Source organism: Mustela erminea, chromosome 10 (genome assembly GCF_009829155.1).
Source record: "Mustela erminea isolate mMusErm1 chromosome 10, mMusErm1.Pri, whole genome shotgun sequence".
Taxonomy (NCBI): Eukaryota; Metazoa; Chordata; class Mammalia; order Carnivora; family Mustelidae; genus Mustela; species Mustela erminea.
Genome location: NC_045623.1, coordinates 6,485,251 through 6,773,368, shown reverse-complemented (window position 1 = coordinate 6,773,368; position 288,118 = coordinate 6,485,251). Strand labels below are relative to the sequence as shown.

The following is a 288,118-nucleotide window of genomic DNA, read 5'->3' as shown; positions in this document are numbered from 1 at the left end:
AATAGGGGTACAATTAGCTCTTAAATTTCTGGCATTAACACGGTAGTACTGAGTTTAAAAGGGTGATGTAGGGGCACCTGGGTGGCTCAGTGCGTTAAGCCTCTGCCTTCGGCTCAGGTCATGATCTCAGGGTCCTGGGATCAAGCCCCACATCGGGCTCTCTGCTCAGCAGAGAGCCTGCTTCCCCGACCCCCACCTCTCTCTGCCTGCCTCTCTGCCTATTTGTGATCTCTCTCTCTCTGTGTCAAATAAATAAATAAAATCTTAAAAAATAAATAAATAAATAAATAAAAAATAAAAGGGTGATGTAAAAGGAAAGTAGTAAGGAGTCCAAGCAGTTAATGTGCAATTATAGTAGTAACACCTATATAACCACTACTCTTCGCCTTTTTGCTGAGCTGTCTGAAGATAAGCTGGTGGGGCTGTCAGTGTCATTGATTACAGCAACCAAAAGCCTTCCTTGTGTGGTCACCAACATTCAAGCCCTGAGTTATGAAAACTCCCAAGAAGATGGGAATTCAGATGATGTTTTCTTACACATGTATTATTAAATGCCATGTATGCAGGAATGATCCATTTGTTTTCATTTGCTTTTGCAAGACTTCCCAGTGATAAAAGTAGAAAAGCTAAAATTTAAGATCCTTAACTATGATTTTTGAGGAACTGGGACCAAATTTTTAGTTTTTCTGTGGAACCAGATCCCTGAATGTATTACAGGAAAATATTTGATAGAATTTGGGGATAGGATACACAATTCTCAAGAATACATCTCATCCACAAAGTTAGTACAAACTGTAGAAATCTTCCAAGTCACGATAGCTGGACAGTTTTCAAGGCTTCTGGGTACTTACCTTTGAGTTCCACTTTTATGCATCTGGAGAGTTCCTAAATGGGGATCAGGGACCACTACAGCATGAATAGACTTTGTAGAGTTCTTGAATACCCATTTCATGCATGCATGTACGCATGTACACTGAACATCTTTCTGGGCATAAAGGCACACACCTTTCATCAGATTTTCAAGGTTCTCCAAAAAGCTTAATAGCCACTAAACATTTAAATGAACAGATGTATGTAGAATGTGCCAAATATTATTACACTTTAACATTTGTGAGACTTCTTAATAAAAGCATGTTATGAAGTTCAATGTCATGACAACCAGAAAACTTACTTTCTAAAATGAGTTCTGCACCTTTAGGTCCCAGTGGTTCACACAATGCTCAGCCCACTGCAACAGGACTTCTGGCCCACTCCCCTGGAATAACCTCTGCCGGCAGGATGAAGTGCTTAACTATAAAATTCAAAATACATTTTTGGTACTTATTTTGATCTCTCAGTGGTACAGTAGAGTGGAGAAAATACAGACTCTGGAGACCAACTGCTTAGGTTCAAATCTCAGTTCCATCCCTTTCTAGCTCTGCAGTTTCAGGCAAATCACTAACTCTTCTGTGCCTTAAGAGAAATATCCCCCGTAAAGTTTCTTCATTCATATGGTGTAAACAGTACTTACTTTGACTCGTGAATGTGAGATATAAGCTCCAAACAAAGCCAACATTGTCAATACTAAATTTACTTGGTACCTGGGATAACTCTTTTCTTGAAAATCGCTGGAAACCTGCCTCCTATGCCTCGTTCTACTTCTGATGGCTCCTCAGTTTTGTCTCCCTACTTTCAGGCTTATCCCTAAAACATGTTTTATACTTTGGCCAGAAAGATCATTTGAAACCATAAATCTGATGCCATCTCTTGCCACTGACATTAGTGTGGTCTAAACTCCTTAGACAAGTCTTTTTATTACAAGTCTTTTTATTACAACTTAGCAGTCTGATTCTTCTTCCTCAAGTCTCAACTGCCCAAACTTACCCAGTAAGTTAAGTTGAACCAAGCTAATTACCATACCCAGTATGGGTCTTACTCTTTTACTCATGATATTGCACAAACTACTGACTCTGTCTGGAATACCTCATTCTCCTTTTCTTATCACACTCCTTCCCAAAGTAAATTAGGTGTCCTTCCTTAATGTGCCCCCAATAACACTAGATAGCATTTATCACATTCTGTTTTACATGCCTCATTGGTTACGGACACATTTCATCTGGTCACATCTTCCTGCTACCTCCCATAAAGAACAGAAGTGGGAGCCACATCATGACAGTCTTGTTCTCATTTTTCTACCATCATTAACATTTCTCATTAACCACTTTCTCATTCCTTTATTCATCATTCTGCCGCCATCCTCATTTTTTAATTAACCCAGTGAGTTTGGCAGAAATGTACCCAGGAAGCTTCATGTACACAAAATAACTATATAACAAAACTTCACACTGAAGGGAACATTCTAGAAGTATTTATTTCATTGCTGGCCACTTGGTTGCTGCATGCAACTCTCAACAACGAGCTGCCACTCTCCACTCCTACAGAAGAACCAAATTCTATGGTTCCACTAAGGTTTTCAGACTTTCAGGCTTTTATTACCAACATCATTACTCTAGGGACAAGCCTTGTAGGGACTTAAAAGCACTTATTCTCTATAAAAAGTAACTTCATATTTCATGCACATACTCCAATTGGCAGACGTAGGTCCAAATCGGAAAGAAAAAATGTTATTCTAGTTCTGTAAATTTATCAGAAACAAAATAAGCCACTTCTCCTTGCTTTGTTATTAAGGAAACAGAATTTTTTTTTCTCTACCAGGAATCAAGACAGTAGCTTTGATGATCCTTAGTTATAAAATTGTTTACTCGTTAAAGTTCTCTCCAAAGATGTTAAGAAGTAAGAAGTTGGCTCATTTTCTTGTACAACTTAAAGAAATATTTGCAGTATATGTAAATTCTAGGTTATATTGTAGACCCTTGTGATAATTTAAAAGGTCTATTCTCCCCATTTAAAAAATTCTACCTCAGAAGGTAAAAGGAAATCCCCATCATCCCTGAGCAAAAAAGGGAAAAATCACAGGTACTTTTATTTGTTAATAGAAGCCACTTAAATGAGTTATCTACCTTTAGAACATTCTCAGAGAATTTACATAAACTGAAGTAGGTATGAGGTGTTCTCAGAGACTTTCTCAGATAAAGGTATTTAGTAGTTTGAGTAGATGCTCTATAAAAATTTAAATCTAACTACACGGCTAAACATTTTCCATTTTGAAATTTGAGAATATCCTGAGAGGATGCCTATGGACATGAAACTACTGGGTGCAGAGGAATTTTTAAAATGTCAGCAGGAGGGAAAGAGAGTGGGGAAAACTACAGTGGAGAAAGAAAGAAGAGGCAGGACAAAACTGTAGTGACAGGCTGGGCCTTTCTTCCCATTAAGTCGGGGGACTCTGGCTATCTGTATGCTGTACTTAATCTTCTATTAATATAAACCGGATGCTGAAAGATAAAATTAAGAATGTCCCAAACTAAATTTAAGTCTTTTAAGGAGTAAATGACAGAAAACACTTTAGCTTCTTAATCAAGGAGTGCTATAATATAATTTCAAGGCATCTTAATATAATTCATTTAACCCTAAAGCAGTTGTGCAATAAGCAAAATGTCATAAAAGGAAAACAACAAAAGTTAACTTCCTATAGGGGCCAATAGACAAGATCTTTGTAGCACAGCAATTAACCTTCACATAGTGGAGTCTTGTTTACAAGGCCATCAAAAACTGAAAATCACAAATGTCACCAACAAAAGGAATGTTGATTAGATAGAGGCATAAAACTTCCCAATGGGCTGCCTTCTCTGAAGGAATTTCAGCCTGTTGTTAGCACAGGTTGGCTAAGCAAGATATCACTGATGACTCCATTAGAGAAAGAAAATGCCCCACTCAGTGCTGTTTAAAAATGTAAAGACACTGGGAGGGAAAAGACAAAATAAAACAATCTACTGTTCCCTAATGTATACAGCCTAGCACCCAGAGAAAGCCTCTGCCCCCAAAAGAGGCTTTCTACAAAGGGGTAAGCTTCATCAAATGAGGTGTAACATTTCATTTTCAGGGCATGTCTTTCCTTGCAAGGTCTTTAGAGGCAGAAGTTCCACTTGGAATTCTAATACACATCTCTGCGAGCTCAGCTTCCTGAAAACATACACCTGCCGGGGTCTAAGTTCACCCTTGCCAGTGACTGCATTCATTACTTCACAGCCACCAGAATCGCACATACACTATTAACATGATGAAAAATACAGCGACTGCTGCAAGTTTGGCGTAAGTGGAACGCATGTTCAAGTACTTCGCGTCCTGGCGGTATTTCTTGGACAGACTGGACAGATTGTTAGCCTTTGAATCCAATGCTGTCAAAGAGGAAAAAAGGAAAACAGTAATTAGTCCCTGAAGTATTCTGTCTAATGTATTAAGCATAAAAATAACTTAAACGAGTGGGACCATACCAAACAACCATGAAGCTTAAATAGTTTTTATTTTAAGGGTTAGCCTATGACCCTGATGCACTGTAAAAACTACACTGCATTTTAAAGTTACCAGACTAAATTATGTTCAAATTCTTGAGATTGTACAGTGAGATGGTTAAGAGTACTGGCTCTGGTCTTAGAGTCTTTGGTTCGAATCTCAGCTACACCCGCCATGGGACATTGGTCAATTCACTTAGTCTCTACTAAGACCCAGTTTCATCATCTATAAAATGAGGATAACAACACTAACTGTACCACAGGATTATAGGTACATGAGAACAGCTGTAAACTGAACATAATCCTTGGATATGATAAGCCTTTGAGAAGTGTTAGTTGATGATAAACATCTTCATCATTTTTTAATGGTCTAAATCATATTCTCTCATCCCTTGAAAAATGATAATCCATGTAAGATAAGACTCAAGTGACCAGAAAATTCAATTAATCAGAAGCTGAGTATTGAGCTGTATCTTAATGGTGGCTGCTACCAAATTCCCAAGATTCTCTACACGGTAAAAACTATTATGATGCTACTAGAAATTATATTTCAACAGACACAGGAAAGTTGTCTTTTAACTAAAATATAATCACAGTTGCTGGAAAACCACCAATACCTACTAAATTAAGCTTTTTAGAAACTTTTGCGTTTTGTTTTTCACAAAGGACATTTATAATGTAACTGCCTTCTATAACTGTTACCTGAGCACTTAGAGAAGCAACGAGACTGGACTAAAATACATGACATATTTTAATAATACAAACAAATTCTCAGTGTGATATAAATGAATTCTGATCATTTTAGTTCTTTAAATTTTTGGAAAAAAACTATTTTGCAATATGAATTTGTTCTTCCTTAGGGAATACTTCTGGAATATTTGGAGTTGCTTAATAGAGACTGAGTTGATTGAGAAATGTGCTATTACTTAATGACAAAAGAATGATAGCCACTTCTAAATTAGCAATTTGTCCTGTAAGAAAAATAGTCACATAAGAAAATTTAGGAGATGAGAAATAACCATGACAATGCTGTGGGGAATCTTTCCAGCCAGTCTACTAAAATGGACACTCTACTAGATAGAGGTTCTTAACTACTATGTCTACTGCTATATCCCCAGTGCCCAAAACAGAGTCTGGCAATGGTCAGTGATTTAGCAAATCAGCAGAACAATATTAAGTCATATGAAATAAACAATAGTTGGGAGAATTCCTTTACACAGGAACATTTAGAATACATGATATCGTATACAGGAACATTTAGAATACATGATATCGTGAAGACAAAGCCACCGATGGGAGAAGTCACTGAGCAAATATTTGTTACAGGCACCAAGGAAAGTGCTGAAAGATACAATGATGATCACAACATACACGACCCCTCTATTTGGGGAACCTACAGTCTAATAGAATGACAGACCTAAATGAAAAAACAAAACCCACGGCTTAAAAGAAACAGCTATTTTAGACAGTAAAAATGGGCATAATTTTATATTGCTGAAAGAACCCACAGGAGCTACTTAGGTCTTAAAAGCACGGCAGGCTAGCTCTAAAACCAAAAATTAGAAAGAGGGGTGCCTGGGTGGTGCAGGTGGTTAGGCGTCCAACTTTTGATTCGACTCAGGTTGTGATCTCGGATGGTGACATTAAGCCCCATGTTGAGCTCCGTGGTCAGCAGGGAGTCTGCTTAAGACCCTCTCTCCCTGGGCAACCCATTTAGGTCCCCTCCCTCCTTGGGAGCCTTGTACTATCACTTCGCTCTTGCTCAATAAACCTTGCTTTGCTGCCCCCCCATCCCCCAAAAGACTCCCTCTCCCCCTCATCCCTGATCACTCTCTCTCTCTCCCTCTCTAAAATAAATAAATAAATCTTTAAAAAAAAATTATAGAGGAGCACTTGGGTGGTGCAGATGGTTGGGCAACTAATTCTTGGTCTCAGCTCAGGTCGTGATCTCATGGTCCTGGGGTCAAGCCCCCCAGTGGGGTCTGCACTCAATACAAAGTCCACTGGGGACTCTCTTCCCTCTCCCTCTGCCCCTCTCCATCACATGCCCTCTCTCTCCCTCTCTCAAATAAACAAGTAAATCTTTTAAAAAATTAGAGAAAGAAGACATAAAAGATGGATTCTTATTATGAAGAAGTTAAAGAGGAAGAAAACATTTTTTGAGGTAGGCTAATCCTTTCACTATCCTTCAGATATGCTCTGTTCAGACATGCTTTTTATTCCTCCCTCTTAAAATACCACTCTTCACTTCTTCCTGGTCTATCAAAATTCAAGAAGTTTTCCCTGTTCACTTCACATCATCTACTTTCTGCTACATTTAACAGCTCTTGTTGTTTATATATCCATTTAAAACTATCACACACTGAAGATGGACAAGGATCTGCAGAGGCCAATGAATTCTGCCAGGAACTAGCAGTGTGACTAAAAGCAAGATACCTAACTTTTCTGAGTCTGCTTCTTTATCTGTAAAACTGGTTTGATTCCACCCATTCACAAGAGATTAAAGCATGAGTAAGATATATGTAAAGTCCCCCTGGGGTGCCTGGATGGCTCAGTCAAGCATCTGACTCCTTGATTTTTGGCTTGGATCATGATCTCCGGGTCATGGGATATGCCCCATGTCAGGCTCCGTGCTCAATGTAAAATCTGCTTGAGATTCTCTCTCTCTCTCTCCATCTATCCTCCCCCAGTTCACACTTTCACTCTCTTTCTCTTTCAAATAAATAAAGAAAATCTTTAAAAAGATAAAGTCCCATGAGATGCCCAGGTGGCTCAGTCAAGCATTTGCTTTCACCTCAGGTCGTGACCCCAGGGTCCTGGGATCCAGTCCCACGTCTCGTTCCTTGCTCAGCAGGGAGTTTGCTTCTCCCTGTGCCTGCCTCTGCCCCTGCTTGTGTTCTCTGTTCCTGACAAATAAATAAATAAAACCTTTTAAAAAATAAAAATAAATAAATAAAATAATAAAGTCCCCCTACCATATTGCCTAACACAAAGGGTTCAACTGATGTCTCTTCCCTTATGCTACCTATAAATTACTTTGTGACAATGACAATGTTTCTTATCCTCCCAATCAGATGAAGTTATTAATATTAGAAACGTACAGTTAACCCTTAAACAACATGGGTTTGAACTGTGCACATTCCACTTATACATGAATTTTTTAAAATAATTTTTTATTAACATATAATGTATTATTAGCCCTAGGGGTACAGGTCTGTGAATCACCAGGTTTACACACTTCACAGCACTCACCAAAGCACATACCTTCCCCAATGTCTATAACCCAAACACGCTCTCCCTATCCCCCCAACCTCCAGCAACCCTCAGTTTGTTTTTGTGAGATTAAGAGTCTCTTATTGTCTTATTGTCTCCCTCCTGATCCCATCTTGTTTCATTTATTCCTTTCCTACCCTCTAAACCCCCCACATTGCCTCTCAACTTCCATACATGAATTTTTTTAAATCTTTTTTTTTAAGATTTCATTTATTTATTTGACAGACAGATCACAAGTAGGTAGAGAGGCAGGCTGAAAGAGAGAGAGGGAAGCAGGCTCCCTGCTGAGCAGAGAGTCTGATGCCGGGCTTGATCCCAGGACCCTGAGATCATGACCTGAGCTGAAGGCAGAGGCTTTAACCCACTGAGCCACCCAGGTGCCCCATACATGAATTTTTTTAATAGAATACTACAGATGTATTTTCTCTTACGATTTTAACAACATTTTCTTTTCTCTAACTTACTTGTAAGAATATAGTATATAATATGTGTAACATACAGAATAACATGTTAACTGGCTGTTTATGTTAAGGGGAGGGCTTCCAGTCAACAGTTGGCTATTAGTAGTTAAGTTTTTAGGAAGTCAAAAGTTCTATACAGAGTTCCTGACCCCCATGCTGTTCAAAGGTCAACTGTCTTCTTTTCCAATCAGCTAGCACTAGAAGAGAATCCTTTTACACTTTTGATAAACTGACCATATATACACTTTTGATATAAAGAAAAATTCCTGTTCTGGTCTATTTTATCCCAGGAAGAAACAGTAAGACTGTTATGAGGAAAATTTATAGACTCATTCATCCAAAATTTGATGTTTAAAGAGTGTGAAGCTATTTGCTGGAACAACTGCTGACTACTACCATGAAGGTTACAATCTGCAGTTCATTATAAAGGAAAACGCATCTACCCACGAATGACATCACAAGGCTAAGTTCATGAAATACTTACTAAGGCAATGATTTGTGGTCATGACTGTGAGAGAAATAAATCAAGTATATGTAATAGATATGAAATACATACATATTACATTTAAAGAGTACATTAAACACTGAGGTAACATTTAAACATTAGGTAAATATACATGTATTTTAAGGCAAATTAGTTAAGTACACAGGTATACATATACGTGTACACACCCATATGTGCTTAAAAAACTGTTACATAGCTAAGTGTCTTAAGAGTTTAAAGGACAAAAAAGATTAATGTGATGTGGGCTATCAGAATCAGGGAAGGCTTCTTGGAAGAGATAGTCCTCATCTGGATCTTAAAAGAACAAGTCTGGAATGGTGAGGAAGCTGACTGGGCTGAGGCAGAACATTTGTGAATTAGAGAGCATGAAAGAAGTTTGCAATCTCCTTATCTTCCATTACAGAGAACAAAATGCCTTGCATACTATAAGCACGCAGTAAAAATGAAAAGTAAGTTGATCCACTGGCATTTTTCAAAGAGCTGGAGCAAACAATCCTACAATTTGTATAGAACCAGGAGAGACCCCGAACTGCTAAGGAAATGCTGAAAAAGAAAAACAAACCTGGGGGCATCATGTTGCCCGATTTCAAGCTTTACTACAAAGCTGTGATCACCAAGAGAGGATAGTACTGGCACAAAAACAGACACATAGACCAGTGGAACAGAGTAGAGGGCCCAGATAAGGACCCTCAACTTTATGGTCAAATAATCTTCAATAAAACAGAAAGAATATACAGTGGACAAAAGACAGTCTCTACAATAAATGGTGTTGGGAAAACCGGACAGCTATGTGTAGAAGAACGAAACTTGAACATTCTCTTACACCACATACAAAGATAAACTTGAAATGGATAAAAGACCTCAACACGAGGCAGGAATCCATCAGAATCCTAGAGAACATAGGCAGTAACCTCTTCGACATTGGTCACAGCAACTTCTTTCAAGATATGTCTCCAAAGGCAAAGGAAACAAAGGCGAAAATGAATTTTGGGGACTTCATGACGATCAAAACCTTCTGCACAGCAAAGGAAACAGTCAACAAAACAAAGAGGCAACCCATGGAATGGGAGAAGATATTCCGCAAATGACAGTACGGACAAAGGGCTGATATCCAAGATCTATAAAGAACTACTCAAACTCAACACACACGAAACAGATAATCAATGTCAAAAAATGGGCAGAAGGTATGAATAGACAGTTCTCCAAAGAAGACACAGAAATGGCTAACAGACACATGAAAAAATGTTCATCATCACCAGCCATCAGGGAGATTCAAATCAAAACCACATTGAGCTATCACCTTACACCAGTTAGAATGGACAAAATTAACAAGACAGTAAACAACAAGTGCTGGGGAGGATGTGGAGAAAGGGGAAACCTCTTACACTGTTGGTGGGAATGCAAGTTGGTGCAGCCACTTTGGAAAACAGGGTGGAAATTCCTTAAGAAATTAAAAATAGAGCTTCCCTATAACCCTGCAATTGCACTATTGGGCATTTACCCCAAAGATACAGATGTAGTGAAAAGAAGGGTCATCTGTACCTCAATGTTCATAGCAGCAATGGCCATAGTCGCCAAACTGTGGAAAGAACCAAGATGCCCTTCAATGGATGAATGGATAAGGAAGATGTGGTCCATATACACTATGGAGTATTATGCCTCCATCAGAAAGGATGAATACCCAACTTTTGTATCGACATGGATAGGACTGGAAGAGATTATGCTGAGTGAAATAAGTCAAGCAGAGAGAGTCAATTATCACATGGTTTCACTTATTTGTGGAGCATAAGGAAGACATGGGAGAAGGAGAGGAGAAGTGAGTTGGGAAAAACTGGAGGGGGAGACGAACCATGAGAGACTGTGGACTCTGAGAAACAAACTGAGGGTTTTGAAGGGGAGGTAGGAGGTTGGGTGAGCCTGGTAGTGGGTATTATGGAGGGCACATATTGCATGGAGCACTGGATGTGGTGCATAAACAATGAATTCTGGAACACCGAAATTAAAAATAAATAAATAAAAATTAAAAAAAAAAGAAAAGAAATGAGACTAGAGACTAGATCTTATCTTGTAGTCACAAAGACTGTCACATAGACAGTTCTCCAAAGAAGACACAGAAATGGCTAACAGACACATGAAAAAATGTTCATCATCACTAGCCATCAGGGAGATTCAAATCAAAACCACATTGTTAAGTTTTTCAGCAGAGGAATGCATGGCATTTTATGACATTTGATCTGACAGCAACAAAGTCTCCCAAAGTGGCTAGCCAGAAAACCACTGCAATAAATCTTTGACAATTTCCTCTCATTCTTCTTTTATTTCCCTTATGTATTTCTGTAAATATTCAATGTTGTAAATATATTGGAAGCAGTGATTGCTTCTGATATGGAATGAGACCATCACAATGTTCCAACTCAATAAAAACTAATCATATTAGGGAAAAATATTATATTGGAAGTCTTATACTGTAATCTGTCTCTAAGAGGTAATTTCTTAATAGTGCTAGACAGAATCTGACAGCAAAAAAAAGTATCCCAAAATAAGCTATCCTTGTCTATAGGAGGACTCTTAATGCTTTACATACCTGAGAGTGCTTCTCCCCGTTGTAACACTTCTTCAATATTGGCCACCATGATCCTCTGCACATCTTGCAATTCAGTGTTGATAGAGCCTAGGTTTCTCCGAGCACGGCTGTCAATGTAGAGCTTCTTGGTTTTCTGAATGTAGGTGTCTAGAATAATGAAGAGAAGTGACCATGAACAACTTTGTTCATCAAAGTACTGTAGGGAATAGGAATTTTTGAGTTTAGTCCTGGATCTGCAATTGTCCATGGCTAAGCAAGCTTTTGAGTGAGCATCAGAATCTGAGTTTTGATTTCTTCATTTATAAAATGCAGATAGATGACCAAAAAAGAGAAATGTCTGTCCTCTGTACACCTTTAAATGAGAAGTATCTGCTCTCAAGATCTTAGAGAAATTAAGACCCACTGCAGTAAGCCTTTCCTGAAAGCAGAGATTTTCAAAACATGGTCCAAGGATCCTTAGGGTTTCACTACTTAATTCTTCACATTCCCTGAAAAGGATCCTGACAATAATCTAGCATCACTATAGGTTAATATGGCAAGGGTTATTCTATCATCAAAAGGGAGAAAAACACTGTCTTAAAATATTTTCTTTTTTTTTTTTTCCCCGACCTCAGCACTATTAAAACTTTTTAAATTTTTTATTTTTTATAAACATATATTTTTATCCCCAGGAGTACAGGTCTGTGAATCTCCAGGTTTACACACTTCACAGCACTCACCATAGCACATACCCTCCCCAATGTCCATAACCCCACCCCCCTTCTACCAACCCCCCTCCCCCCAGCAACCCTCAGTTTGTTTTGTGAGATTAAGAGTCACTTATGGTTTGTCTCCCTCCCAATCCCAACTTGTTTCATTTATTCTTCTCCAATATTTTCTTTAACATACATTTCTAATTTTACTCTGTTCTTAAACTTCAGGTAAAGCAAAAATCCCACTACAAAACTGCAATCTTATTCATGGCTAGCCTATGTCTATATTTCTCAAACCTGTAAAAAGAAAAACTTATTATTAAAGACTTTATTTTCAACTTTGGGCAAAAATCATAAGTTACATGAGCTGGATACCTCTCATTTGCCTCCTTAGACCTTTCCACCTTTCTGCACCATGCTTTTGCCTCAGAAAGCTGACCTGCACAGACCACATCGTGGGCTCCTTGGCCTGGTACTTCTGGTTAGGTTCAGCCAATGGGGGAATCCCAAGGGTGAGGCATGAGAGCAGATAGTGACATTAGGGTGTTTATTCCCAACCTCTCCCTGAGAAGTCACCCTGGCAGTATCCCTCCAACCAGATGTTATTGCTCCTCTCAAGTTGGACTTCTCTATAAATTTTTTCCTTCGAAGTTCCAAAAACTGTTCCTTTCTCTTATCCCTTCAGGCCTAGGGATAAAAACAATTACTGTATTACTGATCTCAGGTTACTGTACTTTGTGGTTCGCCTATAACCCATTCATCTTTGTATTCAATCCTTTAAGCTAATTTGAGTGTACCAACTATTTCCTATGTGACCTTGATACACTATTCTTATTTTTTCCTTGGGTTTACTGGACCCTATCTTCAAAACAAAATTTGAAAAACCAGACATTATAAAAATTAGCACTTGGAGAGTTTGTAGTTATGAACCACCGGAATGTTTTGCTAAATTTTCTTTATTTCTAAAAGTAAGATAACCATTTATCTAGCAAATTAATAACACTCCAGAAATTTGGAAACAGTAAAACCAATTTCTGTTTTAACTAAAAATAGCAATAATTTAGTCTAATCACACTTATTCTCACTTCCACTACTTAGGGTACTCAAGACATTTCCTTTCATTTATTGCCATCAGATATTTAACTGGTGATGAATCTTTCTGTAATTATTTTACATGGACATCCACACTCACTATTTCTGCATGTAATAAATGTTATCTCTCCCCAGCACCATACCTTTTCCAGCTACTTTTTTTCTTTTTAACTAGAGGATCTGAAAGAACCATCTTCTTTCTGATTTCTAAGTTTTGATTTCCAGGAAATCAGCCTTACTGGGGGCAGGGAGAACTCAGCTACTATATACCAGTCAGTAGATCTTTGGACACAGTTCTGATGATGAATCAAACCAAATCACAAAAAAGGGCAAAGGGCAACAAGTTCTAAGAAAAAGATCAAAAGACCAGAGAAAACTACTGAGAAGAAGTCTCATTCATTCAAAAGGACAAAAAGAGATGGAATATAAAAGACAGAATTCAAACCTTCAGTAAGTAAACATCAGAAAAAAATGCATCAGAATTATTGTCAATGTAACAAACAGCTTCTCCATATTGTTTGCTCTCTTGATATAGAGATGAAGAGCAAAAAACTTACCAAACTCAATAAAGGAATAGGGCCTAGACACAGTGGGCACCTTCTTCCCATGCTGTTCATCAAACTCTGAGTGCAAATCTTCTAGGTAGGCAAAAGCCAATTTCTTAGGGAAGGCAGCTTCACACAAAACCAAATAACAAACTCCCTGCTCAATAATGTAGCTGGAGAGACAAAAAATACAAAAAAACAAACAACAAGAAAAAGTTGTCTATAGAATAACAATACATCCAACAACCTGAAGCAGACTCTCAGTGCCTTACAAACATTTGAAAATATTCTAGCCTAAGCCCTTTGAGGCTAGCTAAATCAGAAAGTCAATTTCAAACCACAAATCCTTGGAATCAAATATCAAACATCATCTTAATACTAGAATCATATTCCAAAAAGGAATATTTAAATATGTTTATTATTATATAATTCAGCAAAAATATTTTAATAGCTAAGACTTTTTCTTAAAAACTCAAGAGTTGTGACTCCATCTACCTTTTGATTATGAATAAAAAGGAGTATACACATATTTAAACTCCTTCCAGTTTTAAGAACAATGGACTGGAAATTTTGGTGGATGCTTAGAGGTTGGAAGTTAGGGGCACCTGGGTGGCTCAGTGGGTTAAAGCCTCTGCCTTTGGCTCAGGTCATGATCCCAGGGTCCTGGGATCGAGCCCCACATCGGGCTCTCTGCTCAGTGGGGAGCCTGCTTCCTCCTCTCTCTCTCTGCCTGCCTCTCTGCCTACTTGTGATCTGTCAAATAAATAAATAAATAAATAAATAAATCTTAAAAAAAAAAAAAAAAAAAAGGTTGGAAGTTAATGCCACGGTGTTTACTGGATACAGATAATGACCTTACGACAAACAATATTCCCTAATTCCCAGGATAGAACTCTGTATAAACTATCCAGTATCAGAAACTACTCAGTAACAGAAGTGACTTCCTCTTAGCTCCCTGGCACTCTGGAAGGAGCTATATGTCTATATGACTACATGTCTGGAGATGTCTTGGAAGAGGTTAGGTCACTCAGTGATTTCAAATGTCTTTCCAGCCATGGTACTCTTTATTTCAGCAATAATTATATTCAGAGGACCAAGTACATTAAATAAAATCAGAAGGTCATTAGTTTAAGTAGGAGTATAAGGGCATAAAGTATTATATATACCCCTATCCCTACTCTTACTATGTGGCTCCTAATGCATCCTGGGACTCCACAGAGCAGTTTACAGTGTATCATATAATCTCTCAGGCCCCTTAAAATGATGCTGCTGCTGCTGCTGCTGCTGCTGCTGTTCTCTCTCTTGCTTGGGCATCCGAATCGACTGCTCTCCTTGCCTTCAATCTAGACCATCTTCTAAACTACCAGTTTTATTCCTGGGGCGCGTGGGTGACTCAGTCGTTAAGAAGAGTCTGCCTTCGATTTGGATCATGATCCCAGGATCCTGGGATCGAGCCCTGCATAGGGCTCCCTGCTCAGCAGGGGAATCTGCTTCTCTCTCTCCCATTCCCCGTTATGTTCTCTCTTTCACTGTATCTTTCTCTGTCAAATAAATAAATAAAATCTTTAAAAAAATAAACTATCAATTTTATTCCAAAAGAGTAAATATGATCTATTACTCTGCTTAAAAACACTCAGGATTCCCTAACACCTACAAAATAAAATGATACTCTTTGATATAGTACTTGTGGCTCCAAAACAGGTATAGACTGGTCTCCAAACTTGGGTTCTTTTACATCCTCACGGACTTCTGCTTATATATAAATATGTATTTCTAATTGTAATACCCTTTTATGTACCTGGAAAAACCTTGTTCATTTTCATATGCTCGATTCTACTATAATTTTTTCCATGAAATTTCTCTGTATTCTCCTTCTATCCCCTTTCCTCAAAACTTACTCCCTACAAATGGGAATTTCTTTCTAGTTCAAAAGCATTTCATTTATAACTGAATTACAGCACTTCTTGCCCTACGGTATCATAGTTTAGTTGTCTGTACATATGTTTCTCTCTGCTAATAAGATAAGCTCATAAAAGCTATGGACATCAAAGGCAGAACTTAACATGTGGTCTGTCAAAGGATAATCTTTAATAAATAGCTCTTAGATGGAAATTATGGATGAGAAGAGATTATAAAGTTACTAAAGGAACCATATAGAAGAAAATGTTCTTAACCCATGGTAGAGATAAAAATGCTATATATATTTAAAAAAATGCTATATATAATTAGGCCCCTATATTTATTTTTTTGATGTTGAAAACTGGATTTGTGGAAAGTATTTCATATGCTACACAAATTAATAGCTTATAAAACTTAACATCCAGGCAAACCTTTGGAGTCCCCAGCCTCTTTGGGAGCTTTGTACTCACTCTATCATTCAATGAACTTTACTTTCATTCAATAAACCTGGCTTTGCTGCCCACCAAAAAATAAATACATAAAATATAAAACAAAACAAAACAAAAACCCACAAAACTTAATATCTACTACTTTCTTAACCAATAAACCAGGGTTTGTTTTCATTTTGGTTTTGTATACTTGTTTGTTTCTAATGGGTGGAGATCTTTTATTTTCCCTTTCAAGTTAAACAGCAGGTCCCTCCCAGGTCTCTATTGTCTTAGCTTCTGAGTTCCTAAAATAGCAAGGATTACTTAGCTAATCCTATTTTATTTTCCTTTAATCTTCTTGCCCTCTTTTTAAAAAATCTTTCCTGTTTTATCACCCTTAAACTCGACATGCATTAAACATTTAATACCAATTATTTGTAGATAATTTGAAATTCAATAAAGTCCTTTTGATCCCCCTTTTGGCTATATGCACTGCCTATATAACCATCGACTGAGATGCTCTTAAATTACCCTCACAAAACTAGGACCATGTTCCCTATTTTTATAGAGGTAACGGAGCCTAGAGAAGTACGTGACTTTTCAAGGTTGTGTTGTTAGTAAATGTTGGCTTTAAGAAGCTCCTAAAGCAAAAAATTATCTTTTATTACACGATGGGTACAGCACTCATTAAACATAAGATAACAGTTCATTTATTGTAATCCAATTTAATAAACAAACCAAGATCTCTGTCTTGCAGAACTGGAGCCAGGGAAGTTGCTTCCATGAAGAGAAAGTATTTTTAAATTTTTCTTTACTTTTAAATAATTATTACCATTCTTATCAGGTGTACTTATATCTACTGTATCTCATACTTAAATGATGACAAAGAAATGGGATTATACTCACTGGAAAGTCATGGCACCGGCTTCCAAAGTACATCTAGTAGGGGACTGTTCATTCAACTTGCGAAAGAGTTGCTTAGCCTGACTCTGGTACTGTTGAAGATCCCGGCCAGACTGAAAGAAGACACCTTCATCATTTAAGAATTTTCCACACACAAGAAACACCAAAATGGGGCGCCTGGGTGGCTCAGTGGGTTAAACCTCTGCCTTCAGCTCAGGTCATGATCCCAGGGTCCGGGGATCAAGCCCCGCATCAGGCTCTCTGCTTAGCAGGAAGCCTGCTTCCTCCTTTCTCTATCTCTCTGCCTGCCTCTCTTCCTACTTGTGATTGCTGTCTGTCAAATAAATAAATAAAATCTTAAAAAAAAAAAAAAACGCCAAAACAATTAGTCAGCAGCATCATACTACGAGGACTCTATGTAAATAAAATCTTTAACTAAAGGTTAGCAAGATTCATTTTTAACAAAAGAAAAATGGCCGAATGTTAGAGCAAAAAGGAAGACCAAACCCCCTAGTTGTTCAAGAAAATCACACTATTTGCCAAGAAGCAAACTGTACTTCTCGACTGTCTTTAAGGCACTCTTAATTTTCAATCAAGTGTTTTTTCCACTATTAGGTCAGTGGTCTCCTCCTAACTCATTTCATTTGCACACTTACTGGCACATAACTGGACGACATTTTCTATACCTGGGAAAGTCCTAGGAAAAACAGACCAATGAATCTCATTTTTACTTGGAATATCAAGCAAAATCTTCCACAAAGTGTTACAGTATTGAACATTTAAGTAAAACTAAATGTATGCACCCGTAACTGCTAATTACTAGAAACACTATAATGCAACTGGGTAAAAATGAGCAAGAGTAAGGACCAAGACTGAAAAGTCAAATATTCTTTACTGAATAAATCTATTTGGTTTCTGAGTTTGGATAGCAAGGGACATATGCATACAAAATGAAAGTAACAATATTCAGATGATAGAATTACAGGCAGTATTTTCTTGAACAATTTTTAAATAGTTTAATAATTAAAAAAAAAAAAGGAAAAGAGCCTAATGAGGAAAATAGTAGTGTCATCTCAAAAGGAGAACATCATACTTCACTAACCAATTAGTTCCGAACAGGAAAAAAGGAAATGGAAAACAAATATACATTATTTATGCATCCACATACAGCATGGGGGGGGGGTGGGAGGGGACTTTTGCCATTTGATAGAAAGGAATTATTTTATTTTAGATTATTTATTTTGAACACTAGAACACAGTATCTCCTTGAGAGATGTTTTATAACTAAATGTGTACCTTAAAAAAGCATTTATTTGAGGTTCTTCCTCAAAAGATCTGTGGATTGGATCTGAGGTCTAACTTTTAGAAAATACAAAGTGAAACCCAGAAATTCTAGATAGTGAACCACTCAGTTAAGAATAAAAACAAGGAAGCAATGATAAAATTATCAAAGCGGCAGATAAGCAAACGTACAAGTAGCGGGTTCTAAGCTATATTTAAAATGAGGGCATCTGGGCAGGTCAGTCGTTAAGTGTCTAACTTCAGCTCAGGTCATGATCCCAGGGTCCTGAGATAGATAGAGCCTGCATCCAGCTCCCTGCTCAGCAGGGAGTCTGCCTCTCCCCTCACTCATGCTCTCTGCCTCCCCCCAGTGCTCTCTCGTGCGCGCTCCCTCTCAAATAAATAAATAAAATCTAAAATAAAATAAAATAATGAACTGGAAATTTCAGTGTGAATAAGGAAGTAAATAAGCATGAAGTGAACCAGAAGAGTTAGGCAGACACCACTAGAAGTTATCTATTTGTAGATTTATCTTGTTTAGTACTGCCTCTATGGCAATGATTTGTTATAATACTCTTCACTTGATGGGACGCCTGGGTGGATCAGTGGGTTAAAGCCTCTGCCTCCGGCTCAGGTCATGATCCCAGGGTCCTGGCGCCAGGCTCTCTACTCAGCAGGGAGCCTGCTTCCTCGTCTCTTTCTGCTTGCCTTTCTGCCTACCTGTGATCTCTGTCTGTCAAATAAATAAATAAAATCTTAAAAAAAAGATACTCTTTACTTGAGAAATATTTCTATATTAATATATATATGTACATATGTGTGTATTTACATATTAACAATAATTAACATTATAATCTATATTAATGTTATTATATTAACCTGTATTGCATGTACTTTTTTTTCCATGACTGGTCAGCTAGTAAAGGAGAGTGAATACTATCACATGCTTTGAACTAGTGCACAATATCCACATTCCTAAATTTGAATGGTACTAGCCAATTTGCTTGCTTCACCAATGCCATTATATATGTGGCATTTGGAAGAGATCTGACCCTACATTAGACAGAGAGGGATGCAAATAAAGTTGGAAATATTACTAAAGTACCAAGAAATAATATCAACATTGATCAATGATTTTCCAACCTTGGCTTTACACTAAAATCACCTGCGTTGTACAAAAACTACTCAAGCCCTATCTTCCCCTACCCCTAACCAATTAAATCAGTATTGCAGAGGTGAAACTCAGAAATTGGTATTTTTTTTTTTTTTTAAAGATTTTATTTATTTGACAGAGAGAGACCGCGAGAGAGGGAACACAAGCAGGGGAAGTGAGAGAGGGAGAGAGAGAAGCAGTCTTCCTGCTGAGCACGGAGCCCAATGTGGGGGGCTCTATCCCAGGACCCTGAGATCATGACCTGAGCTGAAGGCAGACGCTTAACGAGTGCCCCAGAAATTGGTATTTTAAAAATAGCCACAACCGCGGGCACCTGGGTGGCTCAGTCAATTCAGCGTCTAACTTTCGGTCCAGTTATGATCCCAGAGTCCTGGGATCAAGCCCTACATGGGGCCTGCTGCTCAGCGGGGAGCCTGTTTCTCCCTCTTCCACTAACCCTGCTTGTACTCTCTATCTAATAAATAAATAAAAGATGTTTAAAAAAAAAAACAACCGCAACCACAGAGGTTAAGTAAAACTCTTTTTTGACAGCTAAAGGCAGGTGAGCACATTAAAGGAACGAGTTGAAGAAATATATGGGAAAAAAAAAACTGTCAAAGACTGGTACAAATCCTTTGACTTTATAAGAAGTATTATAAACACTATGGCAACCTAAGAGAAAAGAAACTAATAACTGTATGGACTACAAGAAGCTATGTACAAAAGCAAGCTACAGTTTCAGGGACTTTCAATGAACAAAGCAGTGATTGCCAATGCACGACACTGAGATTAGAGAGATTATGGCATGCCAACCAACATTTTACAGTACTGGTTCCATTTGCATCACCATCGCCAAGAACACAATGCTGGCACAATCTTTCTGATGGTCATTTTTGTGATATGTATTAGAAATTATAAAATTTTGCATATTGTTTTATCTAGCAATTCTGTATTTGAAAATATATGTACATACCGTATCTTAAAAAATAACTACAGATGCATATAAAAATAAAAACTGTTCGGTTATAGGGCGCCTGGGTGGCTCAGTGGGTTTAAGCCGCTGCCTTCGGCTCAGGTCATGATCTCAGGGTCCTGGGATAGAGTCCCGCATCGGGCTCTCTGCTCAGCGGGGAGCCTGCTTCCTCCTCTCTCTCTGCCTGCCTCTCTGCCTACTTGTGATCTCTCTCTGTCAAATAAATAAATAAAACCTTAAAAAAAAAAAAAACTGTTCAGTTATAGGATAGGAAATTGGTTAAATAACATCTGGTATCTTTATATATAGGAATGCTATACAGCCATTAAAATGTTGTATAATATATAATGACATGAGAAGATATTCACTACAAACTAAGTGAAAAAAATAGGTGAAAGTCTTACAGTATTACCCATTATTTAATTTTATTCATATACACAAAGATTAAGATTATACATTAAAATGGGTATAATTTAAGTAGGGGTTTTAGTAATAATCACCATTAACATTTTGGTCCTTTTGTTTATACATATTTACTGAATTATCTACAATAAGCACAGACAAGCTTTGTAATGGGGAATTATTCATTTGCCCATTCCTGTTTACTGCATATTTGTACCCACAAATATGTACAGTTCCAATGTGAACTTTCAGAAAGGCAAAATGAAACCAGAAAAGATTTTTCAGAAATAGGCAAATTAATAAAATTAAATGACAGCACTCACTTTCTGCCAAACACTGTTCTGAACACTTTACATAATTTAACTTAAATAATCTTTACAGTTATGTATGAGGTGATTTAAACTACTATGCCCATTTTCTGCATATGAAGTAAAACTTTCTCAAGGAGGAGCCAATAAGGGGAGGGGCAAGAACTTGAACCCAGACAGTCTAGTTCTGGAGTCCCTGTTCCTAAGCATGCTATACCACCTCTACAATTAATATTGCTTTGGTGATAACAGATTCACCTTCTGGGTGATCTTACTATTTGATATTAAGTCTACTTCACAGGAAATGCTCAAGAAACTGTGGCAGCTCTGATCTAGATCTCACAAAACAACATATTCACTACTGTACAGAGAGACCCTCAGTTTGCTTTTAAGATTAAAGTCACAAAGGGCCCATGGTCACTAGACTACCGAAAAACAGTTAGATTAAGATATTCTCATTCTGTTTTCCATTTCATCTAGAACAACTTGATGAGCCTTGTATAAAGTATAATGTAAAGATGTGCTAGATCCAATAGTGAACTGGATGTGAATGTCTGGACAAATCCTGAAACTAATTCGAGGTCATCCAATAGCATATTTAGATTTGGTTCCATATATAATATAAAAGGTACAGGGTAGAAATATACCATACAACTATAATACTTATTGCTATCACCTAGGTCTGGTGAACAATTAATTATATCAAATGCCACCTTTTGTCTTTACAAGAATGTTTAGCTAAGCTCTTATCATTTTTAAATTCCTATTGAACTCAGCTGGTCAAAGGCCAGAAGCACCAAGAACCAACCATTTTCCTCTAAAAGCAATTACAGTAAGATGACTAATGAACCTCAGTAATTGGGGTGTGTGTGGCAGTTTAAATGTACAACAGACTATCTGCTTTTTTGATGCTCCCTGTTGAATACTTGGTTAGATAAACACCTTCTTCAAGTCTCCAGAACTGGGGCAAATTGAAAGAAAAGGGAACAGCCTTCGTTTTGAGGTAGAGCAGAAAGGTAGATAAAGAAACAAACATCAAAAAAGGAGAAACATACCAGAAAGGTACAAGAAAGGAAAAAGAATATCAGAATCTAGATTTTAAAAGTTCATTTCTCTACCACCCCACCTGACTAAGCAGCTAAGCAGAGGAAACAGTGCATGAGATACTCTGCCTAAATTATTTTTTAAATTTGAATCTCTACTGTATTATTTTGAATAATACATTATTCAATATATAATAACAATAACAATAATAATATTGTTGAGTAATATTGAATAAATGTTCAACTCCAGTAGAAAGGCAGTTTGTACAGAACTAGCATCTACTAACCACCTAACACAGGATATCAATGATCAGTATAAATAATTGAAAAAGTGCACTGAATTATCTGGACTGAACAAAATTAAGGTACTTAACTATAAAACTATTTGGCTGAAATATCCATTTCTTAAAAAGTTGTTTCTGGACTCCTAAGAAGTAAATATATGATTTAAAATGTCTTTTGTTTGCTTGTCTGTTTGTTTTCAGAACAAGGCAGTAAAGTGTACCAGTTATGCACTAAGGCTCTACACTAGAGTCAGACAGTTACTGATGAAAAATCAGGGGTTCTTAACCATGGGTGATTCTGCCAACTGCACCTGGCAATGTCTGAGAGTATTATACAACGGGAAGGTGGTGGTGATGGTAGTGCTACTGCCATTGAAGATGTAGAGGCCAGGGGTATTAGGAGACCTCCTACAATGCAGAAGACCGTTTCCCAAAACAAAGAATCATCTGATATGAAATATCAACAATGCAGACATTAAGAAACTGATGAAAAATACCATTATGCTATTTATTAGCTACCTGACTCCTACAAAAAAAACCTCTCATCTCTAAGTTGGGAGATTCCTATCTATAAATGGGAATAATAAACATACTAACTATCCTAATATGATTGGTATGAAGACTGAATGAATGTGACTGAATGAATGAAGACTGATATGGATGCCATATCCCTGACAGGCTTTAGCACAATGCTTGGCACTTAGTAGGTATTCTATAAATGTTCTGTATACTATTATCATAATAAAAAAGAACCTAGGATTCATATTTTTATAGATATTAAAAGTTTAGGAAAGACTCTACTATCCAAAGACCAAATACCTTTCTTCTTCTTCTTTTTTTTTTTTTAAAGATTTTATTTATTCATGAGAGACAGAGAGAGAAGAAGAGGCAGAGGGAGAAGCAGGCTCCCCACAGATCAGGAAGCCCGATGCAGGACTCGACCCTAGGACCCCAAGACCTAATCTGAGACGAAAGCAGATACTTAACCAACTGAGCCACCAGGAGCCCTCAAAGTCCAAATTCCTAATGGAAATAATTATGGAACTGCCATCGCAAAAATATTTTTGTGGAAAACTTCTTTCCTTGTCAATTAAACAGAGTAACCCATCCTGATAAATCAACAACTATTTTGGAATTAAATTAAGAAACACACAATAGGGGTGCCTGGGTGGCTCAATCAGATGAGTGACCGACTCTTGATTCCAGTTCTTGATTCTGGCTGGGGCAGTGACCTCGGGTTGTGGGATGGAGCCCCAAGCCCCATGCAGAGGTGGCTTGGGATTCTCTCCCTCTGGCCCTTCCCCCACTTGTGAGTGCACCCCAAAGCACTAATATATAAAATCTTTAAACACACACACACACACAAAATATCTCAATTATTTTTTTCAGTAAAGTACCAGGCAGAGAATAAGGAACTACTAATATCAAATAGCCTTTCAATTCACTGCATTCCTTGCCCACACTGAAATTCAGTGCAATAAACCGACCAGACTTCTCCCTGGGAAAACCCTTTCCCAAACTATGTACATATCCTTCAACAAGAATTTTCCCGCACTATCTCCCTTGTCAAGTCATATTCCTACACTTATTTTAATAATTCCACTCCTTCTGTAGAGTGGTCCTTGAAAATTCTTAACAGATTGGGAGAAAAGTATTTTACAACTGAAAATTAAGGGCACACTATAATGATTAGACTTTGTTTTGTCCAATGAATAGAAAATATTTCACTTAGCATGACCTGCAACTTTGTGATCAGTATCACTATTCTCCTACATGTGAAAATAAACAGATTTCCAAGTCAAACCTAAAAGAGGTATATAATGGGGTACCTGAGTAGCTTAGTGGGTTAAGCCTCTGCCTTCAGCTCAGGTCATGATCTCAGGGTCCTGGGATTGAGCTCTGGCTCAATCTACATCGGGCTCTCTGCTCAGCAGGGAGCCTGCTTCCTGCTCCCCCACTCCCTGCTCCCGCCTGCTGCTCTGCCTACTTGTGATTTGTCAAATGAATAAAGAAAATCTTTAAAATAAATAAATAAATAAAAATAAAAAGGCGTATAACCAAATAAAAGCTTTCCTTATGACTAGACAATACTGTCAGTTTAGAAGTCATTTATTTTGGGAGGACTTCTGGTCTCCCAAAACCAAACTAGATACCTTTTCTGTAAGGTAAAGGAGTGAGGTAAAAGTGCCTTTGAACTTTTCCTTTCTGTAAGTAAAACAGCCACAGAGCCTTCTTCCTCTTCCATAGTAGTGGAGATGCATTAGTTTTCTGGGTTTCCCATTAACTATAAACTCCATGAAAGTAGGGACTGTGTCCTCTAACCTCCTGTATTATCACCACGCTTGACACAATTTATGTGTTTAATAATGGGTTTTTTTTTCAACAATGTATGAATGAAAAGCCTAAGAAGAGATATGTACAAAATAATTTTTTCTAGAACTCACTTTTTTTAGGCTTAAGTTTGGTTTTGTTTTTTAACTACTTAGGGTGAATGAGAAAGTGAACGAAAATTGTACACTTGAAATAAGTTACATAATTTGCATTCTCAGCCTCCCTTCTTCAGAGACTGCCCAACCTTGTTCCAGAAACCAGTCTCACACAAGAAATTTCCCTTGTGATTGTAAGGCACAAAGCAGCTTCTTTTCAAGATATCTGGGGTGGTGGTTGTTTTTTTTCATCAATTCAATACATTTTTGAGCACCTTTGCTAGCATAAAACTGCTGTGGTAAAAGCTATGAGAAACACAAAGATGATTAAGATCTGTCTACTGCCTCCTAGGAAATTCAAATTATTGAAAGACAAAGGAAAATAGTAAAATAAAAAGAACAAGGCATTACAGGAATATAACACAGGATTTATAATTTCAACAGTAGAAATTTAGTAAGGCTTATTGGAGGAGGTGGGAATTGGGCATAACCTTGAAAGTACTGTACTGAACTTCAAACAGGTGTCTACATGTGGCAATATTCTCTCACCCACTTTCAAAAGATGTCATCAAGATAGGTCAAGGATCAAGTGCCACAGAAGAGCTTGAAGAACTTAGGAGCTGATTTTTCCCAGGACCTGTCAGCCTTAACAGCAGCAGAAATTAGAAACCCCGAATTTTAACAAAGTCTCTTAAGAGTTACCTACAGTGATTGTTACCACTGGGTGATCACAATCGACTGAAACCATCCCTACACCGGCGCGTCTTTCTGTAGAGAAACAGGTAAGACAAAAATAAACCTCCTCCGTCAGGAAAGATTTCTTTTCACAAGTCGTCCCTCCACTGCCAAAGGATAAAAGAGCAACTCAGAGGGGTCGAGGGTGCAAGAGTCTCCTGGGTTCTAAGAAGAAATCCGGTACTGACAGAAGAGCTCCGGCAGGGACTTGGGGTCGCGGGGATCTCGGAGCTCACCTGTTCGTCCTCCTGCATCGAAGCGGCCAGCGGGAGTCCGTCCGCCACACGGGCGATCATCGTAAGCAACACCATCTTCACAGGCTACAGGGACCCAACACTGGCCGGGGTGGCCGGAGACGTTCTCCTGACTTCCTCTGCCGCGACAACAGTTATACCTCTAGCTCACTAGCCGAAGACCCAGCCGCCTGCGTCTGCGCTTCCCGCTGAGGTGGCCGGAAACTAGCTTGGGAGCCTTCCACTACCGGTCCTCAGAATTGGCTTCCCACCGAGAACCATAACTGCCGGAACACTAGTTCCGCGGTCTCTCCTTCCACCTTGGGAAACTTCCAAGGCCCCGCCCGCTTCTCTGGACTGGGAGCTTCCAATAAACCTTGACCCCTGAGGGGTGTGGCATACAAACTGAAAACAGAATAGTCTAGTTCCCAATACTTTTAGGGTGGGGAGAGGGCGCGGAGAGGTGGTGGGATTTAATGGGTACATAGATGGAGAGTACGTGCAAAAAACGAAAATCAAGTTATATATTTTCATATTTTTGTATTTTATATATTATCTATTTTACACATACTTCTATATGCGTATAGTTCTAGGCAGGGGTTTTTGTCTGGTTTTTTTGTTTGGTTGGTTTTTGCTTGTTTGTTTATGTTGTATCCCCAGATCATTGAACAGTTTCCAATAAAATATATATATATAGTACGTGTGAAAAAATGACCAAGTATGCAATCTCAGAAATCACCAAATCAGGCACTCTTCCTTCCAAAAGCTGGGATCTCTGCTACATTTCTTACAATAGGTAGCAGGGTAGCTTTGCTAGAACTTCCAGGGACTGGGCATTCACTTCCTATTGGAAAGACCTCTACATAATCCTACTTGAGGAAGCTTTACCAACTCTCTTTTCTTTGGTGTACCTATCTCTAAAATGGGGATATTATCCACCTCTCAGGATTTTTGTGAACCTTAGGTGAGAAAATGTAGGTGAACGAATTTTGTAAATTAAAAAAGTCATACGAGTGTTATATTTATTATTACTTACATCAGTAACTACTTTTTATTAAGCATTTGTGGTTGGCATTCACATTAATGGAAATAGAAAGTGCTTTATAGATACCAGTTACTTAACCAAACAACCCAGTAAGGTTGTTTAATATTAGGTTCCCCTTTATAGTTGGAGAAAAAGCCTCAGAGAGTAATTTTTCCAAGATGACACAGCTAGTAAAGTTGGGAACGAGATTAGAGCTGAAGTTGAACTCCAAAGTCTCTGCTTTTAATTGTGATGCACATCTATCAATATTTATCCCTAGGTTAAAGAGCTCATGCTTTCGTTATCTTTTCTACAGCTCTACAACTATTAGGAGAAAACTAGTATTATTCTTTAGAGGCTTTTGGGAGGTATAGGCAATAAGACCTACTGATTGACTCCACACAAAAGATGAAGGACTGGGATACAGATAAGAAAGAAATTAATGTGGGTTAACAGAAACAGTGAGAAAGTGAAATGGAAGGCAATCCTTGTGGATATGGGAGCCTAAACTGGTAAAATCATAGTATCTTACATTTAGAATAGGCCAAATATATAACTTAATGTAATTTGCCTTCTACTCAACATGGACATGCCTTCTGCCATAATCTCAAAAGAAAGTTATTCAGCCTCTGCTGGAATAATTCCAATAATGAGGAATTCATAAGTCAAATATTTTAACCAAGGGTATTATGAGGATGACAGAGCAGAAAGTGAAGAATATGGCAGGCATGCAAGAGGAAGCAGATTTGGATCCAGAGTCCCAGCTTCTCTCTAGTTCATGACTTTAGGCTTTTCCCAAGGCCCATAACCATTCCTGCTCATGGATTCTACAAGTCATCGTTGTTCCTTTCTTCTTCTTCTTCTTCTTCTTTTAAAAGATGTATTTATTTATTTATTTGTTTATTTGAGAGAGGCAGAGAGAGAAGGAGGGAGAGTGAGCACACAGATGGAGAGGGAGAGGGAGAACCAGACTCCTCACTGAGCAGGGAGCCTGATGTGGGGCTCAATTCCACGACCCTAAGATCATGACCTGAGCTGCAGGCAGATGCTTAACTGACTGAGCCACCCAGGTGTCTTGCCTTTGTTTCTTCATGATAAATTTCCTGTCCTTTTTGCTTAGTTTCTGTTACTTATCAACAACAACAACAACAACAACAACAACAAAACCCAAAACAAAACAAACAAAAAAACAATTAATTAATAGAGGAACACAGAATCATCCTGGGGTAACCCGTTCTTGAAACACCATTCATACTCACAACTTTTACTTTTTTCTTCTTAGACACACTAAAATCATAATCCCAGCAAGAGGACAGTGCTCTTCTTAGGTCACTGATGAGCTATCAGAAGGCCACAGTTTGTCTCTGTATGAAACTGCCCAACACTTAGACCTCAGGAACTCTGGAATCTGAGCGACTTTTGTTTCTAACTTGAGCAACATTATGGCATTCACACACAGGCATCACCTTTGAACTCCTGTTCTTTGGTCCTTTAAGCAATACAGGACCATGTAATAATGGTGAACACTGTGATCAGTACATGGAAGGTAGTTGACTCACAATGAATGGAAAAAAGAGTATCAAGAAACATTTGTTTAGAACTTTAAAATTTATACAGCTTATTCTTTGTCTGCCTGAAACTTGATGACACTGTGAAATGGTAAAAGTACAAGAATCTTGGAGCCTGCGAACATCGTACTAAAAGGAAAAGAGTGAACAGTAGCCTTGAATATCATAATTAAGAGTTGCTAGCATATTCTTAAAACTTATTGAAGAAACCAAGTAATACACATACCTAAATTTAAATCAACCTGCAGATACAGGATGAGATTTTCCACTAAAGGGTCAGAAGGTTGCAGAGATTGTACAATGACATCAGAGGAAGCAATAGCTAAGGACTTGTGTCTGTTTATTCTTAAACAATTATTGAGTGCCTAATTAGAAATAGAATACGGATTAGGTAAGGAAGATGAGTAAAAAAACAGTCTTAGCAACATTTGCCCTGCATCTATCCACAAACCAAAGTATGCTGCTTAGGAGAAGAGGTCTGCAAGTAAATATCAGCTCTTGTTTGAATTGAATGGTTGCATACATTAAAAAAGCACTTCTAAGGTGATGCTCTCGGCAGACAAAAGAATAGAAAGCCACTATATCCGTACTGATATCCAGTCATCGGCACTAGTACGGCCAAACTGGCGATTTAAAAAATTGAAATGCTTTCCCACAGATAAGTAAATAGAGGCTGCCAAGGAGCATCCCCCCCGCCCCCCCCCCTCCGCCCCCCGCCCCCCCCAATCTTGGGCTCAGCAGCACCAGAACTTTTACAGCTCTCCCTGGGCAGGTTATCCAGAGTAGGTTCGGATTGGTCAGTTTCCACGCCAGTCAGTCAAAAGCTCCGCCTCCAGGAGGCCATAGGCTACCTCCAGGGAATCCAGAAGGGTCCAGCCTTCCACCCAGGCGTGCACCCTGGCGCTCGCCCTTTGGCCACGCCTCTGGGTACAATCTATATCGGGGCTGGGGAGCGTTCCTGCCTGAGTCTCTGCGGGTGGTTATTTTGAGTTATCATCCCTGAGTAAACCTTACAGTGCGAAGTCTGAGGAGGCAGGAATTTGTCTTTTTATCTTTCAATTCGTTCACAGACCGTATCTGTGTCATTCACACAGGGGGTGCAGACATTGAACTGAAAGTAAAGATTTGGGGGGCGGGGAGGGGGAGGTGGCTAAAAGAACAAGTGTGCATTGTAAGTAATGTGAAGGCCTCTATTTAAAATAATGACTACTTTAGATAGCCTGCTTCAAATATGAAGGCTTAGCAAAGTTAGCCCCTGGCTTCTAGAAGCTACCTCATGAAATGACTTCTTTCATCAAGTCTGTGTGGTTTCCCTACTTTGTCAGGAAAGCCAGGCAAACAGCAGGCCAGGGAGGTCCATCGCTTGCAGCTTGAGGTTGGTGGGGTTGGGATGGGGTGTAGGTACGGAAAGGGGGGAGGAGCTGATGGGAAGGATAGTTAGGGTAGTTTTGATAACATCTAAAATATTTTATAAAATTTTTAAATGTTTATAACAGATTTCTTTCTTTACAAGCAGCCTCTAAATCAAATCCTTTCAGGGCAGAAAAAGTGGTCATGTGTTATTCCCCAGAGTCTAGTATCCCATACCTGGAACCTAGCAAATGCTCCATTCATGTTTATTGAATAAATGACCAAATGAATGGCATGCTCATAGATTGGCACAACACTTCATTGCTTATATACAGCTCAGTTCAATGTTGGTACTCTACTAAGTGAAGACATATCTGTCAACCATTCCCTTCATTTATCCAATTAAGTTATTCAAAAAAAATTTTTTTAGATGTTATTTATTTATTTGACAGACAGAGATCACAAGTAGGCAGAGAGGTGGGGGGTTGGGGGTGGGGAGGTGGAGGGGTGGGGGTGGGGAGGTGGTGGGAAGCAGGCTCCCCATCTAGCAGAGAGCCCAATACCAGGCTCGATCCAAGGACCCTGAGATCATGACCTGAGCGGAAGGCAGGGGCTTAACCCACTGAGCCATCCAGGCACTCTATTAGAAAATATTTATTATGCAATTACTATGGGCTGGGAATAACAGATACTGGTTTATACAAAAGTGAACAAAAGAAACAGCAAGTTTGTTGGTAAGAGGTTACATTCTACCAGGCTCAGTCTCTCTTCCATTAAACCCAACCCAGCTCTACCCCCATTGCTTCTCACCCCCTCAGTCTAGAATGAAAAAAGCTTTGGTTGGGTTTTTTTTTTTTTTTTCTTTGAACCCAGAGTGTCCACATAGATTGTCCCTCAGAACTGCAGCCCTACTCCCTTTCTGTGGAGTCTAAGTGGATTGAGTTTTCCTAGCAGCCATTACAAGCTCCCAATTTTAGCTGCTGTTTTCTCAACAAATGTCACTGTTGCTTGGCTTTCCCTCTCATACTCCTCCAGCTCCCTCTTTTCTGGGCCCTATCTTTTCTACTCACACTGGTATTCCAGAAATTAGTGAGCAACTTTCTCACTGAGTGATTCTTCTTTACAATTATGAGTCAGATATTTCAGTTAATACTGGTCTCTGCTATCCTTTCCTTGTTAATAAATAAATAAATAAATAAAGGAGTTATTCATTTGACTCACTCAGCCCTACCTCATTTCAGTGCCTGAAAACCGAATCCAATGTGATATTAAATGTAATGAAATGGGGACACAATGACTTGCTGTTAATCTTTTCTTGTGATGAATTCCCTGTCTTCCAAAGGCACAATTTTTGTTAATCAGTCCCCTGTGATTGTCCTTCCCCTACTACTCCTTAGCCCACCCTCTCATTCTGTTACTATCTGATATGGGACCTTTTCCTCCCCACTTTGTTTGGAAGTATGATCCACCGATTCTGGAAATCTGACAGTCAAACCCAAAGTTCATTACGCCATTTCTTGAAGGAGGTCTACCTCAGAGCCCTTAAGAGAATAAGAACCAAATCCCAGAAGCACTGTCGTTTTTTATACAATATTTATGCAACCTGTTGCTTCTTGAGAATATTACAATTGCAGCTTTGAACTGGGGCTTTCAGAGATCACAACAATCCTTTCTTCCTCTTCTAAATTGAGATCAAACTGGGAAGTAGAGAAATAATATTATGACTTTTATTACTGGTCAAACTAAATGGGGAACATGGTTTTAAATATACTATGACCCAGAGGTCTTGCTAACATTTTACTCCAGAATTAAGCAGACTTACTCAACTAGCTAGGAAACAGCAGATCTTCCCCCAAAGAGGCAGCAGGCATCACCTAGCAGAGAACAAACCAGGATGTACTTGCATTGAGACCAGAATTTTCTCAAAAATACTCACCTATCTTTGGGTACGCATCTACACCAAGAGGGACCTTAGCCCTACAAGTCCCTATGATGGTCTTAGCACCTTTGTTTCCTTCCAGTTAAGAGGCCATGATAATCTCATAGACTTTTAGCTGTTGGCTTTCTACTAGCTGGGGAGAGGTTGTATCACAATATGCTTTTGTGAAGAATGTGACTTTTGTAAATTTTCTATGATATACTGACTTTCTTATTAGTCTCCTCACTGTGACTGTGTTGTACCTCAGTTTTTGACAAAATATTGCTGCAAAAGTAAATTTTTTAGATTTTCAAAAAATTACCATATAATGTATTACTAGCCCCAGGGGTACAGGTCTGTGAATCCTCAGGCTTACATACTTCACTCACCATAGCACATACCCTCCCCAATGTCCATAACCCAGCCACCCTCTCCCTACCACCCTCCCCCTGGCAACCCTCAGTTTGTTTTGTGAGATTAAGAGTCTCTTATGGTTTATCTCCCTCCCAATCCCACCTTATTTCATTTTTTCCTTCCCCACCCTCCAAACCCCCCACTTTGCCTCTCAAATTCCTCATATCAGGGAGATCATATGATAATTGTCTTTCTCTGGTTGACTTATTTCGCTCAGCATAATACCTTCTAGTTCCATCCACGTCATTGCAAATGACAAGATTTCGTTTCTTTTGATGGCTGCATAGTATTTCATTATATGTATATATGCCACCTCTTTATCCATTCATCTGTCGATGGACATCTAGGCTCTTTCCATAGTTTGGCTATTGTGGACATTGCTGCTATAAACAATCATGTGCACATGCCCCTTAGGATCACTACATTTGTATCTTTAGGGTAAATACCCAGTAGTGCGATTGCTGGGTCATAGAGTAGCTCTATTTTCAACTTTTTGAGGAACCTCCATGCTGTTTTCCAGAATGGCTGCACCAGCTTGCATTTCCACCAACAGTGTAGGAGGTTCACCTTTCTCTGCATCCTGGCCATCTGTCATTTCCTGACTTGTTAATTTTAGCCATTCTGACTAGTGTGAGGTAGTTTCTCACTGTGGTTTTGGTTTGTATTTCCCTGATGCCGAGTGATGTGGAGCACTTTTTCATGTGTCTATTGGCTATTTGGATATCTTCCTTGCAGAAATGTCTGTTCACATCTTCGTCCCATTTCTTGATTGGATTATTTGTTCTTTGGGTATTGAGTTTGATAAGTTCTTTATAGATTTTTGGATACTAGCCCTTTTTCTGATATGTTGTTTGCAAATATCTTCTCCCATTCTGTCAGTTGTCTTTTGGTTTTGTTGAGTGTTTCCTTTGCTGTGCAAAAGCTTTTGATCTTGATGAAGTACCGATAGTTCATTTTTGCCCTTGCTTTCCCTTTGGCGATGTTTCTAGGAAGAAGTTGCTGTGGCTAGGGTTGAAGAGGTTGCTGCCTGTGTTCCCCTCAAGAATTTTGATGGATTCCTTTCTCACATTGAGGTCTTTCGTCCATTTTGTGTCTATTTTCGTGTGTGGTGTACGGAAATGTCCAGTTTCATTCTGCATATGGCTGTCCAATTTTTCCAACACTATTTGTTGAAGAGACTGTCTTTTTTCCATCAGACATTCTTTCCTGCTTTGTCAAAGATTAGTTGACTATAGAGTTGAGGGTCTATTTCTGGGCTCCCTATTCTGTTCCATTGATCTATGTGTCTGTTTTTGTGCCAGTACCATACTGTCTTGATGTTTCTTTTTCAACATTCCTCTGGCTATTCGGAGTCCTTTATGGTTCAATATAAAATTTAGGATTATTTGTTCCATTTCTTTGAAGAAGATTGATGGTATTTTGATAGGGATTGCATTAAATGTGTAGATTGCTTTAGGTAGCATAGACATTTTCACAATATTTGTTCTTCCAATCCATGAACATGGAACATTTTTCCATTCCTTTGTGTCTTCCTCAATTTCTTTCATGAGTACTTTATAGTTTTCTGAGTACAGATTCGTTGCCTCTTTGGTTAGGTTTATTCCTAGGTATCTTGTGGTTTTGGGTGCAACTGTATATGAGACTTACTCCTTAATTTCTCTTTCTTCTGTCTTGTTGTTTTTGTATAGAAATGCAACGGATTTCTGCACATTGATTTTATATCCTGACAGTTTACTGAATTCCTGTATGAGTTCTAGCAGTTTTGGAGTGGAGTCTTTTGGGTTCTCCACATAAAGTATTATATCATCTGCAAAGAGTGAGAGTTTGACTTGTTCTTTACCAATTTGGATGCCTTTAATTATTTTTTGTTGTCTGGTTGCTGAGACTAGGACTTCTAGTACTAGGTTGAATAGCAGTGGTGATTATGGACATCCCTGCTGTGTTCCTGGCCTTAGGGGAAAAGCTCTCAGTTTTTCTCCATTGAAAGTGATATTTGTGGTGGGTTTTTCAAGATGGCTTTGATGATATTGAGGTATGTACCCTCTATCCCTACACTGTGAAGAGTTTTGATCAAGAAAGGATGCTTTACTTTGTCAAATGCTTTTTCAGCATCTATTGAGATTATCTTATGGTTCTTGTTCTTTATTTTAGTAATATATAGTATCACATTGATTGATTTGTGGGTGTTAAACCAACCTTGCATCCCAGGAATAAATCCCACTTGGTTGTGGTGGATAATCCCTTTTGTGTACTATTTGACCCTATTGGCTAGTATTTTCATAAGAATTTTTGCATCCATGTTCATCAAGGATATTTCTCTGTAATTGAGTTATAGTTTCAAAGCATTGTGATCTGAAAATATGCAGGGAATGATCCTAATCTTTTGGTACCAGTTGAGACCTGATTTGTGACCCAGGAAGTGATCTGTTCTGGAGAATGTTCCATGTGTACTAGAGAAGAATGTGTATTCTGTTGCTTTGAGATGGAATATTCTAAATATATCTGTGATGACCATCTGGTCCTGTGTGTCACTTAAAGCCTTTATTTCCTTGTTGATCTTTTACTTAGATGATTTGTCCATTTCAGTGAGAGGAGTGTTAAGATCCCCTACTATTATTGTATTATTGTCGATGTGTTTCTTTGATTTTGTTATTAGTTGGTTTATATAACTGTCTACTCCCATGTTAGGAGCATAGATATTTAAAACTGTTAGATCTTCTTGTTGGACAGACCCTTTAAGTATGATATAGTGTTGGGGCACCTGGGTAGCTTAGTCATTAAGCATCTGCCTTTGGCCAGGTCATGAAACCTGGGTCCAGGGAGCAAGCCCCGCATTAGGCTCTCTGCTCAGTAGGAAGCCTGCCTTTCCCTCTCTCACTCCCCTTGCTTTTGTTCCCTCTCTTGCTGTCAAATAAATAAATAAAATATTTTTTAAAAAGTCTAGCGTAGTGTCCTTCCTCATCTCTTATTATAGTCTTTGGCTTAAAATCTAATTTATCTGATATGAAGATTGCCACCCCAGGTTTCTTTTGATGTGCATTAGCATGGTACATTGTTTTCCACCCCCTCACTTTAAATCTGGAGGTGTCTTTGGGTCTAAGATGCATTTCTTATAGACAGCATATCGATGGGCCTTGTTTTTTAATTCATTCTGATACTCTGTGTCTTTTGGTTGGTGCATTTAGCCCATTTATATTAGGGATAACTATTGAAAGATATAAATTTAATGCCATTGTATTGCCTGTAAGGTGACTGTTATTGTATATTGTCTGTGTTCCTTTCTGGCCTGTTACTTTTAGTCTCTCTCTTTGCTTACAGGACCTTTTAATATTTCCTGTAAGGCTGATTTGGTGTTTGGGAATTCTTTTAGTTTTGTTTGTTCTGGAAGCTTTTTATCTCTCCTTCTATTTTCAATGACAGCCTAGCTGGATATAGTATTCTTGGCTGCATATTTTTCTTATTTAGTGCTCTGAATATATCATGCCAGTCCTTTCTGGCCTGCCAGGTCTCTGTGGATAGGTCTGCTGCCAATTCAATATTCCTACCACTGTATGTTACAGAACTTTTGTCCTGAGCTGCTTTCAGGATTTTCTCTTTGTCCCTGACACTTGTAAGTTTTGCTATTAGATGACGGGGTGTGGGACATTTTTATTGATTTTGAGGGGGATTGTCTTTGCCTCCTGGATTTAGGTGCTTGTTCCCTTTGCCAAATTAGGGAAATTCTCTACTATAATTTGCTTCAATATACCTTCTGCCCCTCTCTCTCTTTCTTCTTCTTCTTCTTCTGGGATTGCAATTATTCCAATATTGTTTCATCTTATGGTATCACTTTTCTCTTGAATCCTCCCCTTGTGGTCCGGTAGTTGTTTATCTCTCTTTTTCTCAGTTTCTTTATTTTCCATCATTTGACCTTCTATATCACTTATTCTCTCTTTTGCCTCATTTATTGTAGCAGTAAGAAACTCCATTTTTTTTATTGTACCTCATCCATAGTTTTTATTTTTTTATTTCAACTTTGTTAGAATTTAGTTCTTTTATTTCTTCAGGAAGGGATTTTATTTCTCCAGGAAGGGATTTTATTTCTCCAGAAAGAGATGCTAGTATCTTTCATGCTTTTTTTCAAGCCAGCTAGCACCTTGATAATCATCATTCTGAACTCTAGTTCTGACACATAACTAATGTCCATATCGATTAGGTCGCTAGCCATCATCTCTTGTTCTTTTTTTTGTGGTGAGTTTTTCCACCTTGGATTTTATCCACTAAGAATAGATGAATTAGAGAACAAAATACTAAAATGGTAGCAATGACCCCAGAAAAATATACACTAATCAAATGAGAAGAGACCTGAAACCAGGGCAGGGGGCGGGGGAAGAAGAAAAGAGGAATAAAAGAAAAAAAAGAAAAATATATATATTTTATATATTAGACTGGTGACTAGAACAGAAACACATACTTGATTTTGGGTGTATTTTGGTCTGTTAGAAGAAACTACTGCCCAAAATTTTAAGGAAAGAAAAACACACACACACACACACACACACACACACACACACACACACAAATAAGGGTAAACACAATGAAGGGATGGAATATGACTATAAAGATGAATATTTTAAAAGATTCTAAAAAAGGAATTGATAAGATAAGAAGTTGGTTGAAAAAAGAAAAAAGAGGAAAGAATGTGATCAGGCTCAAGATGAGAACAAAGTCATGCGCTTGATTTAGGGTATATTTTGATCTATTAGAAGAGACTGTACCCCAAAATTTTAAAGAAAGAAAAACCTATATGTAGACAAAAAATAAGGTTAAATACACTGAAGGGATAGACTAAGACTATAACAATGAAAATTTAAGAAGATTTTTAAAAAGATATTGATAAGATAGAATAGTTAAAAATGTTAAAATAAGAAAGAGGAAAAATTTTAAAAATAGAATAAGAAAAAAATAAAACTTAAAAAATTTAAAACTTAAAAAATTTGAAAGACTAAAGAATCATGGGGGAAAAAGCCATGAATTCTATGTGTTGTTTTTGCCTAGCTGTGGAGTTCCTCAGTTCTCATTGATCAGTGAACTTGGTCTTGGCTGGATGTTCTTGCTACTCTTCTGGGGAAGGGGCCTGTTGCTGTGATTCTTAAATGTCTTTGCCTGAGGTGGAATTACACTGCCCTTGCTAGGGGACGGGCTAAGTAATCTGCTCATTTTTTGCTCTTGGTAGCTTTTGTTCCCTGAATGCTTTCCATACGGCTTTGAAGGATGGGAATGAATATGGCAGCCTCCAATCTCTGGCCTTGGAGTAGCTGAGAGCTCAGGGCCCCACTCCTCAGTGTGCCCTCATAGAAAATCAGTCAATACCTCCCGACTCCCTGGTCTCCAGCCACGCTCTGTGCTCACCTGGTCTGTGACCCAGCATTTCTATCTTTGCCCATGACCCCATTTTGAGTCTCCAAACCCAGCAGATTCCTGCAGTGCACTCCCATGCCACTCCTCTCCAGGAAGGAAGGTTAGTCTCCTCAGATCTGCCACCCGTAGGGTTCCTGCTCAAAAAGCGGTGGTCCAACTATGCCTGGGGTCACAGTTGAAGGCAACTCCAAGCTGAAAGAGCACTCCTCAGCTCCATCTCTGTAGCCGGCTTCCCTGCTCCAACACCTGGGAGTTGTGCCACACTCAGGCACCCCTGGTCTTTCTGTGACCCTGAGGGACCTGAGACCACACTGTCTCTGTGAGGGCTCCACCCCCACTTAGTCTCTGGAGTGATGTCCTTCAGTGGAGCAGACTTCTAAAAGTTCCAATTTTGTGCTCCACTTCTCTACTGCTTGCCAGGAGCTGGACCCTCCCCCCACAGTCTCTCTTCCCATATATTGCCTTGGATTCACTTTTCCACATGTCCTACCTTCCAGAAAGTGGTCACTTCTCTGTTCCTAGAATTGCTGCTCTTCTCTCAGATCTCCTGTTGAGTTTGTAGGTGTTCAGAATGGTTTGATACCTAGCTACCTGAACTCCTGGGACCTGATGATATTTAGGTCTCCTACTCCTCCACCACCTTTTCCTCCCCTCTTTTTAAGTTTTTTTTTTTTTTAAGTTTATTTATGTACTTAAGTAATCTCTACACCCAACATGGAGCTTGAACTCATAACTCCCTGAGATCAAAAGTTGCACACTCTTCTGACTGAATGCATGCTCTTCAGCCAGGTATGCCCCAGAATTGGCTTTCTTAATTTTTATTTATTTTAACTTGTTTTATTATTTCTTAATTTATTTAATCCCAATATACTTAACATACAGTGTTATATTAGTATCAGGTGTACAATATAGTGATTCAACAATTGTAAACATTACTCAGTGTAGTCAGGGTAGGTTGTATACATTACTCAGGGTAGTCTTAATCCCCTTCACCTGTTTCGCCCATATCTGCTACTCACCTCCCCTCTGGCAACCATCAGTTTGTTCTCTTTATTGAAGAGTCTGGTTTTTTCTCTAAGTCTCTTTTTTTTCTGTTTGTTTTGTTTCTCTTACTTTTTTTTTTTCATGATTTATTTATTTGAGAGAGAGAGAGTGAGCTCACAAGTAGGGGAAGAGACAGAGGGAAAGAGTCTCAAGCAGACTCCCTGCTGAGCAGAAGCCCGACATGGGGCTCCATCCCATGACCCATGAGATCATGACCTGAGCCAAAGCAAGAATTGGATGCTCAACCAACTAGCCACACAGGTGCCCCCTGTTTGTTTTCTTAAATTCCATATATGAGTGAAATTATATGGTATTTGTCTTTTTCCAACTGACTTATATCATTTACTTATATGCTGTAAATCCATCCATGTTGTAAATGGAAAGATGTCATTATTTTTTATGACTAAGTAATGTTCCATTGTATATATATGCCACATCTCCATTATTCATTCATCTATTGATGGACACTTGGGTTGCTTCCCATATTTTGTCAGCCAGCAGAATTCTTAATCAGGTCTCTGGGTAGAATCAAGATTCTTTCATTGGCTATAGTTTCAGCTGTTTTTATTGGATATTTTCCATAGCATCGTCAGGTTGGATTGGTTCGATCCAAATTTCTGATGTCTCCCACTTTCAAACAACACAAAATGTAATAGGACACTTAATATTAACAAAGTCAAAAAATTTTTCTCAAGTTAGTTCCAAGGCCATAGAGCTACCCAAGCAAAATCAGGTCATCAGAACCCAGTTTAATTTTTGAGAGAACTCAGAACCACATAACTGTTTCCAAATATCATAGCAGAAATTCAATGTTGAGTAGAAAAAGAAGAGAAAACCTTTTCAGTTTTAGCCTCTATGGCTTACCAATCATTTAATGCCAATTATCTGAACCTGTGACTTGTAAACACAGTTTCAATTGTTTATGGTACGGTGTTCAATATGTGGCAGGTGCATGTGGAAGTCTCCTGTAGAAATAATTTCCTCTTTTGGGGTAGACATTTGAGATCTTTCTGCCTTGTTATACAAAATTTAGAAAATTTACAGTTTGGTAGGCTAGTTTGCTTACTAACTATGGTTTTCTGAGCTTATAGATTTTCTACCAACAAATTAAACCTATTCATTTTCATTTCCCCCTTTCAACCTCTTCTTTTTATGACACCCCAAGGCTGATTTGAGTATAACCTCTGTTTAGTGACATAATTTCCATCCTTTCTTGTGTGTGTTCCTTTTGAGACCCTGCACAATGACTCCTGCTACTGTATAAAAGCTATGGAATTCATTAGGTCAATGAGAGCTATCTCCTGGTCAAGATCTTCTCCTTCATTTCAATGACAGAGTTGCCTTCATCAAACTTCTAATTGCAACTGCTTCTTATATTTCTGAGATATATTGGTGATTTATTTTACCTGGGATTTGCTTAACTCCTGGAACCTGAGAAGTCAATGTCTTTCACAGTTTTAGAAAATCCTTGGTCTCTTTCTCCACAAGTATTGCTTCAAGCCCATTCTCTCCTCTCTTTCAGGGACTACAGTTACTATACTATACCTTTTGACTGTATCCCAAATGCCTGTTATGCTCTGTTCTTTCAAACCCCCCTTTTACTGTCCTTCATTTAAAAAAAATTTTTTTTATATTTATTTTCAGCATAACAGTATTCATTGTTTTTGTATCACACCCAGTGCTCCATGCAATCTGTGCCCTCTATAATACCCACCACTTGGTACCCCGACCTCCCACCCCCACCCCTTCAAAACCCTCAGATTGTTTTTCAGAGCCGATAGTCTCTCGTGGTTCACCTCCCCTTCCAATTTCCCCCACTCTTCTCCTCTCTATCTCCCCATGTCCTCCATGCTATTTGTTGTGCTCCACAAATAAGTGAAACCATATGATAACTGACTCTCTCTGCTTGACTTATTTCACTCAGCGTAATCTCTTCCAGTCCCGTCCATGTTGCTACAAATGTTGGGTATTCGTCTTTTCTGATGGAGGCATAATACTGTAGTGTATTATGGACCACATAATAGTGTGTAGTGGATATGGACCACATCTTCCTTATCCATTCATCCGTTGAAGGGCATCTTGGCTCTTTCCACAGTTTGGTGACCGTGGCCATTGCTGCTATAAACATTGGAGTACAGATGGCCCTTCTTTTCACTACATCTGTATCTTTGGGGTAAATACCCAGAAGTGCAATTGCAGGGTCATAGGGAAGTTCTATTTTTAGTTTCTTGAGGAATCTCCACACTGTTCTCCAAAGTGGCTGCACCAACTTGCATTCCCACCAACAGTGGAAGATGGTTCCCCTTTCTCCACATCCCCTCCACACATGTTGTTTCCTGTCTTGCTAATTTTGGCCATTCTAACTGGTGTAAGGTGATATCTCAATGTGGCTTTAATTTGAATCTCCCTGATGGCTAGTGATGATGAACATTTTTTCATGTGTCTGATAGCCATTTGTATGTGTCCTTCATTTTTTATTTTTATTTTTTAATTTTCTTTTTCTTTTTTGGACTTTTTATTGTCCTTTCTTCTACTTCATGGATCCTGACTTTTGTTGCGTTCAGACTATTGTTGAACACACCAAATGGGTTCTTATTTCCAGTTATTGTATTTTTATATTTAGAATGTCCATCTGTTTTTAATAAGTTACAATTCTATAAATTACTTATATTTTAGTATTTGCTCATCTTTTCCTCTTTTTTCTTAAGCCTATTAGTCATAGTTATTTAAAGTCGTGTCCATTCTAACGTCTGGGTCTGTTTCTATTAATTTTTCTTCTCATGGCAGGTGTCTGCCTGCATGGATCAGTTGGTTAAACATCTGCCTTCCACTCAGGTCATGATCCCAGGATTCTGGGATAGAGCCCTGCATAGGGCTCTCTGCTGAGTAGGGAGTCTGCCCCCCGCTGCTTGTGCTCTCTTATGTGCCACCTCTTTCTCCCCCCTCAAATAAAATATTTAAAACACACACACACACAACTTTTTCCCTCATGTTTAGTCATTTGGATTTGGTTTTAGCGTGCCTCTTAATTTTATATATATAGGATCTTTAACACTGGGGAGGAAATAATTGTAGATGTTGTGGATGATGTTATCTACCTCCATGAGTTAAGTTTTGTTCTAGTAAGCATAAAAATTACCAATGGATCACTTTGATCCTGTAAAGACTTGGCTTCAAGCTTTGTTAGATCTATCCTTTTTCAGGACTGTATTGTCCTTACTCTTAAGAGTACAGCCTTTTTGGGTCTCAACTGAAAACCACAGATGTCTTTTTACCTTGGAGAGGCTTGAAGTCCAAGTTGTATTAGTGTTATAGGATTTTTTTTCTTTTTTTAAAAAAGATTTTATTTATTTATTTGACACACAGAGAAAGATTACAAGTAGGCAGAGAGACAGGCCGGGGTGGGGGGAAGCAGGCTCCCTGTTGAGCAGAGAGCCCAATGTGGGACTTGATCCCAGGACCCTGAGATCATGACCTGATCCGAAGGCAGAGACTTAACCCACTGAGCCACCCAGGCGCCCCAGGATTTTTTCTTTTCCTATGTGTTGGTGGCCTCAATTCTTGGACACACTGCTTCAAAGAATGAAGAAGTAGACTGGACAGAGTGGTGGACAGCAACGGAAGGCTTATTGAGGGATAACAAAATGACAATTTAAAGCCCCCACCAACGAAAGAGTTGTCACTGGAGTTACTAAGTATCAGGGTTTTTAGGGGCTTGTTGGTGGGCCGTTTTGGTAATGATAAACCTTCCATGTGCCTGTCATCCTATCAGATTTTTGCCATCTATCTATCACATCGGAAATGGTGGAGGGCTCCTTCAAGGGCGGTGTAAAAATCCTTCTAAGGGTGGTTTCCTCTTAGGTTGGGGGCCTCTTATCCCTGCTTTGCCAGCCTTCCAACTATCCTTCATCTTTAGGTGCTGAAATCTCTACTTAGTTCATTAGCCTCTAAACTGCTGTTTTCTGGTGTGTGTGTGTGTGTGTGTTTAATCTTGCTTTGTGCATTTTGGGCTTCTGGCCACTACTCTGAGGACAATTTGCTCTAGATTGTTTTTTTTTTTTACGCTTGATTTTTTTTTTAAGATTTTATTTGTCAGAGAGAGAGAGAGAGAGAGAGAGAGCGAGCACAAGAAAGGGGAGTGGCAGACACAGGGAGAAGCAGGTTCCTTGGGAGCCCGATGTGGGGCTCAATTTTAGGACCCTGGGATCATGATCTGAGCCAAAGGGAGATCCAGCTGAGCCACCCAGATGTCTCTGCACTAGATTATTGAACTGCATCTTTGCCATTCTTCTTGCTCTGGAAGTTCTCCCTCAAGTCCCGGCCACCTTAGCAGCTCTGAGTTTTGATCTTTGACTCTTCAGCCCAGTAATACTGTCAGCTTTTACTTTGCCTTTATATTCTAGCACTTGATTTGGAAAACTCCCTCAGGAGAAAAATTTCAGGGTGAATATGGAGCTCACTTCATGTTCTTCTCCTCTTTCAGGATCATAGATTCAAGCCCTGCCTGCTTTGGTTACTCTTCAGTTTCTTCAAAGAGTTGTTTTAATGTTATTTATAAATATTTATATATTCTATTCTATTCTATTCTATTCTATTCTATTCTATTCTATCTTACCCTCCACCCAGGGGCTTAGTCTGAGACATGCTCTTTCATCCTGGAGGGAAATGGAAGCTTCAGCACTTTTTGCCGCTTGAGTCTGCAGTAATTTCACTGACCTATTTATTTGCCTGAACCAATGAAGATGGCATAGTCTCTTCAAATTAAGGAACCTCAAAAATTAATTTAGGAACCTCATTCCTTTTATTTTGTATATTAGATTAAGTCTACTACTTTGGGCAAAGCCAAAGTCAGTGGACTGTGAGACCAGCTTCTAATAGGATTAGAAGACTGACAGCAGAGAGACATGGTAAAGAATGAATGGAAGAGCACCTGGAGGGCTTGGTCAGTTAAGCATCTGCCTTTGTCTCAGGTTCTGATCCTGGGGTCCTGAGATGGAGCCTACCCTCCCCCGCCATTGGGATGCCTGCTCAGTGAGAAGTCTGCTTCTCCCTCTCTCTATGCCCCTCCACCTGGTGGTGCCCTCTCACTCATTCTCTCAAATAAATAAATAAAATCTTTTTTAAAAAAAGAATGAATGGAAGTCAAGAAGTATAGCTATGGGATATATACAGTGCATTTAAGCAAGTTGGTTAATCCAGAGATATGAGGGCAATTAGGGCTGGAAGGACTTTTGAGTTGAGGAGACTTGAACATGTTTATAAGAGCTAGGGTGGGCCATGGGGCACCTGGATGACTCAGTCAGTTAAGCATATGTCTTCGGCTCAGGTCATGATCCCAGGACCCTGCTTGGTGGGGGTCAGGCTCCCTGCTTGGTGGAGAGCTTGAGTCTCTCTCCCTCTGCCCCTCCTCACAGCTCATGCTCTCTCTCTTGCTCTTGCTCCCGCTCTTTTATTTATTTAAGTAAATAAAATCTTAAAAAAAAAAAAAGAGGGGACTGGACCCAAAGGAGAAGGTGAGGCTGAAGATATAAAAACAACAAAAGATAATTAAGAATCTCTAGAAGATGGGCACCTGGGTGGCTCAGTTGGTTAAGCGACTGCCTTCAGCTCAGGTCATGATCCTGGAGTCCCAGGATCGAGTCCCGCTTTGGGCTCCCAGCTCCATGAGGACTCTTCTTCTCCTTATGTCCTTCTCCCCTTTCATGCTCTTACTCTCTCTTTTAGATAAATAAATAAAATCTTTAAAAAAATCTCTAGAAGAGATGGGAGTGGTAGGGTAAATTGCCCAGGTAGAATATACTGGGGGGAAAAACAGAGGTAAAGATATAGATTAAGGTTTGAAAGAAAGAATGAAATATCTGATAGTGTCATTTTTATGGCACCATTTTGAATCATGATAAGAAGGACCAATTAAGATAAAGAAATAGTAAAGAAGTAGAATTAAAGACTGGATGAGGTGAATGAGTGAGGGAGATAAGTCTTACTGCTCCCAGGGTTGGGGCTTCTTCAACTGGTTGGATGATGGTGTTGGGGTTTGAAAAAAAAAAAAAAAAGCAGCAGAGGACTGAACAGCCGACTTGGGAGGAAAACATGTTAAGGTAAGTTTCTTTGTTTACAGTGAATCCATTGCTATTCCCTATTGATCTTTGCCTATAAACTTTGGGATCCATATAGTGCCTACTACAAAGATGAGCTTCTGTTGCAAGCCTTGTGTTTATAGCGGAGCAGAAGCATTCTGCTTTGCTGGATCTTGACTAGTTTCCGTTCTTAGAGGACACTGTGGAATATAAGCAAAGGCTTTTCAGAATGAGCATTAAGTGGAGGATTTACTTGACCTATGAACTTTTATTTAACCTTGAATTTATCCCCTTTTACATGATATTGGATACCAAGCTGTATACACTTTACTATGAATTCTTCATGAAAAATGAAAGAAAATCTTAATGGAAAGGAAAACTGAGGTTATTTAAGAGAAAGATTTTTGTTTTTGTTTTTGTTTTACAACTAAAGGGAAAATTTGGGGTGGGATATTTTAAGAGGGAGAAAGGGGGTTAGCCAGCTGCCTGGAGTAGTAGTGATTCTAAGCAAAGAATAATGTAAAATAGAAGAGGGTGGTTGAGTTGGAGGGAGGAGGAAGACAAAACCCAGGAAAATACCGGGAGAGGGAGGGAGAAAAGGAGAAACTTTTAAGGTTAGAAACGGAGGACAGTGACAATGGAGCGGCTAGGAAGACAAAAAAAAAAAAAAAAGAGTACTGTCTAGGAATGAAAAGGTTTCCAGGTTGAGAGAGAATGGGTTGAGGAGAGGGTGAAGAGGCAGCGGCGGGTGTCTGTGAGCGAGGGACAGAAGCAATCTGGGCGGAGCAGGTGGCAGAGGCAGCCGCGGAGGAGGCCTGGTCCTTCCGGGTTTCCGCCACCATCCATGCCCGGAGGATGCTCCTTGGCAGTACGGGAAGACCGTAGGAAAGCCAAGCAGGCACGGTAACCGGGACTAGTGAGGCCGGGCCCAGAAAATCCATGAAGAGGACCGACAGCGGGTCCTGCTGCCACCGCCGCTGCGATTGCAGCTGTTGCTGCCGCGCGCCCAGCTGGGCGCACCACGCGCCTTACCGGTCCGGGGACGCGGCGCGAGCCCCACAGCCCTCGCGGCAGTCTCCTGGCCGGGAGCGACGGCAGCCGGAGCCGGCCAGGAGCTGGGCAGCGGCGGCAGAGGAGGAAGAGGCAGCCGCGGCGGCCGCACCCTGGATGAGGTAAGAGCACCACAGGAGCACTGTGGGAGCCGGGGAGGCTGCGGTCTGCGCCGGTAGCTGCGGCGCGCGGTGCGCTGGACAGGAGCACCGCTCCGGGAGCTGGGACCTAGGGGGCTGGAATCCCCAGGCGCCTGAGAGGGTTGGCGCCGAGTGTCCTTAGTTTGGAGAGCGTTGGAGGGCACCGGGGAGACTGCGTGGGATGCTGCGGCTGGTGGCGGGGGGGGGGAGGGAGAAGAGCCAGAGGGGGACTTGCCTAGAAATAAAGGTGTGACGCTGGATTGTACGGGGCTAAGGCTTGGGAAACGCGTCTCTCTCCCAAGGTCTTTGCTTGGTGTGTGTAGACACCCGCTTTGTTGGTGCAGATGAGGTTGAGGCCATGCTTGTTGGGTTGAGTCAAAGGAGAGATGAACACATGATGCAGAAGGCCATGCCAGGGTGGAAGCCTAAGGGAAAGCAGAAGAGGACAGAGGATCAGGAAATGCGCGCGGGTGTCCAGTTGAAGGAGTACCCACGGCTTTCTCTTACACACACCCACCCCTTTTTCTATAGGTATAGTTTTTATTTATCCAAGATACACACAAGGGGGGTCAGGGGGAGGCATTGGTGATGGTTCTTTCTTCCTAGGCTACCTCTCTTGCCCTGCAGAGCTGGAGCCATGCCTGTTGGCGGATGAGGCCGTGCAGGACAAGCTCCTCTTAAACCCAGCCCCTCCCTTTGCGCAGAGATGGAAGACTGGGCAGATTAGGCCTGCATTTTCTTCATGTAGCCTCGGTAGGACAAAAATCTGCCATGCATATGATATTTCGGAGAAGAGACAGATTGTGCTACTGCCTTTTTTGAAATAAGCATTTCTTGGCTTAGCATTTTCAGCTTACTCTTTTATGGGAACCCAGTACTCATAAATCATACTACAAGGCAATGATGTCTTCGGTCTCTAAGCTGCCATTAACCAACTGGGATGTGAAAAAGTAACTTCATTTCTCTAGGCCTCAGTTTCCTATGCATAAAATCACAATTTTTTTTTTTAAGAATTTATTTATTTATTTGACAGAGAGAGAAGAGTGAGAGAGAAAACACATGTAGGGGGAGTGGGAGAGGGAGAAGCAGGCTTCCCGCTGAGCAGGGAGCTGGATGTGGGGTTCAATCCCAGGACCCTAAGATCATGACCTTAGGTCGAAGGCAGATGCTTAACTGACTGAGCCACCCAGGCACCCCTAAAAATCACAATTTTTTGAGGATTACAGAACTAAATATTAATGAAAACTCTTTTCTATGTTTAGGACTCTGTTATTTGTGAACTAGGAAACTAGTTTATTCACACTTAATTGTATTTATTCATTACACTGTCCACTGTGAGAAAACTGAGTCAAAGGCAATCAGTTAAAGAAATTAGATTTCTATTAAGAAACTCATAAAAAAGGGTGGCTGGGTGGCCCAGTGGGTTAAACCGCTGCCTTCGGCTCAGGTTATGATCTCAGGGTCCTGGGATCGAGCCTTACATAGGGCTCTCTGCTCAGCAGGGAGCCTGCTTCCTCTCTCTCTCTCTCTTTAAGATTTCAAATAAAATCTTAAAATAAAAAGAAACTCGTAAAAAAATTACTGCTTTTAAGAAGGAATTGAGGCAACACATAAAACTAATATAACATTGTCTTTTAACTAATCAGAATTAAAATAAAAACTTAAAAAAGGGGCGGTGTCTGGGGGGTGCCTGGGTGGCTCAGTCACTGAGCGTTAGCCTTCAGCTGGGGTCATGATCCCAGGGTCCTGAGCTGGAGGCCCATGTCAGGCTCCCTGATCAGTGGGGAGTCTGCTTGTCCCTCTCCTTCTTCCCTTCCCCCATGCGCATGCTCATGCTCAACCTCTCGCTCTCTCTCAAATAAATAAATCACAAGTAGGCAGAGAGGCAGGCAGAGAGAGAGAGAGGAGGAAGCAGGCTCCCCGCCGAGCAGAGAGCCCAATATGGGGCTCGATCCCCAGACCTTGGGATCATGACCTGAGCTGAAGGCAAAGGCTTTAACCCACTGAGCCACCCAGGTGCCCCTAAATAAAGTCTTAAAAAACAAACAAACAAACAAACGAACAACTGGGGCACCTGGGTCCCTCAGTTGTTTAAGCATCTGCTTTTGGCTCAGATCAAGATCTTGGGGTCCTGGGATCTTGCCTGGCCCTGGGTTCCTTGCTCAGTGGAGAGCCTGCTTCTCCTTCTCTCTCTGCAGTGCTTTCTCTCTCATACACACTCTCTCTCTCAAATAAATAAAGTCTTTTAAAAAAAGTTTTTTAATTAAAAAAAAAGAAGGAATAATGGGGCAAGAATTATTCATTATTTGATTTTTTATAACATGGAATTTTAGCTCAACAATTACTTATTTTTTTTTAAACATGTATACCTCTGTGATATTGAATATTTTCTACAGACTACTTTGGTTTTTTTTTTTTTAAGCTTGAAACAAAAAAATTTCATCTGCATATGAATTTATGACATAAAGTCTTAACTGCTTGATATGCGCTAAAGTGAATTCTTTTCATCAAAAGGAGCATTGCTATTGCAAATTTAAAATGGATTAGGGCTCCTTTATAAAGATGTGATTTTTCTTACTATCTTTGGTAACAAAAAGTTTATAGGGTTAGCATTTGGTTCTCTACATTGTGGTTTAATTGTTAAAGTACATAGCACACTTTCATTATTTCCTTAATGGTTATTCATCTGACAAACCTCTACATTCTCCTAGTTGATGTAGTGACAAGCCTTGAAATGTTTTTAAATATTTCAGGAATTCCCAAACATAAACAGTGTCAAGAACTTCATTGAGGTTGGTGCTACTCTGGCCCTCATTTAAAAAATCAGTTCTCTGGGGGCGTCTGGATAGCTCAGTTGGTTAAGCATTGGACTCATGATTTCGGCTCAGGTCGTGATCCCAGGGTCTTGAGCTTGAGCCCTGTGTCAGCTCTGCATTGCCCCTACCTATTTATTTATTTATTTATTTATTTATCTATAGGCTCCACACCCATTGAAAATGGGGCTTGAGTTCAAGAGCTGCATGCTCTACCAACTGTGTCAGCAGGGCACCCTTTTAAAACTTTCAAAAACATAGGTCTTATCTATAGTATTAGAGGTTTATGAATCTAAGAGGCTTGTACTGGGGAAGGTCTGGTTTTGGTGTCCAGTTTTCTAACTATCAAATTAACTAAAAAATGGAAGAAAACACCTCTACACATTATCTGGATTCAGATAGTTCTGTGATTGATTGAACAGCGTGGTGGACACCTATACCGAACTGGATAAAACTACCCTCAGGTAGCTCAGAATCTAGAGCTTGTAAACTGTGCTCTTCTAACTGTAGTATGGAGTAAATGTAGCAGAAAGATAATGGTGGAAATGATAAATAAATAAACAAATAAATGAAAGGAAAGCAGACTTCAGGCAAAGCAGACTGTGTCCCAAGAGGTCAGACAAAGTGACATTATCTTGGAAAATATGTTAGAATCTGGTCTTTACCTTGTTGAGTCTGTTTTTTAGGCTGGCATTAAATTCACAAGACTATAGTATAAATCCAGAATGGCAAATTATTATAATGAGGATTTATTATAAAACATTAAAATGAGGATCCCTCACATCTCAGAAAACTAGACCCTCTTCTGTTAACTTAGTGAGTTCTCTTGGCGTACTTGCTGTGTTTGAAAAACAAATTATAAGCAAAAGGCTGTTTGTAAAATGAATTAAGAACAAGGGAAAGTAATCAGTGCATTCCAGATTTTAAAAAATTTAAACCTTTAAACAGAGTTCACAGGGTATACACACAGGTTCTTTCTTCCCCGGATGGTGATTGTCATTCATGATCAACCTCTCTTCTTACGTACTTCTTTTTTTCTATTGCTGACACGCTAGTATTTTCAGTTAGGTAATAATAATTTGTTTGGCCTGGGAATCGTGTCCATTTCAAGTGATGGTGCATCTTTTCTCTGAATCAGTTTGTCTTAATGGTGAAGTTTACATTTCAGACATCTAAGCTCACTTTCTTTTAGGTAAAATTCATGATAGGAGTAGGTAAGTGGGGTGGGCATTTTGTTAGAGCCCCTACGTGCTGGCAATATGAGCCAGGTAATTAATGGCTACTGAGTGTGATACTAAGAAGAGGACCAGCGAAAGCTTCACATATAAACAAGAGGCAAATTCTGTCTGGCCCAACAAAACAGTGAATCCAGGGTTGGATGGGAGGCAAATTTTAGGAGAAGGACAAAAGCAAATGTACCGCCCTGGGAAAATGCTTTCTTGAAATGTGACCCATGCTGTGATAGAACTTTTCAATGAGGATTTAATTCATAAGTGATTCTCTTTTAAGTATGCAGTTGTTTAAAAGGAGGAATTAAGTGAGTTGCTAACTGATGGCAACCTGCCTCAGGTGCATTTTCGAACCCTAGCAGATTTCATGTTCTAGGTAGATAGCCTAGAACCAGCAGACAACTGTGGGGAGGAATCATGTCAGAGAAGGTTACATTTCTAACATCACACTTCAACCAGTATGCCTTTAGCCATCTCTCTTTTTGTCATTATTATTTTATTACTGCTTTATTGAGATATAGTTGACATAAAACAAACTGGGCAAATTTCTAGTGTATAATTTGAAATTTTTTGACATATGTCTTTATCTGTCAAATTATCACATGCTCATCATCCCCCAAAGTTTCCTTCTTCTCTTCTATAAATCCTCCCTCCTGGCTCTTCTTGCCCCCACTAACACACAGGTAATCAACCACTGAATTGCTTTCTGTCACTATATGTTAGTTTGCATTTTCTAGAAATTTATGTAAATGGAATCATATAGTAGGTACTCCTTGTTTTTGTCTAGCTTCTTTCACTCAGTATAATTATTTTGAGATTTATCCATGATGTCATGGGTATCAGTAGTTCATTTTCTTTTGTTGCTGAGTGGTATTCCCTTGTATGAATATGCACAGTTTATTAATTCACCAGCTGTCTTGTTGTTTCTAGTTTTTGGCTATGAGGCTTCTAGGTCCCAAAGACCTTGAAGAATATCACAGGTGAATGTGACAATAGCATCTCTTCTTTTGTAGAGGATGGGGGAGGGGACACACAAGGCAAACTCTGGAGACTCAATACTGAGGTTAGGAATTGGGGGCCCATCCAGAGAGCCTCAGGAGGAGGCCTTGCAGCACTCTCAGAAGCAGTCCCTGGACTGCTTGGCCTTGGCACCACATGTGTCCTTCAGCCATTCGCAGGAAAGATCTTCATCTTTCTTTAGCATCAGAAACTGGCCAAGGACTACATAGCCACATAGGACCATAAGCCCATTTCCTCCAGCTTCTTGCCCAGAACTTCACCAATCCTGGCCAGGCTCCTCACTGGCCTTCCTCTGTGGGCTTTCCCACAAAGTCACGGTGCTCTGGAGAGGTTGTTATCTTGACAGCTTAATTAGCAGCTCCTGATTCTGTATGGATGGCTCCTCCTGCCACCCGAATGCTCCCACAGATACCTCTCCCCACTCTACAGTGCCTTGATCACAGCTGTTCTTTTTAAGTTTTAAGATCATGTAGTGTAAGTCCTCCAGTTTTGTCCTTCTTATTTAAAATCATTTTGGCTCTTCTAGGTCCTTTGTATTCTCATACACATTTTAGAATCCACTCGTCAGTATAGACAAAAATCCTGTTGGTAGTTTGAGAGGGAGTATACTGAACCTCTAGATTAATTTGGAAAGAACTGATCTATTTTTTCAAAGATTTTGCTTATTTGACAGAGAGAGTGAGAGAGCATAAGCAGGGGGAGCAGAAGGAGAGGGAGAAGCAGGCTCCTTGCCGAGAAGGGCACCCAACGTGGGGCTCCATCCCAGGACCCTGGGATCATGACCTGAGGCGAAGGCAGACGCTTAACCATCTGAGCCACCCAGACGCCCCGAGAATTGATATTTTAACAATATTGAGGAGCTCCTGGATGACTCAGTTGGCTTAGCAACTGCCTTCACCTCAGGTTATGATCCTGGAGTCCTGGGATCAAGTCCCACATCAGGCTCCCTGCTCAGCAGGGAGTCTGCTTCTCTCTCCCCTTCTCGTGCTTTCTCTCGCTCTCAAATAAAAAACAATATTGAGTCTCCTGATCCATAAACATGGCGCATATTTCCATTTATTTAGGTTAGTGGTTCTCAATTGTGCCTCACAAGGGACATATGACAGTATCTGGACACATTTTTGTTTATTGTAACTCAGGGCAAGAGTGATGGGGCATCTAGCAGATGGAGGTAAAGAATGCTGGTAAGCATTCTACAATGCACAATAATGGTTCCCACAATGAAGAATTATCCAATCCAATTGGGTATTTGAAATTATCCAATCCAAAATAATAATGATAATAATAATAAATAATGTATAATACACTATATCACATATATTAATAATAAATTATATAATATATAATATAGTATAATATATGTGATATACTATATTATATATTATAATTATAATTAATTATTATGTCTTTAATTTCTCTCACCAATGTTCTATGTTTTTAGTGTACACTATTTATGTATCTTAGAGACACTTATGCCTAAATTCTTGATATTTTTAATTCTGTTATAAATGATAACATCTTAAAAATTTCAATTTCTGATTATTCATTGCTACTTTATTGCTCTTTTTATATTGATTTTGTATCCTTTAGCTTTGCTAAATCCACTGTTTAGTTCTAATAGATTTTTTTTAATAGATCCATAGAATTTTCTACATGATGATGTCATCCCCCCATAAAAGAGATAAAATCTTATTCCTCTTTCCAATCTTTAAGTCTGTATTTATTTATTTGTTTGTTTGTTTTTCCTTGTCATACTAGCTAGAACCTCCAGCACAAAATTAAGTTGAAATAGTAAGAGCAAAGATCTTTGCCTTGTTCCTGATCTTAGGAGGAAGGCATTCATTCAGTCTTTTACCATTATGAATGATGTAAAAACCTGTAGGTTTTTCATAGGTACCTTTTATCAGGTTGAGGAAGTTCCCTTCTATTCCTAGTTTCCTGAGAGTTTTCATTAGGAATCGATGTCTAATTACACATCTGTTGAGATTACTGTATCATTTTTCTTTTCTTATATTGTTGATTTGGTGAATTACACCAATTGACTTAAGAATGTTAAAAATCAACATTGGGCACCTGGGATAAAGTATAGTATATCATAACTATACTTTCTATATATTGTTGGATTAGATCTGCTAAAATTTTGTTAAGAAGATCTGCATCTCTGTTCATGAGCAATATTGGTTTGTGTTTATATCTTCATTTATATCTTTGCCCAAATTTTGAATAAGGATAATGTTAACCTCCAAAGCTGAGTTGGGAAGTATTCCCATCCCTTCAATATTGGGAGAGAGTTTGGGTAGAAATTGCATTACTTCTTCCTTAAATCTTTGATTATATTCACTAGGAAAGAGTTTTAAGCCTAGTTTTTCTTTGTGCGAAGGTTTTAAACTACAAATTGAATTTCCCTTATATTTATATTTACTTATTTATTTGTCAGAGAGAGAAAGAACACAAGCAGGGGGTGTGGGAGGCAGAGGAAGAAACAGGCTTCCTGCTGAGCAAGGATCCTGAGGAGGGCTCAATCCCAGGACCCTGGGATCACAACCTGAGCCGAAGGCAGATGCTTAACTGACTGAGCCACCCAGGCATTCCCAAATTCAATTTCCTTAATAAATATAGGATGATTTGGTTTATCTCTTTCTTCTGGGGAAAGTTTTGCTAATTTGTGTAGTCCAAGAAATTTATTCAATTTTTAAAAGATTTATTTATTTTAGAGAGAGTACTTGAGTAGGGTGAGGGGTAAGGGAGAGGGGGAAGCAGACTCCCTGCTGAGCATGGAGCCCAATTTGGGGCTCAATTCCAGGACCCTGAGATCGTGACCTAGGCTGAAACCGTGAGTTGGATGCTTAACCAACCTAGCCACCAAGATACCCTGAAATGTGTTAATTTTATCTAAGTTGTCAACTTTATTGCCATAAACTCTTCAGTTGTGAAAATTGAAATATGAATTTATCTGTTTTTTTAAAAAGATTTTATTTGTTTATTTGACAGACAGAGATCACAAGTAGGCAGAGAGAGAGAAAGGAGGAAGTAGGCTCCCTGCTGAGGAGAGAGCCCGATGCAGGGGTCATGAACTGAGCCGAAGGCAGAGCTTTAACCCACTGAGCCACCCAGATACCCCACGAATTTGTCTTTTTTTTTTTTTTTTTTAAGATTTTATTTATTTGATGGGACTCCTGGATGGCTCAGTTGGTTAAGCCGCTGCCTTCCGCTCGGGTCATGATCCCAGCTTCCTGGGATCGCATCCTGCATCAGGCTCCTCACTCGGTGGGAGCCTGCTTCTCTCTCCGCTTCTGCCTGCCACTCTCTGCCTGCTTGTGTGCACTCTTTCTCTCTCTCTCTCTCTCTGACAAATAAATAAATAAATAAAATCCTTTAAAAAAAAGAAACTTATAAAAAAGAGATTTTATTTGAGAAAGAAATCGAGAGAGCACAAGAGGAGGAGGAGGGAGAGAGGGAGAGGCAAAAGCAGACTCCCTGCTGAACAGGGAGCCCAGGGTCACAAGGGCTCCTTCTCACAACCTTGGGATCATGACCTGAGTGGAAGGCAGACACAGCTGACTGAGCCACCCATGCACCCCAAAAATACAGTTTTCTTATTAGTCCTTCGATATTTGTAGACTCTGTAGTGATATAATCTTTCTCATTCTCAATAGTGTTTGTGTCTTCTCTTTTTGTTTTGAAAAATTTGACTAGAAGTTTACTAGTTTTACTTACCTTTTCAGAAAACCGGCTTTGCTTTATTAATTTCTCTATTGTTTTTCTCTTTTTAGTTTATTTGCTTTACCCCTGATCCTTATTGTTTTCTTTCTTCTACTTATCTTGAATTTCATTTACTCCTCCACTTCCAGTTTCTTAAAGTGGATGCTTGGATCATTGATTTAAGAACTTTCTTTTCCAATACTGGTGTTTTAGTGCCATGAATTTCATTCCAAGTACTGCATTGACTCTATCCCACAAATTTTGATATCTCATGAATTCATCTTTATTCAGTTTAAAATGCTTTCCCATTTCACTTTTAGTTTTTTCTTTGCTCTTTGGGTTAGAAGAGTGTTTAATTTTAAGACATTTGAGGATTTTTCAGACTTCTTTCTGCTGTTGATTTCTAATTTAATTCTGTCGTGGTCTCGTATGATTTGAATTCTTTTTTTTTTTTTTAAGATTTCATTTATTTATTTATTTGTCAGGGGCAGAGAGAGAGAGAGAGAGGTCATGCAGAAGCAGGGAGAGTGGCAGGCAGAGGTAGAGAGAGAAGCCGGCTCCCTGGCTCCCTGCAGAGCAAGGAGCCCAATGCGGGACTTGATCCCTGGACCCTGGGATCATGGTCTGAGCCGAAGGCAGTCGCTTAACTCACTGAGCCACCCAGGCATCCTGTATGATTTGAATTGTTTTTTAATTTGTTGAGAGTTGTTTTATGGCCCCGATTATGATCTGTCTTGGTAAATGTTCCTTGTGCACTGGAAAAGAATATGTGTCCTGCTGCTGTTGAGGGGTGTGTTTTATAAAAATCAGTTAGATCAAGTAGATTCATTATGTTATTCAAGTTTTCCATATCGTGTGTCTATTTTTTAAAAATCATTATTGAGAGAGGTATATTGAAATTCATTAATATGAATTTTGAATTTATTTCTCTTTGATTCATGTCTTTTGCTTCTTGTATCAAGCGAGATTTACTAGGTACATAGCTTCTCAGTGAGTTACTATTCTCCTTTTTTATTTTTTATTTTTTTTAAAAGATTTTATTTATTCGACAGATAGAGAGAGAGAGAGTGAGAGAAGGAACACAAGCAAGGGGATTATGAGAGGGAGAAGCAGGATTCCGACCCAGCAGGGAGCCCAATGCAGGGCTGGAACCCAGGATCCTGGGATCATGCCCTGAGCTGAAGGCAGCCGCTTAACCATCTGAGCCACCTCAGCACCCTTCTCCTTTTTATTTTAATTTTTTTCTTTAAAATGCTAAACTCAATGACTTTATCTTAAGTTGTGTGAAAAATTATATTCAAGAATGATGAAACTTGGGCAATCCTGTTGGGACCCCTCTCACTCTTGAGAGCTTTTTCTGTATCATCACTTAATAAACTTCTATCACTTTACTAAAAAAAAAAAACAAGAACACTGAAACTTTTTTTATGTCACTCAAATGTTAATTGAAACATCTGAAAGGAATTGATGTTATAAAAACATTAAAATATTAATTGTTACAGAGCAAATAGATTTTTACTTTATATTATATTATGGAATAATATATTTTATATTAGCTTATTATATTTCTATTTTGAAAATAAGATGTAACCAGAAGAGTCAAAGTAGGTGTTTTTGGCATTTCTAAAGCACAAAAAGTTTTTTAATGAACACATCCCAATACTGTGCTAGAGGCAGAGTTAATCCATTTCTAGATAAGCTGGCCTCCTTGTTATACTTTGTGGCAAACAACTAGGGCACCACCCACAGTTTTGAATTCAATCTGTAATACCATATTCTTCCAGAAGGTTGGCTTGTAGAACTGGTGATGTAAAGAAAAGAAGTAGCTGTATGAACCTTTGGAGGACTAAGCCTTGGGAAGATAAGCAATGAGATAATAATACTTTTCTAAATTGGATCAGCATCATTTGACCTGCCATGGACATGAGTTTAAAATGTTTTTTTGGCCCTGTTCCTGCAATGTGGCGATTCCATTTATATTTTAGCAAATGCAGCTACCATGGGTTATATCTCCAGTGCCCATTGTGGTTTATAAATCCTAATATTTTCATTAATCTGAAAGGAAAATCTTTTAACTTTGAAGGATACCCAAGAGATCTTTATTACACTTTAGAATTTGAAAATGCCCTGAAATTTGTCCTTTAAAAACTTTTCTGTACTTTTTCTGTACTATAAGATTCTTTGAGGTGTTATTCCGTGATTAAATCTCCAGCTTAATAGAAATGATACTTAAATGTTAAAGAACCAACTTTAGTTAATACCAGTATGACATTAAGAAAATGTGAAGATATAAACTTTTTTTTTTTTTTTGCCTATTTGCTGGAGTGAAGTAAGATATAAAGTAAAGAAAAAGTCCTAAAGCTTTCCAAAATGGAAAATTAATTTTAAGTATATAATCATGTTCTTATCTCCTATTACTGATACTGTTTTTGTGTAAATGAATACTGCTGCTACCTGTAAACTCTCTTCAGACAATAATCAAAGGCTCATTTTGTTTCTCTTGTCTCTGGGATCACTGTCTATGTTGCCTGATCACCAGTGCCTAAAAATCATTGTTTAATATATTGTTTGATTTTTTAGTTATTTCAGTCGAGAGTGAGGGGCAATAAATATGACTTCATGCTGTTACTTCATGCTGTCTGGAAGTAGCAGTATCTCTTTAGGTATCTTTCAGATTAGTAGTTTTCAACCCTGACTACACATTAGAATTACCTGTGGTTGGGGAGGAAGTTTTAAAAATGGATGTACAAGCTCTATTCCAGAGCAATTCAATAAGATTCTTTTAGATTGAGGGGTGCCTGGGTGGCTCAGTTGGTTAAGCAACTGCCTTCGGCTCAGGTCATGGTCCTGGAGTCCCAGGATTGAGTTCTGAATCAGGGAGTCTGCTTCTCCCTCTGACCGCACCCCCCACCCCATGCTCGCTCGCTCTCTCTCTCTCAAGTAAATAAATAAAATCTTAAAAAAAAAAAAGATTCTTTTAGATTGAGACCCTAGCATCAGTATGCCTTAAAAACACTGATTTTTCTCATGTACAGCAGGGTTAAAGAACACTAGATTTAAAAAAAAACTATTGCATTTAGGGACCTGGGCAGCTCAGTTGGTTAAGCCTCCGACTCTCCATTTTGGCTCAGGTCACGATCTCAGGGTTGCGAGATCGAGCCCCACATTGGGCTCCACACTGTGCTTGAAGCCTGCTTAAGATGCTCTCTTCCTCTCCCTCTGCCCATCCCCCCAGCTAACACACACACACACACACACTCTCTCTCTCTCTCTCTCCTTCTAAAAAAAAAAAAAAAGGAAGAAAGAAAAAAAAAGAACTATTGCATTTATAAACAATTCTGAAAGATGTTTGTGTTCTGTCACTCCAACCAAGACATGTGGTTGGGGGGCAGTTTGGTGCTATAGAAACTTTTAAAGCAGAAAACTGTCATATTTAGATCTTTGCTTTAGAATTGTAAGTGTAAAATAATAATAATAATAATAAAATTAAAAAAAACAGAATTGTAAGTGTGACAACTGTATGGTAGATGGGGTTAGGTGGGTTGAGTGAAGACACAGGGCATCATTGAGAAGCTACTCAGGGTCAGAAGCAATGATGGCCTGTCTGACCTTGGGCAGTGGTAGTGAGGAAGATGAAGAAGGGATGCATTTGAGAATTTCTAAAGTAGAATTGGTAGGACTTGCTGATCAAAAGGGAGGAAACAAGAGTTACTCTTAAATTTCTAGGTCATCATGGCAGGAATAATAATATTATTAACTGAAATAGATAATATGGTAGGAGAAGCAGGTATCAGGGAAATGAATTACTCCAGTTTGGGACATCCAAAAGGAGGTGACTTGTAGAACCATCTCTGACGTTTAAGTTTTTCTGAGCCTTAGGAGAGAGAAAACATTCAGAAGCAAATCTTCTGAATGTGCTGTGTGATTTTTACTCTTTTATTTGATGTAGGTTAATATTAAAATCTATTTACATTTCTTGTAAATGCATCAGTTAACATTACAATCAAGTAGATGTAGATGACAAGGTCAAGGATTTTTGCAAAGATTTGTTAATGCCTTTTTTTTTTTTTTTTTTGCCTTTGGGGACATTCATTTCTCCCCTTTATGGACAATAACCCTATATTTCTTTTAGAGAATTACCTTTTTCCCATTGTTTATTAAAGGAAAAGGCAATTAACATCTCCTAACTACATGATGCTGACGAGACCCAGACTAGGACAATCTGACTCTTCATAAGATCACGTCTTCAGTGAAGCCACATAATGTGGAAAAATGGCTAGAACCAGGTATTCCCTGGGTCCTTATTGTTTCTTCTGTCCTTTCTGAGCCTATTCTTTCGAGTCTTCAACCTTCCCTTTGATTCTGGGGGACTTCCCTTCCAGTAATCTTTTTTTAAAGGAAAAACAAAACAAACAAAAAAAACAGGGTCCTGGGTGGCTCTCTCAGTTTAGCATCTGCCTTTGGCTCAGATCATGACCCAGCCCCTTGTGGGGCTCCCTGCTCAGCGGGGAGTCTGCTTCTCCCTCTCCCTCTGCTGCTCCCCCTGCTTATGCTCTCTGGCTCTCTCTATGTCTCTGTCAAGTGAATACATAAAAATCTTTAAAAAAATAAATTTAATTTAGCCAAAATTGGCCCATTCATCTTTTCAAAAAAGTATGTCTGGAATTCCAGGAATACTTTTGGGTTTTGGAAGAGAATGAAGAGCAAGGTTACCAGATAAAGGCTCCACCCTCACAAGCTGAAGTCTAATGAAGTCGTAGGAATGGTGAGGAGATACACAGTAAACAAGTGAATATAAATACAACAAAGTGATTTCTCAAGGAAAAATTTAAAAAATCATTAATTGGTGAGGGATCGAGCAAGTGGTAAGAGAACTGCCATTGTGAACCCCTAAGTCCAAAGAAGCTGGGGGTGTTTGAGGAACACAAGGAAGACCAGAGCAGCAGAAGCATGCTGAACAGAGGGAGAGTGGCAGGGGATGAAGGCAAGAGGTGAGCTGAGATCTTGTAGGCCATGGTAGGAAGGTGGTTTTATTCTAAGGACATTGGGAAAGCATCGTAGGGTTTGAAGCATAAGCATAATGTGATCTGGAAAATGTTTAAAAATACCCCTCTGCTATTGTAGAAGAGACTTTAGGAGGCCCAGAGCGGAAGCAGAGGAGGCTGCTTTGAAGATTGTTGCAGGAAGTAGACCAAAGATGAGATAGCGGTGATTCATATTGTGGTGGTAGCAGTCAGGCTGGCAATAAGTGAACAGGGTCAAATTAAGTTTTGGAAGTAGAGCCAACAGAATTCGATGGTGTGTTGGATGAGGGGAATGAAGTTTAAAAAGGAGGTATCGCAGAGTACCTGGGTGGCTCAGTTGGTTAAGTGTCTGCCTTTTGCTCAGATCATGATCCCAGGGTCCTGGTATCTCGATTCCCACATCGGGCTCCCTGCTCAGTGGGGAGCCTGCTTCTCCCACCCCTCTGCCTGTTGTCCCCACCCCCCAACTTGTGCTCTCTTTCTGTGTCAAATAAATGGATAAAACTTTTAAAAAAATCTTTAAAAATTTTTGTTTAAAAAAAAAAGGAGATATCATAGACCTTTTTAAAAAGAATAATTTAAACCTAAAATTGCTCTAAGAAAATTAAGTCTATTTAAACAAAAAAAATTTTTATGTTGATGAAAGAAAAGATTAGTTTTCCCCCATGGTGTCAGGAATTAGTTCGGAGATAGGCATACACTTGACTCAAACAGGATTCTTTGGGGGCCTCCTGAAAGACACAGCCTCTCTTCTAATGCATGAGAGCCTCAGAGAGAATGTTGGGTCTCCTGGCAGGTAATTCACTACCTTGCACATGCTGAAAATAAAACCAGAACAGAAAACGATGGAGATGGAGGAAGACAACTTCACTGTTGGAGTCTCTGGATTAAGCTGTATTTGAAACTTCTGGTTGAAGTTTTTTGCTTAATCTTAATTGAAGTTTTTCCTCCACTCGTTATGGGGGTGGCAGTGGTTAGGTGATGTGGGACAGGGATGGAGTTCTCTTCAACCACGAGGACTCTGGATGGTAGAAAAAATACCTTCGCAGAGGAGTGCATACGATGACCAGATGGAGAGCCTCATAAATAAAGGGGATTAATACTAGATCTCACAAGAGTTCTGAACAGAATTCTGTGAGTTAGATTTTGATCACCGACATTCATGGCAGCTGCAGTATCATTGTTATGATTATTGTGTATATAATTTACGTCTCTAATAATTTTTATCACTCACTTGCTACATGGCAAACCATATCTGAAGTAATTTATCAGCATAATCTCATTTAGTCCTCAGTACAACTCTGTGAGAAAGATATTATTATATCCCCGTTTTTTATAGAAAGTTTAAATACTGAGACACCATGACACAGTGAGAAAATGGTAGAAGGGCTGCTTAACTAGGTGCTCAATGTATGTTTCATTTGCATTGCTGTAATTATTTTTGTCCATCTTGCTTTTAAAATGTTTATTTTCAGTGACCCTAGATTTTCTTTTTCTTCAAAAACAAACCAAAACAATAACAAAAAGCCTTTGCTAGAGTTTTGACAAAAATGGTCTGGTTTCCAAATTAGCATAAGTGTAAAATGTCATCTGTTTTGATATAATAAACTCCATTATTAACATTTGACCTTGTGAGGATTTGCTTTCTAATTCATATGGTAGAAGTCCTGAAAGCATGGAGAAATGAAGGACCTGTTTAAAACAAAAAGGAGCATACCTGGACGTGACTGAAAATCTATCAAAAAAGCATCAGAGTTCCATATTCAGGTTAATAAAAGTGGGTGAATTGTACATTTCAAGGGAGAATCTGGGACACTGTTCAAATAACAAAGACTTAAAGCAAACTGGGCTCCCTGCCCAGAACAATAGGCACATGAATTCACAGAGCGGGGTGGGGAGGGCATTTTGTCCACTGTGTGTGTCATTCAACTGTACAACATTAGCTCACAGAAAGTGGAACCAATAAGAGAAATGTCAACATGAACCAGTGACCTTTGTGTACAAACAGAAACAGGACCATATTTTAGCATCCTTGTCTCCATAATAGTCAAATCTGCATAGCATCTTTTTGCCTTCTTGTTATGTAAATCTTGTGACTTTGGAATCTCCAACTGCAACTCAAATGTACAGCTTTATTATAATCTCACCAAGAAAGGTTTTCATGGGGGCACCTGGGTGGCTCAGCCGGTTAAGTGTCTGCCTGTTTTCGGCTCATGTCATGAGCTAGGGTTCTTGGGATCCAGCACCTGCATAGGGCTCCCTGCTCAGCGGAAAGTGTGCCTCTTCCTTTGATCCTCCCTGCCCCCCACCCCTGCTGTGTGCTCTCGCTCTCTCTCTCCAATAAAATAAAGTAAAATAAAATTAAATAAAAAGGTTTTTATGAATTGCATCTATCTTCTAAAAGAAAAAAAATATTCTTCGTCATAATTAAAAGCACATTCTGGAAAGAGAATGCTTAGGCAATGTATTATACAGAATGGTCTTATACAAGTACTATTTATTGCTCCCTTAATTTTCACCATAAATCTAGGTCCTACTGTGCAGCCTTAAATAAGTGCTCCAAGAAAAATAACTTCTTTGTGAATGGGAGGGCTGGGTCTCTAACTCTGTAGCATCACCTTGGATTGAGGGTAAGTTTAGGAGTCTGTGTATCAGTTGTCCATTGCTGCATAGCAAATTACCTCAAAACTTAGTGGCTGTGATGGTGAATTGTATGTGTCAACTTGACTGTCACTTCCTGGGGTGCCCAGATATTTGGTGAAACATTATTCCTGGGTGAGTTGGTGAGGTATTTCCAGAAGAGATTAGCAATTAAAATTGGCAGATTGAGTAAGGCAGATTGCCTTCTCCACTGTAACTGGGCACCATCCAATTCCTTGAGGGCTTAAATAGAACAAAAAGACGGAGGTAGGGAGAATTTGCTCCCCCTTCCTGAGTGCAGGAGTGGGCACCCTGGGTTTTATACCATGGGCACCCTGGTTCTGAGAACAGCATCAGTTTTTCTGGGTCTTCAGCTTCTAGACAGCAGATAATGGGATTTCCCAGGCTCCACAGCTGCATGAGCCAACCCCTTATAGTAAATCTGTTTCCAATACCAAGAGTGTGATTACCAGGGATCCGTAGGGGCTACCCTAGAAAGTGCCTACACATTGTACATCCATTAAAGAAACTCCTGGACATTAGAGGAACACCAGGATTTATTCCTTTCCTTCCTTCCTTCCTTTTTTTTTTTTTTTTTTAAATATTTTATTTATTTATTTGACAGAGATCACAAGTAGGCAGAGAGGCAGGCGGGGAGAGAGAGGAGGAAGCAGGCTCCCCGCTAAGCAGAGAGCCCGATGTGGGGCTCGATCCCAGGACCCTGGGATTATGACCTGAGTCGAAGGCAGAGGCTTTAACCCACTGAGCCACCCAGGTGCCCCTCTTCCTTCCTTTTGTAATGAGGCCTATTACAAATCAAGCACAAAAAAAGAAAGGATGAATGGAACCAGAGCTGAGGCCAAAGACTATACCAAGCTATTTCCATCTGTATCCACAGTATAAAAAACATCAAACTCTGCTTGCTCAGTCAGCCCTCCAAGCATTCCTGGAAGACATTGCCAGCAAGGACTGCTTCTGGCTATCTTCTTGGATGGCTTAAGGGTTGAGGAGGTCAATGTCTGGACAGTGTAACCTGTTTGCAGCACAAGAGGTACACTGATCGGAAAGCTCTGCCTTAGACAAACTATTGGGAAACCACCTTGTATTTTTGAAATTTATTTTTATTTTTTATTTAATTTTTCTATTTTTAAAGATTTTATTTATTTGAGAGAGACAGCAAGTGAGAGAGAGAGAGAGCATGAGCTGGTGGGGGTGGCAGAGGGAGAAGCAGGCTTCCTACTGAGTGGAATCCTGATGTGGGGCTCCATCCCAGGACCCTGAGATCATGACCTGAACCAAAGGCAGACGTTTAACTGACTGAGTCATCCAGGCACCCCAGGAGACCATCCTGTGTATGTAGTTTATAGTGATGGTTCCCACAACCAACCACTATTTGTTTATCAAAGTTGGACCAAGAAAAGATCTTAACTGGTGTATACATTGTCTCTCCTATGTATTACCATGTAGCAGTACTTGCCACCGAATTGGAGTACGTTTCTAACATAAATCAGCAAAACAGGGCTCATCCTAGTCAGAGCTTAATAGAGCCAGAAACTGGGGGCATATATGCCTTTAAAATAACTATTAATAATGTTGCTTATGTTATTAATAAAACTAATAACTCTGGATTTTTAAATTCAAAGTTTCCATAATTATTTTTCAGTATTGCATCATTTCACTTTTGAAGTAATACTTAAACTTTTATACTTTGAAGGATTGACAGAATTGCCACCTATAAAACATATAAGAAGATTTTTCACTCCAAATTGCACTTAGAAAACTTGCCTGTATTTGAAGGTGAGTGTTCCGATAGTAACACGCATCTAAGTAGCACACTCTATTTGTATCACGGATGGTAGGCTCATCCGATATTATGGTACCCACGTAAACACAAGTTCAGGGTGCAAGAAACCACACGAAGTCAGTGTTCAGCTATTAGGTTTTCTAAAACCGAAGCCAGCTGGCAGATTTTGGCTCACTGGCAATGCTGAAGTTTGGTGCATCTCTCAATTTTTTACCCTCTTTCTACTCTTCTGGTTTGACACAGAGGCTAGTTTTTCTTGGCCTTCACCTTAGCTCTTCAGTGGCTGCAACTTTTTTCACTCTTCCTTGTTTCAGGGAGACCTTAAAAGCCTTTTGCGTCTTTTAAGACTTTTGTGTATCTTACCTCCCTTCCGTCTCAGCTGGCCCCCAGGACATCCTTTCCCTGTCTTCTCAGGACTTGGTCTGTTCTCATCTGCTAGGCAGAAATTGGATGTCATGGAAGACCAGGATGAGGGCCCAGTTCCTGAAAATAAAGATGTCAGAAACTGAGGTAGACACCTGGGGCTCTGCATTCAACTGGACTGGGTCCTTACAACAGTACACTGGGTTATACTTCAGTAAGAGAACACGGGACACTGAGTCTGGCCTGAGGTGAAGGGACTGTCAAGAGCCTGGCAAATGGGTCAGCTCTTCAGGCTGAGGTTCTGAGCTGTGATTCCCCTGACTTGTCCAGAGGGTGGATTAAGAAAAAGGTAGCACAAAGGACTCAAGTTTCGAAGGGCGGACTGATCCTGTGAGACAGATTTAGGTACAGAGGCAGAAAGCAGGCCTCGGGTGCCCCACCGCTAGGAACCAGGCAAGTCCTGAAGGGATATGCAAATGCCTAGGGCCTGCAGACAACCAGGCAGGTAACATAAATGAGTGCAGCAGGTCAGGTGTAAGACCATATGGGGTTGTGTTGGTGACTGTGAGTACCTGGAGCAGGGATGACCCATCTAAGGGCCAGCCTACATCTGTGAGCACAGTTCTATAAGGTTCTGCCAGCAAGGGGGACCTCTAGATGGTTAGCACTAGCACAAGGTCAGGTTCATGGTCTTATGGCCAGGCAGCTCTTGCCAAAGGAGAGACTCCCGTCTGATGAAATCTCCTAAGCAGCTGAATACAGTAGAACCTGCATGGAGGATATAGCATGGCTACTTTGATTTCCAGAGCCAAGTATAGCCCAAATTATAGGAAGGCTAATGGTGAAGTGGATTTCACCTTTGAGTTGAATGGATAGGTGCTACAAACTGAGAGTTCGGGCTCAGGGTTTTCTTCAAAGGCCAGGTTCTTGAAATTTGCATTCTCGTGTAATTGCCTTAGCAGCAATTTGTAAGATAAATTGTTCTTTTTACCCTCTCCCACCATCTCCCCTTCCCACCCTCTTCAGCATCTTCCCAGTGCCCTATAAATCACAGTAACTTGCCTTTGAGCCTTGCAGCTGCTTGGGAAGGAGTTTGGGAGGAGGTTGGATAGTCAATATTGCCTTGTGGTATCTTCAAGGTGCCACTAATATGTGGCAGTTCATGATACACAGAGAGCTCTTGCCAACAAGGTCAGCAGAATGCCACACTAGAGAATACCAGCAGACGCATCTAAGAATTTGGCTTTTGTCACACCATGTGGGATGAGTAACCAGGGCCCCGACCAAAGGGCAAGTAAGGCACTCACTCCCCAGGTCTTGCAAGTGCAGAGACAGATCCTGCCTTTACTTAAAATTTTGATATTTCATTCATCATGGATTTTTCACAATAATTTTGTTTTTGAAAAATATTGCCATAAGATGGGCACCTGGGTGGCTCAGTGGGTTAGGCCTCTGCCTTCGGCTTGGGTCATGATCTCAGGGTCCTGGGGTCAAGCCCTGCATTGGGCTCTCTGCTTGGTGGGGAGCCTGTTTCCTCCTCTCTCTCTCTGCCTACTTGTGATCTCTCTCTGTCAAATAAATAAATAGAATCTTTTAAAAAAAATATTGCCGTAAGATATCAGTTATCTTGATTACTGAATCTTTGGTGTCCCTCAAATTTTGCACCACAGCTAAGATGGTGCCCTTCTCCCCTTACCTGAGGCCCAGTCTTGAACACCTTCACAGTTGAATCAAAAGCTTGATGGAGCACCTGGGTGACTCAGTCAGTTAAACATCTGACTCTTGATTTCAGCTCAGGTCATGATCTCAGGGTCCTGGGATCAAGCCCTGCTGTTGGGCTCTGTGTTCAGCAAGGAGTCTGCTTGAGATTCCCTTTCTCTCTCTGCTCCTCCCTTCACTCCTGCTCTCTCCATCTCTCTCTAAAACAAAATAAAATAGTCTTTAAAAAAAAGAAAAGCTTGGACTCTAAAAAACGATCTGAGGGGTTTGAAGTGGCGGGTGGGTGGGAGGTTGGGGTACCAGGTGGTGGGTATTATAGAGGGCACAGTTTGCATGGAGCACTGGGTGTGGTGAAAAAATAATGAATACTGTTATGCCGAAAATAAATAAAAAATAAATTTAAAAAAAAAGAAAGAAAAGAAAAGCTTGAATCAGCACCAGGATCATCTGGCTTTGGTTTTTCCCTCTATCTCCTGAGAACTTACCAAAGCCAATAAATATAGGATGCAATCATTCTTCTCTGTATATCACAACTTCCACTTTAGAGCCAGCTAGTATTTCTGTGTCTGTTGCTGTATCACAAACCTAGCCTAAAATGGGGATACTTTCATCTCATAAAAGATTATTTTAGTTAAAATGAATCATAGTGGTTGAACTACGCAAGTGTGGGACTTCGCGAGGGTGAAAGACTATTGAAGTATGCTAATTTTTTTGTCTAGGATTGCCAGATGTTTGATACTGAAATCCACAGCTCAGTATTTCGGCTTCTTATATGCTAAAATAGAAATTAAGACAAAGTGAATACACACATGTGGAGCTTTTCTCATTAAAATTTTTTCTTGTTTATGTGAGTCTTTCTGAGGCTACTTGTCAGTATGCATGAATCCTTGCCAGCTGGAAGACAGGACAAAACAGCTGTTCAAAATTGGCGAGAAATTGGCTTCCAGTAATTCTAAGTGTAGGAGAGGGAATTTATCTTTCTTGTATATTTACCTTTGTCCTGGGAGTGATTACTTTGATGAGCCCCATTAGTTGTGCAGATTTGAGCCAGAAATCTACCAGGGATAGCTCCTGATATTAGTTAAGTAATTCAGTACAAATAATTCAGATTCTATTTAATAGTGACAAAAGTGGACCTGGGAGAGGTGATGTATTCTTTTACATAATCACAATAATTTAATGATTTTAATTATTCTTAGGCGATGCACACTGAAATATAGGGGTCTGCATCTTACTTTCAAATGGTTCATCAATAATTGTGTGTGTGTGTGTGTGTGTAGAGAGAGGGGGAAAGAAATGTGGCAAAATGTTAGTGACTGGTGAATCAAATGAAGAATTTACAGGACTTCACTGTACTATTTTTGCAGCTTTTTCATATATATAAAATTTTTACATTTTTGGGACCCCTGGGTGGCTCAGTCGGTTAATCGTCTGCCTTCAGCTCAGGTCATGATCCCAGGGTTCTGGGATTGAGCTCCTTGCTCAGCAGGGAGCCTGCTTCTCCCTCTGCCTGCTGCTTCCCCTGCTTGTGCTCTCTCTTTATTTTTCTGACAAATAAATAAATAAAATCTTTAAAAATAAATAAAATAAAATTTTTACATTTTTTCAAGATGGCAAGTTTTAAAAACTGATTTATGTTCTTAATAAACAAATCTATGTATATACTTATATATAAATGAAAATATATATACATATATATGAAGCATAACACTGAATTTTTTTAACTTTATATATAATATCTATATATCCTTAGGTCCAATCTGTAGAGGGAACAAAATACCAGGGATTTTCAGTGTCTGCCAGAATTTTAAATCCAGAGAAATCCATCTTGGTCGATCTGAGGACAAGCTAGTAGGTGGCATGATACAAGAAACAAAAGCAGAGACCATAGCTGGCTGGCTGCCTTCTCCTAAGCAATATGTTTTCTAATTCAGAATCTAACCCAAGCTCTAAGCCAGGATCATGAGCTGTGTTTAGTTATCATCTCTATGGGTCTTTGGAAAGGCGTGGATTTCCTGAAACATGCTCCCTGGCCTCGGACTGGAAGTGCTTGTCCCTTTGCTGGAAAATGACTCAAGTTTTAGTGACGGTGCAATTTTCATAAGTGCCTTCAAAGCTATTTGTCAATTTATTCCAATACTGTTTCGGGTTCCAAAAATTTATTTATTAACGCTCACATCAATCACTTTAATTTTTAAGGCCCAGTTTCTATGTTTAAAGCAAGGAGAGTTATCCATGTAATTTCACACACATTCCTCCTCACTGTTCCTAGAAATTTGCATACCACAGTTCTTGCATGATTCCCCCTCCCCCAGCATCAGATACACATAAATAGTGGGTGTTGAAAGAATGAGGGGGTTTGTAGGAGTAAATTACCACCAGCTGTCTGAAGGCTTGGTCATAATTTCTTTCCTTGTGGTTTTTGTTACAGCTGACAGACAAGGCTAACTAATGACTGAGACTGATCTGAATAAACACACACACACACACACACACACACACAGTCCTCAAGACAGGGGAAGAAGGTTGGGAGACAAAGGGAAGAATGCATGATGGAGGAAATAGCCACTTTTCCCCCCTAGTTCTCCAGCCAGGGAGTGAAGGAAGCAACTTATCCAACTTCCTTGTCAGTGCTTTGGTCTCATACGATAAATCAGAGAGCTGAGAAATGGAAAATCTGGGTCACTGGCCTAGCCCTAGAGTGCAATTTGGAGCAGAACTGAAATTAAAATTCACAACTCCTATGGGGGGTTGGAATCCTGCCTGGTATGCAAACATTAATGAAAAACAGCTATGATTTACTGGATGCTTAAAATGTGCTGGGCAATGAATTAAACACTTGTCATATATTACCTCACTCTGTTCTCACAACTACCCTATTAGGTAGTTATTATGATTAACCTTATTTTACAAACAAGGAAGTTAAAGCATAGAGTTTGACTTGTCAAAATCACAGGGCTAGAAACTGATGGGGGAGGGGAGATTTTCAAATCTCCTTGATTCTAGAGTTAGGAATCTAAAGTTGTGACGCCTGTCAGTGACAGGCTTTTCCAGATGAAGGGGACCCCAAGCAGCCAGTCAGGGGAGGCTGAGACTATTTCTTCTACCAGTGAAAATTTATTAAAAAAAAAATTTATTTATTTGAGAGAGAGAGAGCACTCATGTGCAAGTATGAGGCAGGGGAGGGGCAGAGTGAGAGGGAGAAGCAGGATCTCCACTGAGTAGGGAGCTGGACGAGGGACTCTCTATCCTGGGACCCTGAGATCATGACCTGAGCTGAAGGCAGACGCTTATCTGACTTAACCACCCAGGTGCTCATACCAGTGAAAATTTAAATTTTTAAATAAAAGCACTGCAATCCTAATGTATGATAAAGTTTTGAATTACTAGCATCCTTCAGGACTTGACTCAGATGCTACCACTCTTATGAAACCTTTTCTAATCATATTTAATTAATCACACTTTAAGTTTCTCTTTGTACCATTACTATAGCACTTTGGACAATCTGATTTTGTATTATTGTTCAATCAATGCCTGCCTAATTTCCCACGCTAGATTTTAAACACATAGCACAATGCCTAACATGTGCTCTGTACATGTTTGGGGAACTAATAATGTTGAATTGAGTGAGCTAAAGTAACCAAATTGTCCCAGAGTTTTGTCAGCCCGTGGGAGTAAATTAAGTCCCACGAGCATTAGCTACTTCTGAACTTGCACCTGTTCCTTCTGGAGAGGAAGTCTTGCTCGAAGTCCCCCTACCGCGCACAAGTATTTCTGCTTATCCGAAGGGTTGTTTCCCAGTATCTCATAAAGCCCTCCTGGTTCCGATCCCTGATGCTCTGAGGTAGAGCTGTGGCTTTGCCTACTACACATAGTCCTAGAGTCACACACCCCCTATCCCTGCCCCTGGCAACTGAAGGGCACATCTTCTAATTCATACACGTGCAACGTTTTCTGTCCAGGTTACCTGCATGGTCTGGGAAACCAGGCACATCCACCCCAGCCTCAGTTCTGCCCATTTAGGTTGCTGTGTTTCACTAATAATACAAATAATGGGATTTGAATTTGTGAAGTCACTTGGACAATTTTTCACATGAAACTCCAGTTTTATCATACCTGGGACCCTGCTTCTGACCAGGCTGTCAGTCTCTCTAAGGCCCCAATTCCTCCTTTATAAAAGAAGGGTTGCTTTGCTGGGATGCTCTCTTAACATTGTTTGGCTTCTCCTTATCACACTTACCACCATTTGTCATATTGTAGATAATTTTTCGTTTATTCTTTACCTATGCAAGTAGACTGTAAACTCCATGAAAACAGGGTCTTTTCTGTTTGTATGTTTGTTTTACTGCGGTGCCTTCATATACAGAAGAGTGTCTGACACACAGTGGTTCTCAGTGTTGGTTTTTTTTGAATGAATGAATAATGTATCAGAATTATTGTGCACATTTTAAGGCATTGCTCTAATTCTTGGTTTCTGCATAACGAGGTACTTCAGAACTTCATGGCTTACGACAACAACTGTTTTATTATACCTTGTGATTTTGTGGGTTGGGAATTTGAATAAGACTCTGCTGAGCAATTTATCTGTACCTTGTGGTGTGGACTGGGTCACTTGGTGGTATTTGGCTGAAGGCTGCTCTGGGGGCCCCAGAACAAAATCACTTACTTCAGTCATAGAATGTGCGTGATGCCTGCTGCCTTCACGGGGGCTGCTGGTCTTGGGGTGGTCTTGGGGTCCCTTGGGGTCCCTCCTCAGGGTAGTCAGATTTCTTTCATGGTTGCTCAGGATCTCAAGAGGTACAGGTGGAAGACTTATTACCCCACCTCAGAATTTACGGCCTAGCACCGTGTTCTCTTGGTCAAGCCATTCACTAAAACCATCCCAGATTGAAGGGGAGGAGAATTAGATCCCACCTTGTAATGGAAGAAGTAACAAAGAATTTTCCACTACCCTTAATATACCACAGTCCTGCACCTTTTGGTCACAAATGTTACCACATGCATAACTCCTTCCCTCCCAAAGTTCCCCCAAATTTCATAACATTTACTGAAGCAGCTGAGAAATCCAGAATCTTACCATGTAAATCAAGTTCAGGAGATGAGGTTTCTAGGGTATATAGCTCCTTGAGTTCGGTTCCTTTTTATCTGAAGACCTCTTGGCCTGCCTTCTGGGGTTTTGGTTTCAATTCTTTGAGTTATTCTTCTTTTTCCATAAGAAAAAGTCCTTATTTGCAGTTGGGTGACTTTCTCAACTTGTTTACTCTCGTTGGCAGATTAAGGGTCCAAAAACATTGTTTCATTCTGTCCTGTCTTAATCCCTTTCAGTCCATGCTGGTACAATTTTCGTAAAAACATCGAAGGCATCTTTTGTACTAATTATAATTAACTCCTCTAGGCAAAAGCTATGCCCACATTTCATTCCGGAACAAGCTCTGCTCTACCTTGGGCATCTGTGAGGCTGCTGTGAGACAAAGGGCCCTTCAGATTCTTAGAAGCTTCTTTGTCTAGTAGAGAGGCACACCCTCAAAATTCTTACAGGCCTTTTTGTGTAACTGAAATGATACATGAGGCACCTTAAATATTTTGAGGTACTAACCATGGGTCTAACAGTCACATCTTGGATTTGGTTTTTTTGCCCTGAAACTACTTGTTAATTTGAAAACTTTTGCTATCTGGAGAGATTCAGGTAAGAGGCAGCTTAATTTTTGAACATAGCAAGTCCTGACTCTATATTTCCCCTAAAGTCTGCTTAAAAACTGCATTTTTAACCCAGCTTTTTCTATCCCAACCCAGCTTTTTCTATCCATACCTTGTCATATGTGGTTACAAAAAGCCAGTTAAGCACTTTTAAAATTCTGTTTAGAAATTTCCTTGGCCAGATCCACCCATTCATTAAGGATATTTTCTTTTTTCCACATTCCCCAAAGTGGCTAAATTTCTGCCATGACATAACACAGGTCATTTTTTTTTTTTTAAGCCCCTAGTATTTTCTTCACTGTCTGCAGTTTCCGTAGTAGTTCCCTCAGTGCCCTTCCAGCTTTCACTGTCTCCATAAGGCCTTTCTAGGTTCTGCTGTATCCAGGTCTCAAAATCATTGCCACTTGTTTTACGTTTTTGTTATAGCAATACCCCATTTACAGGGACTAAACTGTCTTGGTTAGCTACTCCCCCTTAGTAAACTACTCCAAAACTTATGGCTTAACACAAGAAAATCATGTTTTTATATCTCATGATTTGGGGGTCAGTAATCCTAGCATGACTCAGCAGGGCAAATCTCCATATAGCCAGAGTCGGGGCTGCTCATTAGGGCCAGTAGATGATGGGACTGATCTTGAAGCTCCAACACTTCATTCACATGCCTGGCACCTTTATGGTAAATGCCAGGTGGCAGGTTCAGTTAGGCACCTCCCTTTCTCTGTGTAGGCTCGGGGCCTCTCTCCACAAGGTTTTGAAAGAAGACGTCATCTATTTCCATTCTGACCTCAGTTTTTATTTTCTAATTGGTTGGGTTCTTCTTACCAGCTTGTCTCCCTCTTTTTAAAAAAATTTTATTTATTTATTTGTCAGAGAGAGAACAAGAGAGCATAAGCAAGGGAAGTGCAGCAGGCAGAGGGAGAGAAGGAAGCCCAGTCAATGCAGGACTCCATCCCACAACTCTGGGATCACCACCTGAGCCAAAGGCAGGCACTTAATTGACTGAGCCACCCAGGTATCCCCAGGCATATCTTAACTCAGTTAAAAGACCCTGCAGGTGGGACACCTACAAGGCTTCTTAATGACTTAACCTTGCAAGTTCCAGAACATCTCTTACTACTACACTCTATCAGTCAAGTAAATCTCCAAGGCAGACCCAGATTAAAGGGAGGAGAATTAGATCCCATCTCTCAATGGAAGAAGGAGGAAAGAATTCCTGGCCATCTTTAAGTGCCACAGACACTCTCATCCTTAATTTTGGAATGATTCCTCCCTGTCTGGAAAGGGCATTTAAAAACAAAGACATAAAACCGCAAGGTTAGAGAGATGGATGTGGAGTGATGAGGGACAGAGGGGACATCTGTTGACTGACCAAGTCAGCTGCATCAACTGCAACGATCACTGGAGTGAAAGAGTCACACACAGAGTGTCCTCTTACCTAAGTCTCAGTGACTTCTGGGTGTCAGAATTAGGGGAGCAGTGTGCATAGTGAGTGGGTGGGTGTGACATTCTGGAGTGAAGCTGTTTTACATCTCAGCTTTGTGAAGGGAGGCAGTATATTCATCTCCCTGTGCTCCACGTTAGTCATTTACAAAACAGAGGTAACTAGAGCCCAGCTCGTCAGGTTTTGGGGAAGATGAAAGGAGTCAGTAGCTATAGCACTCTTAGAATCTGGAGAAAGTATGTGAGGCATGTTTATGCGATCCATAATCTTCTGTAACTCAAAATGGAAGTAAGAAATGTGTCAAGGTAGGCAAGGCTACACTGCAGTTATTATTTCCAAATCTCAGTAACTTAATACAACAAAAATGTATTTCTTGGTCAGTCCACTTGTTCAGTTTGGGCCAGTAGGAACCCTTGGATCATCAGAATCACTCAGAGACCCAAGTGGATAAACGCTTCTTCTTGACACCTCTTAATCTTCAAAGGTCCATACAAGTGTGGAAACTGACAGTTGCTGATTGTGTACTGACAATTGATTGTGTAAGTTTTTAAAACTTTTACATTCTGCTTAGAAGTGGACACTTGAGACTTCCTTTCATATTTCAGTGACCAAAACAAGTTACCTTTCATTGACCAAAAGCCACACCTAACTTTAAATGGGGTGGGGAAGGGTGAAGTGACCATTCATGCACCAGGAGAAAAGTTGAACAAAAAGCCAGAAAGCACAGCATACAGGGACTGGGAGATTGTAAACTGCATTATTGTTCTATAGCTACTCACCTTCCTGCAGTCTGTGGGCAGAGTGCACTTTTCTGCACCAATGACTTTGGATTTGGCCATGTAACTTACTTTGGGGAATGAAATATTACAGAAAGGGCAAGATCCCAGTTCTGAGAGCAGACATTAAGAGTCTGTGCCAACTCTCCTACAACCTATCTCTTCTGCAACCTACCATGGGAAGAATGTTCCCCAGGTAGCCACTGCTTCTTCAGTGTGGGTCCTGAAATGAGAGCTACTTGGAATAGTCTTGAACCCATGCTCAACCAATCCATCCCTGAAGTCCAGATCCTTGAGTAAGGAGTGGATGTTTGCGGTATGATACTGAAATTTAGGAGGTCTTTGTTAAACAGCATTGTTGCAACAAAAAGATGACTAATACAATGACAACACAACAGGATTTTAGAATGACTAGCTACTAGAGATAATGGTTTGCAAGAAAGCCCATGAAAGGGGCTCTTGGGGGCTCAGTCAATTAAGCATCTGACTCTTGATCTCAGCTCAGGTCTTGATCTCAGGGTCATGAGTTGGAGGACTGTGTTGGGCTCTGCTCTGGGCTTGGAGCCTACTTTTAAAAAAAAAGAAAGAAAGCCTATGAAAGAGGATTTTACTAGTTAGTATTCTAAGAAATATAAAGTAAAATGATATTATGTTTAATTAGTTATATACCATATAGATTAGCATAGATACATATATATATATAACTATTAAATAATTTCTTACATATTAAAGAGAACAGTTAAAGTGATAAATCCTAGTTTTACTCAGGCTGTGTAAAATGATAAATTTGGAAAGTCCTTTCTTTCTTTTTTTTTTTGAAAGTCCTTTCTTTTTAAAGATTTTACTTTATTTTTTAAAAATGTATTTATTTATTTTAGAGAGAGGGAAAGAGAGAGCAGGGGAGAGGGGCAGAGGGAGAGAATCCTAAGCAGACTCCCCACCAAGCACGGAGAGTTGGTGGGGAGTCTGTCCTACAACCCTGAGATCATGACCCAAGCCAAAACCCAGAGTCAGAAGCTCAACCAACTGAGCCACCCAGGAGCCCCAAAGATTTTATTTTTTAAGTAATTTCTACACCCAATGTGGGGCTTGAATTTACGACCCCAAGATTAAGAGTCATATACTCAACTTACTGAGCCAGCCAGGCATCCCTGGAAAGTGCTTTTATCCTCACATTCCTTTGTCTTAAGAAGTTATCCTAGGGAAACAATTCAAAAGAATAAAATAATGGAGGCATTGTTTATGAGTCTAATATTAGAAACAGTGTAACTATTTCTAATAGAAATAGTTACTGTTAATAGTAACAAAATATTATTAAGTAAACTATCGTTTTATCATTACTACATAGTATTATACAATATTAGGATAGTAAATAATAAAAACACTCTCTAACAACATGGACAGATCTAATAATGAGAAAGGAGGGCATAAATTTATGTCTAGGCTGTAATTATAATTATAGAAATAAATACATAATATGTGCAGATAGTGAGGAAATGGGGTGTAGAGAAATTTAAAGTTGTGTTGGCAGAGTGGATATATAGCTGATTTTTTTTTTTTTTACAATCTAACACAAAAACTTTGTTCTTTTGCAATAATTATAATCCAGAAAACAACAATGAAATCCCTTTACAAGAATATATTCTTGGGTGTGTAAGAAAGAGTCGGTGTTTTGGGTTAAAAGATACATTTTAAAGAGACCGGAAAGAAATTTCAACAAATGTTTAACATTGATTGTCTCTGGGTATTATGGGTAGTTTACTTTCTATATACTTCTTTTTGTATTTTTCAACTGTTTACAAAGAATGTACTATGCTTTGTAAAAGAAACTGCCGTATTTTCTTGCCTCACTTCTGAAACCCCATAGTTCATCCAGTTAATGCTATCACTTCTTGGATGCAGTGTATGTCTTGCTGTAAATACAGTTCCTCTCCAGACTCAGTAGCCCGTAATTTGATTTGAGACAAAACTAAATATAGCACCAACTTTGGTATGGAGGGTGGAAATCTGACTCTTCTCACCCTTTTTTGCTTGTTGTGTTTGCAGTACTAGACTCTTTTCAAGACAAGTGGCCTGTAAGCCTTGTCACAGGTCAAACTGGGCCTTAATATGTTTCCTAGAAACATGCTAAGCTCAGGAACAGTGTGGCCTTAGATCCAAGCTTAGTGCTTGGGTTCGGGAATTCTAGATTAAGGGCCCATTAGACGGTTCCTCTGAACCCGCAGATGTTTTATTATTATACTGCCCTCCGCACCCCTCTTCTGTGCTGATAACTAGAGGAAATCAAAACATAGTAAGCTCAATGACAGCTCCAGGAATATGGGTTCCGTACAGTTTCGCCAATTCTCAGGCATGCTGGGCCCTTCCTGAGTTAGTCCTAGGTATCCTAGGATACCTAAAAGAATCAGTTCTCTGTAGAGACATCTTGTTGGCTTTATTTTCAGAAATTTAGAGAGTAACTATCCAGGGTCACACCATGGAGAAGATAACCTGTATCAGAGCCTTAGCAGAGACTTTGAGCTATCATTTATGAAATAAGTATAACTAAACCAACATTGCCACATGTGGGCACTATAAAGCTTTCTGCAAATTAAAAAAGGTCATTGGTAACACTAATAATAACGGTGATCATGTCACTTAATAAAAAGGTTTTATTTTAGAGCTAAGAAGGGGCTTGGGGCTGTAAGCCCTTTAATTATAGCATGTCTGACTTGTTTAAACCTCATCACATAAATAGATGGTACAGAGTCTCAGGCAGTGCCGTCATCAAAGGGCCCTTTTCCATGATCTTAGAATAATTAAGGAGGAGATTCTAGCCCTGTCGGCTACTGTCTTGAAACTTTTCTAGAGTTCTGGGAAGTTCAGGACCCCTCTGCCCTCCTCTGAAGCTAGAGCCCAGCTGCCTCTGTGCTTGGGAGACTCAAGGTAGAACAGTATAAAATCAGGGGCTGGCCGAGATGGAGGCTGCTAATAAGGCTGCAAGGTTCCGTTAGGATGCTGCTTCCCATTCCGAGGAAGGTTCCTGTCCCCCAATCAATTCTGAGACTGACGTGTCAGATCTCTAGGAAAATATCATCATGGCCAATGACCATCTAGTGTTGTGCATCTGCCTTCAGCCAGGACTGCCACCTCCGACCCTCCTAGAGCCCAGCTCTGGTGCCGGGTTTACCTGTGGGTGGGGTCGTGCAGGCACACAAGAGGATCTTCGCTCCAAATTCTACCGACAGTTAGTTGTTTTTTGTTTTGTTTTGTTCTGTTTTTACAGCGCCCTCAGTGGGACGGGGGAGGAACAGAGGCGCTCTGTCCAGCGCCCTGGGAGCCCTCTGCCCTTCCGCCACCATCACCGCGGCGGGGAGGCGTGTCACCTGGGCTGGCTGCCGGGAGCCCCTCCTCCGCCCGCGGTTGACAGCTCAGCTGGCTCGGAGCAACTCGTGCCAGCCAGTCGTGTCTCAGCCTGGGAGTGTGTGCGCGCCCTGCCGGGCCGCCTCGGGCCCCAGTTCCCCAAACAGCTCCGGGCGCCTCTCAGCTGGGCTCCGCGTCCCGCTTCCTACCGAGAACAGTCCCTCCCTTGTTGCCTGTCGCCCCGTTAGCTGGAGGGAGGTTCGGCCACGTCAAATCGGTCTTCTCAAAATACAGGGAGCCGAGCCCTCTCTTCGCCAACACAGAAAGAAGAAGCTGGGGAGGGAAAAGCTGCCGCTCTTTGCACTGGAGATTCGTGGGCAAGGGTTCTCGTTTTCCCAGGCTGCTTCCACTCCCGGGTGAGGAGCGCCCTGAGAGTAAGGGAAGCGCCTGGAAAATGGAGCAGACGTGGATGAGGTAGGTGAGCTGCTGCTTTCTCCCCGCATTCCGGATACGCCCACCGCGCCCCCCACCCCCGCGCCCTTAAGGAGAGGTCGCCCCTCACCTAGGGGCCTGGGATATCTTCTCTTCTTTAAAAAATACCCTTCTAATTCCAACTTCTCTCGATCCTTCCGCACATGTTCTGTTCTCTGGCGTTTTCCTTGCTGAATGCGTCTCTCTTCCACCTAGTCTTGATAGTAAAAATACCCAGTGGGGCTTACCTGGAAGTTTTTGTAGAAATGGTTCTCTGTCTTTTCGCTGTTCCACAGATGAGAGAGATTGGCGTAAGTCATTCTTCAGAGATACCTAGGATTTCAGATACCTTGAAAATATCAGATTCCTCCTCCTCACCCTGCCACGTTTTCCTTAGCCTCATCCTCCAACAGTCACACAAAAGGCAAAGCCCTGAGTGAGCAGAGCCCAGCATTGCTCATCTCCAGAGTCTCCAGTTGGAGTGACTTTGGAGAAGGAAGAAGGAAGAAAGAGACCACGGTGCCCTTCGTTGCCCAGGCTTTGTTGAGACCCCGGTGGCAGTGAGGTTTTAGGTCAGAGTTTGAGGATGCCCAGCTGAATTTTGTTTTCTCCTTCCCCTAGTCCTTCCCCTCAGTGTGCTTTAAAACAGACCCATTCAGGGATAAAAGATAATGTGTTAGGACAAAGACTTCATTTTTGCCAGTGGGAGGGTGGATGGAGAGGCTGTATTCCAGAGGTGTCTCTATAATCGATATCACTCCACCTCCAGGATTTAGCTTTGGAGATTGGAGTGAGGCCAAATATGTGTTGACTCCTAAGAGAAGGCAGACTATACAGACACAGAAAGGAAATTAGGCCGTGTGAAAAAGATCTGAAGGAGTTCAGCTGATTGTTCAACAGAAGTGATCTACAGCGTGTCAGTTTTTAAAAAATGGAAGCTTTGGGTGTGTTGGTTGACACATGCTTTCTAGATTTACAAATAGTGATTCTACTTTTTGCTCTTTTCTGCTCTTCTGAGGCCTCTCCTACAGAGCAGTGCTCTGTTGTGGGCAACACTAGATAGAGAAGTGCAATCAAGAGACAGCAGGGGACTGAAGACCACACCTTGGGGGGTCACCAAAGTATCTGTGGTTCTTTAGTCTGAGGAAGTGAAGACGGGGCTGGGGTAGTGGTGGATATGGTGGTTTCCTTCAAATATTTGAAGAGCAATTGGTGGGAGTGGGACTGGATGGATTTGGAATCCCTTAGGAGGACAGAATACATTATGGAGGAGGCAAGTTATGGCTTTGTGTAAGGGAAAAGCTTTTTTTCTTTCTTTTTTTATTTTTTAAGATTTTTATTTATTTGACAGAAAGAGAGAGAGAGAGAGAGATCACAAGTAGGCAGAGCAGCAGGCAGTGAGAGAGGGAAGCAGGCTCCCTGCTGAGCAGAGAGTCCAATGTGGGGCTCTATCCCAGGACCCTGAGACCATGACCTGAGCTGAAGGCAGAGGCTTAACCCACCGAGCAACCCAGGCGCCCTAGGGAAAAACGTTCTAACAAGTGACCTACCTGGTACTAAATCGATTCTGGTCCCTGACATTATTTGAGCAGAGGCTAGATGACCACTTGATGGTAACAAGAGTGAGCAGTGTTGTTCACTGTATCTTTAAAAAAAAAAAAAAAAGATTATTTTTTTTCTGAATTGTATATTTACATGTGTATTTAGACTTCAGATAAATTCAGAAATAATTTAGAAAACCACAAATAATATGTTCATTGTTCTATTAATGTCACAAACTGAGTATATCCATATTTTAGACATTCATATCAAAAAGAGGACATAACCAGCACCCCGAAGCCCTCGTGACCCAAGAATAACCATTATCCTAATTTCTCACACCATAGATCAGTTTTGCCTGGCTTTGACCCCTTATGTCAGTGAAATTATCCACTGTGTACTCTTGTATATCTGGCTTCTTTCATTCCATCTGATGCCTGTGGGATTCTCCCATATTGTTGTGTGTAGTTGTAGTCCATTCATCCTTGCTTCTGTGTGGGATTCTATTGTGTGTAAATATATCAAATTTATTTATCCAGTCAATTGTTAATGAGCATTTGGGCAATTTCTGGTTTGGAGCTATTACAAATAGGTTGTTATCTATGAACATTCTTGGGCATGTCTTTTGGTGAACATATGTACATATTGCTGTTGGGGAAATGCGTAGACGTAAAATTTCTGAGTAATAGGAAATGCATGTTCAGCTTCAGTAGATACTGCCAAATAGTTTTCTAAAGTGGTTATAAAGAGGATAGACAATGGACTGAGATATAGTGAAAAAGTGCTCCACATCACTAGTCATCAGGGAAATGCAAATTAGAACCACAGTGCCATACACTGTATACCTACTCAAATAGCCGAAATGAAAAAGACAGAAAATACCAAATGTTGGTGAGGTGGAAGAATCAGGATGTTCTTTTTTTTTTTTTTTTTTTTTTTTTTGGGTTTTTTTGCTATTACTCACAGTGAGAAATGTATTTACATTACAACCAGGCATACTCCCATGTATAAATGAAACAAGAGTATCACCTTACTTTGTGTTTTGTACTCTGATCTTTTCTGCCCTGCTCCTTTTCTTCAAAAAAGAGAAAATGCTAGTGTAACTCAATTTACTTCACCGCCTAGTGGATCATAGATGGAAAAATCCTATAATCATATATCATAACTGATGTCTCAGATGTTTCCTAACGCACAGTTAAGATCAGTTCCTAACCATTTATTTTAAATGTGAAAACCCACTACAGGCAAAGCACTGTGCTAAATGCTAAGGGTGAAGCAGTGAATGAGACTGGGCTTCTGCCTTCCAACATTGTACTTTCTCATTGCCTATAATTCTAAGAGAGGCTAAAGCAGACATATGTGTGAGAGCACAGGGGAGAAGCACAACTTGAGAAATTCAAAGAGTAAATATTAAGTGTAAAGCAACTGTTTATGAGGCTTGCATCCATTAACTTGTGTGCTGACCCCTTCGCAGACTTCATGTCACCAAATCCTCACAACCCTTTGAGGGACGAGGGAAATGTTATTATAGTCATAATTTTTTTTTATAAAGATTTTAATTTATTTATTTATTTGACAGACAGAGATCACAAGCAGGCAGAGAGGCAGGCAGAGAGAGAGGAGGAAGCAGGCTCCCCGCTGAGCAGAGAGCCCGATGCGGGACTTGATCCCAGGACCCTGAGATCATGACCTGAGCCGAAGGCAGCGGCTTTAACCCACTGAGCCACCCAGGCGCCCTATAGTCATAATTTTTAAGACAAGAAAAATTGAACTTCAGTGATTAAATAATGTGCCCTGGGAACACACACAACTGAGAAAAAAATACTGAGAAGAAAATGGGGTTGAGTTTGGCTGGTGATTCAGTTTCTGAGTTGGTTCTGGAGCTGCCTCCTTATCCTGATAACTCAGGCTTATGAATAAGTTGAAGACTGTGGTTCTACTCCCAAGTTTCATTCTTGGCAGCTCTGGAAACCTCCTGTCTGAAAGGTATTTTACATGAGCCTCCAATCTCTTTATCTTGCTCAGTCTATCCACAAAGAACAGGGTGCTGAGTATTTGAGTTCTCACAGCAGAATACCCCTACTGCTAACTGTGCACCATCTGCCCTGCTAGAGGTTAACAGGAGTGTTTTTCCTCAATGATGTGTCCTGACCTTTGCCAAGACTCTTTGTTTAAATCGTTTGGGGAGAACATCGTTGGTTCTGGAATAGCAAATTTCCTATGAATACACTGGCCTTACAAAAAAGCTCGTTTGGTCACTGATCAAGCTAATGGCCATGAATAAGGTAAGAGTTATCAAAGGAGTAAGCTCATGGAAATGACGAGGATAATTTTGCTCACCTTGCAAGTCTTTTATCTATCAGGCAAACGGCTTCCACAACTCTGAATTTTTAGCATTCACTTATCAGAGCTAGCAGCTCACTAAAGGTTGCGAACATATTTCAATTCCGTTTCTGGACTAGCAACGCCCTGAAGAGTGTGTATTTCAGATTCCTTAGATTGTACTAGTTTCTTTCTGCTGCTAAAACAAATTACCATGAATTTAGTGACAGAAAAAAACACAAATTTATTATCTTGAAGTCCTGGAGGTCAAAAGTCTGGAAATTGGTCTTCTAGGCTAAAGTGAAGATGTCTGCAGGAGTGTGTTCCTCCTGGAGGCTCTAGGGAAGAATCTAGTCCTTGCCTTTTCGGGCTTTAGGGGCTGTCCATATTGCTTGATTCTTGGACCCTTTCCAGCAATGGCGGCACTCTAGTCTCTGCCCCATTATTTCATCTCCTCTTCTAATTCTGATTCTTGGGTATATCTCTTACAAAGACCCTTGTAATTACCTTGGGCCCAACTGGATAATCTAGGATAATTCCGCTATCTCACAATCCTTAATCCCATCTGAAAGTCCCTTTTGCTTTGTCAAGTGGCACTTTGACAGGTCTCAGAGATTAGGGATGTGGACTTCTTTGGAGGGCGATTATCCAGTCTATCACACGAATTTCTGGAAAAGTCATTACTAATTCTCTTCCCCTTTTGGGTGGAAATGCTCTTGTTTGTAGATATGGAAAAGCTGAGCAAAAGTCGGGCAAATCATTTGTGAACCTTAGTCAACTTCCCTAAACAAATAACTCAAGGAAAAGTGAACTTGAACTATGTGAGAGCTACCTATAAGATTAAAGGTTAGGAAAGGAATTTAATAGTCTATTTTATTTTGTTTTATGTAACCTTGTGATTTAATTTAACACAATGCAAGCATTGGTTGTATTTGCCTGCTGTGGCTGTGCAAACTTGAAGAAGGGAAGTAACATCCAAGAAAAATAGTGGTTCAGTCTCAAAATTCAAAAATTTGATTTTGTTTCTTCTCCCCCACATAAAGTGCAGCCTTCAAGTAGGACAAGAAGCCCATTTACCATGGTTATATTGCACTAAAATGATCCCCATTGATAGCTTATTTGCATTTATTCTGCTCTATATTAACTCTTAGCTTAATTCTACACTCACTCCTTAACTGTACAGAAAGCAAGACATTTATTTCTCTTTGAATTCATAGTAAGTTGGCAAAGAGTCCCATTTACTACCGCATAGTTACAACCAGAAATCTCAAATTTCTCTCTATTTTTCAGGTGAGGCAACTGAGGCCAGAGAGGTTGATTAAGCATTGGAGCATGAAGTCCTGGTTGATTCCAGTACCTTTGCCCACTGTGCTGCTGCTGCTTTGTATATAGCATTTTTTAAAATTAGGAAAATGCTCTTTCTCATAATCCTATTACTGAAACATCTTTGGTCTTTGAATTTCTCTTTTAACATTCAGCATCTTTGGCAATTAATTTTATGCATTTGGGGAAAGAAAAATCTCTGCCTTTGAAACTCTGAGATACTTTTAAATAGGCCTGTACTTGGTTTTTGGCTTGAGGAATTTATCTCAATCAGTGATTTCATCCCCACTTGCTTATTTCTGGCATACTAGATCAGACCGGATACCCCTGTAGTTCTTTCAGCTTACATGCTAAGGTGGATTTCAAATACAGGAAGACTAGGAAGGGGTCGTTTTGTCTCTGAAAGGATAAGTTGGGTGACTGTCATCATTGTGCCCTCTCCTTTCAAATAGCTCAGGGATAATTTATACAAAGCTGTGTAGAGCATCCATCCGTTCAGTGGATGCCCTGGGACACTACTCCTGTTGAAGTTGATCCTATTTTATAAATAAAATTCCAAAATAAGCCCAGAACATTCCACAAGTTGTCTCTGGCAAAAATCCAAATAGCATTTAAAGTTAAAAGAAAGTCCAGAATAAAAGAGATGTCATGATGACCCAAGGTGGTTCTATCCAAATTCTATTTAAAAACATTCAGACAGGGGCGCCTGGGTGGCTCAGTGGTTTGAGCCGCTGCCTTCGGCTCAGGTCATGATCTCAGGGTCCTGGGATCGGGTCCCGCATCGGGCTCTCTGCTCGGCAGGGAGCCTGCTTCCCTCTCTCTCTCTCTGCCTGCCTCTCCATCTACTTGTGATTTCTCTCTGTCAAATAAATAAATAAAATCTTTAAAAAAAAAAAAAAAAACATTCAGACATACTGAGGACTTGTTTTCCTTAGTCTCAGAACATCTTCTGAGTTCTGTGGTCAGCAAGACAAGCATGATCTGAATTTTTTTTCTCATGGCTGAAGCACTTTATTATCCATAGACTATTCACCATCATTGTTGTCATCAGCATCATCAGCATCACAATTGTATTTTCATGGCACTTTAATAGTTTCCAATACATTTTCCCTTAATGAGCCTCATTATCTCCAGTCCTCCTCTGTTTGTTCCACTCTCCAGAAACTTCTTTCTCCTTTGTCTTCTCCAATGCCAACTAGGGACAGTAGCTACTTGTATCTTCATTATGGGCAAGATGGAAGGGGTATGAAGAAGCAATAACTGCTGACATATAGAAAGCATTGACTGACAAAGAAAATTGAATAATTTCTAGCATTTTACACAGGGGAAAAATGTATTTATTTTCCATGTCATAATGTGGAATATTGTTATTTATGATGTAGAATATGTGGAAATAAAAACCTTTACTCCATCATTCCCTTATAATGAAGACTTTAGGGTTCCAGTTTTTAACTATTATAAATAATCAGTGTTAAACGTCTTGGTACATAAAGCATCTTCTTCCATAGGATTATTTTTGAATGATAGATGTTCAGAAGTAGAATAATTATATCAAACATTTGTAGTTGTTGAATATATGTTGCAGATTGCTTAGCATTTAGACTCGTATAACTCATAAATATATAGAGGATATTTCAGTTCAATTTAATCATCTTTTTCAAGACCTGAGTCCCTATACTGTAGAAGGGGAAGTAGAGGTACAGTGACCTAAAGTGATGTATCCTAGGTGAATCAGTAGCAACATTCCCAGCTTCTACTCCTCTCTGGAGTAAAGTGCTTTGCTCTTGCTAATAATACCTGTTACAATCTTGAAATGTTTCCTGAAATGGTAATAGACAGAAAATTTTAATGTAATAAAGTAAAAGTGGATATAAAATACATCAAAATTATGCATACTGGGGAGCCTGGGTGGCTCTGCTTGTTAAGCGTCTGGCTCTTGATTTCAGCTCGGGTCATGATCTCAGGGTCCTGAGATTGAGCCCCACATGGGGCTCTGTGTTCAGTGGGGAGTCTGCTTGCAGATCCTGCCTCTCCCTCTGTCTCTCTCCCCCACGCACATGCTCTCTCTCTAAAATAGATAAATAAATCTTTAAGAAAAAATTCCCTCTCTCCCTAACCCTCCCCCCCTCAAAAAAAGAAGAAACCTCAAATCAATAAAACAATTTTTAAAAATTATCTATACATATTGGGATATCTATTGCAAGGAGAGGAGAAAAGAAAATAGATGCTGTATTTGGTGGTGGGATTATGGGCAATATCATTTACATGGTGCCTTAAAACTCAGTCAATATATGTTTTTATAGCAGGAAGGAATTTACATTTATGTGTATCAAGTGACAACAAATAAAGCTTGGAACTGAGTTGGTCTGACAATGCTTCTTCCTGTATTACTTAGAGATTTCCAGGTTATTGCCACCATGGGAACAGCACTATTGCCAGACCACCTAAGGAGCTGGTTGTAGAGTGTCATTTTACTCTTCCTGAGCTAAAATTATTATGCGGGCCTTCCTATACCAGCTGTTCCCACCTACACATGTAGCCTTGCCTTTGCTAGGATAGCTTTACTCTTCAAAGATTAGTTTCAGCATTACCTCCTTTTGCAATTGTTTTTGGAACCTAATTCTGGGTGTTCTGCTGTCTATCCTGTTGTTGCTTGCAGCTAGTTAATTGGTTTACATGGTATTCTCCATTCTCTAAGCTTATTGGAAGAAAGGACTTTTGTTGTCTCTAAATCTTCAGCATCTAACATTGTTTCTAGCACTTAGAAGATCCGTAATTTCGAACTTTCTAGAGAACACTCCCCACAAGGTTGATATGAACATCTGTTTGGTAGGTGTCTCCCTATTATGGAATGGACACAGCAGGTTGCCAAAGCTTGATGACACTATAGATTCAAATTGCATTTATTTGTAGTTTAAGTTATATGCATCAAGTTCCTATTATGATCTAGGCTTTTTAAATGCTAGCTATATAATAGTGAATGATATAAAAGCTCTGCCTGCAAGTGACTGATATTCCAGAGGGGTCACTAGGCATGAATATATATTACTATTCTGCCTGGGCTTCACAATTCCTTTCTGCCAATCCACTGCCATACACCCTCAGCAAGCCAGCTTTGCAGCTCATCCTCAGTCCAAATTCCCCTTAGGATCCTTAACTCTGAGTTTATGTTTCCTGACCACAAGGTCAAGTCCCCCCATCTTCTCATTCTTTCTGAATGTTCAGTTCACCTTATTGCATACTCCAGTTCCTCTATCTTCCAGGCTACCTGCTCTTTGTCCATCTCCCTCCTGAGCCTGGATCTCGGGGGCAGCTCCTTCAATCACTCTCAGCACCACTTCAGAGTCTCTTACTGCCTTAGTAACCCCTAAACCTTGGTAACCCTCTGTCAGTTTTATTATCCTCTAGGAGTCTATAATCTTTGTTTTATTTTTTTAAAATTTATTTTCTTTGGTTGAAGTGAAATTGACATACAATATCCTGTTAGTTTCAGGTATACATCATAGTGATTCAGTATTTTTATACATTATGAAATGATCCCCATGGTAAGTCTACTTATCATCTGTCACCATATGGAATTATTTCTGTATCACTGACTATATTTTTTATGCTGTACCTTATGTCTCCATGACTTATTTATTTTATATAAGATTTTGTAAATTTTGTGCTTCCTAAATCTCTTCATTTGTTTCACCCATACCTTCAACCCCTCCCTACCTCTGGTAACCCACCAGAGAGTTTTCTGGATATATATTTTCTGGGTATATGAGTCTGTTTCTGTTTTGTTTTGTGTGTTTGTTTTATTTTTTGGATTTCACTTATAAAGGAAATCATATGATATTTGTCTTTCTCTGCTTGACTTATTTCCCTTAGCATAATACGCTCTAGGTCCACCCATGTTGTCATGAATGGCAAGATTTCATTCTTTTTTTTTTTTTTTATAGCTGAGAAATATCCATTGTGTATATATGCCACATCTTCTTTACTCACTCATCTATTGATGAATACTTAATTTGCTTCCATATCTTGGCTATTGTAAATAATGCTACAATGAACACAGGGGTGCATATATCTCTTCAAATTATCTTGAGGTAACTACTCAGTAGTGGGAATCCTGGTAGCTCTAGTATTTTTTTTTTTTTTTTTTTTAAGTAGAGCTTAAAAAAAGTAGTGATCCAGGATGGAGCTCAACATGGGGTCTGAACTCACGACCCTGAGATCCTGAGCTGAGATCAAGAGTAGAAGTCTTGGGATGCCTGGGTGGCTCAGTTGGTTAAGCAGCTGCCTTCGGCTCAGGTCATGATCCCAGCCTCCTGGGATCGAGTCCCACATCGGGCTCCTTGCTCAGCGGGGAGCCTGCTTCTCCCTCTGCCTCTGCCTGCCTCTCTGCCTGTCCTCGCTCTCTCCCCCCGCCTCTCTCTGATAAATAAATAAAATCTTAAAAAAAAAAAAAAAAGAGTAGAAGTCTTAACTGACTGAGCCACCCAGGCACCCTAGTAGCTCTGTTTTTAATTTCGTAAGGAACCTCCATACTCTCATCCATAGTGGCTACACCAATTATATTCCCACCAACAGTGCACAAGGTATAAGCTTTTTTTAATATAAGCTTTAATATAAAGCTTTAATATAAACTTCTTTTTATTTTTATTTTTATTTTTTTTTAAAGATTTTATTTATTTATTTGACAGACAGAGATCACAAGTAGGCAGAGAGGCAGGCAGAGAGAGAGAGAGAGAGAGAGAGAGAGGGAAGCAGGCTTCCTGCGGAGCAGAGAGCCCGATGCGGGGCTCGATCCCAGGACCCTGAGATCATGACCCGAGCCGAAGGCAGCAGCCCAAACCACTGAGCCACCCAGGCATCCCTAAACTTCTTTTTAAAATACATCATGGAACTATACTGAAAAAGAAGACTCTAGATACATTCTACAGATCTTTAATATTAAGAAATATAATATTAAGAAATTCTCCTCCTCCTCCTCTTATGTGCCTCCTCCACTCTCTTCCCCTAAAAATGCATTCCTCAAAACCTTTGAGTTCAATAATATAAATAAAATCAAGATACAAAGTTGCACATGCAGTATTATTTCTATTTTGTAGAATTCTCACGGGCATATGAACTAAAGAACAACTGGAAGTAAATACATTAAATATCTTCATGGATGTGGTCTTTAAGTAGTAACATTTTTTATTACTTTTCTATATACTTTTTTTTCCTTTCCACAATTTTCTAGAAGGAGCATGTCATTCTTTTTAAATCATTAAAAATAGATGTGGTAAAGATAGGAAACAACAAAGAATTATGTGAATAAAAAGGTAGATAGAAACAGGAAAAAAAATATCTATCTCCCAGTGCTTGGGCTAGGGCTCCAAGATGGACTGTGTGCCAGCTGCCTTGGCATACCATAGTGCCTAGTGAGTAGTGGTTGTTAATGAAGACTGAGGACTACAGAATGCATCGTCAGGGCCAAAAGTTGAAAGCACAAGCTAAGTTTGAGAAGTGGGTGGAGAGACCATACGCCATCCCCCAGTGGATGTGACTGAATTTGAAGCAGATCATTTTTCACGTCTCTTATGAAAGAGTGCTATCAGTGTCTTGGCTGATTCGGGGTCAAGGGAAGAGAATTTATTAGCTATTTGGGTGTCTGATGAGAAAAAATTACTTGAATTTCCTTTACCTTTTTATGTCATGAAGTGGTTTCTCTGAGCCTTGATGGATAAGAGCAAGAAATACAATGTTTGTTCCTTTTAGGCCAAAGACTTAGTACAAGGGTGAGAAAGGTCATAAAATGTGGATCAGTTGTTGCAGGTGCACAGTGATGCCTGTAGCTCCCTGTTGCTGTTGAGGACTTAGTAGCACTATGGAAAACTGTCTCAAGAGTTCCCATTTGGCTGTGGTCACTCACAGTGAATAGAGTCTGTTGAGTGAAGGGTGTAATTTCAGGATGTACTGGAGAAAAGTGGATGTTGCTGAAGCAGTGCCAAGTCAGCCCACACTTGGTCAGCATGCAGAGGGGGCCTCACGAGCGAGGCTCTGTCTGTTCTGAGGGGGCTTTGCCAATTAAGTATCCTAGCTTGCAGAGGTTATAATGATAGGTCTTGAGATGAGAAAAAATTATAATCTCTTGGTATTTGTGCTCTGCATCTGTGACTTCTACCCTATTTGCATTCAAATATGTTTTTGCCGTTCTGATGCCAAATGGGGGTGGGATTTGGCAACGTGTGGAACGTAGACCACACACTCAATGACTCTGCTGGCGAGAGAAAAAGATCTGAGGAGAAGTCTCATAGTTTGTTCACTATTGGCCTGTCTTGTTTTGATTGTGTTTATCCCATCACTTTCTCTGCCTTTTGGTTTCTTCCCTTTATCTGATGAGGATGGTGGCAAGGGTTAGCAACAAAGAGGTTCAGGGAGGGTTTGAACAGTTAGAGAGATTTGGGTAGAGTTGGGAAGTGTAAAATTATGGATGACTCACTTTTCAGGATAGAACCTATTAAAAAAAAAAAGTCATACCAGGCACTTCCCTTTTAGGATTTTACTCATTTGTCACATGGCATCTATTACACCAGTATTCGAATACTCAAGTGTGAGCTATGTCCAGCGGGGATGAGTTGGCATCTCAAAGAACGTATCTGTGTCTGGATTTGAGTCTAAATCCAGTCTTGACACAGCATCACTGTCTACCCTTCCTTGCCCTTCAGATTCTCAGGGGGTCAATTCCCAGGAGTCAAGCCAGATACAGAGGAAGATTCTGGTAAAGGTGTAGGTGGAAAGAGTAAAGGTTTGGAGTCAAGTGGCATTTTCAAGTTCAGGCTTGACACTAACAAGCTGTATGATCTTGGGCAAGTCACTTCATCCTTTACGGCCCCTGTTTTCTTATCTGTGATACAGGATCTACTGGACAGGATTTTGTGAGGACTGAATGAGATGCTGCCTCGGGCACTTAATGAATTGTGGCGGCATTGGTGGTGGCTGGTGGTGGTTGTCCACAGTAAAGAGGATATTTAATGTGAGATTAGTGCTGAGGAGAATTCCACTGGAAGAGAATGTGAACTGTGAAGTGGGGCCCAGGCAGTCCGGAGACAGTCGCCTGTAGGTGTCTCTGTTCCTAGGCCGCCTCTGCTTGTGAAACCCTACCATTTAAAAGTTCTCAGAGCCAAAGCTTCACACATTAGAGAAAGTAGGCCATAGTTCTTCTTTTTCCAACCCTTTTCTATTTGCAAGTGTTGAATATGGATACAAATAAAAAATATTTAAAAAAATGATCTCTGAACATCAGAAAGATTGCTTTTATTTGAACCAGAATTTAGTTACTTATGTCAAATGTGCTTTAAGAATATAGGAATTAGGGGCACCTGGGTGACTCAGTCGGTTAAGCCCCTACCTTCAACTCAGGTCATGATCCCAGGGTCCTGGGATCAAGCCCCACAATGGGGCTGCTTAGTGGGATCCTGCTTCTCTCTCTCCAACCCCCCACCCCAAGCCCCCGATCATGCTTTCTCTTGCTATCTTTCTCTCTCTCTCAAATAAATAAATGAAATTTAAAAAATATATATATATAGGAATTAGAATGGAATGTGAATTTGGTTCAGTGTCTAATGCTAAGCAAACTTTCAACAATTTTCCTGTCACACCACATAATCCTCACTGTTTGAGGAGGACAGACCAAGCCTAATCTCTTACACTGTTTATCTTTTATTGAGGGCTTCATTAGAAGGGCAGTGTAAATTGGATCAAAATAATTATCTTCTTTAAAAAATAAAAATTAACCTTTAGGGGCGCTTGGGTGGCTCAGTTGGTTAAGTGATCTTGATCTCGGTTCAGGTATTGATCTTGGGGTCATGATTTCAAGCCTTGCATTAAGCCCCATGCTAGGTGTGGAGCCTAGTTTTTAAAAAAAAATTAACCTTTTAGTATAAAATAGTAAAAAAAGAAAAAAGGGCGATTCACGTGTATTTTCCACCATCCTAAACTTCCAGTCTTTTTTTTTTTTTTAAAGATTTTATTTATTTATTTGACAGACAGAGATCACAAGCAGGCAGAGAGGCAGGCAGAGAGAGGAGGAAGCAGGCTCCCCGCTGAGCAGAGTCCCATGCGGGGGCTTGATCCCAGGACCGTGAGATCATGACCTGAGCCGAAGGCAAAGGCTTTAACCCACTGAGCCACCCAGGTGCCCCCTAAACCTCCAGTCTTATCTCTTGTGCAGATTCTCTTCTAGTCCATATCTATAGGCATTTTTACTATAGTACAAAGCTTCGTCCTGATCCTTCCTTGCTTGACATTTTAAATCATCTTTGGAGGTTCTAAGTAGTTAGATAAAGCTAATGGGTTTGAGGAAGGACACGCAAATGAACCACCCTTAACTTCCCCTAATACTCTTACCTGAGGGTTAGAACTTAGAGAAGGAAGGTTTGAGAAGAGGGAAAGGTACAAACATTGCCAGGGGATAGGGTGGGGGTGATGGGGGCAGTTTATGCTTACTAAGATGGACAAAAATAACTGCTATCACATTTATGTTCTGAAATCTGTTTTATTTATTTATTTACTTTGAGTTTTAAAAGTTCTTGAATTCGGTCCTCTCTCCAAATCTCTGTTTTAAATCTCATTATTCTTACGGTTATCTCATTGAGTGCTAGCTGCCTTCCCCAGTAGACTCTGAACACCTTCATGATGGAGTATATTTCTTTTTCGTCTTCATGTTTTCAGGGCTTACCATATAAGTCACTTTTCAATAAATGTTTATGAAAAGGAATGAAAAAACTTAAAAATGTCAATCATGGCTCAGTTTTTCGCTCTAAGTACTGCTATAGAAGATTGTTTTTCCCCTTTCTGAGTTTTTGTTTATGAACAAAAAAACTACATAAAAAGAAGTCTGAAAGATAGAAAATGCCTCCAAGAGATGGCCTTTGTCCACAGGCTTAGAGATCTTCAGCAAGAGTGGTGGTAGGTGTGAAGGAGGGGACCCAGACTGTGTGGCCTTCAACAACCTCGATAGATTTGATTGCCCTGGGGAGAGGACTTGGAAATAACCATCCCTTCGGGAGTTTGGACACTCATATGGGTAGAAATATCCCTCCGTTAAAATTGTTAATAGGTGAGCCCAAGAAGAAGGAAGTACTGGGGACTGGGCGGACTTGAGCTCCCTAGAAATAATTTGGGGATGTGGGGTACCTGAGTGGCTCAGTCAGTTAAGCACCTGTCCTCCTCTCAAGTCATGATCTCAGGGTCCTGGGATGGAGCCCCACGTCTGACTCCCTGCACAGTGGGGAGCCTGCTTCTCTCTTTCCCTCTGCCTCTGCTTGTCACTTCCCTTGCTTGTACTCTGTCTCTGTGCCAAATGAATAAATTAAATCTTTTTAAAAAAATAATTTGGGATGACTTCGGTCCTGGGATGCCACCAGCTCATAACTGTTCAGACTTGTTGCACAACCCGTTTGTAATATAAAGTTGTGTGGTTACCACCTTGCCATTGCTCGTGAATAACATGGTCTGATAACACGATCCCTTGCTCTTCTCAGTCTACAAATTAAATAGACCAAAATATAAGACAGTAACACCAAATGTGCATTTTGCAGAAGAAGGCCAATGGCTGCTTTGTAGAAACTGTCTCTCTGAAGGCGCCATCGTGGTGTTGCCCTTTGGTCAGGAAGGGGGTTTCTACCCTCTCCACAATGTTAGGAGAAAAGAGACAAGTGGCACCACTGAGCTGCATACATTTTGGAAAAGAGCTACATCAGTGTAGCCATTTTCAAGCAAAGCAAAATTGAATGCTTGGATATTCCTGACATATTTGGAACTACTAAAGTTAGGAAGTTACTGGAAAAAAATCATCAGAGCACAGTCTGACAGCAGCAGAGTATCAGAGTGTAGCAGATGGCTCTGGGGAAGTCAATTATTTTCTGATTAGTCTCAACCTAATCACCCTGGAAAACTGTAGGAAAAGCTAATAATATGGGATATTGAATGTCGATGTGTTGTTTGAGTCCAATATCTTCTTAGCTACTTATCAGCAAATCAAGAAATCGTGGGCAAGATCTCATGCAGCAGTAAGTAGGCAAGCAGCTTGTGTGTGGATTGTACTTGGAAAACGCTTGGTTCCTCAAATTAGGCCAGAGAGTGGTTTGGCAAAATTTAGTAAGTGTAACTTTAGTGGAAGTGGTATCAGTACCGACAGACTGATGAGGCCAAGAGAAAACGAATAATAAGGCCCCTTGAGGTATAGTTCATTTATACAGGAAAAGCAGCATTTTAAGGTAAAAGTGTCTTGCGAGAAAGATTATATATGTACATCTAGCGGGAGAGCTGTTGCCTGCCCTGGTGAACCATATGCTAGCGGAGCATGAGTCATTCATGGACTGATATTAAAAAATAAATCTACAAACACTTCAGTTTCAGAAACTAGGACAAGGTCGTACGAGTGTTTTCTGGTCTTGGATAATATGGAAGAATTTACCAACCTATATTACTGCTTCACAAGGCCATGTGCGTGTGTGTGTGTGTGTGTGTGTGTGTGTATGTGTGTGTCTGTAGGCCCTAGCTTGGAATATGTCTCTCAGATACCTCAATTCTCTTTGCACTTTGGTTTATCAGACATTGTTGCGAATTACAATCCCCTAGACATATACCCTGTGTTTCTTCACTATGAGCCCCTTCCCTGGGGGAGCATCAAATTCCTTCTCAACCTTTTGGAGCAGATGATGAGCCCACTCTTGGGCAATAAGAGAGGGAACTTGAGCTGTTAATAGAGTTAAAGTGATTTTTGAAAAATCTCCCGAGACTGTGTAAGTATGTCCATTGACTTGGTACCCATCCAAAGTGACCTCTCTATCCTTCCATTTATTGATTCCTAGTGGGAAGACAGCTGGCTCAGCATGGGTGTGGGTGGGCTTACAAGATGAAGTATCTCATGGGGTGTGTGTACCCTGTGTTGTAACCGGCTCTGGATCTATACCATAGAATCTTCAGAGCAAAGAGGATTGAATGAGGTCATGTCTGGAAAGTTCCCTGGATCCTTGGAAGGTATCACAATGAGTTTTATGGTTAAGTGTTTGTTGGAGTAGAATGGCACAGTTACTGAGAGGGACCTTAGAAAAATCCATGTACTTCTTTTACAAACATTTGAGGAAACTGAAGCTGAAGAGGTAAAAGTGATTTATGAACCAGTTTTAGTAGTTTATCATCATAGATTAGTGAATTGCATGCTGAAGCAATTAGGTTACTCAAGACTGTGGGTTTTTTTTTTTCTTTTATTTGAGTATGGTTGACACACAAAGTTATGTTAACTTCAGGTATACAACAGTGACTCCACAAGTGTAGGTATTATGCTGTGTTCATTGCAAGTGTAGCTACTGTCTGTCACCACACATCACTGCTATAATGTCATCCATGACATTCCCTATGCTGTACCTTCTCTCCCCCTGACTTATTCCTTCTGTATCAGGAAGCCTGGGTGTGCCACTCCTTATCACCCATTTTGCCCAACCCTCCTCCCTCCCCTCTGGCCACCATCAGTTTGTTCTCTGTATTTATAGGTCTGACTCTGCATTTTGTTTCTCTATTCATTTGGTGTTTTTTTTTTGTTTTTTGTTTATTTTTTTTAGGTTGCACATGTGAGTGCAATCATGTGGTATTTGTCTTTCCCAGTCTGTCTTATTTCATTTAACACAATATCCTCTGGGTCCATCCCTGTTGTCTCAAATGGCATGATCTCATCATTGTATGGCTGCATAATATTCTGTTGTGTATATATACCACGTATTCCTTATCTGTTCTCAAGACTATGCATTAAAACAGAAATGAAATTCTGTCTGCCCTGGATCTGTACCAGGGTAACAGCCTCAGAGACCTACATGGAGTCAGGTGGGTATCATAAGTGAGTGTGTGAGCTGGGACTACAAAGATGAGGAGGACAGGGACTGTGATGAACTGGAGATCACGTGTTTGTTCTGTTGAAAGGAGGCAGGTTATCCCCCTAGGCGGAAAGGCAGGCCCAGTGGTGCTAGACCCATTCATTTTCTTTCTTTTCTTTCTTTCTTTTTTTTTTTTAAATTTATTTGACAGACTGAGATCACAAGTAGGCAGAGAAGCAGGCAGAGAGAGAGGAGGAAGCAGGCTTCCCGCCGAGCAGAGAGCCTGATGTGGGGCTCCATCCCAGGACCCTGGGATCATGACCTGAGCCGAAAGCAGAGGCTTTAACCCACTGAGCCACCCTGGTGCCCCGACCCATTCATTTTCTAAGAGAAGTCAGAAGTGGGTCAGCCTTGTGCCAACCAAAAAAAAAAAAAAAAAAAAAAAAAAATTCATGTTGGCTGGGCTGAATTTGGCCTAAGGAGTGGCCCATGTTGCTGATGGCAGATGCACAGTCACCTACCCAAGTCTATACAGGCTGAGTCTAAGGGAATCCATCCAATAGCTGAATAGCAGCAGCTAAGTGTAAGTCTTCTCACCACAAATCTTTCAATACACTGGTCTGGCTGATAGCTTCAACATCCTTCCCCTACTTTAGCTCAACAGAGGAGGATTCGTGAGTGCTACCTTCCTCTCTTTAATTGCTCTACTCCCCGGGAAAGTTTTTAATGGGAAGTAGAGGAGGGAGAGAGGCAGATGACCTGGAAGAACCACAGGCTGGTGATCTGCTTTTGAATAATAAAAAACCACCAGGTGGTGTGTGTAGTCCAATGTGCCTTGTCTGCTACTCTGGTGTCCATCTGGAACTTAACAAAGTGAAGATTCATGCCAGCATCCAGCCCTGCGGCCCAGAAGGAAGAACAACAATTTCTAAACAGATGCCAGTCTCTCTTCCCCTTCCCTGTGAATGGGTTCTGGTTTTTAAAAAGAGAAGCCTTCTAAACCTCTGACTACAGAACCCTTTTTGGAACAATAAACCGGGTGTAACCAAGTGTTTCAGGAATAAACTAAATGTTGAAAGCATCTCTCTGTAGGATTCTTGCTGTCTGCTCTCTGTGTCGCCTTCCCCGCCCAGATAGTCTGTTGTCAAAACAGGAGCCGGTCCTTTTAAAACATTCATCACTCAGTTCAACCCTCTTTTTGACTCACAAGATTCCAGTGGCCCAATGCTTCTCAGCAGCCTGAAAGGCCTTGTGCCATCTGACCCTTGCCCAGCCTTCCCATTACTTCCTTGACCTTACCTCCTACGACTTCCTCACCATGTGCTCACCCTCACTGCCCAGCAGACTGGCCTCCTTTCTGATCCCAAACACTCTGTATGCTCCCTCCTGTGAGCCTTTGTGTTTGATGTTCTCTGCTTAGAAGACTCTTTCCCAAATACCCTCATGATTACCCTCTTGCTTCTCAGAGAAATGGTAGCCTACTGAAAACTGCAGTCCCTTCCTCCTCCCCATACCTCCAGCACTCCCTCTCCCCATTCCCTACTTCAATTTTTTTTTTTTAAAGATTTTATTTATTTATTTGACAGAGAGACATCACAAGTAGGCAGAGAGGCAGGCAGAGAGAGAGAGAGAGGAGGAAGCAGGCTCCCTGCTGAGCAGAGAGCCCGATGCGGGACTCGATCCCAGGACCCTGAGATCATGACCTGAGCCGAAAGCAGCGGCTTAACCCACTGAGCCACCCAGGCGCCCCCTACTTCAATTTTTTATAGACCTTGTTTACTTACTTGTTTCCCCTTTCTGTTAAGTTCCATGTGTGTAGGCATTTCTGTCAGTTTTATTCACTGCTGTATTTGCGGTGCTTAAAACAATGCCTAAAAACATAGTAGATGCTTGACAAGTATTTGTTGAATATATTTTGAAAATTTTTTCCCTTCTGTGCTAGGGACGGTGACTTTCACTGTGCTGGGCAAACATACCTCTTGCTACTGAACTGTGGTATTTTTAACGTTACCATTAATAGACTTTATCTGGTTTCCAAGCTTTCTGAGTCAGTTCTACTTCCTACACATATCTTGAACTTTCTTGCTTATCTCCATCTCCTCTGTCTTTTCTCTTAGGTAAAACCATCACAACTTCTTGCTTTTCCCATCCACTTGTATTCCCCTCCACACTGTCTCACTCAGCAGCTGGAATCATCTATTTAACATCTAATCTGGTCATTTACTACACTCCCCCATTTAAAATCCTTCAGTAGTTTCCCACTGCCCTCCACATAAAACTCAGTCTCCTCACCCCGTCTCACAAGGTCCTGCATGGTTGGTTGGCAACAGTGGTTTTCTGTTCTTCTAACGGATGAATTTCCTCCCTGATTCGGGGTCTTTGCTGTTCCCTCATGATGGCATTGTTTGTTCATGGTTATCTTTATATGTCCTTATTGAGGATGGGGACCCTTCTTGTGGTGTTTGTCTTTGTATCTCCCACACTTAACACTGCCCTTGATACATAGTAGGAGCTTAATGAGTAAAAAAAGTGGAGAAAAAAAAAAAAAAAACAGAACATGGTGTCTTGCTGCACAGGGATGGGGGACCATGTGGGGTGGTATCTCGTTAATTAACAATATGTTTCTTTCCACAGAGATTATTTTGCAGAGGATGAAGGGGAGATGGTACCTAGAACAAGTCATGCGGCAGGTAAGGAGGCCATGGGCCTTACCTTGATAAATTCTTGAGTGCTTGCTGATCATAATTCCCTTAAATTATGACCCCTTTAAAGTCATTATGGCAATATTCTCAGACAGTCTGTGAATTTCCAGACTTGCATGTATCACTGTAACATATAACTCCCCACCTTTCCAGCATAGTGCAGTAAATCATAATTGAAATACTATGTGAACTCTTCATGCTTTTAATGATTCTGTAATTGCAAGGTTAAAGTCACTTGTAAAAGGATTAAAATAGACTCTGCCACCAAAACGAAATTTCTACTCATATACCATTAAAATGGGTACAATAATAGTGTCAGCCTCATAAGTGAAATTAAGTGAGAGATGCTCTTAGTACAGTTTATTGAAGAATAAAGCACCCAGTAATTATTATTGTTATTAATATTGTAGCTATAATACTATTGTATCATTACTGAACTAACATTAGCCAGGGATCTACCTGAATTATGAAACCAAGGTGAAGATAGTTCTCCTTTGGGGAGCATTTTTCACAAAAACTTTTAATCACTTAAGGGTTCTAGTTACTTTGCTGAGTGATTTGCCTTTTTCATACCAGCCTTGAGCACAGATGGTTCATATGCACAACATGAAAAAAGGTTTTAATTTGAATGTGTTAAGGATTTCAGTCACTTTAAATTAGCATTTATAATTGTGTATGTTAAGTCTCCAAATTCCAAGGGTCTACCACACTTATTCTGAACTTCAAGATCCTCCATTTTGAGGTAAAAATCAAAGTACTAGGGCAAAAATGGAAGAAGGGTAGAGATGATATGTACTACAGGCAAGATATTAGGTTGAGTACTTTAATTTTTATTTCCATTAATTCATATAGAAGCTCTGGGAGGTCAGTATTGTTATTCTCATTTTTACTAGGCAGTGAGGCTCAACCAAATTAAGAGATTTGCCTTGGGGCACCTGAGTGGCTCAGTCTGTTAAATCTCTGCCTTCCGCTCAGGTCATGATGGGGGGTGGGGTCCTGGGATGGAGCACCCCACCCCTTCCGCTGCTCAGTGGGGAGCCTGCTTTCCCCTCCCTACTCCTGGTCTCTCTCGCTCTCTCTGTCTGTCCATCTCAATGTCAAATAAATAAATACAATCTTTTTTGAAAAAGAGAGATTTGCCTAAATCCCCACAATTTGCAAGTGGTCAGGATTCATAAACAAGTTTCAAAGGATCTTATCTTCTATCACATCCCACTAATTTAACTATAGTGTATTGTTCTGTTTCATCAAATCATCTTCCATTCAACAGCCCGTTTAATTTCATCTAGATGTGGGAGAAATAATTCTTTCCAATTTCTCTTTAGTCAAGCATTTACATTAACTTAGAAATAAATATCAACAAAACAGGTGCAACATTACTGTAATTATTATTAATTTATAATCACAGAGTAGTATACAATTAACAGAACAACAGTTATTTGTACAAGCTGAATCAAAGACAGCTGAATATCGAAAAAAATACCACCTCTATCCATAACTAATTTGCTCTGTGCACCAATAAAACCTGCTTTAAATTTCTGTTCTAATTTAAACCTCTCTCTTCCACCAGGCAAGTTTTGTGGCTTCTGAAAATACCATTAAGGCATGCCTGATACTGTGTTAATTTTACACAGATGAAGACACTGTACAACGTGCAGCTTAACAACAAATTATATGGCCTTACATTTCAACATTTTTTTTCTTTAAAATCAGTGGCGTAATGGGGAGTTAAATACGTTTAGACAAGGAAAAAAAAGCTATAGTAGCATCATCTTATTTCTCATGATTATTTTCTTCATCATATTTTATCTTCTGCATTTTTCTCCTTACTATCATCTTGCTGATTCTTTCTGTCTTCCTCCTCTTTTTCTTTCTTAGCAGAGAAAAAAGTCTGAGTTGATTGCGCTATCTGGAGACTTCTTGTGCTCATTCTGGCAAGTTTGCCCAAAGAAAAGGAGGGAGGGAGGGAAGGATGTTTGCTCCATCCCGTGGCTTGCCTTTTCATTCTTAATGGTTTCCTTTGTGAGCAGAAGCTTTTTAGTTTGATGTAGCCCCACTTGTTTATTTTTGCTCTTGGTGCCTTTGCTTCTGGTGCCCATGCGTATATGGTCAATTAAGTTTTGACAAAGGAGACCAGAATGTACAAGGAAGGAAGGAAAGAAAAAAGAGAAAGAAAAATAAGGAAAGGATAGAAAAAGTATATGATGACATGTTGCTTCTTGGCTCCTTTGTTCATAAGCACATGTCGAGTTAATTTTTCCTTCGTGAGGCACACTGACCCAGAGCCCCTTTTGCTCTTACACTGGTGCTGGCTATGGAGCTCACTGGATTGCAATGGCTGTCATTTTTTCTGACTTAAAAAAAAATGCATAGTAATAATGGGTCATTGATTCCTTCTGTCAACCAAGAAAATATGTATTTTTCTACATCTTCTACCTGAATCTACAACCCTAAGCCCACCTCACTCGGATGTCTCCGAAGACTAGAGAAAGAGATTCTACTTCTTGGTGGAGTAGCAAGAGGATCAAATCACAGAGGAGCACAGACATAAGCCAGTGCATTTCACTGAGGACCATTATTATTATTATTTTTTAGATCTTGTTTCTTTGACCGAGAGAGCGAGTGCACAAGCAGGGGGATTCGCAGGCAGAGGCAGAGGGAGAAGCAGTCTCCTTCAGCAAGGAGCCTGATGTGGGGGATGTGGGGCTCGTGGGGCTCGACACTGGGACTCTGGGATCTTGACCTGAGCTGAAGGCAGATGCTTAACCAACTGAGCCACCCAGGTATACCTTTGGGGACCATTATTTGTAAGGGTCTACTTAGCCGGAGTGACCCCATCTCAGTAGAACAGCCATTTTGTTGTTTATGCAGTGAACTTAGATTGACCCTGCCCCCTCCAGAGGAACTTACTTAAAAACAAGTCTGGGAAACCAGTACAATATGGCCGACCAGTCCCTGATAAAAGTGCCCAGATACCAGGATGTGTCAGGCCAGGCGGAGATAACAGAGCCCAGATGCAAGGACAAGTCAGGCCAGGTGGAGGCATCCAATCAGTAAAGCGCACCTACTATCTTCCTAACCACCGAAGAATGTAAACCCCACCTTTTGGGCGCTAATTCTGACCAGAGTGATAGGCTAGTTCAAACAGCTACTATAGGGTAAATTGTAATTCAATTGGCCACCTGCATGTGACCTAGCATGACTATGCAACTTTCTCTGTGTGTTACAATCTCATTGGCCACCTGTGTTTGGCCAGGCTCAACCACATGGCCTTTGCCCTATAAAAGTTAGTCTGTAAGGCTGGGAGGGGTCGCACTCTCTGTGAGAGGCAGCCCTGAATGGTTGGTTTGATTCTCGGTGCTGGCGTGAAATAAAGCTTTGCTTGACCTTCCCTTTGTATCAGTCTTGCTGCTTTGATCACAGACCCCAACATTATTAATATGATCAACAACAGGCTACTTTATGCAAACTGTTTCCATGTGGCCCAGAATTGGTCTGTATTCTGCTGAGGAATTCCTCCAGAGGAATTCTGCTGGATTGTGCCACCTAGAATGATCATAGTGCTACTGTTATAGAAAATGTTTTTGTTGTTCTCTTTTACTGGTAGCTTTTCTTAGTGACACTAAAGATCGAGGCCCTCCAGTGCAATCACAGGTCTGGAGAAGTGGTGAAAAGACCCTCTTTGGGCAGCAGCCTTCCTTGAGAGCATTTGAAAACCCCCCTCAGGTGCAGACCCAGGCTCTTCGAGACTTTGAAAAGGTAAGTCATGTGAATGGATAATTGTTATGTTGATTAGAAGGAGTACCAAGGGATAGTGATGTCTCACAAAAATATGACTCATGGCTTAGTTTGGACTGTGGGAATTCTTCCATAATGATGTCTCTTTTAAGAGTTTTTATCCCAATAAATGTATATATGCTGAGCACTCTGGTTCATGGACAATTGCCTGTACCAATGATTTTGTCTTTCCATTTTTACCCCTGGTTTACTTCTTGAATAAATTAGGGAGTCTTGTTGTTGTTGTTTGGGCGGGGGCACACAGAGGAAGGGAGAAAAATCTTAAGCAGGCTCCATGCCCAGCATAGAGCCCAACGCAGGGCTTGGTCTCATGACCTGAGCTGAAATCAAGAGTTGGACGCTTAACAGACTAAGCCACCCAGGTGCCCAAATTATCGAGTTTAAATGGCACCCTGAGAATCTGTAACTGGACCACAGTGGGCCCAGGTGACCTAAGCATTATATTCTCGGTGGCTGTAGAGATCTGGGTACTGTCTGCAGTATAAAGTATAAAGATCTGGGTACTGTCTGCAGTATAAAGTGGCCTCAGCCACAACCATTTGTTTCTCAAAAAGAATCTGGCCTTGTTGCTTGAAACTTCTGATTGGACTCTTGAAGTACTCAGTGTCTTGATAGGTTTATCCTTAGATTTGGCCAAGAACCAAATTACTGATAATGTAATTCAAGTCCCTACCTCCCTGCGCCCTGGATTGATCCCAGGAAGTCTGCACAATAGAACCCGTCTACTGGGATTTATATGGCCTGGAAAGTGTACCCCGGATTTCTTACATCCCAGTGTGCTAAAAAAAGAAACGGCTCTTTGGTGCCCCCTGGGCGTTGCCCACGAATCAGGCCACACACATGAGCAGTGTGTAAATACGCCCTCAGATATGTGGCTTTCTTTCATTCTTCGATTCATAGCTTTTGATGTAAAAGAATGAAATCCCATGTCCAAAAAAAGATCAATAAAGCAGTGTTGACATGGTCTTACTCTTAATTTGTGAATAGAAATGTTTCACATGGACCTAATGTACATTCTACCAGATAGTCCTGTGGACAAAAAACAGGCTCCATATATAAACCATGGCTGAGAATTAAACAGCCTACTTTTTTTTTTTCTCAGTTGTCATGGATACTGTTGTGTGTTCCCCCCCCCCCTTTTTTTTTAAGATGCAGAGAGCTTGCAAGAGTATTAAGTGGTTTTGAAGACTAAACCTCTGAACAGCTGTGTGGTGCTGATGGTGGGAAGAGGGGTGCTAACAACCCCTCCTCTTTTTTTTCACCTTTTGCATCTGCTGCCATGCAGAATGGGTGAGCTGAGCTGCAGTGCTCCTCAGTGCAGTGTGGGGTGCTCTCTGAAAGACAGTCTGCAGACCTGTTCCTTTTGGTCAAGAGGTAATTTGTAACAGAGAAATGAGGGAGTCACTTCCCCCTGATAGAATGAATGGCCAGAGACCCCTGGATGGCTCAGCCGGATCAGTTAGCATCTGCCTCCAGCTCAGGTCATGATCCCAGTGTCCTGGGATCCAGCACCACATCAGTCTCCTTGCTTAGCAGGGAGCCTGCTTCTCCCTCTGCCTGCCACTCCCCCGCTGCTTGTGCTCTCTCTCTACCTCTCACTCTCTCTCTGACAAATAAATAAATCTTTAAAAAAAAAAAAAAAAAAAAAAAGAATGAGTGGCCAGAGGTGGAGGGCAGAGGGAAATGAACAGGCTGAGTTGGTCCTCAGGCAGAAGTTCACTGACTTCTCAGGTGTGGCCTTCCAAGTCCTTCCTCTCCACAGCCTGGTCTAAGATCGAGGATTGGTCCTCCCTTCTCAGGGCTAGAAACCACTGACAGCAACCAAGAGAGAACACAGAGAAAAGACCAGTAATGGATATTTCATATTTCTCCCCCATGTGTCAAGTAATAAATAAATAAAAACAAGGTGACCACACACTTTTTTGTGTGAGAAAGGAGGTTGCCAGGGCTCATAGAAATTATGACTGTTTTAGTGCCATAGACTTTATGTACTATAATCATAAACCCTGGACAGGCTATTGAGTCAGAATTATTTTCGCTTATAGGCTCCTTGCCATGTGCTTTCTTGTGGGTCCTCGCAAACTGCCCCCCGTGCCCCGCCCCCAGCATATCTGGGATGAGTGAGACCACAGCAGCACGTGGATAAAACCAGCTAGCATATGCCAGGCAATTTCTACCCTGTGTAATGCTCACCATAGCCCTACGAAAAAATAGAACTACCATCCCGATTTAAAAGCGAGGAAATAAAGGCTCAAAGAGTAACAAAGGAACTTAACCAATGTCACCTAATGTGGGCCTTAAAAAAACTCCTTATTTTTGTGACCTAAAAGAGTGAGTACTTTCTAGGCTGGGGAGCTCCCCTGGTAAAAGTGTGGTGGCGAGAGGACTGGAAACATTAGCTCCTCCTACTTAGCTGGGTGAAGTGTGGTACCCATCTTCTCTAAGTAAACTGTGAATCTTCTTTATTTCCCAATGTTTTCCATCACATGCTTTTTGCTCCATTAATTCTGAACTGTAATTTGAAGCTATTTTATCCTTCTGAGGTTTTGTTCTGGTGGTTCCCTTTGCCTAGAATACCCTTCCTCTCCTCTTCCCTACCAGCCAGCCTACTCATCCTTCAAGTTTCAGCTCAAGTACCATTTCCTTTTTTTTTTTTTTTTTTTTAGGGTGCCTTCCCTGATTCTCCAGTCTCAAAATATGACCCTGACTATAAGCTCTTGAAGGGCAGAAAACACCACTTGTTCGTGCTTTTCTAGTTTCTAGCATTTAGTGTAATATCAATATGCAGTAAGGGCTCAATAAATGCTCATCAACTAAACTAAACTTGTTGGACTTGGATTTGGATTTTCCCAACCCTATTTTCCTCCAGCCGATTCTAGTGAATTTGTGTTTCCGCCAGCCTCCACTCAGTAGTCACTGGATGTATTCGTGGTAAATTGAATGGTTCTAGGGAGGCTACTAGTGTATTAACTGACTGGTTAGGATAGGAAATTGAGAAGTCAAGAAAAACATGTTTGTTTTTAATGATGAGTTAAAAAAAAATTTTTTTTTTTTAATTTGACAGAGAGAGAGAGATCACAAGTAGGCAGAGAGGCAGGTAGAGAGAGAGAGGGGAGGAAGCAGGCTCCCTGCGGAGCAGAGAGCCCGATGCGGGGCTTGATCCCAGGACCCTGGGATCATGACCTGAGCTGAAGGCAGAGGCTCTAACCCACTAAGCCACCCAGGCGCCCCTTTAATGATGAGTTTAAAAGAAGACAATTTTACCCCTAAACTGGGATGATAAAATTATAAATGTAAAGTAAAAGACCTTTTCTAATATTTGACCAGACTTATTAAGATCATAGTACTAGCTGATAATAATAAATAATATTTATGCAGTATTTATTACATACTGAACACCCTTTTAGATGCTTAACATATTTTATTTCAGCTGTTTTTCAGTTCATTTTTCTAACTGATGAGATGGGTATTATTATATCCATTAGGCCTGTGAGGAGACCAAGACTCAAATAACTTGTGTAAAGTTGTGCAGATAGAAAGTAGCAGCCAGGATGACTCCAGGGAGTCTCAAGATTCTTGGGAAATGAAAGGACCATTCAGAGAAGGAGAGGTTACATTGGTGGAACATCTACAGTTTGGTTTTATAGATACAATCAAAATGGCAGATCCTACACAAAATCCATGGAGGGGTGGGGGTGTGTGACTGCCAGGTGTAGAGGGGGCCTCCACTGCCTTCTCCTATCTGCACATTTTCTAATAATGTCGTCTGTAGCACATTGCTGAAAATGCGAGCAAAACCAGCTGCGGTGTTTGCCTAGTGATAGTCTGAAGCCAGCTTTCTTGGGCAGTCTCAACATAGTCACAGTGATTCGGCCTGTTGAGGCCCCACCCATGCTGGCAAATTTTTTCACTTGGATCTTGAAGTCTGTGGGGAGGGAGTAGGGGAGAAAGCCCTAAAAGGGCTTTTTTCTGCCTTTCTGGAGCTCTGAGTTAGCACAGTCTGTGTTTCCTAGCCTAGATGAGGTGACTCTTTGCCACATCACGGCTGCCTTTAGGTCCAGCCATTCCCAGAGCCTCTGCAGTGTTTCTCTGTCCTTACGGCCTGGGGAAAGGAATGCTCCCAGAGAAGTATGCTCTCACTTTAAAAAAAAAAAAAAGAAAAAAGAAAAAAGAAAAAAAGAAAAGGAAAGGAAAGGGAAAAAATGACATCTATGCTCCCCAAACCACAGTGCCCAAGCTTACTGGTTTTGTTTTCCCTGGTGTCTTCAGACATCCAAAAAGTTGTTAGATGAACAACAAAAGGCAGGGGCAATCCTAAACTTTGAGCAATCATAAGCCTGAAATAATTTTTTTTCTTTTTCATTACTTATTTATTTGAGAGAGAGAAAGCAGGCACCCAAGCCCTGGACGGGGGAAGGGCAGAGGGAGAGGGAGAGAGAGAATCTTAAGCAGTCTCCACACCCAGCAAGGAGCCCCATGTGGGCTCCATCTCAGGACCCTGAGATCATGACCTGAGTGGAAATCAAAGAGTTGGAGGCTTAATTGACTCAACCACCCAGGCACCCCTCTTTTTCTCTTTTCTTTTTAATGATTTATTTATTTATTTGACAGAGAGAACACAGTCTGGGGAGTGGCAGGCAGAGAGAGGGAGAAACAGACTCCCCACTGTGCAGAGAGCCTGATACAGGGCTGGATCCCAGCACCCTGGGATCATGACCTGAGCTGAAGGCAGACACTTAACCAACTGAGCCACCCAGGTGCCCTTTCTTTTGTTTTAAATATTTTATTTTTAAATAATCTTTATATCCAATGTGGGACTCAAACTCATAACGCTAAGGTCAGGAGACATGCTCAATGGACTGAGCCAGCCAGGTACCCTGATTCAGCTTAGAAAGAACCTCACTAAGTTAATGCACCCTAGAGAGTGGGTTCAAGGAATGCAGAGAAGTGTTAAGATTGGAGAAAGAGAGAAGCCAACATGCTGGGCCTTACAATTTTGTAAAGGCTTTTAAATGTTAACAGAGCTCAGTGGGAAACTGTGGAAAGTTTGTGAACAGGGTGGTGACTTGATCAGATTTTCCTTGCAGAGCATTCCCTTTGGCTTCTGCAGGGACTCTGGATTGGAGGAGGGAAGTCTAAGGCAGAGAGGGCAGTCAGGAGGCTGTGGCAGTATTCTGGGCAACGGCTGGTGGTGCTGACAGTGTAGGAGCGGGAGAGATGGACTGATGAAAGAGAGCAGGTGGTTTTAGAAGGAGAAGTGACAGGGCTAAGCTGTTGATTGAATGCCGAGCCAGTGAGGGAGAAGAAGCCAGCAGATGACCTCCCACCAACTCATCTCTCCATTCCCATCTCAGCTAGGCTTCCACTCTTGTAAACTTCCCACTACCTTGCACTTTTCTCTTTAACATTATGAGTTCTTTGTTCAAGGTCTGCCTTTTCTTTAGAATCGGAGCTCCGTGATAGCAGAAACAGGGTTGTCTTATTCACTACTAGATGTAGTGATTAGTGTAGTGTCTGATAGAGACTAGGTATGCCTCTTTCTTTTTTGTTATGTTTTGGTTGAATGAATGAGACCAGGCTTTCTTGTTTGGGCGACTTCTGGGTGATGCCATCCTTGGGGAAAAGGAGCAACTGGTATAATCACACGTAGTACTTGTATGATTACTAAAACAGCAACAAAAACCAGTATGAAGATTTTCATTCTAGGGGGAAAAAAATGAGATCCTTCCTCTTCTTGAAAAATTCTAACTCTAGTTGTCAAGACAGTCAAACAGATAATTCCAATAATAAGAGGAGGTCCCCAGGGGTGCCTAGATGGCTCAGTGGGTTAAAGACTCTGCCTTCGGCTCAGGTCATGATCTCAGGGTCCTGGGATCGAGCCCCGAATCGGGCTCTCTGCTCTGCAGGGAGCCTGCTCCCTCCGCTCTCTCTGCCTGCCTCTCTGCCTACCTGTCATCTCTCTCTCTCTCTGTCAAAAAAAAAAAAAAAAAAAAAAAAAAAGAGGGCCCCAATATGCTGTGGAAGCACTTGGGAGGCTCCCTCACCCAGGTCTTGGGTCAGATAGGCTTCCTTTACTAGGTGATACCTAAGTCAAGTCTCAAGGGCAAGTTGGAGATAGTTCAGTCAGAGCTGAGTGTGAGGTGAAGAGCAGTGACTTTCCAGGCTAATGCTGCCACTCAAGAAATGTCCCAGAGGCAGCAGAGAGCATAGTGAGTTCAGAAATGGGCTTTTTGTCATGGCTGGGGCACTAGAGTGTCGACTGATGTTTGAGTTGGCTGTGTCTTCCCCCACCCACCCTTCCTCATGGTCAAAGCCTTCTTGTTACAACCACGATCATTCATGGTATCACTGTAAACTCTTAGCTCTTGTGCCTTTGAAATCACCTTCTTTCCTAGAGAAGGATGGAGGAAGAATTATTGAAAAGCTAGAAAAAGAACTGAGGCCATAAATTGATGTCACCCCCTGAATCCTAGGACCTCAGCAAATAATCTGTCTGGGTTGAACCAGTTGTGAACAAAGAGCACCAAGGCCCACTGGTGTTGGTTGAGCCAGATGAATAGAGGAGCGAGTCTGGAGCCTAGGAGTCCTTGGGATCTCCTAGTATATGTGCAGTTCAACTGTCCTTTCTGCCATGGAGCTCATTTCAATGTCTCTGACAGCACTATTTCTGGCTGGCCCATTTATTTTTGGTGTCCAAGGGAGTTGTTATCTGTTTTGTTTTGGTTTTATATAGTTCACAGTGCTCTAATGTGATGGTGACCATGACACCTTGTTATTCTAGGATCGGGGGTGGTGTGGGTGTGTATCTATGATGGGGGAATACAGCAGGAACACCGTCTGAATCCCTGTCCTTTTTCCACATGCTGCTGCTGCCAAAGATAGGGTTTATTTATCAACCTGACGTAGTGCCCTGTTGTTAGCTCTCTTGCCATCACGTCAGTTATATCAAGAAAAGGCTCTGTGGACGGTGGGTCTCAGTATGCTTCTGAGTTTTAGGGGAGAAAATGGAATGATGTTATTAATATTTTAGCATTTAAAAGACTTGCAGACTTCAGGTTGAAATTTTAGAAGCAGAGTTTTAGAAGAAAGATTTGGTTATTGTGGAACCCAAAAGAAAAAACAACAACAACAACAACCAGGTCTCTATAGCATTTGCTGTCTGCTCTCTGAGGCAGGTACGAATAGTTAACTTCTGGAAGACTAGGCAGAAACCCTGTGCAGAAGAGAAAGTGAAAGCTGATGAGTGGAGAACTAAGTTTTGATTGACTTTGATTGGCATTTTCCTTGTTAAAATGGTGTGCAAAAGTTATGCATGTTCTTTAGGATAGCCTAATGAGTATGTTTTTCCTGTGTCAAAATACGGAGTGGATTACATTTCTGTTTTATCTAAAGGTTATGTAAAACAATAACTTGATAAAACATGGGAACCCATGAGTTTCTGGTAGTGAGGGCTACTGATAGGGTACTTTCTCAAGCCTTCATGTTAGGGCCTCATAATCTAAGAAAGATTAATGTACAGAACATTTAGAAATGATCAGTTCTAAACCATTGGCTTTTAACTGAGTTGAGCTGAATTGAACTTTGAATCTCCATCATTAAAAATCCTTTGTAGGGCACCTGGGTGGCTCAGTCAGTTAAGTGTCTGACATCGACTCAGGTCATGAGCTCTGAGTCCTGGGATTGAGCCCCGAGAATTGAGAATCAGTCGAGAATCGAGATCTCAGACTCTTAGATCCCTGCTCCTCAGGGAGTCTGCTTCTCCCTCTGTCCCTCCTCCCACTCATGCTTCTCTCTCTCTCTCTCTCTCTCACTCTCAAATAAATAGATAAATAAATCCTTAAAAAAAAGTCCTTATAAAAGGCAAAGCACTGAGCAAGTTACCTCTTCCAGCTTGGGTTTTTTTCTTCCTCTTTTTAAAGTAACAGCTTTATTGAAATTTAATTTGCACACAGTGAAATTCACCCTTTTAAAGTGTACAATTCCACGATTTTAGTATATTCACTAAGTTGAGCAACAATTACCATTACCTAGTTCAACAACATTTTCATCTCCTCCCACAAAAAGCCTCGTACCTCTTAGCAGTCACTCCCCATTTGCTCTCTCTCCAGCCCTGGAAACCATTCATCCACTTTCTGTCTCTGTGTATTTGCCTTTCCCAAACATTTCATATAAAGAATCATATTATATGACTTTTTTGTGCCTGGCTTCTTTCACATCAGAATAGTGTTTTCAAGGTTCATCCATGTTGTACAAGGTATCACTATTTCATTCCTTTTTATGGCTGAAAAATACTCTCTTGTATGGTTATACTCAACTTTGTCCTTAGCATTCATCAGTTGATGGAGATTTGAGATGTTTCTACTTTTTTGGCTCTTATTAATAATGCTTTTATTAACATTCTTATACAAGACCTTGTGTGGACACACACTTTCAATTTCCTTGGGTGTATAATGAGGAATAGAATTGCTGGGTCATATGGTAACTCTGTTTAACCTTTTGAGGTTCATCTTGAAAATCTTGTATAGGTTCAGGGGGTCAGATCATGAGGAAGATTATTTATAGTGAGGAATACTTAAAAAAAAATGTAGGGACGTGAGGTAGAAGTGGAAGTACTTTATCAGTCACAGGGATTCTCAGGTTCACAGGGGTCATCTAGTGTTGTGATTAAGATCCTGGTCAGTATACAACATGGGTCAGACTCTTGGATGACTTAGTCTGTGTTTCTCTTCTTTCTCAACAAGCAAGGCAGCTAACTTCTTGATGTTTCTTTGTCTTGGATAGTAATGGAGATAAAAGTATCTAATTTGCTTACTTTTTCACAAAATAAAGTGAAATCATACACATGGACATCCTTTGTACATTGTCAGAGTCTATGCAGGTGATTGTCATTATGAAGACAGCTTAATTGTATCTAATTAATTTTGTAATACAAGTTCAAGTCATTCAAAACAGCCAGGAATTAAACTTTTTTATTTCTTCAGCTTTGATTTTATCAGAAAAGCATAGGAATTCCCAGGCACATATATGTTTTACAAAGAAAATATTTATATGTGATAAAAACCTACCCTCCTCCTTCTCCCTGCCATGTCTCTCCTGTCTACTCCTAACCTCCAATCCAAAACAAGTTAGACTCCTGGATTGAATTCCACTGGATGTCTAAAGCAGGAAATGGTCTCCAACTATTTGTATGCCCCTCCCATGGGGCTGTCTCAGAAAATATGACAGTCAGAAAAGTTATAGGTTAAATCATCTATTGGGGATCACCCTTGGGTCCCAGTCATCGTTGCTGCTTTTGTCTTGGAAATTTGATGTCCTTTATGCTCATTTCTCCTTTACACCTTGCTGTGAAGGCAGCCTGAGCTCTGTTGGAACAGGTCGACTCCCACCACATTTTAGGGTTCTACTCCCAGAGAGCTAGTGGCGTGTTCTGAGATTTCTTCAGAAACTTGTAGCTTGGGGTGCCTGATGTGTGAAAACTCTTAACAAAATCCCTGACAAGTGGTCCTTTAATTTCAGTTGTGTCCCTTTGGTGACAGTAAATATACTGTCCCTTATAATGTAAGTGCTCAATATATATTTGATGAATGAATGTATGGATGGTGTATGGCAATGAGTTCATTATATCCAACTCTACTAGAGAATTTATCCTTCTATCTAATTCATAGCTGCCTCCCTATAATTCCTAGTTTCATTCCTTTTGAAATAGTTTTTAAAGATTATGACCTATTTCACAAACAACAGGAATATACAAAGAACAATAAAATATCATGTACCTAATATCTAAAAGTTTTTTAAAGAGTCATTTACTTATTTTAGAGGGAGAATGGGAGAGCATAAGTGGGGAAGAGGGGCAGAGAGAGAGAGAGAGAATCTCAAGCAGACTCCCCGATGAGCGCAGAGCCCCATCTCACCACCCATGAGATCATGACCTGAATGGAAACCAAAAGTTGGAAGTTTAAGTGACTGAGCCACCCAGGGGCACCCCTCTCATATCTAAAATTTAACAAACACTATTTTCACTCTATTTGTCTCAGATTAAAAAACATACAGTTGCAACCCTCTTAGTACCCTACTCAGATCCCAGTCTCCTAGCTTAATTACTACTAAGTATCTTTCCCAGAGATACACAATTAAAAGATTGCAGAACTGGTGTTTGAACCTAGATCTCTTTAGTTCAAAATCTATTGCTTTTTCCATAATGCCAGGCTATCCCATCTGGATAAATATGTATAATAATGATAATATTTATTACCTATTTTGTCAAGGATTACTGAAAACACTACTCCTGTATTTACCATATTAAGTTACTAAAGAATAATTTTATTTTCATGAATTTTACATATGAATTATCATAGATATCAAGCTAACAGAGCTTGTTGCAGAAGTATTGTATTTGAAAAGAATGTCAATAAAAATGATTAATCATTTTGAGTGGAGTGGACCTTTATTTTTAGGAGAGAGATTGGAGAGCCATTAATATGTCTTTAGCCATTTCCATTCTGAGAACAATCTGGGGGTTCTGAATATGATTAAGGAAATGTGAAGCTGAGTTTTTTTAAAGTCCGGCTTGCCAGTTGGTTATGTTAATGGGGCATGACATACAACAGCTGGCTTGTAATCCTCCTACTATTGTTGGCATTGATTGAGTCCTTATTAAAGTCTTATTTCCACAGTGAACTAATACATTAAGAAGCGGTGGAAAGAAGAAATTTAAAAAAGAACAGGGAAGAGCCATTAATGTTTGAAAAAAGTATTTTGAGAGAAGAGGAAAGATTTTCCATGTTCTGTGTAAGAAAGGAGGAACAAAGACAATCCTGCTGTCCTTGCTTGGGAACCTGCAGTGTCTCTTTATTTCCCCAGAGACGCAGAGTTTATAAAAACATACAGACCCGGGGACTGCCCGCAAGAGGCCAGATAGAGTAGTAGGTGGGTCTAGCGTGAAGCCCAGGGATGCACACTTTTGTTTGTTAAAGCTACAAGATGCAAACAAGTAAAAACAGAAACAACAAACCAACCAACCAGTCTTTCTAGTAAGCAGTCCCTGGCCCTCCTCCATTGCCTTTTTCTTCACTCGTGCAAATTGAGAGCCAGGTTCTGCCTGTAGGAAAAATTCAGGCTCCTCACCCTGGCTTTTAAGATCTTCCTAAAATGGGGACACTTGGGTGTCTCATTCTGTTACGTGACTGCCTTTGGCTCAGGTCATGTTCCCAGGGTCTTGGGATCAAGCCTCCCACCAGGCCCCACATGGGGCTCCACATCAGGCTCTCCTCTTGGTGGGAACCCTGCTTCTCCTTCTCCCTCTGCCTACCACTCCCCCTGCTTGTGCTGTCTCTCTCTGTCAAATAAATAAATAAAATCTTCAAAAAATAATAAATAAAAAAGATCTTCTGAAAATCATTGTGTACTTCTGAAAACGGTTGTGTATTTCCGAAAATGGTTGTGTACTTTCCTCCAGTTCTGTGACATCATGGGCTCTTTGTTTTAGTCCATTTGGCCTTCTGCCCTTCTGCTTCTGTTCTACCTTCTTGGATTGCCTTATATTCTCCCTGGAGCCTAGCCAAACTTGATTCATCCTTTCAGGAGAGCTATAATGCCTGTTCTCTGTGGAACCTTCTCTGACAGCCTATCTTTCCTATTTTCTATAGTTTTTACTATTCGTATAGTTCATATTGTCCTTTGGTAGTAATGTGTCATTCTCCATTTGCTCAGAACTCTTATTCAAAGTTCACATTCTCTTCTGTATGTTGAAGTTAGTTTGTTTGAAAAGTTTATTTTAATTATAAAAATAACATTCTAGGGGCACCTGTGTAGCTCAGTCAGTTAAGTGTTTGCCTCCAGCTCAGATCATGATGTCAGGGTCCTGGGAATCAAGCCCTTCACCCAGCTCCCCACTCAGCAGAGAGTCTGCTTCTCCCTCTCTCTCTGCCCCTCCCTACCCTCTTGTGCATTCTAGCATGCCCCCACCTTCACTCTCTCACAAATAAATGAATAAAATCTTTTTTTTTTAAAATGACATAAAGAGGAATGACTTTAGATAAGCTCTTCATCCTGAAACACCTGTGTTATGTTGTATACAGATTGAGTTCTGTTAGAATTAAATCCAGAGTGACGCCTGGGTGGCTCAGTTGGTTAAGCATACGTCTCTTGGTTTCCATTTAGGTCATGACTTCAGGGTGGTGAGATGGAGCCCACTTTTGCCGGGAGCGGTGCTCTCTCTCCTTCTCATTCACTCACATTGAGTCCAGAGAGGTCAAAGTCAGCAGGTTAATTATTCATCAATTCTTTTTTAAAAGATTTTATTTATTTATTTATTTCAGAGGGGGAGAGCACACAAGCAGAGGGAGGGATAGGGGCAAGCAGACTCCACACTGAGCGCAGAGCTCCATCCCACTATCCCGAGATCATGACTTGAGCCAGAACCAAGAATTGGATGTTTAACCGACTGAAGCGCCCAGGTGCCCTAATTCCTCAATTCTTTTGTTCAACAGATATTTATTGAGCACCTACTGTATCCCAGGCTCCGTTCCTGGTACTAGTGACATAGAGCAGTGAACAAAATGGGAAAAAATCCTGCCTTACTTATGGGGTTCACATGCTAGTGAGCAGAGACAGATAAGTAACAAAATAAGGAAATATAATATTTTAAGCACTGAAAGTGTACGGATTAAAAAAAAAACAATGAAGGGATTGCTGAGGTGAGGTCTAGGGAGAGTTACACTTTTAAATAGGGTGGTCACTTCCTTGAGGGCATGATATCTGATCAAAGGCCTAAAGAAGGTGAGGAACAGAATCTGCTAGAGAGAGAGCATACCATACAGGAGGATCATCAAGCCTCAAGACCCCGAGGAAAGAAGGTGCTGGCTGTTTTTGAGAAGGAGCAAAGGGAAGCCTATGGCTGGAGAAAAGTGTGTAGGAGGAGAGTAGTAAGAAAAAGGGAAAAGACGGGGCGAGGGGCCTGGCTCCAGATTAGGGCCTTGGGCCTTAACGGGCTGGTGAAATGACTTAGCATTTCACTTTTAATTTGATGGAAAAATTAAAAAATTAAATTAAACAGTGGGGATTTCCAGCAGAGAAGTAATCTGATGTATTTTAAAGGGTCCCTATGGCTGCCGTGCTAAGAATACTTTATAGGGGAGCTATGGTGGGAGCAGGGAGACCAGGTACCGGGACTATTCAATTAATTTAGGGGAGCATGCAATCGTAGCCTCTTGGGCCAGAGTTGCGGAAATGACCATGCAATGGTAGTAGATGGATTCTCTCTCTGTAGAAAGTAGAAATAATAAGATTTACGGACAGATGCGATGATGTATACGAGAAAGAAGAGACAAGAATAACTCAAAAGGTTTTGGCCCAAACAACTGCACATACTGGGTTGTTACCAATTGAAATGGGATCCACTGGGGTAGGAACACGTGTGCTGGGAAAGATCAGGACTCCAGTTTCAGATGCCACAAGGATGACAGGTCTCTATTCAAGTCAACATTTCTACTGGGAGGTTAGGTGTAGACGGGAGTCCAAGAGGAAGGTCTAGATAGGTATGTAAACTTAGAAATTTTCTACAGGAACCATTCCAGCAAATGTAGTCTCTTTGGAGCTATTAAAACAAACTTTTCTGTATCATTGGAAAATTGTGAGAATAATATAAGCAAGCTAGCCTCATCCGGTCAGATCAGCAAAAAGTAAAGTATATATGGAATACTTATCTATTCATTAATTCAACAAATATTTAGGGAGTGCTTCCTAAATACTACGCAGTGAGAGTGCTAAGACTCCAAATATGCCTTGTCAGCCCACAGAAAAATTCTCCAGTGTGGTGGAGGTGGTTGTAAACCCGGCTGTGTGTTACTGGGGAGGGCTTCTTGGCTGTTGTGGGAGCTGGAGGAGGAGAGAAAGATGTGTGCGTTGTTGACCCTTGCCTTGGGCAGTTCACAGACTAGCTGGAGAGACATAAACACAGGAAAAGTTCAATAGCTCTAAGAGGCATAAGTAATCCCCCCCAGACAACATATAAACATTGTCATGAGGCCCCCTAAGAACACTTGCCCAATGTTGGTATTTGCCTGAGGAGTTCAAAAGAGAGAGACGTCTTTCCTTTCTGGGCTGGGATAGCAGAGAAGGCTTTGTTTGGGTGGGATTGAAATTCAGGACTTGAGGGACGCCTGGGTGGCTCAGTTGGTTAAGCAGCTGCCTTCGGCTCAGGTCATGATCCCCGCGTCCTGGGATTGAGTCCCGCATCGGGCTCCTTGCTCCGCAGGGAGCCTGCTTCTCCCTCTGACTCTGCCTTCCACTCTGTCTGCCTGTGCTCACTCTCGCTCGCTCTCTCTCTGACAAATAAATAAAAAAAATCTTAAAAAAAAAAAATGTTTAAAAAAAAAAAAAGAAATTCAGGACTTGAAAAAAAAGAGGCGGTGTTTCTTGAGGGGATATGATGGCATTTTCCTTTATTCTAAGAGTGATGAGGTACCTGTAAAGAGTTTTAAGTAAGGGAGATGTCAGGATAAGATTTGAGTTTTGAAAACATGACTGTGCCTATAATATGAGAACAGATGGCTGGAATGAAGTCTGGCAGACATGACAGGCCGTCGCAGTCTTTGCTGTGAGGTTTGCTGTGAGAATGACATATACAGGTTGAGCTATCTAGCAAGAACCTGCATATGGAGGGCTAGATCTTGGGGGAGAAGGCTCAGGTGAAGGTTTGGGGGTTGTTTGGGAGGCTACAGTGACAGCTCTAAAAGTGGATAAAATCTCAAGGGAGAAAGTATGGAGAGAAAAACATGAGAAGGGTGTGAACTAACAACCATTGTTTAAGCACTCACTTTAAGGAGCTGGCAAACAAACAAACAAAAAGAAACCAGATAAAGGGCCAGAGAGATAAAAAAGCAAGGTATCACTGGGAGTAAGATGAAACAGGCATTTATGTGTAGAAAGAAATATCTAGGTTAGGTAAGGATCCCTGCATTCATATGCAATTTTACTTTCCATAAACTTTTATTAAACTATCTTATGTGACTTTTATGTGAAAAGAATCTAAGTAGACATGGAAAGGATGATTAAACACTAATCTAGAATCTGGCAGCCCAGTTCCCCTTGTGCAAAATGGTAGTAGTAGATAATAAGGAGTTAGTAAGTAGGTTATTTCCTCTAGGAGCTTAGGCCAAAAAAGGGCCTTAAAAATCACCTACTTTCCAACCACTTCATTTTAAAAATGAGGACACTTAGGCCTCTGGAGAGGTGCATTTCCAAGGTCATACAGTTATTTAGTAACAGAGCTCAGACCAGAAAAGGATCTTTTGAGTTTTTATTTAGACTTTTCTCTTCCTCACTCTCTCTCAGCCTGAATGATACTCTTTAATTTCAAGAGCACAGATTTAATGAAAACAGATAAATGAGTTTTAAATGTGTACTTTTCTTTTTAGAAAGGAGGAATATTTTGTCTTCGATTACAGTTGACAGTAAGAAACGTGTTGCCCACGTATAATCCAAATCTATTTGAGCGAATGCTCAGTTCCAATTATGCGCGCCTGAGGCCACTTTATTCACTTCAACTTTTTCCATCTTTCAAAGGGCCATGCAAGTCTTAGTGAAGCTTTTTTCTCATCATTCCAGTAAGAATGAATCACTCTTTCTTCTGGGTTCTCATACATGCAGTGTTTTTCGAACTTAGGTGTGAAACGTCTTAGTGGATCATGAAATCAATTCAGCGGGTCACTCCCAGGAAGAAGAATAGAAAAAAACCAGTATATACATACATAGTGCTCCAACTGTACCTACGTACAAACTAAAGCTACTGCTCATTCATCCGCTGTCCAGGAAAGCATTTCTGCCTTTCTACACATGCCAAAAAAAAAAAAAAAAGTACAACTTTTGGAATTTTCTGTAATGAAAAAACAAGGCATATTCATGTACTACATACCATTCTTAGCACTAAGAGGTGGCCTTTTCACTTAGATCTATGTAAGAAAGTGGTAAATATTTTCTCCTTTTGTGCAGTTGAACCCATCCTACATTCAAATGCTCTCAAGCACTGATAGAAAAATACTTATTTGGTTGAGGAAGATTTAAGGCAAGTTCTGGCCCTTTTCAAAGGCACTGTGAGACTACTTTGACAGAAGTAGGTTTTTGAATGTAACAAGATAAGTCAACTTGAGTTGTAATATATTTTGGGGAATCAGTTCACTACAAATTGTGACTGTAAACATTGTACTACAAATGTTTTGTAGTTTTCCCCCAATAAAATTTTTGGGAAAAAACAACAACAACAAAACAACAACAACAATAAAAGAAAAACACCAGTATAGAATAGAAAATCACACGTAGTGATAACACTACTTTGTGAAACTTTTACTTGTTATATCTGTGTGCGTATGTGTGTGTGTTTGTACTGGATTACAGTATAAAATGTAAAATGTTTGACTAACACAAACCTGGAGGATTGCAGTGGAAACTACATCTCTACATCTGTACGGCCACCCAGCTCTTTGAGAGTTGGGAATGCCTTCATATTTGTATCTGTCATGCCCAACATATTACCTGGTGGATACTCAGGAGATGTTGAGTAGAATTATTATGAAGAAGTAAGATAGAATTAAAAGAATGAAGAGCTGGTAGGTTAGGGAAGAAGTGAGTACTTGATCTAAGTTTAAAGGTTTTAGTTTTCTTTACTTTACCTGCCAAGATTAACATTTTTTTCAACCCCGTTTTACTGGAACTAAGAACTGGTGTTTCATATATGTGCTGTGCGATGGTCTTCCAGTCACCTTCAATGTTCCGGGTGATAGGGTATAAATAATACTTCCTGCTCATGTTGCAGCTGCTATGCAAGGATCTTAAATTGCTCTGTGAGCAGGATCTGGTGATGAGTGCCTGGCAGGTGCCAGAGTTAAGAACCAGTGACTGGCTGAAATCTCTGGGCTCCAGACTGACGCCTCCCCACCCTCCTCAGCCCTCTCTTTCCCTCATCCCTTGGAGGAAGGAGTCTTTGGCCCAGCCTCTTTGTGAGCTTGTCCACCCCCTGGGAACTGGATTTACTCTTACTTTGGGGGTGGCTTTGGTGTGTGTGTGGCTGGGAGGCCCATGGTAGGGAAGGCATTTATGTAAGTGCTTTAGGACTTGAGAAGTCCAGGGAGGAAAACTAGGAAGGAATTGGCTAGAGATGAGTTCTGGATCATCAGAGAAACATTGGAGAGGCCTCCTGTTATAGGTTTTTTAAAATCTGCACCTGATGGAAAGGGGATATTTGACATGTGCTCTTTCCTATAGCAATCAATTTCTTGCTCTTGGCCACACTCCTTTGGTTTATTTTTTGTTTGTTCGTTTGCTTATTATTTATTTATTTATTTATTTTTAAGTAAACTCTATCCCTAGTGTGGGGCTGAAACTCGGGATCCTGAGACCAAGAGGCTCAAGCTCTACCCGCTGAGCCAGCCAGGTGCCCCCTTAGGGTTTTTACTGTGCAGATTGCCACCGGAGACTTAAGTGCCCACTCACACGCACAGCCCTTCATTTTCCTCCCTTTTGTGCAAGCCCCCCAGCACCTTGAAGTATTCCTGTTCTCCATTTCCTGGAAGTGTCTGGCTGGGGGGTGGGGGGAGTCAGTTCTCTCTTTTCCAAGAAACTGTTAACTGCCTACTGTTGGGCCCTGGAGGCTTGGGGAGGGTGACAGCCCGGTCCCGGCTTGGAGTCGGATTACACCACTTGTGTCTGAGTTCACGCAGCATGTTCCTCTGTCAGGGATTCCGCAAATATCTCCCAGAGGTAAAAAAGGAAAGTGCGCTGCACTCCAGCACCCAGAGCAGTGAGCCCAGTCCCAGGTCCCCGAGAGAGCGCCAGCCCCCGGGGTCATGTCGCCATAGCCCCAGCAGCGTCCCAGCGGCTCGCTTCAAGCCGCGGTGCAGCCGCACTATGTTCCTAGGGTGAGGGGGAGGCTGGGCATGCTGCTCCCCATGGGTTGCCCACCATGTCTAATGGATATCGCACTCTGTCCCAGCATCTCAATGACCTGAAGAAGGAGAACTTCAGCCTCAAGCTGCGCATCTACTTCCTGGAGGAGCGCATGCAACAGAAGTATGAGGCCAGCCGGGATGACATCTACAAGCGGGTGAGTGCAGGAGCCGCGTGCTCCGGCGGGCCGGGGGGCTGGTGGCCCACTCTCAGATCCTCAGGCTCTTCCTACCTCCCACGGTGCTAACTAGGGAGGGAGGCAGGTTCCACACCAGGTCTGGCCCCCGGAATGCGGGATGACCTTGGACCAGCCCACTTTGCCTCTATCTTGCGTGCCTGTTTTGTGCTCTCCTTGCGTGTAAGGAGAGGGAGCTGGGTTAAATCAGAGTCTGCTCTGTGGTGGAACTGTTCAGAACAGTCACCTTGGGGAACTGGTTTGAAATGTAGATTCCCTGCCTTACCCCCCCCCCCCCCCCGGGATTCTGACTGAGTAATGCAAGGGAAGGTGAGCTTGAAAATTTGCATTTTTTAAAAGTTTATTTAATGTTTTTTTCGGTCATCTCTGCAGCCAGCATGGGCGGGAACTCAGGACCCCAGGAGGCACATACTCTTATGACTGAGCCCGCCAAGGCGCCCTCTGGAAATCCTGCATTTTTAAAAAGCCACAGAAGTGACTGAAGCAGGCCATTTCCAGGGTAAATGTTCAGCTAGAGAAGGGCCCCTTCTCCTCTGGCTCAGTGACCTCAGGGAATGAGCGGAGGGAACAAAGGGCAGGGCTGCGCAGGGTTCTGCCCCTGAGAACTTCGTGTTTGTTTTTGAAGATGATGCAGATAAGATTGAAAGGCGAATCTGCGGTGTCTTAGGTGTTTTCAGGTTTAGGACTAGTTCACCTAAGAATGAAGGAAAGGGTGCTGCTGGCCTGCGGGGTGGGAGGGAGTGGTGCTTCTCTGAGAGGGAGGGTGGTCTGGGTTGATGCAGGAGTGACTGGGGTAGGGAAGGAAGAGGGAGGGGGATTGGTTGAGGGGAGGGTGAGAAGAGACAGCGCCTTGGTAAGAGGACTCAGGGCTTTTGGGTTAAGTTTCCTGGTTACCATAATGTTGGCTTCCTTAGCCTTCTTAGTGTCTGGACAATCTCTAAAGGGGCCCGAGTGACCCGGAGCTGGTGGCTTCTGATTTTTTCAGAGTTTCTGAATCTCTCATTTGTTTACACCAGCAGACTATACTTTGTCTATGTGTGCCCTGTCCTGTCGAGAAGAAGGTTTGGGAAGCTTTTGCAGGTTGCTAGATAATAGGCTGGATCAGAGGAATAACTGGTGTCTTTGAAATCCAAACAGTTATTTGGTAAATTAATGTGGGCAGCTAAATCTGGGGGATTAAGCCCTGTTTTCTGTCTTTGCTGGATTTTCATTATTTAACCTGCATCTTCCCGAAATTCGTCCAGACTCATCTGTCATCTCTTCCGTGGCTATAGAGTAAGCATGCCTGAATAGAGTGGCCAGGGGTGATGTCAAGGAAGCTGTTCTCAAGGGAGGGTTGGTAATGCCGTGGGAAGGAGAGGAGGCGGGGAGGAGGAATGGCAGTCTTTGTCTTAGGGTAGAAATAGTGAATGAATTTGCTCATTGTACAGAAGGAGGAGCATTTTTCATTAGCTGTCTCCAAAGCAAGGCAGAAGGAATGGGCAGTGTCTTGGATTATTTAAGGGAAGGGAATTTTTTAAGCTTCAATCAACTGACTGCTTTAATCATTTGGTCTCACCCTGTGCTCTATATGACTAACAAGACTGTCCTTGGGCAACGTTTTGGGTGGGGTGTGGGAGGGCTCCGTTACATCCCTAGAGAAGTATGATTAAGAAGATTCTTTAAAAAGAAAAAAAAAAAGATTCTAGAGGGGCAGTCTGGGAGAGCAGTCACAGGACATTGTCACATGCCAAGGTGCTAACCCTTTTATTAGCCTAGTGTTGCCACTAAGCCCTGTCTGTTCCTGGTCTTAAGCCAGAGTCATCAGGCACCTACTGGCATCCTATGATTTGAGGAATCGCAGACTACTGTGTCCCCTCCTTTCCCTTCTTACCAAGTCTTTGTTCAATCCATCTGTCATATTACTCATCCCATTTGGCTGTGATTTTTTTGGGAAGCACTGAAGGTTTAAGTTAAAATGCTCTTCTTATTTGGGAAGCAAAACCCATAAAGCCATGATTGATCATTAACATCATAGTTGAAATGAATTTATCATACTATGCAGTGATGAGGGGTTGATAGGAACAAGGGCAGTTCCATTTTGATGGAAGGACGAGGCATCAGAAAACCATCCCAGCCAGAGCCCTGGACAACCAGGGGATCTAGGCAAATTATTTAACCTTTCTGAGTCTGTGCCAGCCCCTGTAGAATTGGCATGCAGAATACCACACAAGTCCCTGAGCACTGAAGATTATTTGCTGAGAGTATGAATAAATAGCAGTCATAAGGTTTAAATGAGAAGACTTCTACCACAGCACTTTGTAAACTTCATAGCTTATTATGTAAATGAGGGGGTAGTAGTTATACATTTACCAATGGTAGTAGTTATTTTGAGATTTTAAAATGAGAAAGAGGCTCTTTTAATCTCACCTGCAGATATTCCCATGAATATGCCTTACTGAGGTTCCACAAGGTTAAGACAATGGATTAGTAGCAATGTGGGTGAAGAGACACCGAGGGTGACAATGCAGGGCATCACATGGTAAGTCAAGTGGTTCAGATGTGAATTTAGAGCCCTGTTGTGTAAGCAAACTTAGCTTGATTTTTCTTCAGCATTGGAAGTTCACTTCTTCTTCTTTTTTTTTTTTTTTTGAAGATTTTATTTATTTATTTGACAGAGATCACAAGTAGGCAGAGAGGCAGGCGGAGAGAGGAAGGGAAGCAGGCTCCCTGCTGAGCAGAGAGCCTGATGGGGAGCTTGATCCCAGGACCCTGGGATCATGACCTGAGCTGAAGGCAGAGGCTTTAGCCCACTGAGCCACCCAGGTGTCCCGGAAGGTCACTTCTTTAAATAAAGTAAATATATTAAATCACACCCCCAGCCGAGTCAGAACCCACACTAACTTGGGTGATGGATGCATGATTTTTTTTTTTTTTAAGATTTTATTTATTTATTTGACTGAGAAAGAGAGCACAAGCAGGGGGAGCAGCTGAGGGAGAGGGAGAAGTAGAGTGCCCACTGAGCAGGGATCTAGATATGGGGATTGATCCCAGGACTCTGGGTTTGTGACCTGAGCTGAAGACAGATGCTTAACCGACTAAGCACCCAAGCACCCCTGTGCATGATTCTTTTCGATAAAACCACTGTTTGTAAAACTTACATAATGTAAGTCTTTGTGAATAGTAATTATTTTATCATTTTACATATTTTTGCAACAGCAGATTCTTGTTAAATATATGTACCAAAGAGTAAAATACTACTATCTTAGTGAGAGACAATCAAGTATTTTGCCATGACTGCAGGTAAGGGAAATATGGGAAACTTTAGGAGAAAAGGACTGGAAAAGGGTTCAATCTTTCTCTTACCAAGTGGCAAGTCCTCAGTTAGGTAGCTGAGTGAGGGAGAGACTAACCTAAATTAGACATAATCCTTAATTGTAATGGCAGCTATAAGGATGTTTAGTTGTATGAGAAGTTATAAAAGTTAGAGGACTATGTAAAAACCTAGAAGAATCAACTTCAAAGCAAATAAATTAAAGGAGTTTAGGGTTTCTGTCTTTCGAGATGTTCAGAGAATTCAGAAATAATCTTAAAACTCATGCTAGCTACAGATTAATAAAATACTATTAAAGTGTACATAAAAATTGGTTCTGTGAGACTGGAGGCTTTTCTGTTGTGTGTTTCTCCTTTAACCTTCAATTTTTGTAAGCAATTTAAAAAGAAAAAACACAGAAGAGGCTGCTTACCTTCAGCCCGAATAAACTGGGGCATAATCAGGTACCACTGCCCCCTGTTGGTAGCAAATATTAATTGTAGGTTCAGGTTTTGTGGGAACACAGGTTTGAAGGTCTAAGCACTAAGGGGAGAAACCACTGCAGTACCTAAAGCTCCTGATCATGGAGCAAAATTAAGTGAGAAAATGCCGTAAGTGGTCCACAGCTGAGTATGGCCCACTCCTAGGGAGACTGGCTGGGAGCATTTCTGGACTGCAGCTGCTCTGGTAAATAGTTTCTGGATGGCCACTTGGCTGACTTCCTGGTTGTTGTTGATTATCTAATCCTGCATCTTCTTATGATTGCTGAGTGTGCTGCCACTAGAAATATGCCCAACCCTGGAATTTATGAAATCCACTGCTATGTGGTAAACATCCAGTCCACAAAGAGCATGTGAAACCACTATCAACTGTTTCTGCCCCATGATGACTACTTACTTGTTCAGCTTGTGTGAATTTATTATTATCCAAGGTTTCTTTATTTTTTTAAAATATTTGTTTTGTTTGAGAGAGAGAGAGAAAGAGAGAGAGAGAGAGAGAGAGAGTAGGGGAGGGGCATAGGGAGAGACTCTTTAGATAGATTCCTAGCTGAGCACAGGGCCTGATGCAGGGCTCGATCTCATGACCCGTGAGAACATGACCTGAGCAGAACCAAGAGCTGGACGCTTAGCAAACTGAGCCACCGAGGCATGCCCCTCCCCACTAAGATTGCTTTAAAAAAATTTTAGGGTTCCCTTTCAGGAACGGAATTTAAAATCTGGCCGGATCAGATAAAAACACCATCAGGAGAAATTGAATGGTGTCTTCCTGGACCAGATAAAGTCAATGTTTAAGTGAGACATTATTGATATTAGAAGGTTAAATTGGTTTTGGCCTTTATATAGGAACTGAAAGCATTATATTTCCTTATATGTCAGCCTCTTAAACTGCCTGACTTCTCTGAGCTGTGCTTTCTCATCTTTGAGACTGGATGATACTTCTCCTGAGCAAACTTTGGAATTTATACATAGCATATGTCTGTAGCAGGTTTTTTTTTTTTTTTTAAGATTTTATTTATTTATCAGGGAGAGAGAGAGGGAGAGCGAGCGAGCACAGGCAGACAGAATGGCCGGCAGAGGCAGAGGGAGAAGCAGGCTCCCCGCCGAGCAAGGAGCCCGATGTGGGACTCTATCCCAGGACGTTGGGATCATGACCTGAACTGAAGGCAGCTGCTCAACAAACTGAGCCACCCAGGCGTCCCTGTAGCAGGTTTTAAAAATCATGATAAACATGATTTAAAAATCATGATAAACATAAGCCTATTGACTTTACTTGCATCTGAAATTTTCATCATTTCTTCTATTCTGTGATCACTGGAAGTAGTGGTTAAGAGATGGACCCAACAGACCCGAGAAAGAATCTTGGTTCTACTACTCACTACCTGTGTTAATTTGGGAAAATACTGTAATTTCTCTGAGCTGAAGTGTTGTTGTGATAGCACCAATCTTTTAGGATCTGAGGGAGGATTAAATGAGCTGATTAGTTGAAATCAGCAGAATTCCTGTTATATAGTAAACCATTAAGAAATGTTTGCCATTATCGTGGTAAATTGAGGGATGACAGAATTGCCCATATAAATCCAATTATTTTTTATTTCAAGTTAGTTTTTTCCCTCAGTAGTGGATTTGGGACCATTTGTCCTTTTTGTCTTAATTCTCCATTTTAGTTTGCTCATAAATAAATAACATAATACAATCCAAGTGCCCGTATTGCAGCAAATCTGTCACCCTCAAATACGAATGTTCCTTCAAAGAGAATAAAGAAGAAAGGCTGGGTTTGTTAAATTTCTGGGTTTTTTAAAGAAAATATTTTATTTAGTTATAGTACAAAGTCCTTTATTTTCACAAAAATTATTGACTGTGATTGGCTTTAATTCAAAAATTTTTATCATTTTGATTTAATACTTTGTAATATAGCTTGGTCTGGTTCTTAATTCATTTTATCTTTTAAAAAGTTTTTATTGTCTTTTTAAATTTTTTAAAAAATATTTATCTGCTTATTATATAGAGAGAGAGTACAGGCAGGGTTGGGGGCAGAGGGAGAGGAAGAGTCTCAAGCAACAACATGCTGAACATGGAGTCGGATGTGGGGCTCAATCTCACGACCCCAAGATCACAACCTAAGCCCAAACCAAGAGCTGGACGCTTAACCGATGGTGCCACCCAGGCCCCCCTAATTTTTTCACTTTTTAAGAACTATCCTTTTTTGGGACGCCTGGGTGGCTCAGTGGGTTAAAGCCTTTGCCTTCGACTCAGGTCATGATCCCAGGGTCCTGATATCGAGCCCCGCATCGGGCTGTCTGTTCATTAGGGAGCCTGCTTTTTCCTCCTCTCTGTCTGTTTCTCTGTCTGTCAAATAAATAAATAAAATCTTAAAAAAAAAAAAGAACTATCCTTTTTTAAAATTGAGATGTAGTTGACATATAACATTAAATTCATTTTAGGCGTACAACATAATGATCTGCTATGTGTGTATGTTGCAAACGCAATCACCACAGTAAGTTTAGTTAACATCTATCACCACACATGGTTACTAAAATATTTTTTTCTTGCAACAAGAAATCTTAAGATCTGTTCTCTTTGTTAAATTGCTCTTTGGTTCACCAACTGATTTTCTTTAGTTCTAGCCTGAGTTTCTTAGGCTTTGGACAATATAATGAGAACAGCCTACGTGCAGCGTTACTGTGCTAAGCACCCAAAAGTTCAGTGAAGTCCCAAGGAAATCTGTCGGGCTATACAGTTTAGGAACTTTGGGATCAATGGAAAGCAATTAGAGAAAGACCTTTATCTTTGAGGGATAGCAAAATGTAGGGAGACAACTTTTGGACTCAATCATAAGACCTGAATTCTGAATATTCCTTGCTACGTGACCTTGGCCATATCCACAACTCCTTTGAGCCTTTGTTTCCTAAAATAGAGGCCCGAATTCCGGCCCTGCCATCCTCCCCACAGGCAAACCTGTTTTAAAGTGTTAGGTGTTAAATCAGTGTGAAGGACTGTTTTATCCTGGGGACACATCCTGGAGCCCGGATACACCTTTTGGATTATTGCATATGGGATGGTCCAGTCGCTGTTGCAGTGAATGGTTTTCTTCTTATATTTAACAGAGTTGACTCTTGTTTTCTTTGTACAGTTTAGTAAACCTTTAAACCCTTGTTTAGTTAGATGCTAAGGTTTTTCTCTCCTTCTGTGTTTCACTTTCGGGAAGTCTAAGAAATGTGCATAGTAGGGAAGGGAGAAATACAAGTAGAGAGAAGGGAAATCAGGACGACTTTGGCCAAACTATTTTTAAAATAGTTCTCTGGAAGCATGGGGTGAACATAGCCCATGTCTGTGCACACTGTGTATGTGATTCCTCATTCTCAGCTTCCTGAGATCTGCAAAGGCATGCTTGCCTATTTCCTCTTCTTTTCGGAATAGAAGTAGGAAGAAAGTAGGGAGACCCTGTCCTTAAATCGTTGTAAATGGTATTTGTGTTCTTGGTTTAAAAAACGTTTAATCTTCACAGCTATTATATGATTGCTATAAAAACAAAACAAAGAAATAAAAAACTGGAAAATAACATATGTTGTTCAGGCTGTGGAAAAACTGTAAACCCAGTATATACCTATGAAGCTGCTGTGGAAAACGGCATGATGATTCCTAAAAAAATTAAACATAGAATTGTTGTATGATCCAGCATGTCCTCTTCTAGATATATACCTGAAAGAAGAGAAATTAGGAACTCAAACAGGTATTTGTACACCCATGTTCATAACAAAGTTATTCATAGTAGGCAAAGGGTGGAAGCAGCCTGAATATCTATTGACAGGTGGACAGACAAAATGTGATACACGCATGCAGTGGAATATTGTTCAGCCTGAAAAAGGAAGGAAATTCTGACACATATTATAACATGGATGAACTTTGAGGACATTATGCTAAGTAAAATAAACTAGCCACAAAGAACAACTATTATATGGTTCCACTTATATGAGGTACCTAGAATAGCCTAATTCATAGAGACATAGAGTAGAATGGGGGTGACCAGGGGCTGGGGGAGGATTTGGAAGGGGAGTTGTTTGTTTGTTTCTTCCTCTCTCCCTCCCTCCTTCTTTCTTCCTTCCTTTTTCTTTTTTCTTATTTCTCTCCCTCTCTGCTTCTCTCCCTTCCTTCCTTCTTTCCTTTCAAATATTTTATCTATTTATTTGTCAGAGAGAGAGAGCACAGGTTGGGGAGCGGTGGGCAGAGGGAGAAGCAGGCTCCCCGCGGAGCAGGGAGCCAATGCAGGCTCCATTCACCGACTGAGCCCCCCAGGTATCTTGGGAAGTTATTGTTTAATGGGTACAGTAGGTTGGGGAAAGTGCTCTGGAGATGGATGGTTGCACAACAGTATGAATGTATTTAACGTCACTGAACTGCATGCTTAAAAATGATTAAAATGGTAAATTTTGTATTATGTATATTTTACTACAGGAAAAAAATTCTTAAGCAACTTTCTCATAACTGTTATAGTTACTTTAAAATGTTGTGGAAGCATCGACCAAAAACAACTTGTTTTCTGTTTTTGCTTGATACAGCATTTCTCATTTAAAAACTTTTCTTACTTATTTGAGAGAGAGAGAGAATGCATGTGTGAGAGAGGGAAGGAAGAGGAAGAGAAGAATCCCAAGCAGACTCTGTGCTGAGCATGGAGCCCTATGTGGGGCTCCGAAACCAAGAGTCTGATGTCCAGCCAACTGAGCCAGCCAGAGAGAAAAGCCACCCACTTTTCTCATTTTTAAGAGCTTTTAATTAGAAGTCATAATACTTGCCTGTTGGAAAAAAGAAATTTTTTTCTTTGAATATTTAAGACCTTTTCTTCCAATCACTAGAAAATAAAGCTAAAACTTAATTCTGAAGTCTAATTTAATTCTAATCCATTTCTGATTATCTCCTTAACTCTGTCTACAAAATTTGTATTGGTGTATAAACTTATTATAAAGCTATTTCCTCTTTTTATTGGGTATGTACATCGAAGTTTACACACTGATAGAAATAACATGATATTATTGAAAGAGTAGACATTCTCAATATTTCCCTTGTTTGCATTATCACCTTGGCCATTCAATTACTCAGGTTTGTACACATGCATTCATTCACTGAAGCATCTGTTGACTATCTGCTACATGCCAGAGACTGTGCCAGATGCTGGTGGAGAAAGATATCGAATAAATAAAAATGGCATAATAAAGGTTACCATGGGGGCATCTGGGTGGCTCAGTCTGTTAAGCAACTGCCTTTGGCTCAGGTCAGGATCTGGGGGTCCTGGGTTTGGCCCTCTGTGGGGCTCCCTTCTCAGTAGAGAGTCTGCTTCTCCCTCTCCCTCTGTCCCTTTTCCCTCCACCCCAATTTGTGTGCTCTCTGTCTCAAATAAGTAAATAAAATCTTTAAAAAAAAAAAAAAGAGAGAGACATGTAAGATTGCTCTCAAGTCCTAAGGAGAATGACAAAATCCACCAGAAAAGGCTTTGCAAGTGAGTGACGTTTGAACGGAATCTTAAAAGGACACAACAAGGAATGGGAGATCATCTTAGACAATAGGAACAGCATATACAAGGGCACAAAGTCATGAGAAAGCATGTTGTGTTGGCATGCTTTGAGTCATTCTATTGGGCTAGAACATGGTCTCCGGGGCTTGTGGCAGCTGTAAGCTGAGAACTGGAAAGATAAGCAGGGATAGATCACGGAGGGCTTTGGATTTATCCATTTGCTCATTCATCAACATTAATTGGGTGCCTACTGTATTCTGAGTACTGTGCTGGAAGTTGGGGCTTCAAAGATGAGTAAAGCACAAGTGATAGAGTGTGGTAAAAAGCAGTAAAAAAGTAAAAAGGATGTGTACAGAGAGTAAGTGAACTCAAATGAGGCAACTCTAATCCAACTGAATAGACTAGAGGGAAGGAAAATCCACAAAGGATTCTTTGAGGAGATGATGCCTGAGTTTTGTCTTCAAAGGAGAGTAATCATTAGTTAGTCAGTGGATGGTGAGGTGGAAAGAAAGGGCTTTTGCCAGAAGCAAATGCCAAAGACAAGAAACCACATGGAATGCGTGGAGAATTATAAGTGGTTTTGTGTTGCTAAATTTAAGTGCTAGACACAGAATGAGGCTGTAGAGTATGCGGGCCATAATTCTTTGTGCCATTTAAAAAAAAATGTAAACTTTATCCTGAGGATGATAAGGAGCCACTGATGGGTTTCAAGCAGCAGGGAAAGTGCTAGATCCTTCTGGTGGGTGGGGAGGGTAGATTCCAGAAAGATAAGCAGGAAGTCTGCAGGACAGGCCAGACAAGAGATGATGAGGGCCAGGGGAATAGGAATAGAGGGGAGGGATCTGATCTGCGAAATACGGAGGTAAAATATCTGTAGGACTGGGTGATAGATGGGGTGGGAAGATTAAGAGAAAGACCTCAGAAGACTGCTAGATTCCTGACTAAGACAAGTCACTTTTTCTGGGCCTCTGGTTACTTATGTATAAAATGAGAGGGCTTGACCGGGATGGTCACTAGCATCCCTCCCGGCGCTGAAGCTCTGTGTTTCTGAGCAGCCTCTGCATACTCTCTCCTAGCACAGGTCTCTGCATCTCCCGGCTCCTCTAATACTTTCTCAGTAAAGGAGGTGCCAACAGAGCTGAGACAGCTTTAAAACTGCCAGCCAGTGTCAGGGAAATCTAGTGCTGTTACCAGGTAGCTGGAGTTATAATTAGCCCAGTTGCTAGGGAAAAACTGAGATTCGGTAAACATGGACTGCCAGCAACAGCTTTTCCCAACTTGATGAATTCGCTTGTTTACAGGAAAAAAGTGGATATGGATGGAGTGTTTTTAATGTGCTTTTGGAGAATTCAGGTTTTGCCTAGACTGTGGGATATGTTAAAAGCAAAAAAATAGATTTGAGCTGGGGCGAATCAATATCTTGTCTGCGGTAGGAAGAGTGGGCACAAATATATTTGGATAGATGGAAAGAGACTTTTACCTGAATGGATATAAACAAGAACACAGAATGACAGGTTGGAGCTAGAGATCTTGGAGATAATTTATATAACCCCTTTACTTTTCTTTTAAGTTATATTTTATTTGTTAGAGAACCAAAAAATCCATTCATACTTTATAAAAGTAAATCATTTATTCAATAAAAACAAAATAAATAAATAAATAAATAATCTACATATCATAGAGAAAGCTTATTAGTATGTAATGTGCTAGAGAGCAGTTTTTCTTGTTTGTTTCTATTTTTTTAAAATTCCCTCCACCGCAGCCTCTTAGAGCAGTTTTTCAGTTGCTACTATGGATGAGACACTGCATGTAAGAAATTACAGAAAAATTAAAAGATTATCAGCATAAACAATCACAAAACATTTTGTTGATAAGAATAATTTTTAATAGCAAAAATAGATTGTTCTATACTTTGAAACTAAAAGTGGTATGATTAATCAAAAGTTTTTGGATACTATGATACATCTCCCCAGATATTTTTTTTTTGTTAAAGATTTTATTTATTTATCTGACAGAGAGAGACCAAGCAGGCAGAGAGGCAGGCAGAGAGAGAGGAGGAAGCAGGCTCCCTGCCAAGCAGAGAGCCCGACGCGGGACTCGATCCCAGGACCCTGAGATCATGACCTGAGCCGAAGGCAGAGGCTTAACCCACTGAGCCACCCAGGGGCCCCTCCCCAGATATTTTTATCTGTAAATTCAGTGTGATTCCAAGAATAATTGTTTTTATTCAAGTGTAACTAACATACGGTGTTATATTACTTTTAGGAGTACAATATGATGATTGATCTAGCATTTCTCAGTGCTTTTCATGATAAATGTACTCTTAATCCCCTTTCTCTCTTTCACCTATCCCTCCACCTATCTCTCCTCTGGCAACTACATTTTCCCTCTGTATTTAAGAGCTTGTTTTTATCTCCTTTTTCTTTCTTTGTTTTATTTCTTAAATTCCACATATGAGTGAAGTCATTTGGTATTTGTCTTTCTCTGACTGACTTACCTCACATAGAATTAGATCGTTTAGATCCATCCATATTGTTGCAAATGGCAAGATTTCATTCTTTTTTATGGTTGAGTAATATTTGAGTGTTTGTGTGTGTGTGTGTGTACTGCATCTTTTTTTTTTAGATTTTTTATTTATTTATTTGACAGAGAGAGAGAGAGATCACAAGTAGGCAGAGAGGCAGGGAGAGAGAGAGAGAGGAGGAAGCAGGCTCCCTGCTGAGCAGACACCCCGATGCGGAGCTCAATAGGACCTCAGCCGAAGGCAGAGTTTTTAACCCACTGAGCCACCCAGGCACCCCGTGCACTGCATCCTTTTATCTATTCGTCTATAGATGGATATTTGGGCTGCTTCCATATCTTAGCTATTGTAAATAATGCTACAATAAGTAAACATAGGAATGCATATATCTTTTTGAATTAGTGTTTTCATTTCCTTTGGGTAAATACCGTTGATGGAATTATTGGATCATATGGTAACGCCTTTACTTTTTTTTTTTTAATTTTATTTATTTATTTGACAGACAGAGATCCCAAGTAGGCAGAGAGGCAGGCCGAGAGAGAGGGGGAAGCGGGGCTCAACGCGGGGCTTGATCCCAGGATACTGGGATCATGACCTGAGCCAAAGGCAGAGGCTTTCACCCACTGAGCCACCCAGGCACCCCAACCCCTTTACTTTTTAAGAAAGATTTTATTTTAGAATAATTGTAGATTCACAGAAAAGTTGCAAAAATAATATAGTTTCTATATACCATTCACTTAGCTTTCCCTAATTTATTTTCAAGATAAGGAAATTGAAGTCCAGAATAGTAAAGTCACTTGCCTAAGGTCACAGAACAAGCTAATGGTCTATCTATTTCTAGATAGATAGAGGCCTTGCTGCCTGTCTCCATATTTGCAGTGACTTCCTTGGTCTTCAGCAGAAGTTCAAGGGATTTATATACTTGTCAGATGCTTTCTTCCCCTTTGCACTACTGAGCTAAAATAGAATATTACACAGCAGGAGCTAGAGCAATTCCCAGATAAGTGATTCTCTACTCTGTGTGTGCTTCCAAAAGAAAATATCTATTTCCTCAGCCTACATACCCCTTCTCCCAGGAGTTTCATTTATGTCATTTATATTTCCAAAAGCCATTATGAACTTCTCTCTCTCTCGCTCTCTTTTTTTTATTTTTTTTTATTTTGGCTCTGCTTCCTGCTCCTGGCCTTTGCTGTCTCAGGTAAGCAAGTTCAACTTCACAGAAAAATGCAGCTCTGTTATATACAGAGAAGGTGCATACTGAGGGCTGATGCAAACTGGAAAGGAGCCCGCCCTATCATGTTAAATAGCAGTTAATCCACCCACACATCAAAAGACAGTGCTCCAACTTGGTACATGCTGTTCTGTGGAAAGCTAGTAATAGTCAGGTGGCCCTTTGCCAAACAGCTTGAGAGCGGACTTTGGGCTGCACTGGGCAGTTACTGTCCCTGTTATTTGGAAACTTGGCTTGAAGAGGTTGGGAGCAAATGAAAGGCACTGGCTGCCTTGTAATGCCAGTTTTTCATCTCCAGACCTCAGGAAAGGCCCTGCTACCGTGAAGGGTAGGAAACCATCTCTCTGAGCACATAGCGCTCTAGAAAGCCTGCATGGAGGCCTGAGGGGGAAGCCCTCCTCCAACCCGCTGTGAAAGTGGAAGGAGGCTTCCAGAAGGGGACCATGGCCTGGAGCTGCAAACAGAGAGTCTAGGTCCTGGCTGAGGGCCAGAAGGAAGCAAATCCTTCTGGGCACTTTTCTTGACAAATTTCAGAGCTTCTGTCTGAGGCTGTCCCTTTCAGAGACAGGGCCACAGGCCTCCCTATCCAGATCCTCCCTAGTCAAGCTGAGTAAATGCTCAATACAAACTGTCTTGTCCCTCCCACCGGCACAACTTGGTTGATGACAAGTGGTGCTGCCGTCAGTCCACTCCGAAGTCGGGAATGTCTGTGTCCAGAGCTGGAGCCTAGGGTCTTCTCACACAGAAATCAAATGAAGATAGCAGACCTCAAGAGCTCAGGGGCGCAGGGAAGATAGCAGACCTCAGAGCTCTGCTTAAAGGTGGGGAGTAGAGTCCATTCGAAGTCTTCTTTCTCGCTGATCCCTTCTAGGCTGTGGGACTGTGGAGAAGCCCACCTCACTGCCAAACCCGTTAGAGCCTCAGAGGACCCAGGGAGAGTCAGGATAGTAGTAACTGGGGTGAGAGCAAGCAGTTAGTTCAGCTGGAGAAAGGTTGGTCATGCAGGGGCCATATAGGGGGCTGGTGTGAATCACTGCAGTTAGTGATTGAACTGGAACTCCTCCTGAGGTGTTCTCTACCCTCAAGGGCTAGCTTCCTACTTTCCCTCTCCCTTCTTTCCTCTGTTTCCCCTGCTTCTTCAAGGTGCCAGAGTATGTCCCCAGGGCCTACGGTGTCTCGTTATAAGTGAGAGGAAAATAAGCGGTCGTGAGAAAAACAGCCTGATTACTCCTCCTCTATCTATTTCTAGACAGAGTTTCTAGACCCAGGTCTGGTCCTATCTCTGGTGTCCGTGTTTTCCCCTCGTGGAGGCCCTTTCTGTCCTTCTTTGTCCCACCTTCTCTCTTCCCTTTCCCCAAACTCACACAGACACATGGAAAATAGATGCTAAATGCTTCCCATTTAAGCTTACTGTCCATTTAGCGTTCACTACATGCCGGGCACCATTCTCCGCATTTTACACATATTTTAATCTCAGCCATATTATAGCTCCAGGAAGTTGATATCTTGTCCCCATTTTTCACAGGACCAGATGTGCCATGAATAGCCTGAGGGCGTGTACCTGGTAGACCAGAAGCTACATGGCCTGATTCCTCAGTTAATAAGCAAGGCCTTGGCACATTGTTTAGAATTTAAAGTTAGTCACTCTTTCAGATGCAAATGATGCCTTTTAGTGAAGAACTCTACATTGTATTAAGGACTGACCAATGAGAAAAGAAGGAGTTCTAATAAAATGCTATCTACTTTCATAGTGGCTTTCACCAAGATTGTGGCAGGAAGAGGTGACATTGTCTCATTGGTATATCTACACTGAGAGGCAGAATTGACCTCTATTTTTACTTGTGAAACAGGTGCAGATTGCCGTGTGGAATGTAATAGAAACCAGACTGTCCTTTTGCCTGTACACTGCCCTGTCAGAGTTGTGTGGAAGTACAGAGAGGTACCAGGAGTACAGAGGAAATCAGAAGAATGAAGCTTAAAAATCAGAAAAAGGAGTTTTATGAGAAAAAGGCAATGGAATTGGATTTTTTAATTTGGGGAAGAACAGACTCCGAGGTGACCTAACAGTAGATTTGAGATATCTCCGTTTGTGACTGTTGGTGATTAGTAGTGCTCTGTTTCTGCTAACAATTAGAATAGATTAATCCTCATTGAAACCCAAGCATTAGGCTTCATTCATTTAAAACTATTTATTGAACACATACTATGTTCCAGATGCTATTGGAGGTGGTTCGATTATATATCAATGAGCAGAAAACAGACTAGCATTCCTACCCTCATGGAATTTGTATTCCGGCATGAGCAAACAGACAATGAATAGTAAATATTATAGTAAGTTATAATAGTAAATAAAAGTAAATATGTACAATATTTGAAAGTAATAAACCTTCTTGGGGAAAAAGAGAAAAAGATAGAGCAGGGTGAGGGAGTCAAAAAGTGTAAGAGGAGAGGGAAGTTTGCAGTATTAAAAAGTGGTCAAGAGGGGCACCTGGGTGGCGAAGTTATTGAGTATCTGCCTTTGGCTCAGGTTGTGATCCCAGGGTCCTGGGATCAAGCCCCACATTGGGCTCCCTGCTCACTGGGAAGCCTTCTTCTCCCTCTCCCACTCCCCCTGCTTGTGTTCCCTCTCTCATTGTGTCTCTCTCTGTCAAATAATAAATAAAATCTTAAAAAAAAAAAACTGGTCAAGGAGTTGCTTGGGTGGCTCAGTGGGTTAAGCACCTATCTTCAGCTCAGGTCATGATCCCAGAGTCCTGGGATCAAGCTGCGCATCTGGCTCCCTGCTCAGTGGGGAGCCTCCTTCTTCCTCTGCCCCTCCCCTGCCACTCTGCTTGTGCTCTCTCTCTCTCAAATAAATAAATAAAATCTTTGAGAAAAAAAAAAAGTAGTCAGGAGGCCATTTTTTAGAAAGTGATTTTATTTATTTATTTATTTTTAAAGATTTTTATTTATTTATTTGACAGGCAGATCACAAGTAGGCAGAGAGGCAGGCAGAGCCAGAGAGGAGGAAGCAGGCTCCCTGCTGAGCAGACAGCCTGATGCGGGGCTTGATCCCAGAATGCTGGGATCATGACCTGAGCCGAAGGCAGAGGCTTTAATCTACTGAGCCACCTAGGCGCCCCAAAAGTAATTTCAAAAAACACATATGTATTTATTATCTCACCATTCATTTGTGAGCAGTAAAGGCAGGACTTCACTGAGTTCTATGCTGAGAGTTTCACTAGGCTACAACCAAAATATTGGCCAGGCCAAGTTCTCATCTGAAGGCTTGACTAGGGAAGAATCAGCTTCTGAAGTCATGTGGGTTGTTGGCAGAATTCATTTCCTTGTGGTGGTAGGATGGAGGGTACTTGCTTCTTGCTGGGTGTTAGCTAGAGGCTGTCCGCAGTTCCCTGAAGCCACCTCTGTTCCTTGTCATGTGAGCTTGCCCCATACGGCCACTTATCTCATCAAGTCAGCAGGCTCTAGAGCGAGTCTGCTAGCAAAAAGGAGTCTCCAAACTTAATATAAACATAGGAGTGACATTCTGTCACCTTTGCCATGTTCTGTTGGTTAGAAGTAAGTTATGCAAGGGGCATCTGGGTGACTCAGTTAAGCGTCTGCCTTCAGCTCAGGTCATGATCCCAGGGTCCTCGATTCGAGCCCCCATTGGGCTCCCTGCTCAGCGGAAAGCCTGCTTCTCCCTCTCCCACTCCCCTGCTTGTATTCCCTCTCTTGCTGTGTCTCTCTCTGTCAAATAAATAAATAAAATCTTAAAAAAAAATGGAAGTAAGTTATGTGTCCTGCCAGTACTCAGGGGGGAGGGATTACACAAAGGTGTAACCACTGAGAGGCAGAGATCATGGGGAACCATGTGAGAGTCTGTCCAAACCTCCCACTTATTTTGCAGAAAGAAGATGGAAAGGGAAGTTAGTGGCCAACAGAGGAAGACTCGTTACTGGGTTTTACCCTCACAATATTTATAGTCCTCGAGGCTGACCTGACACTGAAGGCATCCCAGACTGGTGGTCTCTGCTGAGCTCCATGCTTACCCTTTGCACTTGGTTGTTTGCGTTGCCACTTGCTTTTTATCATTTCTGTTTCCCTTTGATCTTTTTGTTTAAATCTATTGTATTAAGTTTACAGTTTGGTGAATTTGAACAAATGTTTATAACCATGCCACAACCAGCACGCAATTGAGAGGTGAAACATTTCCATCACCCGAAAAAGTTTCTGCATGTCCCACTGGTGCCAATTCTCTCACACCATTGGCTCCAGGAAACCATTGATCTACTTTCTATCTGTAGCTTAGTTTTGCTATTCTAGAATTTCACATAAATGGAGTAATATGGTATAGATTCTGGTATTTAACCTCTTTGACTTACCATGATTTTGAGGCTTATCCATGTTGTCATGTCAGTAGTTCATCCCTTTTTATTGCTGAATAATATAATAATATTCCATCATAGGAATACAGTGCGATTTGTTTTTCCATACACCTGTTGATGAGCATATGGGTTGTGTCCAGTGATTGGCTGTTGTGAATTAAGCTGCTGTGAATTTTCATGTCCAAGTCTTTGTTTTATCTCTCCTGGGTAAATACCCAGTAGTGGAATTGTTAGGACATATAAGCATCATGTATTTCAACTTAGAGGATGCTGCCAAACTGTTTTCCAGAGTAGCTATGCCATAGGAAACTATTTTTTAAGCAGTGACTTGAAGGAAATGAGGAAGTTAGCCAAACAGATAACTGGGAGAAGAACATTACAGGCAGAGAAAGTGCAGGAAAACCATTGTGGCCAAACCAACATGAGAAACGGTGAGAATGTTGGGAGGTAAGGCCTTAGAGGTAAAGGGGCTGGTGTAGATCAGAATTGCCCTTGTAGATAATTTTAGAGACTTCAGATTTTACTCCAAGTGACAAGGGAAGCCATTAAAGGGTTTTAATCAGGGGAATGATCTGATGAATAACAGTCCTATCTGACTTTTGAAAAGATCGTTGTGGCTCTGGTATTGAGAATAAGCTGTAGAAGGAAGGACAAGAGTACAGACCAGGACAGTGACTAGGAAGCCATTGTAGTAGTTAACATAGGAGCCGGTGGTGATCAGACTAGGGTAATAGCAGTCAGTGACGCTGGGATAAGCAGTGAGGGGAACATCAATGAAACTGCTGATGGATTGGCTGTGAAAGGAGCCAATGAGAGAAGGAAAGGAATCAAGGAAGACCCCAGGGCTTTTGGCTTAAGAAGATGGAAGGATGGAGTTGTCATTCTTGAGATAGGGAAGGCTATATACAGAATAGGTTTGAGGGTGGAGAGTGGGAGTTAATTTGGGGCATTTTGTGTTTGAGATATTTGTTGAACATTGCCAGTGGCAATATCAAGTAAACAGTTGAGTATGTAAGTCTGGAGTTCTGGAAAAGCATTGTGCTGGAGATATAAATATTGAAGGTATCGGCATATAGTTGGTTTTTAAAGCCATGAGACTGGATGAGATCACCAAGGCAGTTTGACCTACCAAGGGGGAGGAGAGATGGACCAAAGGTTAAGCCCTGGGTCATTCTAACATTAACAGTTGGGGGAAAGGAGGGAGAACCAGCAAAGGAGAAAGGGATTGATACAACCAGTGAAGTAAGAGGAAAACCAAGAGAGTCTGGAGTTGTGGAGGTCAAATGAAGGAAGTGTGTAATGGAAGGGGGGTGGGATCAACCTTTTGAAATGCCAAATCATAGTCAAGTAATGACTAAGAACTGACCTTTGGATTTAACAACACAAATGCCCTTCGTGATCTTTTTGAGTCATTTTGGTGGACTGGGAGAGGCAAAAGCCTGATTGCAATAGTTTAACAGCAACCAGGAGGAGGAGTTGAATCAGTGAGTATGACCCAGTAGGTTGAGGACTTTTGTTGCAGAGAGCAAAGAAACAGGAAAGTAACTAGTAGCAGTGTGGGGTCCGTAGAAGATTATTTTTTAAAAGACAGATGAATGATAGCACATTTATATAGCAACAGAATCTTCCAGTAGAAAGTGAAATATTAGTAGAGGAGAGAGGGGAGACTTTCTGGACATGATTTTTTTTTAAGATTTTATTTATTTATTTGTCAGAGAGAGAGCACAAGTGGGGGAGTGGCAGGCATGAAGAAGTAGGCTCCCCTCTGAGCAAGGAGTCCAATGTGGGACTCTTTCCCAGGACCCTGGGATCATGACCTGAGCTGAAGGCAGCCACTTAACCAATTGAGCCACTCAGGTGTCCCTGGATTTTTTTTTTTTTTTTTTTTTTTTTTTTTTTTTTTTGAGCAGTAGAGAGAATGAGACCTAGTGCATAGGTGGGAGGTTTGGCTTTAGACAGGAGCATGGACAGTTGATCTGTGGTCACAAGTAGAAAGACAGTGTATGAGCACAGATGCTGGTGAGTGGATTGATGTGGCAGAAGGAGACTGTCAGTTTTCTTCCAGATATTTCAGTTATCTTAATGAAGTTGGAAGCAAGCTTTAGTCTCACACTGTGTATTTGCAAACATGTTCCTGGAGTGAGTCACTCCTCCTCATGTGTGCTCATTCCTGCCGACATATCCTTGTTCATACTTGGAACACCTGTATCCTTTTTCTCTGCCTATCTGAACCCTACATGGGTTTCAGAGTCCAACTCAGAATGCATCTGCTCGGGTGAGCCTTTTCTCATCACTGCTGCCTGAAATCATCTTTCATTCTGCTCTTCCCGCAATTATAGTTCAGATGCATTATTTGGCACCAGTTATTTATTTATTTATTTATTTTAAAAAAGATTTTCTTTACTCATTTGTCAGAGAGATAGAGAGAGTACACACAAGCAGGTAGAGTGGCAGGCAGAGGCAACAAGAGAAGCAGGCTCCCCGCCGAGCAAGGAGCCCAATGCGGGACTCGATCCCAGAACCCTGGGATCATGACCCAAGCTGAAGGTAGCAGCCTAACCAACTGAGCCACCCAGGAGTCCTGTGGCACCCATTATTTAACCCCCAGTTGGCAATCATCTTTCCATGATCGTATTTCTTATCTCCTTCTAGATTAGAAACACTCTGTGGGTTGGATTGATCTCAAACTTCCTCTGTAGCTCCAACGTAATCTTCAACAGGGTTGAGCCCATCATGGAAACTTAGTAAGTTTGCTGATCAATTTCAAATGCCCGGAAGTTGCCAGTGAGGGCCATCTCATCTGTACAGAAAAGGTGGAAAGGGGACTTCCTTTGCTGCTTCCTCTACCTGAGAGATCCAGAAGCTGGTGTTCCAGGTGAACATCTTAGAACTGAGCAGTCTCTCCAAGGATTGCCCGAAGTGGAAATCCAGTGAACTGAGAAAAGAGGGTATAAGACAAGGAAATTCTTGACAGTGAGAATTGAGTGGGTTGTATTTCTATTTTGAACATCTTTTCATTTGCTAAATATATAATATTCTTCTGTGTATGGGCACTGTGCTGATGATGGGTGAGAAGACAGAGGGGGTCCTCCTTCCTGACATGTGCTGTTCACTGTCTGAACGTAGTTTGAGTAGTACTGTGATCTGCCTTTTTTTTTTTTTTTAAGGTTTTACTTATTTATTTGAGAGAGAGAGATAGTGAGGGGGAGCACAAGTTGGGGGTAGAGAGGGAGAGGGAGGGGCATAAGAGTAAGGAGCAGAGGAAGAGGGGGAGGGTGAATCAGGCTCCCCACTGAGCAGAGAGCCCAACTCGGCTGGATTCCAGGACCCTGGGATAATGACCTGAGCCAAAGATGCTTGACTGACTGAGCCACCCAAGTACTCTGCGATCTGACTTTTGTTCAGTCACCTGGTATCACCTCTTATCAACTCCCTAGATAGTTTTGCTACACTTATAATTAGCTAGAGTCACTTGTATTACGTTGGTTGATGAATGCCATAAGCCCATGAAAACCCTGAAAGGTGCTCTTACACTGCTGAGCTAACCGTGATGCAGGTCAGAGCATGTCTTCGTGCACTGTACTTGAAACTAGTATTCCTTTTACTAGAATAGCTCTGTCTAACAGAAATGTAAAAGGAGCCACAGATGTACTTTACAGTTTTCTAGTGGCCACATTACAAAAGAAAGTAAAAAGAAACACATGAAATGAGTGTTAATAATATGTTTAAAATATTATTAACATGAAGTCAATATTTAAAAATTATTGAGATTTTATATATTCTTCAGTTGTGGTTAGTTTTTGCAACCCACTGTGTATTACATCTTTGAAATCCTTACAGCACATCTCAGTTTGGACTAGTCGCATCTTAAGGGGTCAGTAGCTCCATGTGGCTCGTGGTTGCTATCCTGGACCACACAGCTTGGAGTCTACAGTCCAAGCACTGTCCCTGGCCCCAAGCAGAGGTATTAATTCAGAAGAGTTGCCTGATCAGAGCGCCCGGCTTCAGGGCACAGCGAAACTTTGGAGAAGTGACTTAGGTGTTTGAACTTTGATTCCAGTTTGTAATGCAAGCTTCAGGGTGAGAAATGGACTCTGTCCTGCACTTTGCAGAACACTAACGAGTGGCTTTGTCCTTTTTGGAGAATGCACTGAAGCAAGTGTCAATCCAGAATTGAGAGCTGAGTTTGGACATGAATGTCAGATCATGTTAGATTAAATGGCACAGGTAACTTTAAAATATTTAGTAAGCCGTTTATGTCCTGTGCGCCAGTGTAGCTATAGAAAAATTAATATAGATTTTATAATTTTAACTCCAGAGTAAATTTTTACTTACCCCAATTCTCCCCCCCCTTCTCATTTTTTAGTTAGTGAGATTTTATTTATTTATTTGACAGGGAGAGAGATAGGGAGAGAGGGACTCAAGCAGCAGGCAGAGGAAGAGGGAGAAGCAGGTTCTCCGCTGAGCAGGGATCCTGATGCAGGGCTCCCCAGAGCGCTGGGATCATGACCTGAGCCGAAGGCAGCCGCTTAATGACTGAGCCACCCAAACAATCCTACTTATCCCAATTCTATACTTGCTGGCCGAAGAGAAGAGCTGAAGGAAACAGATCATTCTGGGTAATCCTTTCAGCCCCTTCGGTGGGGCTACATTCCTGTCTCTATACAAGGTGTCCTGGGGATTGCAGGGGCTCTAGCCTCAGCCCTGGCTCTCACAAGGAGGCCTGCACTTCACTAAATTAAGCCCAGCCAAGCCTATTTGTGAACAGAGAGGCTCCAGCTAAAGTGAGAGAGATTCGTCCTGCTAAGGAATGTGCTGGGAGGGGGAGAGAATCACTGAGATCATTGGTATTTCTGTGTATGTTTTCTCACTTGCCAGCTCAGTTGGGCCACATCAACAGAGGCTTCTGGGACTCCACCAAGATTTTTAAAGGGTGGCTGAGAAGGGTTTAAGTTACAGATCAGTGTGAACACCAAGGCAGTGTATATATCGGGATCTCTGAGCTCACAGTCTAAATAAAACAAGCCTGAGACACCTCTCCTATTTCCCCCCATATTTTAAAATAGACTTTGTCTTTTAGTGCAGTTTTAGGTGCAGAGCAAAAATGAGCAGAAGGTACAATGGTTTCTTGTATACTCCCCCTCTTCCCTCCCCTACACGGCCTGCACCATCAAAATCCAAAATCACCTTTTTTTTTTTTTTTTTTTAAAGTAGGCTCCATGCCCAGTGTGAAGCCCAGTGCAGGGTTTGAACTCACAACCCTGAGATCAAGACCTGAGCTGAGATCAAAAGTTAAACATTTAACCAACTGAGCCACCCAGGTGTCCTAAGACATCTCATTTTCATCTACCTTTTCTTAGGTTCCTAAACTCAGGGTTGGCCAGAAAGAGTATTCTCTCTTTTCTATGATTCATGCATCTTACTCCCTTTGGGGAAACTAATGCTTATTGAACACCCACCATATGTTAAATATTTTCACTTACGTCTTTTCCTTTAATTTCTCAATATCCCTGAAGTGCTGTTAGCAACGAAAACTTAGATTACATGTTTTACCTCTAGAATGCAGAGGATGAGCTATGTGAGACTGTAAAAAATGGCTGAATATTTGCACTTTCATGTGATTCAACCTAATAGAATGTGAGAGAGTTTCTATTTGAACCCAGGACAGTTTCGTTCTAAAGTCCAACCAGTAGTATCTAAATGGGTGTCTCTTGACCGGACAGGGGCCTCCAAATGTGGGGCAATGATTGGGCGGAAGCCGAGGGCACAGATGGTGAAAGAGTTCACTTGAGGCAGAACAAAGTAGATAGTAGTTTATTGAATACACCACAAGGGAGCAGTGGGCAGGACAGCAGAGGAGAGACTGTCCACAGGGAGGCAGTGGGTGGGGGCTGATAAGGTGAGGAAGGATGGCCACGAATGGAATCTTCCCTTTTTTGGTAACTGTGCCTGGTTGTAAGCAGCCCATTGGTCAGTGAGGGCCTATGGCTGTGTTGAGGGGGGTTCTCTGAGGGGCCTGTCTGTATCCAGCCAGGGAGTCCCCATGGGTCCTTTCTACATTCCATCCCTTCAGCCTACAAGAGGCCTCTACAGACACTGCATTGTACCCCACACTGCCCTGAGTACCCCCTTCCTTCATGTTCCCTCAGCAGCTCTGTGGTTTCTGATTTCTAGGTCTTCTTCCTGAAAGATTAGAATGAGGGAGCTGAGAGGAAGGGCAACCCAAGGTGGGGCATACCTGAGTTGAGTCTAGGAGTTATTTCTTTGGAGGTTAAAGCTAGAAGTTACAGGATTTATCTATGTGCTGCCATTTATACCTCCCACCTGCATGCATTTCCATTCAGCTATCTGAAGCTAGGTTTCCTCAGTTTCTGTTTTGTTTTGTTTTTTTTTTTTTTGAGATTTTATTTATTTATTTGACAGAGAGAGATCACAAGTAGGCAGAGAGGCAGGCAGAGAGAGAGAGAGGAGGAAACAGGCTCCCGGCTGAGCAGAGAGCCCGATGCGGGACTCGATCCCAAGACCCTGAGATCATGACCTGAGCCGAAGGCAGCGGCTCAACCCACTGAGCCACCCAGGCGCCCCTCTGTTTTGTTTTTTAAGATGTCATTGGGGCTCGAACTCACAACCCTGAGATCAAGCATGCATGCTCCACAGACTGAGCCAGCCCAGTGCTGTTAGGTCTCCTCTGCTTACCACACTCTATTATAATTGTCTGGTTAATGGCCCCTATAGGCAGCAAGTTCCCTAAGGACTGTGGTTGGGACTGCCTTGCTCTTTCTAGTACCTATTAGAGTACTAGAATTAGGTGAAAATACAAATCTCACAAGTCAGCTACCCTGTCTTCTTCCCAGTGAGCACCCTTTCTGTCTCTGTCTCTGTCTCTGTCTCTGTCTCTCTCTCTCTCTCACACGCACACACACACACACACGAACCCTAGCTGCATCTGTCCAAATACCCAGTCACCTGAGAACCCATCCGTGGCCTCCATGTGGATTCAGTCTGTGTTTGTCTAACCAAGGTAAACTGGGCTAGGAAGGAAATGGTATAGTTTTCAGGCCTCTGCTAAGGACTGACAAGTGTAGGGCTTGAAAGAGTGTCTTGAATAGAGGAGTTTTGTTATTTGAATGTGGATCCTTGTATTTTGTACTGTATAAGTCGAAACTTTTCCACTTGGTTTTTTCCATCTCTTTGGGGGACTGGACGCTAAGGCAGTCTCTGAAAGAAGAGTGCCCTTGTGTTGTAGTCTTCTGATTACTGAAGTTAAAGACACTGCCGTATTGTCCTTTCCAGGACAATGAAGGACACTTGTCACATGTTGGGACAACGTATGTGTCTAATTTGGGGCTTCACTGTGCTAGTAGATGACAGGAGAAAGAATAAAGTCTGTCCTCTACCCTAGGGCGTAAGAACTTTATGTTTTGCATTTGAACACATTCTGGCTAAGTGTCTCACATCAGCTGAAATGAGCGATGGGGGTTGTATTATAATTCTTATGGGCAAGAGGGGGAGGCTCTGATTTAAATTAATTGTATAAAAGCAGAAAATTTGGAGGATGATTAGTTCAGCGTCCCACAGTTAGTTAATGACAGAACCAGATATTTAGACCCACTAGAGTTCTATTTTTGCTTTAAAACCGGGTGAATGGAAAGTAACTTCATCTACAAATAACTCGCTTGGAAGCTACTCAAATATGTTTCTAGGGATTTGTAGGGACCAGTCATTTGTCCCTTGGTCAGGAAACATAGAACCCCTTATGAAAATAGTCAATAATTCACCCTGTTTTATAGAACTATGGCTTTGCCCCAGTGGTATCAGAGAGGTGCGGAAAAGAAATTTACTCTGTATGCAAAAGTACTTATGAGCTACACTTTTCCTTGAATGTTACAATTCTAAAAAGAAAAAAATTTAAAATAAAACTCATCCACTTAGAGTTAGTTTTCACTTTGAATAATTACACATTACAAGAGGGTCTGCTTATAAGATCTGGAGACTCTTTCCTGCTAACCTATTTCTTCTTGAATCATTTTAGTTTACAGAATTGATTTAAAGTGAGATCTGGCCATATTTATTTTTGTCGCAAATAAGGATTCTTCTGTGGAAGGCTGTGCTCCTCTCTGGCATATAACCTACTGTCTTGCAAAGATGTGATATCCATTTCTTTCACTCACTGATCCCAATTCACATCTTGTAACACAGAGAACTTCCTGAGGTCAAGAACGGCAATGGGAAGAACTTTGGTTCCAGGAACCTTTAATCTCTAACACATACTTTGCTTGCTGGTTTTATCAATGACTGTGGTCAAGCTTTTTTTTTTTTTTCCTTTTGTTTTAAGTGCCTGCTCTTACCCCAGCAGCAAATTATGAGAGATATAAAATAAGACATAGTCCCTGTTCTCAAGGTGCTTGAAGAGTAATTGAAACACACACACACACACACACACACACACACACACACACACACTTGCATGAATATGAAGTTATGAGCAGTGGATCGATTTGTAGAGTTAAAATGGAAGTCTTGGGGTGCCAGGGTGGCTCAGTTGGTTGGGCGACTGCCTTCAGTTCAGGTCATTATCCTGGAATCCTGGGATCGAGTCCTAAATCGGGCTCCCAGCTCCATGGGGAGTCTGCTTCTCCCTCTGACCTCGCCGCTCATGCTCTCTTACTCTGTCTCTCTCTATCTCTCTCAAATAAGTAAGTAAAATCTTTTTTTTTTTTTTTTTTTTTTTAAGTGGAAGCCTTGGAGAGGAGTTAGGTAATTAGTTACCATTGGTTGCTTTTAACCCAGTTCTGTGTTGGACCCTGCAGTAAACACCAGGGTGGAAATCAGTTCAGGAGAATCCTGTATTTAACACTAATTGCTGTCAAGACTCTGGTCATGCAGTTTTTCTGGAAATAAGACAAGTTGTGACACAGAGAAAGTCTGATTAAACACTGTTGATCTACAAACTCATCATTAGCCCAGTTCTCAAGCTCTAGGTACTAACGTTATAATGAAGGTTTATTGTATTCCCAATCATTTAATTTTAGCCTCATCAGTGAAATTTTTCTTCACTTAGATGGGTGAATACTCCTCTTGGGACACGTAGAAAAAGAAGCTCTCTCCCCTCGCCAGCCCAGCTGCGCCTTTCTTGAGTACAAAAATTTCCTCAGCTATCGTAACCAAAAGCTGACAAGACTTGGGGATAAGACAAGCAAACAGATGGGGTTAATTTGGAATCCACTCCAGCTGTACTTAGAATCGGACAATTTACATATGAATATTTGCTAATGGAGAATGAATAAATGGGATAAATCACACAGAGATTTTTCTGCAGAAAGAGGTTACAGAAGGGTGAGACCATAATGCTGTCAGGTGGTTATGAACTCAAATTTCCATGTGGTAGATTTTGTTAACACCCGTGAAAGTACTTTGATCCCCTGGAATAACTGAAATAAGATTCAGGCTCTCATCTTGTGGAGATGAAACTCTTTTATTATTATTATTTTTTAAAGACTTTATTTATTTGACACACAGAGGGAGAGACACAGTGAGAGAGGGAGCATAAGCAGGCGGAGAGGGAAAGGGAGAAGCAGGATTCCCACCCAGCAGAGAGCCCGATGTGGGGCTAGATTCCAGGACTCTGGGATCATGACCTAAGTCAAAGGCAGACGCTTAACAACTAAGCCACCCAGGCGCCCTGAGATGAAACTATTATAGCATTTCTTTTTTTTTTTTTTTTTTAAAGATTTTATTTATTTGACAGAGAGAGATCACAAGTAGGCAGAGAGGCAGGCAGAGAGAGAGAGGGAAGCAGGCTTCCTGCTGAGCAGAGAGCCTGATGTGGGACTCGATCCCAGGACCCTGAGATCATGACCCGAGCCGAAGGCAGCGGCTTAACCCACTGAGCCACCCAGGCGCATTTCTATCTGAACTTTATAAACTTGATTGTCTGTTTGATTCAGTGGACTCAATACCAAAGCCTGGAGAAGTAGCTCTATTTTTCATCTTTCCTCTTTCTTCTTTTCTTTCCCTGTTTCTCCTTTGTCTTTTCTACTTATCACAGGAGGATAAAGCTCACGGGAAGGCTGTTCAGATTGGGTGTGTATTCATGTACAGGTGTCTAGGATAGCCTAACTTTGGCGTAGTAACTTTCTTTCCTTTCCATGACATAATGTTAGTTTAGCACAGGATTGGTTGAGCAGTTCAGCTGTCCCAGTCAGAGAGGGTGAATTTTTGTTTTTATGGTTAATAATAGCTAACATTTTCTGAATGCTACTGCATGCCATGGATTGTGTAATGTTCGTTTTGTGCATTATTTCATTTAATCTTCTTAACACCCTAGTAAGATTTATGGTCCTCCTTGGATAGATGAGAAGGTTGAGGTTTTTCTCACCTTCAGGGCCTGTGTTCTTGACCACTATACTAGACTTAACTGCCTAATGTAGCACATTCCCTAATTCTATAATTTACCACATTCTACTAAATCAAGCAAAAACTGGCAGTGTTTCCTGGGCTGGTCTCTGGCTGAAATGCTGGAGCAAAAGTTGAATGCTACATTCTATTATTATTTTTATCTTAGAGGAATTCTTTGAGTTTCAGTTTCCTTATCTTTAAAATGAGGGACCTGGAATCTTTTGCCGAATTAATTCAAGTATTGGCTTCATTTTCTTATCTAGGATTTGGAACGGAGAGAGCCCACAGAATTTGCATCCTCCATTTTTTTTTCCTTTTTTCTTTTTTTCTCTATTAATTCCAGGGTAGTTAACATTCCATTTTTTCTTCCTTCAGATTTAGATATTTTTCCTGGTGGGGCAGAGATCTCTTGACTGGCACCTGTTAGCCAGTGAACACAGGTTGTTGAGCAGCCGTGTGCAAGGCAGAGTTCTAGGTGTATTATGTCTCTTATCCCATTGACTCTGCACAAAGCCCCCTGTGGAATAGACTTCATTATCTTCATTTTTTAAAGAAAAGCAACCGCACTATACCTGTGGGAAAACCGAGGTGCATGTGATGGAGTCCATAACATACACTGATGAAATGCTTCCTGCTTCATATTATGTATTCAGGGAAGGGACTAACTTTGTGTACACTCTCCTGTGTGTGTACTAGTGTATACAGTCTCTAGTGAGTACATTCTCTGTATACGCTGCTCTAAGCCTTAATAAAGCCTCTAGGCCTGACTAGTATTTTTATTTATTTATTTATTTATTTATTTATTTATTTTTAAAGATTTTATTTATTTATTTGACAGAGAGAGATCACAAGTAGGCAGAGAGGCAGGCAGAGAAAGAGGAAGGGAATCAGGCCCCCTGCTGAGCAGAGAGCCCGATGTGGGACTCGATCCCAGGACCCTGAGATCATGACCTGAGCCGAAGGCAGCGGCTTAACCCACTGAGCCACCCAGGCGCCCCTGACTAGTATTTTTAGACTCCTTGTTAGGTTCCCTGACAAACCTGCTCCTTTTTTTCTGTTCCCTATTTTAGTTAATAGTATGCATTACCACCCACATGCTAGAAATCTCAGCATTGTCTTTGCTCCTCTCTCTCTCTCTCTCTCTCTCTCTCTCACACACACACACACACACACACACACACACACACACACACACCAGCAAGCCCCATGGATTTCCCCTTGGAAATGCCTTTTGAGTCTTGCTCCCTCTACCTCTTGGACCCCAGACAGTCCCTGTCTCTATTCTGAGCAGTTGCTTCCTGACTCATTCACCTTTTTTACATCTACTGTGAACTCCTCCCTCAACACAGACCTGATCATGGCAATATTTTGCCTAAAGCTCCCTGATGAGTTCTTGTTGTCTACTGACTGCTATTCAGTTGTCTTAACATGGCTTTCACAAACTAGTTGTAAACATTTCCTGCACTGATTTCCCACTCTTCACAGTTCACCAGGCCATTCAAGCTGTATTGGACATTCCGTGGACAACATTACACCAAATCTCTGTTCATACTTTACTTCTCCTGGGATGTTATTTCCCTTTTGTGTTTGTCAAGTTGTAATTTGTTGCTGTTTCACCTCAACAAAAATGGTCTCCTTCATAGATTTACCATCAGACTCCCTTACCACCTTAGGCAATTGCAATTTTTCAAAATCCAACTTAATGGTAAGGGCAGTGTATTGTTTTCAAAAACGTTTGCAACATAATTTCTTTAAATAATTAAGTCCCCCGTTATATTTAAGTTATAATTCTATATATAGCAATTTGGCATTCAGAAGCAGATTTACATGGGTAAGAAAAAATTATTTTAATATACACGCCATCCTCCACTGCTTCAGAGAACAGACTTTGGTGGTGTTCTTCATCCAGGGGCAAGAATGAATGGCTTGGGAGAACAGATAAGTAGCTCCAGGGATATCCTAAAGCTGCATAGTCCATTCATCCTTGACTGGGTTACTGATCCATCTGAATCTTGTTTATGTCATGGGTCGTGAAGAGGGCTGGGTGAAGATGAGAAGCTGTAGACCAAGGCAAGACTCAAGTAGGAACCTGGTTCCAGGACAGAGGGTGTGGGACAGTCAATGACAATTAATACCGGTGTGCTTTTCAGAACATCGAGCTGAAGGTTGAAGTAGAGAGCTTGAAACGAGAACTCCAGGACAAGAAACAGCATCTAGATAAAACATGGTGAGTTGCAGTTTAAAGCAGTTGAACTCTTGGTACTTTCAAGAGTCTGGTTTATTAATCTGAAAACAGTAGATTTGGAACCAAATTCCTTCATCTTAACTCTGGTATGTGATTGTTGTGGCCAATTTAGAAACTTAGACAATGTGCTTTCTTTCCCTTTCGCTCTCCCTGTTACTAGATCTGACAGACCTTGAGGTAGATTGGGAATTTACCTGGCTTAAGATTATAAACTTCATATTTAACAGTCAGCTGATAACATCAAGGGCTGGCGTAGATTTGGGGAAAAGTGGACACTCTCATACACTGCTGGTGAGAGTGAATTATGGCAACATTTTTTGTACGTAGCACTACCTACCAAAGGGAAAAATACATGTTACCTTTGACCAGATAATCTCTAAAATGATTCTATCCCTCAAAAATAAAAGCACGAAGAAAAATAAAATAAAGTAAAATAAAAGCACAATTATGAAAGAATAAATGCAGAAGGATGTTTACTACAAAAAAATTTATATGGCAAAAACTAGAAATAGCTATCTATTACCAGGGCAATGGTTGAATACATTTTGATATAACCATACTGTGGAATATTTTTCAATCATTTAAAAGAATGAGTTAGTACTATATTATTGTCTTGGTGGGAGGTCCCTGGTAGACTAAGCAATGTGGGCAACAGTGCTGGGTGATATTTACGATATAAGCCCCTTTGTGTAAAGATAGTCTCCTCTGTGTCTACATGTGTTTGCTTGATTATGCTTAAAAACAAACAAACAAACAAACAAACAAACTAACAAAAAACCTAGAGGTTTATATACCAAACTCTTAACATTACTTGTATCAGGGAAATGGGATTAAGAGTTTTTGTTGGGGAGAAGACTTGTTCATTTTTTTCTTTATATACTTTTGTATTGTTAAAATGGTTACTTTTATAATTTATTGATTTTGTCATTAAAAACCCCTTAGTTTTCAATAACAAGTATTGTTAAAATTGCTATTAAAATAATTTTTAGATTCTATTCTGGGATCTGTATGCATTTAATCTCATCTGGCATTCCTTCTGTCTCTACAGTATTGCTTTTTTTTCTTTTAAGATTCTGTTTATTGGGACGCCTGGGTGGCTCAGTTGGTTGGGCGGCTGCCTTCGGCTCGGGTCATGATCCCGGCGTCCTGGGATCGAGTCCCACGTCGGGCTCCTTGCTCAGCAGGGAGCCTGCTTCTCCCTCTGCCTCTGCCTGCCACTCCGTCTGCCTGTGCTTACTCTCTCCCCACCTCTCTCTCTGATAAATAAATAAAATCTTAAAAAAAAAAAATTAAAAAAAAAAAAAAGATTCTGTTTATTGATTTGACAGAGAGAGAGAGACAGTGAGAGAGGGAGCACAAGCAGGGGGGAGCAGGAGAGGGAGAAGCAGACTCCCGGCTGAGCAGGGAGCCTGATGCAGGGCTCGATCCCAGAACGCTGGGATCATGACCTGAGCTGAAGGCAGATGCTTAACAACTGAGCTACCGAGGTGCTCCTCTGTAGTATTTCTTGATATTTAGGATGACAGTCCAGCAAGATCAGAATACTCAAAATCAGACTCAGTTGTACACATGATACTGGTATTACTAAAGATTTACTAAGTCATTAAATGAGCTAACAGACTTTAGGAAAACTTACAATTGAGAAATTAATTTTGAGATTTGTATAATGCTTTTAAAACATGTTTTATGTCAGTTTAACTTCTAATTGGATGACATTATCCTATTTTTAGAAATGAGAAAACTAAGGTACATTAAAGTCTTCTCAAATGAGTGGCAGAGCCCACATTTCTGGCATCAAGTTCAACGCCCTTGTGAATTTACAACAGCTGTAGCCTATTAAATCAGGCATTCCCTGCCAAGTTACTCTGAAAATATGTAACTTCTATTCTCAAGATATTGTAGTTAGCTGTTGTCTGTTGCATTTATCAAGGAATATGAAGTCAAAGTTAAAGCTGATGATTCTTGAAGTCTGCCTTTTTTGCAGGTCTTGAGTTATTTTCTTGAGTTGTGTCCCTTGTACAACCAAGATCCTCTATTCCCACCCCCAATCTGTATAATGATGTGTGAACTCCAGAAAATAGAGCCTCTGAGATGGTACCGAGTAGTGTCCATTATCAACCAAAGAATCCCATAATTTGGGAAAATCCCCTTTGGTTTTTATAGACACAGACTTGTGGGTCAAACATTAAAGTACCACTGGGCTTGGTTAGAGCAACTTTGATTTATCATGAACCTATGAAGGCATAATATTGTTCTCTGCTTTGAGAACAAGAAGATGGTCCATGGTTCTCAACAAATGGCTTAAAACAGGAATACAACCAAACCGGAATTAAGATCATTCAGCACCTGATATTGCCTCCAAATTGTTAATCCTCAAATATCCAAGGGCAGCTGTTGTTAGCTATAAATAAGCTGGTGACACCTTACCCGCTTCATGCTAGTGCCTGGACATTCATTCCTAAGGATATCAGAGAAGCAAAGCTGGGCCAGAACCCTGAGCTTCATAGATTAAATGTCTGCTCTCTGCATGGGACCATGGGGAAACTGGATAGGTAACCCAAATTCAGGACAGCCTGTGGGTTACTGTTTGTAAAGGAAGAGAGCGTTTCTGTGCCTGTCCAAATGGATATTCTGTCCCAGCACCCTAAATGGAAGGCACACTTTAAATTCAAATAGCAAGAAAGACAGGGAATTAGCAAAGCACTCTGGGAGAACAGTCTAAATGGAAGAGACCAGGGACAGAGGAACATGGATGTTGAATTCTGAACCATTTGATGCCTGCCTAGCTCCCAAATGAAAGATTCTCCTCTTGAAGTGATAGCGATAATGAAGCCTCTAGGAAGTCAAGTGTGTTCCGATTGACAAGCAACAAAAAAAAATTAGAGTTCCTGAAAGATTACCTGAAAAGTTTGAAAAAAGTTCCACAAGTAATTTCAGAGGGAATAATGCTCCATTTTTTTTTTTTTTTCTCATCAGTGTGACTCTGAATTGCTGAAACAACCTAAATGGGTCCATTAGGTAAGTTATATGACTAGATCTGACTGGCAAATGCTCTGTGGTTTCAGGGCTGATGTGGAGAATCTCAACAGCCATAATGAAGCTGAGCTCCGGCGCCAGTTTGAGGAGAGACAGCAGGAAACGGAGCATGTTCACGAGCTCCTGGAGAATAAGATTCAGCTGCTGCAGGAGGTGAGCCGGACTTTCAGAGATCCATGGCTCCGGACCCCTTTTCATCCATTTCCCGACTGCTCTGCCTCCCGGCATTCACCTTTGCTTTCCCTCCTTTCCTTCCCAGACTCATCCAAGTGTCCACAGTCTTGGGTTCCTAACCTGGGTGGGACTTCGCAGCCTCTGCAAAAGAGTTTTCATTCTTTTTTGCAGGAATCCAGGCTAGCAAAGAATGAGGCCGCACGCATGGCAGCTCTGGTGGAAGCAGAGAAAGAGTGTAACCTGGAGCTCTCTGAGAAACTGAAGGGAGTCACCAAGGACAGGGACGAGGTATCAACGGACCGGGTTGATCCTGACCAATACACTGAGACGCTGGCCCAGCGGGACAAGTAAGTGCCTCTGGTGCTCTGTTTGTCACTTGTCTTTTGCTTGTTTTTGAGGTGACAAAAGCATATATCAGCTGTGCTGGTCCATTTTAAGGCCCTAGAGTAGACCTTCATAATTTCCAAGATTTTATGGCCACCACAACCAAGGATTTTCCTTTTAGTGTTGAGTCTTCCACAGTATCCATTAACAGAATTCACTTCTTAGCTGTCAGGTATTAGTAGAACAATGGTCAGATGGTGGCAAAAAAGAGACATGGACTCACTTAGTTACGTTTATTGAGCACTTCCTACATGCCAGACACTGGCCTAAACACAAAAGTCACAGAGATGAAAGACCCAGGTCCTCTCGGTGAAAAACATGCTATGTGATTTTAAGAAGTTCTCTGATAGAAGTAGCATGGGATGCTCTTGGAACATAGAGGATTCTCATCTGTTCCAGACTAAAAGAGTAAGGTGCCATTGAAAGTTTCCTGGGGGCAATGAAATCTGAGCTGGGTTTTGAAGAATGAATAGGAATTCAAAGAAATAATATAGGAAAGGGGTAGGAAAGGGAACAGCTCTGTGCTGATGAGAAATTACACAAGGGAGGCAGAGGGAACGGCATGTTTCAAGACCAGCAAATAGTTCTACATAACTAGAGCAGAGGGTCTGGGAAAGACTAGTGGGAGGCTAGCTACACTGGGAATAAGGTCTGATTGTGCTGGCTTTGTATGCCGTAAGGAAGTTGAGTTTTCTTCTAAAAGTAACTGGGCAATTATTGAGGTCACCTCTGTCTAGGTTAATGCAGCAACTTCCCAATTATTTCTTTACTTCCTGTCCTGTCACTCTCTATTTTATTATAATCTAACAATTCAGAAAAGTTCTGAAGTGGAAAATTCAACAGTATCAAACTGACACATAATTTAGGCCCTTAGATACATGGTACTATGTGGCTTAAAAAGCATTCAGTAGTTTTTAACTGGAGAGGTGAAAAACACACAGTGTACCTACAATGAGTAATGTGATCTTTTTGAGCCACAGATCTGATTACTGACATGGCAGAGTCATTTAAAATGCTCTCCAGGGCGCCTGGGTGGCTCAGTGGGTTGGGCCGCTGCCTTCGGCTCAGGTCATGATCTCAGGGTCCTGGGATCGAGTCCCGCATCGGGCTCCCTGCTCAGCGGAGAGCCTGCTTCCCTCTCTCTCTCTCTGCCTGCCTCTCTGCCTACTTGTGATCTCTCTCTGTCAAATAAATAAATAAAATCTTTAGAAAAAAAAAATAATAAAATAAAATAAAATAAAATGCTCTCCAGAGGTGCCTGGGTGGCTGAGTCAGTTAAGTGTCCAACTCTTGGTTTTGGCCTAGGTCATGATCTCATGGGTCATGAGATCGAGCCCTGTGTCAGGCTCTGCGCTCAGCGGGGAGTCCACTTGAAGACTCTGTCTCTCTGCCTTTTATCCCACTTACTCTCTCTCCCTCAAATAAATAAATATTTAAAAAAAATTAAAATAAAATGCTCTCCAACACCTTCAGGAGGTAAGATCCATTCTTAGCATGGTTGTCAAAGCCTTTTATGATCTGACCCCTGATTTTTCCCAGACTCATCCCCACCATGAACCCTTCACACTTCACTAGTCATTACATGACTAGTAATAACAATGATGACTAAAGATTGGTTCACTCTTACAGTACAACTGAGCTGAGCACTATAATGTTGTTTATCACCCTCGCCCCGCAAGGACGACAAGAACCCTGGTTCGGATGCATCTTCTCTCTCTTTATTTCCGCAAGTCTACACACTTACATACGCTTACATGACCAGTCAGCGAGCAGGGTACAGGAGGGAGCGAATCAGGCTGTGCACCTAAACGAACAACTTCGCTAGCAACCAATGCTGTTTACTTCCTCTTTGGGCGTTCTGCTTAGTCTCACGAGGCAGTCCTAACCTGGCAACTAGCCAGGCGCCATCTTTTAATGGCGGAGGCCGCCCTGGCCAGGGGCCTGCCTCCGACAGTTGTTTAGTTCTCCTAACAACCCTAGAGGTAGGGATTATTATACTTTATAAATGAAGAAACTGGCATTGAGAAAGTTGTGTAACATGGTTGCAAGCATTGTAGGCATCTAAATCCTGAATTCACACATTGCCTCCAGAAGCAAATACTGCTATGTCAGGTCTCCTGATTTTTGCTTATGCTCTTCCTTCTGTGGAAAGCATCTGCTGTGTTTTTCCTTCCTGGTGAACTCCTATTCATACTTCAAAACTCACACAGGCATCACTTCTGTGAGTGCTTTTGTGACAAGAATTAAGTCTCTATATTTTTGCCTTGTTTTATGTACACAACCATTATTGTACAGTTCTCAGTGTCATATTATATTTGATTTCAGATTTTCCCTGCTAGGTTCCCTGAAATTCATGTCTCATGTCCATGTCCCAACAAACACCTGTTAAACAAATGAAACATGTGACCAATAAGTTAGGGAGTTTATATCAAATGGCCTTATCAACTTTGTAGTGTAAAATAGGAGAATAGATCATCTATAAAGACTGAGGGTCAAAGGGATAAGTAAGGTTGGAGGCTTGAGAAAAAAATGAATGTTCTAGCATAGATACCATGGGGAATTTGATATGGAATCCATATTCATCATCATAATTATTCCTTTTTATTTACCTATTTATTTTATTTACCTACCTAGAGAGGGAGGCACTGAGAGACAGCATGAGAGGGAAAAAGGTCACAGGGAGAATCAGACTCCCCGTAGAGATGGGAGCCTAATGTGGTACTCGATCCCAGGATTCCGGGATCATTACCTGAGCTGAAGGAAGTTGGTTAACTGAGCCACCCAGATGCCCTACTTCTGTTTTTTTTTTTTGAGAGAGAGAGTGAGAGAGAGCACAAGCAGGTGGGGAGGGTAAGGAGGAGCAGAGGAAGAAGGAGAGAGGGAATCCTAAGCATGCTCCACACCCAGTATGGACCCTGACTCAGGGCTTGATCTCACCCCTCGAGCCAAAATCAAGAGTCGGGTGCTTAGCTGACTGAGCCATCCAGGTGCCCCTCATCATCATAATTACTATTATAGCTTGCATTTGCATGATATTTTTAAGTTTTTAAAGTTCTTTTAAAGTTCCTACACAAATCTTAGCTAACCCTCAAGCCTTAATTAATTTATAATTTATAAATTAATTTATAAATTTTAAATTTTAAATAAATTATAAAATTTAAATAAATTTATAATTTGTCTATGTGCTCCCTATTTGACTTTTGGGCACCTCTCACATTTCTCCCAACTATTTCCCTCCCAAGGTATTATCCCTACCTTACACACCTACATAAGAATAATAATGACAATTGGAAATATTTCGTTTAGTACCAGTGTGTTTTCCAAGGACAGTTATCTCTAGTAATCTAAGACTCAAGAGAAACTGCAAGATTTACTTTGCACATAGCAGATGAGGAATAGCTGTTGATTGGAAGCTGTAGTTTGTATACTTCAGCACGCTGTGCGTGGTCTGATCATCTAAATCCAAGTCTGAATTTCCAGCCTCTTCTTTAGTCTCACCTCTCCCCTGCAGCCTTTGTTTCAGTGACTCTTCCCCCAAAATATCTTGTATCTTTATGACTTTGTTCCTTGATTCAAGTTCCTCCCTGTACCTGGAAAACAGTGCAGTTTTCCAAATCTTGTCTCCTGAAGTCCCACAGACTGTTTCAAGTTCAGTGACTCACTCTTTCTTCCTACAGTTCCACGCCAGCGCTCAGTGTACTCTATATAAGGTGGGCACCTGTGTCATGGTAGCACTCCTTACATTCTGTTCCTGTTATTTGATTTTGTAGCTGTGTCTCCCCACTTCCCAAACCCCTGACATAACACACACACACCAAAAGAATTTAAGTTTCGACAGGACAGAGGGTTGTCTGGGTGGCTCAGTCAGTTGAGCATCCGACTCTTGATTTGGCTCAGGTTATGAGATCTCAGGATTGTGGGACTGACCCCTGCATCAGGCTCTGTGCTCAGCTGGGAGTCTGCTTGAGATTCTCTCTCCCTCTTTCTTTGCCTCTCCTTCCAGCTCTCTTTCTAAAATAATAAATAAATAAATCTTGTAAAAAGTTTCTACAAAGCAGAGATTGTATGCTTTCCAACTTTATATTCCCAGGTATTGGGTAGGGTATGTGAATTTATATAATGGTTATCCAGAAATTATTTCTTGAATGGAACAATAACAACCAGAAACACGGCTTCTGGGCTCTTATTATAAGAGTTACACACCTATGGTCTGTAGATCCATGGGTCAGCTTCAGGAGGTCTGTGAACCTAGTGAATATGTAAGCAGAAGGTCATGTGTGTACATAGTAGGGGGCTACAGCAGAGAATATGTGGCCTTCTGAGAAAAAGTATGAGTTCCGTGACCCACAAAGGTAAAAACTGACTGGACTCAATTATGCTATCTTTGGAATGGGCTGAATAATAAAGGCAATAATAGTATCATGACCGTAAGTGTTGTTCTGACTTTTTCTTTGCTCCAGAAGAATTGAAGAACTGAATCAGAGCCTGGCTGCCCAGAAGCAGCTTGTAGAACAGCTGTCTCAAGAGAAACAACAACTGCTCCATCTGTTGGAGGAGCCAACTAGCATGGATGTGCAGGTGAGGTGTGGGCAGAGCTTTGTGCCTCTGTGTTCATCATCTCTTGCTGCGTAAGAAATGACTACAGATTTAGTGGATTACCATGACATACCTTCATCGTCCCACAGTTTGTGGGTCAGGGGTCCAGGCATGGCTTCGTTGGGTTCTCTTTGCCAGCATTTCACAAATATGAAATCAAGGTATGAGCAAACTGCTTTCTTATCGGGAGAGTCACTTAGGGAAGGATCGTCTTCTAAGTCCCCTAAGATTGTTGGAAGAATTTATTTCTGAGTGGCTGTAGGGGTTGTGGCAGCTTGCTTCTTCATAGCCAGCAGCAGAGCGAAAGGGGGTTCCTTTGCTTCTTTACCTCTACACAGTCTTTTAAGAGAGTTACCTGATTGGGTCAGGCCCACAGTTATAACCCTTTTGGTTAACTGAAAATCAACTGAGTAGGGACCTCAGCTGTATGTACAAGATCCATTCACTTTTGCCATGTAATGTAGCACAACTATGCAACTATATTCCCTCATCTTTGCCATGTTCTATTCCTTAGAAACAAGTTGTCAGTCTCACCCACACTCAAGAAGTAGGGATTATGTGAAGATGTGGTGGCTACCGGGGTGGGAAGCACTGGGGCCATTAGAATTTTGCCCACCACCCTGAGTGATTTATAATTGTACAGAATGTTTAATGTGGGTTCTTTCTCAGTTAATGTTGTTTTTATTTATTTATCATTTTAATTCCAGTATCATTAACTAACAGTATTATATTAGTTTCAAGTGTGCATAATGCTGTTTTAATATTGAAGAATTCTTACTGTGGTATAAAAATTGTGTTAGTCTATATTGTTGCTCTTGAAGTTACCTCAGAGTAAACTCTCCTCTTCCCTTCAACTTTTAATTTTGTAAAAGGGTATTTCCTAAAAGAACCCTAGAATATATCTTTGCCCAAGCAGCATAAACAGTTACTGAGTATTCTTACAGGTCTTAGAGCAGTGGGGTTTAACTTCTTGGTTCACATCTAGAGAGCTGGGAGTCAGGATGAAAGGAACAGAGAGAAGAACTAGGCTAAAGCAGTGCTTCCTATCTTTTCTGTGTCATGGCACAAACACGAAATGATAATATTTGTAAGGTACAGTGGTAAGTGGATGGAGCTTCTTACTTGGGGGTTGTCAGTCTGGGCGCTTGGGCCATGACAAGGCCAGAAGAAATCACTATTTCAGCTGTACTTGTAAACTTCTTGGACTGTGACTCCACTTTGGTTAGAAAGCTCTGGTTAACAAATTCGGGAAATGATGCGTATACATGTAATTATGGTTCAGCACATATTGTAGCATTTTCTGTGGGCTCGGTGCTGCTCTACCAACCTTATATATTAACTCAAATTAATATAAGCCCTTAACATATGAGATATAATAAGAATAATTTATAATAAAATGGTTTTTATTTAAAAATATACATTGCACATATATATATACACACACGAGTATATACATATGTATAGTATGTATATGCATACACACACATACACACATACATGAGCACAATTATATTAGCAGACATAAAGAAAGAGTCAGGTGCTTGTATCTGTAGGGAAAACTAAGCGACTGTCATAGCTTCAAATGTAGCCTGATGCAGTCATGTTATACTGGTGATTCAAAAACAGCAAGGGGAATGCGATTAGTAAATGAGGGTGACATTGCCAAGGTGAAAAACTCTTGGTAAATTTCCAAACAGTAGAAAAATCAACTCTTTCTTCATTTTCATAGCAGTTCCATTCATGGAAAACTCACTGTATATTAACATTGTGTATGTATATATAAATATATATAGCAGAATTCCATTGTATGTTCAGGTGATTATATAAAGTTGTATTACCTCACCAGTGCCCCATGGAACATTTAAAAGTCATTCAGTAATGAAAGCACAAAACAAAACTTCACATTTTAATCCTACAGAGTTACCAATAATACTAATACTGTTTCTACTACAATCAAAATGGTAACATGTTGGTAATGGAAAGCAACATAATTTTATTGGAAGTGGAAAAAAAATTTTTTAAGAGTGAGAAAATGCATGGGTGTGCATGTGTGCATACTTAAGTGTGCAAGCAGGGGTGAGAGGGAGAGGCAGAGAGGGGGAGAGAGAGAGAGAGAGAGAGAGAGAGAGAGAATCTTAAGCAGACTCCATATCCAGCATGAGCAGGTCGCAGGGCTCCATCTCACAACCCTGAGATCATGACCTGATCTGAAATCAAGAGTCAGATGCTCCACCCACTGAGTTACTCAGGGACCCCTACAGTGAAAATACATTTTTAAAAGATTTTATTCATTTATTTGAGAGAGAGAGAGAGAAAGTGTGTGCAAGATTGGGGGAGAAGCCATGAGGGGAGGGGAGAAGCAGACTCCCCACTGAGCATGGAGCAAGATGTGGGGCTTGACATGGGACTTGATCCCAGGACCCTGAGATCATGACCTGAGCTGAAGGTGGACGCTGAACCAATTGAGCCATCCAGGTGCCCCTGGAGACCCAGCTTTTATTGAGTGTCCATGAAACCGTGTGATGCTGCTAGCCAGTGAAGGGAAAGAGGAATGGAAAAGAGGAAGGATCCATTTTTGAGTCCTGATCCTGCTCTAAACACCAGGTGGAGACCTGAACATTCAGTTTTTTTTCCAGCTTTCATTACAACCTGTGAACTAGGTAGGATAAAGCTCCCTTTGCAAGTAGGGAAACAAATATTTAGATTAAGTGATGTAACCCAAGTTATTAAGGCAGTAGGTAGTGAGGTAAGAATTTGAACATAGGTTTATGTGGGTTCATACCCATATTCACACTGCTGTTCTGAAGAGCTAGTATCACAAATGTACATGTGTGTGACTGACCAAAAGAGATCTATTGACAAAGTTCAAAACCAGCTCTCAGAATATCAGAGAACCAAAATTTCTGGAATTTTTCAGTGAAACTACCCATAAAATAATAATTCCTCATTCTTCCCTTTCCTAGTTCCTGATAACCTCTGTTATAATGAATTAATGAATTTGCCTTAATGAATTTGCTTGTGTTATGCATTTCATACAGACTGGAATCAGGTAGATGATAGATAGATAGATAGACAGATAGATAGGTAGACAGATGTCATTAAGAATTTGGAACAATGGGGCGCCTGGGTGGCTCAGTGGGTTAAGCCGCTGCCTTCGGCTCAGGTCATGATCCCAGGGGCCTGGGATCGAGTCCCGCATTGGGCTCTCTGCTCAGCAGGGAGCCTGCTTCTCCTCATCTCTCTCTCTGTCTGTCTCTCTGCCTATTTGTGATCTCTCTCTCTGTCAAATAAATAAATAAAATCTTAAAAAAAAAAAAAAAAAAAAAAAAAGAATTTGGAACAATGCTTTGCCCGGCTCATTGCAAATTACATAGCACCCATTGCTCCAGTCATCATGGTGATGACAATAAAAACAAGAAACACCCCATGAATTTGCAAAATGCAGTTTAGGAGATGATAATAGTCACTCAGTAAGAACCACTAGTCTGGGGGCTCTAGCTTCCAAAGGGTTTATCGTCCAATAAGAGATTGGCATGTAAACAAAGAACAAAATACAGAATGATAAATGAAGAGATAGAAATATATGTATAGTGGGAAAGGAACCCACAGATGGCAGGGATTAACTCTACCTTTGAAAGTCAAAGAAGCCTCACCTGGAAGTTGCTCTTGACCTGGACCTTAAAGGCGGAGTACTCCAGGCAGAAAATAGAAATACATCATAGGCAGGTACAGTATATACAGTGATATGGAACATAGTTAAGGAATTGGGAGAAACTGGTATTACCAGGTATATACTAAGTGTTATAGAATGATAGAAGACATAACTGGGACATTCCATAAGTGTCAAGCTAAGGACTTCCTGTTATAAGAAACAGAGAGTTAAAGAAAAAAAAAAAAAAAGCTAAGCTAGGGGGAATAAAAGCATATGATTTGCATTTTAGAAAGACAATCCTGTGGGCTCTTTAGAAGGAGGACTAACTGAGCAGATAAATGATGTCATCTCATGAGAGCAAATCATGGTTTGACACCACTATTAACTGCTTGATCTAATCCATTCTTGAATTAGGGGCCAAAAACATTAGAAAACCAGTTATAAAGTACTTTGTCTCCCCCCTCTGTCTACAGTCATGTGTGACAACTCTTGCTATCTGTGACAACTGAAGCCTGCGTTGTGGGCGTCATCCTTGTCTGCCAGGAGTAGCAGCATCTTACTCCCACTGTATCCTCAACCTTTGTCTGCCAGGCCATCTCTCACCACAGAAGCCACACCCCCACGATGTGGAAGGCCCAAGTTCATTTTTTAGGCTCTGGGCCTGCTCTGCAAACACTTAAGAATTCCCTCATCTCCAGCAAAGCCATCCCTAGAGTTCTGGAGACTGACTTATTTCCTCTACCTCCTCTGACCCCTCACAGCTAAGAATACCACAATTGGGCTTTAGAAGAAGGGAAGCTCACAGATGTTACACATCTAGGTTTGAGTTGTCCAAGTGAAAACTCTTCTCTTATGCCATTTCCCATAGATGAGTACTTCTCATGTAATCTCAAATCTGAAAGTCTGGACTGAGTATAATCTCTAAGTACAGGAAGTTTCATTTCAGAGCCTTCCATTTCTCAAAAAGAGACAGTTTTGATCAAGATTATTTAATTTAATTGATTTTACTATCCCTCTAGCTGTTTTCTTTTTCCATTCCACCATAATATTGTACATTCATTTTAGCCATACTTATACAGTAGTATGACCTTCCATCATATAATTAACCCCACAGAACAGCAACAAAGAAAGCCATAAACTTGACACGCCTCCAACTGACATCATTCCATGTTTGCTTCCAATCACCCCTTGTCCATTCAGATCAAGAGCATGTCATTGTGAGCAGAGAACTCAGGAGCTTTTGGATATAGCTGCCATGCTGAAGCAACATGTCCACATCTTTTTTAGTAAAAAGAAAAGCTAACAAAGTGAAGTTTTACAAAGCGTTTTTCTCTTCCTTCGTGAGTGTATTCACAAAGTTGCAGATGAAAGACCTGCACTCTGAAAAACTGGTGATAGTTCCAGTTACTGACATGATTCCCTTTTATGGGAGAGTAGAAGCTTCATTTCAAAGAACCCTTTAAATGAAACCAGACCTACAGGGTATGAATGCAAGGAGCAATGATGTACTTGCAGAGGAAGGTCTGGAAGAATTCTTGTTTTATTTCATTTTTCCATTCTCCAGTTTTCCCCCAGTGTAATATTTATTAACATGTAAATAAATGTTGCCTTACAAAATGAAAGAGGACAACAGAATTAGGGTGAGATATCCAGTAAGCAATCAGGACCTCCCACTCATACAAATCAGCAGACACTCAAGCCATTGCATTTATGCCTTGTTTGGAACCTAATGTAAATAACACTGCATGCAGTGAGGCGTATTCTTAAAATAGCAAACATTCCAGTGTTACCATGGAGAGATCTGATGTGGAGGTTAAAACAAGAACATTCACTGCTCAAGGCAGAGACTGAAAACCTTGCAGGGATTAGGAGCTTGGGCAGCTCCAACTAACTTCATATAAGGAGATATTTCAAAGCAGTTTTACAGTATCTTCTTCTTAAAACTGATGAATGTTGAAGGTGGAGACTCTTATAAATCCTCATTCAACCTCACTGTCTCCTAGACATAACCTTTCTGGTAACGTGTCTCAGCAAAAGGCCTCATCATCTAAGGCAATTGTAGTCCTGACCCTTTAGAGCAGCAAAGGTGATGGAAAAATAAGGGATTTTATTACCGCTTCATGAAAATTATTAACTGAGAATTTACAATGCACAAACTACTATAACATGAAGGAATAAAGAACACAAAGATGCATAAGGTTTAGTCTCTGCCTTTAGAGATGATAGTCTAAATGGAAGGTAAGGAAGCCCCTGATGGAAACAAAATATAAAGCAGTAGAGAAAGAACAAAAGGTCATGAGCTGGGGTAGGCAGTGAAGATTTTGATCTGTAAGAAATGAGTAGAATTTTAATAAGAGATGAAAAGGAAAGGCATTGATTTACTCATTTAGTCATTCAATGGCTATTTATTGATATCTAGAAACATACTGTCCAAAGTACCTCAAAAAAACAATAGATGGATGAAACCAGGAGCTGGTTCTTTGAAAAAGTAAACAAAATTGATAAACACTTAGACTCATTAAAAGAAAAAGAAAAAGAAGACACAGAGAGCAAGAGCAAGAGTTGGGGGAGGGAGAGGAAGAGAAAGAGGACTCAAATAAAATCAGAAAAGAAGAAGGGAAATAACAACTGATACCACAGAAATACAAAGGATTATAAGAAAATACTGGGGTGCCTGGGTGGCTCAGAGGGTTAAAGCCTCTGCCTTTGGCTTTGGCTCAGGTCATGATCCCAGAGTCCTGGGATCAAGCCCCGCATCGGGCTCTCTCCTTGGTGGGGAGCCTGCTTCCTCCTCTCTCTCTGCCTGCCTCTCTGCCTACGTGTGATCCCTCTGTCAAATAAATAAATAAAATCTTTTTTTTTTTTTTAAAGATTTTATTTATTTATTTGACAGAGAGAAATCACACGTAGGCAGAGAGGCAGGCAGAGAGAGAGGAAGAGAAGCAGGCCCCCGGCTGAGCAGAGAGCCCTATGTGGGACTCGATCCCAGGACCCTGGAATCATGACCTGAGCCGAAGGCAGCGGCTTAACCCACTGAGCCACCCAGGCGTCCCATAAATAAAATCTTAAAAAAAAAAAATATTGAAAAATTTATGCCAAGAAATTGGACAACCTGTAAGAAATGGATAAATTTCTAGAAACATATAATCTTCCAAAACGGAATCAGGAAGAAATAGAAAATTTGAACAGACCAATTACTAGCAATGAAATTGAAAATACTGTAACGCTGAAAAATTAAAAAAAAAAATAAATAAAATAAATAAAATTCATAAAAAAGACATTGATGAAAGAAATTGAAGATGACACAAATGAAAAGATACTCTATGCTCATAGATGGAAAGAACCAATATTTTAATTTATTAATTAAAATTAATTAATTAATAATTATTATTAATTTATTAAATTCACAGTAATTTATTTTTATTGTGTTATGTTAGTCATCATTAGTTTTTGATGTAGTGTTTCATGATTCATTGTTTGTATATATGGGCTTCATGCAATCCGTGCCCTCCTTAATACCCATCACCAGGCTCACCCATCCCTCCCACCACCCTTCCTTCTAAAACCCTCAGTTTGTTTCCTGGTAAGATATAGTCTGGCATGTACAATCGCTCATGAAGAAGAATAAATATGGCTAAAGTATCCATACAACCCAAACCAGTCTACACATTTAATGCAGTGTCTATCAAAATACCAACAACATTTTTCACAGAACTAGAACAAATAATCTTAAAATTTGTATGGAATCACAAAACACCCTGAATAGCCAAAGCAGACTGGAAAAAGAAAAGCAAAGCTGGAAGGATCACAATCACAAATTTCAAGATATGTTACAAAGGTGTAATAATCAAAACAGTATGATGCTGGCACAAAAGTGATGACACTTAGGTCATCATTGGAATAGAATAGAGTCCAGATAATCTGTGACAAAGTAGGCAAGAATATACAGTGGGGAAAAGATAGTCTCTTCAGTAAATGATGCTTGGAAAACTGGACAGCTATATGCAAAAGAATGAAACTGAACCACTTTTTTATACCATACACAAAAATAAACACAAACTGGATTAAAGACTGACATGTGAGACCTGAAATCATAAAAATCCTAGAAGGAAACATAGGCAGTTATCTCTTTGACATTGGTCGTAGAAATATTTTCCTAGCTATGTCTTCTTACTCAAGGGAAAAGAAAAGGAAAATTAAACTATTGGGACTATACCAAAATAGAAAGCTTTTGCACAACAAAAGAAACCATCAACAAAATAAAAACATCAACCAACTGAATGGGCGAAGATATTTGCAAATAATATATTTAATAAGGGGTTAATACCTAAAATATATGAAGATAGTATACAACTCAACACCAAACCCCCCAAATAATCCAATTTAAAAAAATGGGCAGAAGACCTGAATAGAGATTTTTCCAAAGAAGATAGACAGATGGCCAATAGACACATGAAAAGATGCTCTATATCACTGATCATCAGGAAAATGCAAATCAAAACCACAATCAGATATCACTTCACATTTGTTAGAATGTCTAAAATCAAAAACACAAGAAATAACAAGGGTTGGTGAGCAAGAATTTGGAAATAAAGGAACCCTTGTGCACTGCTGGTCGGGATGCAAGCTGGCAGCCCTTGTGGAAAACAGTTTGGAGGTTCCTTGAAAAATTAAAAATAGAATTACCTTGGGTTATGAACATTGGGGAGGTATGTGCTATGGTGAGTGCTATGAAGTGTGTAAGCCTGATGATTCACAGACCTGTACCCCTGGGACCAATAATACATTATATGTTAATTAAAAAAACATTTTATTAAAAAAAAAGAATTATCATATGACCCAGTAATTCCGTTACTGGGTATTTATCCAAAAAAAACCAAAAACACTAATTTGAAAAGATAAATCACTTCTTTATTTATGGTAGCATTATTTACACTAGGCCGGATATGGAAGCAGCGCTTGGGTTCATTGATAGATGAATGGGTAAAGAGAATGCAGTATATATATACAATGGAATATTACTCAGCCATAATAGGAGTGAAATCTTGTCATGCAACAACATGGTGGACCTAGAGCATTTTATTTATTTATTTATTTATTTAAATTTTTTATTTCCTAGAGCATTTTATACTGCATGAAATAAGTCACACAGAGAAAGACAAATACCATATTATTTTGTATATATGTGGAATCTCAAAAACAAAACAAAACAGACTCATAAATATAGAGAACAAACTGGTGGTTGCCAAATAAGGGTGGTGAGGGGAGGGCAAAGTAAGTGAAAGGGATTATGAAGTACAAATTTCCAGTTATAAAATAAGTAAGTCACAGAGATGAAAAGTATGGCATAGGGAATATAGTCGATAATACTATAATAATCGTATGGTGACAGATGGTGACTGGAGATATTGTGAACATTGAATAATGTATAGAATTGTTGACTCATTATGTTATGTACCTGGAACTAATAGACTATTACATGTCAACTATATTTCAATAATAAATACTTTAAAAATACTTAAAAGAAGAAAGGCAAGAGCCTTTCCCCTTAAGGAGCTTGTATCTAATAAGGAAGATAAATAGCCAAGTGATCAAACAAATAACTAATTGCAAATTGTAATAAGTACTTTGAAGAAAACAAAGAGCAGGGATTAGCCAACTGTTTCTGTAAAAGGACAGATGGCAAATAATTTAGACCTTGCAGGTCATAAGGTTTCTGCCATTGTAGCACAAACATAGCCATACACAATACATAAATGAGTTGGCATGTATGTTCCAATAAAACTTTATTTACAAAAATAGGTCGGGGAGAAATTTAGTCCACAGCTCATAGTTTGCTAATAGAGAATTAGGGAGAATGAGTGTGGGGGTATTATAGGTAAGGAAGATGGTACATTTTTTTTTTAAGATTTTATTTACTTATGACAATGAGAGAGGTAACACAAGCACAGGGGAGCTGGAAAGGGAGAAGCAGGCTCCCTGCTCATCAGGGATACAAGCTCCTGCTCATCAGGGAGCCTGATATGGGGCTCAGTCCCAGGATACTGGGGTCATGACCTGGGCCAAAGGCAGATGCTTAACAACTGAGCCACCCAGGTACCCTGGAAGATGGTAATTTTGAGATGTCTCTGACCTATCATATGCAGATATGAATAGGTAGTTGGCTATTTCAGATTTGAGCTCAGAGGAAATTCTGGGATAAAGATATAAATGGAAAGTTACTGGTATAAAGATGGGAAAGGATAAGATGATATGGAAAGAAAATAAAAATAGGTAAAAAGGTCTAGGACTGAGCCTCAGTGAACACCTACCAAAAGTTCGAAGTGGGTATGACTCTTAGTTCACAAATTCAGTTGTGCAGGAAATACCACGTTTCTTCACTTTCTTTCAATCGATTGAATGTTACCCCGAGTCCTTATCTTAATCAGGCTAGCAGGAAGTTCAAAATCATCCATTTGGTACATATATCCCTCCCTATTCTCTCAGTTACATGAAAGTGAAGGTTTTTATCAGGTGCCAAAGAATCAAGGGATTACTCTTACCGTTGGTCTGCCCTGGAAGTACCCCTTCCCCAACAAGCATGGTTCTGCCAACTCTAACAGCTTGCTTTATTAGAGTCTTTTATGAAGCCAGAACCCCGTGATATAGAGTCCAGCCTCTCCAAGTCACCTACTGCCTTCTCACCCCAGGTCCTGATGCTTCTCTGCACACTAATATGGAATGGAGGTGGCTCCCTGTTATTCTCTGATCCCCAGTCTCTTTCTGAAATGAGTGAAATCTAACCCCCTCCTTTTCTGTTGACCTCAAAGACCCTTTCTCCTCTTCCCCACTGGGACATCTGGCTTAATCTTCTCACTTGGTTTAGAATTTTTATTAAAGTCAGGAAATGCATTTGACTTCAGCTTCTGCTCTTTGCTCTGCAAAAATTTCCAAGTTAAGGGCCTGACCATCAGATTATAAAAGAGGAAGGTGGGGCATACAGTTAATAAAGCAGTTTAATATCCTGTCATCATGCCATAGGATTAGGGAAGGAGTATGTAGTTGAAAGATGAGATGTAGTTGAAAAGTAGATTAGGATCTTTCTGTAGAGAGATTGAAATGCCATGCTGATGAAGTTTTGGACTTCATCCTATAGTGGATAATGATGAATCTTTACTATAAATATTCTGAAAATAGTATGGAGGATGATTAGAGGGTAAGCTTCTAAGCCTAGTGACATGGTTCAGGTTTTAGGTTTCAAGAGCCTGAAATAGAAAAGGTAGTGAAAATGTGAAGTAACATTTCTGAACATGCTAGAGATGTTCAGAGAAAAAAATCCCAAATTTAGTGTTTAACTTGATAGGGAAGGATTCTGAGGAGTTAAAGGTAACAACTCTGAAATTTACAAGTCACAAGTGTACAAGTTACAGTTACAGAAAGTGATATGCCTGACCTTCTCTTTCCTGCTAATCTCTCCCTAGCTTTTGACAAATGTGAACTGTCTCTCTCATTCTTGAAACTCTGTCCCCATCTCACCTGTGCTTTGATTGTAGAAGAGCCTCACTTGGTTTTTTTTTTTTTTTTTTTTTCCACTTAGTTTTCTCAGTCACCTGAACTCAGCATGTTCCTGATCAAATTTTTCATTATCTTTTTGCAGATGGACTCAACTCTCACATTTCTGCTCATTTAGACCATGTTTTCTACCAGTCTTTGAGACCAAAAACCTAATCTTCATCTTTAATCCTTTTCCTTCATCCTCTATAGGTCGTCAAGTCCTGCTGTTCATTCCTTCAAAATAATTCTTACATTTACCACTTTCTATTTATACACCAGACTATTTTTTTTAACTTAAATTCAAATATTTAACATATAGTGTATTATTTGTTTCAGGGGTACAGGTGATTCATCAGTCTTATATAATACCCAGTGGTCATTACAACACATACCTTCCCCAATGTCCGTCACCCAGTTACCTCATCCCTATACCCCCACCCTTCAGCAACCCTCAGTTTGTTCCCTTTGATTAAGAGTTTCTTATGGTTTGTCTCCCTCTCTGGTTTCATCTTGTTTCATTTTTTCCTCTCTTCTTCTATGATCCTCTGCATTATTTCTTAAATTCCACATATTAGTGAGATCATATATTGTCTTTCTCTGACTTATTTCGCTTAGTGTAATACCCTCTAGTTCCATCCACATCATTGCAAATGGCAAGCGTTCATTTTTTGATAGCTGCATAATATTCCATTGTGTGTATATGTGTGTGTATATATATATATGTATATTATATATATATGTATATATATATCACATCTTCTTTACCCATTCATCTATTGATGGACATCTGGACTCTTTCCATAGTTTGGCTATTGTGGACATTGCTGCTATGAACATTGGGGTGCAGTTGCCTCTTCAGATCATTACATTTGTATCTTTGGGGTAAATACCCAATAGTGCAATTGCTGGGTCACAGGGTAGCTCTATTTTCAGCTTATTGAGGAATCTCCATATTGTTTTCTAGAGCGGCTGCACCAACTTGCATTCCCACAGACTTTTTTTTTTATTACCCCACAGATGAATAACTACAATGGCTTTTTAGCAGGTCTTCTTATAACCATTCCAAAATCTTTCCCTGAAATTCCAGTTCATCCTGTTCTCTGGCTAATCTTTCCAAGGTGAAGTTTTCACCATGCCATTCTTTGTTCAAGTTCATAACATTAAGTACAAAATCTTTTGTCTTTTCTGAACATTAAATTCTAGTTGCCAAAACTTCCATAGCACCACAGCATAGCATCTGGTTTACAGTTGGCTCTCCGTACGTATTCTCTGAATGAGCAATTATAGAGGATAAGTTTTATAAAGTAGGATGAACCAGGCCATTTAGATGCTCCTCAAAATCCCCAACATCTGCCTTTACCTACAGGCTAGCACTGTATCTAACCCACTTCTAAGACAATTGATGATGCCCTTTTCTTTTAATGGAGTCCCTTTCTTTGTTTCCATCATCCTAAGACCCATCTCAAGAGTCACTCTTGCCCTTTCAACTATTTCTCAATTTTTTCTGCACTCATACTGACTTCATCAGTACCATTTCACTTACCAATCAACTGTACTAATTTTAGCATGCATATTTTCTCCCTTCAACTAAACTAAAAGTTCACTAAAGACAGAGAAATGACACACTGAATTCGTGCAAATTCTTGCTCCTTGGTTGACTGACTTAACGTGTGCTTTAAAATTCACTTGGGGTGCCTGGGTGGCTCAGTCAGTTGAGCTTTGGAGTCTGGCTTTCCGCTCAGGTCATGATCTTGGGTCCTGGGGTGGATTGGGTCATGGATTCCCATTCAGCGGGGGAGTCTGTTTGTCTCCCTTTCTCTCTGCTCCTCACCCCACTCTCTCTCTCTGAAATAAATAAATCTTTAAAAAAAAAAGTATAAAATTCACTTAAGCAGCTACTGGTATTTAATAACTTTACTTGAAAGACTCTTTACTATTTTAAGATGGATTCTGCTGATGTGGTCATCACATGGCAATCTGCAGCTGGACTTGTAATCCCCTGGTTTTAAACAAGTCTTTCAAAATGCTGTGTTATTAATTAATGCAAAGCATGATTGCTTCTGGCTTCTTAAAAATTTCCAGCCATCACAGGGGAGTCATGCACATGCTTGTGTTTCCATGAAGCCTAACTGGCTTTACTTTGATATTCTTGCATTTCCTCATCTGTTTTAGCTTCTCTGCCAAAATCACTCTTTTTTTTTCTTTTTTGGCATAGTTTTTAGTAATTAGAACAGCTATTTCCAATGTCATAACTAGGGCAGTGAAACCTAACACAACTGTTTGGGACGTGGGGATTTTCCATCTCTAACTCTCTTGGAAACGCCTTGCCAGCCGGGAATTAGGTCTTAGGAGCACTACAAGATAGTGGTTACAAAAGTGGCTTTGGTTCTAAGAGATACTTCCCAGGCCCCAAAATCTAGAGGTCAAAATAGAGATAGTGCAAAATGTCTTTAACATAACACTACTTAGGAATTTTGATTCAAATGAGAATATAGTTCTCTAAATTCAACAATCTGTAAGTAGTTCTTCACCGAAGGGTTTTTCTATTTATCTGCAGTACTTTTAATCTTTAATCTTTTGACTGAGATTTTTCAGAATATAGTTTAGGACAGCTCTAATTCAATGGTTTTCGAAGTGTGATTGCCCAGACAGCAGCATCAGCACGATCTAGGAATTTGTTAGGAATGCAAATTCTTGGGCTCCACCCCAGAAGACCTGAATCAGAAACTCCAGGAGGTAGGTCCCAGCAATCTGTTTTATCAAGCCCTCCCGGGGATTCTGATGCCTGGCAAAGGTTGAAAACTACTGTTTAAATTCAACATGTTTACTTTGTAGATGAGAAAATTAAGGGCCAGATATAAATGATTTAACTAGCACATATAGCTAATAAGTGCTGTGAATGGGTTTATCAATACATTTTGAGGGCAAACTGCTGATATATAAAATTAACAATTTAATTCATAACAGCTTATCATAATATGAAATCTGTTCTTAGTCCCAATTTTCCTTTAATATGTAACTCTGGTAAGTCTTAGAAGTAATTATCCTATTCTAAATCATCTCAGAAGCCCCAAGTCTTACTTTATCAGCATGCCTTGCTTCAATCATGTATGTGTGGTGTGCATATGCATATAAAATGTTTTTCAGGGGCACCTGGGTGGCTCAGTGGGTTAAAGCCTTTGCCTTAGGCTCAGGTCATGATCTCAGCGTCCTGGGATAGAGCCCAGCAATGCATCGGGCTCTCTGCTCGGTGGGGAGCCTGCTTCCTCTCTCTGTCTCAGCCTCTCTGCCTACTTGTGATCTGTCAAATAAATAAATAAAATAAAAAAAAAATGTTTTTCAAAGCTCCTATGGTTAGGAAATAAAAAGTTTTGAATTTGCAGTCGGGAATTTTACAGAATTTTTTCTAGGTCATATTTTATCTTTCCAATTTTCAAAGCTATTCTTACAATAAAGTGGGGGTTACTTCCTACCCCCCCCCAAAAAACCTCTCAGATTAAAAGTTTTGGGGTAATACATAGTTTATATTTATTTCCTCTTTGTTACTCTTTATTGAACTATTCTAACACAAAATCTACAGATCTAAGCATTCAGTTCAATGAACTTTGAGAACTGTACACATCCATATACCCATCACTCAAAACAATACATAGAACGTTTTCATCACCCCAGAAAATTCCTTTGTGTTCCTCTGCAATCAATTCTTATACTATCTCATCTCTCATAACCATTTTCTGTACTTCTGTCACCATGGATTCAATTTTTCTTGTTGTTAAACATAAATTAGAAGGAATCACACAGAATGTACTGACTTGTGTACAGCTTGTTTCACTTAACATGCTTTTGGGATTCATTCATGTTGTGGGTGTCAGTTTTGTTTTGTTTTTTTTTTGTTTTTTTTTATTGCCAATTAGTATTGTACAGATATATCAAAATGTGTTTATTTTACCTATTTCTTAGCAACAATTTTTATCTTATCACAAAAGCAATTCATGCTTAGTATAGAAAATTATAGAACATAAATGAAGAAGAAAATAAGTATTCATAATTCCACTCCCCAGACATAATCACTATTTACTAATTTGTATATCCCCATCTGAATCTGTTTATATAAGTTGTCCACATATATAGCACATGTAGTTATCATATATATTCCATTTTAGGTTCAAATGTTACCACTTTGATTAGTGTGTTAAATAGGCACAAGTCTTAGTTTTGCGGTTTTTTTTTTTTTAAGAGTTTATTTATTTATTTGATAGAGATCACAAGTAGGCAGAGAGGCAGGCAGAGAGAGAGGAAAGTAAGCAGGTTCTCTGCCAAGCAGAGAGCCCGATGCGGGGCTTGATCCCAGGACCCTGAGATCATGACCTGAGCCGGAGGCAGAGGCCTTAACCCACTGAGCCACCCAGGCGCCACACAAGTCTTAGTTTTAATTATTGAATATTTTCTAATTTTTAAAAATAAATTAAGATACATGAATACACATTTATTTCCAAAAATTCAGATGACACATAGTATATAAAAAAAGGTAAATGTTTCTATTCAATCCCCAATTTTACTCCCCTCCCCATAGGTAGCCAGTATTAACTAAATACAAAATCTTTTTTTTTTTTTTTTAAAGAATTTATTTATTTATTTGACAGAGAGAGATCACAAGCAGGCAGAGAGAGAAAGAGAGGAGGAAGCAGGCTCCCCGCTGAGCAGAGAGCCCGATGCGGGACTCGATCCCAGAACCCTGGGATCATGGCCTGAGCCGAAGGCAGAGGCTTAACCCACTGAGCCACCCAGGCACCCTAAATACAAAATCTTGACCAAGGTGATATTGATAAGGACCATGAAGTTCTGAATTCATTATCACCTGATTTTTCTAAGGTGGTTTTTTGTTTTTTTTTTTCCAAAAGTTTTATTTATTTATTTCAGGGAGAGAAAGTGTGTGTAAGAGCAGGGGAGGGGGCAGAGGGAGAGAGAGAGGGGAAGCAGGCTCCCCACTGAGCAGGGAACCAAGTATGGCTCAATCATGACCTGAGATCATGACCTGAGCCGGTCAGATACTTAACCAACTGAGCCATTCAGGCGTTAAAACAAAGTGCTTTTCAGGAGCAAATTAAATAATACTTTGTAGTATTCTCTATTCCTTATTAAGATTTTGCATCTAATTAATAGTCTCTAAACTTTAAACGTTAAAGTTTTATTTTTTAATTTTTATGTTCCAGTTTTGTTGTCTATACACCAGTGGTCTTTTAGTTGGGATGACAGTTAGTTGGAATGAAATTCTATAATACCAAATAATCGTATTAGGACCAGTTCTAGTACTATAATAGTTTACTATCCACTTCAAAATAATGTTTTTTAAATATATTTCCTAGGAGTGAATAGAGTGCTATCTTCAGATTTTCTTTGATTGTTGAGTGATTTATTCCTATCAGTTCTTGGAAGCCCAGATACGTGTAGTTCTCTCTGTATATTGATCTTTACTTATATCTAGCAAACCTATTCTTCAATGATAAATTACCTTTTCTCCATTTTTACTGATTTGCACTTCTACACCAAGCTACCTATATACTGTCATTAAAGTTTAGAGACTATTAATTAGATGCAAAATCTTAATAAGGAATAGAGAATACTACAAAGTATTATTTAATTTGCTCCTGAAAAGCACTTTGTTTCATTAGCCTTTTCCCCAGCAAGAAAATGTGGCTTGCATTGATAGTTGAGGATGAGGACTTGATTAATGTCTTAATTTTCACTTTTCTGGAACTTTGAGTTCTTTTAGCTCTTTATACTAAACTTTATACTATACTTCAGACGGGGTACAGCAGGGTATAGTCCTGACAGGCAGTCTGTTGGTAGGTGAGTCCAGAAACTCCTTGCCTCCCTATAGATCACTACAGATTTCAAAGATGATTGTTTACTTTCTTTTGACTTTGAAGTTCATATACCTAGAGGCAGGCAAAAATGGAGCTGTAATGAGTCTTACTTGGAAGTCTATTTTACATTCTTGGTTTCACTGCAAGAACATGCATATTTAGGTGAAATAACATATGCAAAGTTCTGTAGCCTCCCAAACCCAAAGATCAAAGGACTGTTCTTCTCTCACATTGGAGCTACCAAGATTTTGTTTTGGTGATTAAATAAGAGAACAATACAGTCTTAAGTGTGTAGAGCTCCATAAAGTTTTAATATTATCTGGGGCGCCTGGGTGGCTCAGTGGGTTAAGCCTCTACCTTCCACTCAGGTCGTGATCTCGGGGTCCTGTGATAGAATCCCGCGTCGGGCTCTCTGCTTGGCGGGGAGCCTGTTTCTCTCTCTGCCTGCTTGTGATCTCTCTGTGTCAAATAAATAAAATCTTTAAAAAAAATGTTTTAATATTATCTTAAAATATTCCTATTATAATATTGAAATAACAGTATAAGCTATTATTCAGTGAGCCAAACACTGTTAAAACACTTCTAAATCACTTAATTTTCCCTAGGAATTTTTTGGTTTATTCTGAATTCTTACTGAAGGCATTTTAATGTCTTCCTGCTTAGAGGAGTATGGGCTCTGTCCTAGAGGTGAGGTTCAGATACTTAAGACTGTTACTGGCCTTAACCTCTCCCAAGGACAAGCCAGTAAAATTTAACATTTTTGTAACCAGGAAATGTCCTGCTCTGGGAGACTCCAGGTATTGCTGGGGCTCTTTTTCTTCCAGTCCCGTCTCTGCATGCCACTCAAGCCAAGAAGGGAATTCTTTATTATAAATCGAAGTTGGCACCTGGATTCCTCCTACTCAGAGCTCCTGCTTCCCCCCAGTTTGTGTGCATTCCAAGTTCCATACCTAGCGGCGGGGTGACAACTGTATATTGTTGAATATGACAGGGTACTAACTGAAGTCACTGAAATGTCCAGGCCTAGTTCTGCAGACATCAGTACCCCCGACTCTCTACTCTTGCTCAAAGAAGCTAGGTCTTTTGTTCTAAAGTTTGTGTACTCTCCCACCCCCAAAATAGGGACTGCAGTCCACCTGAACCTGAAAGAGAATTTGGTGATGGTAATCTACTCTCAGGTGTTTACATTCTTGAAAAAGCCCATTTTCTCTTATTTTAAAAATATTGGTTAACTAGCGGCAACCTCGTGGTATTTGCCATACTCTTTCTCAGGTGACTGGTTTGTGTCCTCTCTTGATTAATCGTCTAGAAATTGCTGAACGCACGCCCACCCCAACACTGCAAGGAAGAGAAAAACTTGTCCTCTAGATAATCCCAGTTGTCGAGGGAGAGGTTTGAAGCACCCTTCTAAAACCCGCGGTACCACCACCTCTGATTTATTAACCCTGCTTACCCGCCCGCAGCTACAGCCCCCGGGCCTTTTAGTCCCGGCACCCGCCTGGGTAGGGAGAAGAGGTGGGGCTGCAGGCGGGAGGGAGGCGGCGCGCAGCGGTACCTAGTGGCGCTGCCAAGTTGCTCCATCCAGAGTACGTGGCACTACCGTGGAGAGACGGGGAGGGGATTCAACTTTCTCCTCCCCACGCAGATCCTTGGGTCATCCCGTTAGGGCGGGCGGGAGGAACCACGAGGGAACTGGTGCGTTCGTCGGGTGAAATCTTAGCAGATGAAAGCAGTCTGGCAGTGGCCAGCGCTCGTCCTGCTGTCCGCCGGTACCCACAGGGGGCCGGGTCTCGAGTCCACTGCCAGGAGCGGCTACTCGTTTTAGGGCGAGCGGGCGGGCACTCGCCGCCGCGCATGCGCAAAGCGGGGAGCGGCCCACTGGACTACAGCTCCCAGAGGAACCCGCCGCTGGCCGCAGGCGCCGAGCCGCTGGCGCCATCTTGAAATCTGATCCTCGATCTCCGAGTCTTTGCGTCAGCCGCGGGCTGCTGATAGTGTACCGCGAACTCAGCCTGCTAAAAGGGAGGACGTTGGGGGACGCGGCGGCTAGTGGGAGAGACAGCTGGAGAGGACATGGCAGGTTGCGAGCGTGGCCTGCGCTGCTGTCACTCAGCGTCCCCCTAAGGCGTTTCTATTCCCGCCCCCTTCCCGAGGGGCGGGGCTGCCCACTCTGGTACCCAGAACCAGCTCGCGGGTGGCGGAGGTGAGCCCCGGCAGAGTGGGGACCCACCGGACTCTGCCATGCTGGCCGGAGGCCTCCGAGGCGGGAGACGGAGCGCAGCCAAGAGCCAGTGACTGAACACCAAGCAGCAGCCGCCTCAGGGAAGCTCGGCAATCGCTAGGGGAGAAGATGAAGGAGATTTGCAGGATCTGTGCCCGGGAGCTGTGTGGAAACCAGCGGCGCTGGATCTTCCACACGGCATCCAAGCTCAACCTCCAGGTTCTGCTTTCGCACGTCCTGGGCAAGGATGTCGCCCGCGATGGCAAAGCCGAATTTGCTTGCAGCAAGTGTGCTTTCATGCTTGATCGGATCTATAGGTTCGATACCGTTATTGCCCGGATCGAAGCTCTTTCTATCGAGCGTTTGCAAAAGCTGCTGCTGGAGAAGGACCGCCTCAAGTTCTGCATTGCTAGCATGTATCGTAAGAATAACGATGACTCTGGCACGGAAACCAAGGCGGGGAATGGGACGGTTGACATTTCCGGCTTACCCGATGTACGATACTCTGCACTGCTCCAGGAAGACTTCGCCTATTCAGGGTTTGAGTGTTGGGTAGAAAATGAGGATCAGATTCAGGAGCTACACAGCTGCCATGCTTCGGAAGGTCCTGGAAACCGACCCAGGAGATGCCGTGGTTGTGCAGCCTTGCGGGTTGCTGATTCTGACTATGAAGCCATTTGTAAGGTGCCTCGAAAGGTGGCCAGAAGTATCTCGTGTGGTCCTTCTTCTAGGTGGTCCACCAGCATTTGCACCGAAGAACCGGCATTGTCTGAGGTCGGGCCACCGGATTTACCAAGTACAAAGGTACCCCCAGATGGAGAAAGCATGGAGGAAGGGACACCGGGATCCTCTGTGGAATCTTTGGATGCAAGTGTCCAGGCTAGTCCTCCACAACAAAAGGATGAGGAAACGGAGAGAAGTGCGAAGGAACTTGCAAAGTGTGACTGTTGTTCAGATGAGCAGACTCCACAGTCTATGTGTAACCACAAGCTGGAGCTAGCTCTTAATGTGATTAAAGGTCTTGATTATAAGCCTATCCAGAGTCCCCGAGGGAGCAGGCTTCCTATTCCAGTGAAATCCAGCCCACCTGGAAGCAGGCCTGGCCATATGACAGATGGAGTTAGTTCCGGTTTCCTTAACCGGTCTTTGAAACCCCTATACAAGTCACCTGTGAGTTATCCCTTGGAGCTTTCAGACCTCCAGGAGCTGTGGGATGATCTCTGTGAAGATTATTTGCCACTTCGGGTCCAGGTATACAAAATGGCTACATAGTGTCTTTCTGATTATAGTTAGCTGGCTGCAGGCTTCACATGATTTCTGTGTAGGTCAAAGTTAAAATTCTATACCTGAGAAAACTAATATCGTTGAGCCCATTTTTCCTGCACCTCTGCTTGTGTCTCATTTTAGTAAATGTGATTCACACTGAAATAACTGACTTTTCACAGCCCTTCTTGTAACATTATCTATTGGCCTTCCTGCTAATGACCAAAACAACATAATTTTTTAGGCAATAAGAGATTTTTAATTGACTTTTACCCTATTAGAAAACATTTAATCTTGTATCTGGCACTAGAACTCTTTCCTCTTACCTCCTCTTTTGTCCCCCACCTCCTTTTTTTTGCTTTGTTTTCATTTTTAGATTTGCAGATGTTTTCTCACATTCTGTGAGGTAGTTCTCTAGTTAGTTCTCCCTAGAGCATCATGTGTTTTCATCCCAAAGGTGTGTCTCCAAATGATTAGGGCATAGGGCAGAGGTTTGGGGAAAACCTAGTTATCAAAGTATTGTACTATCTGAGCAATATTGTAGTAAGTCATTTGAGGACTAATGATGACTTGTTCATAAAAGAAACTGGGAATTCAAGTGTCATCATTTTAAACACTAAGACAAAAACTGTTCACAGCCAGTTTGCCTACAGAGCTCTGTTAAGAGGATGTTTGATATTAAGAAAGGTTGTCTCTGTTATTGGGTGATAGGAGTTTCATCCATTATACTCTTGAATTTCTTAGTGACTAGAAGATGGCAGTTAATCTTAATTTGAGCTATTCATTTCTGCCCAGTTGATTTCATACCAACCTTTTAAATTCAGCTACATACAGGAACCTGACAGATGCTATTTTGTTTCTGCAGCAACAGTGAGTGCTGAGTTCAATTAACTTTGTGAAACATCTGGCATCTTCTACTTGATACAGATTATTAGAATTTAGCAGAAAGGTTGGAGAAATAGTTTTAAATTTACATAAAGTTGTCAGAAACACATTTGAAGTGTTAAGAAAAAGGAGAAATAACAAAAAGTTTAAAATGTGTTTTCATTTGAATAGAATGTTTAGAAGGCCTAATGCTCCATAGGTCTTTTCTTTTGCTTCCTTTTCTTTCAGTGGAGCATCACAGTTGAATTTGAGTCTTATGGTATTTCTGCAACCAGACATAGATGTCACAAATTAAACATGGTGTTTTCATATTAGGATCTATAGATAGTCTGGACAGTGTAGATGGCAGATAAGCGCCCCCCCACCCCAAAATGGACAATATTGTAAAAAGGTAAAGAAAATTAGGAAATTACAGTCAAAACAAGAGTTTGTTTTTGTTTTTGTTTTTCTCCACACTTAATTAAAAATACTGTCATTTGGTGCCTGGATTCAACAAGTTTGAGGACTGGGAAGGATTTTAAATACCGTCTCACGCAGGGTTTCAATTTAGAGGTAAGGAAAGCTCATGATTTAAATGACTCAGAAAGAGCCAAAGATTCTTAACCATTCTTAGCCAAAACTTTTTTATTCTGTATATGAAATCACATTTCCTGATATATATTGAATTAAATAATACTTATTTTAAATAAAGAACCTTCTTTCTGCAACCTAAGGATTCCAAGGAGATTCTTTAGGGAATCAGTGAAGAAAATTGCCATCCTAATGAGCACATTTAAACTATAATAACTCTGCCTTTAGGTCAAGTCCCTTTGCTTCATTACATTTGGACACTGGAAAAAATAGACCTTTACAACTTTAGTGTGTGATCTTTCTGCTGTCACTTGGCTTACATTCTTTTTACTGTTTGTAGAGTAATGAAAACAGAGCATTGAGAATATGAATAATGGCATTTAATTGCTATGCCATTTTCTTCAATAATTAAGGATGTGGGGGATAAATAAATTAAATTAGACTCAGAGTGTTTGGAAATAAAATTTGTATTGGGGGCCCCTGATCTGTTGTTTTATGTCTGGTTGACTTTTAAGCTCCTTAACGCCTGTTGTGCTGTATGTCTGAACCCCAGCCAACTGGGACAAAGGCAGACTGGTTTTTGTCTATTTCTCTGAACAAATGTGAAAAGAGTAGAAATAAATGTAAATTAATTTTGGTATTTCTGTTTTTAGTTTATAGAAAGAATAAAACCATGAAAGAAAAAATTTTTTCTTTCTTTAAGTTCTGCTACAAAAACAAAGAAAAGCTCCCATCCTAAAGAGGAAGATTATTCTGGAAGGTCATTTTGATTCCTTTGTCTAATCCTCCCCGTACCCATTCTATACACTATTAAATATCATCATCAGAGTTCCTTCTGATTGCTGCATTTCTTTCTCTTCTTATATTAAAGAAAAACAACAACAATGCAGTATTCCTGCTTACTGATTTTCTGGAATTATGCAAATTGACTTATTTGCCTTCTGCAGAATTTATGCTTGAAAACCCAAGGTAGTTTAAATATCTAAAGAAAGCTATTGAAGCCTTATTCTAGCTGGTAATTTACTTCTTTATTGTGTGGCCCTGAACTAGAAAAGTGATAGCAGGGGTGTGGTCGATTAGTAAACATCAATTCAGCTCTGGCTCATGTGCAATTTTCTATTCCATCTAAATTCACAGAGCAGATTTTTGCTCTGAGCCTTGCAGCACTAGGGTCTGGCCCTGTGTAGCTATGGGAAATTTATTCCTCTCATAGTTTAGCTACTTAATCTAGATAGGCCCTTTGGAAGGTGTAGGCATTAGGTGCCGCTCAAAGATTAGGCCTTTAATTTTATGCTAGTTGATAACTCTTTTGTATTTCCCATTTTTAAAACAATAGGATAGAAAACCACAGCAGTTCCTGATCTAAGACTTGCTCTTGTGAGGACTAAGAAGTGCCAAGGAAAATGCTGTTAATACAGAAGATCTAAATAACTGCCTTTTTAGCCTAAAGGTCTCATCTTACGCAGTATCAGGCCTGGAAGCAATTCTCCTTTCTGATGCTGGAAAGCTTTTTGTCCTAAAAGAGTCAAAGAGAGTCTAATTTAAAATTACATTAGTATTGTAACATGATTTTATTAACCTGTAGTCTGGAAATTAGCACTGATTCGGCCAAATTGCGTATTACTGATTTCAGGTTTTATAAAATTGTCTTAGAGATGATTGGTTTATGTACTTGATACTTCTCAAGAATTCACTCTGAGCTATTAACTCAGGGAACTTTGTTAAGTGGTCTTTTGGCAGACTGCTATCTGAAAGGACATTTTTCTGAGATGTTCAATAATTAAGTGTTATAAATAAAGACAGAGCAAACATCTTCCAGCCTTTAGGTCAGTACATCACATTTACCGAATCAGAGGTTTCCTGTGATTATTAATGTCAAGATGGGTTCAGATTAAATCAGATTCATCACATACTATTCTGTGGCAATTTTTGGGTTTAAAGTTGCTGTTAAAATCTATCTGGTCTTATTTCTAAAGAGCCACTGAAGGATTAGAGCACTATAGACTGGACATTAGGAGACAGGCCCGTTTTTATTGGTTTTTGTTCTTGTTCTCTTATTAAACAGAAACTTTTGGTCCCTACAATATTCCAGGCATTATGGTAGGCAATGGGTTTATATGGAGATTGAAAGATTGAATACTACACATTCCCAGCTTTAGTGCATCTGGTTTAACAGGACCCTTTTCCTGATTTCCTGTTTGGGAACTTCCTTATTCTCTCTAAGTCTCGGTTTCTTCCAAAGTATGACGGGATTATTCCAGATGGTTAGTTTATAAAGTTTCCTTCACAGCTCTGAGATTCTTTGATTTAAAGTGAATAGGGGAGCCTGGGTGGCTCAGTAGGTTGGGTGTCTGCCTTCAGCTCAGGTCATGGTCTTGGAGTCCTGGAATTGAACCCTGCATTGGGCTCTGTGCTTGGTGGGGTGTCTCCTTCTCCCTCCCACTCTACCTCTGTGCCCTCTCTCTCTCAAATACATACAGAAATAAAATCTTTTAAAAAATAAAGTGAATATTTATTCCCTGCCATTTTAAACCTGCAGCTATTTTCTTGAATTCTGCTTGTTATGGTTTAAATTAAAAAAAAATAATAATAAAATAAATTTGAAAAATATTTATAATAGACATCACTGGGAAGGTGTTTTACATTGAGGAACTGAGAAACAGAGTTTTGTAGAGTGTTTTATCATTAAATGAAGGATAAAATTATTTATCAGTTACAGTTGTTTTGAATATCTGTTCATAAAGTTACCGCTCCCACGGTGTGACATAATTCACAGTGCTTCAGGGCAAGATTCCCTGTAACACCCACAGCAACAAATATCCAAATAGATCTATTTCTCTCCCACTCCATTCCTACCAGTATCATCCCAGCCACTATTCTCTTTCACTTATGCTACTGAAGCAGTCGCCTGTGTGGTCTCCCTGTTCCTACTGGCTTTCCCCAGTCCAATCACCACAGCTATAGGACCTTTTAAAAATATAAATACAACTGCATTCCTTTTCGAATTTCAGTGAGAATGAATTCCAGCTTCATTAACCCCACTGTAGAAGCTCTGTTTGGCCTAGCCCCTGGCTTCCTCTCCCCTGTGCTTAGTCTGCCTTAGCCCTGAGCTAGCCAGCAAGGTAGCCACCAGCCGCACAGGGCTATTGAGCCCTTGAGATGTGGCTAGTTTGAATTGAGATATGCTGTGTATAAAGGACATGAGTTTCAGAGATTGAGTATGAAAGAAAGTAAAATACTTTGTTGGTAATTTTTATATTGACTACCTGTCTTATTGTATTCTTTGGATATGATACATTGGCTCAGATAGAATATTTTATTGAAATTGAGTTCATCTATTTATTTTTTACTTTAGTCAATGAAGTTACTACAAAATTTTAAATTACATACATGGCTCACATTGTATTTCTATGGGAAAGTGCTATTCTAACCACATAGACCTTTCTGTCCCGGGCTCAGCCTTTTCATTAGCTGTTCCTTCTACCTAGATTGTTCTGCAGGATTGGCTTTCTTTCCTGCAGGTCTCCATTTAACCAGTTTAAAGTAACTAACTGGTCAACCAACTTAGAGTAACTTTACTACGCTATAATGCTTCTCAGTTTTACAACATAGGGTGTGTCACTATCTGGTATTTTATGTATTTCCTTATTCCTTTATTATATTGTTCCTCACTCCCAGCTCCACAGTGCTTTGAATATTATGATACTTAAGATGTTTTAAAAAATTGATAAATAGCATTGGAAGAGTAAAAAACTTTTTTTTTTTTTTTCCCCTGAAATCTGTACTTTCAGTTAGTTGCTGGAAGGAAGGGATTTAAGGTAAGCTCTAACCCCACTGTCGAGAAGGTGGTGTTAAGGGTTTGGAAGTGTGAAGGAAAGGGAAAATGAACAGTAGTTGCCCTTTTCTTCTTCCTAATGGATTTAAAATTTTCCTAACTGGAGTAGGTGTCAGGGGTGAGTAGGAAGGGTCAAGGAGAAAGAAGATGGATTTTCATGTCACAGTGAATTCCTCTAGTTTTATTTTAGTACACTTACAATGAATATTAGGTTCAGTTCATTAGGTTTATCTAAGCCTGATTCATTGTTATATTATATAAACAATACGTGTTTTTTTCTCCTGAATCTTTTTGATGAATTGATATTCCTGTGAAACATACCTCTTTCCCAGACCATCATGGATTTTGAAATTTGTTTTTAATTTATTTTTACTTTTTATTTCAAAATCAGTTTTAATTTGTAGAGAGGTCATGAGAGAAATACAAAGAACTCCCACATTCACATATGCTAACATTTATCCAGATTCACCAGTTACAAATATTTTGCTACATTTGCTGTTCCACTCTCACTGTCTATATAGACACATTATTTTCTTTACTCCTAGACCATCTGCAGATATTAATGAGTCTTTATACTAAATAAGCATATATTTCCTAAAAACAAGAATATCTCTTATAGAACTACAATATAATTACCAAATTTAGGAAATATAGTATTGATAAAACATTATTATGCATAGTCCATGTTCAAAATCTGCCCATTTTCTAATAATGTGAACAGGCATAGTTGAACTATACTTTTTCTAGCTCTTAGGGATCGTAGAGATTTAATTATTGAATTCCCTGATTAGAAATAGCATAAAGTGTGTATTTGGTTATCTAAAGCATTTTCTTTTTTCAATCCTCTTTTCTCTTTAAACTCTGAATTATTTGCTTAGGACTGTCTTTACGAATTCGTACTGATAAGCCATGCAAAAACTTTGGTTTTCTAAGTCTCTGCCAAAAGATGCTAGAGACATTTGAAGATAAAATATGTTGTTGGCTACATTTAACTCAACTTACTTGTCTTGCTGCTTCTTCCTAGCCCGTGACTGAAGAGTTACTCAAACAACAAAAGCTGAATTCAGATGAGACCATTATAACTCAGCAGTCTGTATCTGATTCCCACTTGGCAGAACTCCAGGAAAAAATCCAGCAAACAGAGGCCACCAACAAGGTATGATCAGTCCAGGCTCTTGGAGATGACAGGTCCTCCTGAGGATGTGACTGGCTCTAGCTGAGGCTGTTAACCTCTCTGAGAGGGATTTGGGAGGTGGGTACTGTGTATTCCCATTGCTCTGAGGAATACTTTCAATTAAAATTGTAGTTCTTTTTTTTTTTTTTTAAGATTTTATTTATTTGTGACAGAGATAGCAAGAGAAGGAACACATGCACAGGGGAGCCGGAGAGGGAGAAGCAGGCTCCCTGCTGAACAGGGAGCCTGATGAGAGACTTGGATCCCAGGATTCTGGGATCATGACCTGAGCTGAAGGCAGATGCTTAACATCTGAGCCACTCAAATGTCCCTAAAAGTGTAGTTCTTTCCTTTAGCTCTCATCAAGATTTTAGCCTGCTCTGCACAGGTCAGAATTTCTGGTGCCTTTTAGATCTGTAATTAAAACTTGAATGTGGTCTTTACCTGTATAAGGCACCAAGACAGGAGGTTTATGCTTTTGATTTTAGCTTAACTTCTTACCCCTTAGAGCCCAAGGAGGCATTTGCTTAGTAGAAAATTTTATCAGAGCCTGCAATTTGAATGCTGAGCTTCTGGTGTGTTGTACCCTTGTAGTGTTCCATCCTGTCCTAGATAGCAGAGCTCCTTGGGCTTTGTTTAAAGGACCTATGATGAGGGATCCTTTTAACAAAGAGTTAAGGGTTAAGTGTCCAACTCTTGATTTCAGCTGAGGTCATGATCTCTAGGTCATGAGATCGAGCCCCGTGATGGGCTCTGTTCTGGGTAGTAGCCTGCTTAAGATTCTCTCCCTGCCCCTACCACCCCCCTGCCCCACTCTCTCTCCAAAAAAAAAAAAAAAAAAGAGAGAGAGAGAGAAAGAATCCACAGTGACTCGTGTGGACAAGTGTATAGCTGCCCATTATAGAGAAAGCGCAGTACATGAGAATTGAAGCAATTGAATATTGAAGGAAGTATTTCATTTTCCCTTTACTTTGCCTTAATGGATGATTTAAGGTTTAATGGTTACTACATGTGGGGAAGCCTAGACTTGAGGAAAGACTTTCTGGTTGCATTTGAAATTAAAAGAAGTTGACTTAACAAACTTTTTCTTTGCTGAAATCAGATTCTTCAAGAGAAACTGAATGAAATGAGCTGTGAACTCAAGTCTGCTCAGGAGTCATCTCAGAAGCAGGATGGTACAATTCAAAGCCTCAAGGAAACTCTGAAAAGCAGGGAAAATGAGGTAAATATTGGGCAGTCAGGGATCTGTGAGGAAATTTTTTGTTCCATCAAAGTAGGTAATCTGTGTTTTTTAGAAACAGATCATCAGACTAACAGATGTGAGCCTAGAAAAACCGTAGTGTAATCTAAATTGGTATTTCTAAAATATGTACAGGTGAGATCATGGAATTTATTTTTAGTTTACTAATATGGCTGGTACTCCCTGTCTCATCTTCAGACCGAGGAGTTGTACCAGGTGATTGAAGGTCAAAACGACACGATGGCAAAGCTTCGAGAAATGCTGCACCAAAGCCAGCTTGGACAACTTCATGTACGTGAGGGTCATATAGGATGGGAGGCAAGACTGCAGTTGAGAAAGTGCCGTGCCGTGTTCGGTCACGGTTTTGATTTGATTGGTCTTCTCAGTAGCTCGGTGCTTGCCCTCCTTGTGAGGATGATTTTTCCTCTTTTTTCAGAACTCAGAGGGTACTTCCCCAGCCCAGCAACAGGTGGCTCTGCTGGATCTTCAGAGTGCTTTATTCTATAGCCAGCTGGAAATACAGAAACTCCAGAGGGCATTGCGTCAAAAAGAACGCCAACTGGCTGATGCCAAACGATGTGTGCAATTTATAGAGGCCGCCGCCCATGAAAGAGAACAGCAGAAAGAGGCATCTTGGAAACATAACCAGGTAAATTGGCAGTCATTTTGTGGTCCGAGATGCTGACTTTGCCCTGATAATAACTTCTTATCAGGACGGTTTGTGTTGAATCCTTTGTTGAGTCACTGGCTTAATCGAAGAATTCAGTTCTACGTATATTGCCCTCATCCCAAGTGCCAGACACTGGGGTGTGTTCTGGAAATAACAAGAGTCAATATCACAAGCTCTTTCCTGTGAAGTTACCTGTATTTATTATGAGACAGTCACATAAACAGAATTTTTGTGTAAATACTGAAATGAGGTAAAGGAGCTGTATTTTGGCCCTACAGGAATATATAGGAAGTGCTGAGGAAGAGGGAAAGCTTCATGAAGGAGGAGCTATCTGGGGTTATTCTTGAAGAGTGGTAAAATTTAGCAAGACAGAATAGTGGGGAACAACAAGGTCAGAGGAATGGTATGCACAATTAGCTGCATCTTTAAAAAAAATATAAAACATTCTTAATTGGTTCCTTTATCTTGTTAGGTTGGAGCATATGCTATCAGTTTGTTTTTTTTTTAAGATGTAAGTGGATGATAGAAATACTCTATTCTTGAGCTTATCCAAGGTTACAGTGGAACAGGGTTCTGCTTAGTAGTTATATAGAGCTATCATTTTTAAACTAGAGAGTAAGTATTGAACTATATAATATGAAGTTTACATCTTCCTATCATTCACAGTTCCCTTAATTTCCCATGTCCTATTTGATTCGTGTATAATATTTCTAGAGTAATTCTAAGAATGGAACTTTTCTGCTATTTTATATTTATTTTATTCTGTATGCCTTAAAAGTTTTAAGGCCTCCCTATTAACCATGTGAAAATTTTAGATAGTTTGAAAAAGGGCATCTGTTTAATTCAGGAATTACGAAAAGCCTTGCAGCAGCTCCAAGGAGAATTGCAGAGTAAGAGCCAACAGCTTCGTACCCTGGAGACTGAAAAATACAATGAGATTAGAACCCATGAGCAACACATTCAACACTTAAACCACAGTCTGAGTCACAAAGAGCAGCTGCTTCAGGTGAGTCTACATAATGATTTTAACTGAAACGGGGGTCATAGAACTCTGAAAGTTCCATTCACGTGATCTCAGATTAGTTCACCTGTGTTGAGTACCTGTTAAATGTAGAGCATTGAGAGGTGGGAACCAGGAGGATTCAAAATAAATAGAAAGTACGATTCACGAACCACAATGCTAACCAGCAAGTGTACGAGATAATAAATATGGACCTAAAAGACCTAAGCAATATTCAGGAAGTAGTTATTGAACACCTCTGTGAATCAGATAATATGCTAGTGCTGGGAAGACAGAGGTGTGACCATTGTTCTCAGTCTAGTAGATGAGGACATCTGTATAGAAGTTTCCAGTTACTTACATAATAAATGAATGAGGGAAAATATGGAATACTGAAGAAGACTGTAATTGGTCTCCTGCTCTAAGCTTCAGTCCCATTGAATCCAGTACGTTCTGCTGAGCATGCAGTTTTTTCATAGTGTATGTGTATTGTGTATACATTTTTTTCCTCTGATTAGAAATACCCCACCAGCTCTTCACTTGGGAAGCTCCCAGTTCTTAAGGCTCACAGAGCAAATATAACCTCTTTTGTGAGATCTTTAGTGACACCTTCAGGCAGATTTAGACAGTGCAGCCTGTATTCCCAGGAGCTAGCTGTATAGACATATACACTCCATATACATAATGTGTACATATATTTATACACACACATGTGTACACATGTATACAGTAGTTAACGATTTGTATATTTGTTATCTCTGCTAACCAGTGTTTTCCTTGAGTGATCACATTTTGTTTTTTATCCTGAATAACAAATTGTTTGGCAAAGTGTAGGAATTCACTGAATATTGGATAAATGAATAAAGAGAAGTATGTTTTGGTCTCATTAGGAATTTCGGGAGCTCCTGCAGTATCGACATAAGTCAGACAAAACCTTTGAAGCAGATGAAATGTTGCTTGAGAAACTTCGACAGCGAATACAAGATCGAGATGTTGCTCTAGAGGTATGCACCTTAATTTTGTTTACGGCGCTATGGATTATTCTCTTCACATAGGTACTCAGAAATATGTGTCTCCTTAATTTGCTGCTTTTTGGAGTTGGTCTTCCCTTCCTTTATACTTTTATTGAGTAAGTGTGATCACAATAGTGAATCCTAAGGAGCTCTAAGATCCTTACTTTCCTTGCAGCGGGCTATAGATGAGAAGTTCTCCACTCTGGAAGAGAAAGAAAAAGAACTGCGTCAACTTCATCTTGCTATGCGAGAGCGAGATCATGACTTAGAGAGACTGCGTGGTATTCTCTCCTCTAATGAAGCTACCATGCAGGTAAGAGCACAGTCAGCTGTGGTTGGATGCTAAGCCTGAAGCATCAACCCTTTCCCTCATTTTCTGAAAACCAAGGTATTTGCTTTATAAGAAAGAAAATACGAAAACAACAAAAATAGTTATTCATCATTGTAGATTAGGAAGTGAGAAGTGTTCGTACTTATGTTGTGGAGTTCATAGGGGGAAGCAGTGATTATGGATTTCCAGGCACACTTTCTGATTTCTAATCCTTATCAATATCTGAATACTTTTATGTAAGCATTGCCCATACAGCTGTTTTACTGTTGTTTTCTCATTAATATTGTATGCATATCCTTGTATAGCCACAGTCAGAACACTTGATTATAGAAGCTTATATATAAAGCTTATATATTTAACCATCTGCCACTTCTTAAAGAAGTTCTTCACTTCCTCTGTAGCATAGCCTGCCTCCTCAAAAAAACTTCATTTTTCATATACATTATATTTATTTCTCTAAATAAATTAGATGAGAGTTTCTAAAACCGAAGATTAGTATGGCATTGTTAGATCAGATATAAAGTTTTCTCTTTTTGCAAAAAATGGATACTTTAGAAGATAATTTGAAGGCGGATCAAGTATCTTATTTATCCTGCTGAGTTTGGGGTGGTCCTTTGACTTATTTTTGTTTTCTTTGTTACTATAGAGTATGGAGAGTCTCCTGAGGGCCAAAGGCCTGGAAGTAGAGCAGTTATCTGCCACCTGTCAAAACCTGCAATGGCTGAAAGAAGAAAGGGAAACCAAATTTAGCCATTGGCAGAAGGAACAAGAAAGTATCATTCAGCAGTTACAGACATCTCTGCATGATAGGAACAAAGAAGTGGAGGCAAGACTTTAGTTAATTAAAGGCAGTTGGTTTAGTGATTACATAATCTCAGTCCTGGATTGGGACTCTTTAGGTCTGGGGGTGCCAGTGACCCAAGTCTTAAATACCATCTTGCTGTGCCTGGGCAAGTTAGAAAGTGACAAAGCCAGTAAGCCTCCCAGGCAGTGTGGTTCCACAGTTTTAACTGCCATCTACAGCCTCTCAGTATAGAAGTAGGAACCTCATCACCATGCTAAGAAATATAGTGCTCATTATTGTTTTTCAGCTTATCATTTTCTGTTGCCTTATAAAAGTTATACTGGGGAAAAAAAATACATGGACTGCATGTCCATTTATCTTCATCTGTTATGTATCCTGAGCAAATAGGGAAAGGGCCTACTTCAGAAAACAATATGTAAGTTGACATTGTGAGTGTTTTTCTGTATTGTGAGTGTTCATTCATTGAGCATGTATTTACAGCCTTCTGTGTACCAGGCCTGTGCAAGATCTGGGGAAACAAAGGAGAATAAAACATGATATTTGCTCCCCGGAATCTCATAGCTCTTTCTCCTATAGCAGATTCTTATAAACCCCTTGATATGTAGTAGAGGACATTCTTTCCTCCAGAACTTACACTGTCCCTTCTATATTAGGATCTTAGTGCCACATTGCTCTGTAAACTTGGACCAGGGCAGAGTGAGATAGCAGAGGAGCTGTGCCAGCGCCTACAACGAAAGGAAAGGATGCTGCAGGAACTGCTGAGTGATCGAAACAAACAAGCAGTGGAACATGAAATTGAGATTCAAGGCCTGCTTCAGTCTATGAGCACCAGGGAGCAGGAGAGCCAGGTAAGGACTAATGTGCAGACCAGAAGAGTGTCAGTGTGTTTCTAGTCTGTGAATAGGGAGTGTTTGAACATTGTAGTGTGTACGTATGTGGCATTTTACAGTCTGCTCTGTTAGGAACAGTCTGTTTCCTAGATTACAGTTTTACATCTGTTATCAGAGCATGCAATATTGGTAGAGCACTTTGCATTGAGAAGGGTGCCTAAATAGTACATGTACCCATTGACTTCATTATACATTTCCTTTCCTTAATATTCTGATAATTTTGACAGAAGACAATACAAGGTTCTGGAGTATTTTGATTCTACATTCTCAAGACTTGAGTGATATTTTCTATTTCTAGCCAAGCTGTGGGAGAACTTATACTTGACATATTTTTCTTAATTCTCTATTTTTTTTTAAGATTTTATTTATTTATTTGTCAGAGAGAGGGGGAGAGAGAGCACAAGCAGAGGGAGCAGCAGACAGGGAGAAGTAGGCAGAGGGAGAGGCAGGCTCCCTGCTGAGCGGAGCGCCCAGTGTGGGGCTCGATGCCAGGACCCTGGGATCATGACCAGAGCTGAAGGCAGATGCTCAACTGACTGAGCCCCCCGAAGGCTTCCCATTTTTAAAAATTCTTATAAAATATGAATTATCTTGGGGCGCCTGGGTGGCTCAGTGGGTTAAAGCCTCTGTCTTCGGCTCAGGTCATGATCCCAGGGTCCTGGGATCAAGCCCTGCATTGGGCTCTCTGCTCAGCAGGGAGCCTGCTTCCTTCTCTCTCTCTGCCTGCTTCTCTGCCTACTTGTGACCTCTGTCTGTCAAATAAATAACAAAAATAAAATCTTTAAAAAAAATATGAATTATCTTAAGAGGAAAAAAGATGGTGTTCTTTTCAAAGGCCATGATGAGAATAAATAATTTATAGTAACATGTGATATATTAATCTTACAGTACTGGTACACAGGTATTTCATATACATAAGAGGTCTTATATGTTCTCTATTATGTTTTTTCCCATAATAGCTTCTACAGATTTTTATTTAGGCAAATTAATAATGTACTGTTACCTCGGTTATGTCCAAATCCCTGAAGAGCCCAAATTTTACTTACTAAAAATGTAAGGTTATTTTTTTTATTTCCCTTAGAAATTGTGACAAGAGCTCAGCATCTCATTAAAGCAGTAGTAATTGTCCCCAGAAACAGTGGATGCTGGTACAGCTAGTATAGTCCTGATTCATCATCTTTTACCCCCAGTAATTTTAGTCTTAGTTTATTGTTTCCAGATTTTTTTTTTATTAAATGCAGACTTTCAATGTGGTAATGGTCACAAATAATGTTCTAAAATTTTTCCTTACTCTGCCATCATCTATCTTAGAAAAGTGGAATTTGAAATTAAATAAAGTGGGTTTGATGGTTTTGAGGTTCAGATTCTCCTGATTGTATGGTCTGATAAAAATGTTTCTGTGTAATTGATTCATTCAATAAATGTGCATTGAGTCCCTACTATGTGCCAGATACTGTTCTGGGCTCTTGTGATTTAGCAGAAAACATCATAGAACCTGCCCTTAGGAAACTTATATCCGGTTGATAGACAATGAACATATATCAGATAATGATAAGTGTATTGTAAAAACTTAGCAGGACGGGGAGAACTGGGAGTAGAGAAAGGTGGCTGTTGTAGACAGGATATACAGAGGAGGCCAATCCGATAAGGTATCAGTAGGCAATGATGTAAAGGGAGCAAACCAAACAAATGGGTGGGTAAAGAACATCCAGGCCACAGGCACATGTTTCCCAGAGTAAAGGACATCAAACCAGAATCTAGTAACTTAGCCTGATAGAGTTCTGGCAGAGCCAATTTCAGATTGTTTGATCCATAATAGGTATGTTATATTCAGTTTTTCCAATGTTCTTCCTCTGAGAGACTTTCTTTCTACTCATCTGCTGTTTTTTCCCTATAAACTGAAAGCAAGGGAACTATTATAGGGGGGTGCACTGGCTTTTCATAAACAATTGTCTTTTAACGAATAACTTCAGAACACAAATTTTGTTCTCTAGAGTATCTTTCTAATGGTGTGTGTGATTTCCTTACTAGGCCGCTGCAGAGAAGATGGTACGAGCCCTGATGGAAAGAAATTCAGAATTACAGGCTCTGCGCCAGTATCTAGGAGGGAAGGACTTCATGGTGTCCCAAACCCTCATTTCTAACCAGCCCACTGAAGTTACCTCCAGCCTCCCCCATCTTGGAGAACAGACTGATAAAGTAAGAATTACATGCTTATGTAAATGTTCATGCTAACTGCCTTTTTGTGTTAGAGGCATAAGTTTGGTCATTTTAATACCAAATTGTGAGAATATTCCAAATCCTTGTCATTGTGATCGTGGTTCCGTGCCTTTGTAAATTCCTTGACTCTTCCAATTTTTAGGGTTCAGTGCATATACCCTCCAAAGATGATAGCATTTCATTGACTGCCAAAGGGGATACCAGTATACCCAGGTCCTCATTAGGTGAGTATCAAATTTAATTTCATTAAGGAATCTTCTGTCTTTTCTTTCTGTAACTTTGTTAATAGGTTTGGCCAAGGCTCTCTTTTCCTACCTTAATGGAAAAAAATAAGTTTAGATTCCCCCTGAAAGTCTGAAGACATGTCTCTCTTCTAGAAGGAACTACCCTTATTTTGTTGAATTGAAGCTGTTGTTTTGGGTACACAGTTTGGTCCAGGGAAACTGCCTCCTAATTATTCTTAACAGATAGCTTTGCAGGGATTCAGAAATGCAAGAGGTGGTTTTTCCAGACATAATAGGACAATAGGACACAATAGGACCACGGGGCTGACACCTTCTCCTGGGTATCTTTCAAGCAGGCCGAGGCTACTCACAGTAACTTGACCTAACCTGTATTATAGTGTTAGGAGGGGGAGGCAGAGTACATTAAGTTATTTGCCAAGATCACAGCCATCTAAGAGATTATTGTAGGCCATGAACTCCCTAAAAACAAATGAATTTTGGGAAGAGTATGAGCAAAATTTAAATGAGTGCTGGGTACTAGAGTCTCTGACTTTCATAGAGCAGAAGGTTGGGATCTAGGGTAGCTTCAAGGAAGAGATTTGCCCTGTGAGTTGTAGAAATAGGGGCTCACCATTATTAGTGAAATGGTAATTATAATGCTATAAGAAAGGTTGTGGATTTGGAGAATTAACTTATGATTTTTTTTTAATGATACTAAAAAATGCAAGGGGGTGCCTGGGTGGCTCAGTCAGTTAAGCATCCAACTCTTGATTTTCCTCAGGTCTTGATCTCAGGGTCATGAGTTCAGGCCCCATGTTGGGCTCCATGCTTGGCTGGGCATGGAGCTATTTAAAAAAAAAAAAAAGAAAGAAAAAAAAGAATAAAAAGTTTGTGTCTTTGTTATAGTGTAAGGTATTATGGAATTCCATAGGTAAGTCATGCAAGTAGTTATTTTTCCTCAGGAAAACTTTGTTAGCTAAAGGTAAAGAATGCTAGATTTGTTTAATTTACTCCCTATTTACCTTTTTTTTTTTTTTTTTTTTTTAAAAAAAGTACCTTTCTGCAGTTTTTTATTTTGCAAATTTCAATCTTCTAGAAAAGTGGTAAAAATCATACAGTGAATATCCACAAAGACTTTTATTAAGATTTGCCCCCTATTAACATTTTGCCACATTTGCCTTATTTCTTCCCATGCACACACACGAATGTTTTTTCTAAGCCATTTAAAAATTACTTAGATATCATGACACTTTATCTCTAAATACTTCATTTTGTATTTCCTGAGGGCAAGGGCTTTCTCCTACATAACTATAGTACAATTATCACATTCAGAAAATTGAACCTTGGTATAGTCCTCGTACTTGACGTACAGTTCATATCCAGAGTTCCTGTTGTCCCACGAATGTTCCTGATGATTGGGTCTCCCCCTCTGGGACCATGTGTGCATTTAGTTGTCATGTCTCATTAGTCCCTTTAGTCTAGGACAGTTTTCTAGCCTTTTTTGGTCTTTTTTGACATTGGCATTTTTGAAGACTCTGGGCCAGCGAATGACCTTCAATCTGGCTCTGATTTTTTCCTCATGGTTCAATTCAAGTTCAGCATTTTTGGCAAGACTGCAAGGGTGAGGTCTTTCTCAGCACCCACATCAGGAGCATATGATAGCAGTTTGTGTTTTCCTTAGTTAAGATCGTATCTGCCAGACCTTTGCATTACGAAGACTCATTTCTCCCATTTCTCCCTGCAACACAGCAGCCCGAGAGGTTGACTGTGTCCCCATGGCTACTCACCCAGGGCTTCCAGCATCCTGTCAGCCTTGCCTGAAGCAGCAATTACATTTAAAAAAGTGATTTATATTTCTAAAATTTCTTCCTGTCTATTAATTAGCACATGTTCTTTCATAAAGAGGTACCCTTTCCCCCACTCCATTTTTTAAAATATCAACATGTTCTAATATATTCTTTTAAAAAAAAATTTTATTGTCTGTTTCTGTCTTTATTTCATTTGATGCCCAAATTACCCCCAGTTTTGGCCAATTGGGGCCCCTTCAAGCTGCTCCTTTGTCCTTTCGGTATGTTGTTATCAGTTTTTCGTCACTTCCACACTTGCTGCTACAATAAGGTGTCCTGTGATCACCTTTCCCTTTCCTGCCTCAGCCCTGGAACTGCCTGTTACTTCAAAGAGCTCTGGTTCCTTGAAGTTGGTTAAGTAGGTAATGGCATTTAGGTACTAATATCTGGCTATGAGATGGGCTCTTGGCCACAGGTATCATTTGCTTTTAGGCCCTTTTAGGTGAACAGAGGTAAGGGGTCTGTGTTTTTATTTGATACTGATTTCTCTCATTCTAATTTAACACCACAAGTTCTTTCTTTGCCTGATTTTGTATTTGTATCTGCCCTTTTTCTGACCTTGAGAAACCTGGTTACCACTATCATGAAATATTTACCCACTTGCATAATACATAGAAGTAGTTTAGAATTGCTACATGAGTACCACTATCAATAATAAGTCTATAAATAATGTTTAAGATTTAAAAAAATTTTTTTTAATTTTTAGACTATCTCCCACTGAGGGTATACAGTTAGAATAGTGGGTTCAAAAATTATTTGGATTAATTTTTTAAAATTTTGGGTGCTTATATTATCTATTATATAGGTTCATTTACTTATGTTAATATTCAGTTTTAGGCTTTTTCTTCCCCATTGTTATTGAACTAACTTTACACATTAACGTGGTTCAAAATTCAAATATATAAAAAAGTATGCTCAGAAGACCCATCAACTTCCCTAACATATCTCTTTGGTTTTCACCCCTCCTTTGAAGGCAACCAATTAAATTTCTAGGTTATTCTTCCTGTGTTTCTTTTTGCAAAGTAAGAGAACAGTCCTATGTCTATATGTGGTGTGTATGTGTATGTTCCTATTTCCCCCTTTCCTAATATAAAACAGACTACACTAGATGTATTCTTTTGTACCCAACTTGTTTTACTTAACAATGTTTCTTAGAAATTACTCCATATCAGTTCATAAACACTTTCCTCATCCTTTCTTAAAGTTGTATATAGTACCTTATTGCATGGATATACCGTGGCTTATTCAGTCTTCTTTTTATAGGCATGTTGATTGATTCAGTGTTTTATTATTACAAATAATGCTGCAATGAACAATCTGTGCATATATTTTTGTTGTCATGAGATTGTGTATTCAGAATAGATTCCACAGGAACAAAGCAGCAGAGGTCAGCGATGTTAGGGTGATTAAAATGAGTGCTATGTGGTCATTTTTAGGGGACTTGGACACAGTTGCCGGGCTGGAAAAAGAATTGAATAATGCCAAAGAGGAACTTGAACTCATGGCTAAAAAAGAAAGAGAAAGTCGGGTGAGTGTTCTAGTGACCCTAATTTTAAAATTCCTATTATTTTCTTCCAAAATAGTTTATATTTAAAAGAGTATAGTTGTCCAAATGTAATATCTAGGTCCAGATGCAGAGTTTCCTTTCTGGAGAAAAATAGAAATTGCTTTATGTATACATTTTCTCAAAAGATGCTCTTTGGTAAATGGAGACCATTAAACTTTCAAGTGCTGAAAAGGCAAAGGCTGCTTTCTCTGCCCATTGCAGACTGGAATAATTGTAAAGAACTGGTGAAAAAATGGCATACTGTATAATTGCTGCTTGGACTTATGACATTAGATCCATGAAATTACTTTAGAAACATGGAACAGAGGAATTTTGGGAATGATCGATAATGTTCATTGAGTACTTGCTATACGCAGTGTGCTATTCTGAGTACTTAAATTAGCACTAAAGCTTATAGCTCTGCCAACTAGATGGTATTGGCCCTATTTTATATTTGAAGAAGGTGAAACACTGATTTTTTTTTTTTTTTAAACGTGGAGGTAGGAAGGGGTCCCTGGGTGGCTCAGTCGGATGAGTGCCTGACTCTTGATTTCAGCCCAGTTTATCATCTCAAGGGTATGAGATTGAAGATTCTCTCTCTTCCTCTTCCCCTCTCCCCCACCTGCTTATGCATGCTCTCTCAAAAAAACAAAATGAAAGCAAACCATGGAGGTGGGGAACTGTCATGTAACTAAGATATACCAAAGCAAAGATTTAAATTCAGGTCTTTTGTGACTCAAAATACTTGCCAAGAGGTCATTACTTGGAGCAGATCATTTTTCCATTATTCTGTATTTCTAGCAATAGAGTTTTCATGAATTTTCTTAGAAGCGCCCTTTTGGCCTTACAGAAGCCCTTCTCCCTCTCCCTCCCTTTACAGCAATTGTATGTCCAGCTGTGGTTTGCAAGAAGTATTAGGGCCACGGGACCGAGTTACCCACTAAAACTAAAAAGCTTTATGTTGCCAGGGCATCTATTTTGGAGGATCAAAAGTGCATGAAGTTTACCTGGCTAGTCGCTTGGCTTCTCAGATTTGTTCCACCTCTTAGCCAGAGTTAGATCTAGAATATAAAACCTGTGTTCATATTCATGGTGAAATTATCTTGTTGTACCTCTTAATTTCTCTTCTCATTACTATATTTCTTCTTACAACCAGCTTCCTGTTATATGCCTCAAGTTTTGAGGATATGAAATTGTGTGGCATTTACAAATACCAGTTTTAAAAATCCCCTAGCTCCCCTCCTTTTTTGGGATTTCTCCCTAGCCATTATCTGATTATTCATGTCAGGAGATTTTGGTTTCCATGTGCTGTTCCTGTTTTTCTCATATATACTTATTCAGAGTAGTGTTACTTTTTGGTTCTGTCCTGTTTGGGGGATCATAAAATTAATAAGACTATGAATGGTTATTTTGAGTGAGTTATATTTGGCTGTGTTGCTTATTTTTGTGTCCTTAATTACCAACCTCTTAGTTCAATGTGTGTGTGTACACACACACATTATCACATGCCCTCTGATACTAGATGTATACCAAAAGCCAAGTCGATTTTCTTGATTTTTTTAAGAAAAAAAAAATTTTTTTTCCTACTCTCTTGAAGTCATAGTAGTAGTGGTAGTAGTAGTTAATTAACATTCACTAATTGCCTGCCAGGTGCTTTTAAATACATTTTCTTTATTCTCACATAGTGTTAAAAGGTAGGTATTATTTCCGTTTTACAATTGAGGAAACTGTAGCTCAGTTTAAATGCCTTATAGGGAGATTATGCCAAGATTTAAAACCCAAAACCCACGTCTGCCTGACTGCAGACCTTTATCTTGCTATAATAATGTTTTCTTCCTCATGTTTGAATTTTTCTTCTATGGAGCAAATACCTGGCTATATAATGATAGAGGTCTCTGAAGAGGCCTACTAATAGCACTCATTTCCCATACCCAAGATCTGAACAAATGGAGAGATAAAACAAGGTCATGGCAGACAGTTTGGTATTTTATCGACTGCATTACTGATAAAGTAGAGAATGTAATCCAAGAATCAGCAGGCCTGCTAGCCAATTTCCCAGAATTGGTAGACTTACCTGCCTAATCACAGATGACACTGGGCCTTGGCAGCCACTCTACATGGTGAGGAAGAGCCTGCTCTTGGAGAAGCAGTGGCAAAAACAGGCTTGCTGCAGGCAGGTGCCTCCCAAAAAGAAAGCTGGAGCTAAGTCAAGCATGCCTGGTTTATTCTTCCCCAATGTACCATTCAGATAAGTCCTTTACCCTGACTGGCGCTGGCTAAAGGGAGTGGAGAAAGGTCAGGAGTTACATTAACTGAGGTCCTTTAACCTGGAAGGAAACGGGAGAAGCATTTCTTCCTAACATGCCGCAGGAGCTCAGAGCATCAAATACTTTGAGTAGTTATAAATTATTACCAGCCCATATAGTGAACTATCAGCATCGGTGGAATTCGAAATAAAATTTTTACTGCTTATAACTTACATTTTATATCTTAAAGAAACAGGTGCTACTTTCTTTAGGAAGCTTGGCTATACCTTAAACTAGCTGTGTGTTATCTCTCTTCTTTGTCACACCTATTTCCTTTAATTATCTCCAGATAGTTCCTTACAGGGGGTGCCTGGGTGGCTCAGTCAGTTAAGCTTCTGCCTTCGGCTTAGATCGTGATCCCAAGGTCCTGGGATTGAGCCCTGCGTCTGTTCCCTGCTCAGCGGGGAGCTTCCTTCTCCCTCTGCCTACTTCTCCATTGCTTGTGCTCTCCCTCCATCTCTCTCTGACAGATAAATAAGTAACCCCCCCTCCCCCACCAAAAGTTCCTTACAATGTGTACTTACAAATAACTTACCCTTACTATAAAGAGTATATGGATCTGTAGAATCTGCAGGAAAGTCATTATAACCTTGAGTTCTGAGTCTGCTTCCTGGGGAGTTCACATTCTGGATCTCCCCCTTTCTAGCTCTGTGACTTTGCACAGGGTCCTTAAGTTCTCTACACCTCAGTCACCTCCTCTGTAAACTGGAGAATAGTAGAGTAGTGATCCTGTAGGGTTGGTGGGAGGATTCACCCATCTGCTCATTTTTGAAGCAGCATAATAAGCTCATCAATTAAGCAAATATGAAATATTTTCTAGTGCTAATTAAAGTGGAGGACATCCTTAAATCTACCATTACTCCCATGGAACACCCTTTGGTACCCACCGTGTGGTTTATTGATCTGACCCGATCGAGCACTATTCATCTTGTAGTTGGCACTTGCATGATAGGCTGATGGTGATACAACATGGAAGAACCTTGGCCTCGGGGTTAAAATGTGAATGTGACAGATGTTGCTTCCTCTGCACACTGACTTTCAGGATCTCTTCTCCCCACAGATGGAACTTTCTGCACTACAGTCCATGGTGGCCGTGCAAGAGGAAGAGCTGCAGGTGCAGGCTGCCGACATGGAGTCCCTGACCAGGAACATACAGATTAAAGAAGACCTCATAAAGGTCCTTCCCAGCTTTCTCAAGATCCTTGGAAGTGATTACAGCTCAGAATACCTGTAGGGCATCCTCAAACGACACTTGGATACCCTGAGTCCCTTTGGCCAGTCCTTAGTTCCTTGATGCACTGTCAGTTTGAGCCTCTTAATATCACCATATTCTTTCTGACTTATATTGGCATTGCTGAAATTTCACAAAGAATGTACTGTTTCATATGGCTTATCCATATTCTGCTGGCAAGTACAGCAGACTGTTTCAGGGACATTTGCTCCTTTTCTCCTCTGCTAGATAGCCATCCACAGCCCCAGGATTGAGTCGCACACTCCACTGACTGAGCCGTCCAGGCACCCCACATTTTTATTACTAGTTTTTTTCTTGACTTTTAGGATCTGCAGATGCAACTGGTTGATCCTGAAGACATACCAGCTATGGAACGCCTGACCCAAGAAGTCTTACTTCTTCGGGAAAAAGTCGCTTCAGTAGAATCACAGGGTCAAGAGACTTTAGGAAATCGAAGACAACAAGTAAGTCATTGGAATATAAGCATTTTTATGGTGGAACAAATGGTGGAAAACCTGTCAATCTCAGTGATCTCTGAAGGGGTTTGTTAATGGAGCTTCATAGAGAATCTCTGCTCTGAAGTTGCCTCGCCTTGGTCAGCCTCAGCAAGAAGTGCCCCTAACATTTGTAATTCCTTTCTAGCTACTACCTTGTAGCTGACCTCTCTTCAGTGCCAGACTTTTAAAAAAGACCTGCTTGCCTGTGCTCCTGTCTGTTACCCTCTCTCTCACAAACTACTCGTTTCACTCCAATCCTGGCTTTTAAGTCAAGCGGTTCACTTACAAGACCTCTCTGCTGGTTGTGATACGTCATGGCTCATGTTCTGTACAGCACTTATTGTAGGGCTCACTGCGACACAGGTCTGTGATTGATGGTGTCCCCACCACCCACTACACATAGTACACTTATCCCTAAAATAGAGCCTGGCACATAGAATGTGCTCAGTAAATATTTATTGAATGAATGAAGAATACCAGTAAGTCCTGCTTTATGTCTCCTCCTGCCCTTCCTCCCTTTCCCTTGCACTCCCTTCTCTCAGCTCTTCCCTGTGCTTCTGGCATCTCTCTCCTTCTTCTTGCTCTCATGTTTGACTTCTGCCCTATAGTTTTAAAGATTAGAAAAAAAAAAAAGATAATGTGCCATTGATTTGAAAACTGTAAAATATAATAGAAAGTTTTAAGCAAGTAGAAGAGAGTGAACTTTTTTGGTCCTAGTGCATGCAAGTCCGTTCCTTTGGCTGCTTTCTCAGGATCCGCTGTGGCTTCATGTCTCATGTCTGTCTGCAGACATGAGATCCGCTGTGGCTTCATGTCTCATGTCTGTCTGCATATTGCTTTTGCTGTTTCCTCAGTTACTGCTGATGCTCGAAGGGCTGGTAGATGAACGGAGTCGGCTCAATGAGGCTCTGCAAGCAGAGAGACAGCTCTATAGCAGTCTGGTGAAGTTCCACGCCCATCCAGAGAGGTAGGAGAGTGACGGCAGTGTTTATCCTTCTGTTCCTCTTCAGGTTCAGATGCTTATGATTTCAAAGCAGGGAGGGAAAAAAATCAGACAATTACTAGGAATACTCAGTTTGTCATTTGTTGTTTGTGGATCTCTCAGAGCCTAGTGTTTAAGTGTTAAGTCAGAAATAGTGCCTATCTCATACAGCTACACACTGATCAAATGAGACTTGTCAGGTGTCTACAGCAATGCCTTGTGTACAGTAAACACTCAGTGTTTTCTTTTCCTTCCTCTGCTTCATGTCCTGGTAAGGGCTGTTCTGTTCCAAGAGTGAGGATATAAAGGGTATTGATACCGAATATCATTGAAGAAAATATATTTATCATGATGGCTGATATCAACCCAGAATCACTGATAGCCATCATGGTGAATATATTTGCTTGTACTTCTTGATTTTTGGTCATATATATTATATCATTCCGGTTCATTTTATATTCCTTTTTTTTTTTTCCCGCATTCTGCCTTCTCCCCTTGTCCCTTTTGCTTTTTCCTAATTTTTATTTTTTTACTATTCATTTTCTTCTAGGTGATTGTTCAGTTTAAGCATTCTTTTTCTTTCTACTTCAGGTAAATAAAGGCAGGGGAAAGATACAATAAGGACCAGTTGATTATATTACTTTTTAAAGAATCTCTGGATCTTTAGTCTCTATGAGCCAGATTCCTTTTCAGAGCTCTGTCCAGTCTGGTTACCAAATGAGACAACACAGATCTTCAGTAGTGCTTGGCTCAGTCCTACTTGGCTCAGTAATGTTTCAGTTTGTATTTAGTTTTTCCGATTTTGTTTTTTCAGAAACTAATACTCATCAAAAAGTGAAATTTCTCCTATGTTGACTATACAGACATAAGTCCTAGGATCTATAATTTTACATGATACTGGCCCACAATCTAGCATAAAGAGGCAAGCTTTAAAGAAAGGAGCTGGCTTTGCTAATCTATCTGCAGTGAAGGATAACAGTGCCCAAACACAGACTGTGTTTACTTCTTGTGTCCTAGAGAGCATCCTTTAGAAAGTCTCATGGCTCTTTGGAAGTATATGTAGATTCATTATAGTTGGTGGCTAATCCATTTTCCTTCCATGTGGCATGTTTACTCAGCTCTGAGAGAGACCGAACTCTGCAGGTGGAACTAGAAGGGGCCCAGGTGATACGCGGTCGGCTAGAAGAAGTTCTTGGAAGAAGCCTGGAGCGCTTAAGCAGGCTGGAGACCCTGGCTGCCATTGGAGGTGGGGAACTGGAAAGTGTGCGAGTTCGTCACAAGCATGCCTTCTGAGCACTGGCGGGTCAGCCTGCAGCCCAGGATGGAAAACCTTGTTTGCACTAACCCAAGAGCTTTGTCTGACTCTGGCCGAATTAAATGATGACTTGCTAACGGTAGAACTGTTACAAGTAGCATCAACTACAGAGTGAAACTCACTTTAGTCTACCTGAATGGCACTGTACATACCATCTTGGAGTTGAGTGGTGGAGGTTACAAAGTGTATGTGTACCTTTTAAAGCATTCCATTTCAGTTTTCCCACCCATATTCACTCTTTTCCTCGGCCCCTCCTTGTTCCCCCATCTCTTCCCCTGGGCCAATAAAGTTTATTCCTCCCCTGCTCTCACCGTCCATTTCATATGTTCCATATCATGTCATAAATGCATGCATGCGTATTATTTTTGCCATCAGCCAACTCCTGCTCTTTGAGTGAGATGATTTTTTTTTTAATCAAATAAAAGTTTCAGGATGAAAGAGAAAGAGATTAAATGTCTTTATAGGAATTACTTTGCAGAAGTGGTATAATCCTTATCAGAAAGTAATCAAAGCCAAGTCTTGCCATAGCGGACGACAAGTATTAGAAGGGTCAAGTCAGTGAGAGGAGGCAAAGGCAGTTCAGGTGTTTATAGGAAACCTTCTCTGAGAGTGTTCCAGAGGTGACAGTTGAATAACAGTGATAGTGAAATTAGATTAGGTGCAGATTAAATTCCATTAATATTTTTCCTTTAAACCAAGAGTGTTATGTAGTCAGAACATGATTTCAATAAAAACTCATTTCAGTTTTCAAACATGGAATTTGGGGAACAGGGGTTGAGGCTTTCCCACATGTATTTCAGAGTCATGATTCTTTATGTAAAAAGCTCATTTCAAATGTAATGCTCCCTTTTAAATTCATCATTTCACCAAATTACTTATTGCAGCTAGAGATTTGGTAGTGGCACGAGATGGAGTCCTATGTTTTTTCATGTTTTACTGCTTAAACATTACTCCATTAACATAAGTAATAGGCTTTGAAGTGTTGTTAGAGTAGTTTAGAAAGAACTGTCGACTGGGTTCATAGGTTTCGGTCATTGAGTGCTTTCTTACAGCAGCATGACAGGCATGAGGAAGGGTGCTCTGGAGCTTGCGTTTCTGCTTGCTTAAATGTCAAGAGCATAAAAAGTAGTCAGGATTACTTTGGAGCTTCGCAGGTTCAACACCATGAGGTTTCATATTTCTGTTGGTTATAAATTTCCTAGATTAGAAGCTGAGATTTCAGGTTTTTAACATGGACTTCAGTGGACAGGGAGTGAGGCTCTCCAGCACCATAAAGGTGACAGAGTACTCTTTCTCAACGAGGGGGCACACTATGAGTTTTCTGTTTTCCCTCCATTATTCACATGACTCTTTAATTTCTTTCACATTCATGTGTTGACATGGGTTGCCTTACATTCTAAATTCTGTCTAGCTTTCTGTAACCTTAGCCGTGCCTGTAACAACAGATAGAACATCAGTCAAACCAAAGTGGGCAGGGAAGAAAATGTTCTACTGGAGAAACACCCTGGGATTTTCTGATGAAATAGTTTGCAAAAGATTGATAACTGTAAGCCTTCCTCTTAATGAGATGCTTTCCACTTTTCTTGGCCTTTAGGGTGGGGAGTCATTTAAGGAAGCAACAGGAAGTGTAAGCAGAACCACCCACTTTCCTAGTCTTCTAATCTTTAGAGACCTTTTCCTGCACAAAACTTTCTGTAATTTTCTAGAAGGAAAGAGGGGGTAATTGAACTTACAAAAATGTCAACCCAACAAAGACTAGTCTGCCATATGATTATAAGACATTTAGGAAGTGTTTTTCCTTAATTTTGCTAATAGACCAAGGAAGCTTTCTAAGTGTCTTGTTAAGATTCAACTGTGGGTGATTCTTGGGTTCTACTGGCTTATAGTGATTACAGTAATTTCTAATTACTGCCTATCATCCTCCAGGAGTAGGAATTTCCCTTGTTATCTTGGACTGTTACTAAGTGTTAGAAATACTAAGGTGGCTGGATGAATATTGAGAAAACCAACTTCCTATTGAAAAATGATTCAAATAGATTAGTGGGAAAAAGGAAGTGAATTCTGATTCTAATTTGGATCCTGAAGAGACAGACTAACTTGTGCTACAGTTACTCACCCTTAATATTGGTCCTTGGGAAACATTTTAAATAATTAAGTGATTTTTGTGGCAAAGGATAAACTAAGCGGTTGATCCTGATACTCTAGATGTGACTAAAATCTGCTGCTAACGTCCTAGAATGAGGCTTGCCAACCGTGCTTACCTGAGAGAGTTTGCTAGTCTAAAAATTTTGTAGGATGATTTGGCATCTTATTAGAGAACTCTGCTCTGATGAATTTTCTTCTGTAAACCCACATATAGATGATGCTGTCATTGGCCACATCATTCATGGAATTCTACTTACCATGATACAGTATGATTCCGTTCTCTCTCCAGGAGCACAGACCCTTTCTCTTACTGGATTATTCTACCTTCATCAGGCATTTTTCAGCCTTACAATAATTTTAGAGAAAGCATCATGGGCTTGTAGAACCTTGTGTTTGAATTTAAAAAAGAAAATCATCTTGAAATGAATGAGTTAAACCTAGGTCATGATTAATTAGAAGCACAGAACTTAAATTGATAAAAATCCATATTGATAGATTTGTTTTTACTTATATTTCCTTTTTGAATCATAGCAAATATACAAAGCAATGGTTGTAAGAGTCAGGGGAGATGAAGGCTATAATTCTTAGAGCTGAAGAGTTGAAAAGGACCTCCAGGAACATTTATTTGAAGAGTGAAACGGAAGTCCTTTTGATCGATATTTCCCTTAAACGCTTTTCTGTTGCAGAAGTCTGATGATTATTAGTGCCTAGTAAAAGTCAACGTTTTTCTGTTGTTTTCTTGTAAGCTATTTAGCCAAGTTATTATTTTGGAAAGGAACCACTTGGCTATTTTAATATTGGTCAGCCTTTTGCTTTGGTAGGTGTGCTCTTATCCTGAATCTCACCCATACCTGCTTCTCCATTTACTGCGGACAGCAGCATATTTTTGGTACCTCTACTTCCTTTTTCATAGTTTAAAAAGATTTGTCAGTGTCATTTTATATACAGTAAGAGAGCTATAAAGATGAAGAGAATTGTGACCTTTCCAGGATATTAGATCCTAGCCACAACAAGTTTCCTGGAGGGCTCTTCAGTATATTCTCCTTGCACAGTTTATACCTGAGATGTCTGGGACAGATAAAAGACCTTTCCTAAACCTAAAAGACCTTCCACTTTGATGCTTATTTATGCTAATTTGGTATGTGGGTCTGGGAAGTTTGGTTCACAGATTCAAAACAGTAAGAAAATTGATGTTAGTTCTGTCTCTCTTCCAGTTTGATCTAGGATTCTCTGATCAGGGAAAGGAGAAACAGATCAGACTATACCAAAAATTGCTCTTTTCATTGAGGAATAAAAGTTGACTTACCTACGGTCACTTCCCTTTGGACTATAAACCTTAAAGGGACAATATTTCAGTTCCTTAGCTTTCCTTGGGCAGCTGGTATTAGCAAACCCTAGTTCCTGTTTGTTAGGATAAGGTTGTTTTTTTCTGGTTCCGTGGTCCTTTATTTATTTAAATTTTTGGAAGATTTTTATTTTTATTTATTTGAGAAAGAGCACAAGTCAGGGGGATGGGGGTGGGAGAAGCAGACTCCCCACTGAGCAGGGAACCTGACTCAACTTGAGCTTGATTCCAGGGCTCTGGGTTCATGACCTGAGCTGAAGGCAGATACCCAACTGACTGAGATGTCCAGGCTCACCTCATGGTCTTTTAATATGAAAAATATAAGTTTGATGTCCCTGAAAAACTCAAGTTGCCTCTTCAACTAGGGCCTCAGTAGTAATTCTACAGGTCTGGAGCCAGTGCCCTGCAGGGAAATGTGACAATCGGTCCCATGAAACTAGGAAGAAATGGTAGGAACCCATGCCCTGACAGTCCCCTTTCCATCTTGCCTTGTAGAAATAGTACTACAGGCAGATTAAATGAAATTGGCTTTCTTTTTCAGAAACTAACATCATTTGAGACCTGAACATGTAGAATATTTTCTCTTTTAAGGTTAAAATTTAGAGAGCTTTTTTCTCCCTTTGGTCATGAAGAACCATCGGTACTGTAGGAAGAGTAGCTAGGAATATGGAGCTTATATGAAGCAACCTGGTAATAAAAATTAGAAGGAATGAGTGAGTGGGACAATATATCAGAGTGATTTCTGTAGGTTAATAGTTTTTGAGTCTTACAACATTTTGGAATATAGATTTAAGACATCTTCTCACTAGACATTTAGAGAAATAACTTCGTTGAACAACTTTATTATAATTAGAAGACAGGAATGTTGCTTTTAAGTAGTTTGAGTATTGACAAAAGGTAAGTCCTCAACTTCTTTATATGTAATCACATGAGCCAGGCCGAATTTCCCAAATAAAAAATTTACATTGTAATTTGCTTCCAGTAGAGGATGAGAAGTGGAAGGGAAACAACATGTAAAGCTGACAATATGAATTTTAACAGTTTTCAAAAAAGAATGATTAAACTTACAAAGTGATGTACTGATTCTTTTTGCATTACTTTCCCTTTACATTGTTTAATGTCAAATTCCAGAAATAAACTTTTTTTTTTCAGAAATAAACTTTTTTATTTATCATACTGTTTTCCTTTTGCCAAAGCTAGAAGGATATAACTGGAAGTTCGGCAAGAAAATCTTAGATAGAAAATAATTCAAAGAACAGGGGTGTTAAGTAGATGAGCTAAATTGGTTTCGTTGTTCCCTTTAAAAACTCATAATTGTCTAGCGCATGCATGTAGCTTTGCTTTTAGTCTATAACATAAGTCTGTAGTGCTTCCTTTTGCAATTACCAAAACCATTGCTCTAAAATACCAACCTCTCAGTCTGTAAACTTTAGAGGCATGTGTGTGTACAAGTATGTCCTAAAAGTCATGAATTTCTGTTTCGATGAAGTATTCAGTTTGATAATAAAAGCAGTTTTACTTTCATCAAAATTTTCATTGTAGGGCTGTTGAGAAAAAGTAAAGCAATTTCATAACAGTTTAAATGAAGAAGGAAGTGACATGTTAAATGTCCAATAACTTGGTGTTAGATTATTTATAGGACCATTTTCCCACCCAAATAAGCTGTATATTTTCCTCTGGAAATTCGTTTCTCTCAATGTTAAACTGTGTTAACATTTGTGCTGAAGTGGAGAGTGTTCTTTTTAATACATAAGTGTTAGAATTTCAGCTACTTTAGTTGAGACACAGGAAATTGTTACTGATCCAATAAAAGTATCAAAGGCCAAACAATAACCATTTGGTTTCATTCTTGAAAAGGTGGATGAGAAGAGAAGTAGAGAAAACTCATGTCTTTTTTGTTTGTTTCCTTATAGGAGAATCAGTACTAAAAATCCAAGTCAAAGTTAAGGCTCTGGAATGAGTGATGCTTTTGTGATTTATTTAACTAGAGGAGGGAAAAGGAAGAAACCTGGATTGTTCTTCTCTCAAGGAAGTGAGACTAAAGAAACAGCATTACTCTTTCCCCCAAAATGTGAAATGAACTCCCTTACCTTAAAAACTCTTTCTTGTTCTCCTTGCTGAAGGAGAGCAGTAGTAAGCAGGATGGAGGTGTGAGGAGTCAACGTTTAATGGTGGATGGTGCTCTCCCCTAAATGTTCTTGGAAAGGCCTGCTGCTTGTGTTCTTTGAAGAAAAGAAAAGAAACCATGAGCAGGAGGAACTCCTTGACGTTACAGAATTATAAGTCCCCTGGAAAACTGCTTTCTGAATAAAGTACAAGCTAGGAAGCTGCTTGAGAGGTGTTTCCCTCTATAGACCAAGCTACACCATAAAGGGGCTCAGCAGACAGCAGGGGCTCGGCCGCAGACACCAGTTTTCTTTCCTAGCTACTTCTGTCCCATGAGCAGACTCTATCTAGTGGAAGACTTCTACTTCTCAGCAGAAGCTTATGGAGGACTATGTGAAACCTTAAAGTTCTTTTATGGTCCTGAAGGGAATGGATGCTGAGTTTGACAGGAGACCTTTTCTGCTGGATTCTGTCATACAGTATCATCATACTTAAGTCAGGGATAGTTAGTTGGCTCATGACGTGAACATGGAAGAGTTCTCATAATACAGGTGCCTAAGAGTGAAGGGGAGATGTCCCAGAGTATCTGGTACAAGAGCCTGGTGCTGAGGGAAGACCAGCTAGGGGCTTGGCACCACATGCTTACTCATGCTGTACAGTTTTTGTTCTTTGAATCCCCTTTCAAAATTAGTCAAATAGGATTTCTGCTACGTTCTGAGTAACTATATGGGAAATACCACTCCTCTTCTGTGGGTTGAATATAAATAGCTTAAAGGGGAAACAATAATGACTGTAGAGTAGAATTTAGAGAAAATGGTCTTGTCATAACCCAGTTCGGGCTCATTACTGAAGAATTAACAGTCTATGATTTTTCCTCTAAGGCTTATTCATACATGATGGAGTTTTAAGGCAGTTATAATGTAATGATGATGAATCCTATTTGTAAAAGCACCTGTCCAAAGGAATTCATCCTACTTTACTGACAACTCTGTTTTTTCAACTGTTCTGTGAAGGAGAGAGACCAAAAGTATTATTTCAAGCCTCCTGTTGGGGGAAACAGAAATTTATAAGTAAGGAAGTGCAGATAAGTGCAATCAAGATCATCCAGTTATAACATTAAGTATAAAATTTATCTCTGCAGATTACACTTAGGTTCCATGGCCACCTTTTTTCAGCCCACAGACCATGTCAGTTTACTAATGATAATAATGCTTAAAGGCAATATTTAATGCATATACACTGTTTGCCAAACACTGTTCTAAGCACTTCAAACACAACAAATCCTTTGAAGTTCACTAGTGAATGACTCTATGGCGTGGATATCACTGTTTCCCCTACTTAGTAAGTAAGGAAACGGAGTTACAGAAAGGTTGTGGCTTGCCTAAGGTCACAGAACTAATGATAGAAGCAGAAACCAAACCCAGACAGTTGGGCTTCAGGGTCCATATTCTTAATAATTAATGCCATCCTCAATTTAAAAATCTCCACAAAACCATCCATTTCTGTTCCAATGATTAAAAGAATTACATGTGCATGACACTTAGATTTTCACAGAAGGATTTATGATATTTTATTTCTGTGTACTTTATCAAGTCAGCTGGTGGAGAATAATTTTCTAAATCTAAAAGGGAGTTTGGGGCACGCCCTCCATTACATATATGGGTCTGAGTGTAGAAATTTGCACGAACCACAATTTGGGAACCGCCATCAAAGCCTCAAAAAAAAAAAAAAAGTTTAATGAAATTTCTTCTAACGTGTAAAACTTAACCTGGATATAAAACCTGGAGAAGAAAGTTAAATTTGAAGCGACAGACTCTCACTTTTCAGAGTATCTCAAATAATAAGCAGTAGGTGCACCAATATAAAGTATAGTAGATTTACATCAGAAATTTAGAACATCACCAGTTAGTTCAGAAGATAGCATTTTGTTGCCTTGTAAAAGCTTAGGAAAGGATATTCCCTCAAAAAAGAAAAATTATTGTCATTGATTAAAAAAAAATGGTAACAAAGGTGTCTAGTGTAAACCTACAGGGTTTTATGTGGAACAACTTACTCATTTCAATTTTTTTTTATAAAACTTTTTCACCTTTATTCTAACTCCCTCTCCCCACAGCCTTCAGCATTCTAATTCAAATTGGTAAAAGGCTGAGCAACTGTTGAAGCTATTCTAAAGGAACTACACCAGACTAAACTAGCTAAAAATAAATAAGGAAAGCAAAACTTCTATGTAGTAGAATGCTGGGATTAAATGGGCATGCTTACTTTGTCACCATTTAACTCCTGATGAAGTCAAAACCGTAGTATTGTGCCCCTGAGTGAATTACAGAGAGAAAATTATCTAAAAATACAGGCAAGGCATCAGAAAGGCCAACAAAGGTAAGTGGAGGACAGAACATGTGAGATGAAAGCCTTCAAGACCAGTGACAGTCACTTTTTCCAATCGTCCCTCAACCTTACTCCTGGAACCTAAGCCCAGGAATCCCCCTGGGATGTGGGGCAGCGTGGCCACAGAAGCCCCCAAGAATAATAATGGAGATGAGTTCAACTCATCCAGCTGAGCTTTCTTCAACCACAGGAACATTCTCTAGCCCGAAACTCAGAGGAGAAACAATGTGAGAACCATGTTTTCTTAATCTGTCATTGAGTGGGACATTCATTTCCTTTACAAAGAAAAAATACAAGATTCTGATCTCTACTGTTGTACAGGGAATGATTTTCCAAAATAAGTATAGTAAGATATGGATATCCACAAGTGAATTAGCATCCTGGATTTCAGTGAGTTGCCAAAGCATAGGGAGTCTGTTCATCCATCTCTCTGCAGCTACTATTGTGAATGAGATGGTTCTGGGGCTGGTTTGAAAGAGTCAGTATTGGAAATCCCTCTTGTACAATGTCTGCCAAGGAATCCCTAACAATCTGAGTGATGGAGTTACCTCTTATAGGTAGGACATTATTGAACAGGGCACAGAAACTTGGTCCAACGTTAATACAACATTCATGGAATGAGTCATAAAATTAGGTTGTTAGGGCAACATACTTACTACCTTCTAGTACTTTAATTAGATTGGCCTGGGTCATTGCAAATGCTCTGGCATGAACTTGCAGATGACAAGGGATGGAATGAAGGTGTGAGATGGTCCTGTTCACCTTATCTGAAGAGAGGATAGTGGATGCTCATTATTTATCCATGGATGTCTGAGCTCAGGAGCAGGTTCTTTGTTCTTGGAGGAAGAAGCAAAGATAAAGAAATGATTTGTCACCAGAAGGAGCAGTGAGTTGCCTCTCTCTGAAAGTCCAGAGACCTGACTTCTTGGCACAGCTCTTGTCAGGACCATCTGTGTAACCGTGGACAAACCACCTAATCTCTTTCAGGCACAGGTTACTCGGTGGCCATAATAGTTTTAATAGGTTGGTTGCTGAGGCCAGAATCAGATTGCCATCTCAGGTTTCTCTAACTTAGGCAGTTTCTATAAGACCTGTTCTGTAGACATGGGGAGTGTCATGGTAGATTTTCTTTGGTGTTAAAATGAATTAACCATCATAAATTCCCCCAACTTCAGAAGAAATCAGTAATGTGGGCCACAGGTCTTAATCTAAAATTGGATGGACAGTCTTTTATTATAACAGATATGGAGAGGAAGAAATGCCCCAGCTTTGTTCTGTCCAATATGGTGGCCATGAGCCCTGTGTGCCTAGCTGAATTTAAATTTGAATTAAATAAAAGAATCAGTTCCTCAATCGCCTTAGCCCATTTTGAGTGCTCAGTAACCACATGTGTCTACTGTATTGGGCAGCACATGCATAGAATTACAAAAAGTTCTATTAGTCAACAGTGTCTCAGATCTTTGCCCAGACCACAAACTGCAGCTATTGTCCCTCTGTGCAAGACACAGATGTTTGTGTCCTCAGATGACTCTGTCCATCTTTAAGAAACAAAAGAATGTATTAAAACTCACTTGGAAGTGTAAGAAACCCTTCAGGCAAAAGATGCTGGAGGCATTGACCAAGAGTTTGAGAGAGAAGGGGGGGATAAAGGAAGGAATTAGGAAACACTAAAACTATTCTGTACCTTGAGTTTTGACTGGTCCTGAGCTTCTGTAGAATACACAGCCCCTAGAGGGGTGTTCCTCAGAGATATGGTCACTCCATCATCCCAGAGATGGAAAAGGATGAGAAAAGCAGGTCTCCCTTGATCAGGGACCCTCTCAGTACTTGATGGTGGGGAAAAAGTTAGTCATGTTGGGCCCATGTTTCAAAAGACAAAGTTGTTACATAGCCAGGCTGACAGGACAGGAAATAGTTCAGGCTTTCTGGAAATTGGTGAGGGGGTAGCCACTCTATCTAACAGCCCACTCTTTAGGTACAGGTCTGTGCAGTCAAAGTCAGTGAATGTTTTAAGGCTTAAGCTTAAATATTAGAAAATATCAGTGATATAAGTCTTTTCTGCAGATTTGGTACAGTGGTTCTGCCTTCAGCCCTGCTGGCCAGGGGTCCATGCATATGGGGAAAGGAAGAAATCAGAGGCAGATGGCAAAAAGTGTAATTTTAGCTGCTGTCTGAAAGCCACCTGTGAAGGAAATCACCTTTCTCTTCTGGACTCACTTCCAGGTGCAGCCGCAGGGGATGATACTGAAGACGCTAGCACTGAGTTCACAGACAGCATCGAGGAGGAAGCTGCACACAGTAGCCAGCAAGTAAGTCCAAGTCAAGTTCTGGGTTCCCAGGGTGGCAGGCTCATAGCCCTTTGGGGTCTGGTAGTCTCCTGCAGCCCATGTAAGCCTAGAGTAAGAAGATATCTTTTTATAAAAACCACTTCCCAGACTTCTTTCCGCCCTCCCTGAGCTTCCCAGCCACGTTGCCAGCCAACCCCGATCCTCACTCCACTTTTCTCTCCAATCCACCTTTTCTCCCCCACTCCTTCTATCTCTTGCTCCTCCTTCCCACCTTTGCCCCTATGTACCACCTATAGCTCTAGCTTCAGAAGGATGTTTACTTACAACAAGACCATGGACAGTTCTGCTCTTGGGTTTTTGTAACTGAAACACACCACCGAAGACAGGAATTCATCGGAGGGCTGCTGGGGGAGGTAGCAGGCCTAAGATCCACTTCAGGAAAGTGCTGAGAACCTCCAAGGGGATCGGAAATGCTTCCAAAGCAGGGATCTGTCTTGGTGAAATCTCGTTACACAAGAGAAGTCTGTTGGATAACCTGACAGACCACCCAGGTTGGGACACATCAGTGACCAGCAGGTGACACTTCAAGAGCAAGCCCCTATCAAACTCAGAACTTGGTACCCAGGGCTGAAATACTGTTCATACCAGCCATCACTGAAGGTACAACCAGCAGTTCGCAAGCTCAAGAGTTGAATGCCTTGGATCTGAGAGATTAAGTCACTGACAGTGATCCCAGTGCACTCACTGTCACTCCTGTGTGTCTCTACCTTGCCCAGTGACACTTAGCAATCACACCTCCTACATGGACTGTGCCTGTGAATCTCTGAGTTATTAAGGAGAAAGTAGATCATTTGTTATCTGTCCTTCTGCAGAAGTAGCTGGGATTTTCCAGGGATAGCTTCCTTGGAGCTATTAGAGAAACTGCTGGGAAAGTGAGGTGCTCTGGGTCTGCCTCTATACCTCCTGTATAAGAAAAAGAGGAGACCAACAAAAAGAACCTACATGAGCATTCCTCAAATCTCACTGGACATGGCATAGTCTTTGGCTCTTGAGGACATGAGTAGTTAGCTGTCTGGGATACCTCATGCCCTCAACACCATTTCTTCCCCTTCTACCAAGATCCCCTTTTTGTTGCTCTAGCCGTACCTGACCCTTACTTCTCCCTTAAATTCTTGCATGAATTCCACTTCTCCTTTTGCTTGAACATCTTCTTCTAACTTCTCCTAACCAATGCTTGTGACTTTAATTATGTACAGTATTGCCTCTCTGGACAGATCCCTCTGCCTCTCACTCCTTAAAGTCCCTGAGGGGCTCTGAGAAGAAGAGAGGGATCTACAAGATAAGCAAATGTCCATTCTAAGATTTAGATTGGGGTATCAGCTGGTCATGTGGTTATTGCTGCTGTGGACAGGATTAGCTCCAGAAAAAGTGAACAAGAGATACAGATGCGAAGACAGCCAGATTCTGATTGACACGATCTTAACTATGAGTAGTCATGTGAGCCCTTCGCTCTAGTTCTCAGTTGTAGGCAAACTGGTTTGTAAAGTTATTCCTTCCTCAAACTTCCTTCCTATAGCCTAGTATGGGGCAAATAACCAGATCACATTTTGAGAAGGCCAGTTCAACCCTGGACTAAACATTTTGCATTAGGGCAAGTGTATTTCCCTTGCAATGGCTGCCCTATTATTTGGCAGAGATACTTATATTGTTAGCCTTTGGATAGGGCTCATGATAGACAAATTTATATACCTGTTGGATGGAGATATCTTGGGTAAGCATAATTTTCTTTCCATCACCTTTCCTTGAAAATCAATGTCTAGTTTTGGGTAGGAGGAACCTTGGTGTATGAAATCATTGTAAATTCACTTCAGCTTTTCTGGAGTTTGAGGGCGTGACTGTCTGGCTGCCAAATAAATAAAGCTTGTTTTGCCATAACTGTTGTGTCCAGATTCTCAAAACTGTGTTTGCTGGTTTCCGGTGAAATAGTCTCTTACAGTTAGGCTCTGAGTTCCTCTTCGCCACATCCTTGGAAGGTAAACTTTATTCAACACCAAGCTACCTTTCTACCTCCGGTATACACAGACTTCCCCTAACAAACACATCCCACATTGTGTTCCTTCCAAGGCAAGAGCTATCTTTTGGCCAAAACAAGTTGCTTCATCCTTATTTTTAGACTCATTCACATCTGGAAGTCTCAGGTCTGGCTATGTTGGTAATTTTCTCCAGGTATCTCCCACAAAATCCCATTCTCAAGCAAATGTAAGGTCTCTAATAAATAACTAGGAAATGCCTGTGAAATGAATCAAGCATTGACTTTCTTCATTTGAATGTGTGCAACAGAAAAAAGTTATCAAGTATCAAATGCAATGAAGGAGAAAAAAATCAGTAGACGTCATGTGAAGAATTTGAAAAAAATCATTAATGCCTTTCACATGTGTGAGAACTGATTTACATTGTGAAACATATGTCATAGGGTAAAAACAAAACAACGTGATTCAAACAGGAGATCAGACTTGCATATGAATTTCTGTAGGGTAAAAGGAAACCCAGCACACACAAAAGAGGTTTAATTATACCATGGAAGCAATAGAACAAATGAATTAGGAACTGGCCAGTGGGGAGGATTCTGTACGAGATATGATTAACAATAGACCTAAAGGATTCATACTAACACCACACATACTGAAAGCCCTGGCGTTTTATTTGGGAAAATTTATAGAAATGTCAACTTTCCATAGATGAGCAAGAAAAACTGATTAAAAAGCTAGATTCGGAGTCATTTTTCATGCATTTACATTTCAATTTTAAAGATAAGTTAACCTAAAGTAAGCTTCCTCTGACACAGAACCCAAATTAGCTGGGAAACAAATCATAGCTCTATTTTCTAATTTTAAAGTGGGAAATTAGACCAGGTGTACCTTCAGGTCCTTTCTGGTATTGACATTCTGTGGTTCTTTTTTATTTTTAAAGAAACTAGGTGTATTTAAATCAGTGAAAGATAACATGCATTCAGAAGGCAGTTTAAAAATAGATAGGTATAGATGGGACACCTGGGTGGCTCAGTCAGTTACTTGGGCATCCAGTCTTGATCTTAGCTGAGGTCTTGATCTCCAGGTCATGAGTTCAGGCCCCATGTTGTGCTCCTCCCTGGGTACGGAGCCCACTTAGAAAAAAAGATATTATTAAAATGAGACTTTTTAAAAAAAGATTTATTTATTTGAGAAAGAGAGCACAAGCAGGGGGTAGGGGGAGAGGGACAATCAGACTCCCTGCTAGGCAGGGAGCCCAACACGGAGCTCGATCCCCGGACCCTGGGATCATGACCTGAGCCGAAGGCAGACACTTGACTGACTGAACCACCCAGAAGCCCCAAAGTGAGTTGTTATTTTTAAAGAGAAAGAACACTTAGGTTTTAGCGAAGAATAAAGTGCCCATATTCAAAGCTGAGGATAGTGTTTATTTATTTATCTTTTAAAGGTTTTATTTATTTATTTGAGAGAGAGAGAGCACAAGCAGGGATAGGGGAAGAGGGGGAAGCAGACTCCTCACTGAGCAGGAAGCCCAATGTGGGAGTCAGTCCCAGGACACTGAGATCAAGACCTGAGGCTGAAGGCAGATGCTTAACTGACTGCGCCCCCCAGGTGCCCTGCCTATGTTTATTTTAGTTAAGTTCGTTGAAAAGGGCTTATATAGAAAGGTAACATCTCATAGTTTAAATGAGGGGTTGAGGTCTTAAATATTCAAAAGTCGTTTTATCCAGTCCCCCTTTATTTTGTCCCAAGTGCTTGGTGGCACATATGGAGATAGACCAACCTAACTGAGCCCGGTAGGAGAACAAGAGAGGCAAAAGTCAGGCTCAGAACCCGAGGAAGGCCTGGCAAATGAGCAGCTGTGTCTATTCATCTTTCTTCATTCTCTTTCTTTGCAACCTCAACGGCTGTGCTACTGGCAAATTCATGCTGTGAACTGACTCCACCCATGTAGCCTAGGTCTTACCAAGCTCCATTATGAGCAGAAGTCTGTGGCTTTGTGCCAGGCCAAGCAGCTCTGTCAGTCATTGTTCCATTTAAGCAGCTCGGGCCCTGTTCTATTCTATATATTTGTGACCTGAATGAAGGTATAAAGCATGTAATTAATTCTACAAATCATGCCCAATAAAGTGGCTACTACTTGATTTATGAAGATGCACATAAAATATTTTGAAGACTTTGATCATTGAGAAATGATTCTGGATAGCCAGAACAAATTTACCAGCGACAAGTACAAGCCACACTGTTAATACAGATAGAAGAAACAGCATGAGCCCAAAATAGCTGTGGCACAGAGGTGGGAAATTGGGAGGTCAACATAGACCTGAAGCTAAGTAGAACCCCAAAGTGCAGTCGCCGAGAGGAGAAAGAAGCAACATAACATTGGGATGTATTAAGATTAATATTGGATGGATGGACAAGAAACCCTTGCACAAAAATACTTAGTCATACATGGTAGTGGGTTGTCATACTCAGGTTTTGGTTTCTATATTTTTACGAGTGTGGGGGAAACTGGAGAGGAACCCAAAATGAACAATAAGAAAGTCTTTAAACAATTCTTTGAGGAAAAGCTACACGATCTGCTTGAGTTGACGCACTGAAGAGTAACTTCAGGAGTATCCACGGAACATAGAAAGGTGTTGGGAAGTTGTTTCCACCTTGTTTTCTCCTCAGGTGCTTAGATTTGTAGAGAGAGTTTGCCTGTCAGCATCAGCGCAAGAGTGATAAGCAAGTGGGCAGGTGGCCTCACTTTAACTTCTCCGTAGTTATGGGGTGTGATTCTCCTGCCAGCAGTGAAATTAAGCTGCTGTTTTACCTGTGGCTGAGTGCCTCCTGTCTCAGTCTTTCTTTTTAGGGCATGAGGTGCAGGCTTGGCCTTAGGCTCTGAGAGCTGGTGTCTCAAGCTGAGATCTCTATAGTCAAGGACTTGGATATTGTGGCGTGAAGGAAGTTTCTTGTCTTGTAAGAAGCCTCTCAGGAGACTTGGTTCCCCAGGGAGAGAAGAAATCAGCATCTACACTCTGGTCCTGTGTAAACCTCAATGAACAATAACATTGGGTTTTTATTTATGATGGGCTTGTGTTTTTTTCTCACCTATATTTGGATGCGGCTCTTCCTCCCCATGGCAGCAGTTCTGAACGCTGGCTGTCTTGTGTCCTCCCCATCCAGACCAGTCTCGAGGGTGCTTATGGCTGAGAAAGTCCTTAGGGAGAGCTCATTTTAGGGCTTTTTTGCTCCCATTAATGGCTGCCTTTGCAATCTGATGTTCCTCTTGGATCATCTCTCATGACCTAACTTCTTTAAATTATGATTTTCTTTCAGCTCATCAAGGTGGCCTTGGAGAAAAGCCTGGCAGCTGTGGAGACCCAAAATGTATGTCTTCCTCCTCCTTCCTCAGCAGGAGGGGACAATAACAGGGGTCTTCAGGAGGAAATGCTCCACCTGAGGGCCGAGATCCACCAACACTTAGAGGAGAAGAGGAGAGCTGAGGGGGAACTGAAAGAGCTAAAGGCTCAAATTGAGGAAGCAGGATTCTCCTCTGTGGCCCACATCAGGTAGGACACCACCCAGAGGAGGAGAGCCTGCCCATCGGGAGGTCCCCATAGGCAAGGGAGTTCAGCTCGCTGCAACGAAGGCATTTGTGCTGCTTTAGGGCTTCCTGATCCACATCCCAAGCTCCGTGCATTATTGGTTCAAATTCTTAAGAGAAAACTCAATATTGGTTAATGGTGATCATTCAGATTATTTAAATCTGGTCTTAATTCCGTGTAATAATGCCCATTATTAGCCATTGAGTCACAAGTGAAAATCTCCCGGTGTATGACAGGTATTGCTCTTTTCCATTGACTGGAACATTTTGAAGAATGTCCTACTACCCATGATGCTTCACTGCTGCGTGTGGAACCAGAAGAATCCCTGAGGGAAGATGATGTATACTGGGGCCCCTTTGCTTCCACTCAGCTCTCTCTTAGCTGCATGAATCCCTAAATCATGGAATAGCACTTTTAGAAATCTCAGCTGTTTTGTTAACTTTACAGAAGTGGTATATAGCTGATTCATTGGTGAGACTGACCACTGTGGGTTTTTTTTTAATATATTATTTATTTATTTAAGAGAGAGACAGAGATAGAGAGAGCGCACAGGTGGGGAGGAGAGGGAAAAGCAGACTCCCCGCTGAGCAGGGAGCCTGACACAGGGTTTGATCCCAGCATCCTGGGATCATGACCTTAGCCTACTGCAGACGCTTAGCTGACTGAGCCACCCAGGTGCTCACTCTGTTTTTCATGGCATTTTTCAGAAGATGCTTGGAGAACAAACTGATAAGGTAGGACTAATCCATTCATTCGTTCATCCCTGAGGGTCATAATCATCATGGGGCCTGTTGTTTAGAGCACAGCAGTGCGGTTGTACAATTTCTAATTCATGCCCTATAGATTCCCTGCCTATTATGTGCCACTTAAACGTCCCCAAGTCATAGAATAATATTAGTGCTGAAGAGGACCTTGGCATCTAGCCTAATCCTTATTTCATAGTCAAGGAAACTCCATTCTACAGTGATCTAGCAGCTTGCTCAAAGTTGCATTTTAGTCCATGGCTAGACCCCTGCCTCTGAATTTTTAATATCTAAGCCTTTTCTTCTATGCTATATACTTTTTAGAACAGTATTGGAAATATTCTCGTGATCATCCTCATGCTGGTTCTTTTACTCTGAATTATGATATTCCTTCCTTTTTTTTAAAGATTTTTATTTATTTATTTGATAGAGATATACAGAGAAAGCGCAAGTAGATAGAGCAGTAGGCAGAGGGGGAGGGACAACAGTCTCTCTGTTGAGCAGAGAGCCCAATGCGGGGCTTGATCTGAGGACCCTGGGATCATGACCTGAGCTGAAGGCAGACGCTTAAGGGACTGAGCCACCCAGACACCTCTTTCTTTCTTTCTTTCTTTCTTTCTTTCTTTCTTTCTTTCTCTCTTTCTTCTTTTTCTTTTCTTTTCTTCTTTCTTTCTTTCTTTCTTTAGAGAGAGTAAGTGTGAGAGTGTATGCACAAGGAGGTGGAGGGTTGGAAGGAGAGGAGAGAGAGAATCTTGAACAGCCTCTATGCCTGGTGCAGAGCCTGATGTGGGGCTCAGTCTCGCAACCCTGAGATCATGACCTGAGCTGAAATCAAGAGTCGGATGCTTAACTGACTGAGTTACTCAAGTGCCCTCATGATATTTCCTTCTACTGAAGTGAAATTCTACTTAAGTGAAAGCATAAGTTGTTAAGTAATCTCTCTGCTCACCGTGGGGCTTGAACTCACAAACTCGAGATCAAGAGTCACATGCTCTCCTGACTGAGCCAACCAGTTCAGGAGTCTAAGAAACTCAATCTAGGGGGAGAGCTAACTGCTAATTCTTCAGGTGTGAATTACTAGTTTCCCATGCCTCTTCTCATCAGCAGTTCTCAATATAGTGTGCTTACGGATCACCTGCAGGACTTAAGTAAAATGTAGATCCATAGGCCTTAGCTCTAAAGTTGTGGGTTTTTGTTTTTGTTGTTGTTTTGTCGTGTTTTTTTACAAGTACCTCATAGAATTCTGATGTTAGTACTTTTCAGGTCTGCAGCTGGTATAGCAGAATAAAATGACTCCTCTGTTGTAGACCCTAAACTGACTAGACCATATATGCAATTCCATTTAAGCATCCAGTAGCTTTACTAGGTATGAGTTATCCTTATTTTATGTAAAAGGAGACTGAAGCTCAAAGAGGTTAAGCAAACTGCCTATTTAAATGAATTGCCTTGTTAAAGCAATGTTATTGTTGTTTTTTTTAACACTTCCATCCAACCCTGGTGAAGGGTTTGGTGTGAAGAAAGGATGGAGTCTAGAATGTCTTGGTGAAAATTAATTTTTTATCCATTTTATGTCTTCTACAAGTATGCATGTTTTATGTGGCAGGCACTGTGGAGGCCCTGAGAATACAGGGTGAATAGGACAGGACGAGTCCCTGACCTCATGAAGATGATCTATTGAAAGAGCCAGACATAAAGCAAATAATTACAGAAGTACATTTGATTGTAGTTCTGACTGGTATTATTTATTTCTTGTTTTCCTAGGTCCCAATTTCTCATCCAGTGGTTGAAAACTGACCAAAGATAATTAATAGAATTGTAGAACCCATAATAAATTTGTCCCAGGAAAGGTCTTTCTTATTCTTTTTTTTTCTTAACACTGTAAGTACCGTTGTTTATTCCAGAGACCAGTGAAAAGGAGAACATGAGGCTGAGTGGGCACCTGGGTAGCTCAGTCGGCTTAACATCTGCTTTTGACTTGGGCCATGATCCCAGGTTCTGGGACCAAGTCCAGCATCGGGCTCCCTGCACAGTGGGGAGCCTGCTTTTCCCTCTTCCTCTCCTTTTGACTCTGCCACTACTTATTACTTATGCTCTCATTCTCTCTCTATCTCAAATAAATAAAATCTTAAAAAAAAAAAAAAAAAGAACATGAGGCTAGATGACCAGGGTAAAGACAACTAGACCATGTGTGTTGAGTCCAAGATTTTTAGGGACTGTGTTGCCACCAAGTAGCTGTGGTAATGCGGGAGTCTCTCCTCCTGAGTCTATCCAATAAGGGTGCCCTTGTCCATCTCTGAGGTGGCCTCCTGCTTTGGGGTGTCTCTGAGTCTCTGCTGGGCTGAGATGGGGGCTACGGAAACTGAGGCCGAGAGAGGAGCCACCCCCTCATGTTGTGTGTGTGTTTCCTGCAGGAACACCATGCTGAGCCTTTGCCTTGAGAATGCAGAGCTGAAAGAGCAGATGGGAGAAGCAATGTCTGACGGATGGGAGATCGAGGAAGACAAGGAGAAGGGCGAGGTGGCAGTGGAAACTGTGGTAGCCAGATGGGGTCTGAATGAGAATAGCCTTCAGGCTGAATTCAGAAAGCTCCAGGGAAAACTGAAGAATGCCCACAACATCATCAGCCTCCTCAAAGAACAGCTCGTGCTGAGCAGCAAGGATGGGAATAGTAAGCTTAGCCCAGAGCTCCTTGCACGCCTGGTCCGGGAGATCGACAGAATGAACACAGAGCTGGTCTGTTCTCCTGAGAAGCCCCAATGCCAGGAAGAGGAGCACGTGAGCATAAGGCCCTGCCCCAGACCCCAGAGTCTTGATCTTGGGGCTGCCCTCGCCGTGGATGGCCACCAAGTAAGTGTGGGTTTAGATGGAAATAGAGACCTGTGGAGAAGGCCTGGAGGTAACAGTTTTTACCTAAAACAGTTCTGCTCCATGGGTCAGAAGGACTGAGGGAAGGGCTTCTTTGCCCCCCAAGCAGTGGTAATAATATTCCTCACACATTCAGCCTTTGGAAAAGCTTTTACAACATTGTCTCACAAACATTACTTGGGTAATTAATTTTTCATAAATAGTGTTTCATTTTCCAGATGGCACACTAGGCATTGGGCAGCAGGCAGAAAGACCTGGTCTCTGCCCGTAAGTCTGCAGTGTGGTGGGGAAAGATGGCATAAAACAGGTCATTTCAATAGGATGCCATATAGGGATGCTTGGGACTTAAGGCAGCCCTGACAATGGTGTGTAATGACACCTCTCCATATCACTGCCATTTTCTTCACAGCCCATCCTAGGTGTCTGTTCATGGGCCACAGGATTGGGCTGTTGGGATCCTCCTAGTGCGAGGGGCTTTGCTGACTATTGAGTAAATGGAGACTAGAGAGGATTCGGGCTGGGGGGAGTGGAGGACAAGGCTGGGACAGGAGCATGAGGATAGATGAAGAGAGGTTTCTACCCCTCCTCTCTTTAACCGCTGAACCAACCTTAACTGAGAGCACCTCAGTAGACTCTAATGGCACTGTACTTTGTGCTGAAAATACAGAGATGAATAAAACATTATCCTAGCTCTGCAGGAGCTTGGAGCTGAAAAGCAAGCCACTACCAAAGGGCTTGAGGAATGCTGGAACAAACCCATGAATATAGTCCATGGGGGGTCAGAAAGGGAAGGGGCCAGGACTGCCCAGGACTGTTACTGCCTGGTCCCTATGCTGGCTCTTTTCACAGCTGGATAACCAGCCCCAGGCCCGAGACCCTGGGACTCCATCAGAATTTAGCCTTCCTGGATCCACCAAGCACCTGCGCTCCCAGCTGGCCCAGTGCAGACAACGCTACCAGGACCTCCAGGAGAAGCTGCTGATATCAGAAGCCACGGTCTTTGCCCAGGCCAACCAGCTGGAGAAATACAGAGTCATGCTTAGTAAGTCTTAGGTTCACCATCACTAAGACAGCTGCCTACGTGCTTTGTAGACTTCCCTTTTCTTCCCCAGCCTCAAAACAAATTTAATCCCAACCAGGGTCCTAGAATTGTAACAATGGTTATTTAACTTCAGTTTTTGCACCTGGCAGAGAAGAATAAAAAACAAAGCAAGTTTGCAGTGAGCATATAGGGAAGAAATGGGCTAACACCTATGTTTGCTGATTTCTGCTATAGTCAGCAAAGTGCTTTACATCTCTCAACATATACTGATAGTTTCTCTCCTCCTCTTGGCACCAAATCACATTCTTCAAAAATATACCATCATCGTTGGTTTAGAATCCATGCTTTCTCCTAGAACTTCCTATGGTGATTGAAATGCATGAGATTTGTCTAGTACAGCTTCAGAATTTTGTTTACTTAATTAATTTAATATGAGGTAGTCACGTGTGGCTAGTAGCTATCTCTTTTTAATTTTAATTTTGATTTTTTAAAATTTTTCATTTTTTAAATTTCTTTTCAGTGTACCAGAATTCGTTGTTTATGTACCACAACCAGTGTTCCATGCAACATGTGCCCTCCATAATACCTACCACCAGGCTCACCCAACTTCCCTCTGCCTGCCCCTTCAAAACCCTCAGATTGTTTTTCAGAGTCCATAGTCTCTTATGGTTTGTCTCCCCCTCCAATTTCCCCCAACTCCCTTCTCCTCTACATCTCCCCATGTCATCCATGTTTTTCTTATGCTCCACAAATAAATGAAACCATATGATAATTGACTCCCTCTGCTTAAACTTATTTCACGCAGCATAATCTCTTCCAGTCCCATCCATGTTGATACAAAAGTTAGGCATTCTTCCTTTCTGATGGAGGTATAATACTCCATAGTGTATATGGACCACATCTTCCTTATCCATTCGTCCATTGAAGGGCATCTTGGTTCTCTCCACAGTTTGGCAACCATGGCCATTGCTGCTATAAACATTGGGGTACAGATGGCCGTTCTTTTCACTACATCTGTATCTTTGGGGTAAATACCCAGTAGTGCAATGGCAGGGTCATAGGGAAGCTCTATTTTTAATTTCTTAAGGAATCTCCACACTGTTTTCCAAAGCGACTCCACTGACTTGTATTCCCACCAACAGTATAAGAGGGTTCCCCTTTCTCCACATCTTCTCCAACACACACTATTTACTGTCGTGTTAATTTTGGCCATTCTAACTGGTATAAGGTGGTATCTCAATGTTGTTTTTAAAAATTAATTAATTAATTAATTAATTTTCAGCATAACAGTATTCATTGTTTTTGCACCACACCCAGTGCTCCATGCAATCCATGCCCTCTCTAATACCCACCACCTGGTACCCCCAACCTCCCACCCCTCGCTGCTTCAAACCCCTCAGATTATTTTTCAGAGTCCATAGTCTCTCATGGTTCACCTCCCCTTCCAATTTCCCCCAACTCCCTTCTCCTCTCTAACTCCCCTTGTCCTCCATGCTATTTCTTATGCTCCACAAATAAATGATACCATATGATAATTGACTCTCTCTGCTTGACTTATTTCACTCAGCATCATCTCTTCCAGCCCCGTCCATGTTGCTACAAAAGTTGGGTATTCATCCTTTCTGATGGAGGCATAATACTCCATAGTGTATATGGACCACATCTTCCTTATCCATTCGTCTGCTGAAGGGCATCTTGGTTCTTTCCACAGTTTGGAAACCGTGGCCATTGCTTCTATAAACATTGGGGGTACAGATGGCCCTTCTTTTCACTACATCTGTATCTTTGGGGTAAATGCCCAGTAGTGCAATGGCAGGGTCATAGGGAAGCTCTATTTTTAATTTCTTGAGGAATCTCCACACTGTTCTCCAAAGAGGCTGCACCAACTTGCATTCCCACCAACAGTGGAAGAGGGTTCCCCTTTCTCCACATCCCCTCCAACACATGTTGTTTCCTGTCTTGCTAATTTTGGCCATTCTAACTGGTGTAAGGTGATACCTCAATGTGGTTTTAATTTGAATCTCCCTGATGGCTAGTGATGATGAACATTTTTTCATGTGTCTCTTAGCCATTTGTATGTCTTCATTGGAGAAGTGTCTGTTCATGTCTTCTGCCCATTTTTTGACATAATTATCTGTTTTGTGTGTATTGAGTTTGAGAAGTTCTTTATAGATCTTGGATATCAGCCTTTTGTCTGTACTGTTATTTGTGAATATATTCTCCCATCCCATGGGTTGCCTTTTTGTTTTGTTGACTGTTACCTTTGCTGTGCAGAAGATTTTGATCTTGAGGAAGTCCCAAAAATTCATTTTCATTTTTATTTCCTTTGCCTTTGGAGACATATCTTGAAAGAAGTCGCTGTGGCCGATATCGAAGAGGTTACTGCCTAGGTTCTCCTCTATGATTCTGATGGATTGCTGCCTCATGTTGAGGTCTTTCATCCATTTTGAGTTTATCTTTGTGTATGGTGTAAGAGAATGGTCGAGTTTCAGTCTTCTACATATAGCTGCCCAATTTTCCCAGCACCATTTATTGAAGAGACTGTCTTTTTTCCACTGCATATTTTTTCCTGCTTTGTTGAAGATTATCTGACCATAGAGTTGAGGGTCCATATCTGGGCTCTCTCCTCTGTTCCACTGGTCTATGTGCCAGTACCATGCTGTCTTGGTGATCACAGCTTTGTAGGAAAGCTTGAAATCAGGCAATGTGATGCCTTCAGTTTGTTTTTCTTTTTCAACATTTCCTTAGCAATTTGGCGTCTCTTCTGGTTCCATACAAATTTTAGGATTGTTTGCTCCAGCTCTTTGAAAAATGCCCGTGAAATTTTAATTGGAATGGCATTAAAAGTATAGATTTCTCTAGGCAGTATGGACATTTTTGCAATGTTTATTTTTCTGATCTATGAGCAGGGAATGTCTTCCATCTTTTTGTGTCTTCTTTGATTCTTTTCGTGAGTGTTCTGTAGTTCCTCGAGTACAGATCCTTTACCTCTTTGGTTAGATTTATTCCCAGGTATCTTATGGTTCTTGGTGCTATAGTAAATGGAATTGATTCTTTAATTTCCCTTTCTGTATTTTCATTGATAGTGTATAAGAAAGCAACTGATTTTTGTACATTGACATTGTATCCTGTCATATGACTGAATTGCTGTATGAGTTCTAGTAGTTTGGGGGTGGAGTCTTTTGGGTTTTCCATATAAAGTATCATGTCATCTGCAAGGAGAGAGAGTTTGACTTCTTCCTTGCCAATTGAATACCTTTTATTTCTCTTTGTTGTCTGATTGCTGTTGCTAGGACTTCTAATACTATGTTGAACAAGAGAGGTGAGAGTGGGCATCCTTGTCGTGTTCCTGATCTCAACGGGAAGGCTGTGAGCCCCATTGAGGATGATATTTGCTGTGGGCTACTAGCTATCTTATAGAACTGTATAGATCTTGATGTTTTAGGACTCTAAATTAGTTCAGCCCCATTTACATATTTACTGAGCCTCTGTGGATAAAGCACTTGCTAGTTTCCTGGGGGCTTCTAGGGTTGTTAATATATATAATATATATAATACCCAACATAAAGATATCTGGTCCCCACAAAGCCTCAGTTGTTGTAGGTGAGATCACCAGTGGCACACAGAAGCTCATCCTGGTGGAAGGAAGTCCTGCCTGGAGTGAGTGGTCTCTTCTCCCACTTGCCACTTTGGCTGTAAACTCCCTGCCCCTTGAGGGCTAGGGCATGTGCCCCTGAGGTTGAGGGAGTACGTGGGACATTCTAAGAGCCTCTGTGACACCCTCTGTCTCTTCCTGAACAGGTGAATCCTTGGTGAAGCAGGACAGCAAGCAGGTGCAGGTGGACCTCCAGGATCTGGGCTATGAGACCTGCGGCCGAAGTGAAAATGAAGCTGAGCGTGAGGAGAGCACCAGTCCTGGTAGGAACACAAGGGCAGGGCTCACCTGGCCTTCCTGGAGTCAGCCTTCCCATCCGGTAGCTGCTGGCCAGTCCCACACCTAATGAGGAGTAGGGCCGAGGGGACCCAGGACCAGTGAGGCATAGGAAGTTTGGCAGAGAACTCTGGACCAACACGAGGCTGAGTGTGAGTGGGAATGTCTCTAATTAGTTTATAACATACTGCTGTTGATTAAAAGAAGGAAAATTTTGTCCAACTGGTGATCATCTAAGGCTTACTTTTTAATGAAGAGACCAGATGAGCTTGTGGAGACATGTAAACCCTAAGCTAAAAAATCTGTTTTTCTATCCTAGAAGGACTTTGTAGGTATACCCACCAAACTGAAATTGAGAATAGAAAAAACACTCAGGGCAGTGGGAGGTGACTGTACCTGGTTCCTGACCTGCAGGGCTGTTGAGTGGGTGGAAATACCATGTCTGAATGCTGGTTAAAGCATGGCTGAATAAAGTACTGCCTCAACTTTCACTTTAGTGATTCCTATCCCCGGCACCAGACCTGTCTCCAAGCCTCAGCAGCACGTGTAGTTTTATTCAGGAAGATGTCTTTGTCTTTTCTCAGAGTGTGAGGAACACAACAGCCTCAGGGAAAGAGCCCTGGAGGGGCGCCTGGGCTCCTCAGCGGCTAGCCCCCCAGGGAAGAAGCCCTTGGAGAGCTCTCGAGGGAAGCAGGAGGAGTTCCGTGCATATGGAAAGTCGGAAGACATCTCTCTCCTGCAGAAGGACATCAGAGACCTGAAGGCCCAGCTGCAGAATGCCAACAAGATCATCCAGAACCTCAAGAGCCGGGTCCGGTCTCTCTCGGTTACAAGTGATTATTCATCTAGTCTGGAGAGACCGCGAAAGCTGAAGGCCGTTGACACCCTCGAGGGATCTTCACCTCACAGTGTCACTGATGAGGATGAGGGGTGGCTGTCTGATGGCACTGGGGCTTTCTACCCCCCGGGGCTTCAGGCTAAAAAGGATCTGGAGAGTCTGATCCAGAGAGTATCCCAGCTAGAGGCCCAGCTCCCAAAAACTGGAGTGGAAGGGAAGCTGGCAGAGGAACTGAGATCAGCCTCCTGGCCTGGGTAAGGGGGACAATCTTTGGACCCTGATAGGATTGAAAATGTCTAAGTTTGTGTTGGAGGTGGGCTAGCCCAGGCAGTAGAAGAGAGAACCCAATAAGGCGATCAGAAGAGTGCCTATTTCAATGCTAGGCCTAGATCCAAAGAAAGGTCAGTAGGCCTTGCTTGGGAGACACCAGGTCTCTGGGATTTCCTCTCAGGAATCTATTAGTAAAGTGATTGGATATGTGGTGTAGTAGGAAGACTGGAGTCTGAATCCTAGCTCTGGCACTTTCTAGCTGTTAAACTTACTTAGAATTTCTGGGCTCTTTCCTCACCTATTAAATGAGGAGACTGAGAGAACCTATCTCAACAGGTGGTTACTGGGTTTAAATGAATTAGTACAAGTGATCAAAATTGCCTAACATACATTAAGCTCTCAGTATGACTTTGTGTTGGAATATAATACTTTGTGTTGGAAGACACTGGGTATCTGTCCTTGTTATGTGCACTGAGTATCAAACCATGCAAAAGCTTAGTGGCCTCAAACAATAATTTATGTGGATTTACAGGGCTCACTCAGCATGATGGCTGTTGCTTGGGGGTCCCTTCCGGGGCAGCCATCCGATGGCTTCACGTGTCTGGTGATATGATGCTCCTTGCCTTCTCTCTTTCCCCCCTTGGCTTCTTGTCTTCCAGGGTCTTTCTTCTTGGGGTATGCCTCTCAAGTGGTCTTAGGTTGTTCCACTTCTGCATGGCAGCTGGCTTCCAACAGAGCGGAAGTAGAAGTTGCCAGGACAGTTCAGAGCAACTCCTAGACTTAACACAGTGTCACTTCCCTTATTACCTCAGTCACAGTGCTCACAGAGCTTTCCCAGATTTAAGGAGGTGGAGAACAGCTTCTACCTGCCAATGAGAGAAGGAGCAAAGGCACATTGGCAAAACAACATGTGGAACAGGAATGTAATGGCCCTCTTGGCAAAACAGTCTGCCATAATAGAGATGATCTTCCAAATAGAAGGCATGAAAGATCTTATCTAGACTTAGAATTAAGTGATTCCTTTTTTCCCTCCAAGTTTATGTATTTATTTATTTTACATAATGTCTCCACCCAACGTGGGGCTTGAACTCCCGACCCTGTCATCAAGTGTTGTGAGCTCTTCTTACTGAGCCAGCCAGCCAGGTGTCCCAGGATTAAGTGATTCTAGTCACTGAACTTATTTTTATTTATTATGTCTATTGAATATCTACTCAATAAATACATTTAGTGTTTCTTGAGTATCAGCTGTGAATCTACACTCTACTAGTTCCATGAGGAATGTAAAATTGGGCACCATATTTACCTCCACAGGACCTACGATTCTCCTGGACATAAGGCTAAGATGCACAAAACATTGTAAGAACCACTAAATTGCTAAACTGACATCATGTATCAGAGGGGGATTTACTCTTATATACTTTAGTTTCTGTGCCAGAATCGAGCCTGGGGAGCTCCTTTGAAATGTTCTCACGGAAATCTCTACTGAAGGCCCGTAATTTCACTTTCACTCCTTTTCATTCTTACTTTTTCCTCTTCTCTCGTGTATTAGGAAATATGATTCCCTGATTCAGGATCAGGCCCGAGAGCTGTCGTACCTACGCCAGAAGATACGAGAAGGGAGAGGCATCTGTTACCTTCTCACCCAGCATGCGAAAGATACAGTAAAATCTTTTGAGGACCTTCTTAGGAGCAATGACATTGACTACTACCTGGGGCAGAGCTTCCGAGAGCAACTTGCCCAGGGAAGCCAGCTGACAGAGAGGCTTACCAGCAAACTCAGCACCAGTAAGTTGGCCACAGGGCTTTGACACACACTCGGTCACTCCCATAACCCGAGCCCCAGGTGGCCACCACACCTCCACCACAGTCTTTTAACCCAGGTCCTGTTCCATTTCATTTCCTGGGGCCATTATGGGGTCAGGACTGGTTGGTGGGGAACACTGAGGAGAAACATAGGATTCGGAGGTCATGATTGCAATGGCAGAAACTGGAGCACTCATGGCAAGTGACTTTTAGGGAAGCAGGCTGTGTCCATCCAGTGCTAAGGGGGAGAAAGGGAGAAGAGATCGGAGGATGTCATCATAGTGAAAAGAACCTGACCTGAGAATTGCAAGACCCCAGTGGTAGCCTGAATGCCGCCATTAATTTGCTTTGGGCAATAGTTTAGCCTTTCACTGTCTCTTTGTTTATCACATGGTGTCATACAATAAATATAATTCCAGTATAGTTAAAGCATCCTGCCCTTTGGACATAGTTTGGGCACTGAATGTCGTAGTGCAACGCTAGGAATATGGGTTATTATTGAGTTCTTTACTTAGAAGACATTTCCTGAGAGTACCAAGAGATAGTGGGATCAGTCTTGGGGGCCAACCATCCCACACACTGGTGGCAGGTGCAGAGGTGGGACAGGATGGTTTGTCATCTCTTAGAGCAAGAGTGGGCTCTCCATGAATGCTGTGATGGGACACAGAGCATGCATCTGGGAGTGAGTCTGTGACAGGCTTGGAAGGTGGAATATTCCAGAGAGAAGCTGAGCAAGTGTGCTTCAAACTTCTTTGCATTAATTTAGGATAGAGGAAGTCCTGAGGCTGATCACGAGGTCAGGGGAGATCTGCCTGGTGAGTTCAAGAGAGCCCACAGGTCTCCCCTCTGAGGCTACAATCTGCAACCTTTCCAAGTAATTCTCCTACATGTCTTGGACATACACAGAGGAATCACCATTCTGTACCCACAGATGCTTGCATTTATAATGTAGGAAGTGGAATCTATTTAATTTCTTACCATGTTTTTCTAAATTTGGCTTACAGAGGATCATAAAAGTGAGAAAGATCAAGCTGGACTTGAACCGCTGGCCCTCAGGTAACTTGAAATAGGATCTGATAAAGGAATCAGGAACAAGGCCCAAGGGGTCCAGGGTGACTGTAACTTTACAAATTGGGGCAGAGAAATGCTGATAATAACATGTTCATTTATTCATGAGACACTTTAGCCTCTCTTTTGCTATAATTCTGTTGATTTCTATTGTGTAATTATGCTCCAGGCTTGGTAACCTAGACTCAGTCTGATCCGACAGTAAACTAACCAGGTTCCAGGGGTCCTTGGCACCCCCAAGGCTCTCCTCTGCTTTCTTCCTGGGTGTTTAAAGATGAAGCTGTGCTGCTGAGTTGGCTCACCCTAAGCTACGTTGGCAGCTCATTTGGTAGTTGTCCATTTCCCCCGGGGGAAAAAAAGAATTGAAGAACCATAATGTAGTTCCTCCGGGGTGGAGAGGTGAGGGAAAGGCCTGGGTGTTGCAGACTCCTGGGAGGCTATGGTCTTTCATGAACCAGTTTTCAGTGAGTCACTGCAGAGAATCTTACCATGTACAGTAAAATATGGGCTCAAAATCCGTAGCTGTAGCCTCTAGTCTAAGCCCCTCTCTGTCAGAAGCCTGCTTTAGACCACGTGGTGCTGCTCCAAGTCCCTGCGGTGAAGAGCAAAGCATTTTGGTTTTGTTTTCATTGCTAATCCATCCCAGACACATATCTGGGCTATAGCTCAATCATCCACATGATTCCACGCATCCTGCTCTTGGTTGTCAAGGGCGATGCCAGACTGCTGTGTGTTTGTCACCGCTTACCTTCCATTACTGTACTTACCTTCTTGGAGACTGGTAACCAGCAGTTCTTGGGGCCGCACTTGGAGCAGCTGTGCCTTACAGGGATGGCTGAGTCTCTGCTAGTTCCCAGCGTCTCCCGTGGCCAGTGCCCTGGATAGTGATTGCCCCTCTTTCTCCCACTGCACCCCACCTACTCTCCGCCCCTAATCAGTGATAGGTTATCTTGATGGTTCCCTAATCAGTGATAGGTTATCTTGATGGTTCTTCACAGGAAAGGTTCCCTTGACTTAGGTGGCTTTTCCCGTGTGCCTTGGTCAGGACAAGTTGGGCCAGTGCCCTTGGCTTCACCTATTGTCTCCTTCTACCCCACTAGGCTCAGCAGAGAGCTGCAGGAGAAGGAGAAAGTGATTGAGGTCCTGCAAGCCAAGCTGGACGCCCGGTCCCTCACGCCCTCCAGCAGCCACGACTTGTCGGACTCCCAGCGCTCTCCCAGCAGATCCTCCTTCCTGTCCGATGAGCTGGAAGCCAGCTCTGACATGGATGTAGCCAGCGAGTACACACACTACGAAGAGAAGAAGGCTCTGCGTGGTCACTCAGGTAACCTCCTGTTTCTCTAGCCAGGCCTTGCAGATCCTCCCTGGTGTGTGTCAGGCTGAATGTGGCCCTGGGACGAAGCCCCAAGTACAGGCCCCAGTGCCTCAGGATCTTTGCTCTGCTCCTGACTCCAGGGGTTGTTTCAAGGTCTCCACTGGATTTGCAAGCTGGTAGACCCAAGGGGAAGCACAGTGGGAAGAGCGAGAACATCCAGGCAGGCTCTTCCCCATTGTCTCATGAGCACAGACCGTCTGTCTGACTTCCTTCTTCAAATGGGACATCATCTCCCTCCTGCAGAGGTCTTGCTCACTGCATGTCCTGAACTAGTGTCCCCTGGGTATCTGTCAGCAGTCACGGATGCTGTCGCTCCCACCTGGTACATTTGGAAATGCCATTTTCATGGTTTCTGGGTCTGGGCCCCACTCTCACCCCTAAGGTGGCTTGCCTCCCTCAAGAAGCTATCTGCAAGCAAGGAAATGAACACGGCTCACAGTGTTTGTGCTTGGTGCTTTCCCAGAAAGCCAGGCCCTGCCCTGGTACCCCTGGCTCAATAGAAGGCCAGATTCCAGTTCTTTGTCGACCACCAAACATTTTCTTTCATTCATGGGTTTTGTAGATTCCATCCATCATTCGAGTCATTCTGCTGTACTGTCTTCTAAGCCATCAGCAACCAGTGCACCTCGGGGGGTTAAGGCCGAACCCAGCAGCAACCCCATCAGCTTGCCAGCTCCCCAGAAACCCCCCCAGGAGGCCAGCCAGGCCCATCCAGGTATGCGACAGCCAACACAGCGGGAGCTGTCTCCTCTCCCTCAGCAGCCTGTTTGACTTTTCTTCAGGGACGAATATTTCCACTGTCAGAGGCTTCTAGGCATCAGATCCTAGATGAAATCAAGAGGCCTTCCTAGTCCACCAATTGTGTCTGCATTTTCTTGGTTCTAAATATTTTAGGCAAATCAGAGATCTGCAGTAGACTTTGATCAGAATACCAATTTTGACCAGTAGTCAGCGAATCCTTTTAAAGTAAACATTTTCATTTCTTTCTTTCATTTCACTCTGGGGAGCAAAGAGGCAAAAGAGGTCTCTCCCATGATTATAGTCACCACAGAACAAAAAGAAAGTCACTTCATGGCTAGCCTGGAAGCATTACCCATTTATCTTCAGGGCAAGCCTCTGCAATAACTCGGGATGCTTCAGGATCCTACAAGATTCTGTTCACATTACATGGCCATTCATTCATGGATTTATGAACAGCTGGGCAGCTCCTGATATGCACGTAGTGCCTGTCCTGCAGCCAGTTGGAGGGGTATATTTCATTTAGCTGCCCCAAGCTAATTGCCAGGAGTGTGCTGTTCAGTTAGAGCCCCACACCAGCGATGGCAAGAAGGCAAGCCTTGTCCCTGCCTCCTACCCCTTGCCACAACCAGCTGGCTGCCTTCGGTGTGGTTTGTCATAAGGTGCCCGCAGAAGGCACAGTGCTGTCCTTCTGTGGCTCCCATTTTTCCTGAGAGCCCATCAGCCAAAATCTTAAGAAGGGGATGTTTCTGACCCTTTCTGAGCTGGGGCTCGAAGTTTCTGGGCCAGAGTAGGCAGCAGCTGGCCCAGGGAGTCATGGGGAAAACCTGTTTGCCTAGTGTTATAGACATCTGTGCAAATGCTCTGGGGTCAAACAGAGCAGAAGGCCAGGGGTTTTAAAATCAGAATGCCTACATGAAGGATGCCTGACCTGTGTTACTGGGCAATGTGGGGGTCCTCACAGTTTTTCTCTGACAGTGTATCAGCATCCTGGGGCGAGGGATGTGATTAGAATGTACTCATTGTTTTCCACGGCAGGCATTCTCCACAGACCAGTCTTGGTTTCTGCTCCCTCCACAGGCTTCCTGCCATATAACTGTTTTTAGGAAAGAGAAGATAGATTCAGACATCAGAATGTCCCAGGGTCCCTAAAGACTTGTCCATAGATGGGCTACATCATGGTCATCTGTGGAGATCTAATTTAAATGCAAGTTTCTAAGCCCTCCTCCCAAAGTTTATGACTTAGAACAGAGCCTGAAGCAACTGCACGCCTTAAGAATTTTTCCTAAGTGATTTGGATGCCCGGACCGACATGCAAGCTCTTGTGTCTGAGTCACTTTACCAAGACCTTGATTTTTCTTTTGGTGAATGAATGCGTTGATTTGAGATTCTCAGGTTTGTGTCCATGAGACTTGAATGACACACATGAGGAATGCACATTTCCCCACAGTCCTAGCCCGCTTCTGCCCTCCTCAGGGTGAGCCCTCATACTCTCAGAGGAGTTCCAGGTGTAGGGAGTCTTGTCACAGGGGCAAGGACCCACTCACACCCAGGGGTGATTGGGAACATTAACGTGCGGATGTCCTGATCCCTCCATGCCTGGGACAGCTGGGAGTGGCTCTCATAGCTGCCTGGGATACAGCTATGCCACCTTGCCTGCTTTAGCCGGCTGTTTCCAAGATGAGCATAGAGTATGTATGCCGTAAGTCCCCGGCGAGGAAGAAGGAGGAGGGGTCCACTAAGCCCGGCTTTTGGGTGGCAACCCTGGCCCTTCGCCTTGTTGGCTGTCACCATGCTGAATGATAGCCTCCCCCCAAGGAGACATCAGGGCAAGACATAGTTTCATTTTCATCTTTTCCCCATTCCTTTCTTTCTAATGACGTGTCTACTTTCTTCCCAACTCTGTGTTTCTAGGCCTTCACTTTCCCTCCATACCCACGCTGGTTAGCCTTCCCCAGGCACCATTGCCCTCAGCAGCACCCAGCTTCCTGCCTTTCAGCCCCACTGGCCCTCCCCTCCTTGGCTGCTGTGAGACCCCCGTGGTCTCCTTGGCAGAGGCTCAGCAGGAGCTGCAGATGCTGCAGAAACAACTGGGAGAAAGTGAGCACTTCCTGTGGCCTTCATGTGCTTGGGCCAGGCTGCCCCACCCCATGTGGCCCTGCATGGCTTTGGCTTGGTGGCGGAGTTTTGAAAAACGACCTAGGGTGTGCACGTTGCCAGCAGGGGACTGGCGGATGGCCCTGCTTGCTTTTTTTGGGAAATACCTTTACTGTTGTTTTTCTGGTGTGTGTGTGTATGTGTGTGTGTGTGTGTGTGTTTGTGTGTGTGTGTGTGTCTCATCGTTGCGTCAGGCCCTAGACCTGCTCCTGTCCCACTGCTGCTGCCAGTGTGGGGTACCACCAAGTCTGCTGAAAGCCTGACACAGCGGTGATGTGTTGGCAGGCAGGGCATGGGTGAGAGCTTTTGTGCCTTACCTATATAGGCGAGACAAAGTGGCCATTTCCAGGGAGTCCTTTCCATGCCTACGATAGTCTCCCGCTGTGAAACACACTCTTCATCAAGTTCAGCTCCTGACATCATTAGGTTGAGGGTGTGAAGGGTAGTAGCAGTAGAGGGATTCAGAAGAGATGACAAAGTCCCCCTTCCTAGGGCACAGGGTTCATTTCTACCCTGAGACAGGTTACAGGTTGGCGGCTCAGACCGGAAGCACAGGCTGTGATACCTGATTGTAAATTCTGTCCTCTGACTCCCAGAGATCCTTGATCGTATTGATCGTAACCGTTATAGGCTCTGTATGGTCATCTTTTTGGAAAGGCTTCAATATATGTCTGGGCTGGATGACTCATTGTCAAAATTGTTGGTGGGGTCATTTATAGCTTAGAAAAAAAGAAGAAAAGCCCTCAAATGAGGAATTTGCTTTCTAGTTTTTTAATGTTTAAATGCTTAATGCTCTCTTAATGCTTAATGCTCTCTTTTTTTAATGCTTAAAAAAAAACTTAGAAATCAGTTTGATGTTACCTTAAAACCACATTCTGTGTGTTTTAAAAATAAATAAATAAATAAATAAAGGCTCAGATGAGCCAGAGATTGATGGTAAGGGAAACCAGTCACAGTGTCCAGTGACCTAGGACCACAGCTGAGAATTCATACACCTGAAGTCCCCATCGTCATTTAGCCCAGCTTGTTTCTTATGTCAATCCTGAAAGTGACCACACTCTCTAGTCTACTCTGTCCCAGTTTGATTCCCAGAACCAATTAGATAACACCCTTTTTAGGAGAGTTTGTACAGCTCCCATTTTTGCAGGCAGAAACGTCTAGAAGACTACCTCCTGCTTATCACAGCTTTACCCAGGTGTAGCAGTCTAGGCTAACCCAGCAACACAAACCTGGTCTTCCTGAGCCTCACACCACTTGTGTGATAGGTAGAGCCCGGGCAGGGAACTAAGGCTCAGAGGAGTAGAGCTACTTGTTTAAGGTTACTAGTCAGTGGGAGAGATGGGCTTGAGTCCAGGTCTTCTGCTCCCAGTCCTGTGTTTCCATAATACCTTTTCTGTCTAGAATGGCTTTGTTACCATCCTGCTCAGAGCTAAGCTCAACAAATTCTGGAAGCCCCTTGAAACAATCTTTTCTCTGTCTCTTTAGAGATCAGTAGACAATTCATCAGAACCTCTGATCTAGAATTTGATATTTGACGGATAACAAATTTGTCCCATATCAAAATGGCAAGAGTGATCTCTAGCTGACTTTTCTTTTTCTTTACCTTTCCACATTTGTCAGTTTGTCTTTGTCCAAAAGGAGAGATAGGAGACATCTGTGCATGAAAAAGGGTCTGTTGATATGGGATCAAGTCATACTTAATCTGAGCCATTGACCAGAGTTTGGCTGGTCCCAGCTTTGGTGAGCAAGATGACAGCCCTGTCTTTTCTGTCCTCAAGCACAGGCCTCTCTGAGGGATGGCAGCTTACCAGTGTTCCTTGTCCACTTGGAAACAAGCTTCCACGTGGGCAGTGGTGCATGGCAGCTTCTTGGGGCAGCGTGGGGCAAAGATCTCCTTGAGTTAGAGTCTGTCTGGCGTCTTTGCATGGTTTAGGGCATGTGCTCTCTGTTGTGTGGCCTGGGCAACCAGGAACGTGAGAATGCTGATCACTGTTACTGATAGACTTGGAACCTTCTATAGCCTTGGTTAAAATGTAAGCGGTTGACTACCCCTGATTTCCCCCTTTGCCTTGTGTTGGGCTGGGGAGGAAGGGGGTGTGAAAGAGGCAGGAAATCACATCTTTACAAATCCCAACTAAAATCTAGATGTTGAGGGTCAAGTGGGCAGCTCAGTGACTCTCAGTGAGTTAGGCATCTGACTCTAGATCTCAGCTCAGGTCTTGATCTCAGGGTGATGAGTTCAAGCCCCACTTTAGCCTCCACGCTGGGCATGGAGCCTACTTAAAAAAAAAAAAAAAGATTCAGATGCTGACATTTTTCATCCCCCAGTGATCCTAATGGACATCTATTATTTTGCAGATTGAGGAAGGAGAGACCCATGATGGGTACTTCTCAAACTTTGCTGCCAATGAGAATCACCTGGGATGGTTTTAAAACATCCAGTGCCCAAGCTGTATCCCCAGTTAAGGCAAAATCTCTGGGAGGTCCAGGCATCAGTATGTGTTTACATTTTCCGAGGTGACTGTAGTGTGTGGATAAGTTTGAGAACCAGTTACAAATGGAGATTAAAAGTTGACAAATAGCCAATTGCATTATCCCCTCAGAGGAGTTTGGCTTGGTTGGCGGGAATGATGACCTCTTCCTCTTTGCTTAGGTCAAGCTACCTGCTTACTATGCTGCCCATGCTGATAATCCCTGAAGGAAAGCAGTCTTCTGAATAGGAATATCCTAAACTACAGCCCTGCCCACCTCTCTCTGTCTCTCCCACAGCCTGGACTTCTTTTCACATAGAAGCAGAGATGATTTGGCTCAGGGGAAAGCCCATGATTTCCTAAGATCTATGAGAGCATCAGTCTATGTTAAATGAAAGGTCCCACATCACTCCGTGGATGCTAGCATTGAGCACATCTATGAATAGGAATGTGCTATATCCTCCAACTTTGGGACTGAGTTCTCCTTCCAGAACTTTCCTGGACTGTATCGTGAGGAATTTTAGTAGAAGCCAGGAGTGCAGCCTCTGGACTTTTCCTTTGTGTACACTGGTGACTTCCACATACTTTGTCCATCCTCCGCCTCTTGGTGTCTCATGCCAGCAAACACATGAGGTGAAAGTTATGGCTTCTAGGTTATGGTCTTCATCTAACTGGTATTCCACAATGGACTGGCATTTCTGACATCACACATGTCCCCTTTGGTGTCCACTTTTAGCAATCCCACACTTCCTTGCTGGTCCTTCCCTTCCAATCCTCTCTTCCTCACTCTGGTTTCTTTCTGCCCAGGTGTCAGCACCGTGCATCCTGCTTCCCCATCTGCACTGCCAAGCAACCATTTAGAAGCCAGCTCTTCTCACTATCTCAACCCCGCCCAGCCCCACTCTCCACTGAGGGGCGGCCCAGAACTGGGCAGAATCCTGGAGCCCAGCTATCTGGGCAGCGGCAGCCAGTGGGATGTGATGAGGCCTCAGAAAGGGAGTGTATCAGGCGACCTGTCCTCAGGATCCTCTGTGTGTCAGCTTAACTCCAAACCCACAGGTAAAACATAAAGCCCAACAGGTCGGTCTGTGAAATGAAATCTCATTTAGAGTCTCCTAGCTGGGCAGGGGCGTTTTTCATTTCTCTAGTCCCTGGCTTACAGAGTGGGGGTAAAATGACAGGGTCCTATCTGTGCTGGACCTTTCTAAGTGCCCTGCTTCAGCCTCCCTGCCCATGGCCTCAGTGCTGTTCAGGGAATTGGGAAAGTCAGAGACACACCTTGTGCTCTCACGTTCATGTCATTAACCATACAGGAGAAGTTTATATCCATGGATTTCTACCTTATGCCTCCTCACTGAGGCTGGCGGAAGGGCTTGATGCCTCGTTAAAGATTATTCCGTCAAGTATCCATAAGAATAATGATATCAGGCTAGAGTGAAGTCTTCCCTAACACACTCAGGAGAAAGTCACACTCAACTCACCACACATTTCCCGACACTTCAGTTATTTTTCTTTCTTTTTTTTTTAATTTTTTATTTTTTATAAACATATATTTTTATCCCCAGGGGTACAGGTCTGTGAATCACCAGGTTTACACACTTCACAGCACTCACCAAAGCACGTACCCTCCCCAATGTCCATAATCCCACCCCCTTCTCCCAAACCCCCTCCCCCCAGCAACCCTCAGTTTGTTTTGTGAGATTAAGAGTCACTTATGGTTTGTCTCCCTCCCAATCCCATCTTGTTTCATTGATTCTTCTCCTACCCACTTAAGCCCCCATGTTGCATCACCACTTCCTCATATCAGGGAGATCATGTGATAGTTGTCTTTCTCTGCTTGACTTATTTCGCTAAGCATGATACGCTCTAGTTCCATCCATGTTGTCGCAAATGGCAAGATTTCATTTCTTTTGATGGCTGCATAGTATTCCATTATGTATATATACCACATCTTCTTGATCCGTTCATCTGTTGATGGACATCTAGGTTCTTTCCATAGTTTGGCTATTGTGGACATTGCTGCTATAAACATTCGGGTGCATGTGCCCCTTTGGATCACTATGTTTGTATCTTTAGGGTAAATACCCAATAGTGCAATTGCTGGGTCATAGGGCAGTTCTATTTTCAACATTTTGAGGAACCTCCATGCTGTTTTCCAGAGTGGCTGCACCAGCTTGCATTCCCACCAACAGTGTAGGAGGGTTCCCCTTTCTCCGCATCCTCGCCAGCATCTGTCATTTCCTGACTTGTTGATTTTAGCCATTCTGACTGGTGTGAGGTGATATCTCATTGTGGTTTTGATTTGTATTTCCCTGATGCCGAGTGATATGGAGCACTTTTTCATGTGTCTGTTGGCCATCTGGATGTCTTCTTTGCAGAAATGTCTGTTCATGTCCTCTGCCCATTTCTCGATTGGATTATTTGTTCTTTGGGTGTTGAGTTTGCTAAGTTCTTTATAGATTCTGGACACTAGTCCTTTATCTGATATGTCGTTTGCAAATATTTTCTCCCATTCTGTCAGTTGTCTTTTGATTTTGTTAACTGTTTCCTTTGCTGTGCAAAAGCTTTTGATCTTGATGAAATCCCAATAGTTCATTTTTGCCCTTGCTTCCCTTGCCTTTGGCATTGTTCCTAGGAAGATGTTGCTGCGGCTGAGGTCGAAGAGGTTGCTGCCTGTGTTCTCCTCAAGGATTTTGATGGATTCCTTTCGCACACTGAGGTCCTTCATCCATTTTGAGTCTATTTTTGTGTGTGGTGTAAGGAAATGGTCCAATTTCATTTTTCTGCATGTGGCTGTCCAATTTTCCCAGCACAATTTATTGAAGAGGCTGTCTTTTTTCCATTGGACATTCTCTCCTGCTTTGTCGAAGATTAGTTGACCGTAGAGTTGAGGGTCTATTTCTGGGCTCTCTATTCTGTTCCATTGATTTATGTGTCTGTTTTTGTGCCAGTACCATGCTGGATTGATGATGACAGCTTTGTAATAGAGCTTGAAGTCCGGAATTGTGATGCCACCAACGTTGGCTTTCTTTTTCAATATCCCTTTGGCTATTCGAGGTCTTTTCTGGTTCCATATAAATTTTAGAATTATTTGTTCCATTTCTTTGAAAAAGATGGATGGTACTTTGATAGGAATTGCATTAAATGTGTAGATTGCTTTAGGTAGCATAGACATTTTCACAATATTTATTCTTCCAATCCAGGAACATGGAACATTTTTCCATTTCTTTATGTCTTCCTCAATTTCTTTCATGAGTACTTTATAGTTTTCTGAGTATAGATTCTGTGCCTCTTTGGTTAGGTTTATTCCTAGGTATCTTATGGTTTTGGGTGCAATTGTAAATGGGATGGACTCCTTAATTTCTCTTTCTTCTGTCTTGCTGTTGGTGTAGAGAAATGCAACTGATTTCTGTGCGTTGATTTTATATCCTGACACTTTACTGAATTCCTGTATAAGTTCTAGCAGTTTTGGAGTGGAGTCTTTTGGGTTTTCCACATATAGTATCATATCATCTGTGAAGAGTGATAATTTGACTTCTTCTTTGCCGATTTGGATGCCTTTAATTTCCTTTTGTTGTCTGATTGCTGAGGCTAGGACCTCTAGTACTATGTTGAATAGCAGTGGTGATAATGGACATCCCTGCCGTGTTCCTGACCTTAGCGGAAAAGCTTTCAGTTTTTCTCCATTGAGAATGATATTTGCGGTGGGTTTTTCATAGATGGCTTTGATGATATTGAGGTATGTGCCCTCTATCCCTACACTTTGAAGAGTTTTGATCAGGAAGGGATGCTGTACTTTGTCAAATGCTTTTTCAGCATCTATTGATAGTATCATATGGTTCTTGTTCTTTCTTTTATTGATGTGTTGTATCACATTGACTGATTTGCGGATGTTGAACCAACCTTGCAGCCCTGGAATAAATCCCACTTGGTCGTGGTGAATAATCCTTTTAATGTACTGTTGAATCCTATTGGCCAGTATTTTGTTGAGTATTTTCGCATCTGTGTTCATCAAGGATATTGGTCTATAGCTCTCTTTTTTGATGGGATCCTTGTCTGGTTTTGGGATCAAGGTGATGCTGGCCTCAGAAAATGAGTTTGGAAGTTTTCCTTCCATTTCTATTTTTTGGAACAGTTTCAGGAGAATAGGAATTAGTTCTTCTTTAAATGTTTGGTAGAATTCCCCCGGGAAGCCGTCTGGCCCTGGGCTTTTGTTTGTTTGGAGATTTTTCATGACTGTTTCAATCTCCTTACTGGTTATGGGTCTGTTCAGGCTTTCTGTTTCTTCCTGGTTCAGTTGTGGTAGTTTATATGTTTCTAGGAATGCATCCATTTCTTCCAGATTGTCAAATTTATTGGCGTAGAGTTGCTCATAGTATGTTCTTATAATAGTTTGTATTTCTTTGGTGTTAGTTGTGATCTCTCCTCTTTCGTTCATGATTTTATTTATTTGGGTCCTTTCTCTTTTCTTTTTGATAAGTCGGGCCAGGGGTTTATCAATTTTATTAATTCTTTCAAAGAACCAGCTCCTAGTTTCGTTGATTTGTTCTATTGTTTTTTTGGTTTCTATTTCATTGATTTCTGCTCTGATCTTTATGATTTCTCTTCTCCTGCTGGGCTTAGGGTTTCTTTCTTGTTCTTTCTCCAGCTCCTTTAGGTGTAGGGTTAGGTTGTGTACCTGAGACCTTTCTTGTTTCTTGAGAAAGGCTTGTACCGCTATATATTTTCCTCTCAGGACTGCCTTTGTTCTGTCCCACTGATTTTGAACCGTTGTATTTTCATTATCATTTGTTTCCATGATTTTTTTCAATTCTTCTTTAATTTCCCGGTTGACCCATTCATTCTTTAGAAGGATGCTGTTTAGTCTCCATGTATTTGGGTTCTTTCCAAACTTCCTTTTGTGGTTGAGTTCTAGCTTTAGAGCATTGTGGTCTGAAAATATGCAGGGAATGATCCCAATCTTTTGATACCGGTTGAGTCCTGATTTAGGACCGAGGATGTGATCTATTCTGGAAAATGTTCCATGTGCACTAGAGAAGAATGTGTATTCTGTTGCTTTGGGATGAAATGTTCTGAATATATCTGTGATGTCCATCTGGTCCAGTGTGTCGTTTAAGGCCTTTATTTCCTTGCTGATCTTTTGCTTGGATGATCTGTCCATTTCAGTGAGGGGAGTGTTAAAGTCCCCTACTATTATTGTATTATTGTTGATGTGTTTCTTTGATTTTGTTATTAATTGGTTTATATAGTTGGCTGCTCCCACGTTGGGGGCATAGATATTTAAAATTGTTAGATCTTCTTGTTGGACAGACCCTTTGAGTATGATATAGTGTCCTTCCTCATCTCTTATTATAGTCTTTGGCTTAAAATCTAATTGATCTGATATAAGGATTGCCACTCCTGCTTTCTTCTGATGTCCATTAGCATGGTAAATTCATTTCCATCCCCTCACTTTAAATCTGGAGGTGTCTTCGGGCTTAAAATGAATTTCTTGGAGGCAACATATAGATGGGTTTTGTTTTTTTATCGATTCTGATACCCTGTGTCTTTTGACAGGGGCATTTAGCCCATTAACATTCAGGGTAACTATTGAGAGATATGAATTTAGTGCCATTGTATTGCCTGTAAGGTGACTGTTACTGTATATGATCTCTGTTCCTTTCTGATCTACCACTTGTAAGCTCTCTCTTTGCTTAGAGGACCCCTTTCAAGATTTCCTGTAGAGCTGGTTTGGTGTTTGCAAATTCTTTCAGTTTTTGTTGGTCCTGGAAGCTTTTAATCTCTCCTTCTATTTTCAATGATAGCCTAGCTGGATATAGTATTCTTGGCTGCATGTTTTTCTCGTTTAGTGCTCTGAAAATATCATGCCAGCTCTTTCTGGCCTGCCAGGTCTCTGTGGATAAGTCAGCTGCCAATCTAATATTTTTACCATTGTATGTTACAGACTTCTTTTCCCGGGCTGCTTTCAGGATTTTCTCTTTGTCACTGAGACTTGTAAATTTTACTATTAGGTGACGGGGTATGGGCCTATTCTTATTGATTCTGAGGGGCATTCTCTGAACCTCCTGAATTTTGATGCTCGTTCCCTTTGCCATATTGGGGAAATTCTCCCCAATAATTCTCTCCAGTATACCTTCTGCTCCCCTCTCTCTTTCTTCTTCTTCTGGAATCCCAATTATTCTAATGTTGTTTCGTCTTATGGTGTCACTTATCTCTCGAATTCTCCCCTCGTGGTCCAGTAGCTGTTTGTCCCTCTTTTGCTCAGCTTCTTTATTCTCTGTCATTTGGTCTTCTATATCACTAATTCTTTCTTCTGCCTCATTTATCCTAGCAGTGAGAGCCTCCATTTTTGATTGCACCTCATTAATAGCTTTTTTGATTTCAACTTGGTTAGATTTTAGTTCTTTGATTTCTCCAGAAAGGGCTTTTATATCTCTCGAGAGGGTTTCTCTAATATCTTCCATGCCTTTTTCGAGCCCGGCTAGAACCTTGAGAATTGTCATTCTGAACTCTAGATCTGACATATTATCAATGTCTGTATTGATTAGGTCCCTAGCCTTCGGTACTGCCTCTTGTTCTTTTTTTTTGTGTTGAATTTTTCCGTCTTGTCATTTTGTCCAGATAAGAGTATATGAAGGAGCAAGTAAAATACTAAAAGGGTGGCAACAACCCCAGGAAAATATGCTTTAACCAAATTAGAAGAGATCCCAAATCGTGAGGGGGGAGAAAGGGGATAAAAAGAGGTTCAAAAAGGAAGAAAGAAAAAAAAAGAAAAAAGAAAAAAGAAAAAAGAAAAGAAAAGAATTAAAAAAATAAAGAAAACAAATAAGAAAAATATAAAAAAGAAACAATATATAAATTAGATAAACTGGTTAAAAAACGTTAAAAAAGAAAAAGGTAAAAGTTAAAAAAAATTTTACCAGTAGGCGAGGAAAAAAAAAAAAAAGAACAAAATTAAATTAACTGCAAGACTAAAAAAAATCACGGGGAAAAAGCCATGAGTTCCGTGCTTTGCTTTCTCCTCCTCTGGAATTCTGCTGCTCTCCTTGGTATTGAAACCGCACTCCTTGGTAGGTAAACTTGGTCTCGGCTGGATTTCTTGTTGATCTTCTGGGGGAGGGGCCTGTTGTAGTGATTCTCAAGTGTCTTTGCCCCAGGCGGAATTGCATCGCCCTTATCAGGGGCCGGGGTGAGTAATCCGCTCGGGTTTGCTTTCAGGAGCTTTTGTTCCCTGAGCACTTTCCGTAGAGTTCCGGAGGATGGGAATACAAATGGCGTCCTCCTGGTCTCCGGCCCGGAGGAGCCGAGAGCCCAGGGCCCCACTCCTCAGTGCGCCCTCAGAGAACAGCGCCCAGTTACTCCCGTCTGCCTGACCTCCAGCCGTGCTCTGAGCTCACCGAGCCTGCGACCGGTTCAAGGTTACACCGAGCTGCGAGTTTACTGTCGGCTCTGTCTCTGTAGCCGGCTTTCCCGTTCCAATACCCGCAAGCTCTGCGACACTCAGACACCCCCGATCCTTCTGTGACCCTGCGGGACCTGAGGCCACGCTCACCTCGCGTGGGCTTCGCCCCGGTTTAGCCTCTGGAGCGATATCCCTCAGGGGAACAGACTTTTAAAAGTCCTGATCTTGTGCGCTGTTGCTCCGCCGCTTGCCGGGAGCCGGCCCCTCCCCCCGGGGTCTATCTTCGCGTCGCTTTGGATTCACTTCTCCGCTGGTCCTACCTTTCAGAAAGTGGTTGTTTTTCTGTTTCCAGAATTGCTGTTCTTCTTCTCTTCGATCTGCTGATGGATTTTCAGGTGTTTGCAATCTTTAGATAAGCTATCTAGCTGATCTCCTGCTAGCTGAAGTAGTCTCAGCCTGCTACTTCTCCGCCATCTTGACTCCTCCTTCAGTTATTTTTCTAAACCATGTGGAACTCCCTCACCCTCACCGGTTACACTGGTCACCGTACACTTACATTTAAAACTCCCTCATATTTTGGGGCACTTGGGTGGCTCAGCTGGTTAAGTGTCTGCCTTCAGCTCAGGTCATGATCTCAGGGTCCTGGGATTGAGCCCCGCATTGAGGGCTCCCTGCTCAGTGGAAAGTCTGCTTCTCCCTCTCCTTGTGCCCCCCCCCACCTTCTCATGCACTCTCTCTCTCAAATAATTAAATAGTCTTGAAACTCCCTCACACTTAACTGTGTGTAGGAGGAGGCCCCTGGGCCTGGGGCATGCTTCACACGGTCTCCTGGGTTTGACAGCCCGTTTCCTCTTTAAGCAAAGTTGCTGTGCTCCTGAGTGCCCATGTGAGAAAATGCAGTTGGTGGAAGGGTGGGGATGTTTAGGGATTCTGCTGAGGAGCCACTGGCTGTGCCCCACTTCTACCTGGGCCCCCCTGGTGACCAGGATTCCTCATCTCGCACCTCTCCCCGGTCCTGACGGGATGGCTGCAGGGGCTGACCTGCTCGAGGAACATCTTGGAGAGATCCGGAACCTGCGCCAGCGCCTGGAGGAGTCCATCTGCATCAACGACCGGCTGCGGGAGCAGCTTGAACACCGGCTCAGCTGTGCAGCCCGTGGGAGCGGTAGGAGAGGCCCAGAGCCTCCCATACTGCCACGACTGGGGAGCCTCTGGAGGCTGGGCTTCATGCTTTCCAAAGCATGTGTTGGGCTTTTCTCTACTTGCTCCTTCCAAACAGTCCGGCAAGGCAGGGGGGGCAGGTGCTCTTATCCTCACTTAGAGCTAAGAGAGAACTTTCCTCCTGGCAGAGCTAACGAGTCATGTCTGCAGGGCGTCTGACTTCCCAGCCCGTCCTTAGTCTGCTTGTATATGTGCCTGCTGACCTCTCCACCTTGTCATGGGATTGGCACATGGTGGAGCCCGCTCAGTGGGTGCCCTCCCGCAACCACTCACCAAGGCGGCCGTTCTCCCAACACTCTCCTCTCGGGCTTGGGTCCCTTGGAGGCCAATCCTTCTACATGCCCTTGTTCTGCCCCCGGCCCTGTGGTGGCTCCTGTGGGGACAAGAGCCTCTGGAACAGCTGCAGCTAGGGCACGTGGTGGGGCCTGAACAGAAAGCAGGCACTTGGCCCGCCATGCTTGGGGTCCAGGTCTTGGGGACCCAGACACTCCTGCTGGGTTGGGACAGTATTTCTGGAGGGACAGAATGGGTAGTTTCTGGAAAGCATCTGTTACCCTAATGTGTAACGTGTCTGCTTACACTTTCTGGGACAGGATCTACCTCCAGTTTCTACAGCCCTGGCCTAGAACCCACACCGCAGCTCTACAATGAGAACAGAGTCCTTAAGGAAGAAAACCGGAGCCTTCAGGCTCAGCTGAGTCATGTTTCTAGAGGTGGGTGGTAAAAGCCACACACTGCGCTCCTTCCCGGTCCCTTTCGTCCTGGCCACACCAATCACCGTTGAAGCCAAGAGAAGGTGGAAATAACAGCTAACCAGATCCACCAACCCAAGGTTCCATGTGGTTCTCAGTCTAGAAGGGGCTACTTCCTGAGAGGTCCCAAATGTGGGCCCTCACACTCCCAGGTGCTCGGGACAAAGATAGCTCTAGGAAACCCACCACCTCTGTGCAACCCACACATACTCAGATACTCAGTCATTAGTTATGAACTGGCTACCAGTTAGGTGTCTGTTCTCCCTGTCCAGACTTTACTGCAGCCTCATGTGTCTCTCCCGGTACTGAGCTGCCATCCCCGTCTCCTCACTGCTTCCCCTCACTCACCCAGTCCAGGCTCCTCTCTGCTCAGTAATCCTCAGGACTCTGTGTCTGGAAGCACCAGCCAGATGTCCTCCAGAGCATTCCCAACACTATTTGATGGACATCCAAGGGAGGGGGGCATCATTTCCTTTGTGACTGGGGGGCAGCTAACCTTAGTGTCAATTGACTTGATCAAATCAATATATGGTCAATAAAAATTATATTTATCTGCAAATATTTATTGAATAGTCATGAAAGAATAATACTTTCCTAAAGGATTAAGCCCAGAATGTTGTGGAATGGGAAGAGATAGCAAGTGTTGTTTTTAAGTCTGCCTCTTCAGAGCAGGAAGATGTGAGGGGAGAGGTCACTGATGGGGAAGTAACAAGACGTCACAGAGAAGAGAGAAGACACAACTGCTAAACCACCGTTGCATGCCGGGACAGGCTAGCACAGACCTCAGTGGGGAGAAGTCACTAAGATGTGAACAAGCACGGTCAGCCAGGCCCAGGGACTTCCCCCTGGTAGACTGACAGCTCCTGCAGCCTGGTTCTCAGAGCCCCTGTCCTTAGTGTCTGGGAAATCATGCAAGTTATTGAGATTCCACTAGCCCAGAAAAGGACAGATGTCCCCATTTTCAAATTGATGAATATAATATATTCTAAAAACTGTAGACAAGAAATCTTGATGCTGCTCTTTGGCAAAATTAAAGAAAGGATTATCACACAGAGGGTGTGTGAACTTAGAAAATAGTAAGCATTAGAAACCACAGCGTTTGGGGCACCTGGGTGGCTCAGTGGGTTAAGACCTCTGCCTTCGGCTCAGGTCATGATCCCTCGCTCTCTGCTCCTCGGGAGCCTGCTTCCCCCTTTCTCTCTGCCTGCCTCTCTGCCTACTTGTGATCTCTGTCTGTCAAATAAATATATAGAATCTTTGGAAAAAAAGAAAAAGAAAGAAACCACAGCTTTTGGGGCACCTGGGTGGCTCAGTTGGTTAAGCACCTGCCTTTGGCTCAGATCATGAACCCAGGGTCCTGGGATGGAGCCCCCTGCTCAGCAGGGAGAGGAGTCTGCTTCTTCCTCTCCCTCTGCTTCCTCCCTGCTGCTCCTGCTCGGTCTCTCTCTCTCACACATAAATAAATAAATTCTCAAAGAAAAGGGAGGAAGGAAGGAAGGAACAGAAGAAGGAAGGAAGGAAAGAAGGAAGGAAGGAAAGGAGGAAAGAAAGAAACCGCAGCGTTTTCTCTAATAGCAGGGTAGACCTTATGAAAGCAGAAGATCAAGGGCATTGCAAAGATGGAGGCTCCACACTCCCCAGGGCATGTGGATGTAGTGAGCTGACACCCTCTGTTTTTCTGAGCAGATGCAGCATCAGCTTGCATTCCCGTTGCCTTAGTTCTGCGCGTCAGGATGGAGGAGCTTGGGCTCCTTGTCCTGCCAGCCTCTGCCCCCACAGTGTAAGTCGTCCTGTGTTCTGCTCCCCAGAGCACTCCCAGGAGACGGAACGCCTGAGGGAGGCCCTGCTGTCCTCTCGATCCCGGCTTCAAGAGCTGGAGATGGAGCTGGAGCGCCAAAAGGGGGAACGGCAGCAGCTTCTGGAAGACTTGAAGGAGAAGCAACAGGAGATCTTGCATTTCCAGGAGGAACGCCTGTCCCTCCAGGAGAAAGACTCCAGGTAAGGGAGAGCCCAATAAGAAGGAAAGGGGCCCTGTTTTCAGATTTAATGGGATATTGGCAAGACAGGTATTGGAGCCTTTTGGGGTGCTCAGTTCCCCTCTGCTATTCCTGATTTATGGATGAATTTGAGCAGAAGGAAGGACTTATCTGAGAATGCCTTTTCACTCCAAATTTGGGAGAGTAAAACCCTATTTTAGAAGGCTCAGCATATCAGGGGTGCCTGGGTGTTCTGTTGGTTAAGTGTCCGGCTGTTGATTTTGGCTCAATTTATGATCTCGGGGTCATGAGAATGAGCCCTGCGCTGGGTTTGGCGCTCAGCTTGGAGTCTGTTTGGGATTCTTTCCCTCCTCCTCTCCCTCCTCTTCTGCTCCTCCTACCGCTTGCAGGCAAGTGATCTCTGTCTCTCTCAGATCAATCTTTAAAAAAAAAAGGGGGGGGTTCAGCGTATCAGATCCTGGAGAAAAGAATGTTCTCATCCTTCCTATTAATTTAAGGATATTGGTCTCACTGTAACGTAGGAAGCATCCCCACCAGCCATTATGCGCGTCCCTGACACAAACCCTATGACTGCCTATCACCAGGAATAGAGCACCATAGGGGCAGGTAGAATACGGAGCTTGTGTGTCTGCTCCCAACTAACGTAGCTAATGGCATGACATCAAGCAAAGTTACTTCACCTCTCAGAGCCTCTGTTTCCACATCCTTAAAGTAAAAGTAATGGTCTTCACGACCCCTGGGTTGACATCTAGGGCTAAAGCCCCATGATGCGAAGGCTGGCTGACAGCAGGTGGCAGGGGAGCACCAGGCGCTCAGTGGGCCCTTGCCTCCCCCGTGCAGGCTGCAGCACAAGCTCACCCTCCTGCAGCAGCAGTGTGAGGAGAAACAGCAGCTCTTCCAGTCCCTCCAGTCGGAGCTACAGATCTACGAGGCGCTTTATGGCAATTCCAAGAAAGGGCTGAAAGGTATGTGTTCTCCCTCTCCCCTCCCCAGTGAGCTCCCTGCCCTTGCTTAGGATTCTGAAGAGGTCCTTACCCTGGGAGTTGTAGAGCTCTGGAAAGCTACAGAGTTCTGCCTCAGCCAGGTCTGGGGCTCCCAGTAAGAACAAAGTGGTTCTTTCATGTAAAGCCCAGAGGTTGGTGACATGTGCAAGATCCAGCCAAGACATCCTTAAAAGTAGTTAGTTAAGAGTCCAACTCTGCCTGCCTAGGTGGCCAGAGAAAAGTTGAGCAAAGTCCAGGTTATATAGGGACTTTAAAAAAAATTCAAAGAACTGTCCTGATGGCACCATCATGTGAGAAGCTCTTGAATATTTTGAGTTATACATATTGCCCCCATGCAGCCAGTACGACAGGCCCTCTGCTCCTACCCTGACGCGTTCCCCAGGGAGAAAGTTAAAAGATGCACAACATCTACAGAAATACCTCTGTTAGGATCTAAATTCCAAGCCTGGATTTAAATTTTAAACTGTTTTATTGAGGACTTTTTGCCACCTGCTAAAATACTGATCTCATGTTGGAGAATCTTCTTCTATTTCTCCATTGTTGTTCAAATGGGGAAGGGTATTGTGAACATCAAGTTAGTAACTCCAACCAGGCTGGAACAGAGTACTGATGTCAATATGATGAAATTTAGAAAAGATTGGGGCACGTAGGTGTCTCAGGGGGTGAAGCCTCTGCTTTCAGCTCAAGTCATGATGTCAGGGTCCTGGGATTGAGCCCACATCAGGTTCTCTGCTCGGCGGAGAGCCTGCTTCCACCTCTCTCTCTGCCTGCCTCTCTGCCTGCTTGTGATCTCTGTCAAATAAATCAATAAAATCTTTAAAAAAATAAAAGAAATTTAGAAAAGATAAAAAAGAAACCCTGAGCTTGATTAAAAATATCAGAGGTACAGGATCAGAAGGTCTGGCTCTCTAGCCATTCATGGACTTGAGAATAGGGAGTTAGTTAGAAACCCGCTGGGACAAGGAACTTGTAGGCAAAGGTTGCTACAAAAACCAGTTCAACCTGAGACCACAGTAGGGTGAGAGACCGTATCAGAAATATTGTTAGATTGTGGGACACCACCTTGTAAAAGGGACTTTGGCAAACCAGGGAGCAAAGTGAAGACAGGAGCCACCATGCCGGGTGACCAGAAATCTTGAACTGTCAGAGAAACAACAATTTTCGGCCTGGACAAGATCACAAGGAGATGAGACCTGGTTTTAAATATTTGAAGAACTATCAGGTGAAAAAGAGCTGTTGTGTTTGGCATCTCTTTAGAGGTCTGAACAAGGGTCATCAAAGAATAAAGGGCAGTAGAATTTGGACTTACATCATTCTTATGCCTTCCTGACCACTAGAGATTTCGAGGGATGGAATTGTTAGTTTGTGAAGGAATAAGTCTCCCATCCAAGGCCCTTTAAATAGAAAGGGATGACTTGTCAAGGATCCCATAGAAACAGCTCTTGCTTTGGATGGGATGTCTAAGCCTTTCAATTCTAATTTTTAAATTATCTGTTTAAAAATTCCTTAAGCAATACAGAATTTTCAATATTCAGCCAAATTTGAATTTTCATAAAGCCTGATTGGATTTCCTAACTTGCTGATGAGAAGGTGAACCAGAACTTGAAGAAGTATCAGGGGCACCGCAGGCTGAGAGAATAGCTTCTGTGCACTCCTGGGAGCACCGGGTCCAGCCTTCCCCGTGGGGAGCTTTGTATCAGGGAGTGTGAAAAGTCCGGTCAGTTGAGATGGTTGCTGGTTTATAGAGGAGCTATGAAGTACCATGGAAGTTTACATTCTACAGAGTGGGCCATGGAAAACGAGTACGTTTTCCCAAACAAAACAGATACTTGATGGGAACGGAACTCTCAGACTAGTGGGACACACTGTAGTCGGGAGACACTCAAATAAGGGAAACCCACTGAATGGGTGTGGTTATGGGGTATTTACATGAGGAGAGTCTGATCTAAGGTGCTGTTGGGAAGATAAAGAGGAATGGATAGAAGACAACATTTTTAGAAAGAAGCAAAACTTTGTGAGGATTTGGGTATAGGGAAAGAAAGATAGGAAGGAGCTTCATGGAGCTTTGGGGTTGGTAGATACTAACCATAGACTGCAGGTGCCCCATGAGGACTTCTCAGGGGGAGTTGCCTCCCGCCTTATAAGGAGACCTCCGGCCTCCTTATAAGATGCTCTCGCAGTATTTGGTTACTATGGTGATTATAAAAACATAATGCAAATGAGTAAAAATAGAAAATATGGGATGTTTCCAGAAAATTTCTCATAGTAAACTCTTATCCCTTATAACTTGTAGTAACAATTTGGAGAAGCCTTTCTCTACGAACTTCTTGGGAACAGTTTTTCATTTGTAAATTTAGTTTGATCTTTTTTTCTTTCAATTTTGTTTTTATACGACAGAGGAAAAAGAATCCCTTCATCCTGACTACATCCTCTTTCATGCCTTTCTCCCTTCTTATAGTTGTTTTAGGAGTCATTTTAAAGCTCCTATCTCTGAAACCCCATAGATTCTTATCCTTAATTCTATAATCCCATGAGAACCATGAATTCTTGTGGTAGCTATTTCACAAAACCTGTCTGAAGTGACCAAAGTGGTATCCACAGACTTGACTTAACCCCACTCAGTGGTAATGTTCACCCGGCTCGACATGGAAATATGAATGTATTTGCCTAAAGGCCTGTGGCCCAGAGGCAACCTGGTATGTGGGCTACATGAGAGATGGCGTACGGATCCTATGGCCTTCCTAAACACCAAAACAAATTCTACTTTTTGAAATCTATTTGGCTTCAAGCTTTCAGATAAGATATGTGGTTTAGTAGAATATTTCTTAGCTGTCTTCATCCCTAGTACAAAGAAACAGACTGTGATAGCAAACAGAGATTTAAAAAAACAAAACAAAACAAAAACGTGGTGAAGTAGAATAGTTCAGTGAGTTGTGACCCCTGGCCTCTAGAGAGACTCCCGTTCCTCCATGCTGCGAAAGGCCTGGTGCCTCCTCTCCTCTCCCTGGTGACCTCCTCCTTTCTGCTGTGACTCCTGAGCACCGAGGCATCAGCTTTCCTCCTCCCAAATACCCAGGACTTCTCTAGCCCAGTGCTGAACTGCCCGATCTCTGAAGACCCTGCTCTCTGGCCTGTAGGACTAGGGTGACTGTGGAAGTCAAATAATAATAGGCTTTGACCCCACCTGCTCATGGAAGGCTCTCCAGATGCAGGTGGGTCACGTGAGCCTCGAGGCAGTTCCAGTGTGTGGTATCTCGCTCAGTGAGTGGGAGACCCATGCAGCAAAAGGAGGCAGCTCCATCCCAAATGCCTTGCCTCCTGGGGCCCTAAGAGGACAGCAGGGTCCCGAGTAGAAAGGAATGCCTGAGGAGTGTTCTGACAAATGCTTGGAAAAGCTTGGATCTGAGCCACCAGACCCCTTCTCTCTCTCTTCTTTCAGCTCCCACCTGGGAAGCCTGTCTCCAGGTCCCTTTGAGCAGTGAGCTGAGCCAACTGGTGGCAGAGATCCGAGCTTTGCGAGGGCAGCTGGAGCAAAGCATCCAGGTGAACAGCTGTCTGAGATTGCAGCTGGAGCAGCAGTTGGATGGCAGGGGGAGCAAAGCCAGCCTCAGCCCCTCCTCCACCCACCAGGAGGACCCTGGAAACAAGCAACCGCTCCTCCAAGGTAGGAAGGGCAGGGGGACCATGCCAGTGGGGCAGTGGCCAGGATGTCTGTGGTGGAAGGGATCTTCCCTCTTCCATACTCCTTAGGGTCCAGGTGAAATCAGAGTTGTTTCAATCTACAACCTTGGGTAAGTGGGTGGGAATGAGGGTCCCAGCTGGCTCAGGCCCCAGATTCTGAGTTTGCGGGTACAGGTTGCTTGCCTTAGGCAAGGTGTTTGAAGTCCCCAGGTACTGAAGCCTTACTTTCCTCATCTTCAGGGTGAGGACAATAATCATATGTATCTTATGGACAATCATATGTATGTTATATGGTAATTAAGCCTTCAGTGCAATAATTTACAAGTGTCTGACATGGTAAGGATCGCTCAATAGTTAATAGCTTGTGAGTTAATATCTATTCCTTGTACTTGTGGAGTGCTTTAAAATTTACCACGAGTTTTCAAACAATTTTCCAAACTGTTTCATCTGAGGTAAGGGAGGTTTTACTTTCATATTTCAATGTGGGAAAACTTTGAGATTGAGACATTAACCAGCTAAGACCCGACCCAGGATTCGAACTGGATGTTTTTATTTCCAGCTGCTGGCCTTCCTCCTCACCAGCCTCTGTCTCGGTATCGCTTGCCTTCCAGATTCCCATTCCCTGATTGGAGGGGAGCTCAGCTGAGTGGAAACCATTCCCGTCCCGCAGGCAATGCTGGCTGTGGAAAGCAGGGGGATGATAGCTCCCCTTATTCCCAGTGGCTGTCATCCCCTCCCCCCCCCCCCCGCGTCTGCCCTTCCAGATACTGCCTTGCCTGCTCTCTCCCTCTCTTCTCAATGTCCTTCATCCAGCCCCCTTCGCCCAGCTTCAGTCTGAATGTTAGTACTGTTGCCCTCCATCTTGACACACTCATTTCAACTTATTCTTTTCTTTTTTTAATTAGCCATCTTCTCTCACCCCCAGGACCCTATTTTCAATTTTATTTCAGTAGGAGCCATTTCTGCTCAGGATTCTCTAAAGATGAGCTTTCAGACACGTTCCTGCCTGCTCTTCCTGGGGCATGTTAATCCTTAGCTTTTCCCCCTGGTCCTGCTAGACTTTCACCAATTAGGCACTGACCTCACTTGTCAAATGAAGGTGACACTTTCAAGATCCTGTGTTGTGGCCATTAGATGAGGAAGTGTCACGTGAACTGTGTCCCATAGTAACTGCTCAGCCATAATAGGTGAATGCCTGGCTCCCCCTGGGGAGCCGTGATGGTTGTGTGTTCAGTTATAACTCCCCACTCTGCCCTCCTGGCCCAGCTTTCCTCCGTCACTGTGTCCCCACGACCCCAGCCAGGGCTCGGCCCCAGTGACTCCGACACTGTGCCCTCTCCTTTCCCACCACAGTGGCCTGAGCTGGAGATCTGGTTCTAGGCCACCTCCTGAGCAGGATTTCTTGCCTTCTCTGATATTTTCCAATTCTTTCACTGTAGGATTGCTGCCTGGTCTCCAAGAGGATGTCTCTAACCTGCTGTGCCTTCTGTCTCTACCCTTCTCATCCGGCTACATTTTTCCCATCACTAACTCATCAGAATGATGATTGGAATGCTAGTTTAGGGGCGCTTGGGTGGCTCAGTGGGTTAAAGCCTCTGCCTTTGGCTCAGGTCATGAACCCAGGGTCCTGGGATGGAGACCCGCATCAGGCTCTCTGCTCAGCAGGGAGCCTGCTTCCTCCTCTCTCTCTCTGTCTGCCTCTCTGTCTACTTGAGATCTCTGTCTGTCAAATAAATAAATAAATAAATAAATAAATAAATCTTTAAAAAAAAAGGGGGAATGCTAGTTTAATTGCCCACAAGTCCATTCATACTTTGATTCAGTATTTTTGACACATATACTACACATATTGATGTGGAAATATTGGAGTTCAGAGCTCAAGAAAGAATTCTTGAGACATTTTCAGTGCAAAAAGGTGTTCTTATGATAGCACGGGGACAGGACCAGTGGGCAGAAAGAGCGGCACTGGGGCTGTGAGGAGCCATAGATTATATAGTTTGGAATTGGGAGAGCTACAGGCAAAGGGAAGTTTCCAAAAGGACTTTAATATGCTAAAGAAGACTCATGAGATCCTGAAGACCTGGTTTTTGTCAAGCTAAGACTGTTTTTCCCTCTAGTAGGTCATTAAGTTTAAGACAGTTGGGGTTCCTGTAATGTCTTATTCTGCCTGCCTCAAATGTGTATCAATGGACTGCAGGTTATAAGGAAATTTAACTTTATGTACATTTCCTTTTGCCTTTGTTCTCTGCATCATAGGTTTAGTTACAAGGCAGTGTACTAAAAATTGTACACATAATTATATTCAAAATGCAGGCTAGAAAAATGCTCCTAATAATCTTTCAAACCAGAAGTCGCTTCTCATGGAGCTCACTTCCATTAAAGGGACATGTTCTTGTTCCAAACTAAGGGATTTGTTTGCTGTTGCTTACCATCACAGTTGGGGTGTAATGAGGACCAACCACGCTGCCTTAGGTCTCTGCTGGTGACAACTAGGCTGTGCTTGGGTTTGGTTAGTGGTGATTCCAGGGTTGCCAAAAATTGTTGTTGTCTTTATATCCTAGACTCCAATGCTTCCCCTCCAGTCCGAGATGTTGGCATGAATTCTCCAGTGCTCACATTCCCTGGCCTTTCTGCTGCTGCTCCTGGCTCAGAGACCACCATTTTCAAGAGGACGAATGGTAAATATGGCAACGGAAGGATTCAGGGATTGATGATGGAGAATTCCCAATACAAGCAGCCTGTGGTTACTAATGGGCACATTACCTGAATGTAGAGATTTTTCTCCTCGGGTCCCAAAGTCTTTAGCCCTACTCATTGCACCTTCTGTGGCCATCTGTTTTGCCATTATTCTTCCTCCTGTGGTTTTCCTATTGCTCTGTTGTGCTTCACTGCACGGTGATCTCTCCATCCTTGAAAATGCTCTCTGTGTCCGGCTTAATTTGTCTCTCTCTGTGTCCGGCTTAATTTGTCTCTGTCTTCTTTTTAAAAAGGGGTTATTTTTTATTTATTTTATTTTATTATTTTATTTTTTCAGTGTTCCAAGATTCATTGTTTATGCACCACACCCAATGCTCCATGCAATACGTGTTCTCCTTAATACTCACCAGCAGGCCCTCCCAAACCCCCACCCCCCTCCTTTCCAGATCCCTTAGTTTGTCTGTGTCTTCTTAACTGGAAATTTAAAATTTTTTATTAAAATAATATTTGTCCTGGATATTTCATTTGTCAGTAAGGATAAAATTTTTCCTCCTGGCAATTTGATCATTATGAGATGATGTAAGAAAGATCATAAAAACATAGAACCCAGAAATCTATGGACTTCACACCTTGCTGTACTTTTCCCAGAGTGCCTTTCCTATTCCTGGCCTCTTTACTCCTTGATGTCTATTTTAGAATGAAGTGGACTGAGGATATGCTCATCACTGTGGATTCTATGTTGTTCTGGTCTTGTTTTTCAGAGCTGGATTTGGATGCTTCTCGAGTGATGAAGAATCCCAAGCTGGAGGGCAAAGCTACTGATGGCTCCTTTGCCAATAAACATGGCCGCCATGTCATTGGCCACATTGATGACTACAGTGCCCTAAGACAGCAGATAGAGGAGGGCAAACTGCTGGTCAAAAAGATAGCAGATCTTGTGAGATCAGCCCGCACCTTCCCTGGCCTTGAAACTCAGGGCACAGAGGTAATCACACAGTAGGTCTTAAGTTCTCCTTTTCCTTGTGCCCTTTTTCCGTCTGATCTTAGCTCCTTCTCCCACTGCATATCTCCCATAGCTGAGTCTACATCTTCTGCTTACACCCAGCTGGGCCTTTCTTCTCCATCTCCTGTTTTCACTATAAACTCTGCCCTAACATTTTTTTCTCAGAAACACAGAAGAGGCAGAAGAGAATTGTCATCCTCATCTGTAGGGGATTTGCTGAGTACTGGCTTATGTGTCGTGCTCTATTGAGCACCCTTTCCTCGCTTATTATCTGGTCCATGGCCTGGTACATGGTCATCCATCGGCAGAGTAAAATCACTTAATCAGGCGGCTGGAAATTCAGGATTTGCATCCGCATGGGCCACATGTTGTGGAAGGGGCGAAGCCTGGCAGCCATGGAATTTCTCTGGGCAGACTGAGCAGGTCAGGGAAGCAGGCAGCGCACCTTCTCAGAGCGTTTCCATATTCAGAGACCAGGTACCAGCTGCAGTGCTGTTTGAGGCACTGGAGGTGCATGGATGTGCAGGGACAGCCCTGTCTGCAAGAGCCTCCACCCCAGAAAGAAGGCCACATATTCAAGTAAATAAGGACAACAGAGGATCTGGGCTCAGTGTTGGAAGCCATCCTCTGAGTTGGGAGGGTGCAAACACAGAAGGGGTCCTTGAGCCAGGCAAGGAAAGTCACAGGGTCCTAGAGGAACCACTGGTGAGATACACAGCTTCTCTGGGTGGTGGAGGATAGCATTCCAGGTAAAGGGAATGGATGGCATCACAGTCCTTGGAGCTACAAATGGTTCAGCCCAGTTGAAGCAGAGGTATGATTTAGAGATACACATGGGGTGCCAAGCAAAAATCAGGGACATTAGACCCGAGAGCACAGAGCAGGACTAGCAGCTTACAGAGAGTATGAGAGAAGTCAGAATCTAGTGATTCTTACAAGTTGGGGGTCACTGCTGAAATGGAGATCCAGGGCTTCCAGGTTTAAAAATGGTTTCACACGTTCAAGCAGGCCCATGCCTGTGCCTCACTCTTGAGGGGAACCTGAGCCCTGTGCTGGGGAAGCCGGAGCAGAGGGAAGGGAATGATCTCTCAGTCTGGTGCCCAGGGCAATCTCCCCCTTCTCCCAGGTGCCGGGCAGCAAAGGCATCCATGAACTTGGGAGCAGCGCCCAGGCCCTGCAGCACACGCTGGATGAATCGGCCTCCCTCCTCACCATGTTCTGGCGAGCGGCCCTGCCCAGCTCCCCCAGCCCTGTCCTGTCTGACAGCACAGTGAGTGGCAGCCTCCTTCATCGCTTCTGCCCCAAATGCCATTCTGCCTCCTCAGTTCCCAAGTCCTAAACGTCAGGGGCTAGACAGTTGAGATGAGACAGGGGGGCCTTAGGGGAGCGTCCCCAGGGGAAGACCTGTCATCCATGGTGGCGGCTGGCAGGGCAGGTCCTACGACATCCCTTCTCCTCCCACCGTGTTTGGGTTCCTTCCCTTTCTGACTTAGCTGAGCCAAAAAATGTAGGGACCTATGAAAATGTCAACATCTCCTTTCCCCACGCCATCCCCACAGAATGTCACCATGAGATGAGCAGCTTCCTAGAGCCACCCACTGCATCCCACACACGGCTTTCCTCCACCTCTCTGGGCCAGGCCTAGAAGAGTCAGCCGCCCCACCACCAGGTGCTCTCAGATATGAGGCCTGAACTCTGGTCGGGGGGAGTGTGGACAGCAATTTTTCTCTGTCTCCCCCTACCAGCCCCATCTAGGAGCCTGAGGCCAGATTAAAACACTAACACCTTATGGGCCCCAACTATGCTGGTTCTGAGGCAGAAGGTGTTCTGCCATCTTGAAGTTGTTCCAAAGATTTACAGAATCACACACTGTCTCCCTAGGCAAAACACGCCCAGCTAGCAAGTCTTATCTATGAGGCCCGGTACTAGAACCAATGTCAGCACTGAATGTGTGCTCTTGGACTCATCGAGCCCAATGAACCCATTGGACTTCTGAGCACTGAATGTGTGGTCAGGACTCACCGCTGGGAGTCGTGGCACTGACTGGGGTTCAAGGCCTCTACAGCCAAAGGAGTGGAGGCCTGTGTTCATGTGCATGGGGGCTCCCAGGGTCTCAGTGTGCTGACCTAACACCCTTAGTCTAAGTTGGCCTCAGCTGGAGCCTTCTAGTGTCTCTCCTGGAGGGACTCCAGTCCAGAAATCATTGATAGGATTATAGAATCCTGCTTTTGATTGTCAAGAGCCACAAAGCGTCGGGTTCTTGAGGCCTTCTGACCTGTGACAGAGAGTCTGTTTCCCTTCCCCAGGGACAGTCCCTGCAAAGGGAACTTCTGGAACTGAAAACCAGACTGTCCAAACAGGAGAGTGTCCTTCAGAGCACAGCGGAGCGTCTGAAGACCGCCAACCAGCAGAAGGAGAGCATGGAGCAGTTCATCTTCAATCAGTGTGGGTGCCCCTGAGCCAGGGGATGAGAGAGGAAAGTAGGGGTGGGAGGACTTCCAGGCTCCCCACTTGTGCTGCCGATGGACCAGGACCAGACAGACTGGGTGGGGTGGGGAGGAGGGCTGCAGACCAGTGTGTGATGTCCCCAAACCTCCTGTGCCATGAGTAATTGGGGATGTGGAGGGAGGGGTGCATGGGGGCAGCAGGAGACCCTGATCTGAGCTGCCAGAAAGACACCCTTTGGAACACACTAGGCAAGTATGGCCCCAGATGGTCACTTCTACCTATTGGGCTGTTTTGTTGTTTTAGTGACCAGGACACATGATGTTTTGAAGAAGGCAAGGACTAATTTGGAGGTAAGGACACCACTGCACCTGCCAGAGCCACAGAACACAGCCCAAATCCATCCCCACCTGTCTCCAGAGTCTGCAGATGATACCCGACCCACTCTGACCTTTCAGGAGATTTCAGTCCATTCCTAGGACTCACGTCCTCACTAAATGTCCTTCTAGCTTCTCTCCCCATCACCTCTCCCACCCCAGTCCCTTCCCTGCCATCTCATCTCCCAGTGACATCATGACCCTCTTCTCTCCTCACCGCACTTCTTCCCTCCTCTAGGCCAAGTCAGGAGTCCCAGGAAAGCAAGTGAGTTGATTCCCAAGACCAGAGGACATGGGGAGTATGCCTCTGAATTAGCTTCTAGGAAAGGGGCTCTGGGGCCAGCTCTAGTGTTTCCTGTAGCCCTTTTCACTTCATGAAAAAATAAACCAGAGATGTCATCAAATCGGTTGATTCTGTTGCACACTCTATTGGCAGAGAATAGCCATTCAATCTTGGTCTTTCTTTTTCCAAAGGAAACCAACCATTGGGTCTTCTTGACCTAAGAGAATTTGATAATAAATAAAAATGAAACTTGAAGGGAAACATTTTATGTATATGGCAGGTATTCTGTACATTTACTTAAAATACTAATCCGATCCCTAGCAAGTAAGCTGAAGTGTACCAAATGGCTTGTAAATCAGAAACTAAACCCTAGGGGAACCAGGTGGCTCAGTCAGTTGAGCATCTGACTTGATCTTGGCTCACGTCTTGATCTCAGGGTTGAGGCTTCATGCCCTGTGTTGGGCTCCACGCTAGCCAAGGAGATTCCTTAAAAAAGAATAGGGAAAGAAACTAAACCCTTCGTTGGACATTAAATTTCTTCCATAAGCAATTGGACCTTTTCCTAGGAATGTTCCTTATGTAGCCTAAGAGAATATTGATCCCATGGTGTGAAAATGGGTCAGGCCATGACTTTGCCCTCCCCCCAACCTTTTTTTTTTGTTTGTTTGTTTTTCTAATTCCCTTTTTTTCTTCTCTGATGATTCCTTTCTTTCCTGAGCCTCTTTAGAAGAACACATACAAGATGGCCTCTGTAAAGCCTTATTCCTGTCCCAGCAAAGGTAACCCAATGGCCCCACACACCCACTGGCTTCCCCATCTTTGGAAGTTTCCTCTGCACTTTCCAGAGACCAATGGAAAGGCTTGAGGCCTGCATTCCAATCCCAGGCTTGTCACTAGCTGGCCCTGTGGCCTTGGCCCATCCATCTGTAAGAGGTGGCACTAGGGGCTGTTGGAGCTCCCTGCTGACGGGGCCCCTCCCTCTCCTCATTAAGTACCTGGGACATGAACTGAGCAGGGGACTTCCCTGCATTACATCCTCTCCTTCCTACAACAGGCTGTTTCTTCATGGGCAAGTTTCAGACTAAGTGCTTCGGTTCCCGGGAAGTCACAGAAGCCATTGTTTTGCTCCAAGTGAACTAGGGAGTGGACTGGCCCGTGAAGATCTGAGCACCTCATGTGCAGTGGCTCTGAGCAGGGCTGTCACCCACCCAAGGTGGTGGGGAAGCTCCCCTCTCACCTGGTGGCATGAGGGGCTCCACAGTTCCACACCCCCTCCCCTGGGCTCATCCTTCTGACAGGCTCTCACTGAGCTCCTGGCTCAGCCCCCACCCAGTGCTCACTGCAGCTCAGGGAGCCACCAGCAGAACCTGATACTAGGTTCTCACCTTGTCGTATTTCTGTCTCCAGGTGAAGTCCCTAAGGGTGCTGCCGTGCACCCCAGTCTTGTGACCCTTGCCTTCCAGGAGCCACGGAAGAAAAGGAGCCATCAGAGGTTCTTCAAACAGCAGGAAGCCTGGGCCTGTCCCCCTTTGGTGCAGATCCCAATCTGCTGAGGAGACCTGGAGCCCAGTCCTCCACACCTGCCAGAGGGTCCCATCCTCTTCCCAGTGGAGGAGGATGAAGGGCAGCCAGCCTCTCCTGTGGCTGAGGAACACCACCCGCCAGGGGCTGCTCAGCCCAGCACTGGTCTGTAGAGGAGCTCCTGACACTGCTTCTGCACACCTCACTGGCCTGGGAACTGGCCACAGCCCGTCCACGCTCCAACGCCTACCCTCAGACAGTCAGCTCAGGGGACATAGCACCCTGCTTCCTACAGATGGGACCCCTGATCCCCACATAAGAGCTCCTCAGCCTGTTCCAAAGCCCACGAGTGACAGCAGTGCCCTGAGGGCCAGTGGGGCGCAGCCAGTACAAGTTCCAGATCCACGCTTCCCTGGGCCTGGCTTAGCCCAGCCGCCGTTCAGCTGGGCGTCTGTCTACACCGAGGCTCCTGAGTGCTTCAAATGCTCCTGGTGAAAGCGGTGGCTTCCCATGTGCCATCTCCTGCTTAGCCTAGCACCTCCTAGTTCCCTTCTTTTATGATCTCCAAAGTGTGGCCGCCTCACTCTGAATACGCCGTTCCCTTTCATCACCCTAACTCCTCTCTGGGGAACTCAGGCTCAGGGCCAGCCCAAGCCCATTGAAAGTCCTATAAGACAAACCAGTGATCATTTTTAAGAGGCACCTGAGAAGCACCAGTTGTGGGAAAGCCTAGTCTGTGTCCTGACAGTGCTTTAGAAGGCATGTACGTGTGTATAAATGTACGATAGATATTTATATATGTTGCTATAGTAATTTGTCGAGGGCAACATAACTGGCGGACAGGGTCTGTTAGAGGAAATGAAACAGTCCTTTTGGCGGCTATGAAAGTAAAATGTGTACAAAGAAATAAAAGGTTTTTCCTCACCTGCTCTGTTTCTGATTTCGGCACCAGTCTCTAGGCTGAGCGTGTGAGAGTAGGAAAGACACACTGTCCCTAAGAAGGTCATAGACTACTGTTGAAGTCTAAGTTTAAAAGGAGTTTTGCCTTCTCTGTCATTTTGTAAGAATTCCCAATCTAAAAATTTTAGAGAGTGGTTCTTAGGTTTGGAGAGTCTTAGAATCAGCAGTGGAGATCACAGGAGCCACTTCCTGGGCTCCAATCCTAAGTACTTCATTGATGTGTGGCCCCAGAATCTGCATTTCTTACACAAATATCCCCAGGTGATTCTTTTTTTTTTTTCCTTTTGGGTTTCAGAATTGTGTGTGTGTGTGTGTGTGTGTGTGTGTGTGTGTGTTTAGCTTTCTTTAAAAAAAAAAATTTCTTTTCAGTGTTCCAAATTCATTGTTTATGCACCACACCCAGTGCTCCATGCAATGCGTGCCCTCCATAATACCCACCACCAGGCTAACCCCGCCTCCCACCCCCCTCCCCTCCAAAACCCTCAGATTGTTTCTCAGAGTCCACAGTCTCTCATGGTTCATCTGCCCCTCCAATTTCCCCCAACTCCCATCTCCTCTCCAGCTTCCCATGCTCTCCATGGTATTCCTTATGCTCCACAAATAAGTGAAACCATATGATAATTGACTCTGCTTGACTTATTCCACTCAGCATAATTTCCTCTAGTCCTGCCCCAAGTCATCCTTCCTGATGGAGGCATAATACTCCATAGTGTATATGGACCACATCTTCCTTATCCATTCGTCTGTTGAAGGGCATCTTGGTTCTTTCCACTTTGGCGACTGGCCATTGCTGCTATGAACATTGGGGTACAGATGGCCCTTCTTTTCACTACATCTGTATCTTACCCCAGGTGATTCTGATGCAGACCTCAGTTTAAAACTGTTGTTCTCCAACATTGACCCAAAAGTATAGAGTTGTTTCACTTCGATTGATAACCTTTAACTGAGAAGTGTATAAGTCCTTCCATAAATGTTGGCACAGAGATCTGCAAATATTCCTTGGGAAGAGTCGTTAGTTATGTTCTTTTGCTTTCCAAGAATTACTATAAAGCTATCACTCCACAGTTATTTCCTAGAGAGTCACAAGCACGGACAACAACAAACAAAACCCTCAAATAGTATCTCACAACCATCACCACCACTGCAACCAGTAACAGAAAGACCCAAGAAAAGACTCCCACCTGAGGTAGGGATGCCCCCTATTTTATTAGTCAATAGAGTGACTCCACATCTGCTCTCCTGCTCTGTTGTTCAGGTATTTCCATGAAGGCCTTTGGCTGTCAATACAAAGGAACTCTGGCCCAATCGGTTGAATGGATGAAAGTCGGTAAGCTATTAAGGCAAAGAAACCAAGCATGAGACCATGTCACCCTGTGCTTATTCCAGCATCCCAACGATTCCTCCTCCAACCCTGTGCCGTCAAGGCTGCTGCACTCTGATGGGATAGTCAGTAATCAGTGAAGAACTCAGACACTGCTTCTACAAAATTCATTTTAAGTACATAACATTTAGGAAAGCAACAGAGTATGATGTCGTATTAACCTCACACCGCTCAGGATTCAGTCACAGATCAGTTGCTTTTCACCCTTTGTGAAAGGCTGAAAAGTAGCTTTGTGCCTTAAGAGAACTCGTTGCAACAAAGATTACCTTTGACGGGTATATTGTCCAATATTCACCTCTTTGTAAGTTATGTCCTAACCCTCCCTGTGAGAGTAACAGAGCCCACTCTTGAAATATCTTTCTGTGTGGCCTCCAGTGGCTTCCACTTGGCATAATTCCCATAAGAACCTGGCTGAGCCCATGCAGGGAACGGACTGGGAATCCCACAGAAAAGAATGGAAAGAAAACAGGTGGCAGGTGATGAGGAGAGCAAAGGCCAGTGAAATGTAAATAAAAGTAAATTTCCTTACCGTCTCTTATAACACCTAAAAATCCCTTTGGAAACGTCTTTATCTCCACCCTCCACCCCCAATGTACAGTATATGATAAATCACTCCTCACAATCCCAGGGCACCTCTTCCTGTCCAGGGGTCCTGTCCCTGAACTTTAATAAAAACACCTTTTTTGCCCTGAAGACGCCTCAAGAATTCTTTCTTGACCATTTGCTCCTGGCCCACATCACATCAGCAGGTACTTAAAAGTAAGACATAAACCCGAATAAAACTAGCTCTTGACCTGTGGACCTAAGACAGAGAACCTACAGAGTTTGTACAGAATTTATCGCATTCCCCAGAACTCATTACCACGGAGGTGAATGAGCTAGATGCTTCTTACTGTGTTACCAAGTCACCATAAACAGAACGCATTACAAGAACACATATATATATATTTTTTAATCTTACAGTTCTGAGGGTGCAGAGTCCCAACAAGGATCTCACTGGACAAAGATCGAGATGTCCACTGGGTACCTTCCCTTCTGGAGGCTCTAGGAGAGGGTGGAAATTAGTCAAGGGAAACCACACTAAAATGCAGTCCCGAGGTTTTAGCAAAAGAGCTCCTCTGCCCTCCTTACCTCCTAGGGCATTGCGGCCCCAAGGGAGGGACTGATCTGACCTTACTGGGACTTGACATTGCACAGGCATAGGCCTCTACTAACCTGGCCAGAGGAAGAAATGCTAGCTTTTCCTCCCAGGGAGACACCAACACTCTTCCGACTCACAGTTCACCCCGATGGACTTTCAGAACAATCTTCCTAACTGACCCCTTTCCTCCAAAGAAAAGAGTGTCCCTCCCCTTTGTTTTCTGGACTAGCCTATGGATTTGCCAACGCTGCTTTATCCCAGATCGCCTTCCCCTTTTATTCCTGACAAATCCCATTTTTGCTGGTAAAATATCTGGAAGTTTCTATTTTTTTAGGTGTGTCTCTTTGCCTGTTCCGGCTTTTAGAGGCCCCTCCTCCATGCTGCCCCAGCCCCAGCAGGCAGAGTCCTCCTCACACAGCATCCGTCTGACCTCTTTCTCTGCCTCTTCCAGTTTTAAGACCCCCTGGTCTTTCCAGAGGTTGCCTGGGGAATCCAGGATCATCTCCCCATCTCAAGGTCCTTAACATAAGCACCTCTGCAGGGTCCCTTTTGCTGCTGATGGAACGTGCACAGGTTCCTGGTGATGGGTTTTCGGAATACAGGTGAGGTTTGGTGGAGTGAGGTTGGGAGCCAACGATGAAGAAAGAATCCTTGCAACGTCTCTGGTGCAAAATGTTGATTTTACTAAAGCATGGGGACAGGACCCTTGGGCAGAAAGAGCTGCTGCCCTGGGGTTGGGAGCCAAGGCTCATTATACACTTTGGCATTAGGGGTTGGGAGAAAGGGAGGTTTTCAAAAGAATATGCTAAAGAGGACCTTCAAGATCCTGGAGGCCTTTGCCAATGTCAAGTTAAGGTTGTTTTTCCCTATAGTTCAGCATTACCAATAAGACAGTTGCAGCTTCCTGGAACTGTCCCAGAGATCTCACCCAGGAGTGGGAGGTCAGGGTTTCAGGGAGTCAGCCTGTGCTTTGTCCTTTAGCTAGCCTTCTGCTTCCTCCTCACTGGCATGACCACGGGCACCTCCTAGGGACGGGGCATTATTCTGCCTCCCACCATACTACAAACTAGGTGACAACTAAAGTTGGACACCCTCCACCCCCCAATCTTTTCGAATTTCAACAATCTCATAAAAGAAAAGCACTCCCTCAAGGCACAATCTAGACAAAGGCAAATCAGGACCCTCGGACACTCCATCCAGGGCCATACAATTGCCCAAGTACTGGTCTCTTGGGAGTATTTGTTTTGCTTTGTTTCCCAGACCTGGCATTTTCCCCCCGACTTGGATGCAGAAATCTCATCCAAGGGGAAGAGCACCATGGTGGAGGGAGGGAAGGTGGTGGCAGAGCTGGCACCCCGCTAACCCCCTGCTGTGAACTCTGAGCCCTGTCTAAGGGAGCGGAAGGGATGGTTTCCTTTGGCCCCGTCCTCAACAGTGGGATCCTTGGTCGTTCTCTCCAGGACAGCCATGAGGGAACTCTGCGTCATTGCCCTAGGAGCCGGCCTGGTAAATAAGCTGTCCCCCCGCGGTGTTCTCAGGGCCTGGGATGTTGCCAGCAGGTGTCAGCCAGAGGGCCAGCCCAGAGGTTGCGGACTTTTGGTTCCCTGCTCCATCCCCCAGGGTGTCCAGACCTGGGGGGATGCGTGGGGGACTGGCTAGGAGGCTGAGTTCCACAAGTGCAGCCAACGCCCTCTGTCTCCTCAAAGCAGATTTTAAGGAGAGGGAGAGAGGGAGAGACAGAAGGAGAGAGGGAGAGATGGATCTGTGCTTCTCTGTCTGCTGGAAAGTCCTCCCTCGTGTTCCTCTCAGGCTGGGGCAGCCTTCCCTGTGCTGAGTGCTCTGTGTGCCTGCCTGTGTTTGGTGGCGGGGAGACCCCTGACGTCATGGATGGGGTGTGTCTGATGTAAATCAGTTATCATTAGGCCTAGGTTCTGGGCCAGAGAATTCCTCAGGCAGAGGATGAAGCAGTGCTGTAGTTTCCATTGTATTAGGAAGACTCCTGTGGAGGGTGAAGATGCTTGGGGCAAGAATGGCTGCTGACGGTTTGGGGGTGTTGGTTGGCAAGTGAGTGTGTGTGCAGGGTGGACGGCGGGTGAGGCTAGTGTGGGGCGGAGGCGGAGGCAGAGAGGGTCATACTTACGCGGCAGGGGAGACACCATGATCAAGCAGGTCATTTTCCCAGGATGAGGCTTGTCCATTGCACTACGGACATGTGACCCCTGCGATTTCCCCAAATGTGGGAAACTCGACTCCATAATTTATGGTAGTGGGGGACTGCGTTCGCGCTTTCCCCAGGTAATAGGTGTTCAATAACAGAATGCTCTGATTTTTAATTTTCTCTTACAGCTTTATCTTTTAAGAGAACGTTTGCTGGTGTTGCTGTTTTAGCGGTACCACTTACTCAGTGAATGCGTGATTTATAACCCACTTAACTACATTGCTGGTTGATGGTCTTTCTCACCGGAGACACGCAGGAGTCCTCTATGCACAGTTTTCAGGAAAAGATTGGGCCTCTTGTTTTTCTTGAGGTCTCCCCTGGAGCAGTGTGCCGCGTTCTCCAATATTTTGTGTGATTCTGCTTACGTTTTGGTGTCTCACAGTCCCAAGAACTAGGCGAAGAAGGTGCTTTCTTTCACTCCCCAGGGAACACAAGCCAGAGTCTGTCCCCCTCCGCTGCCCTCTGGCTCCCTTTTCCCACCAGCACTCTACAAAGCCTCATGCAGTCCACAGACTCCCTATCCTTAATCAGGCCACTTCTTACCCTTGGCTGTCTTCCTCCAGAGGGCCCTTCAGAGAATATAGACTTTGGAACTTGACATGCTTTTATTTATTTAGGTTTATTAAAGCAATCTTTGTACCCAGTAGAGGTGAGGGGATCCCGAGCTCAGGACACCTAGATCCAGACTCTGGTGTTCTCTGGACTGAGCCAGCCCAAAGACCCTTGATAGGCTTCTAAAGAGGCATGTCTGCCTGCTTGCAAAGTTCCGTTCAGTTGGCACCATAGACCTTTCCCAGACAGTGGGTTAGCTCTTGGGCAAGGGATGGTGGGCCTTCTCCTTGCTCTCAGGCTCAAGCAAAAGCTGTCCTCACAGCTGTGTTGCTTTGTAAATCCAAGCTTGAAGGGGTTTCTGGCTCCGTGCTTTCACTGGAGCTGGGGCTTTTTCCCATGTAAAAGCCTCTTTTCGGAATCTACATTGACGCTTTCCAACTTTGATTTTTACTGGGGCCGGCACACCAGTAGGGACTCACAGGAAGTGGTTTATTCTTCTGGACCATTTAATAAATCATTAAGGATACACCAGAAATGTTTCCAAGTAATTTAAATGCATCACTAAACAAAGCTTAATATTACAGAAAACAAAAAATATGCAGCAACCAACATGATAGCATTCACATTGTGTGGCATCCCATCTGACAGTTTGAGGTCTGCAGACAAGCAGGGGAAATGAGCTCTCATGAGGAGACGGGTCACTTATCTGAAAATGACCCAGAGCTGACACCAAGGTGAGAATCACCAGAGGACAAGAAAGCGTTTGTTATAACTGCATCCCATCAGTTCAAAACACTCAGCAGATACATGGAAAATGTAAAACAAAACAAAACAAAACAAACCCCCAATCTCAGTTTAAGAGATGAAAACCACAGTGTTTGGGGTGCCTGGGTGGCTCAGTGGGTTAAAGCCTCTGCCTTCGGCTCAGGTGAGGATCCCAGTGTCCAGCATCCTGGGATCGAGCCTGGCATCGGGCTCTCTGCTGAGCAGAGAGCTTTCTCCCCCTGCCTCTCTTCCTACTTGTGATTTCTGTCTGTCAAATAAATAAATAAAATATTAAAAAAGAAAGAAAGAAAGAAAGAAACCACAATGTCTGAGAGGAAATGTATTGCAAAGTGCTATAGGGAAGGCAGAAGAAAAAATTTGATAGGAATCCCACGGAATCTGCGGATCATGGTGTTGCCTTCTTAGCCACATGGTGTTGCCTTCTCAGCTACTTCAGTCCTTCCAATCGGTGAACACGGGATGTCTTTCCACTTGTTTAGGTTTTCTTTAATCTCACGCAGCAATGTTTTGTAGTTTTCAGTGTACAGGTTTTGTGCCTCCTTGAATCAATTATTCCTAGATACTATTCTGGTGGGTGCTGTTACAAATGGAATTGTTTTCTTAATTTCCTTTTCCGATTGTTCACTTCCAGGGTTTAGAAACACTTGATTTTGTCCATCTTATATCCTGCAACTCTGCCGATTTAAGTTATAGACTCTAGTAGGTGGGGTGTTTGTGGGTGTACTTAGTGTAACAGCCTTACAGATAACAAAAACAGTTGACTAACACATATTTAATGTTGTTTGTATTACATACCTTATTCTTTCAATTCAGTGAGTTAGTGTAAAGAAAATGTCATTGAGAAAATCACGAGGAAGAGAAAATACGTTGACAGTACCATACTATATTTGTAAGAAAAGAAATCACCCCTTAAGTGGACCTACATTATTCAGTACAATTCAAACCCTTGCTGTTCCCCAGTCAACTGTAGTTTTATTGCTTCTTTTTCAAATGTTTCCCCTCACCTTCAGGTTATTTAAAAACTTGATTTATAGTTGATACACCATGTGACATCAGCTTCACATGACAAGATAGGAATTGGACGACTCTATAAATTATGTTATATTCACTACAAGTGTAAGCTACCTTCTGTCACCACGCAGAGCTGTTACTGTATCACCAAGTATATAATCTGACATCTATCCTCTTAATATTTTTCTTTAAATCTTCACTGTGGACGGCCTTCTGACAGAGTGTAGAATTCTATCCCTGCCTCTCCGTCCACCACTACCATGGGCCTCCTTCAGACTCCGCCAGAGAGAAGCAGTGACACACAGGAGGTTGCCCACTTTAGGTCACTGCAGCACCTGATCTTGGATGAGGATGCTCAGCCCAGGCCAGGGAAATACAGATTAGCAGGAACCCTTCTTCACAAGCCCAGCTCCAATGTGAAGGACCAGGGTGCCCCTTCTAAGTCCCTGCAGATATGGCTCAGTGCCCAGAAGCTGGCCATATATAGATGGCCAGAAATGGGGAGGTTCCCTCTAAACCAGCCCAAAATGTTCCATTTAAATTTAGAAGAATTTTAATAGCAGCACGGGCTCTTTTCCCTTTCTGATGGGGGTAGGGGAGCCTCAGTGCCAGTGCAGGAAGAGCATCAATTATGTCATTATGTCTTTGGCTGTTAACCTAAAAGTTGATGGGTAGAGCCTAAACAGCAGACCAAACCTATTTCAGATCTATCCAGGGGCACCTGGGAGACTGAGTAGGCTAAACATCTGCCTTCAGCTCAGGTCATGATCCCAGAGTCCTGGGATGGAGCCCCCATCTGTCTCCCCAAACCAGCTTCTCCCTCTCCTTCTGCGGCATCCTCTGCTTGGTCTCTCTCTTTCTCTCTCTCTGTCAAATAAATAAATATATAAATAAATTTATAAAGAAATCTTTAAAAAAAAATCTTTCCAGATCATGCCAGCTGCTTTCATGTGTTCTAGAGCCCTCACTTCCTCCCCAAATCTCCAGGGAACTGGTTCCCCCGCTCTTTGCCTCCTGCCCCCTGATCTACTTGTGCCACCTGGAGGTCTTCCCCCTTAAGTCATCTGCCTCCTTGTGGAGTCCAGGGGAACTGCGGGGGCCAGAGGCTGAAGACACAGACCCTGAATCCCTCTGGCTGTGACCTCAGACACCAGGCTCTAAATCACCAACTGCTGGAACCAGGATGTGGCAACTCAACAGCCAGTGTTTTCCTGCGGACCCTAGGACACACTGAGGTGGGACTGCCACCTTCTTTCTTTTTTTTTTTTTTTTAGGTGAAATTTACATATAAGAGTTTCACCCATTGTAAGGGTATCCCTACAATGACAGCGTTGTTCAGATAGGACCCTAGTTTGTTTTAGAGACTTCCTTCTCCTCCCCACACCTCCTCCAGCCCCTTTGCAGACAATTTTCACTCTCTTCTCCAGCCCCAAGCAATGCTGATCTGCTTTCTGTCTCTATACATGGCTCCTTTCCAGACGTTGTACATAAATCAAACGAGACCTTGGTGACTGGCTTCTTTCATGTAGCATGCTTTTCAGGGTCCTCCATGCTGTAGCTTCAGTCAGATTTCTCTCCTGTTGTTGCCAAGTAGAATTCCATGGTCCAGATGGACCACCTTTTGTTCATTCACCAGTCAGTGGCTGGTGTTGCTGTCAGGTTTTTCCTGTTGTGAGTCATGCTGCCCCAAAGGTTTCTGAACCAGGCTTGAGTCAACAAATGTTCTTGTTTCTCTAAGAAAGATGTCTGGTTGTGGAATTGCTGGGTCTATGGGAAGCTTGTGTTGAACTCTTAAGAACTCTCAAAGTGGCTTCCAATGTGGCTCTTTCATTTTCATTCCTCCTAGCAATCTAGGAGGGTCCACTTTCTCCATGTTCTCAGGAACACTTGGTATTGTCTTTTGATCAGAACGCACTTGTTGGTGTAAAATGGTCCCTGGTTTCACATGTGCTGCCCTGCGGACTAGTAACATTGATGACCTTTGTCTGTGCTTATGAACCATGCATGTGTCTTCTTCGGTAACATGTGCATCTGAGACTTATACTGGTTTTTTATTAACAGTGTGTTCCTTCTGCCCATTCAGTGAGTTCAAAGTACTCTTATGTCTTGCAATGGGAGTCCTCTTTGGGTATTTAATCCGCAAATATCATCTCCTTATCAGTGGCTTCTCTGTTTCTTTTCTCAGTGGTAAAGTTTGATGCAAAAAAACATGGTCATCTTATGTTTTTCTCTTACATGTTTTGTTCTTACTGTAGTGACTGAGAACTCTTCACCTAATGCAAAGTCCTGACCATTTTCTCCTGTGCATCTTCTTGAACGGTCATTTCGGCTCATCTACTTAGGTCTGTGACCATTTTGAGTTCATGGCTATGAACTTACTTTCTTTATCTCTGGGAACACATCTTCCTGTAATTTCTTTGAATATTCTCTACTCATTCTTTCAAACATACACAACTCTGTATGGATTAGACTTAACCTCTTTTCTCATCTTTTGTGTATCGGCTCATACCTCTTGGTCATTTTGCACTAAATTCTGAGATTTCCTAGATCTTTTCTTACAGATTTCCTGCTGATTTATAAAATTGCAGCAACTTGTATCTTTTTTTTTTAAAATTAAATTGACTTATTTATTTTCAGAAAAACAGTATTCATCATTTTTTCACCACACCCAGTGCTCCATGCAATCCGTGCCCTCTATAATACCCACCACCTGGTACCCCAACCTCCCACCCCCCGCCACTTCAAACCCCTCAGATTGTTTCTCAGAGTCCATAGTCTCTCATGATTCACCTCCCCTTCCAATTTACCCCAACTCCCTTCTCCTCTCTAAGACCCCTTGTCCTCCATGATATTTGTTATGCTCCACAAATAAGTGAAACCATATGATAGTTGACTCTCTCTGCTTGACTTATTTCACTCAGCATAATCTCTTCCAGTCCCGTCCATGTTGCTACAAAAGTTGGATATTCATCCTTTCTGATGGAGGCATAATACTCCATAGTGTATATGGACCACATCTTCCTTATCCATTCGTCCGTTGAAGGGCATCTTGGTTCTTTCCATAGTTTGGTGACCGTGGTCATTGCTGCTATAAACATTGGGGTACAGATGTCCCTTCTTTTCACGACATCTATATCTTTGGGGTAAATACCCAGGAGTGCAATTGCAGGGTCATAGGGAAGTTCTATTTTTAATTTCTTGAGGAATCTCCACACTGTTCTCTAAAGAGGCTGCACCAACTTGCATTCCCACCAACAGTGTAAGAGGGTTCCCCTTTCTCCACATCCTCTCCAACACATGTTGTTTCCTGTTCTGTTAATTTTGGCCATTCTAACTGGTGTAAGGTAATATCTCAATGTGGTTTTAATTTGAATCTCCCTAAGGGCTAATGATGATGAACATTTTTTCATGTGTCTGATAGCCATTTGTATGTCTTGATTGGAGAAGTGTCTGTTCATATCTTCTTCCCATTTTTTGATATGTTTGCCTGTTTCATGTGTGTTGAGTTTGAGGAGTTCATTATAGATCTTGGATATCAACCTTTTGTCTGTACTGTCATTTGCAAATATCTTCTCCCATTCCGTGGGTTGCCTCTTTGTTTTTTTGACTGCTTCCTTTGCTGTGCAGAAGCTTTTGATTTTGATGAAGTCCCAAAAGTTTATTTTCGCTTTTGTTTCCTTTGCCTTTGGAGACATATCTTGAAAGAAGTTGCTGTGGCTGATATCAAAGAGATTACTGCCTATGTTCTCCTCTGGGATTCTGTTGGATTCCTGTCTCACGTTGATATCCATTTTGAGTTTATCTTTGTGTACATTGTAAGAGAATGGTCAAGTTTCATTCTTCTAGATTTAGCTGTCCAGTTTTCCCAGCACCATTTATTGAAGAGACTGTCTTCTTTCCACTGTATATTTTTTCCTGTTTTGTAGAAGATTAATTGACCATAGAGTTGAGGGTCCATATCTGAGCTCTCTACTCTGTTCCACTGGTCTATGTGTCTGTTTTTATGCCAGTACCATGCTGTTCTATGCCAGTTCCATGCTGTTTTTATGCCAGTACCATTTGTTCTATCACATTGATTGATTTGCGAATGTTGAACCATCCTTGTAGCCCAGGGATGAATCCCACCTGGTCATGGTGGATAATCTTTTTAATGTGCTGTTGGATCCTATTTGCTAGGATCTTGTTGACAATCTTAACATCCATATTAATCAGTGATATTGGTCTGAAATACTCCTTTTTGGTAGGGTCTTTGCCTGGTTTGGGGATCAGGGTGATGCTGGCTTCACAGAAAGAGTCTGGAAGTTTTCCTTCTGCTTCAAATTTTTGAAACAGCTTTAGGAGAATAGGTGTTATTTCTTCTTTGAAAGTTTAGTGAAATTCCCCAGGGAATCCATCATGTCCTGGGCTCTTGTTTTTTGGGAAGTTTTTGATCACAGCTTCAATCTCGTTACGAGATATCGGTCTATTCAGGTTGTCAGTTTCTTCCTGGTTCAATTTTGGGAGTTTATAGTTTTCCAAGAATGCATCCATTTCATCTAGGTTTTGTAGCTTATTGGCATATAACTGTTGATAATAACGTCTGAGGATTGTTTCTACTTCCTTGGTGTTAGTTGTGATCTCTCCCTTTTCATTCATAATTTTATGAATTTGGGCTTTCTCTCTTTTATTTTGGATTAGGTTGGCCAATGGTTTATCAATCTTATTGATTCTTTCAAAAAAACAGCTTCTAGTTTCATTGATACATTTACTGTATCTCTGGTTTCTACCTCATTGATATCAGCTCTAATCTTGATGATTTCCCTTCTTATGTGTGGAGTTGGTTTGATTTGTTGTTGATTCTCCAGTTCTTTAAGGTGTAAAGACAGCTGCTGTGTTCTGGATTTTTCAATTTTTGAGAGAGGCTTGGATGGCTATGTATTTCCCCCTTAGTACCGCCTTTGCTGTATCTGATAGGTTTTGGACTGAAGTGTCTTCATTCTTGTTGGTTTCCATGAATTGTTTCAGTTCTTCTTTGATCTCCTGGTTGATCCAAGCATTCTTAAGCAAGGTGGTCTTTAGCTTCCAGGTGTTTGAGTTCCTTCAGAACTTTTCCTTGTGATTGAGCTCCAGTTTCAAAGCATTGTGATCTGAGAATATGCAGGGAATAATCTCAGTCTTTTGGTATCGGTTGAGTCCTGATTTGTGACCCAGTATGTGGTCTATTCTTAAGAAGGTTCCATGTGCACTTGAGAAGAATGAGTATTCTGTTGTTTTAGGGTGGAATGTTCTGTATATATCTATGAGGTCCATCTGGTCCAGTGTGTCATTCAATGCTCTTGTTTCTTTATTGATTTTCTGCTTCAATGATCTGTCTATTTCTGAGAGAGGCGTGTTAAGATCTCCTACTGTTAATGTATTCATATCAATATGACTTTATTTTGATTAACAGTTTTCTTATGTAATTGGCTGCTCCCATATTGGGGGCATAGATATTTACAATTGTTAGATCATCTTGGTGGATAGTCCTTTGAATGATGTAGTGTCCTTCTGTATCTCTGACTACAGTCTTTAGTTTAAAATTTAATTTGTCTGATATGAGAATCGCTACCCCAGCCTTCTTTTGAGGCCCATTGGCATGAAAGATGCTTCTCCATCCCTTCACTTTCAGTCTGGGTCTATCTTTAGGTTCAAAATGGGTCTCTTGTAGACAACATATGGATGGGTCCTGTCGTTTTATCCAATCTGCAACCCTGTGCCATTTTATGGGCGCATTTAGGCCATTCACATTGAGAGATTATTGATAGATATGTTTTTATTGACATCGTGTTACCTTTGAAGTCTTTCTTTCTGTAGATTCTCTCTATATTTCTGTTCAATGCTATTCTTAGGACTGTTCCTCTTTTATAGAACACCCCTTAATATTTCCTGCAGTGTCGGCTTGGTGTTTGTGTAGTTTTTTAAGCCTTGCCAGTCTTGGAAACTCTTTGTCTCTCCATCCATTTTGAATGTCAGTCTTGCTGGATAAAGTATTCTTGGCTGCATGTTCTTCTCATTTAATGCCCTGAATATGTCTTGCCAGCCCTTTCTGGTTTGCCAGGTCTCTGTGGAAAGGTCTGACGTTATTCTGATGGGCTTTCCTCTGTAGGTAAGGAGCCTCTTTGTCCTAGTGGCTTTCAAGAGATTATACCTACAATTATGATTCCTCCATTTGACTATCAGGTGCCTTGATTTTTTTTTTTTTTGAATCTATAATCTTGGGTGGAGTCCTTTTGGCCTCTAGTACATGAACGCTGGTTCCATTTGCAAGGTTGGGAAAATTTTCATAAAGAACTTGTTCCACTAAATCTTCTAGACTTCTTTCTTTCTCCTCCCCTTCAGGAATTCCAATAATTCTGATGTTGGAACGTTTCATGGCATCATTTATTTCCCTGATTCTGTTTTCTTGGTTTCTAAGCTGTTTGTTCCAGGATTCCTCCTGATCCTTTCTCTCTATCTGTTTGTCCTCCAGATCACTAATTCTACCTTCTGTCTCAGTTACCCTAGCTTTGAGAGAATTTAGATTATATTGGAACTGATTGAGAGCATTGTGAACCTCAGCCCTGGTACTTTTAACTCCACCCTAACATTGTGAACATCATGTCTGGTTGCTTTCAGCTCAGCCCTAATCAATTCTGTTTGGTCATCCATGGCTTTCTCCAACCTAGCTATGCCTGGATAATTGTTAGCCTGAATTCTCTTTCCGACATATTGTCTATGTTGATAGCCATTAGCTCTGTTGCTGATGGTCCATTCTCTGTATTTTTCTTCTGTTGGGCATTTATCCTCCTAGTCATTTTGGTGAGAGTTGACTGAACAGATGTAGCTGGATGTATCTACCGTGGTGCAATCAAGGTGAACCCTGGAACACTTCTGAGTAATCAGGATTCCCCACCCATACAAGAGGCAAAGGAAAAGAAAAATAAAAAAAGAAGAAAAGAGAGACAGGAAAGAAAGGGAAGATGAAAGAGAAGGTTCAGTCCAAATGGGCCTTAAGGTAAGATTTATGAAGTATACAAACAAAAACAGACAAATATAGTACTAGAAGTCCTAGCAACAGCAATCAGACAACAAAGAGAAATAAAAGGTATCCAAATTGGCAATGAAGAAGTCAAACTCTCTCTATTCACAGATGACATGATTCTTTATATGGAAAATCCAAAAGACTCCACCCCCAAACTACTAGAACTCATACAGCAATTCAGCAACGTGGCAGGATACAAAGTCAATGTGCAGAAATCAGTGGCTTTCTTATACACTAACAATGAAAATACAGAAAGGGAAATTAGAGAAACGATTCCATATACTATAGCACCAAGAACCATAACATACCTGGGAATAAACCTAACCAAAGAGGTAAATGATCTGTACTTGAGGAACTACAGAGCACTCGTGAAAGAAATTGAAGAAGATACAAAAGATGGAAGACCATTCCATACTCTTGGATCGGAGGAATAAACATTGTTAAAATGTCTATACTTCCTAGAGCAATCTATACTTTTAATGCCATTCCGATCAAAATTCCACCGGTATTCTTCAAATAGCTGGAGCAAATAATCCAAAAATTTGTATGGAATTAGAAGAGACCCGGAATCGCTAAGGAAATGTTGAAAAACAAAAATAAAACTGTGAGCATCACGTTACCTGATTTCAAGCTTTATTACAAAGCTGTGATCACCAAGACAGCATGGTACTGGCATAAAAACAGACACATAGACTGGTGGAACAGAGTAGAGAGCACAGATATAGACCCTCAACTCTATGGTCAATTAATCTTAGACAAAACAGGAAAAAATATACAGTGGAAAAAAGACAGTCTCTTCAATAAATGGTGCTGGGATAACTGGACAGTTATACGTAGAAGAATGAAACTCGACCATTCTCTTATAATATACACAAAGATAAACTCAAAATGGATAAAAGACAGATAAAAGTATATGACAAGAGAAAAAAAATATATATGCAAATAAAGGAAGAACCTCGTCAAAAAGAACCCCAATTTTAAGATTTAGATACTATTAGGACAAACACAAAAACACAGAATCACTGGTGGAAGAAAAAGATGGGAGAGTGGTTATAAATTCTCATTGTGGGTGAGGAAGGTTGTTTTGATTCTTCCTGGATGTATCTTGATATCTTTGTTAAAGGACTCAACTTTCCTAAGATAAAGGGGGGATTAAAATTTGGTTTACCTATAGGGGTAGTATTCACTGGGGAAAGGGGATTACTTTGAAGTTTAACTCTATATGAATATTCGAAAATAAAAATAAAAAGGAATAAACTAAACTAAACTAAAATAAAAAAAAATAGAAATCCAAAAGAAAAACACAGGTGTATGTATCAAAAAGTTCATGTTAGAAGGTTATTATGGAATTTGATGTACTGGACAGCTCACTGTGATGGTAAATAGGTTGAAAAATTATCTATCTATCTATATATATATATATAAATGAATCAGAATAGTGGGAACGAGTTAAAAATAAAAGTCCTATGAAGTAGTCGTGGTTATTCTCTTGTAGTCTTTTTTTTTCCCTTTCTTGGTTGGTTTTCTGGGGGATGGGCCTCCACGTAGGTTTTCAGTCAGTGATGTTCCCTGAGTTAAGTCCCCCCACCCCCCTCAGGGGCGTAGACTCTGAGGAAACTGGTTTTTTTCAGGCTTTTGTTCTCTGGCGGTTTTTATGTTTGTTCACTTTGTTTTTTTTTTTTCTCTCACCTTGACCGCTTTTGATGGTTTTTGTAGTTTTAGAGGAAAACAAACTGCACCCTGACCTCCCTCTCAGAGAGAAACCTCAGTCTGGCTACAGAGCCCAAATAAGTTCCCCCTTGGCTGCTGGCAGTGCAGGTTCCAAGTCGCGGTCCCTGGGGACACAGGATCTTTTGCTTGTACCCAAAACCATGGCAGCGGCTGCTCTCTGGGCAGCTCTAGACCACCAGAGAGGTTCCAAGCAGTGATTGCACACTGAGATTTTCCCACTGGCCCGGGCTGGGAGTGCCTGGTCTTCCTGGGTCTAAGAGCAGCCGGCTTGCACGCACCTCTTTTAGGGGAGGCTGTGGGTCACGCATGCATTTCAGGCTCTGAGAACAGGGCGCAGGTCCAAAAGCACCAGGCTGGGCCTTCATGCACCTCTTTCAGGGGAGAGTTTGGGGCGTGCATCTTAGGCTCTGAAACAATGGTGTGGGTCAAAGAGCGCCGGCTGGGCCTTTGTGTACCTCTCTCAGGAGAGGATGAGGGGCGCGCGCATCTCAGGCTCTATAGCAGGGCTTGCACGTTCTGTCGTCTGGTGAGGCTCCCATCCCCTCACAGGAGCCTAACCCCACGCCTTCTCGGGCACGCTGGCGGCTTAGGGACCAAGACCTGGTTTCTCTGCCGCATTCTCTCTGGCTCAGCGCCAGGGGAGGCTGTCCTGGGACCGGGGACTTAAGCCCCTGTCCCTAGCAGCCCCGATTCCCACAATATCCCCCCCGCAATCCTTTGCTCTTTTGAAGTACTTTCAACCAGTCTCCAATTTAATGCTGGTCCTAAGACGCAGGGCACTCTTGCTCATATTAGGAGTATTACTTTCCAACTGGTCACCTCTGGTGGCTCCCTTCCCCTTCTGTTTATCTTCTGATATCAGTTTGCCATTCCCACTCCGCTTTACCTGCCCACTGGCATCTTCTACCCCTGTAGAGATCCAGACGTGTATAATTCTGATCTCAGGCTGATTTCATGGGTGATCGGAGTTCTTTGGTTGGTAATCAGCTCACTTTAGGGTACAGGTTTAAAAGGCGCCTCCTCCTACTTCCCTGCCATCTTGTCTCCCCGGACCTTACTAATATCTTGGTGAGAATTTTGGCATCCATGCTCATCAGGGTGTTGGTGTGTAATTCTTCTTTTTGGTGAGTTCTTTGGATTTGGGATCAAGGTAATTCTGGCCTCATAGGAAGACTTTGGAAATTTTTTTTCTGTTTCTATCTTTTGGAAAAAGTTCAGAAGAGTAGGTATTAGTTCTTCTTTAAATGTTTGGAAAGCCATCCAGATCTGGACTCAGGTGTTGGGAGATTTTTTATCACTGCTTCAATTTCCTTGCTGGTGTGGGTTTGTTCAGGTTTTCTGTTTCTTCTTCTTAGAGTTCTGGTAGTTTATAAGTCTCCAGGAATGTATCCATTTCTCCCAGGTTGCTTAATTTGTTGGCATATAGTAACTCAAAATATGTTCTTACAATTGTTTGTATTTCCTTGATATTGATCATGATCTCTCCTCTTTCATTTTTCAATTTATTAATTTTCAATTTATTAATTTGGGTTCTTTCTCTTTTCTTTTAAATAAATCTGGTGAGGGGTTTATTGATCCTATTAATTCTTTCAAGGAATCGGCTTCTAGTTTTGTTGATACGTTCTACTCTTCTTTTGGTTTCTGTTTCATTGATTTCTGCTCTAATCTTTATTATTTCTCTTCTGCTTGGTTTAAGCTTTATTTGTTGTTTTTTCTCCAGTTTCTTTAGGTATAAGGTTAGATTGTGTATTTGAGACTTATCTAATTTTTTGAGAAAGGCTTGGATGGTTATATATTTCCCCCTTAGGACCACCTTTCCTGTGTCCCAAAGGTTTTGGACAGTTGTGTTTTCATTTTCATTTGTTTCCATGAATTTTTTAAATTCTTCTTTAATTTCCTGATTGGCCCATTCATTCTTTAGTAAGATGCTCTTTAACCTCTAAGTGTTTAAGTTTCTTCCAAATTTCCTCTTGTGATTCAGTTCGAGTTCTAAAAGATTGTAGTTTGAAAATTACTGGGAATAATCCCAATCTTTTGGTACCCATTGAGACCTTATTTGTGACCCAGTATGTGGTATGTTCTGAAATATGTTCCATGTGCACTCAAGAAGAATGTGTTTTCTGTTGTTTTAGGATTGAATGCTCTGTATATATCCGTGAATTCCACTTGGTCCAGTGTGTCATTGTCATTCAAAGCCCTTACTTCCTTGTTGATATTCTGCTTAGATGATTGTCCTTTGCTGTGAGTGGGGTGTAGAAGTCCCCTACTATTATTGTATAATTAACAATCTGTTGTTTTAATTTGGTTATTAATTGGTTTATGTAATTGGCTGTTTCCAAATTAGGAGTATAAATATTTATAATTGTTAGATCTTCTTGTTGGATAGACCCTTTAAGTATGATATACTGTCCTTCCTCATCTTCTATTATCATCTTTGGTTTAAAACCTGATCTGTCTGATATAAGGATTCCACTTCAGCTTTCTTTAACGTTCATTAGCATGGTAAATGGTTCTCGACCCCCTCACTTTCAGTCTGGTGGTGTTTTAGGTCTAAAATGAGTCTCTTGTATGCAGCATATGGATGGTTCTTTCTTTTTTATTCAATATGATATCCTCTGTTTTTTGGTTGGAGCATTTAGCCTACTTATATTCAGAGTAACTACTGACATAAATGAATTTAGTGCCATTGTATTACCTGTAAAGTCCCTGTAGATTATCTCTGTTTCTTTCTGGTCTATGCTACTTTTAGGCTCTGTCTTCACTTACAGGATCCTCTTTAATCTTTCTTGCAGGGCTGGTTTAGTGATCACAATTGTTTTAGTTTCTCTTTGTCCTGGAAACTCGTTATCCCTCCTTCCATCCTGAATGGCAGCCTTGATAGATGAAGTATTCTTGGCTGCATGTTTTTCTTATTTAGTACTCTGAATATATCATGCCAGTCCCTTCTGGTCTACCAGGTCTCTGTGGACAGGTCTGTTGCCAGTCTAATGTTTCTACTATTGTAGTTTAAGGAGCTCCTGCCTTGAGTTTCTTTCAGGATTTTCTCTTTATCTCTGAAATTTGCAAGCTTCACTATTATGTGGCAGGGTGTTGATCTATTTTTGTTGATTTTAGGGGAGATTCCGTTTACTTCTTGAACTTGAATGCCCATTTCCTTCCCCAGATTAGGGAAGTTTTCAGCTATGATTTGCTCAAATATACATTCTGTCTCTCTCTCTCTCTTTCTTCTTCCTCTGGGAACCCCAATAATTCTAATATTGTTGCACTTTATGGTATCACTGATCTCTCAAAGCCTCCCTTTATGGTCCATTAATTGTTTTTCTCTCTTTTCCTCAGCTGCCTTCCTTTCAACTGTCTTGTCTCCTATGTCACTGACTCTCTCTTCTGCCTCATTTACCCTAGCTATTAGAGTAGCCATTTTAGACTGCATCTCAGTTAAAGCATTTTTAAATTTCTGCACTAAGATATTCTCTAAAGTCTTTTATGTTTTTTTCAAGAGAGCTAGTAACTTTATAACCGATATCTTTAATGCCAGCTCTGACATTTCACTTATGTCCATATTGGTAAGATCTGTGGCAGAAAGTATTACCTCTGGTTCTTTCTTTTGTTGTGGTTTCTTTCTTCTAGTGATTTTGCCCAGAGAAGAAAGGATGAGTGGGAGAACAAAATAAAAAATATCAAGTGAAATACACACTAGACAAATCTGAAGAGGCCAGAAAACAAAAAAGAAAAGAAAAACAAAAAAAGTAGAAAAAAAAATATAATCTCACAGGTGAGGTGGACACAGGTGGACAAAAGAGGGTAATCCACTTGCCCTGTGTGTATTTTGTCCTGTTGGTTAGAAGACACTGAATCTCAGAATTGTAAAGAAAGCAAAATTTATATATAACAAAAATAAAATTGTATACAGTGAAAGGAAGCAAAAAAATGAAGTATATATCTATAAAGTGAAAATGGACAAATGGAATTTAAAAAAGACTTAAAAACAAAGAGTTGATAAAATAAAAAACTAGTTGAAAAGGAAAAAGAAAAATCTTAAACTGAAGGATTAAACACTCGTGCCAAAAACCCCAATTCTATATACTATTTTCCCCTTGCACAAGAGTTTTTAGGTTTTGAGTGATCTATTAATTTGATATTCCCCTGAGGATCCTGCTGGTCTTCTGGGGAAGAGGGCTTTTGCACTGATTCTCGGGTGTCTTTGCCTGGATGGAATTGCACCATTCCTTGCCAGGGGCCAGGCTCAGTGTAAACCCATTTGGATTGCTCTATTTGTCTTTTCCTGCTGCTTTATAGGGTGAACAAAAAAAAAAAAATAAAAAATAATGGTGCTACTCCAATCTCCAGCGCCAGAGCTGAAGGATCATGTCCCCCCACTCCTCAGTGCACCTTCAGGGAAAGACAATCAGAATCTTGCATATGCTTCAAACTCCCCAGACTCCTGTTGTGTTTACCCACACCAATCCTCTGAGGGGAAGGAGAGGTGCCTCAACAAAGCCTGTTTGGGGAGGCTTTGCCTTATCTTTTTCTGATCTGTGCCACTCCTCCTGGGAAAAGGAGGCAGGTCTCATAGCAGTTGTTCTTTTTTGGGTCCCTGCTTGGAGAGTGGTTTCCTGATTGTGCTGGGGTTCACAGTTTATTGCAACACATAGCTGAGAAGCCACTCTGGAGCTCGCTAATTATAGTTGGCTTCTCTGCTCCAACACTTGGGCACTCTGCTGCACTCAGGCATCCCCATTCTTTCTGTGACCCTGGGGATCCTGAGACCACACTGCTTAAGAGTCTGCCCTGCTTCACTGCCTGAGCATATTTCAGCCAGCGATGTCCCTCATGGAAGCAGACTTCTAAAAGTTCTGATTTTGTGTACTGCTGCTATATCCCTTTGCAGTGGCCTACTTCCAGGGGCTCCCTCCCCGCTGTGGTTTATATATCCCCTCAAATTCATGTCTCTGTACCTTCTTCCTCTGCAAAAAGTGGTCTCTTTTCTATTTGTATAATGGTAGCAATTCTTTCCTTAGATCTCAGGTTGAATTTACAGATATTCTGAATGATCTGTTAGATATCTAGGTAAATTCAAGAGACCAGATGAAACACAGTTCCTCTACTTTTCTGTCATCTACAGGATTCTTCCAGACAAAATAGACGTTGAAAACAAAGACTATAACAAGTTACAAAGAAGGACACTATATAACCATAAAGGAAACAATTCAACAAGAAGATATAACAATTATAAGTATTTATGCACCCACCAATGGAGCCTTCAAATACATAAAGCAACTAATAACAAACATAAAGGAAGTAATCAATACTAATACAAAATAATATGGGACTTTAACACCCTACTTACATTAATGAAGAGATCATTCAAAGAGAAAATCAATGAGGAAACAATGGCTTTGAATCACACATTTGACCAGATGTATCTAATTGGTATATTCAGAAGATTCCATCCTAAAATAGCAGCATATACATTCTTTTCAAGTACACATCGAATATTCTCCAGAATAGATCATGTATTAGACCATAAAACAAGTCTCCAAAAATTAAAAAGGACTGAAATCATACCATGCATCTTTTCTGACCACAGTGCTATGAACTCAGAAATCAGCTATAAGAAAACTCTGGAAAGTACACACATACAACTAGGTTAAATAACATAAAACTAAACAAGGAAAGGTCAACCAAGAAATCAAAGAGAAAGTTTAAAAATACATGAATATGAATGAAAATAAAACACAATAGCCTGGAATCTTTTGGAAGCAGCAAAAGCTATTCCAAAAGGGAATTTTAAAGCAAGTTTAGAGGACTACCTCAAGAAGTGAGAAAAATTTCAAATAATTAACCTAACCTTAAACCTAAAGAAGCTAGGGGGGAAAAAAAACCCAAAACCAGCAGAAGGATGAATATTAAAAAAGATTGAAAGCAGAGATTGAAAAAAAGATTGAAGCAGAGATAAATGAAATGGAAGTTAAAAACGAACAAACAATACATTGGAAGAGATAAATGAAATCAGTAGCTGGTTCTTGGAGAGCATAAAAAAAAACCTGATAAACTACTAGTCAAACCCATTGGAATGAGAGAAAGAGAAAGAGAGAGAGAGAGAGAGAAATAGGACTCAAAATCAGAAATGAAAGAGGAGACATAACAATCAACACCACAGAAAAACAAAGGCGTGACAATATTATGAAAAATTATATGTCAAAAAATTGGACAACCTAGAAGAAATGGATAAATTCTTAAAAAATATTACTTCTCCAGCCCAGGCTCCCACACCCCCCAGCTTACGAGAAGAGGGCGCAAGACTCAGAAGCATCTCCTTATATGTCAAAAAATTGGACAACCTAGAAGAAATGGATAAATTCTTAAAAAATATTACTTCTCCAGCCCAGGCTCCCACACCCCCCAGCTTACGAGAAGAGGGCACAAGACTCAGAAGCATCTCCTTGGGGAAGGCAGGTCAACGGCGCCCCTTGGTGGGTGCTAATTACAGCAGTCACACCTGTTATATGTGCTGGGCACTGTGACCTAAATGTTCCACGTGCCCTGTCTCACCAGTCCTCACAATAACCCTCTGTGAGGTAGCAAGAAGAAATATAAAACTTTAGCAGACTGATTATGAACAATGAAATTGAATCAGTAATTAGGAAAATAAAAATTTTAAAAAAGACCTCCCCCAAACAAAAGTCTAGGACCAGATGACATCATAGGTGAGTTTTACCAAACACTTAAAGAAAAGTTAATACCTACTCTTTTCAAAATATTACAAAAAAATAGAAGAGAATGGAAAATCTCCAAATTCATTCTATGAGGCCGGCATTACCTGACACGAAAACCAGGTGAAGACACTACAAAAGAAAAGAACTATAGACCAATATCTCTGATGAACATAGATGCAAAAATTCTCAACAAAACACTAGCAAACCAAATCTAACAACTCATTAAAAAAAATCATCCACTATGATCATGTCGGATTTATTCCTGGGATGCAAGTGTTGCCCAATATAAGGGGTACCTGGGTGGCTCAATTGTTAAGTGTTTGCCTTCAGCTCACGTCATGATCCCAGGACCCTGGGAACAATGAAATTGTTTCATTGGATTGAGCCCCATACCAGGTTCCCTGCAGGAAGCCTGCTTCTTCCTCTCCCAGTCCCCCTGCTTGTGTTCCTGCTCTCACTATCTCTCTCTGTCAAATAAATTAAAAAAATCTTAAAAAAAAGGTTGTCCAATATTTGCAAATCAATCAACCTGATACACCACATCAGTAAGAGAAGGGTAAAAACCATATAGTCATTTTGACAAATGAGAAAAATGCATTTGACCCAGTACTACACTAATTCATGATAAAAACCCTCAACAAAGTAGGTTTAGAGGGAACATCCCTCAACATAATAAAAGCTTTAAATGAACAACCCACAACTAATGTCATACTCAATGGTGAAAAAAATGAGAACTTTTCCCTCATGGTCAAGAATAAGGCAAAGATATTCACTCTGAGCAGTTTTATTCAACATGGTACTGGAAATCCTAGCCATAGCAACCACACAACAAAAAGAAATAAAAGTTATCTAAATTGGTAAGAGAGAAGTAAAACTTTCGTCATTTGCAGATGGCATGATAATATACTGAAAACCCTGGAGACCGCCAAAAAGCGACTACAACCAATAAATAGATTCATTAAGGTTGCAGGATACAAAATCAATGTACACAAATCTGTTGCCTTTCTATTCACTTATAATGAAGTAGCAGAAAAAAAATTAAGAAAACAATTCCATTTACAATTATACCAAAAATAATAAAATACTAACAAACAAACTTCCCCAAGAGGTGAAAGACCTGTACTCTGATAACTATGAAACATAACTGAAAGAAATTAAAGATGACACAAAAAATGGAAAGATATTCCATGCTCATAGATTGCAAGACAAATTTTGTTAAAATGTCCATACAACCCAAAGCAATCTACACATTTAATGCAATCACTATCAAAATACCAACAGCATTTTTCACAGAACTAGAACAAATAATCTTAAAATTTGTATGGAATCACAAAAGACCCTGCAAAGCCAGAGATGTCTTGAAAGAGAAGTACAAAACTGAAACTATCATAATTCCAGATATCAAGATACAGTACAAAGATGCAGTTATCAAAACAATATAGTACTGGCACAAAGTAGACACACAGATCTATAGAACAGAACAGATACCCCACAAATAAACCCAGGATTATGTGGTCAATTAAACTTTGATAAAGGAGACAAGAATACACAATGGAAAAAAGATAGCCTCTTCTATAAATGGTGTTAAGAAAATGAGAGAGCTAGTTGCAAAAGGATGGAACTGGATTATTCTCTCACATCATACAAAAAACCAAAAAACTAAAAATAAATAAATAAATAATCTCAAAATGGAGTGAAGACCTAAATCTGAGACCTGAAACCATAAAAATCCTTAAAGAGAGCACAGTCAATAATTTCCCTGACATTGTCCATAGCAACATTTTCCCAGGTAAGTCTCCTGAGGCAAGAGAAACAAAAACAAAAATAAACTATTGGCACTTTATAAAAATAAAAAGTTTCTGCATTGCAAAAGAAAGAATGAACAAAACAGGGACAACTTACTGAATGGGAAAAGATATTCACAAATGATATATCCAATAAAGGAATAGTACCCAAAATACATAAAAAACTTATACAACTCAATGTCAAGCCCCCCAAAACAAAACAAAACAAAACAAAAACCCCTCATAATCTAATTAAATGGATCAAAAATAGGCAGAAGCCATGAGCAGACATTTCTCCAAAGACATACAGATGGATTACTCATAGGAAGAAGATGGAAGGCACAACAGGTCATCCTAGAATTTGATTTTCTTAAAAATATTTTTACAATATGTACAGTATATTATTCGCATAGAAGGTCACAAATATGTAATTTATATATGGTTATGCATGTTGAAACAATTTGAAGGATGGAGTGAATTATTTAAAAAGCAAGGCATGGAGCACCTGGTTGGCTCAGTCAGTTAAGTGGTTGACTCTTGATTTTGGCTCAAGTCA

At 41.5% G+C, this 288,118-nt stretch overlaps 2 protein-coding genes and 1 non-coding gene across 28 annotated transcripts; 2 read left to right on the top strand and 1 right to left on the bottom strand.

Moving 5' to 3' along the window:
• Positions 1-1,055: 1,055 nt before the first annotated feature.
• Positions 1,056-25,850, bottom strand: SEC22B (SEC22 homolog B, vesicle trafficking protein). Its single transcript, XM_032301996.1, has 5 exons — positions 25,615-25,850; positions 16,777-16,886; positions 13,556-13,716; positions 11,215-11,361; positions 1,056-4,277 (listed from the first exon to the last, which is right to left on the bottom strand). Exons 1-5 carry the CDS (start codon positions 25,687-25,689, stop codon positions 4,123-4,125), a joined length of 648 nt encoding a protein of 215 aa, XP_032157887.1. The 5' UTR covers positions 25,690-25,850; the 3' UTR covers positions 1,056-4,122.
• A 19,350-nt stretch (positions 25,851-45,200) lies between these two features.
• PDE4DIP (phosphodiesterase 4D interacting protein) lies at positions 45,201-263,167 on the top strand. 26 transcript variants are annotated; one of them, XM_032361283.1, is made up of 49 exons: positions 45,201-45,578; positions 97,302-97,357; positions 100,977-101,128; positions 119,154-119,264; positions 149,269-149,345; positions 152,429-152,552; positions 152,745-152,920; positions 157,421-157,535; positions 184,404-184,535; positions 185,656-185,775; positions 185,992-186,084; positions 186,230-186,442; positions 187,311-187,469; positions 188,354-188,467; positions 188,652-188,789; positions 189,454-189,633; positions 190,266-190,460; positions 192,534-192,701; positions 192,865-192,946; positions 196,230-196,321; positions 199,706-199,822; positions 200,203-200,340; positions 201,228-201,340; positions 202,474-202,601; positions 212,875-212,960; positions 218,291-218,523; positions 221,714-222,149; positions 223,017-223,209; positions 227,011-227,127; positions 227,725-228,232; positions 229,798-230,033; positions 231,056-231,107; positions 232,220-232,443; positions 233,057-233,209; positions 235,147-235,332; positions 238,668-238,919; positions 246,296-246,427; positions 247,077-247,196; positions 249,044-249,233; positions 250,073-250,197; positions 253,676-253,900; positions 256,479-256,595; positions 257,376-257,599; positions 258,744-258,887; positions 259,924-260,062; positions 260,369-260,415; positions 260,678-260,704; positions 261,450-261,501; positions 262,186-263,167. In XM_032361283.1, the coding sequence occupies exons 1-49, from the start codon at positions 45,346-45,348 to the stop codon at positions 262,341-262,343; spliced, it is 7,602 nt and encodes a 2,533-aa protein (XP_032217174.1). In that variant the 5' UTR covers positions 45,201-45,345; the 3' UTR covers positions 262,344-263,167. The 26 variants fall into 26 exon arrangements, with proteins under 26 accessions (XP_032217174.1, XP_032217173.1, XP_032217194.1 ...); XM_032361282.1 differs by having other exon boundaries at positions 45,202-45,578; positions 157,418-157,535; XM_032361291.1 differs by lacking the exon at positions 45,201-45,578 and adding an exon at positions 77,238-77,640 and having other exon boundaries at positions 157,418-157,535.
• Positions 263,168-267,857: 4,690 nt separating this feature from the next.
• On the top strand, positions 267,858-268,020 carry LOC116568420. Its single transcript, XR_004276625.1, has one exon. It is a non-coding gene; the product is annotated as a U1 spliceosomal RNA (small nuclear RNA).
• The last annotated feature ends 20,098 nt before the right edge of the window (positions 268,021-288,118 follow it).

Coding starts and splice junctions, on each gene's coding strand:
- SEC22B (XM_032301996.1), bottom strand. CDS start 25,689: ATGGTGTTGCTTACGATGATCGCCCGTGTGGCGGACGGACTCCCGCTG. Junction 16,887..25,614: donor CGATGCAGGAGGACGAACAG/GTGAGCTCCGAG, acceptor GTCTTCTTTCAG/TCTGGCCGGGATCTTCAACA. Junction 13,717..16,776: donor GCCGGTGCCATGACTTTCCA/GTGAGTATAATC, acceptor TTGTCTCTCCAG/CTACATTATTGAGCAGGGAG.
- PDE4DIP (XM_032361278.1), top strand. CDS start 176,956: ATGAAGGAGATTTGCAGGATCTGTGCCCGGGAGCTGTGTGGAAACCAG. Junction 184,536..185,655: donor AAACAGAGGCCACCAACAAG/GTATGATCAGTC, acceptor TGCTGAAATCAG/ATTCTTCAAGAGAAACTGAA. Junction 223,210..227,010: donor GAAATACAGAGTCATGCTTA/GTAAGTCTTAGG, acceptor CTTCCTGAACAG/GTGAATCCTTGGTGAAGCAG.